The sequence below is a fragment of the Labrus mixtus genome, chromosome 11, assembly GCF_963584025.1.
Source record: "Labrus mixtus chromosome 11, fLabMix1.1, whole genome shotgun sequence".
NCBI lineage: Eukaryota > Metazoa > Chordata > Actinopteri > Labriformes > Labridae > Labrus > Labrus mixtus.
In genome coordinates, this window is record NC_083622.1 from 17445365 (window position 1) to 17729299 (window position 283935).

The 283935-nt window shown below is 41.0% G+C and overlaps 17 protein-coding genes and 1 long non-coding RNA gene across 36 annotated transcripts in view; 3 read left to right on the forward strand and 15 right to left on the reverse strand.

The window, feature by feature from the left end:
* Positions 1-1241: 1241 nt before the first annotated feature.
* LOC132983188 (serine/threonine-protein kinase pim-1-like) lies at positions 1242-5070 on the forward strand. The gene is made up of 7 exons (XM_061049421.1): positions 1242-1605; positions 2370-2464; positions 3218-3265; positions 3401-3598; positions 3824-4001; positions 4099-4269; positions 4961-5070. Exons 1-7 carry the CDS (start codon positions 1242-1244, stop codon positions 5068-5070), a joined length of 1164 nt encoding a protein of 387 aa, XP_060905404.1.
* Positions 5071-12196: 7126 nt separating this feature from the next.
* uts2r3 (urotensin-2 receptor 3) lies at positions 12197-16930 on the forward strand. Of its 2 annotated transcripts, XM_061050394.1 has the most exons (3): positions 12197-12517; positions 14494-16417; positions 16459-16930. In XM_061050394.1, the coding sequence occupies exons 1-2, from the start codon at positions 12237-12239 to the stop codon at positions 15227-15229; spliced, it is 1017 nt and encodes a 338-aa protein (XP_060906377.1). In that variant the 5' UTR covers positions 12197-12236; the 3' UTR covers positions 15230-16417; positions 16459-16930. The 2 variants fall into 2 exon arrangements, with proteins under 2 accessions (XP_060906377.1, XP_060906376.1); XM_061050393.1 differs by lacking the exon at positions 12197-12517 and having other exon boundaries at positions 12586-16417.
* Positions 16931-24078: 7148 nt separating this feature from the next.
* On the forward strand, positions 24079-32585 carry khdc4 (KH domain containing 4, pre-mRNA splicing factor). 3 transcript variants are annotated; one of them, XR_009674885.1, is made up of 14 exons: positions 24079-24169; positions 24517-24700; positions 25433-25561; positions 25648-25727; positions 25834-25886; positions 25985-26163; positions 26915-27126; positions 27274-27334; positions 28122-28182; positions 28304-28584; positions 29539-29682; positions 30172-30253; positions 30728-30813; positions 31823-31885. XR_009674885.1 is itself a non-coding variant. In XM_061050399.1 (14 exons), the coding sequence occupies exons 1-14, from the start codon at positions 24141-24143 to the stop codon at positions 32053-32055; spliced, it is 1842 nt and encodes a 613-aa protein (XP_060906382.1). In that variant the 5' UTR covers positions 24079-24140; the 3' UTR covers positions 32056-32585. The 3 variants fall into 3 exon arrangements, 2 of the variants coding, with proteins under 2 accessions (XP_060906382.1, XP_060906383.1); XM_061050399.1 differs by having other exon boundaries at positions 30144-30253; positions 31823-32585; XM_061050400.1 differs by lacking the exon at positions 31823-31885 and having other exon boundaries at positions 30728-30870.
* Positions 32586-32699: 114 nt separating this feature from the next.
* LOC132983872 (NADH dehydrogenase [ubiquinone] flavoprotein 1, mitochondrial-like) lies at positions 32700-36567 on the reverse strand. The gene is made up of 10 exons (XM_061050401.1): positions 36336-36567; positions 35123-35205; positions 34863-35033; positions 34554-34737; positions 34277-34466; positions 33947-34159; positions 33671-33837; positions 33504-33585; positions 33050-33195; positions 32700-32931 (listed from the first exon to the last, which is right to left on the reverse strand). The coding sequence occupies exons 1-10, from the start codon at positions 36417-36419 to the stop codon at positions 32836-32838; spliced, it is 1416 nt and encodes a 471-aa protein (XP_060906384.1). The 5' UTR covers positions 36420-36567; the 3' UTR covers positions 32700-32835.
* Positions 36568-37264: 697 nt separating this feature from the next.
* Positions 37265-59360, reverse strand: zbtb7b (zinc finger and BTB domain containing 7B). 3 transcript variants are annotated; one of them, XM_061050396.1, is made up of 4 exons: positions 58971-59360; positions 56981-57078; positions 40707-41770; positions 37265-40287 (listed from the first exon to the last, which is right to left on the reverse strand). In XM_061050396.1, exons 3-4 carry the CDS (start codon positions 41762-41764, stop codon positions 39660-39662), a joined length of 1686 nt encoding a protein of 561 aa, XP_060906379.1. In that variant the 5' UTR covers positions 41765-41770; positions 56981-57078; positions 58971-59360; the 3' UTR covers positions 37265-39659. The 3 variants fall into 3 exon arrangements, with proteins under 3 accessions (XP_060906379.1, XP_060906380.1, XP_060906378.1); XM_061050397.1 differs by lacking the exon at positions 58971-59360 and adding an exon at positions 57873-58160; XM_061050395.1 differs by lacking the exons at positions 56981-57078; positions 58971-59360 and adding an exon at positions 43697-44240.
* A 6073-nt stretch (positions 59361-65433) lies between these two features.
* Positions 65434-81230, reverse strand: LOC132983888 (potassium/sodium hyperpolarization-activated cyclic nucleotide-gated channel 1-like). Its single transcript, XM_061050424.1, has 9 exons — positions 78534-81230; positions 72735-72941; positions 72216-72429; positions 71784-71945; positions 70145-70363; positions 69300-69446; positions 68955-69195; positions 68603-68767; positions 65434-68443 (listed from the first exon to the last, which is right to left on the reverse strand). Exons 1-9 carry the CDS (start codon positions 79217-79219, stop codon positions 66054-66056), a joined length of 4431 nt encoding a protein of 1476 aa, XP_060906407.1. The 5' UTR covers positions 79220-81230; the 3' UTR covers positions 65434-66053.
* A 325-nt stretch (positions 81231-81555) lies between these two features.
* pklr (pyruvate kinase L/R) lies at positions 81556-96270 on the reverse strand. Of its 4 annotated transcripts, none has more exons than XM_061050434.1 (12): positions 96247-96270; positions 90931-91095; positions 90170-90261; positions 89926-90057; positions 88319-88505; positions 87218-87491; positions 86233-86383; positions 85180-85332; positions 84928-85094; positions 83240-83306; positions 82356-82470; positions 81556-82234 (listed from the first exon to the last, which is right to left on the reverse strand). In XM_061050434.1, exons 2-12 carry the CDS (start codon positions 91067-91069, stop codon positions 82128-82130), a joined length of 1584 nt encoding a protein of 527 aa, XP_060906417.1. In that variant the 5' UTR covers positions 91070-91095; positions 96247-96270; the 3' UTR covers positions 81556-82127. The 4 variants fall into 4 exon arrangements, with proteins under 4 accessions (XP_060906417.1, XP_060906415.1, XP_060906419.1 ...); XM_061050432.1 differs by lacking the exon at positions 96247-96270 and adding an exon at positions 93417-93596; XM_061050436.1 differs by lacking the exon at positions 96247-96270 and adding an exon at positions 92232-92255.
* Positions 96271-96538: 268 nt separating this feature from the next.
* On the reverse strand, positions 96539-107273 carry LOC132983189 (cytochrome P450 11B, mitochondrial). Its single transcript, XM_061049422.1, has 13 exons — positions 106766-107273; positions 106143-106522; positions 105285-105372; positions 103708-103928; positions 102274-102654; positions 102010-102165; positions 101384-101598; positions 99439-99642; positions 99158-99339; positions 98906-99072; positions 98094-98172; positions 97757-97969; positions 96539-96732 (listed from the first exon to the last, which is right to left on the reverse strand). Exons 2-13 carry the CDS (start codon positions 106373-106375, stop codon positions 96622-96624), a joined length of 2250 nt encoding a protein of 749 aa, XP_060905405.1. The 5' UTR covers positions 106376-106522; positions 106766-107273; the 3' UTR covers positions 96539-96621.
* A 2107-nt stretch (positions 107274-109380) lies between these two features.
* Positions 109381-117259, reverse strand: clk2b (CDC-like kinase 2b). 2 transcript variants are annotated; one of them, XM_061050405.1, is made up of 11 exons: positions 116636-117259; positions 115195-115285; positions 115038-115104; positions 114823-114939; positions 114572-114738; positions 113222-113316; positions 112406-112532; positions 112224-112306; positions 112057-112136; positions 111896-111986; positions 109381-111813 (listed from the first exon to the last, which is right to left on the reverse strand). In XM_061050405.1, the coding sequence occupies exons 1-11, from the start codon at positions 116699-116701 to the stop codon at positions 111640-111642; spliced, it is 1158 nt and encodes a 385-aa protein (XP_060906388.1). In that variant the 5' UTR covers positions 116702-117259; the 3' UTR covers positions 109381-111639. The 2 variants fall into 2 exon arrangements, with proteins under 2 accessions (XP_060906388.1, XP_060906387.1); XM_061050404.1 differs by having other exon boundaries at positions 109388-111813; positions 112406-112535; positions 116636-117242.
* Positions 117260-117353: 94 nt separating this feature from the next.
* LOC132983191 (meiotic recombination protein REC8 homolog) lies at positions 117354-126773 on the reverse strand. Its single transcript, XM_061049423.1, has 17 exons — positions 126707-126773; positions 125309-125377; positions 125087-125229; positions 124934-125009; positions 124739-124859; positions 124565-124646; positions 122028-122095; positions 121849-121927; positions 121632-121752; positions 121377-121548; positions 120970-121165; positions 119213-119391; positions 119087-119129; positions 118678-118762; positions 118498-118587; positions 118266-118375; positions 117354-117826 (listed from the first exon to the last, which is right to left on the reverse strand). The coding sequence occupies exons 1-17, from the start codon at positions 126760-126762 to the stop codon at positions 117720-117722; spliced, it is 1797 nt and encodes a 598-aa protein (XP_060905406.1). The 5' UTR covers positions 126763-126773; the 3' UTR covers positions 117354-117719.
* A 517-nt stretch (positions 126774-127290) lies between these two features.
* On the reverse strand, positions 127291-140460 carry setdb1b (SET domain bifurcated histone lysine methyltransferase 1b). Of its 2 annotated transcripts, none has more exons than XM_061050403.1 (25): positions 140344-140460; positions 138841-139044; positions 137691-137857; positions 137549-137592; positions 136421-136541; positions 136156-136326; positions 135853-136054; positions 135326-135399; positions 134960-135150; positions 134681-134810; positions 134266-134569; positions 133452-133565; positions 133034-133337; positions 132673-132934; positions 131739-131829; positions 131533-131649; positions 131250-131419; positions 130901-131125; positions 130579-130749; positions 129299-129429; positions 129158-129177; positions 128936-129054; positions 128579-128835; positions 128390-128478; positions 127291-127615 (listed from the first exon to the last, which is right to left on the reverse strand). In XM_061050403.1, the coding sequence occupies exons 1-25, from the start codon at positions 140358-140360 to the stop codon at positions 127498-127500; spliced, it is 3813 nt and encodes a 1270-aa protein (XP_060906386.1). In that variant the 5' UTR covers positions 140361-140460; the 3' UTR covers positions 127291-127497. The 2 variants fall into 2 exon arrangements, with proteins under 2 accessions (XP_060906386.1, XP_060906385.1); XM_061050402.1 differs by having other exon boundaries at positions 137540-137592.
* A 4657-nt stretch (positions 140461-145117) lies between these two features.
* arnt (aryl hydrocarbon receptor nuclear translocator) lies at positions 145118-157148 on the reverse strand. Of its 3 annotated transcripts, XM_061050406.1 has the most exons (20): positions 156898-157148; positions 156297-156390; positions 156104-156142; positions 155946-155996; positions 154890-155103; positions 154076-154289; positions 153823-153925; positions 153659-153724; positions 153388-153473; positions 153178-153254; positions 152415-152549; positions 152237-152311; positions 150011-150162; positions 149637-149759; positions 149089-149173; positions 148674-148861; positions 146167-146356; positions 145836-146013; positions 145613-145749; positions 145118-145512 (listed from the first exon to the last, which is right to left on the reverse strand). In XM_061050406.1, the coding sequence occupies exons 1-20, from the start codon at positions 156932-156934 to the stop codon at positions 145429-145431; spliced, it is 2328 nt and encodes a 775-aa protein (XP_060906389.1). In that variant the 5' UTR covers positions 156935-157148; the 3' UTR covers positions 145118-145428. The 3 variants fall into 3 exon arrangements, with proteins under 3 accessions (XP_060906389.1, XP_060906390.1, XP_060906391.1); XM_061050407.1 differs by lacking the exon at positions 155946-155996; XM_061050408.1 differs by lacking the exon at positions 149637-149759.
* Positions 157149-158213: 1065 nt separating this feature from the next.
* On the reverse strand, positions 158214-174268 carry cers2b (ceramide synthase 2b). Its single transcript, XM_061050409.1, has 11 exons — positions 173974-174268; positions 166530-166703; positions 165540-165657; positions 165332-165450; positions 163617-163674; positions 163390-163440; positions 162662-162754; positions 161990-162118; positions 161032-161138; positions 160789-160942; positions 158214-160145 (listed from the first exon to the last, which is right to left on the reverse strand). Exons 2-11 carry the CDS (start codon positions 166700-166702, stop codon positions 159993-159995), a joined length of 1155 nt encoding a protein of 384 aa, XP_060906392.1. The 5' UTR covers position 166703; positions 173974-174268; the 3' UTR covers positions 158214-159992.
* Positions 174269-177356: 3088 nt separating this feature from the next.
* LOC132983878 (CUGBP Elav-like family member 3) lies at positions 177357-202624 on the reverse strand. 2 transcript variants are annotated; one of them, XM_061050410.1, is made up of 15 exons: positions 202042-202624; positions 201780-201809; positions 201010-201224; positions 199512-199594; positions 183969-184017; positions 183412-183540; positions 183221-183300; positions 182758-182913; positions 182162-182306; positions 181754-181903; positions 181574-181660; positions 180652-180756; positions 180340-180483; positions 179968-180132; positions 177357-177520 (listed from the first exon to the last, which is right to left on the reverse strand). In XM_061050410.1, the coding sequence occupies exons 3-14, from the start codon at positions 201152-201154 to the stop codon at positions 180005-180007; spliced, it is 1401 nt and encodes a 466-aa protein (XP_060906393.1). In that variant the 5' UTR covers positions 201155-201224; positions 201780-201809; positions 202042-202624; the 3' UTR covers positions 177357-177520; positions 179968-180004. The 2 variants fall into 2 exon arrangements, with proteins under 2 accessions (XP_060906393.1, XP_060906394.1); XM_061050411.1 differs by having other exon boundaries at positions 181574-181636; positions 202042-202623.
* Positions 185801-199498, reverse strand: LOC132983879 (uncharacterized). The gene is made up of 2 exons (XR_009674887.1): positions 196372-199498; positions 185801-196338 (listed from the first exon to the last, which is right to left on the reverse strand). It is a non-coding gene; the product is annotated as an uncharacterized LOC132983879 (long non-coding RNA).
* Positions 202625-204303: 1679 nt separating the features above from the next.
* adamtsl4 (ADAMTS-like 4) lies at positions 204304-240494 on the reverse strand. Of its 2 annotated transcripts, none has more exons than XM_061050414.1 (17): positions 240128-240494; positions 238459-238522; positions 234019-234629; positions 232162-232882; positions 221109-221211; positions 214320-214459; positions 213667-213871; positions 213025-213209; positions 211194-211362; positions 210442-210654; positions 210137-210266; positions 209122-209326; positions 207959-208132; positions 207676-207855; positions 207318-207497; positions 207077-207224; positions 204304-206982 (listed from the first exon to the last, which is right to left on the reverse strand). In XM_061050414.1, exons 1-17 carry the CDS (start codon positions 240148-240150, stop codon positions 206852-206854), a joined length of 3582 nt encoding a protein of 1193 aa, XP_060906397.1. In that variant the 5' UTR covers positions 240151-240494; the 3' UTR covers positions 204304-206851. The 2 variants fall into 2 exon arrangements, with proteins under 2 accessions (XP_060906397.1, XP_060906395.1); XM_061050412.1 differs by having other exon boundaries at positions 210442-210675; positions 240128-240493.
* A 12962-nt stretch (positions 240495-253456) lies between these two features.
* LOC132983889 (threonine--tRNA ligase 1, cytoplasmic-like) lies at positions 253457-281741 on the reverse strand. Of its 5 annotated transcripts, XM_061050429.1 has the most exons (18): positions 264035-264235; positions 263178-263353; positions 262676-262790; positions 262168-262289; positions 260675-260783; positions 260344-260408; positions 260137-260215; positions 259365-259511; positions 259177-259275; positions 258593-258762; positions 258205-258367; positions 257482-257619; positions 256972-257049; positions 255425-255525; positions 254272-254373; positions 254114-254186; positions 253867-253981; positions 253457-253725 (listed from the first exon to the last, which is right to left on the reverse strand). In XM_061050429.1, exons 1-18 carry the CDS (start codon positions 264116-264118, stop codon positions 253583-253585), a joined length of 2079 nt encoding a protein of 692 aa, XP_060906412.1. In that variant the 5' UTR covers positions 264119-264235; the 3' UTR covers positions 253457-253582. The 5 variants fall into 5 exon arrangements, 4 of the variants coding, with proteins under 4 accessions (XP_060906412.1, XP_060906411.1, XP_060906410.1 ...); XR_009674888.1 differs by lacking the exons at positions 253457-253725; positions 253867-253981; positions 254114-254186; ... (12 more) ...; positions 262676-262790; positions 264035-264235 and adding exons at positions 268448-270496; positions 270600-270752; positions 271381-271623; ... (5 more) ...; positions 275178-275307; positions 281511-281741 and having other exon boundaries at positions 263215-263353; XM_061050428.1 differs by lacking the exons at positions 253457-253725; positions 253867-253981; positions 254114-254186; ... (13 more) ...; positions 263178-263353; positions 264035-264235 and adding exons at positions 267308-270496; positions 270600-270749; positions 271381-271620; ... (5 more) ...; positions 275178-275307; positions 281511-281741.
* A 565-nt stretch (positions 281742-282306) lies between these two features.
* Positions 282307-283935, reverse strand: part of prpf3 (PRP3 pre-mRNA processing factor 3 homolog (yeast)) — a 5657-nt gene continuing 4028 nt past the window's right edge. The window contains exons 12-16 of the mRNA XM_061050415.1: positions 283816-283929; positions 283580-283698; positions 283361-283438; positions 283208-283263; positions 282307-283079 (exon numbers count right to left, since the gene is read on the reverse strand). Coding sequence (XP_060906398.1) covers positions 282930-283079; positions 283208-283263; positions 283361-283438; positions 283580-283698; positions 283816-283929 — 517 coding nt within the window. The 3' untranslated portion in view covers positions 282307-282929. The remainder of the gene's footprint in view (positions 283080-283207; positions 283264-283360; positions 283439-283579; positions 283699-283815; positions 283930-283935) is intronic.

A 283935-nucleotide genomic window follows, 5' to 3' on the forward strand; every position in this document is an offset into this window, starting at 1 on the left:
ACATGATGGCTTCTACGTCTCAGCACACTCACAGCCCAGTGCACAAAGAGCAAGGTGAGGATTGAATCTTAGTCCCCATACGATGATAACGCCTCTTAAATTATCACTCATCTTTCTGTTTTTCTGCTGATATCTAAACACTTTTCTCATGTGTTATCTCTGGGCTTTGATTCGTTTAAACTAATTGTATAGAATAAGTTACATGTGGAAATGAAAATTCAAACTGCATTACATTGCGTCCGAAGGAGTTTCATAATAAAACCATCATTAAGTCTTTCCTCTTAGTTTCCCTTCAAGTCATTTTTGACTTTTCAAATTTAAAAGCTCATATAAAAAGATTTTACTGGGTAACTAAACTGACTCAAACTAATATCGATGCATCCATATGACCTGTGAACGCAAACAAGACAATCAGAGAGAAGATTGATTTTGTTTTTTGATATGCATTTCACCTCTGCTGCATGTCAGACCAAGCCTGAGGCCAAACAGCCTTTTATTTCTTTTCATGCCAAAGATTCATCAAAAATCAAGAATGATAGGGATTTTTTTAAACATCAGAAAACCACAGGTGGACAGGACTTGATCAGCAAGGAGATATATCGACCTGCTTTCTCCACTGGGCTCGTCAAAATCAACACAACCCAAAATTTTCTCGCTGGAGCTTTAAACATTCCCAAACAGTTCCCTAAACTTTACAAATTACTGAAGAAGTGTAAACTGAACCATAAAACTGTTTATCATACACTAGGTGCTGTGTGTGGTTTTCTCCATTCCCGTGATGAAGAGACTGACATCTTCTTAAAAATGTGTTCTTAATTAGTTACAACTCACTTAGCAGACGCTTTTATCCAAAGCGACGAACATCAGAGAGTAAGTACAACACTAATCCATTCATACACCGCCATTGAAGAAGCGGGAGCAATGCAGGGTTAGGTGTCTTGCCCAAGGACACATCAGACATCTTGCTCAGCTGGGGAGTGAACTGTAAACCTTCCGGTTGAGAGGTGACAACTCTACCAACTGAGCTACAGCCGCCCTTGTGACTTGGCTTGGCTTGTGATTTCTTAATGTTTGTAGTTAAGATGGAATACTAAACTGATATTTGTGTATATCTCTACTTATTAACTCTTGACTATATTGACTATGTCGTAGAAAACAAAATCAGAAAAAGTAAGGCCAATAATGAAAGACGAAAAGTCCACATCAAGGCACATGGCAGTCTGTCCATGGAGGAATTCAGGATGGAAAAGAGGAAGGCCAGCCCTGAGAAGGAAACACCGAGGAAGAAACACAAGCAAGGCTGCAAAGCCAAAGTGTTGGTGGACCAGGAAAACACCACTGGGGTAAAGAGAAGGGCTGGTGCTGATCAAGATGCACCCCACAAGAGACGCAGGGTCGGCAGTGAAGCAAAAGATGCCACAAGCACACTTAAGAAAGTGTCAGTGAAGGACACCAATGATGGGACGACAAAGAGGAAGATCTGCCTCTGTATAAAGTTGCCCAAAAAGATGAAGATGAAGAAGGAGCCTGAGATGAATCAAAGCTCCAGCAGCTCCTCCTCTTCAGATGGGCATCCTGAAAATCCCAAAGTGAACACTAGCAGAGGTGAGATTCAGAAATAAAAGTATTACTCAACACATTTCTAATACCGAGCATACACTTTACTGGCTTAAGCAATCATTGGTCTTCTGCTGTGAAAAGATTAATTTGACAGAATTTTAAAGGTGAGTTCAGACCAAAAGCCCGTAATTTTTTTGCATAATAGAATAAAATACAAAGTCAATGCAAAGAGGCACATTTCTACTGGCTGATGAGATGCAAATCAGTAATAGAAAATCAACTCCAGTGAGAAAAATGTGTGATGCTGTGTTGCTAAAGCATATCAGTACTGATATCGTCTTTGCATTCTTATGTTCTAACAGTTTTGGTCAATCAAAACTACATAAAAAAACAAGCATTTCAACAAAGTCTGACCCAACAAATATTGACACTTTACTTTTTCAAAGCAGTCTCATGATGTGGGTATTTTAGCATCCTTCCCATCCGTTAATTGCAATTAAGTCAAATCTGTTAGAGTTGGTGTCCATCATCCCGAGGTGATGTTCTGAACCATGATATGACAGAATTTCAATGTTCTTGGGTCAGGTTTTAACCAATGCAAAGTATCAAAAGATCTTTTAGTCAAACTCATGCGACTAACACAAGGTGAAAATCATGTTTGTTTCAGGTCAACTAACTCACTGACCATGTCTTAGGGTTACTTCACATTCCATCAGGACAGAGAGTTAGAGATAGTTATAACATCAAAACAACTTTCTCACATCTGAAGAATAATCTTTATGCCTGTGTTTGTTTGTGTTTTCATGTAGCTGATTTTAAGGCAAAATATCTTCAGCTGTGTAAGATCGGGGAAGGAGGTTTTGGATCTGTGTATTCTGGCCTCCGCAGATCAGACTGTTTTCCAGTAAGTATCTTATTTTAGTATCTTTTCCACCACTTACACTAGGGCTGAGTGAAAAGTGATCTTCATGTGGAGTCGTGATTTAATTCACATCGGGGGGGGGGGGGTTAGGGGGACGGGCCGCCCCCCCCAATATAATGGTAGGGGAAACACTGACTCACTAACTTTGTCTTAGATAACAGTTTTGGTCGTTGAATTTAAAATACGGATGCCAGTAGTACTATTATTTTTATACTTAAGATACTCTGCTCAGCAGCTCGGGTCGCAGCCCCCCAAGGCTCCTTAAATGTTTTCACTGGTTTCAACCACTGGGTTGCTTAACATTGGGGATGGCTCCCAGTAAAACCTTGTGAACGATAAAAACAGTAGCAATAGTAACCAAACCTGAGCAGTAAGTTGTTAACTGCAGCTCGGCTCGTAGCCCCCAAAAGGGTCCCGGAGAAGTAATTTAGTGAAACTGTAAATAAGTGTTTTAATTGACTCAAATTTAAAAAGTAAAAAGACATTCAAATCGGAGAGACATCTAAAGCACCTGTTAACAAACTATATTATAAACTTTATTGTCTTCAGGCCTTTGTCATAACAGGAAAACTTTCCAAACTGGAAGCATTAACAAACTATGAATTAGGAAAAACACCAATATTGATGACTACAGAACATTTATTTTGATGATATATTTGTATTATTATTGCCAAGCCCTTACGTAAGGACAATGGAGTCAATGAGTATGACATTTCTTGTGTTTGTGTCTTGTAGGTGGCAATCAAACACATTCAAGGACCTGAAGTGGATCTTGAAATGACAGTGAGTAAACTGATCAACAGTTTCATCGTCTGCACTGTTACCTGATTATTGAACTTCTCTTCTACATCCATGTTTCCCTTTTATGGATCACAACGACAGCTAATCTGAGTTTTTTCTTTGCCTTGGGTGTCTCAGCTGCATGGAATCCCTCGAGAAGTAGCTCTAATGCAGAGAGCCACAAGTGGAACAACAGATTGCGCTGTTGTCAGCCTCTTGGACTGGTATCACCTGGACATGGAGCTGATCATTGTGATGGAAAGACCGGTTCCCTCCATTGACCTCAGAAGCTACGTATATGGACGAGGAGGCACTTTGGAGGAAGACGAAGCTAAGGTACTGGAGGCGGATGTCACATTTAAAATAACATGCTTCATGTGCCTAATTTATTTGGAGAATTTTATTCAATTGCACAATTTTTTTCGTTTTTTAAAAAAAAATGAATGCATCAACTTTTCCACCTCAGACATGCAAGACAACATTTTTTTCTTTATTTTGGCATTTATTACTTATTAAACACATGCATAAGAGGATATGTTTCTCTCTCCTTCTCTACGTCAGAACTTCATGGCTCAGATGGTTGAAGCAGCCATCGATATGCACCAACGAGGTGTGTTTCACCGGGACATAAAGGCCGAAAATGTCCTGGTGGAATTGTGCTCCAGAGGCCAACGCCTCCGAATAATTGATTTTGGCTGTGGCAGTTTTAAGCTGAAGAAATCCCACCATACTTACAGTGGTATGATATTAATTTCTAGCATTAAATAGTCTGTGTGATCTTTACCAATGTTTGAACTTGAACTCTTACTTTATTCTATTTTACCTATGTTTTTCAGGGACCTTCTCATTAGCCCCTCCTGAGTGGGACATTAACAAGTCTTACAAGGCCGCTCCTACAACAGTTTGGCAGCTTGGAGCCATGCTGTATCGTATGCTGCACACTCAAACCTTTAGGACCATGAGATACATCACTGGAAAAATTCAGCTCAATAATGAGCTATCAAAAGGTGTGGCATCAAGTTTCTAAACGAGAAAGCAGCAATTTAATTTTTTTTAGACCAAAACTAAAATCATTTTCACACAATCCTGCAAAGCTAATGCAAAGACGCCAAAGAATGTGAATTTGCACAAGGCAATGCATATCACTCAATTTAGAGCCATTAATGAATTTGCCTGAGTTTATTTTTTCAAACTGATTTAGAAATTTGCGTGACTAAGAGTTGCAAAGCCTACCAGCGCTGATTCTATTGATGTCCTGCAATTGCATCAGGAATGGTCAATCCAAACTCCATTCAAAAAACACACTTTTTAAAGTTATTTGGTTGTTGTCTTGCAGACAGAACTAACAAAGCATGACTTCAGACCTTTTACAAATGTGCAATATGGTGAAGTCATTGTCACAAATATTGAAAGCAGAACGTGAGACTGATGCAAAGGGGCTTCACAGCTGAAACAGAACGCTGATATTTGGTGTTTATCAGAGAAATTGTAGAACTGCAGCCAGCTAAATGGTTATTAAACTGGGCAATCAGGCAGCTGGAAGCAGCAGTAGAGTGAAAGACAAAGTTTGGGGGTTCTAAAAGTTCCTTATCAATACTAAGTTTTCAGATAACAGTCAGTACAGTCTTTTTTGGAGAAGGCACCAGTCTATTGTTTCTTCTTCTAAGATCTAAAATGATGTTGTCTTCTTTTTTCCAGACTGCTTGGATTTCTTCCGACTGTGTCTGGCCATCTTCCCTGAAGACCGTGCCAGCCTCCAGCAGCTACAGCTCCACCCCTGGCTGAAAACATCTCACCCTTCATCCTAAAAATACTTCCATCCTATCACCTATTTCCTTTTACCTCAGTCACATTTTAAACAAAGTCCTAAATACATTTAAAAAAAATCTATTGAAGTAAAAATGACAGGTTTTCGCTCTGAAAGGGACTGAAATGAAATAGGAGCACATAGTCCATAGTTGAGTGGACATGGTGGATATGAGATGGATATTCTTTATTGGTTGGTTTGATGTGTGTTGATACGAGAGTAAACTCAGTCAAAGTTGCATTGATTATAAATGCAACTGGGCACACAGTGTCATTTTAAATTGCACAAGTGTTTGTGAAAAAACACTTGCCTAATTGTAATTGACCTGTGGAAATCTGTCCGGGAGGTGGGGGCGGTGAGCAAGTGAGAGGGGAAGGGCATGATGATGCAGCACTTTGTTAATGATGATGAGGTGTACAAGAACACCAGCAGGATGTCAATTATGAAAATTATATTCAGGAAAACTAGGAACAGTAATGGTAATTATTTTGTTTGCCAGTTTGAATCCTATTTTTCCTGTAATATGCAGATTTCTGTTGCACTGCTGGCCGAGCGGCTAAAAGCTGCTACAACACGCTGTGTTGGCATGACTGCAAAAGCTGCTTTTCAAAGCAAAGTTTACTTCATAACCATCTCTCTCTGACTCACTTCTCGTTGTCTCTCTTCACTTATTGTCAGCTCCCTACAATAAACTGAATAAATATAAATAAATAAACTGCTTAGCTTACTGTTATTATGTGGTGAACTGTGCTCACTGGGACTGGACTAACTTGTATAATGTAAATACCTTTTGAGATGGTGGTACATCTGCTGAATCAAGACCTCAAACAAACAAGAAGTAAAACACACATTGTGGGGAAAAAAAGTCATTTTTTACTTTTTTGAGTCATAATCAGAATCAGAATCAGAATCAGAATCAGAATAGGGGTTTATTGCCAAGTACATTTACACATACAAGGAATTTGACTTGGTGTATTGGTGCTAAACAATTAACAAGGAATGAAGCTTAAAAGCAGAGACAACTGCTAAACAGTGAGTCATCATTTCCACTTAGTTAGCTGCAGTTCTTGGCTTCTTTCAGAGAGGGCAGAGAAGCATTTACTTTAAAAAGGAATTTGGAAACTCAATATGATTCCTACTGACTTTATTTTGATAATTCAGAGGGAATTTCTGCAGCAGTGTGAAGGGGTATCATCCTGCCCTAAAAAATATGCCGGATGCAGTACTGACTCTGAGCCACCAGTGGGCAGATTGAAACAGTGTTTTTTGCATCCATCAATGAGACTGCAGTTAAAGAAGACGATCAGTGCTTCATTTCAGGACCTTTAAAGTTTTCAGTGTAAACTGCTGTTTAGCTGGTCAGACCGGGGGGCTGCACAGCGACCAGGGGCTACACACCTGGTCTGAGGGTCTAATTACAAGCCAAGATTATAATAAGCAGCTGTGACAGACACTAAAGTGATACAACTTCACACCTCGAGGTGTTTTACGAGCTGAAAGATACTAAACAGAAAGGACAGGAGAGAAACAATAGCGGCTCTGGGTTTTTATAATTCACTAAAGAAACTGTTATTTGTAAAGCTGGAGCAGGTAACATGGGATTGGTATTAATGACATTTTTCTCTCATGGTTCTGTAGGATTTAGCTCTATTTAATTAAACTTTACATCTATTTAGAGTTTATAATTGCAAAGGCAAATCCTCCTTGCAGTGGGGTAAAATAACTAAGTACCTTTATGCACATACTGAGGTACAATTTAGTGGAACTTGTAATTTATACCTTGTCTTCACAAGCTTTAAAATCAAGATTTAACTTCTGAAACATATGATCTGTGTCCCTATAGGAGTCAGACTACAGCTTACATATTATACCTCAACAATAGTGACTCACTAATATAAGAGTGTTACACTAACAGAGGACAGTCTTTTTACGTTTGTTAAAGTACATTTCTATATGCAGCACTTTTCCTTCCATAGGGGAATATTTTCACACTTTGTTGTTACTGTGAAAGTCAATGGTTTGAAGGCTTCTTCCACCACTACCTGCTGAGTAGGCAAGAGTCCCATTCCCTGCTGGCTGCTTGGATATTTGCTGCTTTGATAACATTAGATACAATATGTGCGTGTTAAAAAGTTGATCTGATTCTGCACATGGCAAAGCTAGTTCAGGCTCGGTGTCCTCTAACAGTTTCCATATTTTATCACGGTCACACATGGTCCAAATCTAATCCTCCGTGATTTCAGGCGTAGGCGTAGATTGGTTCAGTGTGTGTCTGCCCCGCTGCAGTTTTACTTCAGGGGCCAAAGCAGAAGAAAGATCACCTACACTATACAGACAAAGATGCTCACTTAAAACAAGACCTAAAGCTTAAAAACTAAACAGGTAAACAGATCCGCTCATGACCAGACTGCTGCTGAACCCGTAGGAAAGCTCAACTTTTATTTTATTTTATTGAGCGGTAACTCATTGAGACAAGGGGTCATATTCTGAGCTCAAACCTGGCAGATCGGTTTCTATTGTAAAGTAAGTAACAAGTATCAATATTATTGATTCATCCAAAGATTATTTTCTTACATCATCAAAAAGAAGATTCTCTTCACCAATTTGTAGAGCCTGTGGTTAAAAATTATATCCTTTTGTCCAACCAAACCCAAATATATTTTGTTCACTATCAAAAAAATAAAGAAATCTAAGAAATCAAGCTGCTAAAAAGAGAGACCAGCAGAAGGGGGGGGGGGGGGGGGGGGGGCAGTGTGTGTGGCGGCTCAATAACTCATCACAAGTTGTGAATCAGCCTGCTCCAACAGCCATTTGTCACACACAAGAAAACGTCCGCCCCTTTAATCAAGATGACGATACTGAGGACGGTCAACCAGCAGGCATCAGTCTGCGCGCTCCGATATGTTTCGAGCTAATTAGTTAAATGAATGCAGAAAGCAAGGACAGCCAGGAGCCGGGTTAGAGAGCTGATGATGTTTACGTGCAGGCCGTTTGTCAAACTGTGACTGCCCACTGATTGGACACGTTACAGCCCCCTTCATTTGGCTGAGCTGCATAAATACATGAAGATATACAGAATAATAAAGAGTGTTTTTTGAAGGAAGTGTGGGGTGTGATCTCAAGCTCCGTTTTGTTTTCACATGCTGGACCTCTTGTGATCTCACAGTAGCACAAAGAGCCCTCTGGGCCCCATTATACTCCAGCACATGAGGTGTGGAACCCCCAGAAATATAAGAGTGATGGAGAACTGACATGCACACAATTAGTATAATGTAATATGTGAGAACAGACCGTAGTGTAACACACCCGCTGTCCTAGTCAGGCTCTGCTTCCATTAACAGTTACCGGATCATGTTCAACATGAAGAGAATGTGAAACATATCAAGGACTGATTTTGTCAAAGCGTAAATGAAAATCATGAAGCTTGTCAATAAATGATTCAGTTGTTCATGTTTCATCAAAGTAGACTCAATATATTTTGTCCATGCAGGTTTTCAGTCATGCACGCCATTGTTGTTCAAAGACTTTATCCCACAGGTCTCTGGACTTGGATGAATTTTTTGTTTTTCAGATTTCAAAATGCCTCTTAAAAGTACACTATTTAGTTTTGGTAGAGAAATGTGTACAGATTATGTGATATATGTTCATCACTCTATACACAAAGTGTCCTCAGAGAAAAAAATCCCTGGTCCCTGCACTGTTTGAAGATGCTAGGCGAGACATTATGGTGGGGCGTCTGCAACAGTGAAAGCATAACTCTCCTGGTAGCTTTCAAGCCCCAAACAGTGTTCCAGGGACCCATTTTCTTCTTTGAATACATTTTGTGTATTAAGTTTAGAAAATAAAGCATAGAATTGTTTCATTTCTCCAACTTTCAAATTTCACAAATCTACATAGTGCTCCTTTAAACTTTTGATGGTTTGGTATGACATAACAAGCCATTTAAGTGTCACCTAAAGGTTATGAATTCATTTGTTTTGCTATTTCCTTAATTTTCTAAATATATTAAATTTATTGCGCAGGTGGTGCAGTGGTTAGTGTGCGCGCCCAATGTACAGAGGATGTGGTCCTCCAAGCAGGGGGCCCAGGCTCGAATCCGACCTGTGGCTTCTTTCCCACTCTATCCACTGTCCTATCTCTCTAATAAAGGCCCCAGAAGACCCCAAAATAAACCTTTAAAATAATTTTAATTTAGGGAAAGAGAAAAAAAAATCAAAAGGATAATCAATAATGAAAATAATGGGTACAACAACGCTATATTCAGGGAGGCCAAACCATGAAATACTGGACAAATGAAAGTTATAGTCCTGATGATGTCTTAGCAAACTTATTTTTCCTAATCATATTTCTTTATTGACTAAAAAATGCAAACTGATAAGAAAGTAATTCAGTTATCTTCACCTATGTGCAAAAAGAGATCAAATAATCTGTACAGGAATCAAAGACATTCTTATTTTGTACCCATACAACATCCTAGTGACTACGACTAATTATTTCCCAACCTAAAATAAACTACAACTGTATTTCATTCAAATTTGATACAATTAAATATACTTAAAAACTAAAAAAGGCAACATGTTTACCGTGTTTACAAGCCAACCCTTTGTCTTCAGAAAAACTGAACTAATACATCTTCATTATATGAGCACAGGAGAGTGTTCTTCTTCTGTGCTTTCGTCTGAATCTGCATATGAAGATGGATGCAGACTAATTAACAGGGGAAACATGATCAGCTCAGGTCAAAGCAGTAGAACAAAAGCCCATAGCTCAGGTAAATGTAATGAGATATTATATAATGTGTCTGAGCGGGCTGAGATTGATGTGTTCTGACAGAGACAAATAAACAGCACAGTACTCAGACCCTCTCAGCGCCCCGGACCACACTTTGTTTTTGGTCCATGTATGCGTGCTTAAGTTGAGCAATAACTATTTCCAAAGCCTGGTTTCTCACTATATAACCTATCCTGCTCCCCCTTTCCTCCCCACAGACTCTCTGATATCACCTCATTAACGTTTTTTTGCAACTTAAGAACTCAAGCCTTCTTCTCATTTACCACACATTGCGTGATTCTACCTGTTTGTCCCCTCGTACAAGGTCACCTGGGCTTCTCAGGCCTCCATGCTCGTCTCCCCCCTCTTCTATTTTGGCATGCCTGTGCCAGGTATTTGTTCAAATTCCTCATACCCCGCAGGGATAGGCATGTCCCCCCCTCTTCCAGCCGTCCCTCTCTGGTCTTTACTGCCTGTCTCTGTCTATCTTATGTATGCCAGCACATGTATGAAGCGGCCAACATGAGGCGTACAGCCTACACATTTTACTGGCTAGTCACAACTAAATCATTTCCAACTTGTTCAGCCTCTTGGAGCTGGCAAACCACAGCTGTGGGTATGACGCCAGCCGGGCCAAAAACAACTCGGTGGATAACAGGCGACTGTGAGCTGCTTTTGATAACTGCGGAAAGAAAGAGACGTTTATTCTGTGATGCTGTCAGAGGCCACTTATTAGATCCACCAGTTCAACTTTTCCCTGACATGGAAAAATGTTGATACAGGCGATGATCCCGGATAATTAATTTCCTCTATAACTCAAACACCGATTCATCACATGAATCACTTGTGTATATGTGTGTGTGTGTGTGTGTGTGTGTGTGTGTGTGTGTGTGTGTGTGTGTGTGTGTGTGTGTGTGAATGTGTGTGTGTGTGTGTGTGTGTGTGTGTGTGTGTGTGTGTGTGTGTGTGTGTGTGTGTGTGTGTGTGAATGTGTGTGTGTGTGTGGGGCGCCGTGTGCTTGAACATGAGTCGACGTGGTATTGACATTGGGTCAGAGAGTTGAAGTGCATTAGTTACTGTTGAGCGTCATGAAATGAAAGCAACAATGCGCCGCAGTTTGTTTGTCTCTCTGTTCTTCACGCAGAATCCAATCTACAAACTAAATCATAGAGAACCAACTGTGAGAATTTAATTTAACATTCAAACTCTTCAGTTATCCACTAAATAAGGAAACTGTTCAAATAGAGGGGTCAAAGACAAACCTAACATGACTTTTAATTGACTTATTTTGTGTTATAGAGGATTAGACTGGTGAATTTGTTGCTACTATAAGAAACAAAAAAAAGCGCTTTCTGTAATGTCTGTGTGAATTCAACTATTTATATTGTAGGCCTACATAAAAAAAACTCTTTACAGTCAAAAAAGTGAACCTCAAATCTACTGTCATTGAAGGCACCATACAGGTCATTACATTTAAATTCCTCCTTAGCCCTTTATTTATAATTATGTTTAGGTGCTACGATTGCACAGCTCTCTATTTGAATATTTTTTATTTTCTTAATCTGACGGTTTGGACCATACATTCAAGACTTCGTTTTAGTATCTCTGATTATAACACATTGTCTTTAGAGCTGACGGAAATAAAAAGGGAAATCATAAAGCCTGCAGACAAACATTTTATAGTTTTAGTGTCTCACTTCTTTATTTCCAAAGTTTTATATGAAAAGATGAAGTATGCTTCAAGTGCTTTTACTGAATAAACTCAGGTTTTAAGAATTCATACAAATAAAAATGTTGCCTTCAGAAGCTAATGTCAGAGCTTTATCGATGACTTATACAGCGCCTGAGACTGTGCCAAAGAATGATATTAAGATACCATTTATGGACACATTTTTCATGGACTTTGAGGCTTTTTCTGTGAGTTCACAGTGAGATTTATGAAAGGTTTAGAAACCATTAGAGAGCCATCAAACCATACCTAGAATTACTGTAAACCCCCTCACACATGGCTATAAAACACTATTAAAAACACATGCATTACTTTTATCTTTATTTTCAATTCTTATAACAGCACTCAGCAAAAACCGACTGGATTACTCAGTATCCCTTATCATTAAAAGGGCAAACTGTAGACATCGTGAAGTGAATGTTTTCATGACTGACATTTTGCCTTCACATGTTTCTGAGACATTTTCATTACACAGATTACAAGTATTTCAACCACAACCCCCAACGGATACTCAAATATCTTTCCTGTTATTGCTGTCTAAAGCCTATTATTAATAATGAGAAGATGCTGAATATTATCAAAGTCATTGCTTCATATTTTATATTCTGGTGTTGCTCTGGACCCCAGTTCGGGCCAACAAATACTAAATATTCAGTTCTCTCTGCAGGATGAGCCCCCTCACTCAGCATCCCATCCCACCCCCTTCCCACTCACACACACTCCTCACTGCTGGACTCACACTCCTCAAACACAGAGAGAGCTGCACTGAGAAGGACAGACCACGGCACGGAAAAGTTACTCTGGCCTTTAACTCCTGCGGGAGAGGAGAAATAATTATTATCATCTTGAGACTGAAGAATCAGGCAATTCAAAATGGGAACAGAGTATTTTCACCAAACAAAGCCAAGGAATATTATTTATACAGTGGCTGGGATGAAACTGTATTAAGGTAAGTTTATGGAAACTACATCTGCAGGATAACTGGTTAATCAATCTGTCATTTAAATCGTCTACTGTATTCAAGTTACAGCCAATCTGTACTGATTTAGGCCCCACCGTTCTGGAGGCCGTCATTTAATAATTTAATTTTTTTTTTTATCTCAATAGTTTTCAATTTTTTTTTGGGTGAATATGGCCAAAGGTTTTTATTTTAATTTTTAAGTTACCTAAAGTTCTTACTTTTTGTTAGCAGTCTTGAAGTGAGTCAACATAAAGTCCTGATAATTTACATTCTTACGGAATTACTAAGGATTCATTAGAAATTATGCATACACACACACACACACACACACACACACACACACACACACACACTGGGATATATGATTACAGTTTAGATAAAATAGAAATATATTCAAACAAATGTCCTAACTGTAAAGCTCCAGTCGCGGATTTCTCCCAGCTGTTATCTAACGCGGTGAGCAGTGGAGGTTTGGAGGCGCGCGGCTCGGCGGGGGTTTGGCTGCTCATCCGCAGTTCAACAGTAGCTCTTAACCCCGGAGCAGCCCGGGTCACCATGTGTCACACAGGCCGGTTCTGTCAGCCTCCCCGCGGCTGCTTTGATGTCGGTACAGATTACATGTCTACAGAACCCCATCCGTCTCTGGCGAGAAGAAGTATTAAAAGTCTTGTCTCACGACCGACAAAATAACACGACTGAAGGACACGCAGAGTAAACGACGATCTGTAGCTGGCTAAATCTTCAGTTTACATTTTAAACTTGGAAAACATATTAAATTAAGTCGTCAGTCATGTCCGCCTCATTGCGCTGTCCACTGAGTCGGCACATTTCCATGCACCACTCCACATCCAAACCACCGGTGCGTAAATACGCACAAAATCAACCCAGAAATCTAAACAAAAACTTCCCGCATTTGATGTTTTTTCCACTAAAATATACAAATCATTCCAACTTATTACACATACTCGTGTCCACTTAACCTGATTGCTGCCCAACTGCTGACCTTAAGGAGGAGCAAGCTTTGGTGGTTTAAATCGAGATTTACAGTCTTCAGTCGGAGCCCTCCTGCCCTGAAAATCCAATTATTTTACTAAAACCATGACAGGCTCGCCTGGCTCCCTGTGAAGCTGTTAAACTGGAATGCCTGTGCCAAACAGAGCAGGTTTCATGCTCAAACATAAACCATTCTGGTTTTGCTGACATTTTCCTTTCTACATGTTTATATGACTTTTATTACTGTATCTGCTGTCAGAATTCACGTGCATATGAATCACTGTGTTAGAGGGATCCCAATCTGCTTACTTTTTTTTTTGTCTGTTACTTATGTGTCTTACAAATGAAATCTCCAGAAACAGAGAATATAAAAAGCAGGACGGATGCACAGGATGGATGCTAATACAAAATCCTTTTGTTCTCTTTTTCACATTCTGTTTCCTTTTTGATCCAATCCATCTCCACCTCCCTCCACTTTCTCCCACTCCCTTTCTCTGCATCTGAAAACAGACATTTAACTTTCCTGTTCTTCAAACTTCATCATTTTATTCAACAATTAACAGCATGGACCTCTCAGGCTCTCTACCTCCACCTTCCCCGTACACCTTTCCTGTTAGCCCCAATGTCTCCGTCCCCCCCTCCTCTCCCTCCATTTCTCTGTCACCCAGCCTGGCCTCCACTGCTCTCTTCTGCTCCCTCCTCTCACTCCTCTCCCTGCTGGGCATCACAGGGAACCTGTACACTTTGGGCCTCCTTCTGAGGCGCAGAAGGAGCAGGAGGAGACGTGGAGCTGGACCGACCTGCTGCCTAATGAGAGTGCCTGTACCATCCTGCCTTGCCAACACCTCCTCGCCTTCCTCCTCCCCCATCTCCTCTACCTCCTCCTCCTCCTCCCTTCATCTCCAGGTGTTGAGCCTCGCTCTCGCTGACCTGCTCTACCTTTTTACTGCTCCCTTCATCGTATACGACAGCTTGGCGTCTGGTTGGGCCTTTGGTGAGCTGGGCTGTCGCCTCCTCCTGAGCCTGGACCTCCTCACCATGCACGCCTCCATCTTCACACTCACAGCAATGAGTCTAGACCGCTACCGGGCTGTGGCTCATCCCCTGCACACCTCCTCCTCTAACTCCTCGGGACTGCTGCGGGTAGGTCTGGCCTGGGGGCTGGCGGTGGCCCTCAGTCTTCCTATGATGATCACGCTGCACCTGGAGGATGGGGAGAACCAGGAGGGCCAGCTGTGTGTGCCAGCATGGGATGAGCAGAGTTCAAAAGCCTACATGAGCGTGCTCTTCTGCACCAGTATCCTGGGGCCTGGGCTGGCCATCGGAGCACTCTATGCCACTCTAGGCCGACTGTACTGGGTGTCTCAGACCAGGCCGGCCTGGGCCACCGGGAGCAGCGCCGCTTGTCCTCCCCGTGCCCCCAAACCTAAAGTTCTGCTCCTCATCCTTGGGATTGTCCTGGCCTTTTGGGCCTGCTTCCTGCCTTTCTGGATTTGGCAGCTGCTGCCTCTCTACAAGCCCGACATGCTGCGGACGGTTCCTGTCGGGACGCAGGTGACAGTGAATCGTATCCTCACAGGGCTCACCTACGGAAACTCCTGCGTGAATCCATTTTTCTACACACTGCTGACTGGAAAACGAAGACGCAACAGACAGACGATGACATCAGCAAATCAGCTCTGTCGTAAGAGCAGCCCGCTGCAATAGTGTGTGTCTCTCTTTTAGCAGAGACAATGACAAGAGTGTGAAAAGGTTCCTTTTATGAAAGCCTAGTGAGTTTCACAATAGGCACCAAAGACTAATTGTTTTCCTAGTGTGTAAATTAAGGAAAAAAGAACAATGATAGCACTTTGTACTGATGCTTTGTGTCATAAGTCTGACTAGGGTTGTCATAATGCCAGGATTTTAAACTTCTGTAAGATACTAGTAAAAATCTAACAAATCTCAATACTTTTTTTGATACCACAACAACATAAATATAAGACCTAGGCAACCAACATTGGGTAATTTCCTGGATTGATTGCAAGCAATCTCCTGCACATTGTCTAAACTGCACAAATACATGGTCAATGTTTCGGCATTAAAACGTTACCAATGAATTTGTGCAATTTACAGTGTAAATTCCTCTGATCTATATTTATTGTAAGATACATCAGCGTAACTTGAGAAATGTCAGTATGTGAGTATTTGCTGACCTGTGAATTTGAGTGGACCTCACTTGCTCTCTCTCTTTCTCGCTGCAATCGTCTGACAATCATGAAGACAATCTCTGTAAGATGTGCCGCCTTAAAGAATGCATTATCTGCAAACCTATTGTAAATGTTTGTCGCCATATCCAAAGTGTGTCTTTGATTGCTGTAGTAACCAAGTTTACATATTGAGCATTTGTATCCGTCTGTGTAGTGTATTAGGCGAGTTATTCAGCATGTTGCTCGTGCACAATCATTTCCAGTAAAACCCTGATGCACTTCTGCTTGTTTTCAAATGTTTTGTTTTTGAACAACTGGTTGTGTCTGCTCAGGACCTCTACGGGATACTTCTCTGACACTTTGTTTGTTGACTCAATAAATTATGTCTGAGCGGGTCAACAGTCTTTTGTTTGCTTCTCCTGAACCCTGATAAATCTAAAACAACAGATTTATTTTATAATCACGGCCTGCATGTTGGGTTTGAAAATGTACTTTTTATTGTTTTGACTCATGCAAAGCTCTGCATGGCCTCGCCTTGAGTTGATTGTACCTGTTTTTTTTTTATAATGATGCATAATATATAACCTTGAATAAAGAGTGTGCTTTATGTCATTCATTCTGGGATTTGATCTTAAACCAGCCAAAAAGAAGACAAGGTCGCCTCCTTTAGGTCTTGCAAAAAGAACACAACCCAACTAAAGATCACGTGTATCTATTAGCCACAAACACAATAAGAAAACAAAGTAGAAACCTCAGAAATAATACTCAAAACGTGATACTAGAGGCTAAAAAGGAGTGGTACATTCTGTTGTAGGCTAAATAAGACAATCATCTGAAGGTTCTTAGTGCAGACTAATCCTTGACTTTGTCTTAGTCTTGTGTTTGTGTGTCTGTGTCAGCATGTCAGTGTCTCTCGAGGGTCTTCCCCGCTCTTGTGTACACACTCTCCGGCTGGTGTCTCTGTGTCTCCCTGCAGCAGCGTCCTGTCTCTGACTGACTCAAAGGCTGTACTGTACTCTATCGCAGACCCCGCTGCTCTTTGACGCAGATGAGCAAATATTTTTGTATGAAGGATAGGGAGAGGGTTGATGGGACAAAAGTGGATGGACTGGTATCATATGAGAATGGTGCTATGTTCAGAAACAGAGTGTTCTTCTCTGGGGAGAAGCGGTTGGGGTCTAAGGTGTTGAGCGTAAATTTAATGTCTCTGGTTTAAGACTGGTGGACTGCTTAACTGCTGACTGCTAATAAAGAAAAGGTATTTTGTTAACTTCCCTATCATGTCTTCCTAACGTCTAACATTGTAACAGCTGGCTTAATAACTTGATATTTATTTATATTTTCATTTAATTATGTGTAGATCTAATTCAGTTCACATCGTCTGTTATTCAAATCTTACAGCACATTAATGTGAGACATTATGAGACATTTTCCTTAAAGGGTATGCACTGCTTTCAAAAAAATGCAAATAAATGAGGACTTGAAATGTCGACTCAAATTCAGATAGAGCAGATACAGAAGTAGCTCTTATCCATCCAGTTATAGTATTCATCACTGCTTGGTCAGACTGTTTCAGGGGACATATCCCGGTCAAGGTATTTTTCTTTGTCCAGCCAAATCCCACAGCAGGACCATTGAGCTGTGTTAATTGAGTGTAACTGTGTTTTGATTTGACATTCAGTAATGTCTGTGAGAACATAATCCTCAGGTAATTATGTCTTTGAGTGACTTGATGTAAAATGAGACTTGAATAACAGAAGGAAAGCAACCTTCAAATGTGGGTTTATTTATTTGCACATAAAGTGCACACATGTCGGTACATTAACTGAGTAAAAAGAAAACCTGAGGGTTGCTGGAGAAGGCACGCAGCACTGCAAGGCTTTTACCAACTGGCTCAAGAGAGACTCATACCAAAAGCATTTGCCAGGGGAGCTGCAGCATTTCTCTTCACTGTGATGCCATTATTTCTTCGTCTGTAGTCTTTGCTGCCTGCCATGTGTTTCGAGTTACCTGGCCCTGCTGCCTCTGAGCAATACGTTCCCACTGCAGTTATTATCTGGAGCCCAGCGCGCTCGCACCACAGGGGGTGCTTCTGTTGTGGAGTTAATGCAATAGCCATCCAGCGTTCACAGACAGCCGAGGCCCTCTCAGAACATTTGTCCATTTGAAAGGAATTTCTCTCAGACAAAGAGTCAGCACCGTATATGATCAAAATCATGAGCCTTCATATGAGACACAGTGATTTTTGGACCCCTGGGTCATACCAAAATGACACATGATGGAGGGTGTAGCTTGTGTAAAGATGAATCCTTTCCAAAAAGGACACTCTTAGCAGCAGCATGGATATTTAAGCACAGAGGGCTTGTTTTTCAATTTTCGGAGTCCGCAAGCTGGTCAGGTTTTGGGTGTCTGAGTTCTAAAACTCAATATATCAGATGATTAAGTCCTGCCTCAGGTCGGCGGGGATGACTCAGTGTTTGATAAACTACAAATGCACGATGTTTGGTCAGCTTCACCAAATGGATGGAAAATATTGTCTCACGTGGCAGGCTGGAGGATCTATAAACTTTGCGTTGTTTGTGTTGGTAAATGCCAGCACCGGCAGACTTGCTCCAATCATAACTTTAGTCCTCCTGTGCAAGAGAAGCTTCTGATTTCATCCTGAGATTGAAAAATCAAAGTCTGCAGGGAAAACACAAAGACAAATGTTTTCTTTTGGGTGCGTCACTCTGTTCTACCTGAGGATTTCATAAATCCAGCACATGTCCGTTTCCTGGAACCACCAAGCATCTTTCCATCCTTGTAACCCCCCCACCCCCACCCCCCCCCTCTTCAACCTCGCTCCGCCTGTCAGCCCTCCTCTTGACCAGTGTGTGAGGCCGCTACAGGTGCCCCTCCCCTGAGCAGACCGCTCAGGAAAACACCCCACTGTGCAGACGAGACGAGGCCGCAGCCTGCGCCAAATTCATGCTGTGAGGTGTATTAGAGGCTCCCATTCTCCCCAGACATACACAAAAAGATTCCCCACACACTCCTCCGCCGGCCCTCCTCCAAACTTCAATCTCTCCATCTGTTTTCCCTCTCTCAATCACTTTTTGTCCCCTACACTTTCACTCTGACCACTGTATCATTTCTCTGCATGAGCACCTTATATAATGTTAATGTGAAAACGTAACCACAACTTTTCTGCATTTTTAAGGCAAAACATTTTGAGTCTTACTGTTATATCCAAGAAATCAAATTGTCTTCTTTAAGTTCTCTTAAACTTCCAGCTTTAAACTCCTGTAACATCCCACCATCATTTATCAAAGACTATCTTTCAAGTTTTATTATACGGGCTCATGTTGCCAATACAGTATTAAAGAAAACAGTTTGTAATCACTGGTTTGACGACAAATACAGAAACCTCAGAGCTCACAGTGTTTCTTTGTTCAACCCCTGGCAGCCCCACCATGAGGCGCCCTCCTCCCCATCCCGTCCCCTGACTTTGCACCTCGGTGTCAGCCGCCAGTATCAGGTGAGACTCAGGCCTGCCTGCCCCGAAGGCCGGAGGTTACATCAACCGACATACACATTACGGTTAACACTGAGGCTCCTACCAGGAATGACAGTAAATATGGAGCACCTGCCCCTCTCACTGCTTTGCGTCTCCTCCCTGGGTTTCACTGTTTTTATGTTCTCCTACTCCTCCCTCTCCTCCTCCTGGCATGCTGCCCGTAAGCAGTCATCTCTGTCAACTCAGGCGTCTAAGCCCCCTGACCTCTGACCTATTGACGCTTCACTCATCTGTACCCGCATGGTTTGTTATGTCTGAGGAAGGACATTATGAATTTCAATGACACATATTAGAGTAAAGGTCTAGCCTATGTAGCATATGTATCAGAGCCGATTGCTGCTCAACACAATTCGCCATAAAAAAATATTTTTTGCATTAATTTTAGGCAAAAATACCAGCTCAGCTCTTCAAATTGAAAGATTTGCATTTGTTTTTGGTCTTTTGCAACCCAAAGGTGACATTTTTTGCGCTATGGATTACACGTCCCACAAGGCAAGACATTTGAATACATCACCTTGGACATTAGGAAACATACATAATAGGAATTATTTGTAAGAATTATATCACATAAATGATTACATAAATCATTTTCTGTGCAATTTTGATGTATATGAATACTATATGAAATGTGTTGATTCTTCCAAAACGTCTACCTGCATGCGCTGCCAAAGGTGCACTTCAAACTAAGAATGACAGCCATTAATATATATATATATATATATATATATATACATATATATTTCAATGTTTAGAACCTGAAGGTGGTTTGGTCTGGCAGGGAAATAATAGAGCATCACTTCTCTATCTGAGAGTGAAGAGTGAGGAGTTAACAGGATGGTGTTAATGTCACAGTAAGAGTTAGAGTGCCCCCTACAGGTGAAACAGAAGACTGAACCTGTCTTTCCTTTTTATTTGATTACTTCATTCAAATCAATGAATGAGTAGCACTATAGCAAACAACACACAACCCTTCCTAACATGTGTTGTCATAGTGTCATATTGCCTCACATAGTGAAGCGGCCGCCCATAAAACTGATGCCTATCTTCATTTATTACGATAGTTGAATATCTACATATTGTTCAGGCCCGGTTGGCAGAAGGCAGACGTTGGTCCATAACCTTAGGATTATGCTCGATACTTTGATACTGAAAAGACCCAGGGCAAGCACTGACAGATCCCCTTGGCTAAATGACACCCTTACAGAAGAGCGGAGCACAAATGGAAGCAAGACAAACTTAGTTATTTTATAACGTTTTCAGAGAGAGCTCAGTCAATGCACTGTGAAGTCTGCTAAGATACAGTTCTATGTAAACTTCTTTAACAACCACGACCACAGTTCAATAAAACTCCATATATGCCATTACAGATCCTGCTCCATCTAATGAAATTTGTGAGGAATTTTAAACTTCTTCATCAATAAAACAGAGAAAATAAGATCCCTCATCCCACTATCAGACTCATTTTTTTCAGTAAAAACACCGTCCCATCAGTCACTTCCAGCAGTTTCAACCTGTGTCGTCCTCTGAACTGTCCGAGGTGGTTTCAGTCATGAACCCTGTTGCCCCTCTGACGTTTTCCTTACTATCCAACATCATTTTAACAATTATCAATTACTCTTTAACAAATGGCATTGTCTCTTCTTCTTTCAAGCACACAATTGTCAATCCATTACTCAAGAAAACCCAGCTCCACCTCAGTGACCACAACATCTATAGGCCATCTCTTAATTACCTTTTGTTGATAATATATTGGATAAGTTGTTTTCCCCTTTGAGATCTTGGTCTACCTTTACACTACAATATCCAGGATATACAGGATTTAGATCTATATCCTGGATTTAGAACTCTTAACAGTACAGAATCCACCCTGCTCAAAGTTTACAATAACATCTACAGTATGTCCGTCGACTCCGGTTCTTGAGCTATTCTTGTCCTGCTCGATCTAAGAGCAGCTTTTAAAATCAATTTTATCTATAACTTCAAGACTTTTTCGCCGTGCTTTTACTTGAGGCTGAGGTTGTCTTATGGGTTTAATGAATGCTCCACTATTCATTTGCTTGTATTTTATTGTTTCTGTCTTTGATTTATTTTAATCAGCTTTGTTTTAACCAGCTTCTCCTAATCTCAAACTTGTATCCCTCATTTGAAATCTCATCCGTATACATTGTTCTTTAATTATAGTATCTTATACAATGTCTACTGTGAAGCACTTAGGTTCAACTCCTGTTGTTTTTAAATGTGCTTTATAAGTGACTTGACTACTTTTCAATACCACCTGTTTTTAAAACATTACAATCTCTGTTATTTTAATGATCGATGGTATCGAAAAGTACCAAGGCTTTAAAAAACGACTGATCTTCAAACATATTTTAACCCAAAGTTGTCAAGTAATGGCTGAATTGTTTAAATATGTTGGGAACGAATGTGCATCTTGGGCAGTCACAGTGAAGGAGTGTGCCTGCAATTTTTGGTAATTAAAAACAAAAGAAATTACCCAATATTAGGTACCTATTGTATTTTTGTTGCTGTGGAATTGAAATAGGTATATTGATATTATTGGATTTTTATCGTTTTGAAGTTAAAAAATTAGGCAACACCACAAAACAATGAGCTCCATGAAATAAACTGTGTTGATCAGCAACGTAACAGCTTTAAAGTGTTCTTCTTCTAGCCTGTCCTTGCCCCGACTGAACTTCCGGCTCGGGTGACTCAGTAACTGACCCACAGTAGCAGATTCCCCCGAGGGAAGGACACCACCCACCATGACTCAAGGGCTCAACACTGCACAACAACTTCTGCTCAGCCAATAAAGAACAAATAACTTGAATGTCATGATAAATACCAGGCTATTTACTCAGAAAATTTACTGTACTTTAAAATATACTTTTCATTTAAAAAATTATATAACCCGTAATAAAAATGTCTCACGCGTAAAATGTTTCATACATTTTAAGATGAAGATTGGATATGATCTTCTTCCAGTTCTTGTGCACCATGAACTCTTAGTGACAGGTGTATAATCATGAACTTTAAACGTAAACTTTATTCAAAAAGAAAAGAATAGTTTCATTCAAATTGGAAATACGAAGGGTTCTTTTTATTGTCAAGTCACTGTTGACTGTTCAAGTCAAAAGGTGAAATATGTCAAATTACAAAAATATGTTTGAGAAATTAGACTCGATAACTTCTTTAATTTTCTGACTCTATACTGTGAAACGTAGTTCGAATTCAAATTTATTAAGTCAACTACTTTAAAAGAACAAAAAACATCACTGTGATCCAAACAGTAACAGTCAGGTTGCTTTTAAATGACAAAAAATAATAATGTTGGCTTTAACTCGGTTGTATAAAACCTGTTAGTCCTTTGGATAAGCATGAGCATGAGCAGTGTTGTGATTGAAATCGAATACCGAGCCTTTCTTGGTGAGGCACTTTCTCTTACATGCACATGACAGACGACGTGGATCATGCTCAAGCTCAACAAAGCCACTTTGGTAGAACTTTTCAACACCCCACAACACAGACCAAAAGCAATTCAACTAGGGCTGCTTGTTGTTCAATCTATTGATCCGTGTCGCCCCCACACAGCGTTCTCACCTTCCACAGTAACCATCACCTCCTGGACATGTCTCAGAGCTCCTGGGTGGTCAGTAACTGAACACCTGTACCAGACAGAGAGACTCTGAATAAACCAGGACATCAGAACAGCCTGTATCGGCATGATGCTGTGGCCTGTGTGTGTACATGATGCTGCATGTTGGTCTCATCCTCCACAAAAAACAAAGCCTTTAGGGCCAAACAGGAGTGGCTGTGATCACAAAGAAACATGTCAGCCTGCAGCTCTAACAACTTCCTTTCATGTTTGATAGATTCATTGTAACTTTAAAAAAGGAAAGTCGTCGAAAGGTTGAGGGTTCAATCCCCACCTGAGCAACATGTCCGATGTGTCCTTGGGCAAGACACCTAATCCTGCATTGCTCCCGCAGCTACTGTAGTGGTGTATGAATGGATTAGCGTTGTACCTACTCTATGATGTAAGTCGCTTTGGATAAAAGCGTCTGCTAAGTAAATTGTAACATTGTAACAAAAAAGACAAGCAGATCTTTCCAAGAGACATTTCAAACCAACAACATCAAATGTTTTGAGTTTTGCAGAAAAAAACACTTAGGCTATCTTGAGGAAAGGAATTTGTTATTGTATGTCCATACAAAGGACCTTTTTCAGATTGAATGACTTCATTGTGTTGATACAAACTAGCTGATTTGCTTATTATGTCAGTAATACATCCATCATCCTAATGTTCAGACAGACATCATAAGCAAACCATGGTGTAAAAAATTTGTTTAGTTGCAAAAGCAAGTATTGAGTCAAATTTCAATCAAATAAACAATTTAAAATGTCAATGTAGCTCAGTGCTGTCTTGCGTTTGTATAAAAGCAAATAGTGATTAAAAGATGTGGACCACGTGTTAAAATCTTCAGGTATCACATCAAACGTAATAAGAGCTACATGAAAAGCTTTCTATAGACATTAAAGTGAGGGGATGAAATGCTTCCACCTACCTTGACTGAATGTCCTGGTTTGGTAATGAAGCAGCAGCTAACTCTGAAGAAATTCACCAAGGGCTGGTGAGTTCCTAGACTAGGACAGGTGTGGTACCAGCATCAAACCTTTAATGTTCAGATGAAGTGTGAGCTGGTATCTTGGCGCCCTCTTGTGGTATTCACAGCGAAACGACGCCAGTCACCGGAGACGGAAACACTCGAAACACACAGAGGCTAGCAACATAACACAGAATAGACTGTGCGAAGCTAAGGGAGATTTTCGCATCTATTTTTGCATTGAAGGGTCAAATTCGTTTGACAGGATATTGATGTCATTTTGTGGAACTCAAAACGGCGGGTAAGCGCCTGAAAATGGGGTTATTTATTGTATTTCTGTTGTATTTGACCCGCCATTAATGTGCCTTCAACTAGCCGGCTTGCTAACTAACTACAGCCAGTTTATGTAATCATGGAGGTTGTTGTCGTGCTCCTGACTTGTGTTGATTACTCTGCGATTATATGTGGTTTTTTTAATATACCATCTAAATGTGAGCTACAATATGGAAACGACTACAAATATATTACCTCTAAAGAGTGTCAATTACACTGGGGTTTGGATAACTCAGACAGTTTTAGACTGGTTTACTCTTTATAAATAAGATCAAATGACTGTTCATTGTGTTCATGTTTTTCTTGTCCTCCCAGCCGCCGCAGCAAATGGGATCAGCCGGGGCCCGGCTCAGGCTCCGGTGGGATGGGGGAGGCTGAAGCTGCACCCACCGGGGCTCTGGATGCTGCAGCTGCTGTGGCCGCCAAGATAAATGCAATGTTGGTTGCAAAGGGCAAACTAAAACCCTCCCAGATAGGCACCCCTGGACCACCGGATAAAGTAAGCATCATATATCCGGTTAGTCTGCAATGAAGGGATCCTTAACGACGCAGTCCGCTGGTGTAAATGTGCCAACCAGAAGAGACTGTACTTTTAATTCCATGATAGTCCTCCTTTTACGTCTCTGGTTTTACTAGGCCAGCATGCACTCATGCTTTCATGGGCTTCTTTATGAAAGCCCTTGATTGATGATAAAAAAAGATTGTGTCTAAGTTACGTACCCCCTACCTTATGATATTATGAGTGCATTAGAATTAGTCTTTGATCAAAGCTCTATTACAGCATTATGATGAAAACTAAAGCAGGACTATGTTTCTCACAAGATGCCTGCAGTTATAGAAAGCAGTGCGCTCATTTGTCCCGATTAAAATGTATCAAATTGCATGATCATTTCTGCTTGCATTACAATTTAGTAAATTAGTAGCTGACATTTTTTTTATGCAGTCATATTGATGCATTTTCCAAAATGTGGTGTTCCCTGAGAATTGTGCTCATTATAAAGGTGTTACACACTCAATTTTTGCCATATCGCTTAAGATTAACACCCCTGTCACTTATCTTAAGGAACCTTTTTCTTAAACAGCACAACTTTAGCTTTGAGTTAAAAACTAAACGCTAATTTTGGCTCTTGTCCCAGTTAAGCATCGATGGCCCACATTCATTCTGTGTCTCTCTCTCTCTCTCTCTCTCTCTCTCTCTCTCTCTCTCTCTCTCTCTCTCTCTCTCTCTCAGTTTGTAGGTGTTGCTAAGCCTCCAATGCCAACAAAGGCCAAAGATGACCTGGTTGTAGCCGAAGTTGAGATCAATGACGTCCCGATCACCTGTAGGAACCTCCTGACACGTGGACAAACACAGGATGAGGTCAGTAGCAATGTTGACTTGACGCTTCACAGAGTTAAGGTTATTACTTTATAAAGTTTTTTTTAAATGCACACTTACGTCCGCAGATCAGCAAAGTGAGCGGTGCTGCAGTTTCAACCAGAGGCCGTTACATGGCAGCAGAGGAGAAGAACAAAGCTCTACCAGGGTGACTTTTCATAGCTCTCATTTTCTATAACTCATCATGGAAACACTATTGAAATTGATGATTAGCTATTTTATGTCAACACAAACTTTATGCTTTTTCCATGCAGGGATCGACCGCTGTATCTGCACGTCCAAGGACAGACTAGAGACCTCGTAGACAGTCAGTTCTTTGACAGACTTATCTTCATTCAGTTATAAAGGATTGCTTTATACATTATATCATTAAACTGACTTTTTTTTATTTCTGTCCTTCTTAAGGGGCAGTTAATAGAATCAAGGAGATCATCACCAATGGTGTAGTGAAGGCTGCAACTGCTTCATCATCTTCATCAACCTTTTCCCAGAGCTCTGCTCCAGTCACAGTTTACCAGCAGCACAACCAAACTCCTCCCTCGCTGCCCCCCATCACCCACCACAAACCACACTTTCAGTCCGGGGTAAGGCTTCCCTTTTGTTTACTATGTCTCATAATTTTAGATGATACTTCTTTTAAAATGTCAAAAAACCCAAAACAATTTGACAGAGAAAAGCTTCAAACTCCTTCGTGTTTCCAAACCCTTTCCAATTTTTACCATTGTTTTGCATTTTGATGTTTTTCAACAGATGTCTGTCACCAGCAGAGTGTGCTTTATGGATTACAACAAGCATTATCACTCTCATTAGTGTGAGGCTGTGATGCACATACATGCGCTATTACTTTCCAGTTGTATAGATCTATCTATCTCTACAGATTGAAGATAGATCTAAGAAAATGATCAGCCGAAATATGGTTATTAAACATTTTCTCCCCAATATTAATACCGGTATTAGCCCCAAAAAATCCCATATTGGTGCGGCCCTAGAATCTATCCTATAGCACCGTTTGAAGGAGGTTGTCTGGTGTATGTTGAGGTGTTTATTCAAGCTCAGACAGAGACTAGACATCTTTAAGTTTTGCTGCAGTGAAAGACAGAAGTCAGATTTGAATGATATAAACTAAGCTGTCTTGGATTCACTGAACTCATCAGGATTAAGAAAATGTGATCTCTGATAGCAATATTTATGGTAAATGAACACAGTTTGCTAAAAGGCCCATCCAGTAATTTCCCTCTGATAGTAAAAACGATTCTGTGATAGACTTGTGGGTTACTGTCTTCAGAAGTATATTTAGTTAGTATTCATGCTTTTATGCTGTTGTCCCTTTCTCAGATGCACTATGTGCAAGATAAAGTATTTGTTGGTCTGGAGCACGTAATCCCGGGGTTTGTGGTCAAAGAGCGGGTGGAGGGTCCCGGCTGTTCGTACCTGCAGCACATCCAGGCTGAGACGGGGGCGAAAGTCTTCCTCAGAGGGAAAGGATCGGGCTGTTTAGAGCCCGCCTCAGGGCGAGAGGCATTTGAACCCATGTACATCTACATCAGGTGAGTGTGGGTGTGCTGTGAATGAAGGAAGATTAAGAACCTTTACTGATCATTGATGAGTGTGAAGCAATACGATCTTAGCCGTTGAGGTTTATATTGCTACATTGTTGGAGGACTAGAACTAAATGGAGTCTATTCTCTCTCCAGCCATCCTAAACCAGAAGGACTCGCAGCAGCAAAAACTTTGTGTGAGAACCTTCTACAGACAGTGAGTAATATCCTGTATTATGAAACGGTTAACCAGAAGACTTTGTCAAGGTTTTTGCTTTTCCATTCCAACTTTAATAGGACTCTAATTCAAGCTTTACTTTCACAAATGATTTACATTATGGTAGCTGGAATGTTTTATCTTTTACTGCCAATGTAATGGGTTGGAAGAAAAGCTTGAACACTTCCACTGTTTCTTGGGAAAACACCCACACTTGTGAAAGAAAATGTTCCTGTTATAAATAATGTATCACTGACTGACTAATCAAGAATGCCCCTAATGGCCAAATTATGTTTTTAAAATGTGCAACTCTTGATGAAATATAACTCTTGTGATCTGCAATCACAGGCAGTCTGTAAAAAAATCAGAAAGGATGTACTTCCTCAAGTATGAAGGGTGTTTTTGATCCAGGCTTTTATAGATTTTCTATTGAGATCAAACTTTGTTTTGCACAGGGAGGGATATTGATTATTGTGTTGTTTACAATCAATTACATTCTTTTTGGATTGAACCACAAGTTTGAGTGGTAATTTTTACCTTTTGCCAAAAAATACTTCCAAAATGTAGAAGCTCAAAAAGAGTATGTTTTCAGTTAGTAGGTATTGATGAATTGTATTTAGCTATTTGACTAGAACTAAACAGCTTTTATTTTTATACTGTAGGTTCAAACAATATTTTCTTCCATAATCCAGTCAAATGTTAAATTTGTGTTTGTTTTGCTTGTAAATTGTCATGTTTGAGTTCCTTTAACCACCGACTTTGTGCTTCTATGTTTCTCCGTCACCAGGTCCATGCGGAGTATTCTCGATTTCTAAATCAGATGAGCTCGATGATGCCATCACAACAAGGTACCACATATCAGGGTCTCTCCTGTGGTTCACACTAAACAACCTCAGATATAATATCTTCAGTCTGAGATGCTTGTAATATTGGGAGAGTCAGACTTTTCCTGTCCTCTTCCTCCTGCAGGCTTTGCACTGCCTCCAGTGGTGAATGGGATGCCCCCACAGCCTCCTTACTACCCCCCTGCTGGATTCCAGCCCGGCTATCCCATGCCTGTTCCTCCACCTCAGCCACAACCCGTTCCTCCTCCTTACATTGTCCCACCACCATTACCTCCCACAGCACCTGCATGTGTTCCTCCTCAGTACCCCCTCCCTCCTGTCCCGTCTACTGCTCCGGCTCCCAGCCCAGTTCCAGCTCCAGCTCTGGCCCCTGTACCGGCTGCTGCTTCAGGACCTTTGCCACAGGTAGGATTGAGACCCCAAATCACTTTGGATTAGAGCTAATGGGGTAAATGATATCGGTGTCTGCCTTACACTTCAAAGTTAAGAATTTAGCATTTCTGTATTTAAATGTATTAAAGTGTTTGTTTACTGTTAGATTTATCTGTAGTGTTACTTGTGGCTATTTCATTAGCATTCAAAAACATGACTTGAATGAATGTGACTAAGAATGATGTAACTAAGGCTGTCATGGTAACAGCTGAAATGAATTACCCCGTTCTAAACAAGCCGCAGAGAACGGAATCAACCGCCATAGCCGAAAAGCTAAACCAAATGTGACTTATCCCTATGAAACAAGGAAACACATCTGATTTGAGCTCTCAGCTCGCAAGGAGTATCTGGCCCCCAAGTTTATTTTGATGGTGACTTTGATTATTTCTGTGTTGTTGTCGTTGTTGTTGTTGTTGTTGTTGTTCAGAAAATAATCAAACAAGTAAAAGTCACTATCAAAATAATCTTCGGGCCAGATATTATCGCTGGCAGGCCAGTAGCCGACCCCTGATTCACAAACAAATTAGCTAAATAAATTACAAAGCGGTGGTCTGACAATACAGCCTACCTGTTCTATTTAGCCACCCTGGATCACCACAATGGATATTCCTTCACTGCGACAGCCCTAGATGTGACTGGAGCTTTCTCACTTTAACTCATCAGTACAAATTATTTCTCTCTGAGTTAGTTCAAATTAATTTCTATCTGGTTGTTGTCTAGCGAAAAAGGCAACTCCCATAATCCCACACTAGTCCACAACCTCATTAAAACACTTCTTTGTAATTGTTCTGATAGAGAGACCCCATGGGTTCAAATCTACTTACATACAGTCTAAATCATAACTCTAAATATAAAAACAAATTACGTAGACAATGTTTGAACTACTTGTCAAAGGCAATAATATCATCTTTTTCTCCTTCTCTGCAGACTCTTCCTCCCGTACCTTTTCCTCCATCAGCTGCAGCGCTGCCCAAGGCTCCACCTCCAGTCGCCCCAGGAAACCCACCACAGAAAAGACGCTTCACAGAGGAGGTCCCAGATGAGAGGAACAGCGGCCTGCTCGGATACCAGGTGTGGAAAAGTTCCTCCACCTTTACTGCCTCCACTCAGTCTTGGTCAACTTGTAGCCCTGTTAACACTTTTTGAAAGTTCTTGTTGTATGCATTCTCAGTCTCAATCTGCTCTGTCACAACACTCTTTGTGATAATTTGGTACCAATATAGCTCTCCTTGAGGTAAACATACACGGGTCGAGAGGGGATCGTCTGCTGTTGCCTTTTGTTCACTTACAGTTTACCTCTGTTCTTTTATGAGTAAAATGATAAGTACTGATAAGCTTTAAAGGGTAACTAAACCCCACATTTTCAGTTGTACTGCTCTACCTATATATTGCTCTATTCTATATAGTTGCTGGGGGGACAGTTTAATCAGACCTGTGGTAAGCTTTCACTATATATTTTAAAAACTTAGTGTCAGGACAGGGTTTAGTAGAGGATGTCTGCTAATCGCGCCTGTGTGTCTTTCTGCTCATAGCATGGACCCATTCATATGACTAATTTAGGTGCAGGCTTCCCAGTGGGCAGCCCGGAGACTGCAGGACCCCCACCACAGAGTTCCTCCGGCTCACCGTGTGAGAGGGACAGGTACACAAAGGTTTTTTTTTTAAAATGTGTTTAATTTGTAATAAGGTTGCTACTTACAATATTTTTAATTTGAATAAGAATCATTTTTTTTAGTCGTTTAAGATGTTATCTTTTTCTCTCTGGGTCTAACAAGTGTCCAAATATTGAGAAGAAATGGCCATCACTGTTTCCAAAAGCTCAAGTTAAACCTAAAGATACTAAATAAACTCTCATCTAATCCAAAATCCTTGAAATATTATATTTAAGAAGCAAGAATCAGAGAATTTAGATTTTCATTTCTTTTGTCTTTTCCATTTTCTTCTTTGTCCTCAAATCAATCAACTAATTGATTATAAAAATAGTTTGTGATTAATTTAATAAATGTCAATGAAATGATTTATTGCTGCAGCTCTACTTTTGGTTTATTAAGAGTTGATAGTTTCAAAAAGGCAGTAGACATAGTTAACTAAAATGAGCTCTCTGTGTGTTCCACAGTAGGCAGCTAATGCCTCCACCTACATTGCCTGTGAATGGAGTGAGACCCAAGATGGAGGAGAGAAGGGCACCGCCTGGCCCCGTGGGTAAGGCATTATCCCGTGGGTTGACAATACCTGCTCAAATCCAAATCCACTTGTTCGTGCCTGTGGATCGTGCACCTTTTTAAATCTGGATATGCTCACCACCTTAATGTGGAGCTGAAAAGAGCAAAATGTCAATCCTCTCCCGGGCCACTAGGCTGTGTCTAATTACAGTGTTCTTACTTGAGATTACTGAAAAGGTTTCATGTAAATCCCCAGCATACATATCATGACACATTAGACAAAGAAGCTTTTATTTCTAAGGATTTAAATAAAGAAGCCCGGCGGATTATACCATTAAACACATTTATGGCGCACTCACACTAGGCAATCCGTTCTGTGCCCAAACACTTTTGACCCCCAAAGTCCAGTTCAGTCCTGGGCCTAGTGTGAGTGCGCCTTTACACTTAGCCTGAAAATGGCTCGTATGCTTCTCATCTGCTGTTTTAACTAGAAATCCTCAGACATAGAGTCTGAGCTATGACTGAAACATTTTTCATCAGTTGTTTTGTAAAGTAGTCTTAATAACAGAGTCCACCTTACCGTGCCGTACTGATGACATCATCAGTCTGGCTTGTCTATGGTTTGTTTTCTTTCCTCACTAATGAGAATCTCTCCTGTTTTTGTGTTTTTTTTTCTCTGTGTTTTTCTTTTCTTCCATGTATCTCTGGGGGTGATGCTGGATTCTGATTGGGGGTGGGGCACGACTTCTCCTATGATGCTGTCCTGCCGCTTGTTTGGACGGCCTCGAAACTGTCGCTCCCCACCAACCAATGGCTGCTTTCCAATGGCCGCCCCCCTCCTCTACACTGCTGACAAACTATAATTTAAATATATTAACTATTTGTTTCTCCCTGAATGTGTTTTGAATCATTATCTTTTACCTGTCTCATATGGAACATGCTGCTGCTGTTTTTTGTCCGCATGTTGTTTCTCTCCCATATTTCTCTCCCTCCCCAAAATGTGCCTCCTGTTCCTCTCCTCCGCGTGTTTCCCCCTCTTCTTCTTTCAGAGCCTACAGCGAAGAGATTGAAAACTGGTTTGGTGGCATACACAGGCGACTCTTCAGACGAAGAGGAAGAACACTCGACCTCCAAAGCCTCAGGGCCAGGTAACCCTGGGACAGCTCCCCCTACCTCCACCTCCTCAGGCTGGACACAGGGCTATCGCTGCCCTCCTCAACCTCCCCCTCGTGCTAAAACACAAACACAGCCGCAGTCTATGCCTTTCTGGATGGCACCCTAAAACAGGAAACGTCTCCCTGAGTGCTTTGTTGCGAGTCTCACAGGATGTTCACCCAAACTGAGCCGGTCTTTCCATCACATGTTCATCTCATGAAGGACTCTTTATTTAGGAGCTTGGGTCCATATGCACATATGAATGATTTGGTAGACTCCTGTTTCTTTTGCATTTTGATGCTCACATTATAGTTTAAAGCTGAACATTTGAAGGACTGATGCCACAAACTATTGTGTGGTTGTTTAAAGGGCGATTTCTGCCACCAGTTTTATTTTGAAAATATTTAAAAACTCAAGGCCTGCAAAGGGCTTAACGTCTTAGTAGAAAATATTAACATAAGGCCATGGTGTCAAACATCACTATCACTTTTCATTTGATCCAAAGTCCTAATTCATCACTCCCTCCCTGCACCGGTCTGTGGCACCATCCTTTTCTATTCCAATCTTTTTGTACAGATGAAATTGACTTGCGTGTAGTAAACAAATGAAACTTATTTCATTCTTTTATGAAATAAATAAACTTAATTTATTGCCTTGTTTGATCGTTTGTTTCTGTGTTACATGCATTCTCTTACAGACTTTTCTGCCACATTTAGCAAAGGAATAATTATAACACATCCAGTCTGTCGGCTCTGCCAGGTAGCTGTCAACAGGCTGCTTCCAGGCAGCACCACATGTAGTGTAAACTGTTTGGAACAAAAACTTGTTAGGAACAAATCATCTCACAGCAGCATAAAATGATGATGATAATATTTTTGGTAGTGTCAAAAAGGACGTCTGTAGAGTTTCATATCATCTCGATGTCTGGCTCTCTCTGAGGGTTTTTCTGGTTATACTGTGCAATGCGTCTCTCCATGACTGGCCGAAAATGACGGATCAGTCCCTGTACATGAAAAAAGAAAAGTAAAGAAACTACTGTAATTGAAAAAAAAGACAACTTTACAAAGACCATCCTCTGTCGGACTGTTAACCACAACAAAAAAATCAAGAGATTTTGTCACCTGCACAGGCCAGGCAGCTCCGTCCCCCAGTGCACAGATGGTGTGTCCTTCTATCTGCTTGCTGAGCTCCCAGATCATATTGATCTCTGAAACTGCTGCTTCTCCCCGAACAAACCTCCACATCATGTTATCCATCCAGTCAACTCCTGAGGCAGAGGACCCAGGGAGAGAAAGGTGAATAAAACACACACTCAACTGACTCTCTTAAACTAGGAGCCCAACCTAAATAAAGGTTTTCTTCTCTAAAATACCCTTGAAAGTAGTCAAAATGTTGACCCTTAAGACCCATTTAAATGTTACAATACAGAAGTTTCTTAAACTGAGCTTTACATTGGTGTACAGGAACTTTAATTTCAACTTTGCTATCCCACTGAAGATAGAAAGGGACACTGACAAAGTGGGGGAATAAATAACTTCCTAGTTCAGGTGTCAAATCCATTATGCAGTTCCTTACCCTCTCTGCAGGGGGTGCACTGACCACAGCTCTCATGTTTGTAGAACTCCACCAAACGTGCAATGGCTCTGATCACATCAGTCTGTAGATAACATGAATACAATCTTTCTGGACCGATTGTCACTTAAGTTGCAATGTGTTTTATATGCACAGGTTTTTTTCTTTACCGATTTATCCATTACTATGATAGCAGCAGTTCCTAATGCAGTCTCAGCACGGACCAGGTCATCGAAATCCATCAACACATCATCGCACACATGGCGGGGGATGATGGGAGTGGAGGACCCTCCTGGGATCACTCCTAATAGATTGTCCCAGCCACCCCTCACTCCTCCTGCACCAATCACATGAGACGGGAGAGAGGAAGTCATTGACATCTCGTAACAGTGAAGAAACATCAACACAGAGTCAGACTGTAAAGTCACACACTCACACACACACACCTGCATGTCTCTCTATTAGCTCCCTCAGAGGAATGGACATCTCTTCCTCCACTGTGCACGGTGTGTTCACGTGACCGGAGATGTTGTACAGCTTTGTCCCAGAGTTCCTCTCCCTCCCAAAGCTTGCAAACCAAGCCCCGCCTCGACGACAGATTGTAGGTGCCACGGCAACCGTCTCTACATTGGAAACGGTCGTTGGACATCCGAAAACGCCTAAAGGAAGGTAGAGAAAAGTAGTGATAACCCCTTATATTCACTTAAACACTATTTTGCAGTTTGTTAAACCAAAATGAACCACGAGTGAAGTGCATGTAGGGGCTTTCACCTCACCTATATCTGCAGGGAAAGGTGGCTTGAGCCGAGGTTTCCCTTGTTTTCCCTCCAGAGACTCGATGAGGGCCGTCTCCTCCCCACAGATGTAGGCTCCCGCTCCTCGCATCACAAACACATCAAAGTCGTACCCGGACCCACATGCGTTCTTCCCTATCAGCTTGGCCTTGTAGGCCTCATTAATAGCCACCTGTTTAAAGAGTAGAAACAGAAACACGTAGTATACAATAGGCAGCACATATGGATTGTCAAACCATTTGTGTAAGCCTTTGTGTACCTGTAAATTGGATGACTCGTTGTAAAACTCTCCTCTGATGTAGATATACGCAGCACGAGCACCCATAGCTGCCCCAGCGAGCAGACAGCCTTCTATCAGCTTATGGGGGTCGTGACGCATTATCTCACGGTCTTTACATGTTCCGGGTTCGCCCTCATCTGCATTCACCACCAGGTACTTGGGTCTGGGACGCAGAAATGCACTCATACGTCAACCAGTATGTCAATAGTGTGGACAGTTGCCCTGCCTTCTGTGCCACTCATAGGTCAGATCTTGGTAGTTTTTTTTGGGTTTTTTTTTTGCTCCTACCTGCCACCGCTTGGTTTGTTCATGAAGCTCCACTTCATGCCAGTCGGAAAGCCCGCCCCTCCTCTACCTCGTAGCCCTGAGATCTTCACCTCATTTAGGATCCAGTCTTGTCCCTTCAGTATGATCTCCTTTGTCTTATACCAGTCCCCTCGTTTGAGTGATCCCTTGAGTCTGGTAGAAAGAAAGAGTAAGAAAGAGATTTCCTTATAACGACTTTAAAGTCTTTCAAAAGAGGTTAACATTTCTGCTTTTCACTTTACCTCCAGTCATGCCGGCCATATAAGTTAGAGAATATCCGGTCTTGGTCACTTAAGGGGCCAAACTTGGTCTTTTTTGGCTTTACCTTCCAACAGAGAGAAAGATAAACAGATTACCAACTTTTAATACAGGGGTTCTCAACCATTTTTCCTTGGAGCCCCTCCCCACTTGTATCCAAGAAAAGCTGAGCCCCCCTAGAGGGCCTGGACCCCAGGTTGGGAACCAATGATTTAACATGTGACTGTTTTTTTACTTGTCATATGCTGGATTTCCTTAAAATGTTTTAATTTAATGTTTTATCTTTAACATGTCCAAAAAGTAAAAGCTCCTGTTTAACTCTCTCAGTCAATAATGGCTTCTTCAAATATTTCATTCTGTATGATCAACAAAAAGCCAAATCCACCATTTTACTTTTATTAATGTTGAAGAAGAGGATCAAATCCTCACATCCGAAAACATTTAGTGTTTTAATGAAGGATTAATCTCTTATCGAAATAGTTTAAAAACCTTTTTGCAACAAACACATCCATTCATAAACTCCTTGTATTCATATCAGTTGTTGTTGATAAATATAGCTGACATAATATTACAAATTAAAATGCATTTAGGACAATAAAAAATTCATTCATCTTTATTCATTGATCAAAACTTTGCCTTTCTTTTCAATTGATGGAATTTAACATTTAAAGTGTTCTAAACACAAGTCAATTAGTTAATTTAAATTGTTAGACCATTTGTTCTGAGTGCAAGAAATTTGATTTGCTGAGTTAAAATTCATGCTGGGCTCAATTTCTACAATACCAGTAAAAGCAGTTATAAAAGTACTTTTTGCCTATGTGATATTGTGGAACTCATACTGGTACTGCAGCCACTGACAGAGCTGCAGAACTGCCTTTCGTTGTTTTCATAGCGATGACAATAAATATCTATTCTATTCTAATTCAAACAATTGGTGTTATACATTTTATAGCACATTAAATGAAATGTTTTATTTATATTTTAACAATATTTAATAGTCTACCTAAGCCCAAAAATGAATTGTTTTTAAAATATATATTTTTTACAATAGCTTATTAAAAACTTATATTCATGTTTCGTTTGGTGAATGTGGTTCCTTAAAAAAAAAAGGAAAAAGGAAAGGTTCTGTAAGTAATCTGTCATGAACCGATCATGTAGACCAGAGTTTTGCAGTTTACTGAAACTAGAAAGGCCTACCTGCGGCTGTGCTGCGGTGCTGTAGGTCAGACGCGGAGTGACCTGCCGCACCACAGCTCCCCACATCATCCGCCGCGGCAGCATCCTGCTGGAGCCCGTAGAGAAAACAAACACCTCCAACTCAATTCAAACTATTTTAAACTCCGAAGTTGCTTCTTCCGAGTCTCCGGTGGACTTCTGCTTTAACCAAAGATCGGTTTCTGAAACCTCTGAGATGCAGTGTGTGCCTGCAGGTTCAGATTAATTAAACTAAGAGGATTAACAAACCCACGTCACATCCTGCCCTAGCTTCACGACGTTGGACAGGTAGGTATATCTTTTACATATCATATATTTGTATCTACACAGTGAATTAGTAGAATCCTGGGCACAATTAACAGGGAATTTATGTATCATTTAAAGTGGGTTTTATCATTATTATTGAGAAAATTTACATAAAATAAAAAAAGGCAATACAAGCTTTAGGGTTAGCCTGTATTGCATTTGCTTAGTTTGACGAAAAGCCTTTATGGAGACATACTGAAGTTATAGAAAAGCACAGCAACTAGCCTATAGGCTACTGCTTAAATCTGAAAAGTTATTGGTCAGCGACTAAAAATACAATGAACAGTGTAAATCCAAAGGTTATTGACCATAGTTATATTAGTTATATGTTACTGCCCGATCTTAGCTTAGCCAGTGAAAAGTAAGAAATGTAAGTAGGCTATAGTTATGTTCCCATTTCACAGTTAGTCCACCAGAGAGCACAATTCCCAATTCCCCTCTCCCATTTACTAAAACTGCACGTTTAGGCTAGGCTATGTAAAAAAGAATAAAGAAACTGGACTCTATATAGATGTCAGAATCATGAATCCAGTGCTGATCAGTCACCAGGTATTAAAGCATTATTTTTCTTTTGCATTATATAAATAAATGAAAGAAACAAAGAATAGCAAGCATAGAGGTCTTTATTTATTTTCTTTGCATTAACTGAAACAAATGATGGGGAAATGATTCATATCACTGAGAAGGTTTTACTAAAAACTGAAAGAAAAAAAATGTATCCCTGATAGCGGGGTCCCTGGTCAGACCGGACCCCATGTCCCTTCACCAAAGCCAAAAGAATAAGAGCTCACATAGAAACACACACTTCACAGCTGGCATCAGATGAACCTCATTCCTTCACAAAGCTACGACTGGGGAAAACAACACCCTTCAGGAACAAGACCAACCGTCATTCTGTCATTCCAGTAGGACTGGTTGTTGGAAGGCCAATAGCTCTTTAACAATTATCTACCTTTTTTTGTCTCACAAATGGTTTAAATCATTTGATTTTCAAACGTCAAACAATACAAAAATCCCTATTTTGAGGCTACTGGCCTTACGCTAACATGAAGGGTGTTGATTGTCCTACAGCACCAGACGTTTTCTTCCCATTTATATATTTTCTAAAATCACTTAGTGCATTGCTCAAGGTTTCCTGAGAATAGTTGAAGCACAAAAAAAAAAACTAAGGCAACTTCATCCCAATATACATTATAGTGACTAGAACTCTGTATTATTATGCAGGTGGAAGAATATTCAAAATGTGAGGGTTTTAAAGAAGATTTACTATTTCAATCACAATCTTAATCAGGTGAGTTAATGGATTAGATAATGAAGGTCAAACAAAAAAGGCTCAAAGCTCTCAAATCTCATAGTGCAAATAAACTGAAATAAAAATACACAACAAGGAGTGGATAGTGCACACAAAGCCAGATTAGCACGACTGCTACACAAGGTTCTGACTACATGTGTTTCAAGGATATATGGTATGTAAAAAGACAGCTGCTATCATTTAAAGCCATTCATGATTGCATTAGACCCTGCAATAAACCCTAATGTACTGGTCCAGAGAATTCAAGATTCAACTATGAAGTTTTTGGTCAAAGAAAACTAAACTCAAAAGATAATGGCCCCTTTGGACACATGGAGGAACTGCCATGCAATAGCATGTGATACAGTACTGTACATGTTGAATTAACAACAGGAAACCATGCTGAAATGTCTAACAGCAGTATCCCTTGTGTTCTGTTTACATGGAAGTTTTTTTAGTTTTTTTTTTACATTTGTCGACTTCTTTGCTCTGTTCCCTGGAGGATGGAATGTGCCTGAATTATTGCAGTACCTGACGAGGTTAAATGTGCAAAGAATGCATTTGAGGAAGACTCGCCGAAATAAGAGACATGTATTCCCTTAAAAAGGCATTAAGGTGTATGGAGCCAAAAATCTGTAAGCGCAACGCAGCTTCTTGTAAAACTTAGTTGAGAAGTGGACTGTGTCCCACCCTGGAATTGGTCTCAGTAAGGAATTTAAGCAGAACAGTTGCAATAAATAACAATAAATAAATAAGTTCAGAAAACAAAGGGCAAACTATTTCATTCATCCCCTAGCCTTGCACCTTTTCTATTTTTCTTTTTTAAACAACAAACCCAAAAGAGTGCATTGGAAGACTAACATCTAGTCTTAAGGGAAAATAGGAAATAGTCTTGAACATAACCAGCATCAACTCATTGACCCAGACTTTGTCTCTTTTGGTCAGGCATTTAACACAGAGCTCCACCAGCTCTGAAACAAAGATCCTTTCTCATGGCTTTCAAAACAGTTGGGGAGAAACTTCTTTTCAACCCCAACATTGGCTACAATTCTCCTCTCTCCTCATATTAACCTAAGATGTAAGACAACAGATTCATTATATTCTTTGGTTAAAGCACCAAATTAAAGCAAAGTTTCCACCACTGACAGGAAAAAAACAACAACATTGCCTACAATGTACAGAATAAGTTTGATTAATTAGATTGCACTTCCACTGATAACCACCAGAGGTCAGTGCATGCACACTCATTCTTGTGATCTAGGTGATATTACTTCTGAATTGCACCTGAATCTATACATATTTATTGTAACTAAAATATACATTTTCAAATATCCCTTTATATTGCAGCTCTGGATTTAGATTTGCATAGTGTAAAGCATCCCAGGCACCACACACACACTCAACACACACATCTCAAGCTAGAAAATCAAATCACACAGCGCAAACATGTAATACATGAAAAAATATACAGCAAAGGAGAAATAAAATGAAGAAGACAAAAGAACTAAAGCCAGGAGTCAAAAGTTTAAGATATCTCAGAAAACCCGTTTCCATTTTTTTTCTTTTAAATTCATTTACTTGTTTCTTTTGTAAGCGCTCTCTATATGGGAGCAGCAGGATTAGTCCAGCCACCTGAGTTAGAATTTTTTTTTATTGTGGATACTTTACCACACAGTCACACACATGTCTACGCACACACACTCTTCTCACTATTCCTCTTCCTCCACTTCATCTTCTCCAATTTCCTCCTCCACTTCCTCTGCCCATCGTTCACGCTGCGAAGCGGGTGAGTGGGTTTCTCCTGGATCTTCTTCCTCCGCCTCTCTGCCCTCCCGCAGCTCAAGACCTCGCAGGAAGAGCTGTGGGTAGCTAGCCAGTCTGCGAGGTCCGAGTTGAGCCAAAGCCTGAAGGGCGAGAGTCCGCCTCTCAATGTCACTTGGAAACATCAGCGGAGGGCCAGTGCCAGACCCACTCCCACCATCCAGCAACGCACGAGGAAGGAATGCTGAGGAGTGGGCCTGTAAGGACAGAGCCTCAAGTTGGCTGGACTGCTCCCTCCCATCTCCGTTCATACTACCATCCTCACAGGCATCAGGCTCGCGTTTGGGCCGGCGTATGCGCAGCTCTAGGCAGCTGTGTCCCTTGCGGTGACGCTGAAGATGGTCCTCTCGGGCAAAAGCCTTGTGGCAGAGCGGGCACTCAAAGGGCCTTGCCCCGCTGTGCAGGGACAGGTGGTTTTTGAGGTCGTATGAGTGGAGGAACCGGGCAGGGCAGTTTGGGCAGGGGTAGGGGCGCTCACCTGTGTGTTTCCTCATGTGGATTTTCAACTTATCATTCCTACGGAAGAGACAGGTGAGACAATGAAGAGGCATACAGAAAACAGTAGGCAACAAAACATCGATGCAATAATTCTGCATATTACTCAACTCAACTTCATTTATATAACACTCAACACAATTGATCCATCACAGATATTAGATGTGGAAGAGTTGTTTTAATGCTGTCTTACTGTCTCCCTGTCTGTAAAGTACTCTTCTTTTCTCTAGTACAATTTCTTCTCTCAGCTGGTTGTGGCAGGTATCTGTTCACCAGAGCCAAAATATTTTTTTTTTTACTTGTCAGTGTTGCCAATAGCTTTCTCATAGTGAATCAGTGTTGGGTCTCTGTGAATATTATTAACGTGAGTTTGGCCTGCTCTATATCTAAACAGTAGGTATTATGAGATAGGTGGATAAAATGTGATTAATCTACTGTACCGGGTAAAGCGGACTCCACAGGCAGAGCACTGGAAGGGCTTCTCTCCAGTGTGGGTCCTCATGTGTCGGGGCAGTTTTCCCGCCCCATGGATGATCTTCTGACAAACGGGACACTGCTGGGGCGTCTGAGACTTCCTCTTCCTCCCTCCTCCTGCCGCGGTTGCAGCTGCTCCCCGATCAGATGCAGAGGTAGGTATGGAGGTACTTCCGATCAGCATTGCATCATCGCCACAGCCCTCAACGTCGTCATCCTCTGACAGCTTGTCAATCAAAGCTGAAACAGGAGATGGGTGGGCTATAAGGGGACGCTCATGCAGCCAGTGAAAGAGTCCTCCGTTAAGTTTAGGCTCTCTGATCATCCTGGGACCTCCATTCTGGACTATTTTCTGGTGAAGCTCCTCCTGTTCTGGGCTTGGAGGCTGGGTGGACGGCTGGGAACGGATGCTGTCTGATGCGGGGGATGGGTGGGAAATGGGCGAAGCAGGTGATGGGTTCGAAAACGACGAGTTGATGTAGGTTGGCCACATGTTTCTCACCTTCTTTCTGTCTGTTTTTCTTCGCGATCCTTTATCTACCCTGCTCTGTTCTTGCACCATATTCTCTGTAGCTATGTGTTGTGACCTTTGCTCCTCTGCTGTCTCGCCTTCGGCCTCGGCCTTCTCCCCCAAGATGTCTCTGCATGCGTCAGCCACACACTGAATGCCCAGAACCTGAGCCCCTCGCAGCACATCTCTCATCCCTGAGCTAGGGATGGTCAGCGTGGCAGTGTAGGCGAACTCAAGCAGGGCGTCCAGGGCGTCCGGTGCCACACAGTCCAGCTGGCACACGCTGAAACCTCCTCCACCCTCGCCGCCGCCCTCCTCTGCCCCAAACAACCGGCGGAAGTAGAGACTGACAGCCGCCATGACGGAGCGATGAGTTTGGTAGCGGGCCCCACGAGATGTCAGGGTGAGGTCACACAAGAGCCCTGCCCTCCTTTGGTCATTCAGGTGGGCCAAGATCTCACTGCTGTGCTCCGGGAAGGGGATCCCAATCAGACCGTCCTCTCCTGGAGACATCGCCACCTAGGATAGAGAAAGAAAAAATGAGGTTAGAGGAGGGGAGGAAGTCCAAATGACCCTTTGTAAAGAGTTGCTTAGGTACTGATCAAAGTATCAGAATCAGCCTCAGATATTGCCTACAATAATGAATCAGGTATCAGAGAGTAAACCAGTCAATGCACTAATACACTAGTCAAATATCCTCCAAAGAATCAAGATTAATTATGGTGTGACAATTACAAACAACAGCAGTGTGGTGCATCGTCTGTACCCATCATAATGCTTTGAATAGGCATGAAATCTGTTTCCTGTCAGACATAACTTTGCAGTTTCTAAATAAATAAATGAGATAAACTAATCAACAGCCTTTCTTTATGTCAGAGAGCTGTTTATACATTTTAAAGTGTTTAAAAGTAAATCCACTGTAGCGTGACTGAGACAAGGAGGTTCGTTCACGTAAAGGGCAATTTAAACCAGGCTTAGCAGCAACTCTCCCCCCTTTATCCTTCCCTCCCCACTCTCAGTACTTTCTCTACAGATTACTAAATAAGGAGGCGGTGATTTTGGCCAGTGAGATTGGGGGGTTGGGGCCCTGGAGGACAATTTCGATCGAAATGACAGCCAGCATGGGAGGGAAATTTAACAACAAGGAGAAGATCAAATATTCCTAAGACCAAGGATATATACTCTATATATAATCAAATGATCAATAGCAGGGAATCGAAAAGGATGCAGGATTATGTAATGCGCTGAAGGTGCTGTAACCAACTGCAGTAGGTTAATTCCTGTGTGAAACCTTTATAGCATTAGCAAGTTAATTAAAATACCTGAAGAAGAAAGGGGACTGACGAAGGGAAGACAGAGAGAAGAAGAGCGACTTAGGGAAAGGGAGGAAGTGACAGGCTAGACTGGGTCAAAGGGGGGAGAACCACCAAAAGAATGAGGAAGGAAAAAACAGCACTAAAAAAAAAAAAGAATTAGAATTAACTAGAATTGAAGTTAAACTTTAAACATATCCAGTCTAGCAAGATGCTAGATTTCTTTTTGTTTTCTTTCGTGCCATTGTTTCCAAGTGCTTGCCTTTGGTGTGCTCGTGTTTGGTCTCTGGAAATCATTTCAGAAAGAATACATTATAGACCTGCTATTTCTGTGTCCTGAAATATCGTTTGCTGTGACTTGGGGCTCTATATAAATTAAAATAGTTTCTTAGTCCTTATTTTAACCCCATGCCAGTGTTTCGCTAAAGATAAAATGTTGCAAAGTCAGGCCAATAACTTTATTTCTCTTTCAGTGTCATTACAAGGGCCGACATTAATAAGTCCCAACAACTCCCTTCTCTGGCTCCCTAAGCTCGCACCTCACCCAGTCCACAATATACCTGCTCAACAATATCTCTTAACACACCTGAGCGGACCAGATTTTCCACAAACAACTCACCCTCCAGATCCCCCCTCCCTGCCCTTTATCTCCCTCCCATAGCAACTGGCAGCCCCCTGGCCATCCAATAACAGTGTTCACACATAGCCCAGAGGGCTTTGCACAATGACGGTACAGCCACCTGACTAACCTGCTCCAAAACACACCCTATTAAACACACACGCACTGGAGTACATACACCACCAGTATAAAACACAAATGCACACATGCACACATTGCGTGCCAATCTGTGGCTCCCCCCACCCACTGTTGTTCGAATTAACCTGTTATGTGACAATCTTAATCCCGGCCTATTTTAAACACACACACGTATTAATATACTCCACCCCTTTAATGAACAAAAATGTCTAAGGTACAGCCAATAAAATTCTTCTACGAATCTATACTTCTCAACTTGCCAGCACTTTTTCAAAATCCTTCCCATGGCTCTAATCGATATCAAGCGTCGCAAATGTTCCCATTGTCATTCCAGGAAGTGTCAAAATAACCAGAAGACTCAAACGTTAACCCTACCTTCTCTATCTTCATGGGCATTGGCACAGTCAGCTGGAGGCGAGGCAGCGTGAATCTCATGGCATCCATCTCTCTGTTCTCTACAACTCCTCTCGCTCGACTTCTCCTCGCTGTTTTAGAAAACCACTTTATTTTCCTATTTCCCTCTTCCTTTAGATGTGTAACGTAAAGGTCGATCTCAGTGTCAGAAGTTGGTGTAAAGCGTTGATCCTTGGGGATGTCTACCTCTTTTGCACATTCTGTCACTAACTCTCCTTCCTGTTGTATCAAAAGAGGGTGCTTAGTGACGAAAGCAGGTTCAGAGATACCCCTCCCCCCAAAGTCGCCTACGCGCCCCCTCTTGCCAAAAACCAACGGCCCATTTTCCGAACAATTTCCGATAAACACGATCTCCACGTCGACCTCTCCCATTACAAAAAGAGGCCGACAGGTTGAAGGGGTTATGTGTGTCTGAGGACATTAAGAATAAAAAAAAAAACTTTGGGGGCTGTAGACCACAAAGAAAAAATTAAGTAGTTTGGTAAGGACACTATTGAATTCTACCAAACCATTTCAGAAACCTTTTATTTTTAGTCAACTTCATGTCAAAGTTGAACAATCACGTAAGAATCAAAATCATATTGTCATTATGAGTCATACAGCACCAAGGAACAAACACTAAGGCAGGTGCAATATGAGGGTTAAACCATATTACACGAACAACGGAGATAAATGAGTACACAAAACTCTTCCTTTGAAACCAAGTATGCTTAACATCTCTGAGTGTGTTACATAAAATATCACTGCCAATAACACAGATATTTACTGCTTGTTTTTTCGGACAACGCATTTCTTTTTTTATCAATCCTCGATGAAGTTTGCGTTGTTCAGCATGTGTTATGCAGCTAAAGACACATAAGAGGGAGGAAGTGAAGGGGCCACACACACACACACACACACACACACACACACACACACACACACACACACACACACACACACACACACACACACACACACACACACACACACACACACACACACACACACACACACACACACACACACACACACACACACACACACACACACACACACACACACACACACACACACACACACACACACACACACACACACACACACACACACACACACACACACACACACACACACACACACACACACACACACACACACACACACACACACACACACACACACACACACACACACACACACACACACACACACACACACACACACACTACAGGTTTGTCTACCTTTAAGTTCAGAATCAGACATGCTGGCGGAAATTTGGTTGAGTTAAATGTTAAACTATTATCTTTGTGTCCACAGCAGGTGGGATAAATAAAAGGTTTTTAGATGACAGCCTGTTTTGGATAATGGGATTTTTGACCATTTTGTGATATTTGTGGATGAATAGATATTGAAACATATATATATATGAATATATCGTTAGTTGCAGCCCCTCATCATACAAAAAAAAACATGAGTGGAAAAAAACCCAATAGAAACTCACCATCTATACAGTAATTGTCATTTATTACATCAGATCATTCACAGTTAACCAGATTTGTTTTTTTAATTATCATGATTATAGAATCACAATTGATGGTTTTTTTTACCTGATTTTGAGGTGCTGTAATACGAGTAGAGTAGATAAAAATACACAAAACAGAAACTTCAGAAAAACAGTGCAGTAAAAATAGGACACATAAGGGCTTTAGGAGGAGCACACAACAATGCACATTAAATTTCCGGCGCAGGGGCGAGAAAAAAAAAAAGAAAAAGCACTATGGGTGGTAGGTGGTTTGAGTTGGTTATTTTAGGCATATTCCTAAGAACACATACGTATTCGGAAAAAAAAAAAATTGCAAAAAAAGTTGCCGTGATTCCCATCAAACATCTATCTGTGAGTCACTTTATACTGACACATCGTGGCATGCACTCACGATCACAGACACACATCCCCTCTTTGCCGTCCTTGACACCTTGTCTGTTTTTTGTTGCTTACTACGGACATATCTACATAAGTTGCTGATTCTTGCAACACATTGTAACATTTGTTTACCGAGAAGTTCAAAAGGACATGCCAAAGTATTCTATGACACATTATTACTGTAGGTTGATTCATGTTAGTTAGGGCTACGCTCCTTACAGTTAAATAACTGATATCACTTTTGTCTGTTAGGTGTGTCGTTTTAAGTCTACTGGTTTTGCATGACACATGAACCACAAAAAAAACTCAAAAATATTTCAATCGCTCACAAATTGCTCATCTTTTTCCTTGTTATGCATTAAACACTACAGATGTTAACGTTTTCATCCTTCCAGCAATTGTCCCTTATCGCTTTCTTTGTTTTTCAGCCTCACCTCCTACTCTTTTGTCGACAGCAGAGGAATTAAACTCCTCTGCAACGCTACCATTTCCTCACTCTTGCTTTCATTATGTACACACTCTTCCTCTCTCATGACGACAAGGACTTTATTCGTAGCATTAAAAAAACAAAACAAATAATGTGTAGACAATTTAAATCATTTGGCTTTTCCATACCGGTCAGAAACCCAAAGCTTTACCTTAGTCATACAATACAAACTAAATAATGAAGCAAACATCTAATCAAACATGTTTAAGAGGGGATCCAACACAGAGTTCTTTAGTACGGATGGGGAAATGGAAACTTAACTTTAACCGTTACTGTCCACTAACATGACTCTGTGTAGCTTCTTAAAAATAGAGAATCTTGTCACAAATGTGTTCAGAGGCCAGGAAAATGAGAGCAGCAGCAGCATTTCCCTAACCTGCACACAAAGATTCATTCTTCAGCATAAAAGCAGGTTAAAGTTTTGTACGTATGTATTGAAATCTTTCTGCATGTGCTGTGTGTGTGTGTGTGTGTGTGTGTGTGTGTGTGTGTGTGTGTGTGTGTGTGATGAATGGAACCAGAACTGTCAGTATTATTTTTATGGGTCTTATTTTCCATTTAAGGCAGTAAGTTTTCCCAGTCCACCTCAATTATATCGACTCCAGCATTAAGGGGGAAAATATGACTTTATACCATTCACAGAAAACTGCATGTGGCTGAGAGGGAGAAGGAGAAATGCTTTTATATATTCTGATGTCAGATGTTTTCCAAAGCGACTGAATGTGTGTTTGTGACTGTGTGTGTGTGTGTGTGTGTGTGTGCGTGTGTGTGTGCAGAATCTTGGTAAAAGTGAGCATGCACGGTTGAATATGTTGTAACAGCTTTCTTAGCACTGAAATAACTAAAGATGAAAAATAGAGATTATTCTTGAACTTTGTGAAGGTCAGGATATTAAACTTAAATGCAAAAATCATTCAAATTGAAAAGCAGAAATATATTCTAGATTTTTTTCTATGTCTGAAATTCTCTGCTATACAAAGTCTGTGTATGGGGAAACATTTCTGTTATAGTAATAATAATAATAATAAAAAAAAGAATATACATTGAAATCCTAATAAATAATCAGCAGCTGTCCATTCTCTGCAACAAATTAAAACTCCTTTAAACACACTGACACATTCACAAACACAGCTAAAAGTGTTTTCCCTTGGCTAAAACCCAGTAATTAAAAGGTTATTCATAACCACAACATAACCCATTATAGGGCTAAACTACCACTGTGCCAGAAAAAACAACAAAGCAGCCAAACGCAAGTAAAATCAAGCTCATACCGTTTCTCCTCCACACATTTGTCTTCCTCTCACCACTTTTCTTCTGTATGACAGAGGGAATGTAAATGGTTAAAGAAAGAACAGTTTTTTTGCCCTCTTTACATTTCTCTTATTTGGGGTAGTGATAGGAGTGTGGCACTGGGACACCTTCTCTGAGGAAGAGTATGGGAGGAGGAAGCGAGGGGGGGGATGAAGAGACGAGTACAGTCACATCTGCCAAACCAAAGCTGCACTCAGCCAGGCAGAACACTCTCTCAGGACTGTCAAGAGTGCATAGAACTTTACATTTAAAGAACTAAATGTTCCCAAATACACACACAAGCGCACGCACTCAGGTCTTGTATCATCTCTGCCAGGAGATAAAAGCTCCACCTGCTCTGCGTCCAAACAGTCCCCTCTGGACTGCACATTTGCATCCCACCAGGAGATATAAAAGACAGACGCAACCAGGGAGAATTTGAATCTGCATTTGAATTTGTCGAAGACAAGAGCGGAGACACTATCATGATGGGTGTAATGATTGCACCCTGTCATGACTCAAAAGGGAGTAAAATAAGGAGAAGTCCAGTGAGCTGATGTTGCTCAGCAGAGGTTTGTTCTGTCTTTTATTCAAGACGACGACCCAGCAGCAGCCAATCCTTCCTCTGTCCTTACTGTAACTGGGGCATTATGGTGTGTGTGTGTGTGTGTGTCTGAGTGTGTGTGTGGACGCATGCGCACATTGTGGTCTTAGTTCCAAGAACACATTACATTATTCATTTAGCTGGCAGAGCAGAGGCCCTTATCCCCTCGCCCTACCACACCACAAACACTCCACTGTGAGCTCCAGCAGCAGCACGTTTGCATGCCAGACCTGAACACCAGCGTGAATCTGCTGCAGGATTATCAGCTTATCAACATATGGGACAAGACATTTGGGTGGCTCAGTCCTACCTGAAGCTCACTTAAATAAAGTATTTTCTTTTTATACAGAAATGGACTTCTCTTTGTTTTGAACATTCATCACAGTCTCAGTAAAATGGGTAATAAGGAGGATTTCTACGAGAAGCATGGCGGCTTTGTGGAGGATATTGCCCTTACAAAATTAAAGAAATGATCAGCAGTTAAAGGCACAGCATTTTATTCCTGCTGCTTGGACTTTATTAAAAAGAAAACAGGTTTACATAGTGTGGGATTATGGGAGTTGCTGTCTTCTTGTTATACACAACTCCAAGTGCTGATGAAAATCCATCTGGCATGACTTATGAAGAAATCATAGATGGTCAAAGAAGAAGTTAGATTTGAAGTGTCATTGATGTCTCGCCATTTCATCGAATGAAACAGCTGCAAGTTACAGTAACAGTTTGCCTCTCTCTGAGATATCGTTTTCTAATGTTTCTCAAAAGAGTTTCCCAAAATTAAAGAAGCTGTTACGGGTCACATGAAGCCTAGTGGTTAGTGAGCGCCTCATGTACAGAGGCTAAGTCCTCAAGAGCGGTCAGCCCGGGTTCGAATCGACCTGTGGCTCCTTTCCCGCATGTTGTTCCCCACTCTCTCTCTCTCTCTCTCTCTCTCAACTCTCCTATCTCCAAAATAAAGTCATAAAAAGCCCCCCAAAAGAATCTTTAAATACAATGTTACCTTAAATAAATGTACAGATTTCACTGAGTCTGAACATCAACAAAACAAGTTAAATAAGTGTTGTTACTTTTAAATGACAACAAAGAACCAAACTACTTTAGAATAATTAGCCTTAGCTCCCATTTCCTGAATGACATTTTGCCTCATTTAACAATATCTATATATACATTCAACACTATATACTCACTATCTTTCTCTCCTTTTCTTAAATCCCAGATATGAATGAACACAGGTATGTTTCTTGTTAACTTTGGTGATAGGGCTCCAAGTTTGAAGAATAAACAGCAGGATGGACCCAATTGGTGGGGGGGTTCTTTTAAGACGTGTCTTTTTGAAGAAACGTGTAAACGTTCTGAAACTGATGACAAACAAGAATAGAAAAGAAAAAGTCTGGAGTATCTTTTTGTGTAGAATCAGCTCAATATGGAGCCTTAGTTTGTGCCATGTTTGTCAGTGTAAAGGGAGGAACGAGCTGAAGCAGGAAAATAAATCAATCTGAGGTTGGAAAGAGGAAAACAGTACGAGATTTGAAAAGAGACAACAAAAGGAACATGAGGGAGGCATGTTTTCTAAAAACACACATGTTCTTAGAAATCTGACAAAAAAAGCAGGTTGTGAGGGTGGAGAAAAACATGAGAGTGAGTGAACGGGGTAGTGGGTGTAGAGATACTCTGAAAGATAAAACAGAACAGAGGAGGTTAAGACAGGAAAATCTAGTCCCGGCCTCGAACAATCTGTGTTAGCGAGGCGACATGAAACAAGAGTCGACAGAGTAAAGTTACAAGGGGAGAGGAAGGGGGAGACCGAAAGAGAGGAGGGAGAGGAGCGGTGACATGACAACTGGGAGATTAAAAAAAAAAAGAGCAAGAGGTGAACAAATGCACGCAGCTACAGGAAGTAGCAAAAGTCCTTGCAGGTGTGTGTTTGTGTGTGTGTGTGCGAGATGTGGTAGCAGGCAGCTCTATCATTAGCATCATCAAAAGGGAGTTTCAACCTAAGAAGGAGAACACGTACAGATGTGAGAGAAGGCATGCTGACAAAGTGGTTTCACACTTAACTCTCCAACTCTCATAGCTCTTTTTCTGGTCAGCAGTTTCTTCCCCCAATACAACAGTCGGTGTGTGTGTGTAACAATTATTTGCTCTCCGTGTTGATGTATTTGAGAGTATGATGAGAGTGGATTGCACTGTAAGTGAAAAACTGTAAATGCAAACATTGAAGGAGTGATAAAATGTTGTTACAGGCAAACATAAAGTTGTTTATCAGCACACTCCCCGTCGCTCAGCGGGGGTGTTTCAACGTCGGTCGACAGTGCAAACAAATGAACTGTGTGGGTGTTCATCTTGAGTAAATTGAGGCTAAGTCTGTATCCAAATTGGTTCAGTTATTTGACGTCGTGCGTTTATAAAGAGAACTAACTAAATGTTTCTTGATTTTCAAAAAAGTACGATGATAACCATAAAATATACATAGACATTTTATATTAGGTACAATATTGAAGATGTTAATGTTCAACATGAAGGTAACATATTAAGATAAAATATTATCTGTTATATTTTTGATGCAGATATAAAACTTTTTGGATTTATTTTTATATATGTATTTATAAAATGTGCATGGTTATGTAAGTATTTGAAAAATGCACCAGCAGTCTAAATCTTGCATTAAATACTAAAAAGATCTTATTAAACTTATGTCCTTTCTACATATGATTTGTAAAATTATTGTTTGGGTTTTGAATAAAATGTTTAATGAAATTAATTTCATTTGGAAATTTAGTATGTGGGAATTACCTTTAAGATTTGGAAATTTAGTAAATTAAGTAAAAAAAAGTAAGTTGTTTCAAGCATGTACTGTCTATGTGCATCTATCTACTATAAGACAACATCAAAATCTACTTAAATCATTATTACTACAGAAACAACAATGTAACACAAAAACACCACATACTGCATCTAAAATAATAACTACTTAAATCATCTGAAGCTAAATATTTAAAATAAAAAGTTGTTTAGGGTTTGTCATTCAAATGCTATTTCTATCTACCTGTATGACTAGAAATTGCACGTGAATTAATTCATGAATGATTCATTGAATTGATTGGTTATGGGAGTACTTTTATTTAATGTGGGTTCATTTCTGTGTGAAAAATCTTCTAAAGATTGAAGTCTCTCTATATGAAATGTATCCTGATATCGAGGCTGTAATCCGGATGGTTTTGATGATGGGAATGGGTAGATCGGGGGGTTGGTTGGATGATTTGGAGATCAGGTGAAAGAAATGTGTTTGTAAAGTGTGATTTGTACAATTTCTTAGAGTGTGTTTAGATGGTGTATTCAAGTCTAGACATTACATTATTCATGGGAAGAAAGAATAAACATACTAATTTAATATGGGTGAAAATGTCAAACAAAAAATATAATGGAGGCGGCAGAAAACAACAAAATCAGTTTGACAACTGAGCTGTGCAGTATAGTTCGAAAATTAATTAAGAAATACTTCTCGCTTAATATTGTAGGTGTTCGAGTGTATGTGTGCAGTTGTTTTCCAAATCAATGGGAGGATCTCAAAAACTTCTGCCCTCCTCCCCAGATGACGGCCCATTTCAGAGGAAGACATTGCAAAAGCACTGGACAAACACACACACACAGGAACACAGAGAGAAATGTCGCAAAACGAACAGATCCTGATCAGTTTCCTCTTCCTGTGCTCAGTAAAGATGGCCGACCACTAGAGCAGATAGAGAGATAAAATGACACACAGAAAGCAAGTAAAAACAGCTTAAGAGAGGAATTAAGCAAAGAGAACAATATGACGTTTTTGTAGGGGCGCGTCGAGGAACAACACAATCAGAGGACACAAGTTTTAGATGTGTCACCATCCTGACAAATCTGCCAGACAACAAGTTAGAAATAAAGGAGGGGGAGGAGACTCTGTTTTACTGTGACTATAATCCATCAATTATTTCAGAACTTCAGAATAACTTCATGAACCATCTTGACATGTGGTGCAGCTGACTAACAACACAAAAAATAAAAGCCGACGTACAACTAACTGACAACAAGAGCCAGTTATGATTGTCTCTTAAAAGATGATATTTTGGTCCAAAAGAAGGTTTAAAAAGAAAAAGATTTCAACCATGAAAATACTTATGTTTCACATGTCCTTATACAATAACGATTGCTTGTGCAATGATGCAACAAAAGTATTTTGTAGCACAATGTTAGATATCACTTGGATCATCTGGGGGAGGGGGAGGGGCTGTTTATCTCTGCCCTGAACCCACAGAATGTGTATGTTTTTTTTTCCCAAACGGGAAGGTGAGCTGCTAGGGTTCCCCTTTCAAAGATCACACATGTAAAGGGTCAGTTTCAGCTCCCATCTCCAGCTCATGTTTGAGTAATTATTCGCATTTTCCCTGAAATGTTGTCTCACTGTACTTATTTATAATAACCGCCCCCTCAGGGCGTACAGAAACAAAAGTTACCATAAGAGCTGAATCATGATCACTTTTTCTTAAACACTTTTTTTTTTCTTTCATCTTCTCCGACTGTTTACAAGAAGAAGAGTCACAGCCACCTGTTGATTGGTTAAGGCAGGGGTGGCGTGGGCTGCGCAGCCGGTGGTCGAGAGCGAGGGAGGGTTGTCAAATGCTACAGAAACTCATGACTGAAAAGAGGAAATGGCAGATACAGAACTTCCTCTATTGACACAGATCGAGTGGGGGCAAGACTCAACTGTAGTAGCAGCAGTCTGGATTACGGACACTGTATAGTCACCCCTGAGGCATTATTGCCTCTATCAGTGGGGAAACAACTGCCATATATGGTGAAAATGCGCAGTTGTACAGAGGTCAAAGGTGACTACCAGTCATAAACAAAGTTACGGCATTGTAACAATCGCAATGACAAAACCTTTTCTTGAAATATTCTCTTTTTGTCAAAGCCACATTTCTTACCCATTTTCTTGCATTTGGGGTTAAAAGTTTTTTTTTTGGGGGGGGGGGGGGGGGGGGGTGAACATAAGAACAAATCTGAAATTGAGAGATTTTCGCAGGTTGTTTCACAGGTGGGGTGATGGGGAACCTGAGAAAAAGGTGAGACGCCTTCACACATAAAGGTCAGAGACAAAACCTAAAGTTATTTTGACTCCCATTCTCATTCCCCTGTTCTGACTTTCTCTCCCCACCTTCCTCCCACTCACAGGGTTCGTATGAAACTGAAAGACCCGTGTCTGAAAAAGGGGGAATTTACATGGGCTCACATGCCCTGATTAAAGCATTTCCTGGAACTGTGTTCATTCATGTATATATTTATATACAGTATGTCTTCATGCCTACGTTGGAGTGTGGGTTTGTGTGTGTGTGTGTGTGTGTGTGTGGGGTAGGTGTGTGTGTGTGTGTGTGGGGTAAGTATGTATGTGTGTGTGTATCTGTGTGTGTGTGTGTGTGTTCCTTGTTCGATAGACCACTAGCTGTAACTTCCCCCTACCCATCAGTTCACAGACACATGGTTGTCACCAGACAAAGCCAAGGTCACATGATGTGACTCGAACTTGCCCACCACACACACACACACACACACTGCAGTTAGAAACCAGTCTTTTAGCGTACTGACATTTACACTGTCCTTACAGAAACAAAGAATCATTGAATTGATCAAATCCTTCAATAATATTCTCCATTAAATTTGGAGATTGGTGATACAAAGAAATACATCCGCTATTTCTTATTTTTTAAGGTTGTAACATTCCTTCTTACGGTGGCCAACATGCATCCTGAGGGTGAAACATTAAATTCACATCATTGTCTCCCTCACTCTTTCCTGTTAATAATAAACTGTTCCACTGCGCGCCCCTACAGGCCTGGAGCACCCTCTTCTATAGGCCATTACATACTGAGTCTGTTTTCTGTCCGTATTTCTTTTTTTGATGTGCATCAATTTCTATTTCATGTAATGTCAATATTGATCGCAGACTGACTCCGAAACTTTTATCCATTATTAATATTTTCAGAACAGGTTCAATATTCTGTGTTTTGTCACATTGAGCCCTGTAGTGTCTCTAGCATACTGCCTGTCTAGGATCAGTTGCTTCACGGAAATTGTTGTTCTTTTTTTTAACGTGTGGTTCCAGTACAGAGAGCAGCATATCAAACTGGACCACTGACATGCTGAAATACACCTGGGAGCAATTATTTTTTTCTTGGAGTGAAAGAACCACAAAATCAACTGCACAGCTTGATCACTGGAAATGAGTGCTAGACAGTTTTTCTCATACGGCGTAATCCACAATCAACACCGGACCGGACTCGGTCTGCAAGGTGTCTGTGCGTAAGTTTTTTTTTTAGATTACGTATCCAAAAAACTCATCAGAAAAAAACATACTCAGTGTGCAAAGGCCTTAAGACTGGATTTGTGTGTTTTTATATTGTATGGTTCACGTATTTGCGGCACATTTAATGCTCATGAAGTAGTTTCTACTTCCTGCACAACATTTGTATCATTTGCATCACATTTTATTCGTTGCACTTGTTTTGGACTTTTGTATGTGCTTTTCAATTTGCATCGGTTCTGCATACGCTGCCTGTTTTTCTTAATTCGAGACGTTTCAGCATTTGCACTTCTCAGCCACCATACTCTTTTAGAACAATGTTAGTTACAGTTTTTAGAAATTTAGCTTGTTTTAAAAAACAAACACTCTAGAAAACTGTAATAAAATCCACGCTACATGGGGCGACGGTAGCCTAGTGGTTAGTGCTCGCGCCCCATGTACGGAGGCTGTGGTCAACCGTGCGGGCGGCCCGGGTTCAAGTCTGACCTGTGGCACCTTTCCTGCATGTCGTTCCCAACTCTCTCTCTCCCTGGTTTCTGGCTCTGGCACTGTCCTATCTCTTCATAAATGTAGAGCCCCAAAATAAACAAAACAAAAATCCACGCTACATTAACAAAATAAATATTCTTTCCAGTTGCAGCATAGAAGGTTTAAACACGACCTAGCATTGTTTGAATCTGCAGCTTAATAAGCCGTTTTGTTGTTGGTGTTGTAGAAATGAATCCTCTGCCTGCCTTCAATATGAATGTCACAAAGATGTGTCCCTGTGATGCCATTGGAGGTAGTAACAGAGGTGTTAGGGTGAGACAGAATGTGTGCATGTGTACTGTGTATGTATGTGGATCCCCCACTGTGCTTCCACAACGCCCTGATGCATTGTGAACTCACAGGATGGGACAGTAACATTAAAGCGTGGTGGAATCAATATGAATGTAAACAGATATAATGACGACAGAGCTTCATTAAGGCACTGTTGCTTAATCAAATTCTTAAAACGGCTTATTACTGTTATACTAAATATGAATTAATCTTTAAAGTTTTCTAGAGTCATCGTTCTTTGTGGGGATTATATCACATACCAGCACCAAAAAATCCCATCAGCCCATTGGAATTATTTATTTTTGGCATCACTCCTGAGCCATCCTCATAAGAAAATAAAGCATCTTCTGAGGTGTTAACATACAGGTTACTTATAAAACATTAAACTGTTTCTTTGGCTTAAATATTCTCCAAGGACAACAATATTTTCATGAGAACCTCTCATCCCATTAATACTATGTTTAATGTGGTCTCATCTTCACAACAGTGGGTTTATGCTTTAAACTGGCAAAAAAAAAAGCACAAAAAAAAGTTGTCAGGCTATAAAACAGTTACAGAGTGGACGTTTTGATCAAACATGACAGGGAAATAAAACTTCTATAAGCACAGAAGTTTGCTTTTTCTGTCATTCATGAATTGTTTCAACATATATTCTAAGCTGTTTTTTTGTATTCATATAGATGGTGAAAAAAAGCCATTTCAAGTTCCTCATTAGTTTTTGGGGATGATAATGCATAACATGAGTTTGAGGTGGTAATGACATTTTTTTGCTTTTGCTTATTATTTCAAAACAAATTTTGACCAGAAAGTGTGACGATTTGGTCCCTATAAACCTTCATTACATTTTGCCATTCTAACTGAAAATGAAGACAGATTTACAGAGAAAAGAAATGGGGAAGAGCAAAGCAAAACCTTGTTACATTTGAATTCTTCCAGGTATTTTACTCCACATCTAACTTAGAGAAAGATCTCTAGTTCAAACTTACATTCTATTTATTGAAAACTGAAATGATGCAGTTGCCTTTGTGTCTGCAGCATCGACGATTAAAAGATCAATTTAAAAACCAGGGGGGAAAGATCAAAAGTTGTCCGACTCCTCTATAAGATGACGTATTTACTTGATAACAAGTGAGTTATGTTGGAAGATGTAAGAAAGTCCAGGAGAATAAACCGACATTCATTGTGACCAAACATCTAAATACTCGTCTGCTGCATTTGTTTAACCTTCACTCTTTTTGGCTTCTCACCAAAAGTACCGTGAAGATGTCAAGATGCCTCTCGGTCCCCACACAACTTTCAGATGTCATTTGTAAGTGATCAGCAGCACAAGAAAGTAGCTTTTCAAAGAGGACAGTCAGGCTTCATGCAGCGAGAGGTCGGCTGCAGTGTGACGGAAAAGGCATGTTTGGAGGTCTTTAAGTCAAACTCTTTCAATCTTTGCACAATTACATTTTTGATTTCTCTTGTGTTGAGCTGACTTTAACACCATTAAATTAAGACTTGGAAAATCAACACATGTATGTAAGTGTGCACCATTATTTGACATGTACAAAAAGATCATATATAAGATATAAGATCATAAGATGTTATCTTCTATTGCTTCACCTTAAAGAGTGGCCATTAGAAACAGGTAATAACAACTTTACCTTTAGACGACAAACTTCTTCATTCTAAGATTTGAAGAATACTGAAATCCAAGGTTATATTCTTTACATCTCTGGACTCACCAAGACAGGTAGAAGCATCACTAAAAGTGTGTTTGAAAGGAAAGCTAGATCAGCTTATGAGATAATCTACACTGTAATTATTCCTACCTCCAGTCCATAAACTCTGGAGAAGATGTTTGCCTGCGTTCCTCTGCCTCTGGCACCCCCCTTCCTCTTGTGTTCAGATGTCAGCAGAGGTTATACACCTGTGTGAAAAAGGAGAGTTAGTATGAAAAACCTGATTGGTAGTTCAAATTATTCATTTACAAAAAGGCAAGATGCGAGTCATGTACGGCAACGCACTATTCTATTAAATAGAATATAAGTATGAAAGCGCTGACTAATTGGGGCTCGTGTTATTTTCATTTTTATGATTCTAGCCACAGTGCATGTGGATAATCACAAACACAGACAAGCAATCACATGATACATCAGATGTGAGATGGTGTGTGTGTGTGTGTGTGTGTGTGTGGGGGGGGGGGATTCTTGTGAAAAGGGACGGAGATACAAAGGACAGATAGAAACCAAACACTTCCTACTTTGACTTCTTCAGAAAGATGTTCCCAACAGACAGTATTTTGTTGGAAAGCCCACGCATACATGACCCCCCCCCCCCCCACACACACACACACACACACACACACACACACACACACACACACACACACACACACACAAGCTTACACAAACCTCCCTTAGATGAATGGAATGACAACATACTGTACAGAAGTGATAACTAGCTCTCCAAGAAAAAAGGCAAAACATACAATGACGAAGGAAACAGGCATCAGCTGCGAGAACACGGCCTGTAGAGAGGCAAGCAGGATGCAGGTCGTGTCAGGACGGCAGGAACGAGGAATGAGGCACAGTTGTCCAATTATATCGCAGACAGAATAGGGCAAACAGAGCTGGCATTAAGAATTCATTTCAAAACCCTGATGGCTCTTCCATGTGTGATGAACCAGCCCAGAACGAGAGAGCACTAAACACGTCCACTCACATGAAGAACTCTGGCACGCAGGAAGGAAAACTATTAGATCCGACAAAGAGGGACTGCTCTTCTTTAAAACTTTTTTTCCCCCTCCTCAGCCCACAAAAAAAAACAAAAAAGGTCCCTGTAGACGATGTCCGGGCCCCTCAGAGACAAGGCAAGGAGAACTGAAGGAGCTGCGACGACACCTGAGCCTGGAGGGCAGAAGACATTAACTACCTTCATGGACAGCTAAAGATTTAACCAAACAGGCTGTGCCCAAGACAGGGAAACCAAACCCAAGCCAGTTGAGCTTGTTAGGCCGGTCCGCCAGAGGGGCGAGTCAGCAACACAGACTGTAATGACACACACAAAAGCCCACTGGCATGGCAGCCCTCCCCACCCATGAGGTAGGCAGAAAGATGCCTTAACCTAACATTACACAGCCTGAGCACATCCTATTGTAACACAGGATGGTGGGCAGGATTAAAATAAAACACTGGGTGCAGCCATGGGGAGGATAGTGATGATGATAATGATGATCAACAGACCACTGATGAGTGAGTGTAGGGGGGACATCATGATTTGGTCATGATTTGGGTGCAGGAAGCTAAATCCCATAGGTGCACTGCTCTGCGTGCTCATGGAAGCAGAGAGGCAGGTGATGTGCGTGAGAGCAGGTTAGGTTTTGGATGTCAGCCGGTGTTCTCTGCTATAATTAGCAGCCCAGTCTCCAGAAATGTACCCGCCGACCCCACACACACACACACACTCACTCTCTCTCTCTCTTTCTCTCTCTCTCCCTCCTCACCTGGGCGCATACATCAAACAGAAGCCGAAGCACCTGCTCCTAAAAAAATAAAAGTCCGAGTTTCATTTATTAAAAGCGAAGCCGGAGCGCCCACTGGCTGCATTATACAGAGGGAATAAATGTCGACAGGAGTTACCGAACACCCGTGACGTGGGATTGTCCTCCCGTGACCCCGTTCAAACCGGGAAGGAGAGAGGCTATAGGTTAACGAGAGTCGGTGCTGTCATGGCAAACAGACATGTCCTTAAGTCCCATTTAACTCACATATGCGTTTTAATTTTTGTTTCAAAAGGAGAACAGGCAGGTGAAGTGGTTACCTGAGCGCCGGTGTGTCACCTGTTCAGACCGGTCGCCTCCCACCTGACTGGGCTCAACACTTCCTGGATTATTCCGTCCCACCCTGACAACTTCTTTCACTTCTTCTTCTTTTATTCCCCCAGCTCGAGTGTTTCTTCCTCACAGGGGGTCGCCACTCTTGTCGTCCTCAGCTCCGCACAGGGGACGTTTTTAATTTTCTCCTCCAGTCGTGCGTCGGCGTTTTTCCGCTCCACCTTTTTCTGCAGACCGGCTCTCTTGACTGCACTGACCCCCCCCTTGTCTGCTGCCTCCGCTGGCCCACTCTGACTCCCTGCTCCTTCTTTCTGAGAACCAGGAAGCGGCTTGCCCTACTTACGCCCAGCCGCGGATTGGCTCTGGCAGGGCTGGAGAGGAGACCGCCAGGGTGGGCAGGGCACAGGGGGAGGGAGGGAGGGGGCCCGCTCTGGTGCGATAGGCCAGCAGCGATGTCAGTCGAGGTGCCGGTGGCGGTAGGAGGAGGAGGAGAAGAGGGGAGGACAGGTTTCGAGACCCCGCTCCTCCTCCTGCTACTCTCTCCATCGGGCATCTTTTTCACATAGGTGCAAGGGCAGAGTAGGATACAGCCATAAGTGTACGGTATCTGCCCTTTTGTTAGCCTACCTGTCACATGAAAAAAAGCATTTTTGGTCGAAAATGACTTTGTGCCCCCCCCCCCTTCTTCCCTATCGTGACTCAGCATTATTCCCTGTACAGACATCCGGCGCTGATGGACAGGTGGGAGTCAGTGCGTACAGCCTCAGAACGCTGCAGGACTGAGGCTGACACATAATTCAAGCTTCTGTGCTAAATGAAACTGTGATAGAGGATGTGTCACATCCAGTGTGAGGGCAGAAGCAAAGGGCAACACGAGGGACTTTTAAAAACGACTTTAACTGTAGTCTAAAAGTGAATCAGTGAAGAAGAAAGTGTAGACTCAAACACGGTAGTTCTGAGGTGCGCACATACTAATATGATGGGTTTTTTTCCCCAGTGAAAACAGTGACACAACAAGCAGAGACGCGGAGAAGCAAAAAAGTCTAATATCACTGCAAAAAGCTCAACTCTGAACACTTGCATACATGCGTCCTATTTGAAGTGGTTTTGGTATGGGAATCACCTCGTTTCAAAGTTTGAATCTCATCCTAGACTGCTGCTGCAGGAGGAGGCTGTCTGTGTGTGTGTGTGTGTGTGTGTGTGTGTTGGTGGGTTCTGAAGTGAGGGTACAGGAAGTCTATATATAATTTTGCGGTGAGCTCTGACAGCCCACCTTTTACCGCCTCCCCTAACCTGAAATCTGTGCTTATTCTGCGGTTTAGCTACCAAAGACGTAAAACTTTATAGGCTCACATGTTGCGTTACTAAATGTTACATTTTGTTCAACCACAGGGGAGTCGAGACTTCTTTCGTAGTTATGTTTGATGTAATCTTTTCTATTTATTTTTATTTTTTTTACTTTGATTGTTAAATTCAGGATTCTACACTTGATGAAACTATTGAAGGGAATATAATGTGGAACCGGTAGCACAAAGTGTGACCAATGGTGGAAAGTCTCTAAAAATGTATGCAAAAATACTGTAATAAGTAGCCTTGTCTATACTTCTAAATACTCATATTCTTGGGCAGTCCCATTTTAAGCTTGTTTTAATCCAATTCCAACTACATAGTTGTATATGTCATATTTAGTTACTATGTATATGGAGTAGCTCAGTCTGTAGGGACTTGGGTTGGGAATCGGAGGGCCGCCGATTCAAGTCCAGGCACAGACCAAGTCCGGAAGTTGATCTGGTAGCTGGAGAGGTGCCAGTCCACTTCCTGAGCCCTGCCGAGGTGCCCTTGAGCAAGGCAACTAACTCACTGTGATCAGCTCCCTCACTCTGAGACCTCTCCATTAACGCATGTCCATAGGATCCTGTTTGTGCATGTGTGTGTATCTCGGCCTATGTGTGTGTTCATGTTCATTAGACAGAGTGTACAACTGAATTTCCCCTCGTGGGATTAATAAAGGATTAATTATATTATTATGATAACGCTTTTTTTCTAATCTTTATTTATTTATTTATTTTGGGCTTTTTGTCTTTTTTTCTAGGACAGTCGATAAAGTAGGAGATTGGGAGAGAGTGGGAAATGACATGCAGGAAAGGAGCCGCAGACCAGACTTGGAGGGCAACAGCACCCGTACATGGGGCGCGACCTAACCACTAGGCCATCACGGCCCCCAAATAACGCTTATTAATCCAAAATGAATCCATAATGTTTGTTTTTTTAAAGGTGCAGCCTCTAGCCTGTAGGCTGTAATTTGACTGTGATGTTTAAGGGAACATCAATTCTTATCCATTGTGATACTATGGTATATCCATGACCTATAGGCTATATGATTGGGCCTTTCTGTAGAAGATCTCTTACTTTTGGGACTGAAAAAAATCAAACATTGTAATGCTAATAGCCTACTTTTCTACAATTTTTGAGAAACATTCTGAATCAAGGAAAAGAGGGTACTTTTGTATTTTTGCTTAAGTGGAAGCTCTTGAGTAACCACTAACATGTTACAAAGAGTCATGCAAATAAATGGCCCTTAAAGTTTGGAAACCACTATATAGTTAAAAAGGCCCATCATTTTGTGCCTGGATTCATCTTCAATCAATCCAGTGATTGGACATGCAGGAGCAAAAACCTTCTGTTTGTGCATGTATTCAATTTAAAGTAATAAAGGCTTCTTTTAGGCTACCTTCTACCTGCCTGCAAACCAGTTAGTATAAAGTACAGTACAGCCTAAGACTTCTCTCTAACTCTATTTTAAGAGGCAGAATGATAGGCAGCAATTACAGACCTATTTATCCTCCCACCTCTATTCATGGATTGTAATCCAGGCTCGTCTGTCATCATTAACCTCTTCCCATGTGGTCCTATGTCTTCCTGCTTTACAATGGCCTCACCTCTTCACGTTCAAATTTCCCACCGTTTTAGTTGATTTTCTTTCCTCTCATGTTACTGCAGAAACACATAGGCTTACTTGAGAAATATAAAAGCAACTATTGTGAAGCTGCCTCTTTTCTTCACGCTGTGGTGATTGGATTTTTAAAGTGTCATCGCCATCTAGTGGTCACTGCAAAGAAAGCAGGCTTGAATCTCGAGTGTCTAATAAGCTGAGGCCTCTTCAACAAAAACTACGCTATTTCTTCACTGTTTAAATTTAGAAACATAAAGTATACGATGAAAACCCTCATGTGCTCTTATGTCAAAGATGACATGCTCTTATCAGTTCCCAATTAAAAAGGTCAGGGTGATTCCCAAAGTGCATCAGAACATCAAATATTTACAGCAGCAAAGCTTACTGACGCTTACTGACAAATCCTCCTCCAGGGGGGGCAGGATAGCCTATAATCTTTTCTCATGAAAACAGATTTAATTTCAGTTTAAGCCAAGTCCTAGAGAGATTTTAACTTTAAATTCACAAGCTTAACCTTGGATGTGAGGTGATAGGTAAGGCTACAGGATTAGAGAAGGGATCCAGAAGAAAAACTAAGACTGTGGTATGGAAGCGATTAGTGATCAGAATTCAGCGAGCTGCCCTAGTGTTAAAGATTCACCCCGCCACCCATCGTACATCAGTACTGCGTGACTGTCGTCCACTTTGCCAATTCGTTTTCGAGTTGGTTTGAATTCTGATCACTTTTTAGCACGGAAAGTTTGAAAACGAAAAGCCAAAGACCTTTTAGTTTTCATTTGAATGATGTCATACAAAATGCATACATAGAGAGTAAAAGTATAATGCAAACTGGATGACTGAATATTCATTTTAAATATAGGTCAAATAATGCACCTATAATCTGAAAATTAAAACGTGTTTCTGTTCCTGTATTTTCATTTTAAAATTAGCTTTTTCATTTGAATTATGATACTGATTTAGCGGGGCATTTTTTGAAAATGATAAAGCAAATGTCATTTTCTTCCTCATTTTAATTTAGTCAAAGAATGTGCATTTTGAAAGTTGCAAGTTGAAAACTAAAATTCAAATTAATAGATAGATAGAATAGATAAATTAATCATCATTTTATTTTTGAGTCAAATAATACACCCATATTCTGAAAGTTAAAAATAATTTCTGTTAATGCATTTGAATTTTCAAATTAGCTTTATCATTTGAATTCTGATCACTAATCGCTTCCATATAAGAAAGGTAAGTGAGTATAATTGATTCAATTAAATGTGAACACGTTTTATTTGTCCGGGGATCCGGCCGAAGATTTCTGTCTTTTAATAAGGCAGTTTTTTCTTACCACTGTAACTTTTGCTGCTTTGCTAAAGTGCTCATGATGGATAGGCCGGATCTTTGTAACATAGCAATGAGTAAGGTCTTTTACCTGCTTTTTGTAACATAGCAATGAGTAAGGTCTTTTTACCTGCTCTTTTGTAAAGTGTCTCGAGGTAACACTTGTTATGAGTTGACGCTATACAAATAAAAATTGATTGATTGATTGATTGATTGATTGATTATTTGTAGTTTTTTTTGGGTCAGAAATATCTAAAGGGGGTCTGTAAAATCCTGTAGTTCTGTTTCATCTATAATTCTTTATTTTGACAGAAGCTTTTGAGTCAGAACAAGGAAATGATGTGTGTGAAACATCAGTTAATTGACAGCTCTACATTTAAAGAGAAGCAAAGTAAAGTAAAAATAATAGCAGAAGTCAATAAATAATAGTATGTAAAAAAACATTGGGAATAAAAAAAATTGCCTCATGTTAGTCCTTGTCCATGTCATTATAGCTCATTTTATTTCAGATGTTTTTTTTTCCTGGACGTCCTATGACTCTTTTATTAACAGCGTTGTGGTTTAATGGTCTCTTTGCAACTTCACACATTTAGAAGTGATTTCACTGATCCGCTCAGAAAACAACCAAAATGTCCAACTCATCAACATTTAAATTTAAGCTAACATTATCTATGTTGTCTGTTTTCACATAAGGTTACTGTTAATGTGTTTAAATATGTTGTGCATGTAATGAGATCATGCCTCAACAAACTCCACAAGATGATATCTAAACCGTCTTTATTCTTACTTCCAGATATACACCACTGTCATCATCATCATCATCATCATCATCATCATCATCATCATGGTTGGCATCATCATAATCATAGTCAGCACCTTCAACAACACCACACTCAACATCATCACTGTGTTACCATTATTAGCTGTTTTTTTTTCTATTCAAAAGCTATAGCTGTGATAAATACAAAATAAAACATTTGGTCCTTAAATGTATCATCTAGGCAACATGGTATCAAGGGTTAAGACAAAAGTGCCTTGTTGCTACCCACACAAAACATCAAACATCACTGGAAATGGCATTGAAATAGTGTTGGAGAGCAACAGAAGGAGCAGCAAAATGAACATGAGGCTGATGGTAGCACAGAGCAAAGCGTCGCGGAAACCGAGAGAAAGGGAGAGAGTGTGTGAACGTCAAAGAAACAGTTAGCCACCAGGGCTGTGAAATCAGATGAAAGGCTGTGAGACAGACAAGAGATGAAAGACTGAGAGGCTGAGGGTGAGAAAGCATACAACGGACCCACAAAGAGACACATATTTACAGTATAGGTAGATGGAAGGGACAAAATCAAGAAAGCCACAGTGGACTGAAGAGCAATATTGTGTGTTGCACAAAAAAAAAAAAAAATTTACAGAGTGAGAGTGAACACATAGGTTTAAAAGTTTAAAAGTTTTGTCTTTGTTCAAAAACTAAACACCACACACCTTAGACAACAAAACTACCAGTGGACTGGTCCTAATTTTTCAAATTCATATGAATATTGAGTTCGTAATGATTTTGAAACTCTATATATTTATATTATCATTATTCGGATGAGAAAATATTACACTTTGGTGCAGAATGGGAGGCAAGAGGGAGTTGGAGCTGGAAACCATTCTCTCTTGTATTCATCATATTCAAATGGAAGCCATTTTTCTCTGATGGCGTCCTAAGGATGAGAAACTCAATTGTTGTTAAAAATGTTATTATATTCTGCTGTGAACCTGGTTGAAGTCAGTTTAACATTGGGGATCCGGCAAATCATCATTAAACTAATTATGATTTGTAAGCCAGCAATTAAAAAGATTATTTACAACAAACAAAAAAGTATAATCAGGCCTTATTTCATGTTAAAAACACATTTGATAAGTCATTGGTTATGGTAAGTAAACAGCTAATGTTAGCATTTAACCACTTGCCAGAGAAGAGGACTGTAACTTTGTTTGGCGTTTATTTAATTACCCCTAGTGAAGGACAAAATCTCATCCTTATTCTAACCAGATACGCAGCAGTGGTTGTCAGTCAGCTTCGGGGACAAATTCAAATCAGAAGTCACACTTCAATACACATGAGTCATAGCTAACACATTTTTAATGTTGTTTTCGGCTGTGGCCTGTTATCTTTTCAGATTTTGATATTTCTTTTCAGCTTACAAATTGGAACACAGTAGTACAGTATTTTAACATCATTTGAGGTTATCACCCTGAGCATGATCTTTGAGAAATATGGAATAAATGCTGTTGTCTCACATTTTTTATTATCGTCAGGATCATTTGTTTTGTCACATTTGAAAAGCCTCACTTGTTTTCACATATTGCTTTTTGTCCAGAAAATGGAGGCTTTGAACTTGAATATTTTCTGACTCAACTGTTGCTTCTATCCCATTTTCTGCGTATATTGTTTCCACCTCAGCTCCCCTGCTTGCTCCAACAATCGCTCACACAGATACTGTATGTATGTATACATTTAGATGTATTTTGGACTCTTCTGTCGCCAGACGCTTTAGTCTTTTTCTTAATCGATGGCTTGGTGGAGAGTCACATGAACACCTGATGTTCTAAGACAATCACATCCTAGAGTGAATGCGAACAAGATGTACCTGTCCACATGAGATCATTTGATGTCTGATGCCAACTCTGGTAAAACTGTATATGCATGGCTCATCAACATCCTTTAAGACTGCTTCTGTCTTACATGTTGGCGAGAAGTGGAGAAGTGTCTTAGTTCCTCTGGTATCTGAGGGTCTTTTTTACCACCTTAAGAGGAGGTGTTGTTGGCAGGGGCGGCTGCATGTGCTGACTTGTTAGGTGTAGGGGTGGATGCCTGAGAAGTATTGGCAGGTGTAGAAGGTGATTTCAGTTTTGATGAGTGAGTAGGGGCAGCTGTGGTAGGTAATTGTTTTGGGGATTGGGAGGAGGCGGATTGGATACCAGGAGAGGTAGGGATGGCAGAAAGGGTGTTACTAAGAGAGGAGGGGTTAAATGAGCTTGGGTTTGGGCTTAAAGTTAATGAGGATGACGTTGTCTTTGTGGATGGTTTGTTTGAATGACTTGAGCCCGAAGAAGGGCTTACAGTAACGAAAGCAGGGGTTTGCTTTACAGGATGAACTGAAAAAGTAATTTTAGTTGAAGGACTGGTGCTAACTGGTGTTGGGGAAGGAGACGCACTTTGGTTTGGGGTCAGAGGTGAGGCCTGTTTTGGGATCTGGCTCAAAGTCGGGCCTCTGGAGACAGAGGGTTGGAGAGAAGTTGGGCTCTGGGACTTACTTAGGGGGAGGACAGGTGTAGCAGGGGTCGGAGAGGAGAAAAGTGTAGGGGTGGGTGTCTTTGTGGGAGTTACAGGGGTAGCTGTTAGGGTCGGAGTTTGGGAAGGGGTAGAAGAGCGGCTGCGGAGATTGGGAGTTGATATTGGAGAAGGTATTGGGGTGTGGTTAGGACTCGAGCCAGACAATGGAGAAGCAGATGGAGGTGTGTTTGATGCTTTGGCCCGCGGGCTCTGGGGATGTGGTGGAGAAGAGCTGGTCAAGGGTGAAGGTGGAGAAGAAGAGGTAAGAGACGACTTGGACCCATAAGTTTGAGGCAAAGGAACAGGGCTAGAAACAGAAAATGGAGGTGGTGTGGAGGAGGGAGAGGGGGAGGATGAGCGGGGGGAGGGTGCTGGGATGGGTTTGGGACGCGGAGTTGATGACAGCAACAGTGTGTTTGTTCCTGCTGAAGAAGGTGTGGAGCAGATAGGAGGAGAGGAGGAGCCAGAGGGAGTCATTGAGATTGGTTTAGGGCGAGGGGTTTGGGAAAGAATAGGAGACAAGGGGGTGGGTGTAGGAGAAACAGTGGCAGAAGAGAGCTGAACCTGCTTTGGAATGGAGGAGGACGGCAACAAGGCAGCGGGAGGCAGATGTGCAGCTATAGGTATGGGTAAAGGTTCAGTATGAGAGGCAGATTGTGTGCTGGTGTTTGCAGCGATAACCTTTGCTAAAGTGGGCGGGACTGGCACTGTGGCATGTGCTTGTGCATTAAATGTTATATTTGCAACTAGCTGAACCGGGTTGTTCGATGTCAGCATTCCCGCACTGCTTCCCCTGGCTAACTGCCCTGCCAGAAAGGGAGCTGCAAGCAAATTCCCACCAGAGGCCTTCCTGTGAAGGGGCGGGTGAGGCTGCAGTCCAGCCCAGGAGCGGTGAGGCAGAGTGGGCTGTGAAGCAGACAGCAGCCTGGCTTCCTGGGTGAGTCTGCCCAGTGCAGGCAGACCCTGAGAGCTGTTTCCTCCATGACGTAGCAGAGCTTCTTTTGCTCCCTGCTGGCCTGTCGCAGAGGTGCTACCTTCTGTAGGGACACCAGATGCAGCAGGGGGGTTTGTGGTATGTACCTTGTGGATGGATGGAGTTGGTGGCCCTCCGCCTGAAGGGGCTCCCGGTGATCCAGTGATCCCTGTTGGATTATCAGCCTGGGGGCGGAGGCTGTAATGAAGAGTCCTACCCTGTTGGACAGAAGTTGGGACCGAGGGGGCTGGCATGGGTGGAGTCTTAGCGATAGGGGGTGATGTGACCCCACCAGAAGGCCCCATGGTCGAGGGAGAGAGAGGAAATCCTCTCGGGGACAAACCACCCATCCCACCAATTGCCATCATCCCGATTAAAGAGCTCACAGAGGGGCGGAGCGGCTGTAACACAGGGGCACGAGGAGATGCGAGGGGGAAAGTGGAGGAGGGAGAGGGAGAGATAAGAGGAGAGGGCAGGAAGAAAGCACCTCCAAGTGCATGCTGATGCTGCAACTGCTGGAGCTGCTGTTGTTGCTGCTGGTGCATGAGTGTGATGGCTACATTACTTGTGGCAGCAGCTGTCTGCAGAGGGGCATGAACCAGTGGTGCCCAGATGACAGGGCGGGGTCGAGGAGACACAGTGCCACTTCCTCCCATGACTCCACCTCTTCCTGCAGCAGTGGCAGCTGCAATGGCATCCTGCATGGCGGGCATGCTGTCGTGTTTGACTATCTGTTGCACCAGCATGCTGTCACATGAGCCAAGGCTGCCTGCTGCAAGGCCTCCTCCGGCTCCTGGACCCCCTCCACCCCGGCCTCCACCACGACCTATGCTGCCCCCCAAAGAACCAGCCTGGGAGGACTTTCGCAGGAGCATAGAATTCTTTCTCCCTGAAGAATGAATAAGAGAAGATAACAAAAAATGACCTGAGGACTGGAAGTAAAGACAGACAACATATGCTGGAGGAGTCCTTTAAAAGAAGCTCCTTGGGGCTTAAAGTATCAGATACTTTTTGCAAAGTACAACCTTTGCGTTCATGACACACTTACCGATACGGTCCAAGCGGTCAACAGCGACAGTTTCAAAAGCACGCCGCATCATAGGGTGTTCCTCTAACACCTCATTAAAGCTGTCCACACTGAGAGAGTACAGACGACAATATGTATCTGCACGAACACTGGCTGTTCTCCGCCCACGAGTCAGCAAACAGATCTCTGAATATGAGAGGAAAGACAATAGAAGAAGAAGAAAAGAGGAACAACAGAATAGGCAGTATAAGAAAGGCTGTGATATACTGTAATTGACCCCACGCTGTACATATGCACAAACATCTCCCCTTGTCTTCTTATGATGCTCTTTCTTAAATAACTTATACATCAATACAATGCTGCATGTTTTCACCTCCAAAGTAAGAGCCATCACTCAATTTGGTTTCCTTGTTGCCACGGGTAAGCACACCGACTCGTCCATGTTGGATGAAGTACATTTTCCTTCCAACTGTGCCCTCACGGATGATAAAATCTGAAGGCTGGAACACTTCAAAGCGTAGTTTGGTCAGCACGGCAGTCACAAAGTTGGGGTCAGCGTTTGCAAACAGTGGCATGTTAGCCACCAAGCTGCGGCAGTTAAAGCTGACTATCTCCTAGACAATGAGAAAGAACAGTTAAAAAGAGAATAGAAGATTTAAAAGAGAGATTCACTGGACAGATAATTGCAGTTTGTGTGTGTTATTAGTGAATGTATTACCTCTTTGAGAGGCTCACTGAGTTCTCCCAGGATGTTCTCCTCATCAAACATTTTCCCCTGGAAGCGGTGCTCATAGTACTCGTGGATCTTCTGACGAACATCAGCAGGAAGTTTATGGAATGACATGTACTGCTCCACCTGCTTGTACTGCGATAACACAACACACACATGCACAGTTCAGCAATCTGCAAACAGTCTGCGAAATCAGATGGCGAAAAAAATCAAGTCCACTGGTTCCCAATCCTTCCAGCAGTCTTCTGCTTTAAACAATGCAACTTCTCCATATGACCCTTGTATAAAAAAAATGGACTATGTTTATACAACTGCATCTTCAATTAATCCTTAACTCACATATTCAGGGCTCCATATTATCAAGTCTTAATAGTGAAAATGAAATCACACAAGAGGCTTTTTTTTAATCAGTATTTTACATTATTGTGTACATGACATGGAAAACTCTTGTTTCTTTAAATAATGTGCATTTTGTGTTTGCTTGCAGAGGACTAACCAGAATACATTCTGTGTAGAAAAGAAAAAAGCATGTCAAAGTAAAAGAGTTTTCTCTATTCCATTACTCATCTTGAGACCCCTAGAGTTTATTGTATCCTCTTCTTCTATCCTGTGTTGATAGCTCTGTTGATTTGTCTATTAGAGAAAATGTTCAGCAACAGTTTTGATGAGAAATGATCGCTATATTGAGTAAGAGTAGAAAATTCAACCATTCCAGAATAGCAAGCACAAAAGATTTCATGCTTGCTGGATTAAATCAATAGGAGCCGGTTTGATTCCTAGAAATATACAAGGAGAGACAGACTCAGTACAGATGGATGAATGTCATGTTTTACCTTCTCCTGATACTGTCGCCGGGAGGAGTCTAGTGACTGAATGAGAGCGGTGGCGTGGCCGATGAACATGGCATAGCAGGTGGCACCTACGATCATACTGAGCATGGTCAGCCACACGTCAGTCATGCCTTCTGGAGCCTGGGCACCATATCCGATACACAACATGTGGCTCATGGCTTTGAACAAAGCATAGGAGTACTGCACACCCCATGTGTCATTCTGTGCGTGGGAGGCAGACAGAGATGGTGACACGAGGATTAAAACAAGTTTCAAGTGTTAATTAAAAGGTGCGGCAATATTGAACTGTTCTTATTTCAGTCAGGTTAAATGGACTGTTTCCCCCCAGAGGTTCTCAGCCTCACCACTTCAGAAAACAGATGAGATCATAACATGTAACAATAGAGCAATTTATCCGTCAAAACCCGGCAGCAAATCAGAACAGGAAGTTTAACATAACACAGGCAGTAAAAGGAAGTTCAAGTGGATAATTGAATAAGTAAAAGACCAGCCTGTGTGCGCACGTGTTCCTGTTTAAGGTGTCGTGTGAGTGAGTCCAATTACACTAAGATGTTAATGGTCCAACAGATGAGGGAACTTACTCTAGGGAAGATCCCAGCATCAACCTGCTTAGCAACAGTCACCCGGGCAACTGCTGAGAGACATGACTCAGCTATTCATACAACTGTGTATCTGTGTGCATTCATCTGTGTCCATGTCTTTGTGCCTGCACACACGTGAAGAAAATCTCCAGCAGGTCCCCAAGCCTTCATCTGTTTGAGTGTGTTCACACCTCGACATGATCTCTGTTGAGGTTTTGTTTACTTGGAAAATCTTTTTAATTTTTTGTGAAGATGATAATGATGATGATTGTCAATCGAATTCCAACTGGACATGCCAATTAACACAGAGAAGCAGCAAACAATGTGGAATCTAATAAACGTCCTCAGTCTGAACACACACAGATAACCGAACACAGAGCCTGTCTGAATCGCTGCTTCACACTGATGAGAAATAAATGTTTTGCACCTTATTCAAAGAAACTGAGATAGCACTTTCTGCATCACGTTCAGCTAAAACCGAATGTCACCTATTTTCTTCCCTGCACACAAGAAAATGCCATCTGCAGTTAAGATTAAGCCCTGTGTTTCCAACAGAACAGGGGTACATTTTAGTGTATTAAAATAATAAAGAAGACATAGGCCTAGAAACATACAAAATAATTTACTATAACTTCATAACAGGAGACATGCTCCACAAGCATGAAGCAGTGGGATGTAACACCTTGGAATGCAACTGTTAGCAGACACATCTTATAACTGCAGACTGATCAGGTTCTTGATTGGAGCAAGGAGATTTCCACAGTTGGTATAATTTTTTGTGAGAGATTTTTCAATCAAATCCTCTTTTCAGTAACGGTGAATTGGCTGAGAAGCTAGTGATATTCACATTCAACCTTAAAAAATTCCCTAAGCATTCCCTCAAGGCAATCTAACATATCCTGCTCACATCAACATGATGGAAACAAGGGCTACATTTTTTTTTGTGTTTTTAACTATTGATGTTCAACATTTTTGGCTAAAAAAAAAAACTTGCATGACTTTATCCTTTTATCATGCAGATTACTGGTTTGAGAGCTCACCACCATCAGGTTCTTGGAGACCCAGCAGTCAGGGGGGAAGTCCTGCAGCATGGGGACCAGGAATTGTAAACAGCCATCCCAGTGGCACAGCAGCAGCATCATACCAATGAGGTTAACAATCCTCACCATGGCACTGGCAAGGTCATAGGTCATGTGAAAGATCTGAGGAAGAGCAAAAGGAATGAGCCGGAAAAAAAAAAACAGGATACAAGAAAGGGGCAAATAATGGATAGAGTGACTAAGTTCAACCTTAAAACTGGGTTTTAATATTTTAAATCAAGGCGCATTATTCAATGCACAATTCACTTGTTAAATTGTGAAAGAAAAGACTTGTTTTGAGTGATAAATCCAATATTAAATCAGCTTGCTTGTGTTCACATAAAAATCTCTATTTCCTTTTTGAGCTCTTATTTTCTATTTCCTGTTTCTCACCTCCTCCCATTGGTGGATGTATCGAATGAGTCTGGACAAGCGAAGCAGTCGAAGCAAGCTAAGGATTTTGGTAAAGCGGACGATGCGCAGCGCCCTGGCTGTCCTGTAGACCTCAGAGTCCAGACTGTCCACCATGAGAAAGATGTAGTCCACTGGGATGGATGACACAAAGTCCACAAGAAACCAGCTCTTCAGGTACCTCTGACGAATCGCCCTGAGTGAGAGAAAACATGTGAGAGTGCTGTGATCTACATTTGGCTCCCATGAAGGAATTTAAATCAGTATTGAACAGGAACAAAACTGGAACATGGACTGCAACTCTGCCGGCAGCTGGATGTCACCTTTTAACATGACACTCATAGATTGTCTGAAAAAATCCAGCAGAAGGCCAGAGGCGCAAATTGAAATGCTTGTCTTCACAGTAGCTGTATTGATATTGTACAGTATACACACGACGCATAACCAATGCCCTCACCCTTGACATGTAAGACATATACATGTCGAAATGTCTCTGCTCACCTTGGGTCCAGTAATATCTCAGTGTTGTCCTCCTTTATGATGCCGGTCCTGAAGTTTAAAACCAGGTCTACCATGAAGAGAGTGTCAGAGACCACGTTGAATATTATCCACGAGGGTGTGTTCTCGTCTCTAAAGAAAGTGATGCCCACTGGAAGGATGATCAAGTTCCCCATCATCAACATTAACATCACCAGGTCCCAGTAGAATCTAGACAGACAGAAACAGTGATGTTCAACTCAGATTAAATCCTTGATTTGAACACTTTTCCTCTTTTTTTTAAGGAGCCAGAAGGGATCAGAGCATGGAGGCCAACACATTCTGTTCCCCTGTCCTGACTGAGAGGCCACTGTCATCGGACTTCAAATACTTCCATCATAAGGAAGGTAACTTAAAGCATACCCTGCTTAATCAAATGAAGGTCCATAGAACACAGAAATAAAATTGGTTTGTTCTTGAAAGTATAGAAACTGAAATCAAAAAGTTACAAGAAAATATATGTGATGTGGTAAATCAAATGAGAGGCAGGCCTTTTCTAATGACTTTCTAATCTTTACAATTGGATTTCTTTATAAAACCAGTGGAGTCTATTAGAACAAATGCAGGTTTGAAGACATTTTGGAAATGGCCTAACTTGTCAAGCCTGCAGGATACAGCAACGTCTCTGTTGGAAAATATTTAATAAATCATGGGTGGACTTGAAGCAACTTTAAAAATGTATACGAAAACAAAACGATTAGTATTGTATTATTTAATCAATTATTAAATATCTATCTATAAAGTTTACATTGAAAGGTGATTTAGTTCATACAGTCAGCATCCTGCTCCATAAAGTTGTGACTAAAAAAAAAGGAGAGGCAGAGATATCTAGTCATAGGGTCTAGTGTCATTCAAGATCTAAATAAGTTGGGTCCCCATTTGAAATATCACGTCCATTCTGAGATAACCTTGATGACTTAATCAGGGTTTATTTTTTGGAAGATTTAAGAAAGATGTGGAGACCATTGGAGGATAAAATGTTGCATATCATATCAGCTGGGTTGATATTTTTCTTGAAGACTAAATTGCTTTTTTGGAAATGAATGAAGTGACCTTTAAAGGAGAATTTTAAATGTAAATGTGCGAACATTTTTAAGACCTCCTCTTTCACTTCTCCTGTGACCAGCCCCATCATTCTTTCAGCTTATCCTTTAAACATTTCCTTTTCTTGAAAAAAAAGTCATATGTTAATGTTTTTGCTATATATGGTACCTTTTCTCTTTTTGGGCTAGACTTTGAGTATAATAACTTTGGAATCATCCATGATGCTTAATGGTGCCAAATCTTCTTTGTAGCCTTGTCCAAGTGCAGGACTGGTACATATGAATGGTTCAGTTTGATCCTTTGCAAATGCTCGGGCAATTTAGAGAGCATCCTTTATCTTTAAAATCTAAAAATTAGAGCAGAATTGAATTAAGAAAGAGAGACAGACAATGGGGAAGCAAATAATCGTTAACCTTGGGAATATTTCATGCTGGTGGCCATTACTGGATGACATAGCCACAGTCATTGAGATATTGTGAGTGATTAAAGTCTGACAGAAGAGGCGATCCAATCATCTGGAGACGATTCCTGTCATCTTTCTGTCCACTTCCTCTTAATCCTCCCAATCTTTATCCATCACCTCAACCCGGATCAATGACTCGCTCCTCCCTGCATCGTCTCTCTTTCTCTCTTCACTCTGGCTCTGTGAGACAGTACACTCCAGCTCGGTGGTCGATTGCTATTGAGCGCTAATTTAGTAACACAACCTCATGGTGTGACGCTACCGCTAGACTGATGAAGATTAAGTATGAGTCATCATTCTGCTACACACACATACACTCTTCAGCCTGACTTTGTCACTTATACTAGCAAATGTATCACTTCATAATCACTTGCAATAAATACAGGGATTATTTGTCAGCAACACAGACTCAGAGAATCTGTAGCTCAGTCTAGAGAGAGGCAGGCAATTTATTCCTGACCTTGAAGCTACACTTGGTGAATTCTGTCAATCATACCACACTACAAATTGTTTGTATTTTTGTGAGTAAATTATATATATATATAGCATGTTGAATATTTATATATAAGGATATTAAAGAGGCAGAGTAGCTAGTAGAAACCATTGCCACCTGTTGCTATGACTCAGCTAGCCGACAGTCAGGAGATTTTTTTTTTTAAATATTAATTTTTTGACTTTTTGTGCCCCTATCTGAGAGATAGGACAGTGGACAGAGTCAGAAATTAGGGATAGAGAGAGAGAGCGGGGACTGACACACAGGCTGGATTTGAACCTGGGTCGCCCGCCTTGAAGACTACAGCCTCCACACATGGGGTGCGTGAACCAACCACTGCGCCGCCAGCACCCCAACAGTGAGGAGATATTCACTGAAGTTGACAAAAAGTGTAATGGATTAGAATTGCACAACATACTTTTACCCATTTACATTTTAAGTGAGGTTAATGACCCTGTTAGTGTTTTTCTTTCAGAGTAATGCATTTAATTGATTGTTAAACATGTCGATGCACTTTAATCCACCTCTGTGAACTAGATTCTTCTGTGGTTGCTGAGATTTGAATGCTAATTCAAGGTCAGTTTATTGCCAAACAAGCTAAACAACTAAGCAGACAAGAGACAGACATCTTATCCAAACAAAAATGTTTTTCATGTTGGGCTAAATACCAGACGAAGCCCACTTTCTCATCTCTTAACTGGGGATTTACACAGCCCTTGGATGTGTCTTGTGTGGGGTTCATACACACTCATACACACATAGGAATTGCAAATGCAATCAGCGTGGTTTTCCACAGACTCATCAGAATTCCATTTTGAACATTAAGAGGTGTTGCCGGAGAACTGACCTGCATCTACCTGCTCAGCTGTTGACAAACCGAACACTAATTCTACTTTAATTGAGGCCGAGTGTCTCCTGAGAAGCCTCTGATTGGTTACAGTACTTGCTGTTTGCCAGATGTCAGTTCCCAGCATGCTTCCACCCATCATCCTGCCAAACTACAGACAAACAAGCACAACAGCATCCGGCCATTACATAATAAATCTCTGTTCCTATATGTGTTATGTCACCAGCCCTGTAGCTGTACGACTCCTCAGTGGTGACAGCTGAACCGCTTTTTTTTTTTTTCTGTTTTCACCTCTCTCTTCCACTCTGCATGCCTCTTGTTGCTCCAGTGTAGAACTTTTTCTCTTTGAATGTATACTTTAGTAAAGATTTTTCTAATAAACTGGTGACATAAATGGCTAGTTTAATGTCCTCCTGAATACAGCATTGCATTCATTAAGAGTTAAATTGAAGATAAAGCAGGATGTGTTTTAGAGCAGTCTAGCAGTTCCTGTTAGGAGTTTTACCCAGTAATGAAACAGAGACTTATATTGACACTGATAAAGGCCTACTGATGCCTCTACACAACATAAAAAGCAAAGCAGACCGTCAACACAAATTATTATGTCTACATGGCTTATTAATGTAGCTGTCACTCTGTCAGTGAGGTAGGTGTCATACAAGGCAATTAACAACAAGCTGACAAAACAGACTTAAAAAAACACACACATTTTAAAGCACATTAGACCTTTAAAATAAAACTAATTATAAGATTTATTTTGTTTTGTCAGAAAACATACATATGTAAGAGATCCACAGGAGTTGTCAAAGGTGACATAGGCCAAATGTATCTCATTAGCTTTTAAGTCCACTTTAAGTCTCTGTTGAATTTGGATTTTAAATTAATAGGAGGCATGAATTAAGGATGCAATTAATGATCCAAGCGCACAATAGGGATAGCTAATAACTTAGCATTTGATTAACCTTTGCCATTCTTAAGCCCCACCCTCTTTTCCAAATATGATTGCTTCTGGCTCTAAAGAAACAAGATAATGAAAAGCAAAAATGTCCAACTCAAGGATTCAAAACAGCATTCCACAATGGGCAACGTCAGGGGGGCCAAGGCCATGTGTTGAATATGCTTCACTTTTTAATACAGACAGATAATTAGTTTCTTTGAATATATACAGGTGGTGTCTGTGTGCACACATGAAGTTTCACTCAAGGTCAATAAATGGACAAAAACATATAAAGGGGCTTTAGAAGTCATTTGTCTATCCTTCTCTCACAGTCAGGCCTCACTACGTTTCACCTCAGATGCTGCTCCAAAGTACAGGTGCTTAATTGAAAAGTTAGATGACTAAATGATGCATTATGCATACTTAACCTGCATAATTTAAGTATGCCATACATCATTTATTCACAATTCAATTGTTATTCTGCGACGAGCTAATTAGGACTTATAACATTTTTATCTATCTTGGCTATCAGTAAGTGGCTGAAAGGCTGAGATTCTATGAGGAATTTTATTTGTGCACACACCCCTTCACCCATTTCTTAATGACCTCATTCACAGTATACCTCCTGTGAGCAGACTCATACGCAGCACTTGTGAGTGATCATCAAATTGACAGACAATAAGAAACGGCTGTGTTTCACTCTGGTGTGTGTGCGTGTGTGTTAATGTGTGTGTGTGTGTGTGTGTGTGTGTGTGTGTGTGTGTGTGTGTGTGTGTGTGTGTGTGTGTGTGTGTGTGTGTGTGTGTGTGTGTGTGTGTGTGTGTGTTTGTGGGGTGTGTGATCATGTACATAAGTGGGCCAGGAGCTTTGGGGATAAAGTCATCCATTGTTGCTGCAGTCTGTCTGGAGTTTATGGATGCTGTCCCTCCCTCTCTGCTGTCCACCTGCACATTTTTGGAGTTTATTTGTCTCTAAATAAACCAATGAAAAGCATGACAACAAACACTTTACAAGTCAACCAGTGCATTTTAAAGTCTGATAGGATATGTGCAATTTGTTTGTTTGAAATGCCTAACAAGTTGATGTTTTTATCATCATTGGACGACATTCACTTAAGAAACACCAAAAATGAAAAAAAGGTCAATAGTCTTTGTCCCTACAGGTGTGATTGATTGTTGTGCTAATCATTTGAAAGGACATGTCCTTGCATGAAGTGACCAGCAGGGGTGTGTGTGCTGAGTTCATCCTCTGATCAAATTAAAACAAACTTAACATTTTCCCTAATTGACATGGAAAGCATCGCTCGCTGCTTTCTCATCAGCCAAACGCCTTGTGGCTAAATTTGTCCTCTCTATTTGCATACCCTCACCCCTGACTCTGAGACTATTTCTACTGGAAACTAATACTACAGTAAGTATTCATCATCACTTAATTAATTTTACAAAATGGAGCTGTGACACAGCTGCATGGTGTCCATCACAGAGGCACAACTACATCTCTCTCTCTCTCACTGCCTTTGTCATGCCCCCCCCATGGACTTTTCATCCACTCCCTTTTTTCATTCAGCTTTTCAGCTCATCAAACACCCTCTGCTTATATTTCCTACAGAGACTCATTCTCCCATTGCATCTTTGACGTGTTCTCCAATCCTCACACAACTTAATATACTCCTTTGTTTGGTCTCCAGCAATATATACTGTATTTTACTCTGCTGCATGTTTCTGTTTCCTTTCAGATGTTCGCCTCCCTCTTACCCTGTTAAGGCTGATGTGTCTCCCACTACTTTAATTTGTATCAATATGCATCAAGTGAACTCGCTAAAGAGCTCAATTCCACCTTGCTTTCATCCATATTGCAGCTAAAAGAACATTATATGTCTTCTATGCACTACAAGTGGCTCTAGTAATTGAAACCAACATCAGTGTGACAGGCTTAATGCAGAGAAAGCTGTGTGTGTGTATTTGTGTGGGACTCCATACCTGAAGTCACTGTAGGGGTGTATGATCCACGCCCCTGCTGATTTCAGTCTCTCCTGCTCCAGAGCCACAGCCTTGTGGGATCCGAACATGCGCAGGCTGAACTTGTTGACCCCTGGCTGCAGCATGGCTCCAAACTGTCTCTGGATGAAGGTGCTCTGGTTGGAGGCGCTATAGTCTTCCCCATCCAGCCCCATCCCAAACCCCCCCAGTGCAGACTGACCCATCATTTCAGGGGTCCCTGCTGTGGTGTTGCATGCCGTGCTGGTAGTGGTCTCTGGACCAGTAGCCACCACCATCACCCCTGTCCCAGTGGAGGAGGTGGAGGTCAGGGCGGCGCGGGAGGCAGCAAAGCCCACTGAGCGAGGAGGGTGGGCTGCGGTCGAGCAGGAGCTGGGTGGAGGTGGCAGGGGCACTGGGGTTGTCGGGGTGCCTGCTGTCCGGAAGGGAAGGCCATCCCGGGTGGAGGAGCTCATGATGGAGAGGCGGCGGCCACGTCCACTTAAGGAAGAGCTGTCTGCCCCGAACGAGCCCTTCTCCCCCTCTAGAGAGGCCTGGGACAACCTGTAGCCTGGGGAGGGCAGGCTGCCTTTACTGCGCCGCTTTGAGTCCCCTCGTCTGGGGAGGCTGTCACCCCCAGACCCCCCTGCACTACTGGGGGTACCTGCACCTCCAGCAACTCCATCCATCCCAGCTCCAGGGGTAGGAGGAGGGTGAGAATAGGGTGAATATAACCTGTGACTCCCCTCTTAGGAAAACTACTGTTTACTGTATCAACCAGTCTAAATTACACATGTGAGAGGGTTAATGCCAGTCTGAATGTTAAATTGAGAAAGCTTAAAGAAAGTGGTCTCTGTCTGGAGTCATTCTCCTGGAGCTGACAGCTCGCACCTCCGCCCTCTCTCCGCTGATGTGGCCATGCTTACCTCAGTGCCCTTGGAAAAAGCTCCATCCAGACATGAAATCATTCACCCAGCAGCTTTTCTTAACCGGTCCCCTTTTCCTTACAGATGTTTCTCTTCTACAGATGTTGTCCTCCTTCCTCGTCCTTGAAACGTTTCTCTCCCCCTGAGGCCCTCCCTCTCCTTTTTACAGCCGCCGTCAGCGCTCCGACGCCGGTCATACTGGCACCAGATCCCCGGTCTTTTGAAGATAACGAAGCTCGCCGCTCATTTGCCGTCAGTGTCCTGCCTTTGTCGCCTCTGTGGCCAGGCTGCTCATCCAGTTCTGATATTTTCTACACACATCATTTTGCAAGAGATTATTTGAGCGGTAAAGTGGCAGAGTGCATTCATCCGCGGATGAATGACAAGGACACTTGATCCTTTGTCAGAAGGGAAGGGGAGTTAATGGACATAAGGGACGCACATAATGGCACACGCGGGCGCTCACACTCCGAGGCGCACTGATTCATTCTGACACGCGCTGGAAACACGCACACAGAAAAACAGATCGACAGGGACATACAACACGCCTGAAACAAGTCACATTACGCGAAATCTATCCCATGTTTTTCACAGACTCCACGGCACGCTTTCATTTTGAGTCTCCGAATGGAAAAAACAGTCATGATTTAAGAAGCGCCTGCCCGTGACTGAAGCGCTCAGACAGCCAAAGCAGACAGCTCTACAATAGGCGCTGTTTTGTAAAAAATGAAGCCGGAATTAACTTGATCAGATGTTTAAAGTGACGCCCAAAATCAGCTCCAGAAGCTGCCATGTAATCCCACTTCTGCCGACTTTAAATGACATTGTTTCCGGATACAGCTGTGTCCTTTCTTCCCTTTCGCACCGAGGAGAAGAATAGGCTCTATTTTTGGATCATTTTTTCTACAGAGGAATAAGCTGCTCCAAGTAGAACCTTGTAATCTGATGATTCCTCATGCCTCCTTAAAAAAAAAAAAAACTTGTTGAGCGTTTAAGGTTGCTGCTCATGAGACTGGTCAGACTCCAGTATGAAGCAGAAATTCACTCCTCGCTCTGACACATCACACAGAGGTCGAACCAGTACGGCCACAGAGGCGCGCGGCGCATGCAAATGGAATATTAAATAAATAAATGGGCACACAAAGGTTTGAATCTAATCGGCCTGTTGCCATGGCATCCTCATCATACGTCCCCCAAAGGCTGCACGCCCGGCCGGCAAGACGCACGCATCCCTCACAGGTACAGCTCGCGCGTCATCCTCTCTCACCAATAAAACAAGGGAGCGCGTGATGGAGAGTTTGATGATGAAACTTTATTTACACATCGAAGAGAGAACAAGCTTTATAATGTCAAAAGCTTACCTGTAGAAATTATTTCTGTTAATACACAGTTATTAGTTACCCCGAGAAATATGGTCTATAAAAGAGTAAAGGCTACTCGTTTGACCTGTTCTAACTGCTAATCATTTCTCCAACAACAACTAATAGAGACACTGTAAGTACATTAACAAAAGTATTTAAATACAAATTTAAGGTGAATATTTTTCTTTCATATCCATTTTTGCTAAATAGCCTAAGATTATTCATTGTCTAAAGGTTGAAATTATATCGATTTCTTAAGTAAAATAAGCAATTTAAGTTTTTGTGTTCATGAAAAGATAACTTTTTAGAGATACATTTTTGGCACAGGAAAATTATGCTACGATATCTTGATCTTTGTGTTTATGATACATTACTTTAGACAATAAAGCAACACATGAATGCAATATTAATGTCAATCATTAAAGTTAAAAATGGAAGTAAAACACTGAAAGGAGTAATTTTGTCAAAAACTTTCATCACAAGAAAATCGTTGCGACAATACTTACATATACTTCAATTTTCATTTAAGGACTTTTATTAAGTCTCAATGTGCTTGTTATGAGTAGTCTTTACAGTTTGTACGAGAAACTGTTACTAACACTTACCACAACAACACCCACATACTCAATAGGCTCTTTTTTACTGGATGTGAATTTGGATGGTACGGACATAAATAGACTTGATAACCCAAGGGTAAAATATAACAGTAAAGATTATCAAGAAGGAGAAAGCCCAATTCAAAGCAGATATAATTAGTTTATGAGAGAAAAGTAGTCAGATGTTGGCATCTGGATCATCTCTGTGGACAAATGGGTGTAGTTCATTACCCACCATCATCTCAGCATCTACTGGCAAAGCTTCTACAGTAATGGCCAATTGAATCAAAGCCTGACAGATAAGCTTAGGACAGGACAGAAAACCATATCTTAAGACTTCCAATAATGTTATTTTTTAACAGTGGCATGCAACGAGGCAGTTATAATATCACTCCAAAAAATATATAAAAGATGAAAATAAGAGGATTGGTGGTTCCATTAATGAAGCTTAAAGTTAATAGTTCAAGTTTTATTTCTAGGGAGTCATTACTTTCAAGACACGTTCTCAGTTCTTGTGGGATGAGTTTCCTCACCATACCTTGAATTTCAATAACACGTGTAATGCTACCAAAATTATTCTGTTAAAATATTTGACAGTAGTAAATATTTTATATATGCAGACGCCTCAGGTTTTGTGTCCAATTTATAAGAATATGCATTGAAAAGAGGCTTTAAAACTGGTCAGCATATCAGTCAGATTTAGAGCCAAGGTTTCTATGGGACATTGACAGCTCTCATTATGTTAGTGTGACCAGACCCTGGAATCCAGCCTGTCACCACAATCACCATGTCGCCTGACTTGAAGAATCCTCTTGCTTTTCCTGATGAGGAGGAGGAAGAATAAAAGGAGAGGAGACAGGTTGAGTAGGATACTTTATAGCTTACAAATGAGCAGCATAATGGAGGCATACAAACAGACAAACAGCTCACACACACACTGACCTATGTCCATGCCAAAGTTGACCCTGTTGTCTACATCATCGGCCCAGACAGGAGCAGGCAGGGGGTGGAAGAGGACAGGGAACACTCCTCTCAACAGTTGAGACTGACGGGCCACCTGGTGAAGACAACAAAGACTGTGAAGGCTGAGAAATGATCTAATTTGTGTTGTAACATAACATTGGCCTGCCATTTCTGGACAAATACACAAATGAGCTTGAGTCTTGTTCCATGGCAAACTTTGTTTACTCATGACAGCAAGAACTACTGCAGTGGTTCCCAACCATTTCAGTTTGCAAGGCAAGTTAATTTAAATAGCACATTCAGTAACAAGGCAATTCAAAGTGATTTACACAAGACATCAAAAGAATCAAGAAAAAAAGAGACATTAGACCTAAGCACAGCTTCTGACACTATGTTGACAACTTACTTCATCCTCTTGCTTTAGCAATTAAGTACTTTTTTGTAGTCATTGTGTCTCCTCATTTCGTCATCTTCGCTGACTTGTGGCATACCACAGGGTTCAATCCTTAGGCCTTTGATTTTCTATATGAAAACACTTCCTCTCGGTTCCTTAAATAATTGATTGAAGAGAATGTGAATTGGGTCACAGTATAAAGCCCTGATGCAAGCAGCCATTAACTGTGCTGAAAGTGTCCACAAGGTCCAGATGCGCTGCTCTAAAACTGACCCTGACGTCTTCATGTCCATATGGACCATAAAGCATGTGGACGTCGACATTACAAAAATAAAATATTACACATAAATTAATTCAGTCAGAGAGACCAATGTTTTGTTATTTCTCAAAAAGTGTGAGTCATAGACAATCTTTCTGTTTGAAGCAAGACAAACTGCACTGATGCTGTTTCCCCAGAAGCTGACTGTACCTGAGGGCTTCTGGTGATAGCAACAATGGGACAGCGTGGGCGGTACCTGGACAAGAGGTGTGCCGACCTGGAGAGAGGGGAGGACAGATGGATGGAAAATATATTATCAGTGTTGGCACATAAAAACACTAATTCCTTATACATCAAGATATGGGAAATAAATCCTTACGGAAACATATCCCCTTGTATCTTGTTTAAAGGTGTTCGAGTTAAAAAGTACATTTATAACTGATGTCTTTCCTAAAAATCTAAATGCAGAGGTAACATTAGTATTTTATCCTAATAACAAACTTCCTTTGATAGATTGTCGTTAGATTTGGATTGAGGTGTTCAGGCTAAACTGTACTTTTTAAGCTGGTTAGCAAATGTAAGCTTCCCACACAGATAGCTCATAAGTTCAACAATGTAAACATTAAACATGGCATTAGCAAGCTATCATTGTAACTGGCTGCAAGCATGGTTGTAGACTGTCTTGTTTTCTTGCAAAAATAAAGCTCAACTGGATTTGCATGTGTTTCAATGCATGCACAAAGTAGCATGGAAGAATTGGTTGTTGTTATGTTTTGCTTCTGAAATATTCAACATATGTCTTTAATTTTGTAGTCCCTTTGAGTGTTACCTGTGTTTGCACAAATGTTGGTGTATGTGTTTTGAACTGTAGGGGACTTAGTTAAAACAGCAGGCTGTCAGAATCCACATAAATACACAAAAAACATGAGGTGAACACAGTAAACACTGCAGTCAATATAAAACTGTGACCTGAGGATTCTAAGGCAGGAAAAAGTACCACCATATTCAATCTGTAGCAATGCTCTGGGATATAAAAGATAACAGATGTAACTCCATCCTTTAAAAAGCTAGTATGTCTGTCCAGGGGGAAGAAGAGAAACTCACAGGGATACGTTTACAAAGGTCCATCTATTCCAAGAATAAGTCTTGGTATCGTAGAAATTACATTTATATTGGATGACTTAATTTCTTTGTCTCTTATTGTTAAGCGAAAATGTAGAAAGTGTTTCTTTGATGTAATGCAGATAAAGGTAAGGGCTCTCATTATGTTGGACTATGTTAGACCACTAGGAGACTCAGGTGGTGGATTTGCATAAAAAGCAATTAACTTTTATGCAGGAGACGTGAGTCTACATACTGTTTCAGACCCCAAATTTACATGCATCTTAATAACGCCTTACAATACGTGATGAATAGATATTTTTGAAATTCTTTTTTCTCTTAACGATAGATGGATGATAGCTCCAGTTAGCATCATGTTAGCTAGTTTTGCACTCAGACTGTAAAATTATCTGTCTCTTTTTGAATTCATCATGAGATTAAGATAAAATGACTTTGTGACTTTTAGACAGAGCCAGGAACGCCTTTTCCAGACTTTGTGCCAAGCTAAGCTTACTGCTGCTGGCTATGGTTTTGTCATTTTATTTTGTTTAATATTTTCAGATTGCATCCATAATCTCATCAAACAATAGATGAGAAAGAAAATGACACAATTACCCAAAATCTAAGAAAACTGTTTCTGTCTGTAGATTAATATTTAATTAACTATTTAAAATAGAGGTATCCATCTCATTGTCGAAACTCCCAGCAGGATCGCAGATAAGCCTATTTCCCAACATTTCAACTATTGCTTTGGTAACCATATCCATGTTTGCTTGTGTTTGGTTTGGTATACCCACTTGCCCTTGGTGGTGAGGACTATGATGGCCCCAGCGTAGCATTTGAAGGAGGACTCCACAGCTCCGATGGCTGTGACCTCCGTTGGGTCAAAGGAGAGAGGAGTGAGGCGACGCAGCTCCTCAAACAGCTGCTGGTGGAAAATGGCTGCTTCTGCCTCCCTGCAAATCTGACATACACAGAGAGGGGGATTATCATAGGGCACTAAGTCAGATGTAACAGAGTGGACATAATGCACACGCAGAAACACACACCGAGTGCATCATTGCGACTGCCTTGACTGGAAACAGTCCCTTGGCGGTCTCCCCAGATAACATTACACAGTCTGCTCCATCCAGCACAGCGTTGGCGACGTCACTGCCCTCCGCTCTGGTTGGCCGTGGGTGGGCTACCATGCTCTCCAGCATCTACACAACACACACAATACATTAGCTTCACAATTAACTCCAACCAACATCTCTATAAGGCACTGTGAGGAGGTTTTATTATAAAAGTATGCATTTTTGTATGTCAATCTTAAATGTAACAGGTCTAGGGGGAGAATAACAAGAGGAAGGATGGTTCTTATGGATGGTTGGACAGTAGTGGAGGAGAGATGAGAGATCATTTAGACTGAGGCAGGCGATGACTGTGTGATTTCTATTGGCATGCCAGAGACCCAGTGTTATGAGTCAATAAGCTTGGCAGACAGTTGGAAAATGGGATAGCTGGCAGCATTGCCAGAGAGATTGAATCTTTGTAGTAGTTAAGAAGCTGTTGCTAATGCTGATTTGCATATGTGTGTGTGTGTGTGTGTGTGTGTGTGTGTGTGTGTGTGTGTGTGTGTGTGTGTGTGTGTGTGTGTGTGTGTGTGTGTGTGTGTGTTTTGTTGGCTCAGGTCTGGAGAAGCAAACCTGTTGTAACACTGTCACTCTGAGTCAGGAGGACGTAGCATAAACATGATATAGCACAGTGACTCAACATGGCTGCAGGAGTGTGTGTGCTATGTGGTGTGTGTATGTGTGTGTGTGTGTGTGTGTGTGCATATGTGGCGTGTGTGTTCAACTGAGGAGCAGTGTAAAAGAGAGGAACTGTTTGTGTCTTTGATCATGAGTTTATTGGACAAGTGAGTGTGTGTTTGTGTGGGTACATTATGTGGGAGTACGAGGTTAATGTGTGCTTGTAAGGTTTTTAATATTTCTTGGACTCGTTTGACATTTGCATAAATTAAACTGTTGCTTGAGTCTTCATTTGCATATGTCATCATATCTGCATCTTTTTCTGTGTGTAGCTGTGTGTGAATGCCTGTGTATTTGTGCGTCCCTGACCTGTGTTGCACAGATGACGGGCTTGCCAGCGGAGTTGCAGCGACCAATCATCATCTTCTGGGCAATGAAAACTTTCTCTGCTGGGATCTCAATCCCCAGGTCACCCCTGGCAACCATCACGCCGTCACTCTCTGCCAGGATCTCCTCAAAACTGAGGGAGGGATTAGGGAGAGGGGATATGAGGAGGCGAAGGATGGAGAGTTTGGTGACAGAAAATAGGAGGGAGTTGGAGTAGAAAACGAGGAAGCAGAACCAGGAAGGACAAAACCAATGACAGTGCTGTTTTTTTTTTTGTGTGTGTGTGTGTGTGTGTGTGTGTGTGTGTGTGTGTGTGCGTGCGTGTGTGTGCCATTATCCTGGAAACATTCAAATGCAGCTTTGATCTGCCGAAATAGAATTTAGTCACTGCTCTTAGTGGATGAAAACATATTGAGGATAAGTTGCAATGTGACCAAAATTCAACATCATCTAGAACAAAATCCAAATGTGAGAAATGTAACAAGGATTTGAAGGATGCATATTTAAGAAGAACAGAACAGCAGTGGATGTAAAACAAAACGTTTGATCGATTAAATTGACACACAGCATCATAAAATCATACGTGTAATCTAATATGATCCAATCCACAAATATTCATTTAAACCAGATGCATAGTTTAACACTCATTAGTCAGCGAGCCGCAGGAGAAAGTGAGAGGTATAATGAGGATGACAGAGCTGAAACATTAATTGTGTCAGATATATTAAGTGGCAGCTCTTACTCACACATTCAGCTGCACACATTGCTTATCATAGATATGTAACATATAGAGCTGACATATGTGCATCCATCACTGGCAGCAGGCTCTCCACAGGGGGGGAACAACGGCCATCAGCACTAGATTTATAAGTCTTGTCACAGCCTCATTATGAAACTGTCACTGCCTCCAGCTATAACACATTTCTGCTTTAATGGTCTTGATTTAAAACCATTTTCCTGGACTCACTTAAGAACCCCCTGCCGGCTCTCCACCTTGCTGATCACTTTGATATCTCGCCCATGTGCCCCCAGAACCCGCCGCACATCCTTGACATCCTCAGCAGAGCGAATGAAGCTGGCAAACACGATGTCCACCCCTTGAGCAACCCCAAACCTCAGGTCGGCCTCGTCTCGCTCACTGACCGCCTGCAGGCCGATCAGGTCACTGCCGGGGAGGTTAACTCCTTTACGACTACACAGCAACCCGGCGGCTTCCACCTCCGTATCCACCCAGTCAGAGCCTGCCGGGAAGGGGGAAATGAACATGTCAATTCAATTATCTCCAGAGACTTAAAAACCCTGAATGGAGGATAAACAAAACAACATTTAATTCTAATCTAAACCTTTCTAGTGAGTCTCTCCTTTTACAGGCATGGAATGAAAAAAAATAATAATTTGAAGAAAGATTTTCATTAAGTTCACAGTTTGGATTTTAACTAGGCCTACATAATATCAAAGATCTGTAGGAAATGAATGCATACGCTTCATTGAATTCTTATATGCGGAAGGTCCTTAGAGGGATTTTATTTCAGTCCTGGACTATCAATATGGTGATCCGCTAATTATAGCAGTCTGGGAGCCTCAGATATGATCCAGACTGCATTATTACTTTAATGGAGGGTAGCATATTTTGTTCAACTGAAAGGCGCCAAGGGAACCATCTTTTATGAAAAGGGTGTTTGAGCTAACCAAGGTTATATTGTTTAAAGTCTTTTCAGAATGAAAGACAGGGTCGAGCATTATGTGAATGAATAGCATATAATAATGGAAGAAAGAAATCTGTAGAAATAAGGACTGTTAATATTGTGTGTGCAGGTAAGAAGGCATTATGTAGAAGTTTTTAGTTAGTTCATATTGTTATATAACTGTTTAGATATTCTCATGTATGTATTAGGAAATACAATATTTGTTGTTTTTGTTTTATGTTGTTGTATAGGATTTTCATGTTAATCTTCACTGCAAAATTAATTGTATGTATATTTATTAAAAACAAGGAAATTGATGAGTAAAGTTAGAAAGAGCTTTGCAAATGCATTCAATGAAAATGTGCCAGGAATTTGTATATTACCTATTTCTACAACTTTGAGTCCAATGAGGCCATCATCAATGTAGATCGTACCCCCCTTCTTGACGACTTTGGACAGACTGGGATAGTCCACCCAGATAATCTTGCCGTCTGTATTGTCTCTGTCACTTTCTGCTGTCACCACACGGACACGGCTGCCCTTTTCAAGCTCCACCTCCTCCTCTACTTTCTACACGACACAGTGGAGAGAAAAGAAGACTGTTATCACCATCATTACCTTTTATTTACACATTTGTCAAGCTTGGTGGATGTGAAGGAATGACTAAGGAGTTATTGAGCTCATACCTTAAGTCAAATAGCATTTTAAGTCAACACATTTTTGTGGTTTTTACAAAGTCCTTGAATGTGTAATCACTGGTTGTTACATAGAAAATGGATCTGTTGGTGAATGTTGTGGTGTAAGGGAGGCATTTCACTTCAGAATTATTTCTACTATTTTTAAAATAATATTTCTACATACAGAAATTAACATACCGTCAAACATCTTATTATATAAACTGAGCATGAGAAACATTAGGATGAAAAAAGATCATGCTATTATTCTAAATAAACATATTCTCAATTGTCATGTTTAAGTTAAAACATGGCACTCCTCCTGATCCTCTTATTGTCATTCATAGTGCACTGAAACACCTCTATCTGTAAGCATGGGGCTTGTGCAAAAAAAAAAAAACAAGACATATCAAATATTTGTCTTTCTAGTACAGGGAGAACCTCCCTCCATTTGTTGTATTAAATCAACAACCTGCAGTGGAGCTGGAGAGTTTGATTCACTCCACAGGCTGTCAAGACTAGTGACTGTAACTATGACATAACAATGACAATGATGTTGTGGGGTTATAATCGTTAGACTAAAATGTCAAGTGCTTCCTTACAAGAGTTCATTGGTTTTTTTTTTAAAGATTTATTTTTGGGCTTTTTGTGCCTTTAATGGAGAGATAGGACAGTGGACAGAGTCGGAAAATCAGGGAGAGAGAGAGAGTGTGGGGAATGACATGCGAGAAAGGAGCCACAGGCGGGATTTGAGCCTGAGCCGCCCGCTTGGAGGACCACAGCCTCCATACATGGGGAGCGCGCACTAACCACTGCGCCACCAGCGCCCCCCAAGAGTTCATTGTTGATGGTTAAAACACTCAAGAAATAAACTTGGTGATCAAAGAAATTAGCATCAACATATAAGATTATTGTACAAAGATAATATAAAATATCAAAAGATAATAACTTCACCGTGTCTTTTTTTTCTTTGAGTAGAGCTGCTAAAAGACTTTACAAGAAACAAAACAAGCAAGCATCAGCGTTCATCTCGCACATCATGCAGAGCATCCTGTAAGCTAATCAAAGCATGAAGAGGTTTCCAACAGCTTGGTGATATTTGTTCAGCTTAACAGCCGGCGTGAATCAGTATTAACACAACAAATATCACAATAAGATGAAGAGGAAGTAAAAGGAGACACACGACCAGATCTTAATCTGATTAAATAATGATGACATCAAGCAATCTGCAGATTTTCAGCCCCTCTTACACCTGACTGAATGTGACTGTTTCATTCGGTTTCCTTTGTCTGATAGATGCAAGATATTTTGTTTACCCCTTTTACTAGTCCAGTGCGGATCTCTGGACCCTTCGTATCCAAGGCGATGGCAACCGGCCGATAATACAAGGGGTCAGAGGTTATGGTCTCCACCGCCTCTCTGATGTTTTTGATGGTTTCCCCGTGATACTGACAGACAAGGGAGGGAGATGGACAGTGAATCAATACTTTACTGATAGACAGAGCAAAAGGAACACAAACTGTTTTGTGAGTACAAAGGAATCTCACGTGCTGTACGTACTTCATGTGAGCCATGAGAGAAATTTAGACGAGCAATATTCATTCCTGCTTTGACCATCTCCTGGAGTTTTGGGACCGATCGGGATGCTGGACCTTAAAGGAACAGACGTGAGAGAAATGACATTTTAGAACGAAAGTGAACTAAAAGAATGAGGTGATTGACAGAAATTATGTTTTATTTATAGAGATGAATCATACGTTGGTTCTGCAAATATTGCATGTCGAAGAACTTGTTGGCATTGCAACAATATAATGCATTGAATAGATCAATCTGGATCTTCCTCATCGTCGCAACACCCCTTTAAAGTATTTGAGGAAGTATCTGGTCAGTTTTTCTATTGGATCAATATAAAGGTACCCTGGCAGATATTGGGAAATAAAGTACTGATGAAAGTAAATGTCTGTTTTAGTAGACACATATCATCATTGTTGGTCCATCTACCAGCTACCATTAAAAAAAAAAGTCCTTCAGTTAGCAGGTACAATAACTGTGTTTGTAAGCAACACAGGCCATATCTGGAGACTCTGAGTATTGGCACAGCTCAAAAAGAATATTGTACATTGTTTGTTCCTCTAATTGTTTTCTATTTCTTTCTGGGCAGAGAAGAGCAAACTGAACTCAAATGTACCACAGTCAAGAATCAAACCCTGCCAGCACACCCAGCACCCAGTCTAATACGCTGCCAGTGATGACTTCCAACACACTGCAGAACACAAACTTGATACTGAGACTCACTGATTGCACCTGCTGCTCACACTCACCTATGGTGCAGATTATGCTGGTGTTCCGCGCTGTGATTGGCTCCTGGTCAATGTCCAGCAGACAGAGATGCTCCAGGAAGGTGTCAGCCATGCTGGCGTCCAGCTGCTGGCGCTGGATGAAAGAGTCTGGCAGTGTCATCGCCTCTGAGTAGCGCCTGATGCGAGCTAGAGCGACAGAGAAATGTTGTCAGCAGGGTTGAAGCCGGTCATGAAAACTGTACCGCAAACTCCACATGTGTAAACAGTTCTAAATAAAACAGAAAATAGTGTAATTTCTGTGTTAATTACCAGGGCAAATAGCACAGATTTACACACACATATCAGAGCAGAGATAGGCATAGACTTATGTACAAATGACTTGACAAACTAAGGCATGGAGGACTCATGTAAGACTTATAGCAGCGATAAGCTGTCACACGAGTTGGTCATTTAAAAAACAAACCACTGCATTATAGGGAATATTTTTTGATAGCAACTAAAAGACATTTCAAAACAGGCAGACTTATATTGAACCATACAGAGGAAATATAAAGTGTCACGTGGCCTATAGAGACTCAAGGATTTTATATGGCTCAAGTGTTTTGCTCCTTTTGCTCTCCACACAGGCTAGTCAATGGGCTACAGAGTCCAAACTAAGACCGACATCAAAAAAAGGTTTGTATTATACCCATGTTTAGGTCACTTCTTAAATATGTTCTTTAAGCTCAACAACCTGTACAGTGGCTTTTTTCTATGTTTATGGTGAATTAGCAAACAGGCTTTATCTGCTCTGAGGTTGTCAAAATTAGGTTTGCACATATTAACTAAATTCATGATAAAACCATACCAACTCTGTTGGGATTTTATCAGTGTAAACTATTGAGATTAATGTTCATTTTTGTAAACCACGTATTATTTTTCCCCCGATAGAGTCCCAGCGGGTCCCAGCTTTTCTTAGATGTTTTTTTCTTAGAAGGGCTCCAAGGAAAAAAGATGAGGAACCACTGATTTAGACCATTGTTACTTTAAAAAAAATAATCACAGAAAATGTAATGTCCTGTTATCTTATATTTTTTACCTATCAAATTATCCACAATCAATCCAACTAAAATCAAACTCAACAACAACAGAAATTGGAAACAATTTCTTCACAAACATGCACATTTCAACTAACTTCAAAAATCTATTTAACCTTCCACCTGTGGATTATAAAACTTGAAATTGGGAGGAATAGCAGCATATTGCCTTTACTAACACCTTGATCAAGCTACAACACATGTCTCGACTGCTGCGTTAAACGTGAGAGTAAAAACCTTGCATACAGTAGAATCATGATTCATGGCTGAGGGCTGAGCCAGGACAATAGAGGATATCACAGTCAATCAAGCCTGCAACTTCTTCCACGACAGGGGAGGAGAGAAGACCGGAGACAAGGAGCAAGAGGGGAGAGGGAAGAAGTGAGGATGGAGGAGGGAGGAGGGAGAGAGAAGGGGAGGAAGAATTCAGAAAAGATTCCTAAAGATGGAAAAGATTCGGAATCTAAATTTTCTTTTTCGTTTTGTAGGATGATTTGTTAATTTTCACCACCTGTCACACCTTTTCTTTTATGTCTTTAACTAGGTATCATGTTTGAATCATTTCCTATAAATCAAAGCCCATTGTGGACATTCAGAAATAGTAAATTTAACAGAGCTTGAAGTCTGCAGGGGAAACTGGTGACAGGATAGTGTCAACATGCACAGCCCCTGTATCCTGTTGATTAGGTAGCTTTCTGTGTTTTCTCTCTTTTTCTCTCTCTCTCTCCACCTCCCTGTGACCTAGTTCTGCCACACTGCTGCACACATCATTATGTGTCCCACTGAGATCCTCCTCTGACACATCTCAAAGGTGTACACACACACACACACACACACACACACACACACACCACACACACACACACACACACACACACACACACACACACACACACACACACACACACACACACACGCACGCACACGTATAGGCACATGTGCAGGTACCTGTTACTAGAAGGCAGGCTATAAATAAAGCAGTCAGGTCAAAGACAGTTGCACAATATCAGCGCATGCACACTTTTATTACTGATAAGAGAGGTGTACCAGGTCATTAGTGGGACCTGTTTGCAGAGGGTCCCATTCCTGCATGAACGTTTGCAGGTCAGTGTGCATGTATGTAATCGATAGGGGAACAGATTTTTGTCCAAATGTGACTTTGCACCAAGTTAAAAGGCAGCCGACAAATGAAACAGTGGTTGATTACCTGACCATTTAGTTAAACGCTGAGATATTGATATTGATGATCATATTATCAGCATTGGACCACTGACATTGGAATTTTTTTTATAAGAATTATAAGCCACCAGAAAAAGATGCACACAAAGCTCCTTTGTATCATAGATCAATTTAAAAATCCACAAGAGGAAATCAATTGCTACAGTCACTTTTGGCATTTGAATCCTGCTTTAGTTTTAATACACAACTTACCAGATTTGAGATTTTTTTCCATTTTCAAAAGATAAAAATCCACAGCTGGGTTCCTCTTCCTCTATTGGCCTTTTACGAGTATTGTAGACTTAATTGTATAATTTTAACTGAAATGCAGGGTTACCTCCTCTGCCGTTATCCTTGTTCGTGCCCAGGTTGTGCACTTGTCATTCTCTAAGAGTTATGTCACCTGAGCATGCCTGGCTGAGCCTCTTTCTTTCATTTTGACTCTTTGACCCTCTGTTGCCCTCTCATCTCTCAGCTCTCCTCCCACTTGCACTATTTGGAGTGAGACCACCTATTGCAGCACAAACCTGATTTAAGATTAAATAAAGGTCACTGACGGGCCTTAAAAATGTAAAACACTTTGAGTGAAGACACTAAAAGTTTTGATGTTATTATTCTATCAAGGTAAACCACAGGACTTTGTGATATATGTCTTTTTTTAATGCATTACTGCACATTATGTCATCCTAACCTGGAGTTTGACACATTGACCCTGTTAAAAATAGTTACTAGACAGTCTAGTAAATAGTTACTTTACTAGACTTTCCACATCATTATAAATTCTGCTAAAACAAGCAAACAATTGGTTACTTATCTTTTGAAGAAAAAAAAACACTATGGAGTGTTAGAACTTAGTTATAATGATTTTCTTCTCATAGCAACAGGAAGTAAATCCCCTTTAATTAATAAGCTTAATTATGTTCTATTGCAACGTACTAACAATAATTCAGGTCAGCAGTTAAAGATGTTAATAAATTATTCATAAATGTGTCTTTGTTCAGAAGTCCTGCTGCGCTTTCTGAACATCAGAGGTCAAACAGTTCATTGAAGGAACTGAACTAAAGAGCTCCAAAGACACCAGCAGCAACCCAAAAAGATATTAATATTTAGTGCTTATAATGGTTCTTATAAAGCAGTTATTAATTATGTATTTACTTTTAATTGTAAGCCATTAGTTACAGCTAGGGATATGGGATATGTTGACAGACAACAGTTCATCAATAAGTAATGTGGCATACACCGATGTCAGTAGTTTATGTCTATCTGTTGTGTTGCATCAATTTGATGCTGGCGAGCTTGTGTACCTGCCTGCTGATTCAGATTAGTTTTAAGTAGAAATAATAAGTCAAGTCTCTGGCAATGACCTTCAACATGCAGTTTGTAGGATATATTTCAGTAACAAGAAGTGGGACTTCTAACAACAATTTAAGTACATCCAATCTCATATCTCATTAGAAAAACAACCATGAAGAAACACTACTTACTCAATGAAAAGGTCATTGGTATCTGAAACAAAAATCTGCTGAATTGTTATTTTTTTATAAGTTTCAGCCCTGATTATCATAACCGGTGCATCTCAATTGCAGCTTAAAATCTAGTTTTAAAAGGGTGACATATTTAGAAAGTGAGCCCCTTTTAGGATATGTAATCAAAAAGAATGTTTTGCAGTTTGAGTCTGAGGTTCTTAATGTATCTGAACCTATGAAAAGTCTGTAATATTTGTAATCAGATGTTTATACATATTTTGATTCATCCACTTTCAGACACCTGTGGAGTGCTGATGTGATGTAATTGAAATCTGAGACTTGACAAAGAAGTTCAAACATAGAAATGATCTGTCTTAAACTCAGTGACACAGTTTACGTGTCTTGTCTGGAAAAGGTGCATGGAGCTGCATTCTGCAGAGTTGTATCTGTGCAGTAAACTGGATATCAGTAGTGGGTATGATGTAATTTACTGATTCATGAACTGCCCTCTCAAAGCCTTGGGTTTGGCATTCTTTGCCAACGCTATCTTGAGTCCAAAATGCCCATATATGGAAAAGTCAAGAGTGTCGGTATGAATGCCACACCTCAATCCTTATTGACAGGTTGCAACGTAGCAAACTGGTTATCGTAGTTAACCACATCCTAAAGGCTTCGACTGCTTTATCTCCTATTTGATTCTAAATGGGATGATAATTTAAAAGGTGAATTTCATGCTTTATTGTAGAAAATCAATTTAGGCCATTAGCTCATTAGGAAAATGATTACTGAGGGACTAAACCAAGTAAGAAGTAGTTTACTGGTAGACTTAAAGAAAATTGGACTTCATGCAACCATTGTAGTCACCCCCTGCTGGCCATTAGATATATTGCTGGTATTAAGGGACTTCCTCACTGGCTTTACATTGGGAAGCAAGAAGCTCCATCCACTTCCCATGTGCGGTCAATGAATGCCATACATGAACCCGGGGGGGTTGACAGAGAGTGTAAATCGTTAGCCGAAGGACAAACAGACCTTTGCTCCTGAGTTGACACATGATAATCTACCCTGCAGCCCTCTGCTCTGTGTAGCACACACCTGGTATGATATAATAGCACAGCAATAATTATTATCCTGGAGTAAAGGTCGCTTTTACGCATGAAGACCGGAGTGCAATAATTTATTTGGAAACTTAAATCTGTATCACTTGAAATGAAGCAACAGAAGAGTACACAAGGCAAGTTGCAGCTTTAAAACAAAAACTTTCAGTCTTTGTAACTTCAAGCAATTCATTTTAAACACTATGCCAGTTGCCTATTTCGAGACAAAATTAAGCGTTTTTATGGAGTTTGTTTGCAAACAACTGAAAAAAAAATAAACATGTAGATTGATTAATACCTGGAAAGTGAACAAACAGCAGGACAGATTTTTTAAAAAGCTAGAAAATAAACACTTACAAAGAATGTTACAAAAACAGCAGGGAGCACACAGGGTGGTCTAGATTGCTCCAAACACAAAGCACACAGTCAGAGTATGAAATGAGCTGTTTAAAATGAGATCTTACAAAGTAACTGACAAACCTGTTGGGTGCGTGAAGCAGACCGGGACTAACAGAGTGGTGGTGGGGAGGGTCAAGAGTGACAAGAGTGACAAATATTGGTGAACTGGTTGTTGTGAGATTTAGCGCCATCTGGTGGACAGAAGTTTTACTGTTGCTTTTGCAAATTCAGTCACGCTGAAGACAACATGAAGAATGAATGTTGCTTTATTAATCAGCTTACTGATAGCTTCAGTCAGTATCATCAGGAATCCAATGGTTATGTATGATGGGAGTTAACAGAGGCTGTATTGTGTTCCATGAATCTCTTCTCCGTGTGTGTGTGTGTGTGTGTGTGTGTGTGTGTGTGTGTGTGTGTGTGTGTGTGTGTGTGTGTGTGTGTGTGTGTGTGTGTGCATCAGAGCTTTCTGAACGTGATCATTGGCGGAGTCTCAGGCTGGAGGATGAGGGTGCATGTGGTTTTGATGTCCTCGGAGGACGACACGCTGAGATGGAAGCTCAGCAGGATCTAGACAGAGGACAGAGTGGGAGGAGAGGGGTTGATAAGGGGGACAAGGGGGGAGGAGGAGAAGGAAGATAGGAAGGAAGAGAAGGAACAGATCAGATGTTAAGAAGGATCATAGCTATACTTTACTTAAAAACAGTGTTTGAAGGCGACTAAGTAAATGTGCATTTTACTGATCTTGAATTTTTTATCAAATAGATTCTGTTATAACTTTCATTTTTTCTTTTGTTGTAATGTGTTGTTTTTTTTTTGTCTTTGGAATGTTACATTTTCTGTCTACACAACAAATGTACCTTGTTAGGAACTAATAAAGAAACCTTGAACCTTGAACAAGGTAATCTGCAGATGTACTTTAAAAAGCATAGAGAATACAATATTGTAAAAGTTTGAACCAAGAGATTTCCACTATTTCTTTGATTTTGTATTCCTTAAAGCAGGATAACATTTCAGATGACAAAATATCTGATCACACGGTTGCGTTTAAGAATTTGCTTGAGGCCCAAAGAGGTATAGGAAAAAAGAGAATAAAAAGTTCCATTCAAGAAAGGATTTACTACAAAAAAAGTCTCTAAATTTGGGGCACCAGTTTAGCTCCGTGGCTACATCGTGTGTCCAATGGACAGAGGCAATAGCCATTGAAGCCATGTCCCCGGGTTCGACTCCCACCCGAGTCATCCCCCACTCTCATCTCCCATCACAACTTCCGACTCTATCCACTCTCATGTCCTATTAAAACATGCATGAAAAAAGCCCACGAAATAAATGTTAAAAAGTGAAAATAATAAAAAGTTTGTGAAAGAACTTTGTTGTTTATTCAAAATTTTCTCACAGCTCCCTGGATTACCTTGACTCATCTTTGAAGGGGCCATGACCTCCTACATTTGCATTATAATAATATATCGGCCACCATTTTTGATTTTTTTAAAGTGTATTAACTGCAAATCTGAAATGAAGTCTTTTTTATTGAAGAAAATAACTGTCTTTTATGTGACCAATTCCTTCATCCTTAATGTCTGCAGTAACTCACATGCATTAGCAAGAGCTGCATCTCATTCTCAGCAATCCTCCGTCCAACACATTGCCTCGCCCCAAACCCAAACGCTAGAGAGCGAAACCCTGCCCCCTCCACGCTCTGGCCCTCCCCTCTGCTGCTGCCCCATCGGCCGGGGTTGAAGCGCAGTGGATCCTCAAAGACCTCTGAACTCCTTCCCATGGGGTAAAGACAGGCCTGGACCATCGTCTGAGGGAGAGTTAGTGGTCATTACACTGAAGTCATCTGTAGCATTGAATGCTCAAATATGTGTGCAGATATGAGAATATGTTTGAATTTGAGAGAAAATAATGGTCACAGTTTGGTCACTCACCCCGGCAGGTATGTGGTAGTTTTGAAGTACGATATCTTTGATAGGATAACGCTGCACTGTGGTTCCCACCGGATACAACCTGATACAACAAAAAGAGTCAACATAAACTTACAGGCACACACACAAATAGGATTCTTTAGATGTCACCTTTTACTCTTTGCCTGTTCTTTACATGACCTCAGGATGCCTGAAAATCAATTCTCATTTTAAGAATTTGAACGCTTGTGAAGGGAACAGACTCTTAGTACCAATGCTTTTTATCCCCCCATCTATCACCACTGCACAGAGCTTAAAGTCAAGTTTCATGAAGGAAAGCTAAACTTTTCTCATAGTCCTCCTGCAAAGCAATGGAAGTGTTGTATTAATATGTAATCTGTTGGCTTGTTGATGAAGTATCAACTATGGCTATGTTGAGCTTAATAGTTTATAATTTCATCTATAGTACTTGTAAAAATACAAGCTAAATATAGGTTCAGTAACCTAACAACTACTGAGGTTTCATGTCATGATAAAATACAAACCTGGGGACATTGTTGAAAGCCCTTCAAAGTTAGTCAGAAGACCTTGTGGTAGAATTGTCAAAAGTACAACACCCAGGGTCAACAAGGAAGTTCATGCCTAACGTAAAAGTAATGTAAAGAAAAGTCATAAAGTAATGACAATTTAGGTAAAGATTTTTCCTTGGTTACTTGGTATATAATGAAGGTGCCAAAGAAAAACAGGGTATGTAACGATACAGATATGGTGTTAAAAGCTGAGGGGTGCACAAGTATATTCATGCCAGAAGATGATTTTTCTTGAGTCTTTTGTACCTGAGAATCTCTTTGATTGTGCCCTTCAGTAAAGGTGCCCCCTGCAGAGCTTTCTGAGGATCACCCCCGGCCTGGGACCATGACGCCCTCACCTCCTGCCTCACCATCTCCTGCACCTCTGGGTTACGACCGAGCTCAAACAGAGCAAACTGCAGGGGCACAGCTGTCTGCAGAGAAGATGGATGAGAGGGGACAAACAATCAGTTACAGTGTGGCACATAGTCAAGCCAAGAACACACGATGCAGACAGACCGTGTCAACCCCTCCGGCCATCAATTCAGTGATGTTGGCTTTGATGAGGTCTGAAGACAGCTGCCCTTTCTCCAGGAGTTGTCCCAGGACCCCCGTGTACTGTCCTTCAACTGCCCCAGCCTCAGACCCTTTCCTCTGGGTGGATGACAGCTTCTGGAACCCCCTCTTGATCCTTGCCTCCGCTGGAGGAAAACCAGAACAGGGACATTGTTCAGACTACAAAAAAATAAAGAAAAATGTCCCTGCCTTATGAGTCCAGAAATGCCCTCATCTCTTTTTACCATGGCTGAAGATGTGGTCCCATGCATTGGCATGCTGTGTCCACAGGGGAGCGCCGATGCGGTGCAACAGGCGAGGGGGCAGGTAGAGGAGAGGAGGGGTGGTTGCCAGCATTCGCTCCACAGCCCATATAAACTTCTGAGACTCCATTGAGGGAGACGAGGAGAAGAGGCCAATACGCTCCCCATAGATCACATGACAACTGGCTGCAGGGGGGGGGGGGGGGGGGGGGGGGGGGGGGTAGGGTGTGGGTAAGTCAAGTGTGTAAAGGTCATCAAACAAACACTTGAAAATGCCAAGGCTCAACACTCATTTTGAATCTGTTCATACTGAGGCTGAAAAATAACTCAGGGTTGACAGTTTTCTAAGTAGATTAAAATACTCTATATTTTCAAGCTTAAAATCCTAGCTTTGAAGGATTACATGGTACTATGATTTGACATATTCTAAAAAAAAGCCTCCACAAGACTCTCTCTGTCACAGCCAGAAAATATTCAGCTCCAATCAGAAAGTCAATTTAGTTTTCTGAGTACACTTTGTCTCAGGGGAGCTGCCTCGCCTCCACCAAACATCTACCTTGACTGATATCTGACAGAATTGTCAACTCATTGCAGTCAGTTTCCATCTTCAGTCTGACATTGCACCCACTACATGAGTGTGGGGAGAATTAGATACAGTAGCTTAGGCGGGAAGGGACACAGAGCCAAAAGTGCTACAGCAAAGTTTCTACACTGGGCAGAACCTAAAGCTGTTCTATCCTTTAACAAAAAATAAAAATTCCTGATTTATAGAGGTATTTCTAATCAATGTAATAAGATGGGAAATAGTCTATTTGGGCCAGTGTTCATCATTAAATTGACCCTAAGCTGGTTACAACAAAGTTTGGCCACTTGGTCAAATAAACTTGAAAGCCTTGCGCAGCTTGCTTGGGAGCGAGATTCCTTATTCCCCTACAAAACCACGAGAGACAAACTTATCCTCCAGGGGGAGGGGAAAGCTTAAAAATACTAGAAACCAAGTTGACATTGGTTTCAGCCCCCTTGGCCCTGGTTGGCTAATCATTAGCGCCCCCCAGCTGCACTCATTTGATGGATTGCCCTTTCAACAGAATAAAAAACCCTGTTTCATGCCATGATGGCAGATGAATCAGTCAAGTCAGGGGAATGGAAGCATACACAGATCTGGACCCAGGAAAACATCCAGAAACTATCAGACCTGTTTGTGTCATATTGACTGCACTGAGTGGAATAGAGTTTCTTGGCAATCTATTCCTATCCTGGCTTAGCACCTGGCCTGGTGTGCTGTGGTCCATTAAGAGCAAAGCAGCATGACTCAAAGTCAAAACCTCCCCCCTCTTCACACAAACAGACATAGGCACACAGATGCATACAAGTGTGCAGCATTCTGAGTCACACAAGCATTCATACTTGTGAATGTGGCTGGCTGCAGAAAGGAGCAGACCTAGTGAAAAACTGCTGAAGCTTTGATCATGTTTGTTGGTGTTTCTATTTTTATAGGTGCATGTTTATGTTCATGATAGCTATGCCTAAGGTTGAAATTGGATTTAATAGAGGGGTAGGGGGGGTGTATAATTTCTCTGACGCAAGATGCCGTCACAGCCTACGTTAGTATTTGTTTGTCAACTTGATAATAAGGGTGAATGAGAGGCTGTCGAAAGGGGAGAGGAGACATTAATCCATATCCTTCCCACACAGATTGGGGAGGATATGTAGGGTGTAGACTTGAAGGTCTACCAGGGCTGGATGAAAACAAGAAATGACATTAAAAGGTGAGACATTCCATCAGATCTTCATCCTTTCACACTCTACAATTTACTTTCATTTCCTGGATAGAAAACATGTCTGAATAATAGAACAGGAATTCAACTAAACTTCAACAATCACACAGAGATACGGCCGGTCCTTGCCAAAGAGGATCACCTCTGACCTTCCAATGCAAAGCGGAAAAGGTCAGGACTGGGATCCATGGTGAGGCTGCGTGTCCCCTTCTCGCCCCTCCCGTCCCTCTCCACTCTCGCCTGCAGCATTCGACAGAAATCACTCGCCACCTCATCAAGCAGGGGGAGAAAGCGCTTCACGGATGCAGTCATCATCACCTCTTTGTTGAGCAGTAGACGGTCAGATCGCCATTCCTCGCCGTTCCTGTGAAGAAGATGAAAAAAAAAATGTGAAGTAAAAAAAGGGTTGGATGAAAAGTGAGAAAACCCATCAGACGGATGTGTTCCTCCTTTAGTCGACTAGTCCTAATTTTGAGGTCCTGTTTTAAAGTCTCTATATTCAGCCCCTGTCAACTTACCTTAGCGTGAGCATAACCACATAACCAAAAAGAAGATGTGCTCTTCCTTTTCTCATCTATTCCTAGAGTAGAGGAAATGTCATCTTTATCATAATTACTACAACCTAACAAAAAAAAACACAAACCTGACTCTTACATACATTCATATCTATACACAAAGTGGGGTCCCTTCAGTGTGCGTGCTGTAAGAGATTTGCAGAACAGATATTACAACAACATGAGCTGTACACATGCATATACATAGAAATGCCACTGACTTGAGAAAGACTCCCTTGCTGTGATTTCGTGTTTCTCGGTGTGTCGCCCAGGGCTGCAGGGTCATGCGCCGGGGGTGCAGGCCCTCGAAGCGAAATAGTTCACTGATGTCAGACGGCAACATGATGTTCACACTGCTGTGGGTGCCCAGGTGCTCCCTCCACACGAACACACACAAGAAATATACATATACTATAAGCATAATGGAACACCTTAATTCAACACTTTCTTGGTCTAGCAGTTTAAAGCATAATTTCTCCATCTACCTGTAAATGGGGCCGAGTGCAATGAAGGTCTTCTCCATGTGCTTGTGGAGCTGCTGGAAACGATTCTCCCTCCAGAACTTCACCAGGTTGATCCAGCCGCTCCGCCCCGTGTGAGGGATCTCCTCAAAGCTCCTCACCAGTCCATCCACGCTTCTCTGAATCACTCCGGCACTGGGTGATGCTTTTCTGCCCTCTGACTTTCCACCCAACACCGTACCTGCTGCGGTCATACAAAAGGATCTTTGTAGACCGACACCACAAAGATTCCTGGACCCACATGCGCCCTGCGCTTTGAAACACACAGTCACTCTGATGAACATGCTCCTCATGATCCAAACTGAGTTTTGACACCCCTGGTGATGTTGTTGTCCTCGCTGTTGGCTCCGCAGGACTGACTATTTCTCTTCTTCATCCACAACCTCCTATCCTTGAATGTGTTCTACTACCCTGATGAACCGATAGCAGATGATGATTTATGGATAGCGAGGTGTAAGTTCAAGAGAATCACAACAGAGCACAAATGTCAAGCCTATGGAAACATGCACACACACCGTGTAAAAACGTGATTTCAGCTGGTCAAACAAGTCTTTATTACACGTTTTTGTGACAGCTAATTAACACAAATAGAAACACTGTAAAACTTTTGTCACTTTACTTAGTATCTCTAATTTCACAAATGTTGAGTTCCTGCTTCATGTTGTACAATACTTATTTAATTACAACAAGAGGGTAATCAAAAACCTAATATCTAAAACTTGGCTCGTGTAAAAAAGATTTTGCTCACATAACAACAAAAATAGACCAGAATATTCAACAGCAAATGTTTACTTACTATAGATGGGTAAATCAAATGATGTCTTGTTACTTTTGAAACAGTGAGATGAAATGTGAACGTGTTGCCCTGAGTTTGCTTACTTGTGTAAAAGGAACTAGCTACAGTACATTTCAAATGATATTCCACATGATATTATAAAATAAACATTATTAAAATTAGCATATGACAATATTAGGTTAGGTTAGGTTAACAACATGACAAACCCTTCAGGAAATGAGAATACCTCATTATGAATGCCATTTACAATCGTGTATCACATGTTATCTGATCAATTAAATGAAAATATACAAACAGTTGTGAGGTCACTTTCACTGACTTGTTTATTAACAAAGTTATCTTCAGAGAATGAATCACATTTAAAGGTTAGATCAACCATCTTAAAATAGTATACAGGTAATACAATTACAAGGATTCAAATATTATTATTGCTACATAAAAAACAATGAATAAAAACAAACAGAATGTCATAATGACACGGTCTCATTGTGCGCAACTGGACTGAATGTGGATGTGGATGTGAGCACAGTTCGTGATGGAGCAGCAGTCACGATCTTCAGAAGGCGACACACTGTTCATCCTTGTGATCGAGTATTGATCACATGACTTTACAAGCATCCCCAACCGCAGGAGTAGGAGTGGAGGTCTTGCTGTGTTTCCTCCCTGTGAGCGATGCTTTGCTCAAGCTGAGGCCTTGAAAAGACTTCAGCAGGTTGAAGCTGTTGTCCTTGGTTTTGGTTTCAGGGTGAATTATCTTCGACAGCTTGTGGGAGAGGGAAACTTTCCCTCCAACAGACCGCAGGTGGTTTTTGTCCTTGGAGTCCTAATTATGAGGGAAAACAGAAAGAAGAACAGGGCTCAAAGGATAAATAGGTTATGGGTCAAATTAATTTTTTCAACCAATAATTCCCATGAAACACCAACATTTAGTGTAGATATAAAAACTCAGTTTACAGTAGAGTCCTGATATTTCATTGTTTGTTTTTTTGTAAAGTTTGACATTTAAAGAATTTTGTTTAAAGGAACAGAGCACATTTCCATAAAAGCTGCACTGTGGTGTCCTGTCTTTTACTCTGTAAAGCACTTTCGTCAACCATGGTTGTTTTAAATGTGCTAAATAAATAAAGTTGACTTGACTCGTGTCGTTATGTAGTGTTTTCAGTTGATATCTTGGAGCTGTGGCTCTAACCTGTGGCTTGCGTTTCAGCACACCTGGGCCCAATGTGCTGAAGTTACCCAGCATTCACGTGGTGTCGGACACATCGGAAAAACGATGTTTCCGAGTTAGAAAAAGCACATGAATGCCTGCTTAAACAACAACAACTTGGAAAATCAGGAAAGAATTTGATGCCACATATTTGTCATCAACATGGCAGGCAAAATATGTTTTGTTAATGTGAAGAAACTTTTTATTAATTAATTTAATGAACAGCAACTTTTTTCTCAAATAAAACTTATAACAGTGTCATTCCAAACATCTTTCTTGTAGCATCCACATTATTTGTTGTTGTTGTTGTTGTTGTTGTTGTTGTATCAAAATTCATAATTCCCAAATCTACAGCACGTGAACACACTGAAGTCAGAAGACCAACTTTCCAACTCCTAACTTCCTAACTGCATTACACTTGAATGCAGCATTACTTCAGTATAGCACACACTCTCTGCACTGACCCTGTCCACAGGTACACCACACTTTGGTCTGGTTATGTTTTCGCCTAAGCTTAGCTTTTAATATGTTTGCATTTTACTATATCTACACACACATTTCATTCACTCACTTTAAATAATCCAATGTCATACAGATTTTTGTTATACAACAGACCAATAAAACCAACCTATGTTTGGAAATATTAAGGCATTGTACTGGCTCCATAGTATGACAGGCTCACTGAGTTATTGCAATTTGCAAACTAGTGAGAATGAACTAAGTCTCTTTAGAATTATACTTTGTATTGTTTAAATGGCTTTACCTTTAAGAAGACAATTGCAAGTATAAAAAGTTGCAATATAAAAAGTTCTTCCAAATTTGTTCAAAATAAATTACAATTTGCTTCAAGAAGACAACAAAAAACAATCGTCTGCTTAACAGTTTGCACAAAATTTAGACTGAAACAGAAAAAGATTTCAGAGCATTTAAAAAAACAGTTTGAAACTTGGATTCTGTGCAGAAAATACTGACCTCAGACAGTTTGTATTTACTCCTGAAGTGAGCTCTCATAGCTGCTCTCTCTGCATTCTTCTGAGCATTCATTTCTTCCCTCAGCCTTCTGTAAACACAACAGACAAAAAAGCAAAACAAAAGAAGAATAAGTTTAAATAAAGTAATCTCTCTGTTGCAGCTAAAATAGTTGAACTGACTGTAGTAGTGCTCCTCAGATGCACAAGAGTTACTTCAGCTCCTGCAGTATCACACTCTGCACTATATAGTGCAGCTGTTAGAATATCTTATTCACACATTTTGAACTCAAACCCAATGTGTACATTTCCCTTTCTAAAATGTTGCATGAACATCCAGGAGTGGAAAACATCTTATCATGTTGTTTGTTTACGATTATCACTACTACAAAGTGAAACTTGGTTTAAATGCATAGAAGTCAGTTTGTAATGTTTTTCTGGGCTTGATATAAACAGCTTCAACACATTTGTCCTGATTCCACTTATTTTCTTATTTTCTTTGACAGAGTAACAACAAACGTCTTCACTCTTTAGAACTATTTTGATATCATTTACTTGAATGATTCAATTTCTTGCAACTTCTTCTCCACAAAAGAGAGGTATTGTTTAATTGTTTACATTCAATCAGCAATAGTTCCCTGTTATTTTACCGATGAAGATTTTAAATGCATAGCTAGAACTATTGTCTACTACTAGACACATTGTCAGAGACGACACTACGTTACATTAATTAAGTACATTTAACGAGCTTCATCAACTACGGTAAAATACTTCTTACAAATGTATTCTACATATTTTAGGGTGCTTTCAATGCTACTATTTTAACCTTACTTTGTCCACTTAGTGTTTCTAAATGACTTGCCTCTCCTTCTCCAGGTCTGTCTGGTACGATCGGATGACTGTCGAGTCTTTGTAGTGAGCTTTTTGCAGAGGAGGGGACCTCCTCCTCAACCTGTTGCATCTTCCTCCCCCACCTCTGCCCCTCTTGTTCCTGTGGCTAGCACACAACCTCCTCTCCTTCACCCCTGACACACAGCTGGTCAGCTTCCTCATAGGCGTCCTCATTGACTTCTTTACCCTCACCATGGACTCCATGATGCTCAGGAGCTCTCAGGACAGGACAGGAGATAATGACAGTGCTGCTACTTCTCTGACAGATGATAGGTGAATATATGCTTTTTTCCTTTGGGCATGTTGTGTTGTTCTGACGAGGCAAACTCAGGATACGCACGGCCTCAGGTCCTGAGGGGGAAATAAGTCAGTTTGAAAAATACAAAGGACAAGGACAGCACACAAGTAAAGCTCAAACACTGACTTGGTGATCACATAAAATCTAAAATTTAAATTAGAAGAAAATAAGACAAAAAGCTACAAATATCAGACAAAAACATGTTAGACAGGTTATTTAATGGGACATTTGTCCCTATTATACATACACTACATTGACTTGTTCCAGCATGATCGACAAATCTGCAGTTTTCTTACCTCTGCAGGTGGCCACAGTTGGCCACAGTTGGCCAAAGGCTCACAGCATAAAATCCTGGTAAAGCTCCAGCCAGATGGCCTCCACAGCAACCAGACAATCCCCCAAAGCTTTCAACCAAATCAAAGTAAACAAAAAGAAAATGCAGAGGACTCTCTACATGATTTTACAATGGTGCTCATGTCTCTCAGAGAGGTAAATAATCTGTCCAAGTTTCAGCCTCTTCTTCTTCTTCTGCCTTCTTACTCCAGACTCGCTCTCCGCTCTGACCCCCCAACTCTCCAGATTACCACTTAAGACTTAATGAGCTGGAATCCTGTTAGCCATGGCAGGGAATCTACCCAATGACTCACGTGTTTGTGATCAAGATTTACAGATGCTGGTTCATGTCATGTTGAGTGACACATGCTGCATTCATCCTCCTGACATCACTGTTGTTCCTATATTTAGACTCACCTTGGTAGTCCAAATACAGCAGAAAATGGTTTGCAACACAGTTTGTAAAAAAAAGTCACTTCCTTAGAAGACACTTATAAGTATTTGTGTGTTTTGTATTCATAAAGAAAACAGATGGAGATGATTTCAAAGAGAGGAAATGAAACAAAAGAGAAACCTGGGAGGAAAGAGTCATTAAAATCCTTAAAAAAAGAACAAAGCTGCTGTATTTGACTAAACTTACAGTGTATCACTTGTTTATTCACCAGCCTCTTCTGGTGAGTATAGTAGTTAACATATACTTAAATAAATCTTTTTGTTTTTTGTTTATAGCTTAAGTAAAGTTTTTTTGAAACTTTGTTTTAATATTTCAAAACTGCTGAGGATTGCTGCATTAAGGTTTTGGATGTGCTCACAAGTAATAACTTAAAAGACTACAGACAGGTTTCAGAAAAAGAAAACACAGGTCTGTCAGTGTTACAATAAAGTTCTTAAATTACTTTGTTAAAGCCATCCACTAAGAAGAACACTGAGTTGCACTTTTTCTAAAATTTTCTGCAGTCTTTGACAAAGACATTGTATTTTATGGAGGCTGATAAACACACAGAGTTGTCCCACAAGGTTTCATACTTGGTCCTCTTTTATTCTTAAATCAATGATTCGTGTAGAAAGGGTACTGACATAAAATGTCATTTCTATGCAGATGATATCATTATATATACTTCCAAACAACCTCCTAAAGGTCCAGAGAGAAATCTTTGTAAAGTAATGCTTGTGCTCAATACCAACAAAACAAAAAAACATGTGCTTCTCAAGGTTCAAGAGGACCATTGATCAGAATCAGAATCAGAATCGAAAATACTTTATTAATCCCAGGGGGAAATTTGGTGTTACCTTTGCTCTTGATGATAGTTTTCAAATTTGCAGGCTATCTTAACTTTATTAAAAGTGGACTCAGTGTAGCGCTAGTTTTTGCACACATCACTGCACTTTAATTGAGAAAGCTGCTATGTCTTACTTATACAAGTGTATGATAAAACTTTGGCACATCTTTCTGTATAAGGCTTTAACTACATAAACTACAATTATATATTTGCTCTCTACTGACTCAAACAGCTCTCATGGACACATTATGGTTTTTTTTGTTTGTCAGTCTCAAAAAAACAAAATATTGTATTAGCAAAAATATAAATACAACAGAAAACAGAAATAAGGATTTCTGCTTCATATATTAAAAACTAAGTAGATGCCATGCATACAATTTTTTAGTTGTGGCTAGTTTGCAACCCCTGTTCCTGGCTTACAGAAGTTTGTTCTCAAACTGTGCTACAGCCTTTCTCCTGAATATCCTTTGGTATATTTTTTAATATTTGAAGAATCTTACTGTAAATACAATGTATGACCTACTATAATGCCCTATTTGGCTTTAACATCAGAAACAAACACTGGCCTCCAACAAACCCACTAAAAATCAACTCACCCTTTTCTCGCTCCCCCCCTGCTGCCCACCACTTTGATTTGTGACATGTGAAAACTCTTAATCCTTTAATAAGATTACCAAAGAAAGCCAAGTCACCTCTAGTGTGTGTTCAGTCACAGATCCTGGATCAGTTTGCTCATCCAATGCTCTTACAACAAAGGGGAGGGAGGCTAAGTAAGACCTGTGTCAACAGATCAGATCGAATAAAGGAGAAGAGGGAGAGCACAATATTGACTTTACATCTGAAACATGTTCATATTCTCCCATTTTTTACATCAGGCAAACGTGGATCATTTTGAAATGAAGTGAACCACATTGTACTGAAGCTTATTTTTGACCATCCACTCTGAATGTGCTGTATTGTGGCTTGTTGTGTGACAGTGAACGAGTACTAAGGTAGAAATTGTTGCTATAAATAAAGTTAAAAAAATTAATGAATATTGGTGAATCTGAAAACTTATTAGAAGTATTATTTTGTCTTTTAGGTTTCAAGTCTATTGCCAGGGGGGAAAAATATTTTATTACGTTTTTGCACTCACATGGACTCTTCGGCCCCCTTGGGATCAGGACTGGTGCAGTGATTCACATCCCCAAAATAAGGGTGCCAGAGACTGGGGACCCCCACTTCCCTGGTGTGCAAAGCCACGTCCAGGCATTAATAGGCCTATCCAAACACTAAGACAAAATAAAGAAACTAAATAATACAACAGCCTAAAAACCATACAATCAAAACAATTATCATAATTTATTGTAAGAAAGGCAGAAGCAGAGTACAAGTAATTTCCAAGTAGACTTTATCACTGAGGGGACAAACAAAACTTAACAGCCACACAGATGTGAACAAGTGCAACAGACACCTACATTGTTGCTGACATGTGCAAACTGACATTTGAAGTATTTTTTACACAATTTCATTTTCATTTCACTTAATGATTTAAGTGATCTGTTTTTACAATGATGGGTAAAATATAAAATTTAAATTTATTTGAGATTTGTATTTGTTATTTTGGAAGGCATCCCCCTCTTGGGGGCTTGCGACTCCCACTTTGGGAACCAGTGGTTTACACAACCTCCCCCAAAACAGTCTCTAAGCTGAGCCAAGGCTGAAGAGGAAAACTGTCCAGCACACACACTCACTCAGCCTTGTGACTGTGCTCTCTGCTCCGCTTCACTAAATCAAAATCCCCAAGGACGAGGATGTTCGAGAAAGAACATAAGAATTAAACTACAACTAAAGTAATTAAATACAAATTGTATACAAAAAACACAAATCATTTTCACATTGACTCATTTCATAAAACTAAAGGATATTATTTTAATTGTAAAGCTAAAGCTTTTATATCTCTCCTCTAAATTTTAGAGATAAGTATTTTAGTATTCGTTGTACAGATGAAAATGAGTGGTGTATGTTTTAACCCATTAACCAAAACTCAAGTATTTTTACAATATCAGTTATACAATTATTTAAACCATGCAGCCAGGAATTATTCATTAACATTTCCACTGAGCCAAGCCTCTATTGGTTTATTTATGTTCAATCAATGTGTTGCCCCTTTTTCAATCTCCACTTAACATATTTATGGTTGTGGACTAATTTGTATTGCAAATATAGCGTATTTAGTCTAGGTGGAGACCAAATCAGAGCTCATAGAGACTAAAAGATTGGATAGAAACATGACTCTATATTAATGATAATGTTGTTCTGTTGATTGTGTTAATAGGCATATGTTTGTTTTCAAGTACATTCGATCAGTTAAAGACTATACAAAGGGCTTCCAGTAAACAAAGTGGCAATTCAATATGTAACTGGAAGTTTGTGACAGTACTGTGAATAAAACAGCATGGACTCGTTTTACTTTAATCATAAAGAATACTTTTTTTCCAGATCAGTTGGAAATGTTGGCAGCATATATAGAAATGAAATAAAAAATCCTGCTTTACTTTCAACTCATCTGTATTTCAGATGAAATTGTTGACACTCTTGGGGAGGGAACTTTTGGGAAGGTGGTACGATGTTTGGACCACAGCAGGTACATTGTTTTCATTTCCAAGAATACTTTTTTTCCACTTACAGTTCAATCAATGTAATACGCTTCTCTGCACGTTGCCTCTGCAACCCAACCATCTCTGATAGATCATATAAATCTGTCTTTCTGCTGCACTGTCTTTTGGTTTCAGTGTTGGATTTAAATTACCTACTTCAACCCAGTACCCTCAAGTTTCATCACAGCAACATCTCCAAAGGGTCCTTCCACTGAGCTCATCAGAAATCCTCTTCATAATCACATCCATTCTAAATCAAATGGCTCAAGGCATGCTCACCCCAAAGACAAAGGCGTTTCATTGCATAAGCAAGCTTTTCCTGTTGTGCACTCTGTATAAAATATATATACATTTTAAGTGTCCTCTTGTTGAAATTGGATGTGAAGCTGTTTTCACACATGCACTCCACTTGAGGACAGCCTGCCCTTGAAATCTTCCTGAGTTGCTTATTCACACACATCAGACTCAGGAAGCAAGACATGCCATAAAAAAGACGATGTGGAACTCCAACAAGGCGGATGAAGCTTTAGAGTCCGATACTATATTCTCACTTTTTTGCCTTTATATCAAAGCTACTTGTAATTGGACTTATTCACAGTATCAATTAAGTGGAAAAGAACATTTTACAAGCAGAAAATAGTAATTTCAGTGCACAAAGATCACATTGGCCATGAACAACATCAACCCTGCACATTCCCTTGCAACGAATTGACCTTAATATTACCTGCTGCGTTCATCTATCATCTCGCCCCGACTTTTTACAGGAAAACCTTTGTGTAAAGTTGGGATGAAAAACATTGCCTGTTTGCGTTCATACATGCAGCTCACTTGACATTCGGGGAAACTTTTCAGGAGTTTTGTGCTAGTGTGACAACATCAAAACTAAAACTTGTAAACACACGTGTGATCCTCATAGGGTCATCTGCTCATGTCACAGCTGTTTCTCCAGACCTGAGTCCTCCCTGGATTAAGGAAGAAGGGATGACACAGCACAGAGGGAAGAGAGATGCGTATTGACGGTTCATACTCCATCATCCTCTCTAAGAGATTAAACAACTGGTGGTGCTCAGTCCCATGTGATAATAAGTACTTCTGAAAACACAAAGAGAAACATGTTTGAGGATCTTAAAGGTCTCGGGTCAAGTCTAAAATCTTTTCCCCTTCCTTAGCTCACCGTTAATGGTTTGCACTTTGCTTTCACATAACGACCGGCGTTGGAGCACTCATTCCAGTCAAGACGCCCCCGGTGGAAATACTTCTGCTTTCTGTAAAGTTAAATAACAATACAAAGTTCACTTGTGATATTGTGTGTTAAAATTTGCAGGAGTGTGTTACCTGCTCCTTTGTATCATTCTCCGAGGTATTGGTCCCAGTATACTCTCCATCATAGCAAGATGCTCCTTATTGTCATGAGTCTATGAAATAAACACACAAATGAATAATGATGCTCATGTCAACATCTACACTTCAGATCATTTTGCCATTATTAACTCCCATGTGACCTGATATAGTGTGAAGCCTTTGTAGTATTCAAAAAGGATGCAGCCGATACTCCACACATCACAAGGATGACTCCAACCCAACTCTGTGGCACAGGAAGGAAGCAGATGAAAACACTACACAAACAACAAAAACCCTTCTGAAAGGTCCCACTGAGTCCCCGGTCTTAAGCAACATCTCTCACCCAGTACGACCTCTGGAGCTCGGTAGTGTCGTGTTGAGATGACGGTAGAGTGGTGCTCATGGTCAAAGGTGGCGCTGCCAAAGTCAACAAGCCGCACGGAGGTGTCGTTAACTCTCCTCTCATTACACTTCTGAGAGCAGATAGGGGTTTAACAACTGAACAGGTTCTGAGCTTTAACTCATCATTTAAAGGATTACTGGGGTAGGAAAAAGTCGGAGGCTGGTTTCGTAGCTTTGCCTTTCAGTTCTATCCATTATGGTGACATATACCCAGCAAAGTACAAGCTCACGGCTTTCAACACAACTACTGTATGATGAAGACTCATGGCACTGAAAACATGAGGTGTCTGAAGATTAAAGAGGTCGTGAACATGCCAGCATGCCAGCAGCCGTTATCACTTGATTTATTTAAAAAATGTGATTTGCTCACCTGTGTTTATTTCAAACCGGTTTCATAGTTTCTCTCCTTGTTCTTCATTTTTCATTCAATTTGTTTTTCAGATTTTTCCAAATTTTAGCAATAACATTTTTCTATCATAGAGAGAATTAGAAACACATCATTGTTCCTTCTAAGGTACCGCACATTGTCCCAAAAAAAATCCACACAAAACACACAGTCCTCTTGGATGTTCGTCATAAACTGAACACACACACACACACACACACGGTTTCTGCGGAGAAAAAATTTGCATCTAAATGGGCAACCACAAAGCAATCTCCAGGGTTGTTCTGCCTGAGTTAATCCCTGCTTATTTAACATCCTGCTTTTCTTTCACCCCTAAAGGTCCCAGCCTTCCTGCCTGCAGCTTTGTCATACCTTCTCAGAGTTGTATATGATGGAGAAATCTGAGTTGACAAAGAGGATGTTCTCAGGTTTCAGGTCCGTGTGAGTCAGCTTGTTGTCATGGAGAACTGCAGTGGAGAAGGAGGGGGGGGGGGGGGGGGTACATTGAGTTATATCAGGCCCGAGACGCCCTCCTCTGGTTAAGATGTCTGTTAGTGAAACAGTTATAAAAAAGTTAAACGTAATGGTCCTTGAGGAAGCCACTTTTTCTGCTGAAATATGACTTTTATTAACCAGCAAAGAATACCTAAGTATGAGCTGTTTTATTACTGAGTCAAAATGACTGTCTTGTTAAAAAGTAAGATGTTAACTTATAAAAACTAATCTTACGAGGTAGAGAAGAGTAACTACTAGGCATTGAAAAAATACAGACATTTGATGTTACTAGTTATGTGATAAAAGTTAAAAGACTATTCCATGGGCTACTTAGACACAGGGATGATTTGATCTTATGCTAACAAGTAGAAGTGAACACAACGGGGGAATAAGCACAGAGGTGAAAGGGCTGAAGGCACCAGAGTCCATCTTTACAGCAGAAAAAAATACACATTTACAGCCATGGTTTTGGTCTCTCCCGTTAATTCCACTAATCTTCAAATCTGTACTGGTGAAATTTTTAGACACCTGCAGCTAGCTGTTACAGCTAAGCTAAGAGTAGCCTAACTAAATTCAGCCTTTCTGCTGTGTTTGTGATGTTGTTTCCTTGTGAAGAACTTTTCATTTGAATATCCTATGAGTAATATGATGACTGCAGTAAATTGTTGGCTACTAACAGACCTTCCAATAAGTCTGGTTTCTGCACTTGTCATGTCTTGCTTGTTAGCTTGTTAGCTTGTTAGCTCATTTGCAGGTTCATGTAGGCCACTAGCCACGGACACAACTGCATAACTTTAAAAACTGAGTGTTTTCTAACCCTGTTTTACACTCCAGCCCCACCCTATGGTCCAAATATATATCCATTATGATTGAGAAATAACACACTTGCAGTGACCACCATGGAAAACTTGAGTTCTTTAGAATCAGGTGTTCAACATTTCTGAGAAACAATTCACAATTAACAAAACATAATCAAGAATATTAAGACTAGATCATTAAAAAAATACAATAATCATTCATTACACAGCCTTGGTTGTGTTTGATTTTACTTTGTTTTGGGAACATAAATCAGGCACACGTTTGTCATCCTCAGGTAGCAGTCACCCTTTCATTTAGCCAGCTTATTTGCTGCTGTATCACTGTCATAGCTGTAGATAAGAAGCTTAGGCCTACTGCCAACACTGAAGTTAATCCTGAGAAACAAGAGAAAAAGTAGGGTGGACTCACAGCTGACAGCGTGGCAGATCTGACGGGCCATGTGTCGGATGTGGTTAATGGGATAAGGCAGGAAGTTGTTGGCTTTCTGGAAGTCAAAGGTGCTGAGAGACAGCAGCTCAAAAGAGATGCATACATGGCCGTAGTAGTTAAACCAGTCAAGCATCTGCACACAGTGACTGATGAGAGAGGATAAACACAGAAATGACAAGAATCAGACAGAAAAAGAGCAGCAACATCCCAACACTGATGAAACAACTCACTGTTTGTTTTCTGGATCTCTCTCAGTGATCTTCTCCAGCACGTTGATTTCAAGTTTGGCTGCTTCTTTGTATTTCTCTAAGTTCTTTATGATCTTCAGAGCAACATTGCTTCGTCCTCTGTGAATCAAAACATTGTATTAAAGGAGTGATAGTGCTCTACGTTAGCCTATTTGACAAATGTGTCAACTTTTCATTACAACATGAATACAATGTACCTGCCGTGGTCCAAACATTTTACCACCTTCCCAAAAGTTCCCTCCCCAAGAGTGTCGACTATTTCATCTGAAATACAGATTACGTTGAAAGTAAAGCAGGTTTTTTATTTTTATTTCTGTATATTCTGCCAACATTTCCAACTGAACTGATACCTACATCTGTCCTCCAGGACGTCCCCACTTCTGTAGATCAGGTGGCCGCTCTCAGTGTCCCTCTCATTATCACCTTCTGCCTCATCGCTGCTTTGCTGTAAACAAAGTTCAACACATGAATGACATGCGGACAAAATAACTCTCAACTACTTTAAGTATTTTTTAGTTGTTTCCAGTACAATTTAACAATTCACGTTTTTTTTACATTTAAGAGGCACACTTTGGACTGCAATGCATTCATTTGAATACTTAAAATCATATAATGTATAGCCATAGCTTCAGATGCTACACTAATGATCAAGTGTAAAAAGGCACAAAGCTATCCAGCAGATGAAGCAAAAACAGTGATTCAAAGAAATGTTACCTTTATAAGCTTCAACATGTGAAACACATCAATAAACATGATTATCTTTATTGCTCAAGTTTCTGTACACAAAGAAAATAAATGTAATCTAATGTACTCACAAAGTTTTAAATAACAAATTACATGACATTTCTACATGAAGTTATCACACAGGAGTTTAATACGATTATTGTTAAAGTGAGATTAGACATGATGAGTGTTTTTTACTTTAAGTATCCTAAATGTATTAATCCTAACACTAGTGTTGAATACAACACTTAAACTTGATTGTGATTCCTGATTGTCGCTCAGGTGAACATTAGGTCACCCTACAACAATAAAGAGTGATGAAATAAATACATTTATACGGTTTACAGTCCCTCATGAGGACTTTAACGATTATCGATATAATGAAAGATAAACATGGTCAACTCATCCTCATTGAAATAAAGTTGCCATAATAACATTCTAAGTCTAGAAAAAACCTCGTCTTAACTGTCAAACTAAAGTACTGACTTAGTGACCTCTGACCCTTGCCCTCTGAAAGGGCAAAAAGGTGGTCAGCTGGCTCAGCCTGATGTTTTTAAACCTACATGCGGGTCAATACATAAAGTAAAATAAGTATGTACTAACATAAACTTTATTTGACACATGGCTTTCAAGCTGCAGACTCATTATTTCACCTGTCGTAAAATAACATCCAGCTGAGTGCAAAGCTCACACATCAAGATTCAGTGTGATGACCTGGGCTTCTTCTAAAAGAGGTTATAAGAAATGTCAAGCGACTTCTGGCCTCTTTGGAGGAGCTGAGGCTCTATTTCCATCCACATACTGAGACTGTTATTAATATCAGAAGCCCAGCATGTGCTGAGGAGACATTTACTGCAGGACATGACACAGACGAGCAAGTGACACATATAAACATCCAGTCTGCAGGTGATGTGTCCTTACACGATTTAGGAGCGTATAAAGAATTAGAATCACAACATTGTGCAGATTATTTCAGGTGAGAAACCAACCTTGATGCAGATGTGTCAGAACTTTTTGTTGGAATTGATGTAAGAACACAGCAAATGCAAACACATGAGGTGTAGATACTCACAGGGAGGCAGAGGCAAACACAGTCCAGAAAGGCTTTATAGAGAGAGTACAGCTCCGTCTTTCCCATAACACAGAGAGCTACTCAGAGATGAGGAGCGTTTTGGCAGAAGAGAGGAGGATGTGAGAAGGTTGTAAAAATGTGAAGCAGCAGGAGAAAAACTAGGCACTGGTGAGTTTTACAGAGAAAAACACAGGGGATGGTACAAAACAGCACTGAAGCAAAGACAAAGCAGAGGACATGTTAGGAAGTAACATGTGTTGTCCTGGAAAACCAGAAGACAAGACACAACTACAAAGTCAGGCAAAAAAAAAAAAAAAGAAGAGCAAGAAGCAAAAGAAAACCTCTAAGGTGGAAAGTAAGAAAAAGTCAAAGACAGGAAAAAATGAACAAGAACGCTGAAGACAAAAAAAAACAAGAGATATGAGATGAAATGAAATGACGGAGGAGGAGGGAGGTCAGACAGACAGAGTGTGAAAGAGAGAGCTGAGACAGACGCTAATAATACACTTTGGTCACAACCCCCTGAGAAAGTCTTCATGAGGAGAATCAAGATGTGGTCCGAGGGAGCGCCGGAGGGGAGAAAGAGGAGGAGGGATCCAGTTTCACTCAACTTACAAACCGTCCTCCTTGCACCTCCTTAACCCCTGCAATATGTTTTCACACACCTGTCCCGCTCGGCGTGCTGCAGATACTTTTCAACACTCAGGGCATGCTCTCTTCACAGAAATAACCGACAGAATACTTATTAAACTTTTATTTTGAAGTTCACGTTTAAAGGGACAGACACATAGCTGGAACAGAGAGTCAAGTGCATAACATGAGTCCTTAAATATAAAAACATAACAATTAAGTTATTTTTAATTCTTCCTGTAAAATCTCATAACGTTGGTGCCAACATTTTGGTCAAAGTTTTAAAAAAGAAGAATTATGTTTAACAGTTCTAGGTATTAAAATGTATTAAACATCAGATTAAATTATTTAAAAAAAGGATTTAATTCTTTCAAACATGTTAACTAGACACACCAAGAACAAATGTTGTGATGTGATCAAGAACAAAACATTTGACTTTAACAATGATCTTCTATCAGACCAAAGTCTGGATCGCCTCTTCATAGTTCGGTCCAGGTAAAATCTGAATGGCGCCATAAGGCTTGCCCTGCTTGACACAAACCTTCCTGGTCGATAAAGTCTCTACAGAGAAGAGACACATATTGAGATGAGACATGAAGAAAAACAGACGATCACATAAACAACAAAACTGGAAAATAGTAATTCAATGTTTCATCTAAAAGGTAACAGAACTTAAACATTAAACATTAATCCAACCTCCACAGACACAAACATAGCACTTCATACTTCAGTTTAAATGTTTGAGTTATTCTTACTCTAAATACAATTATTTGTCCTTGAATTATTGAACATAAATCTTTTAACTGGTCTTACTCGTTCCTCATTTCTCAACCATCTCATTTCTGCAGCTCCCACTAATGACAGATTAGATTTTCAGAGATCTGACTCTCTACTCTTTAAATTAAAGAGCTTTCTACTAGTGTTGATGCTGTAACATTAACACAGTTTCAACATGACTGATGGGAGGAGGATTCATTGATAACTGAAACTGATGCCTCACCCAGCAGCTTCTGAAAAATGTTGCTGACAGTTCGGCGGTCGGCCTCTTGTGGGAGAAGAGAGTGAAAAAGCACAGGTGACGATTCTTGCTCTGTCAAATCCGGCAGCAACCTGCACACAAACACACACAAACAAACACACACACACAAGCATGTAGGTTTTAGCTCCAATCCCAGACCAACTGAAAAGACTTAAAGTAACAAACTTCTCTGTTAAAGTGTTGCGTTCGTTACCAAGGAGACTCTGCTGCAGCTCTTTGCAGCGTTTCATCAGGCACCTCTGGGATGTCCTTCAATATAGATACCGACCTAGAGACAGGGGTCCTGACAACACACAGATGTGTATATGAGCATGATGGTGAACACACACTTCACACAACTTTCTGTGTGTGTGTGTGTGTGTGTGTTACATACTCTTCTCTCTCTGATGTGAGCATGGGGGAGATCTCCCGAGACATTTCCCTTAGATCAGAGCCCTCCAGTGGCAGGGAACCATGGGCTGAAAACACACACACACACACACACACACACACACACACACACACACACACACACACACACACACACACACACACACACACACACACACACACACACACACACACACACACACACACACACACACACTTGAGGTCTTTGGCTCATATTCATTCTCTGAAGGCTTGCCCTAACCCTTAACCATAAGTGATACATGCCTAACCCCGACCTTTGACCCGGCTGAATGCAACTGCAGTGGAAACACATTGACACCGACTTACCTCCACCAGCTGGTTTAAATTGAATACAGTGAATACAGTGTCATGTTTACTTTTACAAAGTTTACCTGAAATGTCAAACATCTCTGCCTCTGCCACATCTCTGGGGACCTGCATTCACACACAAAGTCATTTTTTTTTCTTAAAGGCTTTTCAGATCTGACGCACAAATAAACACACACACACTCCCACACCTCCTTGGGGCTGAGCTCAAGTATCTCCTCTATTTGGTCCGCCTCCTCCATCTCTCGCTGTCGTTCCCTCTCAGAGTCGGTGGACTCGGGCCCTTGCTCTCCGACCTGCAGGCCCGGGCCTGAGACAGGTCTGATATTCGCTGCTTGTCTCCATAGAAACAGCACCTGTTCAGGCAAGACTGCAGGGAAAAATCTTTGTGGTTTATTTTGAACAAGGTAACTTGAGTAATGTCATATAAAACTAGCAGCACTGTTGGGGAAGAAAAACATGTTCACCTTAAAACACAAATAACCCCACTGAGAGAGAATGAGCAGCTCTTTTCACATTTTACAGGAAATATGCCGGACTGTTTGACAACACAATATGTTTTAAGTGCAACACAGAAAAAGGGAAACTCCTCATGGTTTATGAAAAACATTGCTGTCATTTTTAAGGTTATATTATACAATGACCTGTGTTTTTGTGAAGATTATTTGGTGGATTACTGATGTTTATTGTAACGATGCTGATGCTGTATGTCATTGTCTAACCAAAGAGTGAAAAGAGTGAAGTGATGTAATACGGCTGCCTCAGTCCAAGCCAAACATTTACCCGCAGCTTGAAATCTGTTGTAATGCACTAATTATTAAGTGTTTATTAGACGCTAGCATTGAGCTTGCACACGGCATACTCCTGACATAGAGTAACGGCCGGTATCTCAGCCATTTGTTCACGGTAATTAAATGAATTAATCACCATAAATCTGACAACACTTCAGTGTTTATATTTAGACACTCTGATGGCTTGGCTACACAGATGGCAACGTCAGTCTGTTGGTTGAATTTCTGCGCCCGTCCTGACTGAAATGCATCAACAAACTACTGCATGAAAAAATGAGTATAGGTACCCCCCCCCCCCGTCATCCAGTGACCTCATCAGGTCTTAAACATAAACATAAAGACTAAAGACATTTCAGAAGGGCCGCTGTACTACGTGATGAATGCTTGTAGTAAAATGTTTAACAAGCTTAACTAACAGGGTAAACATTATGTGTGCTAAACAGAAGGGAGACTTGTCACAGTTAGCATTTAGCTCTGAAGAACAGAGTGACTCATAGCAATGTCAGTATGAAAGATGATGCTGACATGCTGAGGTCAAATATCTCACAGTGAGATGCTAAACTGTGTCATAAAGTATTTTGACTGGTCACTAGCTTGACTCTATCTGTACTGAGGTAACTCATGCAGAGCTTTGCCTTTTGTCATGTCCTACTGGTGTGTTTTTACATCACGTTACATTGATTCACATGACTCTTTGTCTTTGTTTTTCATTTGTTCCTAAGGACTCTTAATGTTATTGTTTTGTTTTGTGCTCTGTTCTGTGCTTTTGGAAATATACTGTTGCATCAGACCCAACGGGACCCTGATCCAAAGAACTTAACTTTGCATTCATTCACTCTAATTACATAAACTATTTATGCAGTTTATATTAGCAATGTGTCCTAGTTCAAGGTTACACACACTTTAAGGGAGTTAGTGCCGTTTTTTATTCACACCTTTGTTTCATACCAAAGCTCTACCATGTCTAAACAATAATATTCTTTTTTCACGGATAACATTTATCACAAAACTAATACTAAACTCATATGAGAGGCAATAACTCTTTGCTAAGTTGTTTGTTCCTTCAGTGATCAACTGTGTGCGTGTGTGTGTGTGTGTGTGTGTGTGTGTGTGTGTGTGTGTGTGTGTGTGTGTGTGTGTGTGTGTGTGTTACTGACAGGTGCAGGGATTGTTGAAGAGCTCAGCAGCAGGGCGAATCCTTTGAGGAGAGGGAGGTGGGAGGTTTAGTTGTCTGGTCTCAGCTTGAGGGTTGTCGATCTGCTGCTGCAGCACCGCCTGCGAGATCTGCGTCTCCGGGTCAAAGAAGATCAGCTGCCTCTTCCTCCTCTTCTTCACCTCGGCAGGAGGAATATCCTGTGTGTGTGTGTGTGTGTGTGTGTGTGAGGAAATATACCAGAACTTTTCTCCAACTGTACTCTCAGTACCAATTCATAACAAGGAACCAACCTGGCAATCCATTTTCTTAACTCATTCTCATGAAGAACTCATACTTATTACAACCCATAAACCGGGAAAAGAGGTACCATATTTCTGTCTCTTCAACAAAAACAACACAAGCCTGCACCTCTAACTCCAGAGTTGGTCTCTCATGTCCCCTTGCTGCAGGCTGAGGGGAAGGGAGAGGGGGCGCAGACACGGGGGTGAGCTGGTCTGTGGGGGGTCCAGGCATCTCTGCAGACTCTTCATCAGGCAGCAACATGGCTTCTTCACCAGAGAGAGTAGTAGTGGGCTGTAATCTGATAATGATAGAGACATAGTCAGTGTGTGCTCGTGTTCATCTGTTTCTGCTTTTATTTCCACATGAATCTGAATCATTTACTCAAGAGTGGATGCTGTGGGCTCCTTTGCTCCCTCTCTCTCCAGGTCTGCGTCTCTTCTACCTTCTTCCATTCCGCTCTCTCGGTCTCCTGGTGTTACTTCCTCTCTTGGTATCTCTAAATCTACAGAGGAGATCATCTAATTCCTTCCCATCCCAAAACCCCCAAACTGACACCTTTGTTTTAGAGGAAAAATAGCTCCTATTTTTTGACTCAAACCTTCTGGAAAATGGTCTGTTTGGGCCAAGAGGAAGTCAATAGTATATGGATGCTGATCGAGGAGCTCCACGCCCTCAAACTTCATGCAAAAAGAAGAAAGAGAGGAGGAAATGATTGAAATTCAGGAACTACAGGGCATATGATCTAAAATGTGTGTAGATGTCTTCTGACGGCTGTACCTCTGCGATGGGAATAGCGACCGGCTCCATCTCTCTCAGAGTGATGGTTTCTGGAGATGCAGTTATGCCTAATGAGAAAAGTCATGACTTTTAAAAAAAGAAAAACACATTTACTTTAGAGAATTGACAAACCAGCAGGAGTATACAGATAATCAAGCTGCAATTAGAGTGCGCTCTTCTGTAGAGTGCATTCAGCTTCACAACACTTCCTGACACTGCAGCATCAGCCTCTCCTAATTAAGAGGATGTTGTTGAAGGCATTCGGCTCTGACCTGACCTTCAGTATCTCTCTGTAGCTCTGCATAACTGCCTGGATCTGCTCTATAAGAACTATGTCTCCCTAAGACCTGTATCAACAAACTGTACATACAGAATCCAACATACTGTTCATAATTGGACACATTTTACATATTTCTATAAAGATGAGTAAATAATAAATAATTGGGACACACCTCGTGTATTGGCTTATTCTAGTTGTGCATTACTCATCAAGTATCAAATATTTACAATATTTTTACACTATTGTTCATTGGTTGGATGAAATGAAATTTTAATGTTGACAGCACTATGCTGAAATTATTTTACAAGACTTTTATTGAAAGTGTGCTGACCTTTTGTATTCAGTGTTGGGGAGGAGCACTGTCCTTACAAAATAAGAACAAACTGGACAAAGTTGTTAAACTAGGCAGCAAGATAACTGGGAAGCAAATGTACAGCACTTCTTTCCTGACAGACCGGTACACAGTGAATTTAGCCATCAAGATCACAGCTGACCCTCTGCACCCCCTTTGGTCAGAGTATGAACTCTTAAATTCAGGTGCGCAGGTACAGAATGCCCAGGATGAGGACTAAAAGAGGCATTACATCCTTTGTACCGCGCAGTATTCAGCTGCTTAATAAGAACTGATTATACAGGACGAACTCGGCACTCTGCACTTTATTTAACTTGCTGAAATCCCTCATTGAATCATGTGATGCTTTAATGTGTTTTTATGTGTTCTTATGTGCTGTCCTGTACATTTTAGTTTGTATTGTGTTTTTTAGCTCTCTGTGCAAGGCAAATTCCCCTAGGGGCAATAAAGGTTTCATTCATTCATGGATGGATGGCAGACATCTTTGTAATAAATCACTAATTTACCAACAAACACAACTGCTTTTTACATTTTAAAATCAGATTTATAACATTTTGGGAGTGCTTAAGAATAACAGTCAAGAGCTCACATTTAGCACATTGTCTTGTTGTACTTCACAAAGGTCGTCTGAACCATTAAACAACATTTCTTAATGCATTATAACGGACTGGGAACACAGACTGCATAAAACACTGGCATGGCCTCAGTGTTGTTACCCTTGGTTACTGAAGCCCATCATTTTTCCACATTAGATTAATTTTTCCACACAGGATGTTGCAGCTTAACTGGTACACATTGAATTCTAAATCTATCGAACAAAATCCCTTCTTTTTTATCTTTAAACACAGTGAAGTCCAGCAGTGAATTGAACACAACTGAGGCAGACAATGTAATCCATTGATGGGACTAACCATTTTGTGTTTTGTTTGTATGCTTTGTATGTACAAAATGTGATTTCCTGAATGAGATCCTGGTGGCCCATCCCGTCCCACTGCCAGACTTACATTCCAAAAATGACGACGTGTTCAGCACTCAAGCGCCTTCTAATCAGGGAGATGCAAATCAGGGGATAAGGTATCACTCTGCCTGCTTGTCAGTCAAGGCAGCTGGAGTTTACAGTAAATCAGTATTTCAGGAAATTTGATTGGGTTTTTTTTTTCTTTGTATAAGTGTGTATGACTGTTTGTGTGTTGGACCCCAGGAAGAATAGCCAATATGCTGGTGCTAATGGGGATCCTATTAAAGAAAGAAATATAGATGTAGCCTAAAGATATATATATATATATATATATATATGATCAGTGAAGCAAATGCCATACATGTACTTGCACAAGTTTTAGAATTAAAGACTGCAGAGAGACAGTAGAAGCAATTGTTCTGTTTTGGTTGAGTTTTAGGAAAATATGGAGGTAAGTTGGGAATTCCATAGATATACATTTTTACAAGGTTTAAGAGACCTCTTGGATTATAAGTATTTATTTATTTGATTCAAGCAACAAGTGCAGGACATTCTCCTTTGTAACTTGCCTTTAAATATAATGTGTGATTAAAGAGAAACCATGAAACAACCAAAGAGATGAGAACATCCCTAAAAGAATAGTTTCTCATGCTGTTCAATTTCTCTTTGTCTTTTGTTATTAAACCATCATATTTGAATGGCATCATAATATTGTGTTATCAGTTCATTTGATCCTTTATTCAATTATAACTCAATTGACAATAATTTCATTTTGTGTTTGTACCTTTAAGCAGTTGTGAGAGACATTGATTGCATTCATTAATTTACCTGGCAGTCAATCAATCATCATTTTTTTCGCTTCTGTATTACATTCTGTTTCCTTCTGCAATAATCCAACACCCTGAAGAGATGAGCATTATATGTTTCTAAAGAACATTCAGTCATACCGTTGTCTAGAGCTGCAGCAACAGAAGGACTGGTCCGTTCAGGATGCTCCGGAGAAGTTTCTCTCAGAAACTCCTTTCCCATCTTAGAGACACAGAATTATTGAGATGATTTAAAGAAGTCCCCCAATGACTGCTATGCATTACATTTCACCCAAAATGTGTGTGTTTTGGTACCTGTATCAGAGTAGTAGGACTGGGCATTGATTCATGCATAGACATCACTCCAAACAAAGGGTCTGGAGCTCCTTCTGCCTCTTCCAGGAGAGTCAGGGCGTCTGGGAAGTCCAGAGCTAGTCTGAGAGGAAACAGGAGTTTTAATGGGTTTGTAAGTGGAGGACGATTTTGGTCACGTTGAGCACCTAGTCTCACCTGCTGTGTTCATCCATATCAATTTTCTGGGAAGTCCTCTGTTTCGCCAGCTGGCCCACGACTGACTGAAGTTCCTCTGGAAAGAAGATGGGGCCAACATCAATAACCAGAGCCCATTCCTCCATCATTTATTATGATTATTATAATTTTTACCAAGGAAAATGACACACTGTCGGTGGAATACGAGGACGACGCCATACTGCAGCTGGGAGGAGAGGTAGAGGGAGAAGCGAGGTTGAGGCAGATCTGGCAGAGGTGGTGGTACCCGCTCCAGCAGGTAGTTCACGATGTCATCGCTGTTTGGGATATTTTATCATAATTGAACAAATCCCAACTCAGTCCAGTAACATGACAGTGACAAAGTACACTTCTTACCAGGTCACTTTGATGTTGACTTTCAGGAAGTCACGACGAGTAACTCTGATGCCTTTTGTAGCAACCAGCCTGAAAAGTAATTAAAGGATACAATGTGACTTTTTTCTCATCAGGGCAAAAAGCGATATTGGGGGCATTGTTCAACACTGATGTAGTTGCTAACATGTTCTGTCATTACTGTAGCTTTTTTTTCAAGTTCCCTGATTTATATGAATACATTTAGAATCTGACTCCACATCAAAGTTCTTTATTAATAGCCTACGTTTAGTGTTTTATGGCTAAACTGAAGAAATAATCAGAAAAAAACCTTTTGATGGCTAAAATCTGTGTTTTTTTAAACACATTTCTTGGGTAAACTTGAATCAGCTGATGGGTTTACATTTGAAATGTGCAAACAGTTGTATTTTTTTCAGTCCTATATAATTACAATGTTATTAACGACCAACAGGGTACCACATACTCAGCCAAATATGTACTCAGATGCTAGTCAGTTGCAGGTGTCAGTAATACATGAAAATAAATAAATAATGGCAGATTTTTATTTTTTTATTTTAAACTTTTGTCAATCTGCTCTTACAACATTCTCTTACTTAATGCCAAGGATATATATATATATTTTTAAAGTAAGAAAGATACTCTATTCCTTCAAGTGTCCTTTAACAGTCAAATAATCTTAAAAGAAAAATACGATTTTTTCCCCCTCTCATTGAGACTTATTTGACCTTTGAACTTCAAAGCATGTTTCTTTTGAAAAACAGGCTTCAAAGGTGTTTTTGTTAACGTTTAAATGTTGTAAGATATTTATTTTACTTTCTTCAGCTGCACCTGCACTCAGCTTTTTTTTCTGAAGCACTGTGAAGGTTACTCACCCAAAGTGTGTGGGTGAAAATCTAATATTAGGCTTCAACACATTTACAGGATTAGTTATTAATTAAACCATTAAAGCACATAACTGACATGGTGGATATCTGAAATTGTGTTTTAAATGAATAAAATGGTTACAACAGCGAAAAATACATTTCCTAAAAACACACACACAAAAAAAAACCTCCCTTACAGATCAATGGAAATATGATTTACTTCAGTCAGCAAACATATTAAGTATCAATGTTTCAGACAAACTTCTTACGTTGTTACCAACTTATAAAGGCGGTGGAAAAACCCCCACAGCTTACTTTATAGTCACTTCATCTATCATTATGTTACTCAATGTACATTTAGCAGGTAAAACTTATGACTAACACTTACCTAAAATGTGGATTTCATTTTTAATTTCAAGCGTCGTAGCCTCAAACTATGGTAACATTGTTTCATGCAACATAACGGATAAGGCTACATCTTCAACATTTTCCTCTATTTTAAAATCGATTAAAAACAGTGAACGGACTTTTAACTCACCAGATTGTAGAAAAGCATCCCGAGTGACGCTTTAAAACCGTGGGGTAGTAAAACATTATTGCGAAGATGTGAGAAAAGTCTCGAAATTAGCCCTTAAGGATAGAACAATTACAGCAGCAACAGAGCGGATTTTTTGTCTTTGTGAGATCCTTGGATGCTTGTCGGTTTATTAATCTTTCTTTGGGACAAGCTGATTGGCTAATCCCCCAGAGGGCAACTTCAAATACAGAGATGTTTTTGATCAAATGCTGTAAAGAAATGAAACATACTGTAGTCAATTAGAAAACATTGATTTGCAGTGTCTTATTAATAAGAGTAACAACTAGGTTTGAGTCACACAGAAACATCTGGTTGGAAGAGTAAATGCATGTGAAGCACTAAATAATTGAGAAATACTGTTTATATTGTACAGCTACATTAGTGAGAGTAACCTCTGTCCCAACATGTGCCATTTGACTTTTCAGTGTTCTTTTATATATTAACCTTTATAATCAACCCATTATAATAACAACAGCTCAAAACTCGATCTTATAACAGATTTCTTATGTTCTGTGTTTGTGCAACAAAAGTGCAGATGCAGGAGCTTTGGTTCCATCAAGAAAAAAAAACTTTTATTCAGAAACTGGTCATGGATAAAATGAGACAATCAGGAAAAATATGTTCATATAAAATAAAGGCAAAAAAAACAGCTGAAATATAATAAAAATGACAACGGTCGTTGAACTTTAAAAAAACAGTGTTGAAGGGCTTAAAGATGCAGAAGAGGGAGTGAAGTCCATGACGGATGAAGATCACAGCAGTCTTCCTCTGCACTCGGTTGATCCACAGCAGCAGAGCAGCACCTTCCCCTCCACACTGCCCACCTCGTAGTTGTAGTCCCAGGTCAGCTCTGTGCCGGCTCGGATCCGCCTTAACAAGGACAGATTTTTTTAAAGTTATTTTATTGGAACTTTTTGCCTTTATTAGATAAGACAGCTGAAGAGAGACAGGACATGTTGGGAGGAGAGAGTAGGGGATGACATGCAGCAAAGGGCAGAGGTCGGATTTGAACCCACGATGGAGGTGACGAGGACTGTAGCATCAGTACATGGGGTGGGCAGCTAGACTATCTGGCGTCCCTTAAAAGCTTTTAAAAATATATATATTTAAAATTGCATCTGGAGTCTTATTTTTCTGGCCACCTGATAATTGCATTTCCATTCCCCACCCAGTCCTTCTAATGTTTGGCTCTAATCAGTTTCAACCAACACTTAAGAAGATATCTGTCCTTTTAGCTTTTAAATCTTCCACTCCACTAGTACTGTACTGTGTTTTATTTTAGGTCAAGAGTAGTTTTTTTATTTAGAATATACTATATAAGATCATTACAAAGTGAAGGTAACACCAAAGTTTGAATTGAATAGTGAGTTTAAACTCCCTCTCAAGCTCTGTAGAAATAAGAGGTGAGCTCTAGATTCTAATTTTCAGAAAGTCATTTAACACATTCAAAATATCAATTACATAATTTAAGTTTCTAAAATATGTAATTTCAAACAAATTTCTGCTTGAAAAACATACTCCCACATTTAGTTTGGGGTCTATTCAAGCTATAAAGTCTTGCATAAGTCTTCTGATGCTCCAAAAGTTTGATGAAACGTGAAGGAAATTGAAGGAAATTTTACACAAACTTGTTTCAAAACTCACTTGCTGGCAAAGAACGCCACCCAGGGAAAGCGCAGGTCATGTGTGTCCACGAACACATTCTGGACAAAAAGGTTAGGACTACAACTGTGCTGTAATACAGAGAGCAGACAGAGAAGACAATATTAAATATAACCACAAAGGAGCAGACTGTTGGTGGTTACACTCTTTGATGCTTTAAATGACACTCACATTGAGGTAACGGCCGAGATTTCCTTCCAGCTTGGCATCGATGATGTAGCAGGACTCTTCACCGTCAAAGAACAGACGGGTGTTCCTGTGAGCATTTTCAGTTCCTCCTCCTGTCTGTCCCTGCTGTCCTTTTTTCCCTCCCTGACCGCCCTGCCCTCCACCACCTCCAGGTGGACCCGTTTTCACCATCATCCCGTGGCTGCCCTTTAGGGCGATGCCTCGGGTAGATTTCACTGCTACCTGCTTCTTAGTCACGCCTAAGAAAGAGCAGCGGGGAGAGAAGAAAGGGTCAAAATCACGTGATCATAATCAATGCGGTGTAGAATTAATTGATTTGACTCTTTTCCTTTTCCTCACCAGGGGTGACTTTCTCCTTCTCTTTGTTGTCGTCAGATCCAGAGCTGATGGTCTGAACATCGTCACTGTCAGAGAGTGTCATCACATCCTGCTTCTTTCCTGTTTCTGACTTCACTTGACTGCAAGGAACACAAATTCATCTTAACAACACTCTATCTTTGTCTTTAAAGAGTTAAAATGTCGTTTATTAAAATGTTGAAACAGCCCATAAATGTAGCACACCTTTTGCTGTCTCCAGATTCCTAAAAGAAACAACAAAAAAAGCAGCGTTATCGATCACAATGCAAGAAAATTACAAAATTAAGAGGTGCAAGTTTAAAGTTCTTGGAAATGTTATTTAAACTCTATGTCCTCTGTACTCACCTTCTTCATCCCCTGACTGGTAAGCCATGAAGCCACTTTACTTTTCCCCATCTCCTCTGGCATGGGCGGAGGTTTATCATCATCAGGCCCTTTGACTGAAGCACTCAATCCATCTTTACTGTCTTGACTCCCTGAGGCAGGAAGGGGAGAGGTGTGTGAAGAGAGGTAAGATAAATCTAACAAACCTCCCTCTGGACTCACAAAATCAATGCAGGAGAAACAGTGAAGATATTCCCAGTTATAAGAGAAATCTCTTTAGAAATAAACTCTAGTTCACCTTCAAGTCTGACACTTCACCTGCAGCCTGGTGTACACTGTACGATTGTTTAAAATTAGAGGTGGAGCTCACGTTTTATGGAATCACAATATACGACCCCATTGTAGGGCATGACCTGAGAGCAGACACTGTGCACCTTACACCAGTAAAAAAGCTCTCTCTCTCTCTCTCTCTCTCTCTCTCTCTCTCTCTCTCTGTGTCACACACTTAGCATCACCCATAAACACAAGCTAACTGGCAGCTAAATTAAATATTCTCTGTCCGCTTGAGGTCTGCAGATGTTTCTGCTTTCCTTTTTTTTCCATGAAAGGAGGGGGAATATGAATAAGATTAAACAGGCATGCCTGATGTTTCCATGGTGATTTCAGAAGCTGCGTGTCAGTCTGTGCAGGTCAAATCACGAAAAAGAGTCCCAGAGTTGGCTTGTGGCTCTGCCCACACTGTGCGAGTGTCTGCAGCTGTACGACTAACGCCAGGAGATCGGCCTGAAGTTCGACTCAACTTAAATGTGTTTCGTTGGACTGAGAAATCGGGTCTAAATCAGCCTGAATTCACACAGTGTACGCCTGGCTTTGACACTGGTTTTTTTAGGGCAGCAGGGTGTTGTTTAAATGAATACTGATGATCCTTTTAATCTGAAACGTTAAATTAACAGGCAAATGCCAATTAATTTCCAAGACATACAGATGTATGTATGTTAAGATAATCAACATTTAACAAAGATATAAACTTCAGAGTAATCTGAATCATGCAGTAGATGGACTATAAATTAGCTGGCATTAGAGGCAGTTTAGCATAAACAAAAGGGAAAGGGTCAAATAGCTAGCCAAGCTTTATCCAAAGGTTTCTGTTAACATTCAACTCTCCAGCTCACTATTTAGCACATAATATCACACCACTTATAATGTGTTTAAAAAGGGTTGGTTAAGAATCAAACCTAACTTTCAAATACACTTATTTATCTGTTAGATTAAAACTGTGTCATCATCTTCCTCCAGCTCACCTTCCTTGTTGCCTTTGACCTGCCCCCGTGTGGTGTAGCTCCTCCACACAGAGCTGGAGCTGAAGTAGCTTTCCTTCACAAACGTGTCATCTGAACTGTCACTTTCATCCTCGCTCTTTGAATCCTTGTCGTCGTCATCGTTACTGTCCCCCGATGAGCTTGGGCTTTGAGCTACGGCAGGAAGAAAAAGAAGAGAAAAAAAAAAGAGTAAAAGAAAAAGTGGACATTGATGAGCTATGCTCAGTGGAACAAACACTTCCAAGACTTCAAACCACATGTGTAAAAGACCAACAAGATCCTTCATGGTTGGGCTGGGACTCACTTTTTTTGGACGGTCGGCCCACAGGGTTATTAGATACTAAAGCAGATGGTTGTATTTTGATTCTGGATACATCCACACCGCTCCCCTCGCTGTCTGAGCAGTGAGCCTCGCTCTCGTAGCCCTCCTTGAAATTCTCCACACTCTCAATGTGGTCTAGATTAGCAAAATACTCGTCACCCATCTCTAGGCCTTCTTTGTCGGCAAAGTCGTCCGTTAAAATTTTACCTGGAGAAACGGAAGATAAAGGGTGAGAGGGCAAAATGATATTCTGCATGACTGCTGATTCTCCATCCCCTCTGCCCTTAAAGAAACTGAAGAAATCTGTTATAGGTCTGCCCCTCTTCCTCACCAGCATAAATACAGACGAAAGAGCCCTTGGCCACGTCGTCCAGACATCGGATGCCCCAGCCCTTGTTCTGGGTCTTAAAGAGCTGGAGACGCACCTGCAGGCCGTGCTGCACCAGTCGATTAGTACACATCTCAGCACAGCATTTACACCTCTTATTACACTCATAGATCCTGAGAGAGGGAACAAAATCAGAGAGAAGGATGGATTACTGTGAGACGAGACAATAATTATAATGAACTTCTTATGAGGTTGGAGGTGCTTTGGTGCGTGTTTCATGTCTGACCCTGTGGGGAGACACTCCTCTAATCGTTTGTGTAAAAATCCAGCGCTTGTGTTGATCTGGGCCCCTGGTGTACAGCCTGTGGCCTGCAGGGTCAGCTGGTGGCACGAGCATTTGGATCTTTAATAAAGACATAAAGACGTGTTCAGATCATCAACAGTGGAAGAATTTTAAAGAGCGGTGGTTCAGAGTTGAGTAGCATCACTGACTTGTCTCGACAGCCGTCAGTACATTCACAGCCGACCAGGAAGTCCGCACTGGTGTTGATATAAACTCCGTCTTCAGGAATGCGCTCTTTACCTTAAGGAGAGAGAAAAGAAAAATCTATAAGTCTCTCTATAATGACTTATTCCACTGGGATTTCTGAACACAGTCAGGGCAGCAACAGACCGCTGCATGGAGAGGTGATCTTTTCCTTTTTTTTGGTATATGTTTCACAACACCTGCATGTAGAACAGGGGACTAAATACTTTCCAAAATAGCTTTCAGTAAAGTAAAAAATATATATAAAAAAACATGTAAAATACTGCAAAACACTACCAGTCACTGGTTGCTGACCATGGTATTATTGTGCTTGATTGGCAAGCCAACTCACCTGACCTGAACCCCATAGAGAATCGATGGGGCTGTCAAGAGGATGATGAGAGACACCAGACCTAACAATGCAGACGAGCTGAAGGCTGCTATCAAAGCAACATAACACCTCAGCAGTGCCACAGGCTGACTGCCTCCATGCCACACCACATTGATTCAGTAATTCATGCAAAGGGAGCCCCCGACCGAGTACCGAGTATATGAACATACTTTTCAGAAGGGTTACCTGTATTCTAAATCTCATGTAATAGTCTAATATTTTGAGATCCTGGATTTTTTTTTTTTTAAATGTAATGAGCTGTAAGCCAAAGTCATCAAAATAAAAACAAAATCAGTCTTAAAATATTTCCCTTTATGTCATAAATCTAGGATATATAAAAGTGTCAATAAACAGATTTGGATGAATCTGTGAAGCTCCCCTCTATGACTCTGTGAATGCCTTTTCTGACACATTGATCTTCTTAGAAGACATATGATATTTATTCCCCTGTTCCTGGACACAAGGTCAAGTTAATCTCTCCTTTGTTCTGATCCTAAAACAAGCCTTACTGTAAGCTACATTAGGAGGCGGGGTGGTATCGATCTCATTGACGCAGGAGAGGGGGATATCTTCCTTTCCGCCTGTGATGTCGGGGATGTAGTAGAATGGCCTCTGAGGCTGGAAGGGCCGGTCCACCAGCACGTAGGGGTCGAGACAGAACATCTCCAGGAATATAAAGTCACAGCGGGTCTGGAAGAGGTACTGCTGGATCTCTAACATGTTCCGAAGACAAAGACCACAAGGGGCCTTGTAGATCACATGGAAGGACATCTGAGGGATGGACACAAAGAGACGTTCAGTTCAGTTTCATGTTGAAATAATAAAAGCAAAACATGTCAAAAAATGAATGGTCAGAGAGGCACTCTGTACCTTGCGGTTGACTTTGCGTCGCCCTGTCATGCGTCTGAAATCGTACAGTAAAGGTGTGAGGAGCGGGTTCTTTCCGCGGTGCAGGTCCGGTTTCACAGGGCGGACTCTGTTCAGACACGCAGGCTGGCAAGTGTGCGTCAGGTAGAAGATGCGGTCTGTGGGGGCGCGGTACGCAGGTTGATGTGGGATGGTCGCCACAGCGTGGGTGACAGGAGGAGGGGCTCCAGCCAGAGTGGGCAACTGTCTCTGATACGGTTGTGCAAAAGTTAGTGTAGTAGTATTTTGAGTATTCAGTATTCTCACTCTGTGGAAGGACAAAACAAGAGACAAAGAGAAAAAATAACTAAGATGATATCCCTTTCAACAGACCTTTTATCCTGTGTCAACTTATTAGACAGAAAGAATCAGGTGGACTCACCCAGTGAAGTTGCTGGGACTGGAGGAAAGAGACTGCATGACTTTGGAGGCATGAGTGCCTCCAACTCCTGGGACAAACGGAGAAGTGCTCTTCTTTGCCATCTGATGCTTGTTGCTTGAGGACAGCGAGGAGAAAAGATCAGTCATTACCACTCATATTTTACATTTCTAGCCGTATAGATAATGTTGTGTCTGTGACATTACTACATGTGTAATGTTTAGTTGAAGTTGAAACATGACTATGCTTTTCCCCTCAACATTGTTGTGTCAGCTTGTTTTCTGTAAATGTATTCATCAGGCCAATTCCAAATGAACACCAATGTGGCTTAGTGTTAATTCAATATGTGCTGAAATGAAGTGTCTGCGTAGAAGTTTGCTTTAGATACTCCACAGAGTGGCAATATGTCCCCTTAACAGACAAGTAACAGCTCATTGTACTGCTCTCAGGTGTCTGAAAGCATCGATTAGTGAAGCTTCAAACAGTCACTCTGTAGCAGCGTTTTTCTGCCATCTCTGGATCAAAATGTGAAGCAGCTTAACTTGGTCAAAAATGTGAGTCCCGGCTCCTACTGTAACACAAAACAGTGACGTCACAATGTCCCTAAGATACATTTCATTATCCCAGAAACAAGGTGAGGAGTTGCACCATGGTTGGTTTGGTTTGACTCTGCTTTGATAATTTGTTTGCATTCTAAGGAGGGCTCCAACAAAAGAAAAAAATCGACCAAGCTTCAGTTTTTCTGTGTGTAGTTAAACGTCACAGATAAATGCCTTTAGAAAATGTTGGAGCTAGATGATCAGAAGGTATCACTTACTCAACACGGGGAGGTTGTGTGGGCTGTGGGGGCTGTGTGGGCTGTGGGGGCTGTAGGGGCTGTAGGAGCTGTGGGGGCTGTGGGGGCTGCAGGGGCTGCAGGGGCTGCAGGGGCTGTGGAGGTTGAGGGGTGTGTTGGATCTGTGGCTGCTGGGGCTGCTGGGGCTGCTGGGGCTGAGGCCGGGGTGGAGGTTGTGGTGTCGGTGAAGGCTGGCTGGGTGAGGGCTGTGGTGATTTCACAGGAGAGGCTCCGACATGTCCGTCGCTGGTGTACTGAACCACTGGACCCTTACTCCTTAACGCCCCTAAAAATCAGAACAGACAGAAAGACATTAAGATGTCGCATTACAAATTGCACGTGGTGATTCATTGTGTGAGTGTTTGTGTATACACAGTAATAAGTGTGTGTGTGTTACCCATGTTAGGTCGTGACCTCTGCTGTCCTGCCAGCTTCTTCTCCTGCGTGTTGGCAGAGGTCATCTTCAGGTTGAACATTGGCTCCAACCTGGTGGAGCCTCTGTAGATCCACTCGCTCCTCTTATCATCCTGAACAACACAAAACATTCACTCAACATCAAGTGTTTCACTGATAAGTACACTACCATCCAAACTGATGTTGTCACTGGCTATAAACACAACCCCTCCCTGCCTTTTACAGCAAAGTGTTTGATTCTTAGTTGTCTCCATCCACATACCAAAAAGAGGATCTTGACCAAGCTTCCATCCACCTCCTCCACTTTGCTCTTCCACCACGTTCCCTCCCACTCTGTCTTGATGATCTGTCCAACCTTTAGGAGCACCATAGGCCTGCTGGGATATGCAGTGATGTACTCCTCAATGAAGTCTCGACATGATGCATCCTCAATGTCCTCCCAGGTACGCTTCACTGTAAAAACAAGACAAAAAAATCTCCCTTATAGCGACACATTTTTTTTACTAAAGAAGTCACCAAAAACCTTCTCCCAGCTTTAACAAACCTCAACATATTTAAAAGCTAGACAAATTACAGATTTCTCCAGGCTTCAAAGAAAAAGAGACTAAATAGAGAAACGGGCGCTTACATGGTCGGCAAACAGGGAAAAGGTCAGGAAGATTAACATATGAAGCGTAGCCATCATCAAAGAAGATCAGAAATCTGAAACACAAAGCGGAAGTTATTATCTAGAACAGTGTTTCTCAACCGGTGGTCGCGGATCCATTTTCAGTGGGCCGCTAATCTGTGTCTGGAAAAAATATTGTGTCAAAAAAAAGTCTATGAAGCGCTTTCCAACATGTTTGTTTTTATTTTGTTTCTTTGTTCTGTCACGTGTTGTACTGTCTGAAGTCCAAACTGCACTATTTCACATTGAACAAATCTGATTGGTTGAAAAATATCTGAAATTCGGGTCACAATTTTCCATGAAGGAGCTGGTGGTGGGTCCTGAGGCTAGACCCGTGGAGAACCACTGATCCAGAGGTTACATCCTGTGATTTATGTGAAGGGTCTCTAATGGAACATTTTGTAAGCCAGCGACAACTAACATTTTATTTTTAGGTGTAAAAATGATTCATGTTTCGGATGTAAGTCTGATAAAGTATTTGTGCCCACCTCATCTTGTTCTTGGTGTTGGGCATCTCTGCCACTATGCCAGCATAGAGCCACACCAGGTTGCCGTCCTTGTACTTGGCGACGACACGAGCCCCGACGAACAGGCTCTCCAGGATGGGGTTGTAGTCGAATGCCACGTGATTTCCTGACAGCAGACTCTTTCCTTTATCAAACTTCACTTTATACTTGAAAACACCGTTTCCTGAATTTGGGCAGATTAGAAAATAGAAATTAGATTTTAGATTAGAAAAATATCATTTTTCAAGTTCTCCTGAAGTATGATGAAATGTTCTGGTTACACACCGACAGGGTTGATGGCAACAAGGGTGCCTCTGTGCCAGGTCTTGGTGCGCTTCTTTCCCAGAATGATCATCCCGACTCTGAGCTCGTCCTCTTTGATGTTTGGGTTCGGCTGGGTCATGGAATGAGACGAAAGCTGGGACACAAACACTGCTGGAGCTGAACTATGTATACCTGGAGGGAATGAGAGTCACATACACAGTTAGTACTTCACATTAAATACTTTGCCACAGGTGTAACACATGCATGACCGAGTATGTGGTCTCACTTGTCAGGGGTGTAGACTGCATTGGAGATCGAAGCAATGGAACACCAGGCTTGTTGACTATTTGGGTCAACTTCTTCACCTGCTGCACTGTTTTCTGTAGAGCTGCAGAGGTGTCTTTTACCTGGAGAAATCCATATAAAGGCATATACTGAGAAAAGTTTCCCCTCATAGATGTTTGCTATCAAACCAACAATAATGTTTCCTTGTGAGCATTTCTGTAAACCTTTGTCAAACACCTGCTGCATGGCCATTATCAAAAGTGAGCAAAACCTTTAACATTTTATTTTTCTTACTCAGTTTTGGGGAAAACTCATCAATAGTGCTTCATAAGGCAGGACAGCAGAATACAGAACAAAGGCATTTTCTAAGAACAGACCATGATTAAATCAGACAGGAGAGAGAGGACATGTGTGAGCGCTGTCCTAATGCACACTATCTTACATGGTACTAACCGTATTTCAGGACATAAGAGGTCATTGTCTTTTGCTGCCCGTAATGATATATAGGCACCTTCTTTGATTTTTCTACACTTAGTTTCAACTCAGTTTATATGTACATAGCTCTTATAAAAACACTTTCAGTATGTACATACAAAATACACATTTATTGAAATTTAAAATGAGAGGGCACTAAAAATGTTTCCTTAGGTATAATTCAATTCATTTTATCCTTATTGAAAAATGTCCTCTTGGGTTAAAAGCTGCTCGGATGGCACAAACTGTACTTTTATTTTCATGTATTGTAAGTTATCTGAAGGAATCACAGTTTTAGATGATGTCCAGTATGTGTAAGACAGTGCGTGTAGACAAACTCTTAGATTGAGACTTCTTCCATCCTTTGTACAAAATTAAAATGTCACAGCAGCTGCCACAACGGTCAAGATACAACATAATACACTGGACAAAGAATATTTAGGTACCAAAAACATGACATAAAAAACACTAAAATCATTTTTTTGCTGTCTTTGTTGGTGCATAAATGTTCTTTGTCGGTGGACTATCTTTTTTTTTATTAATTCAAACTCAAAAAGCCATCTCTTTATACTCCCCTCAGACCTGCTCACATCAATCATTCAACAAATAAAGTTTAAATCCATAATAATGTAATAAAGCCGTTTACTGTTCTCACCGATGGATCTTTGCTCGGAGTGAGCGTCTTCTTAGGAGGAACCACTGAACGTGACAAAGAGAGGTGAAGCAGGTATTAAAAAAAATGTTTAAATGTCATAGAAGGAGTAAATGGTTATGGATCTCACAAGAGAGCGACTTACAGCAGCCGACTGCGATGACATCATCATCGTCGTCATCGTCTATCTCGATGACCTCGGAGGACAACAGGCCTCCTCCACCTCCCTCGTCCTCTGAGCTGCTCTCACGGTACACCAGGCCGTTCTTCTGGTATGTTTCCTTCACCAGTTTCTCACACTCCAACACCGACCTGAGAAGAGACGGGAGAGAAATGTCAGACACAATCACTTGTATCACTGCAAAGACTAAGCAGGATGTGCATCCCTCATTATATGACTTATTCCAATAAATTAAAATCCCTTCATCAATGTATACATTCTGTGTTTCTACTACCTCACTGTCACAACTGTCACAGTTGGCATCAAATTTCTGGTTTCCTTGCTCAAAGTTCCCATGGAAATAAAAAAAGAGATTTTCAGGCTCTAAAATGGGAAAAGACAGCTCTTCTTTTGGCGGTTCCTCTGAGTTAATGTAATCTGTATCTGAAGAGAAAACCCTCAGGAGATTTACTATTAATGTTTTGTAAAGAGTGTTACCATAACTGCCATCCTAAAACTGACAGCATCCAATTAAGAAGTTAATTCCCCACAACACAGCTCAGTCACACATTGGGCCTAAACCATGGAACTTTGTAAATCGAATCACTTCTGCAGAAAGTGTGAAAATAATCAGACTTCCTCTTGTCAAACATTAAGACAATGTTTGGTGGAGAAATAAAAATGATCAATGAAAACTGAAAATCAGCTAAATACTTAAATCAATTTCTATTGTAAGACGTAAAGATGGCATACGGTGTTATCATTGGTACTCGTCTCGTGTTTGTTAGTAAAAATATGAGATGGTTTGAGTTTTAGGCAGAAATTAATTAAAATTGGTTAGAGAAGTATTTATCCAGAAATTGACATCCAATTAAAATACAACTTCATCACTAAGAAAGATCTAGAATTCTGGAGGATGGGTTCAGATTTTGCACGACAGCGTTTGGCAACACCTCAATGTTTTCACTTAGGTTTAAGCATCATGGTCTCTAACATCATCCAAATGGTGTAGAAAACAATCGTACCAACAACAAAAAAGTTGCATACCTGCATAGAAATACTGTTTATTGACTTCTTAAAAAAGACAATAGAATACCACAAATGAAATAAAACAGCATTTGGGGAAAGATCTTACTGGTTGGCATCTTTGAGAAGCATCTCTGTCTTGGCCTCCTCTTCCTCTTTCTGCTCCACCCATTCTTTGAGTTCCGTCAGCTGAGCCTTTTTCTTCTGCACGATCTCGCTCTTCTCCACAGTTTCTTCAATCCACTTCTTCAGCTCGTCCAGAGAAATGCCCAGCTCCTCCTCCAGATTGGAGTCCCAGCCGTCCACCTCCATTCTGAGGAGCAAACAGCAGAGAAGGATTGTAAACATAATCACGATATATCTACACGTTTCTTCTCTGTCTCACTCTGATTTACTTTTTTCTAACAGTTTACAGCTACTTGTAGAGAGACTTGATTTTCTGATTTTGTTGTAGCTACCAGGAAGTCAGTTTGCAGTTTATAATTAAGCCTAACAGAATAGAACACAGCTATTGATGTGATAACCTTATAGTTACCATATCCAATTACAGACATTAGTATAATAGAATCAATATTGTTTTTTATTGACGCGTACATTTACACATACAAGAAATATGACTGTGTTTTGGTGCAAAAATAAAATAGCAAGAAAAACAGCAAAAAGCTATTTTAAAATAAAGCAATGCTTCTGCTGACATGAAGCTTATATAGAATAAAATACAAACATATGATTGAACACTAGATGTGCAAAAGTTGCAATGGATTAGCTGTATAGTTGTGCAGCTATGTGCATCATTAAATGTGCAAATAACTTCAAGTATACATTTCCACACACACAGAGTTTGTTTTAGTTTGGTAAGGAGACTTTTTTTAAACAGTACAATGCACGAATAATGGATCGCATCCTTCCTGTTTTTAAGGAAGCATTAGTTCTGCAAATAAAAACCCTTCTCATGTGTTGATTCTGTCTTTTTAATGTGCTGATGTCTGCAGTGAAGGTCATCAATGCGTCTCATAGGAAAGTACTGAAGCTGGTCCGCAAGTTAAAAAGTAAACAAACAAACTCGTCTAATATGTTGATGTTTACTTTGTTTTACAAGCACACTGACAACCAAAACTGATGTTAACTACTTTGAACAAAACCAGATCAACTGCAGAAAATATTTAGTTTGTACTAATGGGACACATTGCTACCATGCTCTAAAATAACAACTAAAGATGATCAGTCTGAATGTTGTTTTAAAAGCTGAAGCATAAAAGGTGTAAGAGTCAGTAAGCATGCTACTGGTTAGCAAAACAAAGGATCATTTAAACCTCCAAATCATGTTTAATTACCTGCAAAACTTCAGTCTAGGTGAAAAGAGTAACTATGGCCATAACCCATTAATACCTGCATTAATACTGTAGTTGCACACATGCTGGGTAAGCATGAGGATATAGAACAACAACACTCAACAACAGAGCCTCTTGGCCTAGCATTAGCATCGACGATTTATCATCTTCTGAGAGAGCGATGTGCGTATCTGCCGAACAATCAGCATGGTGTCCTCTGGAGCTGCTGCCAAACATACTTCAAGCCAAGCATTCATTTAATAGCAGCATTAAACACTCACCCATCGCTGCTTTCCATCCTGCCTGCTCGCAAATTAAAAAAAAAAATAGCTAGCTAGCTGTTGCTACCGGCTGGCTAGCAACAAAAAGTAGCTTATGTTTTGTATGTCAGAGCATCCGACAAGGGCGGTGTTGTTGAACGCCTTTGGGTTGTGTGAGAGATGAAAGGGCCGCTCATTCGGGCTACCCAGGTATATAAAACGTGCGCAGAAGAAAAATGATGCTGACAAGACCGCCCAATTTTTTTTCATCACGTTTTATTTTGAAATAAGTGAAAAACAACCTTCATCATCCCCGCCTACATATTTATCACGATGTCATTTTTGTAAACTAGTGGTGTATAACCTTTTTACGTTTATCAAGCTTTGACTTGATGTATACTTGTTTAATGTTTCGTTAAAGAACAACAGTACCCTGACGTGAGATTTATTAATTTAAACGATATCATGAAAATAAGACAACTATGAAATGTAAAAAGTGGTATGATAAATTGGTATTTATAGATTATTGTATTCAATTTTCAGGACACATTTCTGATAAAGAAATCATTGACCACCTTGTGCTTATCCCTATGTAGAATTATTTATTGTTAATGATGAGTAAATCTAATAGTACATTTTAAAATATTTTACTGACAACAGTCATGAGCAGATTCAAAGTGCATAGAAATTATTATTCTTGTTTTTTTTCTTAGCGGGGTTTACTCTCCTGAAGATTCCAGATGTTGCTGCCTTTGTTGAAATAAACACAACCGCTGATTTGACATCAAATGCTAGAAGCTTTGGTTTTATTTCACTGTTTTTCCATAGAATGCAACTTTGTGCATGAGCACCAAAACATTGTGTTTGAATTTGGTGAAGGCAGCAGGACATCTGTTTTGCATTCCACTTCACCCATTGAGAACATTGAAACATCTGTATCCTATCTGTGTGGAAAAGCATATGCCCCTGTCTTTATGAAGAAGCTTTCACAGTGTTTGTTCTGCTTTGATGAACAGATTACAGTCAATCTGGGCGAGTCACATCATCAGCCTTTATGGTCACTGTGGTTCAAATTAGAAAGTAATCCGTCCCGACTCTGCTGAATTCGGATAAGGCTTTTTTGTTGTTGTTTTTTTTTTAACAGTTGAACCAAACCAACAAACTTTCAACAAAGAAACTTCTCCAGACTTTCAACACGTCATTTAACAAAATTGACCTGAAGGCATTAATGTTGAACACACAAGAAAAAACAACCTTGTTAGCCACATTTGCACTTTTAGTTGATGTAAATTGCATTAATTGACAATTTCAAATGTTTTCTGCTACAAAAGTTTAAGATTTATTTTGAAGGGATAAATCAAAAATCTAAACCTTCTCCACACAGTCAGGTATATATAACAATATATTTACACTCAGCATAAATGGAGCAGTAATAGCTAAGTTGGGAATTGGAGGGTCGTCGGTTCAAGATTTAAATTGATTTGGTTGCTGGAGAGGAGCCAGCTCTCTTCCCGAGTGTCGACGTGCCCTTGAGCAAGGCACCATACTCCCAACCGCTTTGGCGCTCTTCCTGCGTAGCAGCCGCACTCTGACATCTCTCCATTAATGCATGTCCATAGTTCCTGTTGTGCATGTGTGTATTTGAGAATCATGTCTCTAAATAACAGAGTGTACACCAAAGTTATCAGGGATTATAAAAGTATGTCAAAGAAATGTACCAGTTTAAATTTAATTTTCAGGAAATTTTCCAACTGTGCCTATTCACAGTTAACCATGATTAATTATAAGCACTGAACATTTAACATAAGAGTAAAGCCAAAGTTTTACAAGGGGTTAGGGTTTGCAAACTTACCTCATTTTAGGATGCTATAGTAGACTTCTGTCTTTCTTCAAATATAAATTATTTGGTAGAAACAGTTTCAGAATCAACTCCACCAACTCACTAGATTTCTTGGATTGTGGCAGCTAACTTTTGTCCCATTAGAGGTGTTAACATCGCTCCTTCAGGAGGTTGAGACGCATTTATGATTTGATATGCAGGTTTATGGGTCCTCTGATTGCTCCTCTTGGTATGTAGTAACGGAGATAGAACTATAAGGGTCCAGCACCATCTGGGCACAGCGGACTATAGTCACCAACAAGAAGAAGCAGAGCAGGAAGAAGAAGAAGAGGGCAAAACCAAGATCCACATCCACCTCAAACCTGGCAGTGGGGGCGGTCGTACGGTCCATCTTAAAATCTCTTACTTAGTTGCTTTCTATTCCATAAACTTCTCTACAAAATCGATGAAGTTCCACAAGTGCTTTAATTATTCCAAGATCAAATAAATGTTTCCCGCAGGGTTAGGACTCAATGAATGATGAGCAATATTTTCTTCCTTGTCCTCGTCTCTTCTTCTTCCAATATTGACACCTTCTGCCATCCTCCTCAACAAAAGTTGGTTTGGTGGACAAACAGAGCCACATTTGGCACCTGTGTGCTTCATGAATAGTTAAGAAGGAGTTTGGTGACGATCAGGCTGTTTCTGAGATTAGAACACCCAGGAATCTCTCTGGTCACCTCTCCCGAAGAGACCTTTACGTGAGATGACACCAAAATACGGAGGGGATCCCTGGTCAGTATAATTATACGTCCGCGTGACAACAACCAGAACACAAGTTTCTAAAGCTTTTTAAAGCTAATTTAGTATGCAGATTAAGATGCTCTGTCTATAGTGAAGCAATCTTTTCACTTTAAACACACACATAGTGTAAAAGTAGTGAAAAAATATTTAAAATTGAAAGAATGTTGAGAATGAAGAAAGAAAAGGTTAGGGAGAGAAAGAGGATATGACGCCTAAGTGGCAATCCACTTGAGAGGGTTCGGAAACTGATCCTGACCAAAAAAATGCAGATTGTGTGTACTCTGATGCCACTACAGAGATACCCGTGAGTTAAGAGTAAAGTGACTCCATGCAAATAACAGTGGGTCTGAGTAAAATATCGGCAACAATGAAGCACGGGGGAAATGAAACAAGTCCATTAAGAAGTGCATGAGGACACTGAAGTGCAAACCAAATGGGTTGCAGCTGACACAACAGAGCTCTCTTAGACCAGTTATAGTATAAATACTGTTTTCACCCCCAGGCTAGGAACAGAGATGACAGAAACTGATCCCAGGACAAACCCACAGATCTACTACTTCACAGAAACACAGAGCGGGGAAGGAAAACAGATACAGGCCAACCAAAGCAGAGCTGGTTTTTGTTACTACACCAGTTAAGAACAAACTGTTTCAGGGGAGTGAAACATGCAGCGCTGTAATTAAAGACAACCATGACTCTTGCATGAGCGTCATCAGTAGAGTGCTCACTACGACAGAGCAGTTAACTAATGACAGATAATGGAAGTATAGGTTAGTTATAATTTGTAATAAATGATACTGCGTGTGAAATCAAAATGTGTCATTCAAAACACAGTCCGCCTTCATTTTCAACAATATAACAATTTAATACAAAAAACAAACATTTCTTTCTCTGGTTAACATTTCATAGACATGTACAGTATATTTATATTTTTGTGTTTATAATTGATAAAAGTTCACATCATTGAAAAAAAAAAACCTGGATACAGAGAAACCATAAAGATTTTCTTTTAAAGAATAACAAAGACAAAACAGTCACCGACATACAAGACTCTTAAAGATGACGAGTGGACAATTACCAGCATGGGTTTACATACAATTACATAATTATTCACCATGAGTGTGCAGGTATTAAACTGCAGCTAAAGAGGGTCCAATTTAACTAATTCACTTATTTTAATAAAATCATTTAGTATTCTCCTGAAACATTCTTCTATGATAGATCTTATATGATTATAGAACACAGGAGATTCAGTCCACTTTCACTTGGAGATCTTATTGTTTTTTTCTATTCCATTTGATCCTCAACACCCTGATCAAACTGTTCATAGAATAATAATCACAAAGGGGAATGGAGAGGTCATCAGAAGTTTCAAATAAAATTAAATACTGGCAAACATTGAATTAAATTAAACATGACTACCACATCTCTCCATTTGTGAAATAACATGAATCAAGGACAACAATTCTAACGATAATAAAGAATGGCTTTCAAAGTACACAATTCCTGCTTGTTAATTATTGCTGTGTGACAAATTTCTTTTACAAAAGGAGTACAAAAAAACTCATACTTGGTACGGGGTAAATAAGGGCGAGAGAAGTCAGAATATCAAAGCCCACGACTGTGTTCAAGCTGATAATGATTCTGTATGTATCCATTCTACATACATCATTCTGAATGTAGGAAAATAAACCTCAAAATTCCTCAAAAGTAAACAAAATCCTTAAAAGCATAGGTGAAGCCACCAACGTACATAGAAAACTGTACTTTGTATAAATCTACCCCTTGTAGAAGCGCTTCATGAAAGCAGTGCAGACATGCAGAGACATGCTGTGGGTGTCAATCTGTGAGTGAGGTGAGCACAGACACAGGTCTGTCACAGCGTTGCGTGCAACAGCGGAGAATTTAGAAATCACCAAAGCTGAATATCCCTGCAATTTCCTGAGAGTTTAAATCATCGACTGGAGTGATTCGTCTACTTGCTAAAGGGAAACAACAGCAAATTACACTCTTCATCAATGCGAGAAAAAACTAGGAACATATTAGACTAAAAGGCCTTTGTGAGTTTGATGTGTTTATGTCTGCTGTTTGTCTACAAGAGTATAAGAGTGTTTTTGTGCAGTCTATTCAAGTTTGGTTATGTGATTGTGCAGTTTTATATATTTATATATATTACACGTATCTACAACAAAGGCTGTTGAGCTTTGGGCAGTGCTAGCTAAAGAATTCTCTTACCATGGCTACAAAATTGTTAAAATAATCTTTTAGTCAGTAGCAAATCCTAGATTCCCCCCCGCCAAATATCTGCAGTCAGGTATCTTGCTCAATCTTAACTGGCTTGTGGCAGTGCAATGTAAACCATGCAAAGCAAGGGAAGAGTGCCACTCTCAGGAGCAGGAAGAAAAGAGGAGCTGAAGAGCTAAATATAAGAGAGACTGAGGGTAAAAAAAGTCAAACAGACTAGCGGGGCAGTATCGATCACATCACTCATTAAACGGAGGGTAGATTGGAATCTCAAAGTCATCGCTGTTGAAGTTGGCAGGCTGGTCCAGCATAGACAACACATCCTGAATCAGATCAGAGAGACAAAGAGGTTTATTTGAAGGGACAGTGAGAGGGAGGAACAAGGTGTTTCAGGGAGAGTGAGATAAGGCTTGTATCACTCACAGGAAACATGTCTTGCTGGTTGCCCTGAGCGTGCGGATGCTGCTCTGCATTATTCTGCGAGTGCTGCTGGCCCTGCCACTGCGGCCACACTGCCTCAGCTGCCCGAGAAGGGAACTGAGCCGCCGACTGAGAGCCATCTGGGATGAAGTGCACAGGGGTAAGATGTTGCACATGTAACATCTCAAGAGACAAATAGTTATAAAATATGTGCAAAAAAACCTACCATAACCATTGCTGTTGAGGTTGGCACGGCTATTCATTGGCTGGTAGTTTGCCCCACTGGTTGGGGTGGGTGCTGCACCTGTAGGCATTTGACTAAAAGTGTTGGACGAGCCACCTGCAAATCCTCCCATGGGAGTAAACTGTGGGGACATGGTCTTTGCTGCCTGGGGAGCAACTTGCTGTAGAGAGTAAGAAGGATAACTGAATTTAGTCACTCGTGGATAAGTGGAGTTGATGGAAAATAACTGACATGAGATCTATAAGATCAGATTAGATGGACATAAAAGGGATCAGAATATAAAGTATTACATCATCTTGTTGCACTGTCTCACCTGGTTGTTAAACTGTTGTCTGGCTCCAGCTGCAGCTCCAGGCCATCCTCCTGCTGGTCCTGCATGGAGGGGGCTGCCAGTGCCGGAGGTAGTAACAGAGTGCGGGGCTCCATTCTGTCGAGACATCTGAGCCAGCATCTGCCCTGCCGAGTGGGCCGGCTGTGCCATCTGTGGAGTCATGTTGACTTGCCTGGAGACAAAAGTGACAAGGGTGAGAGCTCTGCTACCTGGCTTTCAACAAAACTAACTAGTGAAAACAAACATGGAAACCTCTTCTTTTTAGTTCAGAAGCCAAAACAAACTTGCTTTCAAAGGGAAAATAAGATTACCGATAAGTGTAGCTGCTTGAATCGGACATTAAGTGTGTCAAATATTTTCTGACAAACCAAAATCTTGCTTGAGACAATCTGGATCCACTTAAAGCCCAAGTGGGAGCCTTTGTTCTTCTTTACCCTCAGTGTTAATCTTCACACCATTTTCTAATTTAGTCATAGTCTCCTGATGAAAATGTCCTTTATATTTAGTCAGATATTAGTCATTTGTTATAGATTTAATTTAGTCAATTAAACTGACTAAAATTGCACATCATTTTAGTTGACGAAAATAGAAGATATTTTAGTCAACAAAATCAGACGCAAGCTTTTATTTTGATTATCAGAAGCTCACTTATGCTGCATTCAGGTGCTACTCGGGTGGTCCAAGTTTCCGAGTTGGGAAGTCGTTCTTCCAACTTTAGTGTGTTCACATGATTTAAGTTCGGAAAGTTGGAATGTTGTAACATTGCTGTAACAGCACAAATAAGGTTTGATGCTACAAAGAAGATCAGTGAAATGTAACTGTTAAAAGTAAAATTTGATACAAAAGTTAATGTGCAATACGTGAATTAATAAAAAGTAAGTAAACATTAACACAAAATATTTTGCCCCCCATGTGATGACCATTCTGACATCAAGTCGGGAAGTCGGTCACCTTATTCTTTTCCAAGTTTCTGAATTGTTGGTCCGACAAGAGCAGGTGTTCATGTGCATTTTACAACTCGGAAACTCTTTTTCCCGATGTTTCCGACACCACCTGAATGCAGCAGAAGCTCCAGGGGGCGGGGCTTCACGGACCTGCAGGCTCCAGGCTGCACATTGTTGCACTCACCACACACACACACACCTTTGATAAAGTATGCTATGGTTTACAGTGATTTTAGAACAGCTCAGGGGCGCTTCTTTATCAAGGACGTGATAATCCTCACTTGTAATTTAGTTTTCGTTTTGGCACATTTTCGTCAATTAGATGATGAAGTAATATTATTTATCAAATCGTCAAATAGCGGAGTTTCGTCTCGTCATAGTTGACTAATTTAAAAAGACCTGCGTCAACGAATATTTTCGTCATTTATTTCGTTGACAAGATTAACACTGTTTACCCTTTAAGTAGACTACAGATTAAAAATTTAGGGGACAGGAGTTTTCCATGAAGGAAGTGCTCCCGCTTACTTTGCTCTGATAAATCCCAACACATAGAAAATTTGGGGTTAAACTGTTTCTATCGATCCGCAGATTACATCTGTCCTGAACCGTGGGGGGACGATCTGAATGGATCTCCAATCAACTGTGATCTGTTGCACCACGAGGACCATTATATAGCATGCAGCCCCCTGCAGACACCTTTTTTCCCCCTAATCCTGCTTGCTTCAACCAACTTTACCTTACTGTTGAACTAAATCTTGATTCAAATACAAACTGGCTTTCATGAAGACCAATCATCAGGCTTTTGAACGGCTCCATCAGTGAAAGAGTTTGGTATGGTGAAAGAGGAACACTTCTTTTGAGCATTGGTAACTAGAGCTGACGCCACACTAACCCTTTGACCCTTTCCTCAAGAGGCTGTGAGGAAATTCATGAATTTCACTTTTTGTTTCCAAAGAACTTTCAACTCTGTTACGGCTGTATGTGCGTAAACAAACTCAAACTAAATTAAAATTTACATTAATAAATGTAATGTCATAATTTAAAGCACTTAACTCAGGAAAGGCTTTATTAATATGCCATGTTGCCATGCCAAGTTCCATTTTGAATTGTTTTTTCAAAAGGGGCCTAAAGATGAGGCCAGTCTTCTTTCAATCAGCAGAGTGATCCACAGCTTGGGGTACAATCGACTTTGGCCATCCAAAATCAGGGAGCCTGTTGGCTTTAACTTTTAGTGTCCTGTGGTAGTTTATAATGCAGCTGTTTAAAAGTCTTGTTATCCACACAGCTTAAACTAAATACATTGTTGTTGGCAGTATCAATGTTATCCAAAGTTAATGATATAATCCAATTAAGTCACATCTCAAGCTAACAGGATCAGAGCTGCGGGGCCTTTGTTACCGTCTCTGGTAAATGAAAATCAGTTGTCTGACTGATTGGCTCCAATAGATTGATAAGATGAAGTGTCACCTTCAGGTTTAGGTTTTAGAAGTTGGTAAACATGATAACACATGCACTGACATGTATGCACACAGAAAGACTTCCTACCTGTACGGCTCATTGGTACGGGCTACAGGGAAGTTGTTTGCTGGAGGGTAGATCTGGGTGGGGGGGTTAGGGGTGGAAGGCAGGCCCTTGGTCTGATCTGGGCCTTGGTAGAGGGCGGGGAACAGCTCTGATTTGTCAAGGCTCTTGCTGTGGTCTGGCCCTGCTGCTGTTACCGGCTGCACAGGCATCTGAGGACCACCATAGAATCATTAACACCCAAGATCCCACACATTACCATGTTATTGAAATTGCTTGAAATACTTGACATTGTGCTATATTGAATACTTCTTCCACCCAAAGAATGGTTCAAAGCTAATTAAACAACAAAAAAAACTAAACCAAACATTCATTTAGCGTTTTGTTTTATGTATTTATTACTGTACATTCATGTGCCGTTGTGTGTGCGTAGCCTAACCTGTGACATTGTGATTGGTCCAGCCTCATACAGACCGTCTCTGGCTCCACCTCCCTCCAGCTCTGCCTGCTGCTGCTGTAACTGCCTGAAAAGAGAAACAGAGAGTTGGTAAAAAAAAATAGCCTCTAATTTCCATGCGCTCAACTACTGAGTGAGAAATCTCAAACACCTGCCGACAAAGTAGTCCTCAACCCACCACCAGTAGCCATGGAAACATAAAAGAGAAACCAGGAGAGAAGAGGAAGACTGTTGCACGCTTCAGCAGAGAAAGGTCCGTTATACAAATACATACTGCGCCAACATGCTGCACCACCTGTGTTAAAAAAAAATCGTTCACTTCTAACTTTAGTAACTAATAAACATGCTTCTAATTAGACAACAATATGTCCAACACTACAGAGGAACAACAACAAATCACTGAAAGGAAGAATCACCAAAAGTGGGAAATGAAAATAAAAGGACTGCTTGAATCAGCAGTAGTCTCCCATGAAGAAACAGCCCCTGTTCTCCCATGCAGGGGTTGATAGTCAGGCCAAGCCTGGTCTCACCTGGTGACCATCTGCCCGGGGCTGAGTACTACAGGAGGGCAGTTTGGACTGCTCTGACCCAGGGAGGGGGGCAGCAAACCCCCTGGGGAGGTGATGGGAGTGAGGGAGTCCTGGGTTGAGTTTCTACTACCCCACAATCAAAGACGGGGGAGAGGGAAGTGTAGGGAGAGAGCGGTCGGTGAGTGTTTTAATAATGGGCTAGTGGTGAGGGTGTAAGAAGAAGTGGTATGTTGGGTGATAGGTAAGCATTCAAACTAAGAGATCTTTCACAACAGTCACATGTTCACAAGTCAATAGTTTCATTGTGTGCCGTTTTTGATTGTGTAATCATGTTACATAATCAGCAGTATTGGTGAAATCAGAGTGTTACTCACTTGACATTGACGTTGGTGCAGATGATATACTCAATCTCCTCTGAAAATGGGTTCTGGAACGTGAAGGAGCTTGTTCTCATCCAGATCCATTCTCTTGATTTGAAGCGAAATCGAAACATCACTGACAGGACCTGGCCCTTCAGTTTTACCACCTGTGAACAGACACTCAGCGTGACCAACAGACATCATCTGTTTTTTTTTTTTTTTTTACGATCTATGAGCTTTAAGTGTACAAGTCAATACAAGTCATACCAGTGTATGAGACGCAGTTTTTGGGGATCTCCCAGAGGGAAAAAAGGTTTAAAGCAACAATATGTCGGAATCCGTTTTGGTGTGCTTTTGCACCCACAGAAAGTATCTGCGTAAAACTGCACTGTTGTAAAACACACACAGATAAGGAAAGAGACAACTTTTTGGCTAAAGATAGATTGATTTATTTGTTTGTATGCAAACCTGAGACAAAACTAGGGTAAGATTACTTTCTGCACCTGTTTAGCTGCAGGGATGATGATGATGACGACATCGATACAGCCTAACATTACGTCCAAATCAGTTGGAATAATTTCTATCTGTACACTCTACAGCTGGATTCTTGCTTTTTGTCCCATCTTTAGCGCTCACTCTCTCTCTCTCTCTCTGTTCTTTGCTTCATCCATCAGCGTTCTCTTCCGTCTCTTAGCCTCAGCCATTATATCAAACAGTACTGAGTAGGGCTAACTGGCTTCTTTTCAGCTGAAGGCAGGTGTGTGAACTAGTGCCGTAAATTTGTACACACTTCCTGACGACCACGGCCCACCTGCCAAAGTTACACAGTGCAGTAAATGGGCAAATAGGGCGCCCTGTGGAAATGGGAGAGATGCCATAGAATCTCCCTGTTGAAAGTTATTGTACCATTAGACCAACCTATGAAACTGCTATTTCAAGGTGGAAAAGTTGCATATTGTTGCTTTAAGCTGTCTTCCTGCGTGACGATTTCCATTGTGTTTATCAAAGCCCAAAACGTGCACTTTCTGTGCTGCTGTGTTGCTCTTTCTAGTACCATTTGTTTTAACCATGTAGAGTTAGCAATCCTGCTAGCTACCGGCACAGTAGTTTAGTTCTCAGCCCACGGTAACGTTGATGTTTGTGAAGTACAGACCCACAGCCTGCAACCAAGGAAAAGAAAGAGAGGGAAGGAGAGACGGAGAGCATATGTACTTGGACAGAAGTGTGACCACAAAAAAACCCCAGCCGATTAAATCAGAATCCTTATTTTACACTGTTTGACTCTCAGGTCTGTAGTTTCTAACGGTCACAGCTCTTTCAAATGAATGAGACCTCTGCATGTTGAACGCATATTCCGAGAACCGCGTGGGTGTTTCAAATTTTTACGAAATGCGAGTATATTTCAGTACTGTCGGTCTGTACAGCAGAATAGCGAAAAAACAAAACAAAAAAAAAACACCACCCCTCTCCCGGTAAACATCTTTCTCTTCTCTTTCTCTATTGTTGTTTGGCAGCACGTTTTTTTGGTGCTTTGGATTGATTACAATACAGTGTGGCCACCATATCGGCGTACTGCCGTATTTGAAGTTAGAAATTAGCAATTCAAGTGCTGTACTTAGAAATCTGTGTTCTCCATGAAAACATCTGTCAGACTTTGACCAGGGCCGGTGGCTGTACGAAATAAGGCAGTGGTGGCGTCGGCAGGAAAAACCCTGGGTTGTGTGTATTGGGGGCAGCTGCACTTGCGGTCATGATGGTGCATGTCCATAACCAAGATTTAGATGGATCATAACACCTTACAAGCTTTTTTAGGTTTCAACCGTGGCTTAGCTTGTTGCTGGCATCAGATACAAAATGAGAACATTCTGTTTTTGTTTACATTTTACACAATGTCCCAACTTTTTAGGACAAGATCTGTACATTTGAGTAAATAAAAAAGGTGTGTATTGTGGGACGGATGCACACTAGTTCTTGACAAGGAAGAAGAATGTGTGTGATAAAAGACAATATCTCAGGTTCTGCTGGATTGTTTTTTTTTGTCAAACTAGAATGCTAGAACGCCCGCTTGAGACGACAGCCTCAATACATGGGGCGCACGCCCTAACCATAGCGCCACCAGCGCGCCCCGATGGTGTAATCTTTTAAGTGCATTATTAAATATTTCATGTTGTATTGAAAACACTGAAGTTTAACTGACATCAAAGGAGTCAGAAACCTTGTCACATATTCAGCCAGTCCTACCTGTTGGAAGCTGTCTCTCAGTAAGCCCTGGTCCTCAGGGTGGGCAAGCTCCAGAATATTCTTCCCCAGTAATTCCTGCAACACACAACATATAACACATCCATCATTAACCCAGAATACATTAACAACCTCTCAAACTGTCTGTGTCACTGACATCCCCACCAGCTCAAAGTCCTACCTGTGGCTGGTAGCCGACAGCGGCCATGCAGCGATGGTCTACGAAGGTGAACATGCCCTGGCAGTTGTGACGCGAGATGAACTCCACTGGAACACTGATACTGTTGATGTCTGTGTCACCTGGGCAACAAGTAACCTTCAGAGGGAAAAAAATAGCCCTTAGTTTAACAGCTTACAGAAAGCAGGATAACACTTCAATGCTCCAATTAAAACCAGGTTTATGCTTTAAACGACCTATTTTGCATGAACTGTATGTGTCTGTAGTTCTTTATTCTCATTCCAACCATTTATTTCTACACACAAAAATCAGTGTCGGATAAAAAAAAATCAAAAAACGAATTGCTTACTCAAAAGTCTGAATTTTATCAGTCAAGTTTTAGAATCCGCAGCTTACGAACAAATCAATGATTTAGGAACACTCTGTAACAGTGCAAACATTTGACATTATCCACTTCAGATAAGATGGTAGATTGTGACCATAAAATACTGCCTTGTGTTACATATACATTTTCTAAAGAGCATGTCTCTTACGACACCAGTTGAGCAATTTAACTGGTGTTGATTTATGGGAGCTGTTTGTTAAAGATGTATGCAAATTGGCAGGTCGAATGTAAATATCCATACAAAAGGACTGTATTTCCTTTAATCAAAAGAAGGCACTTTTACTGACTTAAAAATTATTTTTAAAATACTCTCGCCGTTGTGACTTGCTTCAGTACAAAAGAAAATATTGCATTTCTATACAGAGGAGGGAAGGATCTTACCTGTAATCTACCGATGGCAACTAGACAGTAGCGGCTCCCCTGGGTGTTGTCTGCTTCATCATCTGTTAATGACACTCCTAACACACAAACGTGCAAAACTATTACATACTGTTTTGACTCAGCATGATGTAAAGGTCCAAACCAAATTATGAAGCAATTACAACACATTTGTAATGAATATAACAACCCTTTCAGGATGACCATTTTTACCTGCAGGGGGCCAGGACTTGATGTATCCTGTACAGTGCACCACTACGTACTGGGGCTCCCCTTCTTTGGCTGTACCCAAACCATTCCTGAGGTAAATGAAGAGAGTGTAGAATATACTTCAAATCAATTAGTTCTATTACAATGCCAGAAGGAACATTTTGCTTATGTGCATTTTTTTGGTTCAAAATGCTTATCCTCTGCATAATACCCCCAACACTTTAATTAAAATAATAATAAATTAAAGATACAGTGTTTGTTTGGTTCAGGTTACCTGTTTCTGTTCCTGAGAAAATTCAGTCTGTTCATTGACAACGGTTCCACTGGACATGTGCCACATCTGCAAATACACACCAGCCACCACATGGATAAATTATGCATCCAGACAACAACAGTTAAATTGTTGAACTGAACAGATAAATATTGTAAGAGTCACACCTCATTCTGCAGATGAAAGATCGACGGGCTCCCATACTCATTCTGGCTGACGACTGCTGGCCTTCCTTCTTCACTGTTCCTGTCTTTAAGTCCAACATCCTCCCTATAGAGACAGAGAAAGAATCAACTCAGAATATGGAAGTAATGAGGTGATCATGAGTCAATATTTTATAAATTGACAAACAAAAAATACTTTGAGATAAAAATGAAAAATATTATCTTTGAATATTAAGTGTCTGTGCATGTTAAGTACCTGTGTTGTTATTCTCTGCAGTGGAGAGCTGCTCCCTGAGCTTCTCTGTGTCGTCTGGATGAAGCTGATCATACAGAGAGGAACCGAGCCATTCAGACTGGGACTGGTTGAGGACCGGTGTCAGGGAGTCCGAGACGTAAACAATGCGGCCAGTCTCACATGACACAACGAACAGGAATCCGTCGGCTGCCTCCAGTATTAGGTGCTTCAGTTCCTATGGCACAAAATGCAGGCTGAGCAACAGACAAATACAGCTCTATGCCCCTTATCTCTCATAAATCCTCTTTCATCAAAATCTAGAATTTTCCCATGCATCTTGTTGGCTTCACAGTTGTCCTGGGGAGGATGTATACAGACATGCTCCAACATCATTATCAGGATGCCAGTAACTTATTTGCGGAGGCTAAATTAGAATAACTTACATCTACTGCACATTCAAAAAGATTGGCTTTAAGAGAAATAAATTCATCAAGGGCCTGGAGGAAAGACTCTGGGTCTGTTTAGACACATCAAATTTACATTAGACCAGCATCGTAAATAGCAACTGCCCTTCAGCTACCATATGAGAAAACAAACTTGCAAGGTTAAAAGGTGCTACTTTCATTCCTCCTGCACTTTATTTGAAAGAGCTCAGAGAGGTTCAGTGTGAACTGCGTGTTATGACAGTGAGTATAGACTGACTTGTTGTCTTATTTCCTCACTAAGGCCTAGTTATAAGTTTGTAGAAGATGTATTGAATTAGTGTAAAATCAATTTTAACTTAATATCTCACACCCCCTCAATTTCTACATTTCTCTCTCTCAGTTCCTCATACCTGGTCAGTAAGAAAGGAAGGTTTGTACGACCCATCTGCATTGGCATTTCCACTTCCTCTTAGAGACTTCATATGAGACACGGCCATTCGTAGGATGGTGAGTTTGTCAGGTTTTCGTGCTAGTGCACTGCACGTCGGCACCATGTCTGACAATTCTGTGATGTACGCAGTCATCTTGTTCCGCCTCCGCCTCTCAATCTCACTGTGGTTCTCCCTGGAGTGAGGAAGCGAGGGAGGGAGGCAGAAGTGGAGAGGATAGGAGGGATCGAGATGGGGGAAACAGACGGGTAGGTGGAAAACATGGAGTACAGTTTAGAGTTAATGCTGCAATGTAAGTATGCCAATCGGGAAGAGTGGAAATGAGAGAGGGTGAGAAAAATAATAGATTTTAAAAAACAATAAAGTGTAGCCAATGATCTATAAAAATGATCACGAGAAAGCAAGAGAATCTGGTTTTTAAAGGCCAGTTGGTGTGACGAGAGAGAGCAGGTGCAGAAAGAGAAAGACCCTTCAGGTGTCCTGAGAGGGAGGAGACAAAAGAGACAGAGAAGGAGTCACACACAGCACTGGGGTTAGTGACACATACAACAGTGGTGGGCTGAGAGAGACAACCAGCTTTCTTGGGCAAAGAGGCATAATATTCTGACAAGCACCAAAATAGACGCGTAGAGTAGCTAAATATACCAGTATTTTTTTGTGCTGTCAAAACAACATTGTGCTGGGTTCCCAGCAGGGCATGGTAGTATTTGAGTGCATTCAATATTTATATGAATACAAGCAGGAAAGGAAGCCTTCCACAGTGGTACAGGCCATACCTGGCTAGTTTTTCCTTATCTGCAAAACTGTGATCGTCTTCCAAAAACCTGAAAATGAGACCAATTCACTAAAGTACTGGCCCAGAAATCACAACTAAATAAAAAAGTGTAAGTATATAAAAAAAGCAGAGAGGAGAGAGAGAGCAGCATTGGGGTATCCTTGCAATCAATAACATTGCTCTCATACAACCCCCCCCCCCCCCCCACCTGAACACTTATTTCTTCTGATTCATCCCCCTACCTCGCAAAGCGCTCTTTGTCATTGTTAGAGCCTCCTCCGTCATCATCACACCTGAGGACAACAGAGGAAGCATTGCTTATTATATCAGCATCCTTGGCAATTTCAACATTTAAAGTAACACCTCAGCTAACTTTATGATGCAAAATACTGAAACTAACCTGAACAACTTGCTTCCGTCATCATCATCAAAGTCTGACCTGTAAGAAGGAGAAGAGACCCGTGTGAATAACTTCACACTTGAGCATTCTCACAAAAATGTTGACCGCATATAGCAAAACAAAAGTAAACCAGTCAGCAAATACACACATGATACTAACATATCAGCAGAAACTGTACCACTAACAGACTTACGCAGCTCTTCTTTTGCTGGTCCCTTTGGGTACAACAGCCCCTCCACTTCCTTGGGTCCCACTTGCCCCCATACCCAGATTTGGGTCTGGTAACTCTATAAATAACACACAGGCAGAGAGAGAGAGAGAGAGGTAATGTGGACGGGGATAACAGGTGATTTCGTATTGTGCCTCAAGAAACTAAACCACCCAACTGCAGCCAAACTGAAAAGGCGAAGTTAGCACAACTTTATAATAAGGTTAAAAACTTTTCTCGAGCAATGTTGTGGATTGAAAAGGGATAACTTGAATGTGTAAAGCATGTACTAAACACAAATACATCAACTGAACAGCTAAGAAGTGAATTGAAATGTGTTCACCTTGTCTCACTTGGCATTATAAAACATATACGGTCGAGCTGGCTAGCATGCCAGGCAACTATCACTTATGCAATTGCCAGCTAGCCGTGCTTGCTGTGGCATTAGCTCTGCTACTTAGCTAACTTAGCTGGTGCTGTCACGCTATCTTTAGCAAAGTGTCCGCTTTAACTGTGCATTACAAACATTCACAGCTACATAGTATCGTTCAATTACACTATATAAATGCATTTTATAGCACTTTACCTGGGTTTGAAGAGGACATATCCGTGTGGAATAACATAAACAAACAAATTCGGCAGCGAAAAAAAAACCCCTCGTAACCCCCACCCCTCCCCCTTGCTAAGCGGGCTGGAGGCTAACAAGTGCCTTGCTGATTTCCTCGCGTACGCGCCTTTATTTTGCGCTGTTAACGCCCAACACCATGACTAACACAGTTCAAGAGCGACCCGACGAACACATACAAGACAAAATAAGAATAATCTCTTCCTACACCCCCCCTTTCCTGTCACCTCCCGGTTTAAACCCCCTTTCTGTTTAAGATGGCGTTTCAGGCAAGCGAAGCGCGAGCTGTCTGCTGTGTTTTCTTTTCTCCGCTCTCTATTGGCTGTCACTTCAGCCAGCTACTAATGACGTCAGATGTTGGGAAATCCATGTTTTGCTCCGCCCAGCTGGCGGTGGAGGGACGTGAAGGTATGTAAATCTTTAACACCTCAGTTCTGGGGGAAAAAAGTGAATGTTATCCACATTTAACATGCTGTGATAGACCCTGACTATATGTTGGTTTAAGGCTTAACATACATTTTAACTAAAACCCTGAAACCCAGAGATGAAGTTCATTTGCTTCAGTAACCTTCTGTACAAATAAAATACAAACTTGAGGTATTTCTACTTTAAAATTTCGTCTCAAACTACCTTTAACCTTTACTCCTTTAATTGTATCTTTTTTTCCACAGTGCTGTTTCACAACATTTTTATCCTACCAAATTGTTATAAAATGTAAACAATTTTATTTAGTCTACACAACAGGATACTTCATATAATAATTTATCTTTTGAATCCGTAAAAGTGCGAGGTTACCTTATCCTTGAATGTAAAATGCAAAGTACTGAAATCTATGAAAGTTTGATAATGTGACGTATATGAATAACAATGCAGGTTCCACAATGAATTACTTCCCTCATGAATACATTTATAGAATATAAAAGGAAAACTGCTTTGAAAACCATGTATCACAAGTTTTGAGATTTTGGATTTAAACTTCCACGATAAACTGAATTTTAAGTTTTGCTTTAAAGGAGTGACAGTGCTGTTTACCGAGCTCATGAAAAGTCGACATTTCTCAAGACATGTATGATGATCTAATAGAATATGATACACTGCTGTAGATTTAACAACCCAACATTATATAAACTAGCTAAATAAAAGCAACTACAGCAGTAAAATGCAACATACACACTAAAGCAGCAATGTCAAATTCATGTTTAATTTATAAACTTAATATAGTGCGTATTATGTTTGCAGCCATGATGCATGAATAAATAAAAAGTACCTTGAAATGCTTTCATTGTGATTCATGATCTTTGCATTTATTAATAATAACAATACTTAGTTATTAAACAAAAAATACAAAAAAGTAATATAACACTGTAATTAGGACACAGCTGGTTCTTCTGTATCGCTGGGGAGGATGAGGATGCTGGTTGGTCTGGGTTAGTAAAAAACAATATGGTGGTGGAATGAGGAGTTTGAGAGGAAGGTGATTGGTAAAGGAGAGAGGTGAGTGATGGATTGTACAAAGGAGGGAGGTGATACTAGTCTCTGATGTGAGGTGGAGACAGGACAGAAAAAGAGAGGACATAAAGACAGGAGCGAGAGGGAGCTTCCCATACATTACAGATAAGGCACTTGACATACAAAAAAACATAAAGCATGAAGACAAAAAAGCAACACTCATTTAATGAACTCCTCCGGAATCTCAGAGCTCAAACACTGACTGCTAAAAAGGCATTTCATTATCTTATTCCTCTTCAAATAGAATACCTGTAAACCCGTTTCATACACAGAATCATTCTTAAAATCATTCACTTAGATCAAAAGTTATATTCTAGGTTAAAAAAAAAACATTACCCAGGATACAAGGCAGTGAATTGGATATATCTGGTTCATGTTTGTAAAATCTGGAAATGGTTCATCCGTCACATTCCATTCACCTTAGTGAAACTACTGTGTTCCCCCAAAGAAGCCCACCTTCGCTATGATTTTTATTGAGAGTCATCAGTTTCCACGGGGGGAGGCATCAACAGTGTGACTCAGCTGGATCAAAAAGCTTCAAACAAACCAGAGGAAGAAAACATTCAGCTCCGTCGAAAACTAGAGGGAAGCTGAGATTTATATTGCAGGGTAACATTTCAGATTCCTGAAAGCAAGATGATTGAACACTTAAGAGAGATGTCTCTTTTGGAAGCAGGAAGAGTAGGTACTAAGCGATATTGGATGAAGAAAAGAACAGAAATCAAAAGTAAGATTTTGCTTTCAGTATATCTACAAAAGTGACACCAAAGTTGCTCATTTGACCTCACAAGGCAGAAAAATAAATGGCACAAGCGCCATTGGAGAGCAAAAGCACGCAGTCCTACTGCACACTCTTGTAAGAGAAACTGTTTGTGCAAAGACGGTGCAATAGCTTAACATTTACGTAATTGCATAGACAAAAAAATAAGGGAAATGAATGCCCACTTTCACAATGCAAAACCAACTTTCATCTTATTTTGTTCTTTCAGTATAAAACAAAACAGGGAACATAAAGCAACACAAGATCAAAGCAGACTGCTTCGAAATGGCATTTTATCAGCCAATAGCTGGCTCTAAGGCACACTGAACAAGGAAAGCTGTAGAAGAAGAAGCAGCATCACCCCCCCCCCCCCCCCCCCCCCACTCCCTTTCCCCCCTCCCGCCCTGCCTCTCTCCCTCCTTCCCATCATAGTTCTCCCTCCATTTCCTCCTGTCTCTTTGAAAATTTGGAACTGACTTCCCACACTGACAGTGACACATGATTAAGCAGAACAGTCGTGCCACTGAATGTAGTGTCTATCATTTTCTGCTGGATCTGTGTGCCCTCTAAAAGTACGTTTGTGAGAGTGTTTTTGTGTTGTGCAGAAGTAACAGTGTCACATTTTATCAACATACCTGCTGGTCTGTGTTTTAGGGAATGACATGCCCCCCCCCCCAACCCACACACTGTCTTCTTCTTTCTCCATCTCTTTTTCCCTCCCTCCTGCTCCCCTACAGAGGGAAATGAGTCCTTTATCACAATCCTGCGTCCTGACGTTGTTTTGCTTTCACTCTGTCTTGCTGTGATTGTTGTTGTGGACTGTGTGACCATTCTGCACTGGTCCATTTTTCTTTGTGTCCTTTTTAACCCCCTCCTCGTCTTCCTCCTCTCCCGATTCATCCGTTTCATCTTTGTCACTCCTTTCATCGTCCACTTTTTCCTGGAGAAAAACCCCCCCCCAAAAAACACGTCATTAATCAAGGAGACCCCCCCGACTCAAAATGTTCTCGAGCTCTGGATCCTGTCAGAACAAACTCAAACTGTCTTATAAATATGCAGACTTATTCCCCACCTCATTCAAACAGATTTACATCGACATTATTCAGAGGCCAATCACAACTGTTGATCTAATGGATAACAGGTTTCAGCGCTGCTGAGGCATTTTAGTAAACAACAAAGATGGCTGCCACTGAACTGAAACATTCTGCATTTGCCTTTGCATCAGTATTACAAAAGAAAAAGTTTGGATTGCGATAAAAAAATAAATCTTGGCAGCTCAGTCATGCCAAATGTTTGCAGATTATATCGAACTAGAAGCTGTAAAAGTTAAATGTGGGAACTAGCTACCTAGCCTAGCAGCCTACTGCTATGCCACATGTTTCAATGACAACACTTGAGACTTCCCCTTGAAAGCCCAAAATGAACTGAGAAGTTCCAGATTCTTTAAATTGTGGGTTTCTATATTTGTGTCATAATCAAAGATGGATGATAAGGATTTAATCACCTCAGTCACTATGCATTTTTATTGCTTTTGTTTTTTTACAGAATCTTTAAGTTAGAGTTTGATGTCTTGGTTTGCTTACATTGTTGGTGAGGAAGCGGACTGCCATGCGTATGATGAGGATGGCCCAGAAGATATGCAGACACTGCAGAACCATTAAAAGGCCGTTGAAAAAGTAGTAGCCAAAGAAGGGTTCATAGATGGTCACAGGGTACACCCACGTACAGTAAATAATCCTGAAATCGAGAGAGAGTGAGGACAAGGTCACTTGGATAACCTGCAGTTAAATATTACAGCAAGAGATGAAATCATTGTGTGTTAGTACCTGAAGGGAAAGATGACCAGACGAGTGATAATGAAGATTGCAGCAAATACGATGAAGATGTAATTACAGGCATTTCGCCATCCAGCATAGTTGAACATCTTTGCAGACTGTCAAAGGGAAAGGGAAAGAAAACGGTTAAATAGGTTAGTTGTGGATTAATAATACATTTCTTTGAATAATAGAAAGAGTATTGGTTTACCTCGTAGACCGTCTATAAGAAGTGTATCAGTTGAGCAAGAAGTGACTACATGTTGACCACGGGGAGGATGCACATTGCTAGATATTTATCCTGGTTGAAAGGTTGCTGTGGTAGTGGTTTGTTAACCACAGGTAGCTACACTGTAAAGCATACTCTGCTTTGAAATCGGTTCTCCTCCTAAAGAGGCCATCATTTACAACTCTGACCTCATGCCGTAGTGAAGAAGACTGAAATCTAGAACTTGAGACGATAGACTCATTAGGAAGTTGTTTACTGAGGTAATAAATCAATCAAGTTGTGGGCTAATTTTCACATCTGCTTCCAGGACATCCGACTTCTTTCAGCAACGATCAAAATTGGCATCGGCTGCACTTTTGTAACTTACTACACTTCTTTTTATATACAGTCTTTGGTTAAGCTCTGTCCCACTAAAGATACTGGTAACCTCACTGTAGTTTTGTCCACAAGGTGGCAGCATATGATCAGAATGAACCACAGCACTCACTTCATCATGACTGAACATAACTTTAAACTGCCTGATGAATAAATTACAAATTGATTGCTGTTAAAGGGGATACATGACAATCAAACAAATTAAGATGAAGTGATTATTGGCCCCGTTCATTTTTATACCTTTATTATGTGTTACTTTTCCATTAACAAAGCTCACCAGTTGGGATTGAGGGCACATGTCTGATGTAGGTACAGTTTGTTGTCAGTGAATGTAATTTACTGGAATGACCCCGTGGAGACTTTTACCTCAAGAAAGTAATCAGCGGAGTCGTGCAACAGCATGATGAGAGTCCCAGCACGGATGTAATTAACGCACCAGGAAAAGCTGATAAGGAGGATGGTCGCAACATGATGAACGATCTGCTCCTTAAAGTCCTAAAAAGAACGAAAGGAGACGTGTTAGTGATGTGTTCGCTGAAAAAAGGAAAATGTCGGGAATTTGTGTAATGCATGTTTGAGTGGGTCTGCTTTCTAAGTGTTAAATCCTTCTTAGAGGCAACTTCATTATATTGTTGTGTTGGAGAAACACACTGTGCCTTTTTGGCAGGATTTTCCCCACTGTGCTCAGCTGACCCAGGTTGAGCGAAGTCCAAACATTCACACACACGCACACACACGCACACACACACACACACACACACACACACACACACACACACACACACACACACACACACACACACACACACACACACACACACACACACACACACACACACACACACACACACACGTGTAACAACACTCTAATGTCCACCCACAGTGCAAACCAGATGTAAAACTGCACAGAAAGAACATTGCATGTTGCTAAAAGTACATCGAAATGTTCGACTCATAACCATACAGAACATACGCAAAAACAATCACAGTCTGTTCCCATAGACATATTTTTGTGATCCCCAGAAAATATTCACATACTTTTCGTTTGACATCAGAAGCCACACTGAAGAGCAGAGAGCTGTAGAAACCCAGCTCAATCATGTAGTACCAATACTGAGATGGCAGGAGAGTCTGAAAGAGAAGAAACTGATCTTTAATTTTGAAAATATTAACACCAGTTATTCTTTACATCAGTTGGTCTGTAAATGTCTACAACATGTTCGAGCATCAGAATCCCTGTAGCCTATTATTTAACATGAGTAGCCTCCAAAAGCAAAAATCTTTCATTCTGAACTTATAGATGTGAAATGTCTCTCAGTGCCCAAGAACATCCAACCACATTGAAGAAACATTATTCAAGATCTCTGTAAAGGAATTTGAAGTTCCCCCCTAAGGCATTTTCATGTAGGTGCCAAATTTAAAATAAATTGTAAAGACTTCAGTGTTTCCCCTAGGTTTACAGCGTTGGGAGGGGGGGGGGGACAAGCCGACATGCCGACACGACGACACAAACACTGGACGGAATCTTGGTGTTCATGCGTTACTTTTAATGACAGCTGTCCTTTTCTATCTGAAAGGTATCCTTAAATGACTTCTTTCCCTGATTTCTGACTCTATCCACTATCTTATCTCTACAATAAAGGCACAAAAAGCCCAAAAATAAATCTTTAAAAAATATATAATATAATGGTAGGGGAAACACTGGACTTTTAAACACCTGCAGCTAACAGGTGCATTCAGTGTACATAACCATCCCAGAGACGTACCAGCACAGGAAAGCCCTGCCACATCTCCTGCAGGTCATACAGCCAAGGTTTCTGGAAGGAAAGATGTGATGTGATTTAGACAGCAGAGCCCCACAGGTGAGATCACATCGCCCAACTAAGCATGGCAATGAGATTACTACGGTATGATGGTTGTTTGGTCACTAATGAGAATGTTTACATTAAGAGACAAAATGAGGAGGGGTGGAGGTTAACAAGGAAGTACTCACATCAATGAGGGCGGCCAGGCCAGCAATGAAAGCAAGAAGGTAAAAGGTAAATCTCCAACTGTAAGAGAACACACATACACACACACACACTTTCTACTCAGTCAATGGGGATAAGACAATAGACTATTTTTCAACCTGCAGACACTTAAATGCATCTCATAAACACACACACACACAACATATTCTCACATACAGACGTGAACAAACAGGGAGCAGCTAGGAAAGAAACAGCAGGCTGCATGAATGGCCTGGAGATCTGGGGAACTACTCTGAGTCAAATCAGGACAAACACACACATGCATTACACACACAAACACACTGACAGACAATGAGTGCTGTCAGACAGTATCCTCCCTGTTAGTATCCTGTAACTCAGACAGTGAGGGGTCATTCCCACCACAGCCTCTGGTACAGAGTTGGGGGTTTCACACATGAAACACGGAGAAAGAAATAAAAGAGGGGAAAGGGGAACAAAGTGGAAGAAGAGACCAGCGAGGAAAATAAGGGAGAGACACAGGAAGCCTGTTCACACAGACAATAGCTTGATTCAGAGGAGAAATGTTATAACATGCAGCGCTGTAGACAGACCACAAACAGCAAGTCACAAACATGCAGTCACATGCACATCCGCACAAACCGAGACAAGCTTCAAATGCACAACATCAATCCACCATGGACTAACTTCAATGAAATGTCGCACACACATCTACAGCAAACTCATCCGTCTAGATTAATCTTCTTGTAGAGTAAAGGGTTAAAGGGTCACTTCATCAAAATTCCAAAAGCTTTTGAATTCAGGTTTAATTGGACCAGGTGTTTGTAGATATACTGTAAGAATATACAGAACATGCTGAAAGGAATTTAATCAAAAAAAACAATCTCCCCAGATTTAATTCTTAATGTTGAGAAACTCTGAGTACTTAAAGCTCCTGTAGATATTAATGTATCCCGTGGACTAAGTGGTACCTATTATGTCTTTGGTGCAAAAAAACTCTTCCTGCTTAATGAACTGCTAACTTGTTATTCCAAACAAAGCAGTAAAAAAGTAATACCTATTAAAAAGTGTGTGTCTTGTTTTCATTTGAGTGAACTGACCCTTTAAGTCACATAAAATGCTTGAAATGATCTGTTGGCAAACATGAAATGCTCATGACAATGAAGCTAACGGTGATGATAGGCACGTCCCTACACGGTTGTTATACATGAAACACCACATGTACAGTAGGTTGGACTAATAATAATATTATATAATGCGTTTGTCTTTGAAATATTTGCCACATTAGTTTTGTGTCACCAGTACACATTGCGGATCCAGCCAGCTGCCACTGGCTAGTTCCAGCAGCTTTGTATCTTCACACTTACATACTGTTGGTTTAGCTCCTGCCAAACATAAAAATAACCAACAGTGGTGACGGAGGCCCTGTTTCTGAGGCCGTTGTGCTAATGAATATGTGAATGGTTGGATTTGTGTGTGTACACGTGTGTATGCATGTGTGTGTGTTTGAGGCAAGAGTGCGGGTTACAGGCACGGTAGCAGCCGAGTGGCATTGTAATGAGTGCATGTTAAAAATAGAGGGCTGCTTTTGCCTTCAGAAATGTGCACATATAGCCAGAGGAACGCAAGGGTGTTCAGCTGTCTCAACCTGCTCCATACAGTAGCTGCATATAAGTGTGTCGATACAGTATGCTAAAGAGTGTTTGAATGTGTTTCTTACCTGGCTTCTCGAAACTTTTTGAGCAAACTCGGTCTGTCCTGGTTCCTTCGTCTTCTGAACCATCGCTGCACTTGTCTTTCTGACAAGCCCGTCTTTTTGCAAAGACTTGCAACAGAAGTCTTAAAGCAGCACATAGAAGTCAAACATAAGTATGTAATATTCAGACTCTATCTTTTGAATTATGAACGGCTGTGGGGCAAACATGTACCTGTGTGGGGTTTTTGGTAATGTTACAGAAGTAGGACTCCAGTGTGGGGTTGTGAGGGGCTTTGAGCCGCACTGTGTCTTTGATCCCGAGCAGGGAAGCTAGAGGTGTAGCCACTGTCCTGCAAAAAGAGATGAAATGTAGAGACAATAAGGAAATTAAAGAAGCATTGATAAAGCACAAGATGCAATCTTATAAACTGATTTGATATGTGAGATATGATCTGCCAAAAGTTAAGGTCATTTCCTGCTTTCGGGTGCATTTAAAATCCACCATTTTTGCCTTTTTAACAAACAATCTGCTTTAGCAGAGGCTTTGTTTCCTCTAGTAGGCGTGTTCTAGCATTTCTTCAAATAAAACTCCTCCGTTTCCTTTTATGTTTTTACTGAAGGGAGACAAATACACCTAAACAAAATATATAGAGGGATCTTTCTCCTGTGACAATATCTGCGAACAAAAAGATCATCAAGTGTGTAAATGTCTTACTACATTACTGAAGTCTAGTTAGCCAGCTTTGTAATTTTTGACACTCTCTAGTTGGACGGGATGTAGGAATGAAAAACACTAATGAGTAAGGGAGATTCTTGGTATTGGCAATAAAGCACAGGTGGAATCTGTAACGGTTGTCTGATTTCCAAAAGATTAACTCCTAGAAACAAGAACATTGTACTTGTTTGGGCAACAACATGAGACACTTGAAAGGTTGGAGCTTTAGTTGTTTTAATTTAGGGCCCAGCACAGGGAATATTGAATAATCACATTGCAAAAAAACTGAGATAAAAGAACTGCATTCAGAGGAAACTAAGGTAATTGCAGGTGAGATGATGACATCACTAAATGATGGACTAAAGTGGAGAGAAAACAAAAGAATGGCAGTGAGTAAGACTCAGTAGAAGGATTTTAGACAAAATACATTTTTAAATTAACAAAACAAACACACACATAGGTGACGAGTACAAGCATTAAGTAGGACATGGGGAAAAATGAACTGACCTTTCAAAGATCTGTCGGATGATAAGGAATGCAAGTGCGATGGGCAGCGCCACCCACAAGTCACCGGCTTTAGCGTATACTCGTCCATCCCGATCCTCCAGGTCAGCCCAGCCCAGGCCTTTTGGAAACCACAGCCGCTCCTGCCAGAACCAATCGCTCAGCCCCAATATCATCCTGCAACACAGGACACACGATAAGTCAACAACAAGTCTACGAGATTATTTCACTCAGGATACACGTCCTAGCGGTAGAATCCACACATTTATGTAAAGAAAAACGGTGACTTGGTTTCATATTAAATCTGAGAAACACTGTGCACCAAGAGGCACTTTGAAGGCTAAAGCTTTAAAGGGTGGGCTGTGTGTAGAGGAAGACATCTTTTTTTTTTTTTAAAGATTTATTTTTGGGCTTTTAGTACCTTTAACGGAGAGACAGGACAGTGGTTAGAGTCAGAAATCAGGGAGAGAGAGAGAGAGAGTGGGGAATGACATGCGGGAAAGAGGCCACAGGTGGGATGTGAACCCAGGCCGCCCGCTTGAGATGACAGCCTCCATACATGGGCCGCGTGCACTAACCACTGCGCCACCAGCACCCCAGAGGAAGACATCTTTGATTAGGAATGTTTGCTACCATGTAATTAAGATAAGAAGAGATGGTTCCCTCTCACTGGAGGCCTGGCTGTTGTTTTCCCTAATGCATAAAACAGAGCACAAGCTGCATGCTGGGAGCTCAGGAGGCCCGAGTGAGGGAGGAGAAATCAGACCAACAACTAGGCTTCAAGGTTTCAACACCACCAGTGCTGCCCTGAACAGACAGCAGCTGCAAGAGTTTAATTCAGAGAGTACAGAGATGAATGTTTCTGCTGCTGAGACGAGGGAGTGGCTGAAAGAAAGTGAGAAAGGGAGGCGGCGAGGGAGAAGTATCATCAGAGGGATATGAGTCATGATAGGTCCATATGTGCAGAGCAGCGGGGGCGCCCCCACACACTCCATCTCTGGAGTCCCCTCGCAGATCTACAGTTACTCCCCTCCCGCCCAGCGCAGCTGTAAATGCCTAAACCCTGTAACTGCTTCACTTCCACTCCCATCCCCGCCCTGCTTCTCCCTGCCAGGAATCAAGAAGGATTCCCCCTTCGGCCCACAGCATCAAAGCTGTGGGAAATACTCTCTCACTGCTATCTTCAAAATGTGCTGCTCAAACTGGATGTGAATCGGTTTCATAAAATCATGCTGATGTAAAATAATCTAAGAATACTTTGCTTGACTAATCATTTGTTCTTCAAAATAGTCCAACAAAAGTTAAACTTCCTAAACCCATTGATCTTAACTTAACAACACCTGAACCTCCAAGTTATTGACTATAACTATATAACAAAAAGGTTTAGTACTCTTTAGCTCAATAAGTAACATACCTTCTACATTCTTAACCTAATGAAGCTCAAAATACGTTCAAGCAGGAAGTTTCATACTCATTGATTCATCAAGTGATCATTCCATCATGTCGCTCCCCTTTTAATCCGTTCTCCTCTCTGCTGCTCTCAGTTTATTGTCTCAGCTCAATCGTTGCAACCCTTCTCCATCCCAGACACCTCCAACACATCTCATCAGTGTCCAGGTCCAGCGCCTCAGCTAATCCTGCTTCCTTCCTTCACCACCACCAATGAAGACATCACAATGGGGTCTCTATTTGCCAAATACATTACACATTTCTCATCATTTTCCGAACTTGAATATGAAGTAAGGAAGTCTCTCCTGAATGAAATACCTTTAACCCATAACGTGCTGTTGCTCTCCTTTCATCACAACAGCTGCAAAATGTAGAAACAAGAACTTTTCTAAAGGTTTACATGAGACACCTCACCGGTCGTATTTGGTGCAGCGTACTTCAGCTGGAAGCCAGAAAGAAACTTTATTGGGGAAATTGACTGGTATTAACAGTAACCTGTACAACAGCATAGGAGGACATTCAAACACAAAGTCAGTGTTGAGACATGATGCTAACTAGCTCTTAAGGCATGTGCGTCTCGTGCCATGTTTCTCTGGATCATAATCAATGTGTGTGTTTTTTATCAAGGAAATAATACAAACTAAACTCTATCGTTTATAATACCTGAGCAATGGATACTGGCAAATAGATGAAAATCAGTGAAAGAAAATTGAAAAAACAGCATTTAATTAGTTTTCATGTAAACTTTATGAAAAAGGTGTAAAAATGAGCTCAAATTGAATTGAGTCAGGTACAATTTATCAAAATGACAAGGAAGAGTAGATTTAGTAATGGGCCAGCTTCTTTTGCTTAACCGTTTTACAGACAAACAAAAAAACAGTTGTTGTTTTTCCATAAATGTCCTTTTATCCTGATTAGGTCTTTGAATCAAACTAAGTCTGATGAGTTCTTGATGGGGGGTTTTCCCACACAGATCTTCCCTTATTTAGTCTATCCTAAAGGCGAAACACATGGCTGCTACTTTGTACCCTCTGACACTGTCTATGAGACATATCATGGTTCAGTGAGTCGCTTGTTTTCCACATCATGTCATGTTAGTCATGGCCCCCTTTTTCCTGTTGCAACAGTGTTTCTTGCCGAGCGCTGGGCTCTTCTCTCTCTCTCTCTCTCTCTCTCTCTCTCTCACAGGTAGTGGTGGATGGGAAGGGGTGACATTTTCCCTGTAACTTTGCCAAGTCTTCCACTTCAGTAGCGCTCCATCTCACTTCTCCTCTAGAGTGTCCTGACAAATCTGGCTGAACAACAAGTCTGTCTCCATAAAAAACAGCGTAATTACACCAAAAACTGATGACATATAAATGAGATTCTGAGGAAAAATAAAAAATGGTTCCAAGGTCAGAAATGCTGAGAGAGGTAGACAAATAATCTAACTAAATGTGTTATGAATGATATCTGATTTAAAAAAAAACTACTTTAAATAAGTGTACCAGCTAGGATCAACTAACACATGGAAAACCTGAAAGCTGAAAACAAAAAGATCTGAATACTTGTTTACATGTCTCATCCCTGCTGTGTGGGAGAGTTTAGAGGATACATTTAGGGTTACTAGTTGAGATCTCAGTGAATTCAGCAAGTTAAATGTCTTTTCCCAACACAGCTTTTTTAAACATCACAACCCATTGGTCCACAAGATCATATGACCAGACTCTGACCATTTCAAAGGTCCAATAACAAGAAAGGATTCCTCTGGCAGGGGAGGGAGAAAGGAAGTTTCCTAACAGCCTCCTCTCTCTCTCTTTTTTAGTATGAATATACATTATAGGGATGTGGTGATTGTAAACAGAGATCAGGCTCCACATGCTTCTGACACGCTTCTATGTTTAGTTTATAAATCCATGATGTAGTTTGTTGAGAATGGATGAAATGAAGGGAACCAGCCTCAGGAAATACCCAAACCGACCAGAATGGAACCTGGTACTGAATCTAGGAATATTTAGAGAAATGTAAACACACTGCCAGCATACAGAGGGAAAGCATCACTTTTCCCATTTACACTCCAGTGTTTCCCCTAGGTTTATAGCGTTGGGGGGGGGGGGGGGGGGGGGGACACGCCGACACAAACACTTGAAGGAATCTTGGTGTTCATGGGTTACTTTTAATGACAGCTGTCCTTTTCTATCGGAAAGGTATCCTTAAATGACTTCTTTCCCTGATTACGGACTCTATCCACCATCCTATCCCTACAATAAAGGCACAAAAAGCCCAAAAACAAATCTTTAAAAAAAAAATATATATATATATATATTATTATTATTTTTTTTTTTTTTTTTTACTTGACCTTCAAGGGGGGCGGGGGTGCCGTTGGGGGGGGCACTCCATGCATGAATAACATCTAATTGAGTTTTACAGCCAACCAGTACTTTGTTTATCTGACTTGATAGGAAATGAGTCGACAAGGGGAACATAAGTCACGAGACAGTAGCAAAATGCTGACTGTGTGAGTCACTCAAAACGTACCATCTATGTTTGTATAACTACCCATTCTTATCCATCCTTATTTCGGCTGTTCTCTGATCGGAATCATTCAAATCACTACATTAAAAAAAAAGAGTTGATAACTCGCAGACAGAGTGGCACACTACTACTACTACTGTTGACATCACACAAGGTCAAAAGACATGAGTCCAAATGTGTCAGGCTGACTCAGATAAGTCAGCAGCTCTTGATTATTACGTGGAGTTGAATTTAACATGAGCGCATATAGGTTTCAAATTACAGCATTATGTGTACTTGCTGTTGTGGCCTTACAGCTACAATACAAACTAATACACACATGCAGGTAAGCTCAATCTGCCGATGAAGGGATAACTGTTACTCAATCAGGTGCAGGGTATCAAGTTCAAACTTGTTAAGTCATAGAAATACAACTATAGAGTTTGTCTCAAGCCTCCCATAAAGCTTTTACTGTTAGTGAATTATGACCTTTAAAGAAGGGGTCTTTTTTATAACCATTTTTACATTTCAGATCATTTTTGTGTGAATGACTGTGTGTGTTTGTGTGTGGTATGTGGGTGTGCTTTATGCCTTTTTAAATAGAGAAGGACCGTGGACAGAGTAGAAAACTGGGATAATATAGTGGGGAATGATATGCAGCAAAGTGCCGAGGGTCGCACTCTAACCCCACGTCGCCTGCTTCGAGGACTCTGGCCTCTGTACATGTGATGTCACTGACAGGCTATCCAGTCCCGCAAGTTTTAGATAACTTTAAACCATTCTTTACCTCAATTTTCCATCATTTTCATTTTGTCTTGTAACTTTATGTAGAATGTGGTAAATTTACAAAGTTTATAATTTCATTCTTTGATTAGATACTTTTAGATTAATGTTAAAAGATAAGCTAAATCAAGAGAAAAGTTAAGTTTACAATAATGTAGAAAAGGAGGTTTTATGGGGGGGGGGTGTCTGTTCCTCATTCTGAGTTAATAAAAAAACTACTATTTAGTACCAGTGCCAAAGCCAAGTAACATTATTACCACCAGTATCATTAGCTTTGTGAACCTGATATATTGGTTTACTTCATACCAAAGTGTAGTAATTCATTCTCAATGAGTAATGTAGTCCATTGCTGATACGATGCAGGGATTTCCCTACAATAAAAGAGGCTATATAACTGTAATAACATAATGATCATTTTACTGATAAATCTGTTGGTTTTGTTAATTAACTCAACGATTGTAAAATTCCCCTATGCCATTTAAATGACGTTATTATGACTGACCTCGTCTAACAGAGCTGATAACCACTGAAAAGGGTAAATAGTATTAGTGTACTGTAAACATAAGATAAAGATAAGATAAGATATACTTTATTCATCCCAGCAGGGAAATGTAGGTGTTCCAGCAGCCAGCATACATACAAACACACAACACAACACATATATACATACATATCCCACCCATACAAAAAAACAAAACAAAATGAGAGCTTAGACCGTTAGGCAATTAATAAATTAGAAAAAATATAAATTACAAATTATTTGATGGAACCATTGAGTTAATGTTATGTTACTGGTGCAAAGATGTAGCTCTGCCAAACATCAGTCTAACTGTTGATAACAGACTATGTTTGCACTCACATCCTCATTTGTGGTCCCACATTAAGCCAGTTTGTAGACCAGAGATACAAATCCTGGGGCATATGGAGGATAAGTTGAAGTTGCACTCATCTCTACAAATGGTCCATGAGTTGTAAATCATGTCATGCATTGGACATTTTGAGCTCGAGGGTTCTGAGGGGTGACTCATGGTCATCATTCACATCTTAGAAATTCCTCTGGATCTTAGTTTGCCTGAAAAACCGTTGAGCGTAATTTCATTAAAGTACAAGATTAAGGGGTTGGGCAAACACAGAGATGGCAGGAAATGATATGCTGTGAGTAGGAGACAACTTGAAATCATCCTAAGGGCAGACAGCCGGTCTGTGGTGATCTGTTTCATCAATGTTATCCTTGTTTGAAATAGAGATCACAAGAAAGTCAACTTCAATATCTTTGACACTGATCTGTGGCCCTGATGAATTATTGATGAGGAGATTCAATCTATCTGCAAAATGATTTGAATAGGCCCGTTCAGGAGGTGTGAGGGTAATATTGTTATGCTGATTCTTTTCAGGCTGGATGCTGGATGCCACACGAAGCCCTTTTGAGTTAGCAGTGTTACCGCAGCCTGAGCAATTAGACCGGCACCTGGACACATGTGGGGCCATTCTCTCTTTGGAGAGGTACCTCTAAAGGGTAATGATCTTCAGACATTAGCAACACTGACGTACTGCTGTGACATACTGCTGTGGAAAGATAGCCAGGGCCAGAGCTCGAGATATTTGAATCAGACAATAGTTTTCATTCACAGAAGATAAATGAGGTATTTTCCTATATACTGGTAAAGGACGGACGGACTAAAATGTAATCTATATTTGTCTCTCGAGAGGTTTTCTGTGACTTCACCCACGGGCTCACTTAAAGTTTAACCTGTATGACAAACTAATTGTTGTGATGTTCCCTTTGCTTGCTTTGTTGCATTGAACCATAATCCAACTATAATTGACAGTGACTACAGAGACAAGCAACACATCCTCACATTTGAAAAGCTGGAAGCATAACATTCTTTGCATTTTTTTGTTAAATAAATGACTGATTGATTGAGCACTGCCGTCAGGGCTCTCATGGGACTTTGCCCAATAGTTAACCTGCTGCAGGCCTGGATACAAAGAGTGTCAATATCTACATCTTTAAATTTCCCTGTTATCATGTCATGGATTTACATACAGCTGAGTAGTAATGTGTTTTCAAGGCCATAAACAAACCCCATTTGAAAAAGAGGGAAAACTCTCTGACTGCTGTTGTAGTAGTTGAGTCTCATTATTACAGCTACTAAAAATCAATTTGAGATATTCTCATCCCTTACTTTTTTTTTTTCATGCTCGGTTGTCATTGTGATGCCCATGCTAGCTTTAGTGTTGCTATCCTCCAAAACGGAATAGCGGAAAAGCTAAGTGAAGACCACAATGGAGCTAGGAGCGGATGTCCCAAACGAAAACAAATCACTGAGACACTAAAAAAAAAAAACACACGTTGTCATGTGATTGCGCAAGGGACATTTCTTTGTGTGCTCAGTGTTGTGGTGACAGTGATAATGTGGCTTAATCCGCAGCTAGTTAGCAAAGTTTAGAAACAAGACCCACTATTGGGCCACGCGCCAGGCAGCCCTCGTGTGGTAACAGCAGATAACAACGTGTAACGATGTTGAAGTTACACCTACAATACGTTATTTTCGCCCTTTTTCAGGCGTTGAACCCCCCCAAGGGTACCCCATCTTTTTACTTAATTGATTCCTACATGAATGCGTAATGACGTCCGAGGAAAGGATGCGAAGCGTGCGCCCCCTCCTCACGCACACATAAGGGAATAATGTGCCGAGATGAAAGTGAAAACAGTACTTACTTTGGTGTTTTTCCTCCGTTGTGTTGCGTAGAGTATGGCCTGCAAACACAAACAAATGTTCTCTACAAAGGCGTCCTGGTCCCTCTTAGCCAGCTAGCATAGGAGGGGGGAACAATACTAACGGTCCTGTTGAGTGTGCCCAGCCCGCTGTGATCAGGAGGGCGCAGTAAGTGTCCAACTTTAGTGTCCGGGTGGATTTTTACATGTTTCCATGGAGCACAAAGTTGGTTTTTCTTCCCAAGTTCAACATTTGTGGAGTGTAAAAAAAAAAAAAAAAAAAAAAAAGTGGCTACAGAATGAGATGCTGCAATGCGACCGGCAAGCTTTGCTGAACAACAAAATGCTCTGCTGTGTTCCTTTTCTCTCCCCGTCGTTCGTGTCCCAGAGAATTTTCTGCCCCCGTTGTGAGTCCGGGGAGTCGCAGGGGTCTGAGTGGACGTCTGGCCGGGCAGAGGCGGAGGTCAGGCCGGCACGGGAGCGGACTGAGCGTAGCAGACAGAGGGAGGAGTGAGGGGATAACAGAGAGGGTGGGACGCAGATGACGTCCAAGCACATGAGAGAGCATTTGGCTGACACACACTTACACACATCCGCTTTTTGTTTCCGCTCGGGGAAAGTTTTACTATATTATTTTTGTTTTATCGCTGATCTGAATTTTATATACTATTATAGACCAATTCCTTTTTAATCAAGGCTCTGTGTCGTCTCATTGTTGTTGACCCATTGTCACTGGGGATGACCCCTGGCCCCTCTACTATATGCAAATGTAACATGATCTACTATATTTGTTAGTTTTTGAGTAATTGAGGGCGAAATCAATTATTTTGATTTTTATAAAATGTAATTTATTTACCAATCCTATTTTTCATAGGGTCTCAGTTTGTTTTCTTCCCTTTCCTTGCTGTTCTACATTTGTTTTTCTTTCTTTGATACTTTGACATGCCCCTCAGAGCCACAGACAATACCTCAAGTTTTTTAGGTGAATAAATAAGCAACCATGTGTCAAGTTAAAGTAGCCTACACTTGTCTCTAAATCTGGTGAAATGTGAATCAAAGGTGAATGACATGGTAGATAATCTTTCTTTCATTTTGTCTGTTATCATATAATAAGCATGTGAGGGGATAACAAGCTGACATGTGTCACAGAATAAAGGTCTCACTTACCTCAGGTATGTAAAACAGTATACTTCAGATAGTAACAGTGAACATGTGAGACGGGTTCAATGGACAAGGTCAGTGAGGCTTCCACTGTTCCTCTTGTGAATGGTAACCACAACCACTCTGCATCATGCTTGATTTTTCATGTATCTTGAAACACAGTAGACCTAACAGGTAAGATGGGAATTATCAGCCCAATATAGACTTGTTAATCTTTTTAGCCGACCAGTGGGTCGGGATTGAAGAAAGAAGCCAAGCAAGCAGTAACAAACCAACAAATCCAAAGCAGAGATTTGTTTGTTGACCTCCATCAATTTTTTATTCAACACTTCTAATTTATCACTTCTTCATTAAACTATGTGAAAATCTGTATTTTTATACTGACAACTACACACAACTGTCTCTTTAAGTTTTGGGTGAGTAGAGCAGAAGTTCCCAAAGTTGGTTTGCAAGCTCCCAAAGTGTTATATGTTCACTCATGGAAATTACCTGTATACTGCTCAGCCTTTCTTTCAATAACTGACTATATTAAATAATTGTATGTCTTTTAGGCTGTTGATTTCTTTTGTGTTGTTCTTTTGTGCTACCCGTATTTGGACAGGCCTATTAGTGCGTGGGTGTGGGTGTAGCCACTGAGGGTCCCCAGTCTTTGGCACCCATGCTGATCCCCATATTTTGGAGGTTACAAGCTGATAAGTTTGGGAACCCCTGGCCTAGATTATAATAATTAAAAAGGTTTGAGAACCACAGATGTATTAATGGTCCAGTGCATTAGTTTTTTTTTTACATCTCTTGTGCATTTGTGAATCATATTTTTTAAATACTGAATTATGTGATCATTAGGCTCAGTAATATCTTATCTCATAATTTGTTCTATCCCTTTTGGAAAATATAACTAAGATCTTCTTACCAAGGGAAATGATTGCCCCCCGAGGGAGGAGAGTTTAATCCCAAAGTTCAAACAAAAAACGTTTTAATTCTGCTGATAAATAAGCAGCATACTCCCAAAAATGAATATATGAGATAACAAGCTTGGCATATCAGCTTGATGTCAAACATTCTCTTTCCAACTCTGCTTAAACTCTCTCTACGTATGCCCCCTGCTGGTCAGAAGATGTATGTGTCCTCTCTTCATCATTCATGAGTTGAATCATACAAATCTACAAAATAACTTTAAATGAAAAGTTATCATTTAAAAACCCCACCACAACAACAACAACAACAACAACAACAACAACAACAACTTTTGAGAGTAAAATACAATCATTTAAACACACATACCCTTAATAAACCACATTGGGACATTTAGTATGATACTTTTTATTTTAACTTAAAAAGAGAGTGGATCAAAAACAGGATTCAATAAATTAGAAATAAATATAATTGCTGTAATAATTAATACATACATTATAATTACTCCATTGCAAGAGTCTGACAGAAACAGGCCCTCAAAAGGTTTTTTTTTCTCTAGAAAATTCTAAAATTAAAATATTGCAACCCACTCAAACCCCTTCTCCCAATAAACAAAATAATTGATAAATTAGTAAATAAATAAAAAATAGCTCAAATATTAAAACCTCCCGAATAAAAGTGCAATCCCCCCTCCCCCAAGTTTCACCTAAAATCTAAGTAGAAATTTAAAATAGGTTAGTGATTTCCCATTTTACAATTTGGAATGTAATATCCCTTAATGAGGATGATGATGGTACTAGTGGTAATAATAATAATAATCATAATAATAATAATAACAATAATGTTGCTGTGTCCTTTCCAGTGTTTATCTAAAGTAGTATTCTTTTTGCATTTTTCCTGTTTTTTTTAAATGCAGCTCTTTGTAAACTAAATTATTTACACATCATTATGATTTTCTCCAAAGTCTCTCTAACCTACTCATTTAGTCGTCTTTTTTGTACTTTCTTTCTTTTTTTTAATTATGAAACATCAGCCCCTTTATATTTGTCATGTAACAGACATGGTATATTCTCATCAGTACCTTCCTTATACGCTTAGTCGTCTTAACTGTACTAAACACCCTGTTGGCAAACTGCAAACAGACCATCGTCATTCCAACCTCATGGCTGTTATATGTAAATTTACTGACTTGTGTCAACTGTGTGTATTTGTGTGTCAGCAGGTGTGAATGTTTGTGCATTTTATGTACATTTGTATATCAGCATTGTACCATTCAAGATTCAGTGTTCAGAGTGCATGTGTATTTTTGTGTATGTGTGTGTGTGTGTGTGTGTGTGTGTGTGTGTGTGTGTGTGTGTGTGTGTGTGTGTGTGTGTGTGTGTTTGTGGCTGCACTCCCCGGACGCTCAAAGGTAGCAGACAGTCTGAAAGCACTATGAACCCTGGGATTCCACCTCAGCTGGACTCTGAATGGTCACCTGTGAAGGGAGGGATAGTTGGGAGGTAGAGAGAGGGAGGGACAGAGGAGGAGGATAAGTTAGAGAGTTAAGTTATAAATACAATAGAGCTCCATGTTTCTGTCTCATCTTTACATCTGACAAAATGTGCCCCTCTCCCTTCAAAAAAAAACTTTTGTAGGCATGACTCATACTGCTATTAATGTCTTGCAGCAAACTAAAGCTTGGGATGCTCCTAGCTCGTCTTTTTATTTCAGTTTCATCTCGGTGAGTAAATCACGAAGGCATCATTCACAGTTGTAAAGCTCTTGTCTCTCATCAGCAATAAATCATGGTGCTTGAACACATACAAACACAGTGTCTGAATCATGCAGATCAACACAGTGAAAATCGATTATTCATGTTCTCTCGTGGGTGATTGGAAGTGTGTTTCTGGAGGTTTGCATGTGTGCTTTTTGAAGGCTCAGTTTCTGCGTTTATGTGTGTGGGATTTTATCGACATGTGCTGCGCTTGTGTGCCTTTGATCATGGCAAGCAAACACTACTACCGACATGCATCACTCTCTGGCATTTGCAGTATAGAAATTCTGGGTGATAGTTTTAATCAGGCTGATTTAGAGGCTGCAGTTCAATGCATTGTAGATAGGTCCAATACACATTACAGTATTCTCTACTATGCGCAAGGATTTGTTTGGAAAAGTTTGACTCGAAATAGAAATAGAATCCTTTATTTATAAAGTGTGCTGCCATGTGACGAAGCGTCCACACATCGGCCTGACAGCAGCTACACACTTTCTCCTCTTTAGTAAAGGTTAGGGTTTGTAGAGGATTAAATTTACCTCATACTTAAGAGATACTCTATTCTCTCTATGTTATATTTCTCCCAGAATTCCTATAGTTGAAGGCTGTTCTCCAATAAGCAAGAGGCACTTGTTTTTCCACCATAACAACCACATACCCTTTACCTCAAAACACGAGCTAGAGGGATAGAAAGAGGAGGTCTGGATGAAGAGAAGCGAAGAAAGACTCTGACGGCAAAGGGGGGGGGGGGGGGGGGGGGGGCAGTAAGAGGAGATAAAGAGACTGGAGGAGCAGGAGAAAGGGAGTAGTGAGGGGAAGAGGGAGGAAACACCACAAAAGCAGTGAAGGACGATGTAAAAGAATGCCAAGGAAGAGAAACAAAGGAGCAAAAAACTGAGGTGCCACATCAAACAGGGTAACAAATCAGAATCCAGGAATTTAAAACTCAGCCTATCAGAGTACAGCTCAACAAAATGCATGCTCGCCCATAATTGTATGCTTTTGTCATTAACTCAGAAAGCCTTTCTGTTCCTTTCTGTCCTAACCTGTATGTCCATTTTAAGCCATATTTAAAGTTATCAATGCATAATCATTACATTGCTTCTTGTCCAACATGGCTTGTTATTTGTATAAAGCATGAAATCATTTAAACGTTTTTTATCAATCAAAATGAATGTCAAGTGTTTCAGTAAACTGTAGTTTATATTTATTCACCATTCCACTATGGAAGCCTCTGAGAAACCTCTGTATATAAACACCAGTACGACAAGGATTGTTATGCACTCCTGTATTACACACTAATAGTGTAACACAGGCACATATGTACACATAGATGCTCACGCTCACTACTTTACCCAAACAGTAAGTTCAAATAATAATGACACCAAACAGAACACTACAGAAACTGATCAAAAACAAAGCTGCGAAAAAGTAACAAGCGTTGCTACAAAATTGATCAGATTACTATACAATCATTAAGTGTCTCAAATATCCAATTAAATCAATTGATTCTGAGTACAGTCCTGGCTATTGACAGTTATTGATCAGTATGTGCACAGGTCAATACAAAATAAAGTCACAATGCACCAAACACAGTCTGTGGTCACTACAGCAACAGGACATGCAGGTCAACGCATGGCTGGTTGCTCGAGGTGACAGAACAAAAATTGCCAAGGGCAACCAACACAGGCAATCAATCGCCACAGCAACCCAAACACAGGCCAACCAATCAACTTACAACAATGTGAGAGGAAGGGGGGGTCGGGGCTTTATCAGTCACTAGGCAACCATTGCCATAGCGATGGGGTCCTCGTGTATTATGATTGGACGGAAGGATCTTGGGTGAGGTAAGTTGCCGTTTCAGGAAAAGATCAAAACAGCAGGAAAGAAAATTAAAAAATAGGTTGTGAAAGAAAATAAAAAGGAAAACAATATTTTAGTACTTTCACTTTTCCTGAGTTTATGAAGTTGTGTTTATATGAGTAACCCAACTTTAATTTACTGATATTTCATGTTTAGCTTTTCTTTTTAACTTTTTTTTATTTTTTTTTTACCATCAATTAGCTTTGCAGTGTAACAGCTAATGCAGGGCTAATTTCATATTCCTGATCCTCAAACATACAACACCTCGCTTCTTCTTGTAAGTTGTGTCACTCATCACCTCTCACCTCTTTTTCATGTCTTCTTCTTCCTCTCATATATCACTCAGTATGGACGGTTGGCGTCTTTGGGCCTTTTGAGCTGCACTTTCAGTCTCTTCATGCCGATCTGGAAGCCATTCATGGCCTGGATGGCAGCCTGAGCGCTGGCTGGGTTATCAAAACTCACAAATCCTGGAAGAAAGAGAAAGAAAGTTGTTACAGTTTTTCAACAGAGCCTTTCTTCCACACAGTTCTTTTGTTGTAATGTTCCAAAGACACAATAATTAAACTGACGCAATATCTTATCCTTCACAAAGTCACCCCCTGTGTTTTTGTCCTTTACTTTCTCCAGTCTCTCCCCTTTTCCCTCAACCCCCTCTCCCTGTCTGTGTGTCTCACCGAAGCATTTGCTCTGGTTGGTGGCTCGGTCAACAAACACCTTCGCAGAGATGACATTGCCAAAGGGCAGGAACATCTGCAGCATCTCGGAGTCACTGAACTCCTGAGGCAGGTGGTAGATGAAGATGTTACAGCCCTCTGGACCTGAGACACACATGCACACACACACACACACACACACACACACACACAGACACATTATGCAGAGTGTGATAAATGATCTCAAGCAGTGAAACCCTTGTGATAAACAACTTTGAACACCATCACTGGAGAGAGGGGTGTGGCCCCCAGACAGACAGGAAGTCACATCACCTTCTCTCTGCTGCTGTTGCTGGGGCTGCTGGTGTTGCTGGGCAACCAGTGTTGGCTGCTGGGGGAACGGCTGCCCAACCAATCCGTAAGCAGCAGGATACGCCGCTATTGGGAGAGACAGTAACAAAGTGTGATTGGGTAAAAACAACAGGTGGCAACACAGCAGCGGCCAATAGAGTATTTTCAATTGAACGGAGATGTGTCCTGCTGAAGGTTAAAACTGTTAACTGTAACAGTTACATGGAGCAAGTGTTAATTTCAGTGTTGATCTGAGGCTGTAATCTACACATTACAGTGCCCCCCTGACTCCATAGCGACAATCCATATATACAAAAGATGTGAAGGTATGATTATATTTGGTTACTACCAGCAAATGCTGTGTCGCCTTTGTCAAGGGGAAATCAAATAAATCACGGTTAAACTAATTCCATTAACTGCCCTTGAAACAACACTATCCTTGAAACAAGGGCGGTCAAATGGAAAACAGACAGTTTGACTTCCTTGTCCCCCATTTTATAAAGTCTTTATTTAACTGACTACATGAGCTGTCTGCTTATCTGCACATTAATATTACTGAGCCATAACGTTTAATGCTGATTAGCAAAATAATGACACAGAAATTAGTAATAAGCAAATTAGATGTGTCTCTTTACTTGATCTGAAGAGATTTTCAGGTGCTTTACATTGTGATTTCTTTTTAGCATTTGGGTTTTTCTCCTTATCTAACTATCTATCTATCTATTTGGCCATATCTTTCTGTACACTTGTTTTTTTATTTTAAGCCTTTGTGTTGACCAAGTATAGTGCTCCAATGTTGCAATATACCCAAAATTTTAAGTGTTGTGAGCTAAAGGACAATTAATTTGAAGAATATGGAGCAAATTTACATCCGGTAAGAACTTTAATCTGTGCATATACTAACCTGTGTAGTGTTGCATGCCGGCATATGCCTGCTGTAGAGGGTCCAGAGCTGCTGGACTCTGAGCTGAAGAGCGAGAAAAAAAGCAAGCTGTGAAAAAATAAATTTAGGAGTTTTCTTTGTTTAATATTTAGAATCAGGTTGAAGATACATCTGTATGATTTTCACATATGATAACAATACCTTGATATGGGTGAACGCCATTGGTGTAGAGGGCTTCTGTTGCTTGTTGTCCATTGGTGGGGGCGGGCAAACTGCTGTAGCCGTTCACTCCCATTGGAGGAGGGAGAGCTGGCACAGGCGTTGCTGCCATAGTTGGTGGAGTGTTTGTACCTATAGACAGAGACAAAATAATAATACTGTGTTACTGCAACTCTTTCACTCTGTTTCATCATCCATGCTGCTGCCTTGTTGCAGCTATTGAACAACACGTATCTAAAGGAAGATTGCAGATTAATAAAAAACCACAACACTCTTTAATTTATTGTTCTTATTCACACCTAAAAACTTAATGTATTACTATGAAAATAGTCAAATTGTTATTTTTATTTATGATGGTGTGAGATTGGCTGTGTGACTGTTTGAGCCTACCCGAAGATGGCGTGATGGATGTAATGGGTGTGGCAATGATTCCGTTGGCATTGAGTGCCGCCATCTGCTGCATCTGTACGGCGGCAACTGTTGCCACAGGAGACAAGTACGCTGACTGGGCAACCAGGGCCTGCTGTTGAACAAGCTGCAAACGGAGAAGGAAACAGTTAGCGAGAGTGAGCAAGGGGATTGAGGAATAAGAGAGGCAGGAGGGAGGACGGAGGACAGACACACAGAGGAAAAGAGGGTAAGACAAAGGAACAGCTAAATAGACATGGGAAAACGGAGAGAGAGACAAAGAAGGGAAGAAATGAGAGGAAAGGACATGGAGGGGGAGTGATAGAGGAACAGATGAATAGAGATCTAATTACAAGGCCATTATGTCCTGAGTCAGTGGGTTAATGGTTGTGTGTTGCGGGAAAGCTAATGCCAGATGACGTATGTTCTGTTGTCTGTGTAATAACATTAGCTCCAATTAGACCACTGATAGCCTCTTCAAACTTATTACATCCTTTCATAAGCACAGCACTCTCTTTACAAACTTAGTGTGTATATCTGTGTGTACAGAGCAGAGTGTTTGTTGGTGCACTGCTTGCCTGTGCATTGACTGCCTGTGTGTAGGCGTTGTAGGCGGGGAAGTTGAGGGTCATGGGGCTGAAGATGCTGAGCTGGGAGGCCACCTGCTGCATCCTCCTCAATCCCCGCTCCTTCTCTGTGTCGGCAAACTTCACCACCAGACTGGATGACGCTCCCTGTGTGGTTAGAGAATGAAACAGACGCTAAGTTTCAGCTGCAGAATTACATTATGTCATGAATGAAATGATGAACATGTCGTGTTTTAATGGGACTGGGCTGCATGTTCACTGATTCATTGATTTTCTCTGTCGGGCACAGGCCAATCCTCCAAGACTTAAGAGGTTGCCAAGAACAGGACCAAAGCAAACTCTCCACTGTGACTTATGTAAATGGCCCTGGAGGACCATACAGCCATTATGTAATATGTGCTTACCCTTTGTGTACCTGTTTTAAATCAATTGTAATCTCATACAGGCAACTTACAGGCATTGTGCGGCTCCCATGCAAGCTGTTGATGGCAGCCTGTGCTTCAGAGTGTCCTTGGTATTTTACAAAAGCGCATCCTGAAACAAAACAGTCAGTTTGAGTACACATATAATTAAATCACAGCATAGTACTTTAAGATATAAGGTAGAACGTGTATATGTATGAGCAGATGTACTGTAGTGTTTTACCTTTGCTAGTGCCGTCAGGTCCTCTCAACACAGTACACTCGTCTATGCTTCCAAAGGGCTCAAACAGTCTTCTGACATCCTCGTCACTCTGTTGCTTTCCCAGCATGCCCACAAACAATTTCCTGTCCTCTGAGAGTAGAAGGACATGTTAATAAAAGGAAGAAGATGATATGCCATTACCTTTATTTCCCTCTACCTGGTCAAATCTCTTTTAATAAGACTACAGAAGCTGTGTGAGGGGAAATCGATCAGTCTCTGGACACTACCATGTGTGTCCACCAGGGAGCAGTCTTGACTATGTGAAAGCTTATAAGAGAGGGGAATGGAAAGATTGTGATACAAATGTGTGTGTGTGTGTGTGTGTGTGTGTGTGTGTGTGTGTGTGTGTGTGTGTGTGTGTGTGTGTGTGTGTGTGTGTGTGTGTGTGTGTGTGTGTGTGTTTGTGTACTTAAAGCAGAAGTCCAAGTAAGCCAACAAGCACAGCTTTGACCACTGACACACTCAAATGTGTGTGTGTGCGTGTGTGAGTGTGTTACTATTTTAAGTGCATGTCTCACCTCCTCTGCCCTCACTGTCAGCTGGTTTCACCTGGATTGGCCGATTCATCTGAGGAACAACGAAGAAAGAACATAGACAGAAAGTCAACAAAAACAAGTCTTTCTCCATTTCTTTTAATTCAACTCCTACTATAAGGGCAAAATGACAAAGTACATTGCTGATCATCACTTGATAAATAATAACGGCCAGAAAAAGAAAAATGTATTTTTATAATCAGGACCATATGGACCTTACATTATATCCACCATTATTTAAAAAAAATTTTTTTGTCCAGGAACAGCTTAAAAAAGATTGATTTGTTTTCTTGCATCTAGGTGAAAATCAGGAATATAGTTTCATAAATGGAAACAAGGTTTATATTTTAAAAACTGAATGACAAAGGATATAAAAGATCTCAGGAAGCAGGTCAAATTATTTAAAAAGAGCTACAGGAGTTCCTTCTTTATTAAATCGACAGTTTGGTGAATAATCTTTTTTGAAAGAAATTGAGAAATTGGTTTTATCATAATAAACAAAAGGGGTGTTTTCTTTAAACAATCCCTAGGGAAACCTTTTTCAAAACTTTAACAGACTACAATAAAAGCCACAAAATACAAACAATGTATCAAAGATGAACTCATCTTGCAGACTTAATTGGAGAACGTGATTTTATCTGTGTTGTATAATCTGGAGGCTTTCGAACAACTTGTTTAAATGTTTAATTACAGAAAATGTTAAAGATGTACAATAATGATATGTGTGTGTGTGTCCGTGTGGTTTACAGGTCACTGATGAATTAAGGTCAGCAGGTGACAGATGCATCTAAACTTTGTCCCCAAGCTGCTCTCTTTCTTTGTCAAAACACAATCTTACTGTCTCTGTCACTCTGGAGCGCACACACACACACACACACACACACACACAAACAGAATGGACGGGGGATTGAGAAGTGACGAGATTAAGAATGCAGGGCCAGTTGATCTGGATTACACAAGAACTTTGGATTAGATGAGGGACAAGAGTAGATTGAGATGGAGAGAAGAGCAAGGGGGGTATTGTAGTGGGATGATATGACAAGTGTGTGTAGGGAACGGGCGCACTCAGCTAAAAATAAGAGGTTGGAGAAAGAGGAACAGAGAAAGAGAAAGGCCTGGGGGATCTCCACTGACTTCGGCCGATTGAAAGGGCAGGTGGAAGGCCAAGAGAAACCAAGAGAGTGAATGGAAAGGATGGGGAAAAGAAGCTAACACGAGGAATGAGACAGAGAGTGGGAGGATGAAAGAAAAGTTGCCCCTGAGAGGATGATTCAAAAAGAATCGAGAGGGGGAGAAAGGGGGGGTAGAAGGAAAGGGGAGGGGTGGGGGGTGATTCAGTCGTGACTCTGACTTTCGAAAAAATGTCACGACTTCAGAAATCCATGATAATGTGTGCATGCACACGCATGTTCTGAAAAGACCCTCAGTGCATATACTATCTGCAGATGCACAGGTTTGTCACACACACAAAGGCACAAAAACATCCTACACACACACACACACACACACACACACACACACACACACACACACACACACACACACACACACACACACACACACACACACACATTGCTTAGTCATAGCACTAAGGCAATGAGACAGTGTTAATGCCGGAGGGATAGGGTGGGGGAGGAGAAAGGGCTGCAGAGTGATGGTGATGAAAAGAGGGAAGAAATGTAAGAAAAGAGTGTAGAAAAATGTATGGGGCAGGCAGGAACGTTCAGGAGATAAGAGGGGCAGATTGAAGCAGAAAAAGGAAATAAACATCATGACTGTGAAGTAGACACACCAATTTTCCATTACAATCTTTGAACAACTATCTTTTTTTTTCTGAACAAACATTGTTCAAGTTATAATCTGTACTGCAGTGAAAAAGAAAATGTATCAATTATTTCTTTGTTCCACTGCCAGCCAGAAAGTGATTGTAACAATGTAGGGGAATAAGAGGTATTCTGAGTTATTCAAAGATAGAGAGGAGAAAAACTCAGATGAAAGAACACAGGATGATGGAAGGGGAAAGGGAAGAGGGAGGGGATGAGAAGGAAGAATGGAGAAAGGTCCCAGCGGGGTGTTAAGGCAATGTAATGAAGCTGGTAATTGAGGAGAGGGCAGAGCAGAGAGGGACTGGTCCATACATTTGATTAATCAGCTCTTAGCTGTCACCACAGAGCTATTGATCTAAGGCAAGGCCAGCACATACACACACACACAGTACGAGGTGCAAACCCACACCGATAAAATCAGGTCTGACACAAACACACACGAACGCACAGGTTCTGCAGAGGAAGGAGTGATGCACATTTTTAACAACACATCTTTAATGACTTGAGCTGTTGCATAAACATAAACTTACAAATAATAAACACACTGCCCTTTTTATAATGTCCTCCCATCCACCCATCCACCCACCCATCCATCCATCCACCCAACCATCCATCCATCCATCCATCCATCCATCCATCCACTTATCCATCCACTCATCCATCCACTCGTCCATCCACCCATCATATCCCAGACCTGGGGCTAATGCTGTCCATCCATATGGCCATCCATCTTGTGCTATCAACTCATCGATCAGTCCCATCTTGTTCATTGATTTGGGGCTGTGTTGTAGCGCAGGCTGATTGTAGCGAGATTTGTGTCCACTAACCCTTTCTCTATCCTTCCATCCATCCATCACCTCTTCCATTTCTCCTCTCATTAGGCCTATTCAAGCTCACCCCTGTGATCGTAAAACAGGCTGAGCAGAGCCATCTAATGATTGCCAACTACGGCTTATCAATCCAAGCTTATCAGTTTGTTTCTAAGAATGTGTGTGTGTGTATGTGTATGTGCCAAGTTTTATAAAATTCCTGTAATGAGATGGAGGAAGATGGTATAAAAACAGCAGAGAATCTGAACACAAGACAGCAGGTGAGAGGTGCACACTGCCACAGCAAAGACAACACAATGGCATCGGAAAAATGGCATGGCAACCAGCTCGTTGTCATGGCGATCATATGACGGCACACTGGGTAGGTAAACAAGGATGCTTGTTGCCGAGGGCAACTGCTATGCTCTTCGGGTAAACAAAGAATTTATGTTGAAGGAGTGCTTTGCTGGCTGCATGATTTCCTCTTCATTATTTTTTCCTATAACCAACTTTATCTTGAGGGACAAATGAGTAAAAATGTAAGAGAACCAAAAAAAGAGGACAGAAAACGTATGAGAATAAGATGTGGGAAGGGAGAAATAAATGTGATTTGGCTCAGAGCGAAGAGATAGAGGGGGAGAAGGTGAGGGAACTGAATCTATATTACAGTAGAGTAATTAAAATTCCCTTGAGCCTGAGAGAAAAATGCAAATAAAGTACAGTCACTGCTAGTCAGTCACACTGTACTCCACTCTGTCTTTCTCTCTCCGTCTTAACTCCAGCACACATGAACAGCCACACGCTCCTTTCAAGTCAAATTATCCTCTAATTACTCACGTTCCAATTAAGACTTAATCAACAGTAACCATCTGCAAACGTGCGCTCGTACAAGGAGCAGGATTCATACTGTAGTGAGGTTTGATCTGTCCTGCTGCATACTAAGAAGCCCTTACTGAGAGTTTGTGTCTCTCTGAGGACCAAGGATTCGTATGTGAGCAGCAGCAGTGTGGCAATGCATGAGGGCCAGATATGTGATATATGATCATGTGCGTGTCTGCATAACTATTGCCACTCTGCTGAGGCACATCCACTCATACTCACGCCTGACCAAACCCTGCATGCAAACAAAGCTCCATTTGCATGCTGTGGTTCCAACACAGATACAGTACATGTCACTCGCATACAAACACACACAGAATTCCCCACACTTTTCTTCACTCCCGGAGCACCTTGCCCGCCCTTTTCACGCACACAGAAACAAACACATACTACACACACAGTTAATCTTGCTCCCTGCAGTAAAGCAGAGAGGATTGTGCCAGGATTAGGGGATATTAAATCCTTGGATTATCCAATCAAATCGTATTCTCCCCCCTCCCCCACCTACACAAAATCAGTGGAACAAACCATTGCGCCACATTATGAGGGTAGGGGGAAGTGTGCGTATGTCAATGCGTGTGTACGTGCACAATCCGGAACAAGGATTAAAGTACAGTGCTAAATCAATGTTATCTTTTTGGTCTTTTGATCCCTTTTTGATGACATCAAAACACTGGAGGGAAAAACTCACAAATGTTCACGCAAACCGAAATATAAAAGTGATTACAGCGTGACAACAGACAATGGTGTGTTATTGTGTGTGTATGTACAGTCACACAAACACTCTCTCTTCTTATCTCTTTTCCAAACACACACACACACACACACCCTTCCCCCTTCAATCTCCCTCTGGAGTACTCCATCCACACAATTTCAGATGTCCATTTTCCAGCATGCATAAGAGGAGAAAACTATTTATATCCCTTCTCCAGCATCAAACACTATTTTTTCCCTCTTTCTCTCCCCCATCCTCAATTCAACCTCTTTTAACTCTCAACTTCATAATCTCCCCCCCCCCCCTTCCTGATGATGACATGAGCCTCTCTTCTTTATCTTTTTCCATCCGTTCCCTCCTCTCTTTTATTCACTTATTTTTTTCGAGTCTCTTCTACTCTACTTCTCATATTTTCCTCGGTCATTGCTGCAGTTACAAATTCATATTTGTTAGTGTAGTGAACAAAAAATATCTTAATAGCAGTTCTGATGCTATTAGTACTACTATTGACCATTTACTTTGAAAGAGGCATAATACTGCTTCAGAACTGACTTATGATGCAGATTAATACAAATTCATTGTTAAAATTATAAATAGAAAGAGGTCTATTGTTTCCATTCCATTACTAAAACCCTCTCGTGTAAATGTCAAACGGCTGTATGACATTTAGACCAGAGCAATACTTTGAATAACAATATTAAAATACATTTGATTGAATAGCTGTGATGTTGATGTCATGATGTGTTTATATTCATGCTATGACTGCTGTTGTTTTCAGAAGACAGTTTTGGCAAACAATCAAATGTGGTATGGATATGATGATCTTGTAGTTATGATCACATTTATTGTTAAATACGTTTTCACATATATTGAATTTCCCTCTATTTAGCTAAACAATTAACAAAAAAAAGTGGAAAATACAAGCCTAGTAGTCTAAAAGTATAAAACAGAAGAAATTAACTAAAAAAAACAGTTTGTCAAATACTTTAATTCTCATTACTTTTATTCAAAACAGATGTGATCCCTGTCAGTCAGCTGTAACACTATCAGCTAATCAATAAGTTAAGTGAAAAAGCAAACAGTACCTGCTGTGGTAATAAATTGTTTCTTAAACTAAATGAAAATCCCAAATCTTGGATTCAAATTTTTTTAGGTTTAAATGAAGGATACATTAATCTTGTTGCGGTTTGGACTGTATGTTAGACAAACCAAGAGCTTTTCAATTTGTCATTTGGAAGCAACATTGACTGTGTACTATTCAATTTATCAATTGATCAAATTGATTACCATTGGTTATAAAGCAAACAATAAATAAACTGATCCAGAATAAAATTGGCACAAATGAAAATAATCATCAGTAGCAGTACGTCTTCATACCCACAACAGTATCCAGTTGTAATAACCAGATAACCAGAGTAATATTATAAACGTTTCATCTTTATATCAACTTATTGCTTGAATCATTCGTGTAACAATAATCCACAAAGGTCTTGCTGTGCTTTTGTGTGTTTTTCATTCAGTAAACCTGGCTTGAAATTGAAGCATGCAACCCCTGGCTCACTGATGAAACTGCATTAGGTTTCTGATCCACAGCTGGATGAAGACCCTGACGTGTGACAAACAGAGAGAGAGTGAGCGGGAAGGTGGAGCAGCCCAGCAGCACATCTCCACCCCACCTCTTCTCTATCTCGTGTCTCTCTTTATCACTCTAGCTGGGCTTTGCATCCCCCGGGTTACCTAGCAACCTGGCATCTCACTCTGCTTGGTTGCCTGGTAACGGGGGCCTGCAACCATAATACAGGCTCCTGAGCAGCCCATCCCCCTGCTCTGATCCCTCCCTCCGCTGTCTCTCTCATTCGATTCTTCACACCTGAGAAGTCTGCCCTCCTTCTCCTCCACTCAATACATTATCTGACAGTTAACCCTTCATCAGCCTCTCTACTGGAGCATGGATTACCAACACATTCCCTCCTCTCTCTCACTTACTGTCTGTCTTTATCACTCTGCATAGTAATGGCATCAAATCGTGCATAAAGCAGAACTAACTACCTTGTTGATCCCTATAATATTATGCTGTTTTTGTCAAACCCCAATGAGAGCATTCTGCATGCAGCGGTGGAGCACTCCCTGAAATTTGATCCTCTGGATTTAGTCCAACATAATCCAGCAGCACTATAGCGGATAACTGTTAGACCTATGCACTTGGACCTTCTTTCTATTTTAGGGAGTGTAAGTCCTTTGGGAAATGAGCTGGTGAATTAAAAAGGCTGCTCAAATCCATACAAATTCATGATTGCAAAAATCACATATTCAGTGAGATTACATTCAATACACTGCCAGTGGCACATTTTTGGATGCTCAGATAGTTACAGTGTTAGGAAGGATTTCCTAAAAAAATATGCAAATCACCCGCAATTTCATATAAAGGCTTGCTGGAAACTAAGTTAAAAGAACCTAATATTGACTTTAATTATTTTGTGCACACATAACTTAATAACTATTTTAGAGGTGTATCTTCAATAGAACTAAGTGATACTAACAGTTTTTAGTATGTTGACTGTTAGGCTGTGGTCACTTACTAAGGTGTTAATATTTAGCTGATCGGATCCAAGACAGTATTTTAAGATTGCTCTAACACCTTAAGCCATCCAAGAAATGCTAAGCTTGTCTCGTAAAAGTTGTTTAATCTACCTGCTGTTGGCCTCACCAAACTCTTGTTTTGTTGGTTTTTAATCTTTATTCGCATTATTTGTATTTTCTATGGAGTGGAAAATGTGATCAAGCACTGATCAACTCTTTAAATCTAATAAACCATACACACAAGACAGAAATAAATACAATCTGCAAAAGCTCATAAAATCAACATGAACTAAGAAAAGTAACGTAATAAGAACCTAAATCATTTCATTTTACTCTGCATAAACCTACATTCATGTTAAATTGTTAAATTAAAAAAACTTGAATCAGTCCTTAATAAACCGAACAGAAAGGAGCTACACAGGGCCTGTGGTCCTTTTCTTCTATCTTCTCCCACTCTTGGATGGAGCATTGTTAAGTGTGGGGATCTACAACGGTGTAATTTGGCGTTATAAAGCTCCAGCTATGCCCTGTGGTCAGTGTGAAAAGGCTGATATTTAAAGACAGCAGGTTGAAGTGTGGTTAGAGAGGAGAACTCAGTGCAGAGGTCACACCCCAGGTGCAGCTAAAGACCTAACATCCCCTTGCCTGCCTAATCACACACACACACACACACACACACACACACACACACACACACACACACACACACACACATATGCAGACACACACCAGAGGCCCCCTCTGACAGATGTCTCTGTTTAAACTGACAGAAGTGCGCCCTGACTCCCTCCCACTTCTCCACCACCCAGAAAAAGCCCTTTCTTCCACACACCACCCGCCTGCCCCTTCCTCCACGCTCATTATGGCAAACTTTTGTCTTGTTTCCTCCTTCTCTCTAACCCGACCTCCTCTGCTCCTCCCCTGTCTCACCCTGCCCCCTCCCTGTCTGTACAGCCCTATTCATGCCAAACCTCTTCATGGCCCTCCTCCATCAGTACTCTTAACCCCCTTTCATTCACACACTCTTTGAGTTTGGGCCCTGCTCTGTATGTACAACTTAGTGCAGGCAGACGTATACATTTGCATGCTGAGACTAGGTGTCTGGATGGCAGGCTGAAGATTTTAGTTCAATTGTATGAAACATGACAACACATGGTGCACAATTGTTCAACTTAAAATCAAGGTCCTGTACGTTGAGTCACAGCCAGTTTACACAGCATTATGTGTTATCTGCAAACAGTAACATTTATTCCAGAAACTAAATGATAAAGCTTTGAAAATAAATTAAATACTTTAGGTCTATTAGTCATTGGAATCAAGGCATCAACTTCTGACTGTAATCTGCGTTCTATTCTCCTCACTGGTTCATCGGCAATGCTATTCAACCTACTGTAGATTTTGATCTTAATCTGCATATATGTATTCAAAGCCCCACCTTGCTGAGATCTGGGCAGCTGTTAAGGTAAGTTAATGATGTTTTTATTTTAAATCCGTAAAGACACAACCCTTGTGTGTTTACAATTATAAATGAAATACAACTATTTGTACAGGATTTAATTCAAATGTGAATGTTATTTTCACTGGGCATGCCTTGATTTCCAGTTTCATCACCTTAAGTGTGCAGCTTGCAGTAAGCCATGTGTGAATCCAGGATTTACTGTAAATGGGCACACTAAAGCTGCCCATGCTGTGCCTCACTCCAGGTTTGAAGCCAGCTTTAAGTTGCACATGTCGACCCAGCATCAGATGCCATCATGATGACTGATAATTAAAACTAAACAGCTATTCCATTGTATGAATGTGGAAACTGTGCCCTGCAGATTTCTGTAGCTGGCTGGATTTACAAAACAGATGGTATGAGAGATGGACTCCACTCAACTTTGTGAGACTTCAGAGCTCTGCATCACAGAGATGCAGATTTGGCATCGAACAATCACATAACCTGGTAATCATGCGTCCACACAAACATAATTTTCAAACTGGCAAAGACACAAAATGTCCCACTGTGTGTGTGCATGTGTCTGTGTGTTCGTGTCAGGGCTTAAAGAGGCAGGCGCTCTCCAGGGTCAGGCTTTTATGAGGCTATGATTAGATTCTGCCTCAATTTTGTGGTGAAATATGAGGCAGGCCCTCTTTCTCTGTGCATGTTGCATGCACAAAATGCACTCATATGTGCATCCACATACAAGAACACACTTAGATGGCAAGCACAAATACGCACACTCCCATAAAGCAAAGACTTTTGTTTAAAAACAAACATGCTAAATCCCCATTAGCCTAAGCTGTACACAACCCAACACTAACAGCCCTCTACTCTGCATATCCCCTCTGTCTCTCTCTTTTTGGCACCCTGTCTTTCTATCTTCTGCTGGCACACACACATACAGGCACACACACTTGATTCTACACCTGTCCCTCTCCCATCCCACACACAGCGAGGATAAAAATAGAGAAACAGCATGAGGGAGGGGTGGTGGCGATACACATCACAAACCCCATCAGGCGAGGAGAGATAGAGGCAGAGGGATGGCAGAGGAGGAAGAGATGGAGAGGAAATGAAAGAGAGAGAGAGAGAGAGAGAGAATGAGAGAGGGAGCTGGGGTCTGTTCTAAATTGAAAGTGCAGCAGTAAGCAGTGAAGGGGAATAGTAAACAGCGCTGCTGACCACATAAATATGCTAAATTAGCCTACTAAGTCGCCCTAGTGGATAATTGCTCATCATAGCTTTGCCCCACAGGGAGACTGCCTGCCAGGCATCTTAGATTCCACATGGAAACCCACTCTGAACATACACAACACACACACACATTAACAAGTCTGAAGTGGCTCTGATAAACATCAACAACATATACTGGATGACAGACACATGAATAGATGGTGTGGACTTACCCAGTTTGAACACCACAGACATGCCAACAAAAACAAGCCAAATTGTTTTACAGATGTTAGGGATGCTTATTTGAACAATGAAGATTTTTTATATTCATTTTTTTGTCAGTTTTTAAATTGATTCTGTAACTCAATATTGTTGTAAATGAGTGTTGCCCCCCTTAATGATCTCCTTTGAGTATAAGTAAATGTTGATTGATTGATTTGGCCTAGTGACAAAGATTCTCTATCACAAAGATGACCCACTACAAGCTACACCAATGATATAGAATGACAGTATATTCCAAACCTCAGACAAAAGGCTATCATGTTGCCAAATACTGTGAGAGTATTTTACTGAGACAGAGGGGTTGTTTAACAAAATTAATTTCTCCTAGAAATCTAAAAAAAATATATATTTCTGTTCAGAATATTAGAAAAACACATATAGCTTTTGAAAGTAGCTCCATTATTCACTTTGTAGGGTGACTGTAGGGCTAAAGGATCTGCCATAGCCTGTACTTACATTACCCTACCCATGATTTGACACAGTATGAATTGACTAAAGCTACTTGCCCCATGCAAGTAGCCAGCTGAGTCCATGTGAGTACATACTGTGCATGTAAATAAACAGAGCCCTTTCAGCCTGTGACATGAATAACAAATCCACCGTTTCTCTCTAAAGTCCGGGGTCAATAAAATACATAACGATAGTTGTCTTGTTTGCATAACCTTGCAATAGCCAATTAATCACCTTAAGAACACTGTCGTACCTTATGCATTTAATAAATATCACTTCAACAAACCTTTATCATGTTTTTCATAAGTGTATCGATCTTCTGCTACTACATTTATTCTTAACTGATTGTTCTGTGGCGCTTCTCTATACCTTTTTAATAATTTATTAGGCATCACGTGCATCATGGGGAGTACAATGTGTGTATTTAAGTGTGTGTGTACGTGTGTGTGTGTATCTGTTGGCTTCAGTTTGGCTCTAATCAAAGAACAGGGAGCAGAGTGCTGCCTTGAGAGCACCGGAGCATGACAACACACACCTGGTAAGCTGCTTATCACACTTTAATTTCACCTACACTGAGATCTGTGGATGCCAGCGTGACCAAACAGATGTGCTCGAGTGTGTTTGTATCGTATACACGTGTGTGTGTGTGTGTGTGTGTGTGTGTGTGTGTGTGTGTGTGTGTGTGTGTGTGTTGGCGAACGTTGTGTTTGAAGTAGAACGAAGATGAAGGGAGATATAAACGCAGAGAGGAGAGAGTGCAGATTAAATGGAGAGAGAGATATCAACGGCAAAGAACAAAAGGAAAAGATAAGAGGGGAGATAAGGGAGGAAATACAGCAGCAGTAGCCTAGGGAGAGACAGAGCGATAAAAAGAGAGGAGAGAGGGATACGAGGTTAAAATCTAAACAGGCCTTAGAGAGAGAGAGAGTGAGGAAATATGGATTGTAGGGATTAGGATAAAGCAAGGACAGTTTTGTATGAATGATTATTGCAAATTGTGTGTGTGTGTTTGTATATTTTTGGCCAGTTTGTAAGCATGAAACTTTCTGTTCCATCAGTTTGTAAGAGTCCCTTCTGGATAGAAAAGGCTTCACTGTACATAGTTTAAGACGATATGTTACTTAATAGAATTATATATATTTTTCTTCCTCCCTCCTTGAATCTGAACATTAATAGTTGTACTATCTTACTTGCACCATAAGAATTTGCATAGGCCTATGTCAATGTGTACACGGCAAGCTTTCTTTATTTTTCATCACAAACAATTCAAACCCATTCTTTAAACATATTGAGCTACATAATGGTGGTCCATAACTAATGTCGGTTGATATGGCCATCTGAGGGTGCTCCTGAAACTTTTACAGCTCTGAAAACAGCTAACCTGAATGTGATGAGTAGAGCTCGAGCAATGAGCCCTGACCTCTGACCTCGGAGATGTGCTATAAGCCTCCAGGAACCAACCCTCAGTATTGACACAACTCACAGCCAGTGGTTCAACATATCTTCTGCTGTCACTAAATCAACTGAATATATAAACACATCTGCTTATTGCTGCCGTATTGTTTATGTCCTTTTCCCTCATGAAGCAAAATTGTACATACGTCTTGATAAGCCTCATCAAGGTAAAACTGAAAAGTTACATTAATGGCAGCAATCATTTAAAATCTCAGAGGATATTTGCCTCATTATTCTCATTTCGAGCAAACCCTGCATGCAAAACAGAATGAGAAATTCAATTTCCAACTCCAAATTAACACTGATGTGCAGTAGCAAAACTTGAGCTCTTTCATGTGGATGCCTCCCAGAGGGAATCTCTGTGCCACATCTAATACACCAAAACATCTGCGCGCGACAGTGGGACGGGCCTGTGCTTCTGCTGCTGAATTTCTGCCTCTGTGACTAATATAATGTAAGTCTCTTCCGCTCCCTCACTTCATCTCATGCTCCCTCTGCTCTTCTCTTTCCCTCTCTGTGTCCAAATTAAACACAAGGCGCAGGACACTCTGATAATGCCATCTGTTCATCTCTAGCTCTATCTATCAACCCCTCTGTCCTTTTTCCTTATTTTCCAATCTAAGAGTCTACTGCCCCTGCTGAAGCTAGCGGGGTATACATGTGTGAGGTATAGTTTCTCTGTAGTTCTCTGTTTCTTCTTCTTCTTCCTTTCTTTTCTCTACTGGCTGGTTGCAACTGTTAAATCAGCGTTAAATCCCATCAGTGAGCGGCAGACAGAAGCTGCAAAAGAGCTCTGTAGAATCAGACTTGTCACTTCTCTCTTGTAAGAGAAACACATCTGTATGAGTGTCTGATGCTACAGCCCCATTAAAATTGTATGAGGTGCCTGACGTTCCACCAGCAGCTGCAATTAAGAGCAATCCCAACATACACACATATATATGCATACACACACACCTCAGCCCACCCCTCGCCTAACCGTGGGCCTGGGATCTGACTATGAAAATGAGTTTGTGAGAAACTAATCATGCAGCTTAACAAGTGGAGCCAGGAAAAGAAGGGGGTGAGAAGGGAGGAGAGGGAGGAGAGGGAGGAGACAGGGGTGTGAAACGGTCAAAAGGGTCAACTAATCAAGAGGAGGGGGAAATGAGACGAGGGGTAGAGGAACTGTGAGGGGGGAGGAGGGTGATGGTAAGAGTGTGAGAGAGGGACTGACGTTGAGAGGAGGACTTAGAAGAAGGGTTACCATAAATGACTGTGAAATGAGAATCGGGAGGAGGAAGTGTGAGTGTGCAGTGAGGGAAAAAAACGAGTATAAGACAGCAGGAAAAAAAGAGGGGATGAAAGAAGGATACCATGAAGAGATTTTAGAGAGGAAGAAAAGCTAGCGATGACAGGGTTGGGTGTAAAAAAAGAGAACATTCTGTAATATTCTTACTGGTGCAGGGAAACTGGGGGAGGAGTTAAACAGAGGACAGAGGGGATTTGAAGGGAAAGAAGAGATAAAATGTAAAAGAGGGACAGCATGGAAGGTTGGGGGACAAAAATAAAAGGAGGAATAAGGGGAAGATGAAAAAGCAATTCTTTTGGAAAGAAAAGAGCAGGACAATGGAAGGATGTGTGAGGAGGGAGAGAGAAATTCTCTGAAGTCATTTCTAAATCCTGTCAAAGACGGTTAGAGGCAGGGAGAGAGACGAGAGAGACCTGAGAGAAGAAGACACACAGAGGAGAGGAAGGGACAGGTAGAGGAAAGTGATAGTAGAGCTAAACGTTTTAGGAGAGACATGGAGGGGGAGATGTTGCACCATGCAGTGGCATTCAAGATTAAATGAAGCCATTAAAATAATACTCTGGAATTATTGAAAAGCAAGTTTCTGATTCAACTTGAAGAGAAGCGATGATCAGTAGATTAGTGAAGTGATCACAAAGGAAAATGATTTGCCAACTATTTTCCTCATACTATTGTTTCAGTCATTTTCCAAGCAAAAATGTCACAAACGTTGGTTCTATGTTCTTTAATGAAAGGGTTTGCTCCTCTTCTTTGTCATGTATGTCAGTATATGAAGAGTTTGAGTGTTTCAGAGGTATATATAAGAAAATAAAGGAATTTTAAGACACTTTTGCTTCAGGGAATTTTCTTGGGAAAACAATCTGGAAAATTCAGTTAATCATCTTTTCACAATAAGAGACTAGACTGAAAAATGAATTGTCAAAAAAATCATACCTAACCATGTTGTTCAGCAAAGAGTAAGAAACCTGTGAAGGTGTTCTTTAAAAAAAAAAAAAAAAAAAAATCAGTATTCACATTGTTCATATTCATGAATGTACTTTACTGGGAAGGTGTCTAGACCAAATAAGGGACACTATCGCTTTAAAAAATTAAAAAACTCAAAGGGCAAAGCAAGATACTCCAAATCGAGGAATGCCAATGATGTTGCTCATTAACAGTCCGGGCTTATTGAAAACCAACAATGATCGCCACACCCTCATTTCAGCACTATTCTTCCTCTGGGGAGTGGTGCCTTTGATTGTGTGTGTATGTGCCCGCTCTTTAGCAAATCTGTACTGCTAACGAGTATCCTCCCTACAAATGTTTCCTCTGAGTGTCCGGAATATAAATCACAATTAATCTGGATATTGCAGCAAACTATCTCCTCTTACGCAAGGATACAGTTATTGATGTCACAAACAGGAAAGGATGAAGTAAAAGCCAGTGGAGGGTTGAAGGGATGAGTCAAAGGACAAAGGGCAGAACAGGAAAGGGGAATAAGACGCAGTGGACAGTGGAAAGGTCAGACTCCTTAGCAGACCCTAATTGGATTAATGTCATTATTAACATGCTGCATTGTACGAGGCATTCCTGAGCTGCATGGAAAAGTATGCGTGATTGCAATATGTATGTCCGCATGGATTTGTGTTCTAGTGCTTCAGAACATTTCCCCTCCCCCAAAGCCTTCTTTTCAGCCTTTTAACCAACCATTTTCTCTCAGAGATCTTATCAACTCCAGCTTGCAGAGAAGGTGCAGGAACGTAAACTCTGGTCATGGCAGGGTAACAGAAATAAAAGGAGACATAGAAATTCTCATGGGAGATGATGAAGGTTCAGTCTATTAAATGCTGCAAAGCAAATCATCCATTACAAAAAATGTTACACAATCAAAGCACTCTCTTTTGTTTAGGTAGAAGTTTTTTGTTTTTTTTAAATTGGGTTCAAATGAATTTTTTTCCAAAACAGTAACTAGAAATATAATTTTGAGTGCAGTCGAAACCAGGTCAGAGAGAGAAAAAAAAGAGCAGGAGAGACAGAGAGGTACAGCCCAAGAGACAGACGCAAATCTCACATGGTGCCCCATCCATAATGAACAGAGCCCAGCCGCAGCAAACGATCCCTCACAGGAGAGACTGAGGGAGACCGGGATGAGACAAAGGGGAACAGCTACATTAATTACACACTCTCTCCAGGCGGGAGCTATCACCAGAGGGTAACAGGAGAGGGGACTGACGGAGAGATGGAGAGACAGAGAAAGACAGAGAAATGGAGATGATAATGCTGGCAGAGTACCCTATGTGTCTCCTGTGAGAGGTAGTGTTTGTCCTCAGCAGCAAGATGCCTGCTGGCTGCTGAGTTATGTCACAGTGTTACTAATGGGAGCTGAACGTCCAATAGTACCCACACACACACACACACTGATCTGAGCGTCTGTGTGTATCATCGCTGTGTATACAGCGTGGTTGGAAACGTCTGTATATGAAAGTGGGGGGATGGTGCTCCTGTGATATGAGCGTATGTGCAAGCTTGTGTACATTGTTGCATAAGTATGCACTGTCTGGGGATGTCTGTGCGCGAGTGTGTGTTGTCTGTTTGTGTGCACTTACCCCTGGTAGCGTTTTCTGCTCATGAAGAGCGCTCTGGGCTTTCAGGGCTGAATCTCTCGCACAGTACGTCAGAAACGCACATCCTGTCAGATAGAGAGAGACAGGGAGAGAGAGAAAAAGAAAAGTAGAGGTAGAAAAGGTCAGCATGCAGCTCCAATATTTGTCATTCTCTATCTCTGTCTCTGTATCATCCTATACAAAAACACACAGTCACACACCATTTAAATCATTTTAAAGTCCTCTTTTCTAATACCTGCCTGTTTCCTCCTTAACTATTCTGAATTATCACTGGGGGAAAACTGTGCGAGAGCTTCAAAAATATAAATATAATCATGCACTGTAACTACACTTGACAAGATCATGATGATGCACTCTAGAGCAGAGAAGGACACTCCACGGCACGGCACATTTCAGAACGTCACGGCACGAGTCAGCACACATGACAGCACCACAGAAGTGTGCGCGGGGCTAACAAGGCCTTACAGGCTGGGCACAGTCAGGTTCCTGCGCTATTCCAACCACTATGCATGCCTCACGATCACTCCAAATACACTCCCTCTGTTTCTCCTATGTGCTGTACCTGTGTCTGTGTGTGTGAGGGAGGGGTAGGTAGCAGAGCTGGCTGGCCAGAGCTGTTTACTACACCTGTCACCAGCACTAAGACAACAAGATTAGCAGCAGGTTAGCATCCAGACACACTAATATAGATCCAGAGTAAAGAAGAGAAGATTTGACGATTAGGAGGGAAACGTTCACACAGAGTGTACAACAGGAGAACTGAGAATGACTCGACATACAGTAAAGTCTGCAACACACACACACACACACACACACACACACACACACACACACACACACACACACACACACACACACACACACGAACACACACACATCTTATGGTCCATCTCATTGCTTTTAAGAGGGGCTTATACTGTGGCCGTGGGGATTCTCAAAACAACAGACTCTTTCCCCTGTGTCACCCAGGCTTACAGGCCCATTACACTGATTGGAGCATACAGCCTAATCGTGTTCATAACACACAGGACCTCAGGTCAGTGTGGGAGTGTGTGTGAGTGAGAGAGTGTGTGCGAGTGTGTGTTTTCTACAGTTTTATTACCGATCTATTGTTAGAGGGGGCCATTATTTAAAGCCACGTAATCATTAACACCATTAGGAGGCTCTCAACTCTGTCGTCTTTACCATATATTACAAAGGGATTCATCACAGCTTTATATAGTATCCCTCTCGATAAATTTGTCTCTTGATGTTTGGTTCACAGTGTGCATTTGTGTGCCTGTCTTCATGATCTTATGTTGCAGCGTTAACAGGAGAAGGAGACGAGAATAGGTGTGACAGTTTCCATGGTGACATGTTACACACAGTGCAGGAATATCCACCCATCTATCTGTCTTACTGTCATCTGTCTACCTATCTATTATCTAGCTATCTGTCTTTTCTGTCCAAGTAAATCCTGTGTTATAATGGCGAGACCTACCTTTGTGCATGCCAGTGTATTTGTCTTTAATCACAGTTAGCTCATAGATTTTGCCAAACTGCTCAAAGATAGGCTTCAGGTCCTTCTCTTCCAGATTCCGGGGAATCTGCCCCACAAATAGCTTGATGGCGTCAGCCTCCTTCATCAGGACAGTGTGGAGCGGAACGACTGGGTACTCGGGGGCCGAGGGGCAGACAGATCAGGAGCAGGTAGTCCTGGAGAGGAGCAACGATGCTGGATGAGTGGTGACAGCCAGAAAAGTGGGCGTTATAATGATGATGAAAACAATAGCCCTAGAAATATCACTTATTAGCAGTTTGGTTTCAAATACAGCAACTAGTTTTTAAATACTAATGTGACACTAAGCAATACTTGCTCCTACGATATTACAATATTATCCTTAGTTTCCCCCTGGGGCCATTATTTTTGATTTGATATGAATTGTATTTATTGTAGTATAATTGTAGAGGCAATGTTACATGAAAAATGTAAAAATGAAAATATAATATTAGCTATTATTTTTTTTTGCAAAATGTATAATTTTCATATAATTCTAAGTTTCAAAGTGAGCCCCCCAAATGTTTAAAAATATAAAGATCATGATTATGGGATTTTATTTCCAAGCCTGATGACAAAGGGCTCAAGCAGGTTCTGCTAAAACAATTATGCAAATGTTAATTAGCCAATCATAAAACAATGATGGGACTTTTATTTCCCTCTTATCAATTATGTATATATATTCATCGAAAATATATGTAAGCATGTATTACCTTTTGGTGGTTAAACAGCGCTCAGGATCCCTATACACAGAAAAGAGAAGAAACAGTGTGATTGGGGGTAAATCATTGCAAAAGAGCGGTTTCTTTGTTTAGCCAGCTGTAGGTTACAGCATACACACGGATGTCATGGGGCTCCCTTGCTCTTTGTCCGATCCCCCCTCAATGTACACATACACATATACATGCACACGCGCACACACCAGAACAAAACAACACAATCAAATGTACAGGCTTCTTATATCAAAGTTCTTACCGTTTGCAGAGGACGCTTATAGGCACAGTGTTGCCTTGTGTGGATTAGAAATTAAAGAAGGGGTGCTCGCTTTTGGGTCCCCGTTGTTGTCCCGTCCTCCTTCCCCCCCCCTCTCTGGATGCTCTCCGCTCTTTGTGCCTGCCGTGCTCTCCCTCTCCGCCTCCTCCGCCTCCTTTTCGGAGCACAGACTCTACAGGCTCGGATGGGTTGTCAAATATATCCCCCCGTGTTACTGCTCTGGAGGTCCAGAGGTTGCGGTCCTGTAAGCAGGTGTCACAGCTTGTCACCGGGTCCCGCCGAAATTCAACCAACCTCTGGACTCTCAGAAAGCGAGTGGACAGAGATAGCCTGGTAGTTTTCACTTACTCTTAATTCCTCTTTAATTACAAAGTGATAACTGGCTAACCCGCTGCTTTAAACTGTTTTAAACTCGTTTCTCTTTTCTCAGCCTATTTCAGCCTTGCGTATTGTTGCAACAGATACCGGTGGGTGCTCTTTCTGACTATTTCTCGCTACTTCCCAAATTTCTTCTGACGTCTCACTCGTCCGACGGCTAGATGGCTTTTCACGTCGTATACCGGTATCTCTTCTACTCTTTCTCTCCCTCCCCCTCATCTCACCAGAGTGGTTGCTATCTTGTGACGTAACTCCCAGGGACCGTCAATATCTGTGTTCGTTTTAAGCATACAAAAAAGTAAAGTAAACAATTATTTACACGCTCACTCGACTTTACAGCTCTGTCATTCAAGCTCAGTGATAAATATCCCATATTTGTTAGATTTTAATATTAATGGTGTCTTTATCCTTCCCCGGAGTGACATTTTGCAGGTGAAACTTTGTAGACGTTCCCTAGGCGACACTGCGCGGAGCCGCCTATTGTTCTAGCCGCGAGCCCTGGCCTTGGTGCTGAAACGAGGCCTCCTGACGTGAAGCCGAAGTGCGCGCGGCCGATGACGTGCACGCAGTCACGACTACTACAGCTGTTCACGCCCGAGCCCGAAATCACGCTCACACCCACACAGAGTAAAATGTGTGACAGAGTCAGAAGGAGAGATAGCTTGGGGTTGGAGTTGGCCTACTTTACAGCCTGTACTTTGGAAAGCCAGCCGACATTGGGCTATTTCACTGGAATACATAAAGACAGGCAGCCTCCAGTATTTATACTAAACAAACCAACACCATTTTTGTATCTAGATATGTTGTGTGCATGTGCGTGCCAAGAGAGAGGTTGAGTGGAAAGAGAGAGTCAAAGGGTTCATGGTAATTTACCCCGTAAGGTCACCATCTGCCTGCTTTGCCTTGTGCCCCCTGTGAACCTGCATCACTCGCTACGTTCATTTACCATATATATATTTATACACTCCACCCACACAACACACACACACACGCGCACGTGCGTGTATATCACTACAATGAGAAGGCACGCTAACTCAAAGTGTGTGAACTGTGTGCAAGAAGGCAGAGGGCATCACGCCACCGGAACTGTTAAGCCTCCCTGCACGATAAGGAAGACACGGCAACGATGCATGCGAGACCAAAAAGCAAGGATGCCGAGGAGGGAAAAACTTTCACTATATGCTACTCGGCTTTCTTTGTAACCATGGCAGACTAATCCCTTATTCCCTTCACCTTTAGGCTAATGTAAACTTTTGCAAACGAATAAAATATATAGCAGTTTATAAAACGTATTTTTATGTCGTTTCAATATCAATTTTCTAGTCGTGTGCATGAAAAGTATTCCCTAATGTTGCAACTAATCCCAGATTGCAATAGCCGAATTATCGACTAACACCAAGAAACACTTAAACTATAGGTTGACACTTGTGTTGTTTGGGTCTGCTGTTATTTGAGTGTTGTAAGAATCTGGAGGGAGTAAACTTCACCGCCTATAGATTCTGAAGCAGCATTTTATTGTTTGAAATTATTTGCATAATAAACTTGATTTAGGAACACACCTTAAACTCAAACCTAATGTGAAAAAAACTATCTTAAATGTCTTGCTTTGTCTTGCATTTTAAATCTTGAGTGCATTTACATATGATATCTGATCTTTTGGCCGGATCACAATGAAATGAATTAAAAATGTTGGCTCTCTCAAGAAACTTCTTGAGCAAATAGAAATATCAATATCAATGGTTTTAAAACACAAGTATAATGAATGAAAAAAATGAAACGCAAAATAAAAATAAAGTACAAACATTTTGTCTATATATTGTCATAAACCAATACATTACCCAATCAAAACATCTTTGCTAGTACAAGTCATGCTTGCAATCCAAACCTCATTTAATATTTAGAAAAAAACAAAACAAGCAAACAACTAGTCACAATGCAGACTTGGCCCCACAGAGAGACATTTACCCCACAGACAACTCATTTCCTGAGGACAACTGCTCAGTCACTGTGAGACTCAACATCGCCATCATTTGGAGGAAACTGGAAATATCATCCCTAACCCCCAGACAAAATAAAAACATCACACTTCATTCCTGTTTCAGTTTTATTTAAAACGAAGCTTTGAGATAATAATTTTTCCACACTTTTTTTTGTTGCATGATAAAAAAAATCATCTGTGTATCCGTAATAACAATCTCATAAACTCTGGTGGTAACAAAGATAATTTGCTACAGCTCCTTAAAACAGAAAATAAATTACATGTTCTTCAGATAATATATAAATTACTATCCTTTTTGTTTTTGTATAAAACACTTTTTTTTACTACAAGGGATAAGAGACAAGAATGAAACACGTGCTGCAGCTACAACACAGAACCACACGCACACACACACACACACGCGCGCACGCACACGCACGCACACACACGCGCACACACACACACACACACACACACACACACACACACACACACACAAACTAACGATAACAGACAACTCATACATGCACACATTCAAAACTCAGAACAGTATAGTCACTGATTCTTGTCAAATGCACAGAAACAATAGTAATATAACAGTTTGATGTGAATAAATGCAGTCTACAACAACACTTCTAATTACTCAGTTATAAAACATAAGCGCCTTCTATGTTCAAAGAAATATAGACATTAAAACATATCTGACAAATATACAGACCCCTCCCCTTTGTGAAGGCAGGGTTTATTGTGTGTTTATTCCTTTTTAGGAGATGGATAAGGAGAAGAAAAGAATAGTAAAAACAAGTTGTAAGAGAAAAAAGAGAGAAAGATAAGGCATAAAGACACACATATACAGAGGTTTCTGTCTCACTATGTGACATATTTACTTTCAGATCAAAGCAACATGATTGCATTTGATCCGTTTAATCAGCTGCTCTATTAAAACACTCTTTTAAGAAGCAGCTTCTTTTGTGGTTTCCATGAGTTTTTCAAATTCTGGCTTCACCTACTCTCATAGGACAGATTCATCACCCTCTCTCCAAAAGGAGATGATGGAATCACATTAAATATGTATTGAGATGAGGTGAGAAAAAAGGGAGGACATGAAGTTGTTCCTCAGATATGAAAACGCAGTTGTAATGGGGATGGGATCACTCAAATGCAAAAAAAATTAGGTCAGCCAGGAGTGAATCACTTTTCAAAACCTGTGCGTTGCCAAGTTCATAATTGAAGGAGATATGTTCAACTTTTTTTTATAATTGTTTAGAAATCAAATAAAAATACACAAACCAGTGAGAGGCTCATATAAAGCTTATAAAAACACTGTTGCAATGGGTGTTGTTCTCATTCATTGTGATTTAAATGGGGAATAGTTAAGTTGTTCTCGATCCCACAGTCCTGGTGTCTTTAATGTTCACAATTGTGAGAAAATCCACAGCTTAAAATAGTTCCTAACACAAGTAGAATGTTTCTCTTATTTGACTACAGGTCCCAGCCACTTTTGAAAATACTGAACATTTTAACATATTTCAAACTATTTACTTGTGCGTCATTGTAAGAGATTTACAATGCAGGGACCAAATAAGGCTTGGGAACGCATGCCTGGGAAGTCAAAAATCATTTTTACAAGTAGAAAAGTAAAAAATATCATGTGTTATCTCTTTGTGTTTTATGTTCTGTGTGGGAAGAATCTCACCTCTTCCTGTTCTGAAATATTTTTGGTCACTTACTGCCATGTACGGCTCACACCTTTGGTTCATCTGTTCCACTACTGAAGTGAACAATAAGAGGACACTACACGACTTTTTTGTTTTTGTTGCCAACAAAAAAACAAAAACGATTTGTAAATGAAATCCTTCTAGATTTGTGGGGTAGACAACTGTAGATTGACAGTGTCCATGATACAGTAGATCTATTCCGGTAGATCTTTAGCACACGTTAATACACAGCTTATCTAGTGCACATGCTAATTATTTGATCAGCACATTTTTTTATATTAATAAGTGGTATGCACGTCCGATTTTAGCAGTTTTAAGTCCTTGAAGATAAGAGAGGATATAATTTTTTTTTTTTGCTGCTGAAACACAGCTGTGTCTTCAGGGAGCTTCTCCTATGACAATCTCTCAACCAAGAAAGTTGTGTGAAATGACAGCGAATGCATCACTCAGCCCTGGGTGACGCATGTAAAGCTACCGCATGGAGTAAAAAGAGGCAAGTTCAGAGGAATATGCGGTTCTAAGAGACACTATAAACAGCGTTATGGAAAAAAGAAACCGGCTGCTTTCACATTGTTTTCCCTGAAGAATCGGGAGAAAATAGCTAAATGTTAACTGTCGCAGGGATTAGGTCTATTCTGGGCTGTCCATTTCTTTACGATCTGATGAGCCCTTTTGTAATAATCCTTGCCTCTCTCACACCTGGGCGGTGATTGGTGGGTCAGTGCCTCTTTGCACGCTGAGCACTCTGGGTACAGGAAGCACAGCAGGCAGACTTGTAGTAGGAGTAGACACACAGCCTGGCCTGAACCACCATCACACAGTTATGACGTATGTCTTTGCAGTTTTCATCTGTGAACAGAGAAAGAGGAGACCAAGTTTGGTAGGGAGAAAAAAATAATACACACATGGATGATTACACACTCTCATGGTCTCACACACTCACCTGATACTTGTGGACTGCAGGGTATCGTGTTACAGATCTGCTCCTGGTCAGGTTTGGTGCTGGCATCACATTCATGATTGTGCTTTTTGTCCTGCGTCAGACACCGTACCTCCCTCATTTGTAAGCCTTTTCCACAAGAACGTGAGCACTGAGAACAAAGGCAGAGTTTGTTATGATACATTTTTCAATAAAAGTTCTCCTGACCCACTATTTTTTTTTTTTCTGTCACATTGTTTCTTACAGCGCTCCACTCCGTTGTGAACCACTGCGGCTGACACTCTCCCATCTCACACTGTTGAACAGCTGCAGGTTTGTCCAGATTAGCGCACTCACTGGCCGGTACGATGGCCAAATCATTCCCCGTTTTCTGGACACATATGATGTCTCGTCTCTGAGTTCCATTCCCACAGGGGACATTACACTGAAAGAAGAACAAAAGTTGGAGACAGCAGCTTTGTTTTTTTTTTTATAAACTACTTATTCTAACACTGCATTATGAATGTCTTTTTAGTCCAAAGAAACATACAAACTTTTGTATATAAAATACTAAATCTCTTTTTTCTCCATTGTCTCTGGGTTTCCTCATATGTTTCTCATACCTGTGTCCAGGGGCTGCTGTACCACATGGTCGTAGGCACACAGGGTCCCCCATTACAGGCCTTCATCTCAGCTGGTTTCTCCCCAACACAGTCCCCTCCTCCTTCACCCTCTCTCACCCCTCCTCTGGTCAGACACACCACCTCCCTCTTCTGCACCCCGGGGCCACACTGCGCTGAACACTGAGGGACAAAGTGGAAGATCATGTTGAGGTTTGCTCTTAAGTGCTGGTGTTCATGTTTTTCTTTTTTCTTACTTCAGCTCTTGTGTACTTGTGTTACTCACCGTGTTGGACCAGCCAGTGAAGTACCAGTTTGTCACACACGGCCCCATGTTGCACTCCTCGCTCCCCTGTGGGCGAGCTCTGGAGTTGCAGTCCTTGTCATTCACCACAGCACCTTGATCGCTGACGCAACGCACGCCTCTCGTCCTGCTCCCAACTCCACAGTCCACAGAGCACTGAGACACACGGAGAGGAGGACGACAGAAAGGGCCTTAAATGAGACGTCTCACTTAACAAACACTAACTTCAGTGTAGAGTCATTCAAATACTACATGACAAAACAAATCTATGCACAAACAATTTAAAAAATGGATAGATGAAAAGATGTAAGTGACAGATATCACTGGTGAAAACATTTTTGCAAATTGAGTAATGAACGAATAAAATGTGGGATTATTTGTCATTCAAAACTAAAACCAGGTGCTTGTTGGTTGAAATTGTGTGATTTCTAATTATATATTACTATTTATTTTTAAATTATACTTCTCCAAAATATGAGATCAGTTCAGGTTACAGAAGGACAAATTATTTCATAAGAATCTTGGTTAAATATCTAACTTTGATCATTGCATGTCATTAGAGATATTAAAATGTTTCTTTGAATAAATGTGTTAGATCTGTGTCTTTGAGGCCCAATCCCTTAGTATATATTTTTTGGATCATCCAGGGGGCGGCAGTAGCTCAGTCTGTAGGGACTTCGGTTGGGAGCTGGAAGGTCGCCGGTTCAAGTGCGGATCAAATCTGGAAATCTGGTAGTTGGAGAGGTGCCAGTTCACTTCCTGAGCACTGGCGAAGTGCCCTTAAGCAAGGCATCGTCTTTCTCTTAATCACTCTCTCACTGTCTTTTCTAGCCTCGGTAGCGCACAGAGTGCACTGGCTGTACGGTACACACCTGTTACTACTTCTTAAACTTTTCTTTTTAGATGTCTATTGATCAGCTGTCAGTGTTTTGGGTTTCTGAATCAAACATAACCAGATGAGAGGAAGAGGCAGTTTGCAGTGACAATGGAACTCCATTCCCCATGCCCTTCTATTTACTAAAATCAACTCGAACCCACTGTCTCTCTCTCTATTTTGCTTGCAAATGTTGTGCTCCATCATTTGGCCTCTTTTCACCCTTCAGGTGATACATACCACCAGTCACACACTGTTGCATTCAACCTACCGTGCTCCAGTCAGAGCTGACCTCCCAGTGGGAGCAGAGGGCGAGCTGACAGGCCTGTGTGGACTCTGGTGGGGTGAGGTTGGCACAGCGCTGCGGATGGACCATGGTGGAGCGATTTCCAAAGCTCTGCCTGCACTGGAGCTGCCGCTGCTGCACCCCGGGGCCACAGGACACGCTGCACTCGGACCACGCACTAGCCTCCCAGCTGAAAGATACAGAGAGGGAGACATGGAGGGACATGTTGCTGCATTTCACAGGAAAATAACAAAATTCACATGCTTTCATATTAGATTAGTTAGATTCATGTTGGCTAACCACAAATCATGTTTGAGGCTCCCATAGTTACTTTCAAAATTACCCATAAATTATGGTTTTTCGATTTCAATAGCACATTTGGGACCTGCATATGTGCTGAATCTTTTAATCAAGTCATTACAGTATACACCTCTATAGTCTGTATCAGTTAGCTCTAACTTGAGAAAGAGTACACAGCAAGAAGTCTTCATCTCATCACATATGTGTCTGTCGTTAACTTGAAATCATGGGCAGAGATATGTCAACACCAGTGAACGGGTGATAACAGTTACAGTAAAAAGCTACCAAGTTAAAGAAGTTCCCATGAAAAAGGTCTGTAAAGACTAAGGCTGGATGTCTGCACTCAAAAAATAAATGAATAGAAAACTTGCATTTCCTGAAGAAGATTCACGAGAATGCTGACAACTGAAATGCATTGAAACGCTGCTTATATTTTTTCAGAACATTTCTGAAAAGAGGGTGATTTGCCTTTTAACAAATAAAAGTAGTAATATTTATTTACACACTCAGTTTTTTTATCTAATAAAATAGAAACAGATGACCTGATAATGGCAGTGCAGGGTGGTTTTTCTAGCAGTGATAAATGAGCTATAAAAAATACACTTTCTTCCAACCTTCCACTTCCTGCAGGTCTTAAATAGTTGAGCTTAATATAAATCTTGAATATGTTCATATGATGTATAACTGTGTGTTTCCTCACAATGGTGGGCAGGGGTGTGTGTTACACGGCTCTTCCTCAGGGACAGGTTTAGCTGCAGAATCACATTTTCGCTCTGGGACTTCCTTGTCTGTGTGGCGATCTATACACAGAATGACTCTGTGCTGGTGGCCTACAGAGATGGAGAGAGAGGAACGGATACACAGAGAGACGTTAGCTCCATGTTCTTGTAGTTGCACAAACCTACCAGAGGAGGGAGGCTTCAACACATCCAATGTGACCAAGGGGAAATCTATCTGAAAATGACACACATATATGAAGCTCTACAAGGCTTATTTGATTCGGACCTTTGCCGCAGGAAGCTGAACACTCTGTGAGCCCGCCTCTCCTCCACACAAAAGGTGGCTGAGTGTCCAGTGGCAGGTCAGTGCGAGGGGGGATCCGAGCATTCCTGTTGGGCGCAGAGCCTCGAGGACGTGACCTCTCGGGTCCCCAACGGTCAGAGGAGTGAGAGGGGAACGAAGGGAGCGAAACAGGAGGAGGAGCAGGAGGAGGTCCTTCTACTGACACAGTGAGGGGACCTGTGTTAGAAGTACACAAAAATTGACATTAAGACAAATTAGAAAGGGAAGTTTGGGAAACAGGCACTAGGAGGAGGAGAAAAGGGTGATAAAGAGGGAGGAAAGGGGCTAATGTTGAAAAATGGAAGATTGGAGGAAGACAGTGAGTCAGAGGCTAATGATGTCATGATGAAGTCAGGGTCTCATGACAGCGAACATGTGGACCAGATAGCCTCCCATCTAGGTCATACACAAACACACAAACACATTAATCCCTCCCACTTGGCCCACAACCGCACCCATCCCGACCCATAAACACGCAGTGGTGTTTCCTTGACTAATTTGGAAAGAATGAATTTCAAGATCTTCGGCTTGATTTACGGTTCAATTCTGACACTGACAAGAATCAACTACTAGTTTGTGTTCAACATGACTGTTGAGGACTATAAGTGTCTCTATGCTACCATAAAGAACATACAAAGAACACAACGGTGAAACAGAAGAAAGATAATCAGAAAGATTAAGTGTGTTTGACGCACTGCGAAGAGGTGCCCTCCCTGGATCTCGCTCCCTCAGCCTCTCTCTGGGTGCTGCCTCTCTGGGCGTCTCCCTCTCTCTCACCGTCAGCCTCTCCCTCTCTCCCTCTTTCTTCTCCACGGGGATGTAAAACTGATAGTCGATGCCCGGGTTCTCCTTGTGGAATATAATCTGAAGAGGGCGAGAGAACAGACAGATCTAGAGATGGAAGGAGCCAATGACAGGAACACTCTTAAAAACAGCTTCAGCAACATCTACTGTCCATAACAGGGACATAAGAGGACATGGTGAGCTACAGGGATTGCTCAAGGAAACCTGAGCAGGTTGTTTGTCTGCCACTATGAGTCCTCCTTCTTAATATAAAAGCCTACAACCCTTCTTACAGGACTTTACAAAGTCAGGGTCCTCTAAACTCAATTAGCCGGAGTCATGTGGCAACAACTTTATGATCTATTTTTGACAAAAGATGGATAACTGTAATTCAGTCAGTCGCACAATCTGGTGACTCTTTGAACACTTCAATCCAAATTAAGAGACCATATTAATTGTAGGCTAGGATGACCTGATATGCTCCCAATAATATGCATCCATACATTTTATTTACATTATTTTCCCATGATAACAAGTCATTTACAGTTGTTTTCTAGAGTTTTCACAACTTGTGTTGCCTTGGTTCTTATGTTCTTGTGTTTTTTTGGGTTCTTTTATGTAAGGGGTTCTTGTGTTTTCGAGTTCTAGAGCTGTATGACACAGCACTTTGTACAACCTTGCATTTAAAGGTGCTATAAAAGTAAAGTTATTATCTGTCTTGTTATCTCGGGATAACAAAGCTGTTCTTTTTTTTCATAACGTGATCATTTTCTTGCCTTCTAGAAAACCAAACATTAGGCTTGTCACTGCGAGAGGCCATGCTTCCATTCCCCACACTAATGAGGTAAGTTAAGCCTATTTCTACATTTCTTTTGTGCTTTTACATCTCTAGGGATACAAGATAAATAAGTTCAGATCTCAAGAAATTAACCAGATTGTATTTGTTATCACAAGAAAAAGCAGTAAATCAAATATATAGATGCATGTCCACTGAGGGCTTCTGTACTTCCTCCCTGTTTACAGTCTTTAAGTACTTTACAACCTTATGTAAGTTATTAACTACTGTGTAATGCTCCTTTACTTTACTCCTAGATGTGTTTTTGGTGGTGCCATCCAAAGGCCAGGCTTTATAAATGTTTATCAAAGAGTGGCAAATATCTACAGAAAGCAGATCTTTCTTTCTGTTTTTCATTCATCAACAGTTTATTCAAAGCGTGTAATGAGCATTACACCGTAACAGAACTACTTGGGAGGTTATAGACTTTTAGTCTTTTTATTTCTTATTTCAAAATCCCATGAAGCCTAAAAAATGCAGGCGATTTTGGAGGACATATTTCAAACTTTTGGTCGAGGATTGCTATTTTTACCCCCTCCTGCTCTGTCGCTGATAGATGCAAAGCTGCAGATGACTCCCGTTCTTTAATAAGATCTTAGCCTGAGGTCAGAGTTGTTATTATTGAGCCCTGTATACTCTGATGTGGCTCAGACTAAGCTTTGGTATATCTGTCTCTATCCTGCCGTAATGCCAAAATAATGCGGCCTATCTGGAGGATCTTGACACAGAGCAGGCAAGCGTAGCCTCAGGCTTAGAATAATGTTATAGAGATGTGAAACATTCTGTGTATACACATGTGTGTCCATGATCATGTGTGTGATTCTTATCATTCATTTAATTTTGCCATTCCTCAGTGCATGTTTGCTTACAGGGTTAAATTAAAAGCCTGCCTGTGGTCTGGTTCTTACATAGAGCTGGAGCTGGGTGGTGGTCGGTCCTCGCGCCCTGAGGGTCTCCCCGTTCTCCTCCTCCCCCTCCGTGTGTAGTCTAGGTCGGGTGTAGGTGAAGGTTGTCCCTCCCGCCTTGTACTCCCCTGGTGGGTCCACCGCCCAACGCCCGTTTACAACCGACACCCCGGTGCCACTCCTCATTGCTGGAAAAATGTAGAGGGGGGGGGGGGGGGGGGGGGGGGGGGGGGGGGTAGAGTGGAGAAAGGTTTGGTTCAAGTTTTCTTCTCTTGTTTTGGCCTTGTTTAGTCTACAAAGTGGCAAATTCTTAGGAAAACCCCATGAGCTCCAATACACTTTTAGAAAGACAAACACAGACTTTGGAGTGCTGTCTCCTTACCAAACAGTGGGGTAGCTAGACAAACACTCACAAGTACATGCACATACTTCACTGGTTCCTTATGGGCTGTTACAATACTGGATTTATCTGCTTAAAGCCAAGGAGGCCACAACTTTTATAGTCCTGGTCCTAGCCAGTACACACAAGCTCTGGGGCCAAATCTCATTCCAAGAGCTTTAATTCCTTTTGGAAACATTTTTTCAACAAATCTGTAATTGCTCATCTTTGTGCAAATGATTGTGTTTGTGTCTACAAGATCTTACCAAGGTAATTTGGGCTTGCTCGTCTCTCCATGATGTTAATGAATGTAGCTCCAGGCGGGATGTCCAGGATCTTGTGGTAACCAAGGGGAACAGTGACATTTTGGAAGCTTCCCGTCACCTTTCGGCAGGAGGTTTCCCTCCCGTCACACACCCCGCACTTGTCAATCACAGAGCCAGAGCCAAGAACCCCGTCGCAGCCCTCAGTCTGGCAGGAGGAAAAGGTGAAAAGACGTGAGTGATGGGTGAGACAATCAGGGGGGAAAGAATTGGGGTTTGGAAGAGAGATGTGGCAGGAAGAGAGAAAAGCTGTTTAAAACTCGTTGACATTTCTAGCCATTGGCCGTGTTTATTTCACCATTATTATTGTAAATTGGTAACCGTTTCTGGCCACATTCCTAGCAGAAAACAGAAAGGTTTCAAAAGTGAATCAAAAAGAGCAAATGAGAGAGAAAAAAGGGGGAGACGTAAAAGAAGGGACAAAAAGCAATGCAATAAAAAGGACTGGATACAATTGGAATCTGAATGCCACGCTTAAATAAGCCAGCAGAAAGGAGACTCAGAGTGCCAGGTTCTGTTCTTTCTCAACCTTGGCTAGACAGGAGGGTCTCAAATCTCACACACACACACAACAATTCACATTTAAATACACTCACCAGACACCGTCCTTCTACACACACATCGTTTGTGCTGACGTTGAAGCAAGGAGTCCCATCCCTGACGCGCTCAGCCTGGCGAACGTAGAAACGGTAGCCAGCAGGTCTGCAGGTCAGCTCGCACTGCTTGTCGGCACCAGCTGCAACACACACACACACACACACACACACACACACAGACACACAAAGTTTAGGTGGATTAGAGCACATCTTATATGTTACTTAAATGTGTGGGGCTGTGTAAGATTTCTTGTAGTTTATTTTTGTATCGGCCAGCTGTGGAGGAGACTCATTTGGGAGATGAGGGGCCATACCATCTAACCCCCCCCCCCCCCCCGACTGTCAGGCAGCGTAAATGTAATTCACTATTTCCTCTGCTCAAATGTGAAAGTGCACTCTCCACTGCATGTTCCCAGGAGAAACATACCCAGAAGAGCGGTGAAAAAACAAGTCTGAGGAAGGTTTGATTTATGTAAGAGAACAAACAGACGGCCACAGTAGGGAAGAAGTCTCAGAGAAAGAAAAGATAGCTTCAAGGTAAAAGAAGAAACTGAAGTCCTTCAGTACCTGGAGAATACGGAGGCAAACAGTCGCTCTGAGAATACAAGAATGTCTGAGGGGATGAGGGGTGAAATGACGATAAAAAAGCAGTCCTGAAATACAATTAAAGGAAGAGTTGCTTACCCACTTCATTTCTCCAAGAGGGTATCAACCTATTTTATGTAATGGTTCATCGTTTATCATCTAATCATTTAAACCAACTATGATTCATTTAACATCTTGAAAATCCAAGGTTTTAACAATAAAAATACTGTGTTGATTTGTGTGTCTCATATGTTGGTGGGTACATTTTTGAACTTTGTATGGAGCCTGGCGAGCTGTTTCCCTGTTTCCAGAATGTATACTAAGCCAGGGTAACCATTTCTACTTATTTTAAGCAAACTGTGGGTCTGTTAAGTGATTGACTTTTGCATAATAAGTTTAGACAGTGGAGAATGCATTGTCAGTATTCCTTGATATTACAAGGACCTGCACAGTGCACTGGTTAGCACAGGGCCTCTCTGAGGGGACTTTATTCTGCCTGTCCATGTATTCTCTCCGGGTACCTCGGCTTCTTCCCACAGTCCAAAGACATGCTCGTTAGGTCAATTGGTGTGAATGTGAGTGTGGCTGGATGTCTCTATATGTCAGCCCTGTGATTGACTGGCGAACAGTCCAGGGTGTACAGCTGGGATCACCACCAGCCCCCCGCGACACCAGCCCCCCGTGGGAAAGCAGTAGAGATAATTGATGGATAGATATTACAATTTGAGTGTTGGCACCAAGGGTAGAGTGGTCAATTTCAGGAAAATCACAAGCAGCGATCGTAATCAAACATTTATTAGTCAGAAAAAAAGATAGAGGTGGAAAAGTGAACTGTTTTCTCAGGTGTCTGCTGAGCTATTCGGTTACTATGTATACTATACTAACTGCTTTCAGAGATCTGGCTGGAGTCAGCAATTAGTTAGGGTTGAGCCTAGTCGCATTTTGGTATCGTCTAAAAGGTAACTAGAACCATGTATTCCTGATTTGCTTTTAATGACCATTGTTATTAATGTTACACAAGCACATTGCTTGATTTTTGGTAGTGAGATCATATTCTGCCTCAGAAGAAGGCCCATAACACGTTTGACTAATCCTTTAAAGAAGAGAGAAAAGGCAGGGAGAGAAGAAAGGACAGCGGGCAGCTCAACTGTTTGACATCCTCTTTAAGGTTAGAGACTGATGTTGTGCTTTGGGGTTAAAGGGCTCGGGAGAAGATGTTGTGTGTGTGTGTGTGTGTGTGTGTGTGTGTGTGTGTGTGTGTGTGTGTGTGTGTGTGCTTATGTGAAATAGAGTTTAAACCTGAGGTCTTAGTATGGTATGGCAAACGGGAGGGAGGAATTTCTGTAAGTGGAGTTAAGGGGTTAAAAGGACAAATTCTGTGCTTCAGGATTTATGACTTCTCACTGTGGTTTCATATTTCTTTGCCTTAAATATGAGAAATGTACCCAATACTTTATTCCATTTAAACAGGCCCACTATAAATCTCTGCCCAAAAAGTGGTCACAAACTATTGTACACCTTATTATTCAGGTCCTTGGGGCAGTTTGAGTAGCAGAGTGGAGAAGTAGATGTTTGGCTCCAAGAGTTCTTCGTTTGGGAAATGTCAATGTAATCAAAGTGTAATTCCAATGACACTTGACTTTCTTTTGATAATTTGAAAGATTTCAAGAGGTCAAGAGGTGCACAGGACATAAAACAGAACGTAAACTGAAGGTCACAGGATTCTTGGTTTGACCTTAAAGGAACAACAGAAAAGGCAAAAATTCGACCTCAGCCCTTTGCTGCATGTCATCCTGTACTCTTTCCTCCCAACATGTCCTGTCTCTCTTCAGCTGGCCTTTCCGATAAAGGCAAAAACGGCCCCAAAATAACCATAAAAAAATCCACACATTCCCTTGAACTTTATCTTTTAGTTCTACATAACTACTATGTACAAATCTACTATCCTTTAAGACCATCCAAACATGCCAGACATCTATCAACGCTTATTTTTCATCATTCTTTTGTTACTGTCTGATAATTGCATGGAAGCAGATGTACAATACATATTTAGAAAGTAACAGCAAGGGAGGCAGAGTTCCCATCCGCTCCCTCTCCACTCTTGTTCTCTCTTTCCGTCCATCATAGTTATCTTTTGGAGATTAGACCGGAGACAGTGACAGAAAAGCGAGGGGGAGCTAAAAGTGGGAGATGTGTAATGTACTCCCTGCCTCTCTCTCTCTCTCTGTCTCTTTATTCACCTCCTCATCTCCTTTGCTCTCTGCCTCTGCTTTTTCATGCAATGAAGTCATGCTTGAGCACTCTCCAACTCCTAATCACCTTGAAATTTCCCCCCTTATTTTTGGCTTTATCTCTCATTTGTCTCTACCTACTTCCCTGCTTCTCTGTTTCCCTCTGTTTGCCTCCATCTCTTCCACTGTCTCCCTCTCTTTATCTCTCTCTCTGAGCTTAGTGTTCAGACAGTGGAATATATGTCGTCTAAATATACTTCCCCACTATCTCTCCGTCTAAACAAACTCCAACAGGGAGAGAGAAAGAGAGAGGCAGTGGGACAGGAAGAGGGGAGGATGGGTGCGCTGAGAGGGGATGAGGCCTGAAATAAGCGAATATTGAAGTAAAACAACACCTGCACGTGCAGCGCTTACAAATCTAAAAGGGGCTGCTTGTGGGAGGAAACGTTACCACTGAAATGAATCGGGATTATAACTTTTTGTAGTTTACAGCTGTAATGGCAGCTTTACAGTTTAAGCTTCCAATTTCAAACCATAGGCCATAACACTTTGCAGTACATACATAACAGGGCCGTCACCTTAGACACAAAAACCCAAGCTAAGTAGCAAAAGCTGACTACAGGGTCAAACATAAATACAAACTGGAAATGCATGCAGTGCCATAAAAAGTCCTTAACAGATGAGTGCAGCTGGAGATAAATGACTAATACACCATTGGATGTTTAAGTACACACACATACTCCTTGCAGCCTGCAGTGTGTTGATGGGAAACTAGATATGGAGGATTGGGCTGCAGCCAATGGGAGCGGGCTGGAGTAAACACTGCGATACAGTTTACTTAGCAGAGTGGAAAGGATCATCTCCAGTGCTGATCGAGTGTGTGTGCGACCCAGCTGACGTCATCTGAAAAGACTTCAGACAAATACAGTTTTATATCCACCCCCATTAATGTCAACCAATAAATCTGACATCGGCCATTTGGTGGCTTCTTTTCTCCAAGATAGTCTCACAATAACGTGACTAGAATGTGACCCCCATATCAGAGATCGTCTGCTATTAAATATGTTTTTTTCCCCCCTTTTGACTCTCTGTCCTCTCCTCTTCTCAGCAGATATTAGACACGGTGGTCTGAAATAAGCCAGATTAGAGCAAAGGGCAAGAAGACACAGCAGATGTAACAGAAAATGTAAGGGCGAATAAATTCAGGATAAATACAGTAATCTCCCTCTTTCCCCTCACAAACACAGAAACAGGGGGTGGTCAGTGAAAGGAAAGCCCTCTGAGTGTTTGCGCAGACAGTTGGACTCCAGCTGATAACCGGGCGATGACTCCTGGTACAGATGTACGGCATGTGTTGTCTAGATCTGCATGCATCCACGTCTACTCTGCTGCTCTGACAAGACTGAAAAACATCAGTCAAATATTTAAGGTGTTCTACCAGCAGAGCATTGACCTTTGAACTTTTATATCAGACATGGAAATAAGTTTGGCAATCAGACCCAATGTGTTTAAGTGCTAATCCTTTTGCAGAGTCACTGGGGATGATGAGCTCGGACTGGGTGACAAAATATACGTTATAGGCCTGCAACCATTATCATTCATATCCAAATACACATGCAATAAGGTTTTTCAAACGTATGGCAAAATGTGCTGTTTGTGAAAACAGCCTAGGGTCAAGGATTTTTCTTTTTTAATAGAGCGGCGCATTATGTCATTTTGGGAGATAGTGCATAACAATTATGTGAGACATTGTAGGTTCATGTTTGCTTTTGGTTTATTTCCTAATCAGTTTTCTTAAAACCTGAAAAAAACATTCTTGATTGGCTGTGCAGAAGAATATATAATATCACAAAATATTTGGTTATAAAACAAAATGGCAAAATAATGTTGTCCATATGGTCTACTCCTACCTGCATGTGTCTGGATTTGCAGAAGGAAATCCACCCAGGAATTGTGAAAACATGCAAGACTTTCAAGTCAGATAAATCGAATCTAGGACTGCAGCACCAACGTACTGTCCTGGAGCACTTTATGGTAATTACATACTGAGGCATGACACAGAATAAAAAAATCTAAGGGTTACTATCACTTATCCCAGAGTACAAAGCTGTGTTATGTGATGCCATTGAACTATGGAAATATGATACTTTAAACCAGCATTAACTGTTTAATTTAGGTGATTTGGGGGCATTAGCTCATGTTCTGCTTTTTCTCACCAGCTACTAAATGACTCCTTCTGCTGTTTGGTGCTGAGCAGGTTATGCACAGTGGGTTGATCAAAGCTTCCTTTTTAAAATTGTGAACAAATGCATCTGTATCTGATTTGCATCTGGAAACACGGCTGATGATATCAGTGACAGAACAACCAAAACATTTAGCTTAAAGGTGAGGTCAGTGGGTTTGTCAAGATTTTTCACAATACTGCTTATTCTTTCATCGATAATGTAAAACATTTGATGGCATAGTTTTCTGGCCTGACAAAGTAGCATGGCATCATGGGAGTTTTGGGCTTTTATTTTGAATCATAGACAATTTTGCGAAGAAAACCTATACTACCTGACTTGACTAAGAAGAAATGATGGTCATAGACAAGGTAGTGTATGCACGTCTTTTAAACTAATGATGCTTGATTTATTCACATGTTTAAGTTCAAGAAGAATTAGCTGCAACAAACACGAAGACTTAAAATCTAGTGTTTCCCTGAAGACAGGTGAAGCAATGTTATCCTTAATGTAATTAAGTTTTTCTCTGGGTTGAAAAGTAATTGGAAGTATTTGAGAAAGTGTTAATACAATACCCAACACAGCACATAACAGAGATCTAGTTATGTATGATTTCACTGCAGAAATGTGGGAAATGATATCTCTACCTCTGAAAATGTTTATCTTAATTCCATTTTCACAAATCCTATTGTACTGTTGTGTATGGAGTAAAACTAAATGAATACATGTGGTTTGTGTTGATGATCTAGTGATTCTGGCTCTACGCTAAGGAACATCAGCCAGCTGATACAGTAATCACAAGTGCACAGGCAGACACATACACAAGCCTACATGCACAAACATTTTTCCACATGTTATCTCAGATCCACTAAGCAGTTCATCTACCGCAGAAGCACACATGCCAAGAAGCCCACACTGTTAATACACAGAGACTTCTTCATTGTATGTCTTACTGTAATGACAAACACTGTCGATATCATCTCACAGCTGTGTTTCTTTCTCTTTCCCTCCCAAAGCCCCTATGTTTCCAATATTTTCTTTATCTGCTTTCCCTTTTCTCCTGAATTCCTCAAATATCTGTTTACAGTTGTCTCTCGTTCTCTCTCTCTCCCTCCAGCATCGGAAAACAAAGATAAATAGACACAATCTCCACCGCGCTGCTGAACTATTGTACTCTTAACAAGAAAGTAAATAAACACACTCAACCACACAAGGACGCACTCAGAAATACACACACACACACACACACACACATCACGTTTTCTCCCTTCACTCCCAGCCGTCATGTGACAAAAACACTTGCATCTCATCACCTATCACCTCCCGATTCTCTGAATTTCTCTCTCTCTATCTCACTCAGTTGGAATCTGTGTGCTTAGTCAGAACGGGGAGGAGAAAGCTAAGCAGAAGAGGCCAGGAGATGTTGGACAAATGAGAGGAAAAAAGAGAGGAGGGAGAGGATTTAGAACAATGAATAAAAGCAGATCGAGTTCCAGTCATTCCAGTCTTTTCCCCTTGACTCTCAACACCCTAAACGCTACATGACTGCTTCAATAAGAGGAGGGCTGGGCATGCTGTGGAGATCTGCCAATGCACTAAAGCCAGAGCAACATTTGACTCACTTAAACACACATATTACTGATGCTTTCCCCTGACTCCCTCCTTATTCCAGCATTTCATTTACACAATAAGCCTATTATCACGTTAAAGGTCTGTGCAGCATAATATGTGTGTTTACTTTACGTCCTCACCCTCAGTAAAAGCTTCCCAATTGTAGAGGCGACCCATGAACTCCTGGGTGTTAAATGCTGCACACTGCTCTGCTCTGGAGTCCAAGGTGCCTCCTCCACACACCTGGAGGACAGAAACACAGAAAATTACAGTTAGAAATGTGCAAAATACAGTGCAACATATTGATCTAATATAAAATCATGCAGCTCTGAAACCGTGATGGTAGTTTCTCTCTAAGTCCCTGGAGAAATAAGGGTGGAGCAGAAGGAAAAAATGAGAAAAAAACAGCTTATAAAGAAGGGGGAAATTAACTTGAGATGCCGAAGTAAGCGCAAACACGCAATTATACCCTGATACACACACACAAACACACACATATTCATTTAGTCTCCATGCTGCTCTTGGCAGTCCGAGAGTGTATTAGAACCATATGGAAATAATAGATTTTTTGGAAGCGGCTGCTCTCATAAATCCCCCCGTTGCTCTCAGTGCATGACCACAAATGTTTGCGACTGTGTGTGCACGTGCATGTGTGTATGAGCACATGTCCAGCTTGTGCTTCGTCAAGCGGAGTCCTTACGGAGCCGTAGGCTACAGTGGAAAGAGTTTTAACATACCTGCACTTAAACAACAGCTGAAACATCAGGCAGACACTTAATACTACTGTACTGACTATAACTCACTGAGCCCTATAGGACGCACACACACACAAGCGCATGCAAACAAGCACACACATTGTTGGAAAGTAACATTTTCATTGCTCTCATAAGCCATGTGAACAATGTGGTTCAATGGATGTTAAAACTCTTTTGTTGAATTGGTTAGTCCACAACTTTGGTTGTAAAATATTTGACCTCAAATCTCCAAATACTGTCTAAACAATTATCCTCAGCTACTCTTTGTTTTTGTGTTAATCAGCACATGCTAGCCACTACCATAGCTAGCTTAGATAGTAAAAATGGTAAACAATATACCTGCTAAACACCAGATATTTTTGCACTTCTATTTTGTTGTATTTTCTTCTATTGCTTGCAAGCGTAGACTTGTTGCTATATAGCAAATATATGTAAATAGTTTTAGTTTACTGTTTTCCTCATCCAGCTATAAAGCTATTAAAATATAAAGCTATAGCTAGAAGCCAGTCAGCTTCGCTAATCACAAAGACTGGAAGTAGGCAAGCTTGGCCGTGTCCAAAAGTCACAAAATCCACATTCCAAGCCTTTAAAGCTCCCTAATCAACTGCTTTGAGATTTCAGTAGGCAGATTTCCCAACCTTTGGACCGAGCCAAAGGTGCTATGCCAAGCAAACGATTCTGCTAGCGTATCATTAGCGTATCTGTCTATTTATATTCAATGGACAGATATGAGAGTTGGGAAAACGAATATTTCCCAACTCTCATGTGAAAATATTTATTTCAGACATCTTTATTTTTTGCTTAAGTATCTTATTAAATGAAATATATTTGCTGTACCATATAGTGGGAGTATTTATACATCATTACTTGTAAAGTAATTTCACATTTCTTTTCCAAAACACAATGAGCTTCATTAGGTATCACACCACAAGGACTCTCTCTGGTTAGAAACCAACCAAGTATACCGCCCTTTGATATATATCTGGTACACACATACACACACACACACACACACACACACACACACACACACACACACACACACACACACACACACACACACACACACACACACACACACACACACACACACACACACACACACACACACACACACACACACACACACACACACACACACACACACTGACAGAGCTCTCAGGTTTCCTCGTCACTCTGATCCCTGTCAGCTCAGTAATCTTCTTGTCTTTCACTCCTCTCTTTCTTTGATTCTTTCCTCTTTTTTTCTTTTCTTTCTGAACATCTCTCGCAGCTGCCACAAACAGCTGGAAAGTTCCTCCACACTTGTTTGCAGAGACCAAAGTACTGGAGTATAGTCCGTTTTAGCCACACACAGACACACACTCAAGCACACAGACATCCTTATTTCCCATGTGAACCAGTATCTGCCACAAAGTGGAACTAAAGACTTTCCCTGCATTTTGTTTCTGTCTGTGAGTAAAGGAATGCATGTGTGGCTGTCTTGTCACAAGGCTGTCATAAGGACCATTCTGTTCTGTAGAAGTGTGAAACCAGCATATGAAACTTTATGTGTGCACTCCTCCACAGTTTCACGCTGCTTGAACAGGCTTATTTTGTCATATTTATGAGCGTATATGTTATAATCTGACTAAAGCCTCTTATACGCGAGTGTGTTTGGACTCTATCCACTGAATACGTGAGCATGCGGCCTGTATGTGACCTGATGGTTTTAAGAAACACAGTAAATCTGCCCCGGATGTGTGTCTGAAATGTGGTTGTTAATGGTTGTAAATATTTCTGCTGGACATAAATATGTTGAGCCCCGGTTTAATCTGGATGGTTTCTGTGTATCTGTATATGTGTGTGTGCCTGTGGGACCGTAAACATGAGGTTTACAACAACCCCAAACACACACATAAACATTGTGTGTGCAGCTATGGGACGTTTTAGTACAGTAACAAGAAGAAAAGAAAGAGGAAAGAGCCACCATAAAAGTAAAAAAAAAAAAGGGAATGTGAATTGAAAAGAAAGAATGCAGAAAAAGTCAAGTGTGCATTCATGTGTTGGTGATTGTACAAGCACTAAAGAGCGAGGGGATTCTCCTCCTAAAAAGTGTTTGGGGTGTGTAAAAACAGAGGGAGGCTAATGGACTGAATGAAGGAGGGAGGGCGGGGACGGGGGGGTCTCTATGTTTCATGGTTCTGGAAGGGAACTGTGTGTTATTTTTGTAAGGCTGGTATACTTCTCTTTCCCTCATTAACTGTGAGTAGATGGTAAAGGGGTCTCCTAATAACAGGCAGAGGGGAGCGGGAACAGAGGGAGAGGTGGTGACAGAGGGGAGGGGAGAAAGGGAGAGTGACAGTTACTGAATGGGCCAAGGAGGGGAGAGAAGAACGACAGATTGCTTTTACAGGAGCAAAGTACTTAAAGAAGGTTCAGGGTGAAGGAGGGAGAGGGAGTTACTGTAGTGTGTGTGGAGAGGAGAGGTGAGGGCACAAAGGATGGGCCTGGACCTGAGGATAAATCACAACACCAAAAATACAGTACACTCCAAACAGAGAGGAAATCATTCACATCTTTCGAAGCATTGCAAGAATTTGTAAGAACTTTAAAAAAGGTAGTTAATTTGCCAGTTTAATTTATTAAACTGAATATCAGCTCTCATCATCGCTCCGACAACTGAATCACAGAAGTGCCGATATTTTGAACAACATCTAGACCTGGAGTGTGATATTACCATTATACATGATTGATTGATTGATTTTATTGTAATAATGTGTCATGCATAAACAATGTGCCCAGACCAAAACAGGACACCATTATTAATACCAAGAGACTGGAAACCAAAAGTAGGCACTGAACAATAATAATACAAACAAAACAAAACAATCCTGATGTTTCTTCCAGGCTTTAGAGACCAACATGGCCATCTTATAAACAATGAAACTATAAACAACGCTTCCATCCTGTCGTCATCAGAGCTCCAAAACAGTTCAGGATTTACATTGTACAACAGTACTATGACTAAGTGGCAACCTCCAGTCTTGAAAAACGAAGCCGATGCGGAAGTGCTCGCTTGAGGCTGGCTCTAGGAACACCGAAAGTCACATACATTTGTCATGTTAATAGTGTTACAAGTAGCGATAGTATGAGTGATGTTTTGTACTTTATATCATGAAATCCCTCATGTAAGAAGAAGAAAACAAGGTCAAAACTTACTGTTGTATAAGAAGTTTTTTACATTTTGTTTTGGCCTTTTCTTTTTTCTTGCTACTAGAAACAGGAAATGAGAGAGGAGAGGGGTTTGCTGACTGGAATCAAACCAGGACCTACTGTTAAATCCAATGTATTTAAAATAACCAGGACAGCTGTTTCAGTTTCAACCATATTTTAACTCTAAATACTTCTTCTTAGCAGAAAACACTGATCAAGGTGAGGGATGGAAACAAGTACTTTTGAATCTGGGTTCTTGTAATTGATTGGCACTTGTATTGAAGCATGTGAAACAATACCAACCCCTTAAAATAAAGTAACAAACTAAATATTTATTAGAAAGTTTGTTGCTCAAGATTAAATGAAAAAGACTTTCTCTTCCTGTGTCATGTTTTTTAAGTGTTGTTTATCATTTACACTCCCTTAACAATAAATCAGATACTGTAACATACAGCTCAACGAAGTCATGACTGATATCTGGTTATCTTCATTATGATTACAACAACATGAGTCACAAGAAACATGTGTGGTCAGAACAGATGTAAACAAGTCAGCAGATTACCTGACCAAAGTGAGCCTAAACAAAATGCACTGCACAGGAGAAAAGAAAGATTAAAAACAAGAAGACTATATGCAAACTTTGATGATTTATTACAATAAGCAGTTGGGGAAATTATTTATCACTATGGCCTGTTTTGTCTTTCAAAGATAGGCTACACTGGGTTTTATGAACTCTCTAAATGTGTGTTTGTTTCTCCATTTGAATTTTTTGAGTGATGTCTCAGAAGCTTGTCAGGCTGCAACAATGAATGGGATTAATCTGGGGATATTATTGTCAATAACAGAGATGACCCAAACTTGTTCACCTCCCCAACTTGTATTAAACCAAGATTTAACTGCATTCACATCTTCTTTTCTCAAATACAATCAAAGAAAAGTAACTTTAATCCGCTTAAAGGTGCCCTGATGCATAAGCAAACACAAAAAACGAGGCCTGACGTGAAAGATATCAAAACTGGCAGCTTTGGAGCGGCTGACTGACTGACGGGGTGAAAGAGTGATTTCAGCGGAGAGCAGGTGAAAGAAAAGTGAATCCAGCTGCTGAAAGAGAGACAGTCGGTGTTTTTATACGGGAGCAGAGAACATTTTTCGATGTTTTACTAGCAGGGAGGGGGGCCGGAGAGAAATGGTTTCTGTGCACTATATAAGAGGATGACTGGGGGAGGTTACAGCCTGAAGGCTTAAAGATTTGTTCTACACACACACACACACACACACACACACACATACACACACACTCACACACAAGCCAAGGTCCAGATCACACATAACACTGTGACGTGAAACACAAACACCCAGAGTGGCCCAGACAAGACTAATGAGTTTCGAGGAGGGACAGATTACGAGTTAAGCGGGAACCTTTCACCACATGTGTTTCCGCAGGGAAAGCCCAGGTGACACGTCGTCGTCGTCATCCTATCAGAATTTCTTTTCCCTGTGCAGGTCCGTGCCTCCACAGCTGGCCACATCGTCTCAGTCGCACATACAGGTTAAGGCTCGCCGGTCATTCCTCAGGCATTACTGCAACACTGCACAGACAAAGCAAGTGACCGCCGGCCCCTGTGGCCATAAATCAACACACTCCACACGCCGACACTAATCACATGCAACGCACACACAAATCCGTAACATATGATAAAACGTGTGTCTACGCTCACGTATGTGTTTGTCCTCAGCGATTAACATTCTCTGCTTAATCTTGTGACCTATGCTGTGTGTAAGTGCTTCGCAGAGCAACACCCAGGTCCCGGCCTTGACCCCGGGGGGGGGGGGGGGGGGGGGAGTCAGGAGTCCCCCAGAGGAAACACAGCTCATCTATCAACAGCAGGGGAACGTCAAAAAGAGGAAGGCCCCGTGTTGTGCGAAACAAAATGCAAGGAAACGTTTTCAGTTGAGCCTGAAAACAGTGAGATAGAAAGACAGAAAACACCAGATAAGCACAGTAACCTCAGGGTCAATAAATGAAACCATAACTTTTCTCAAAGCCACTCAACGTGACATTCTTTTCATGCTCCACTTTCCGTGTAGCAGCTCTCCAAACTCACAACATCATTTTACACACAGGTTCTTCATATGCCCTGTTAATCTTGATTTAACCACATATTTTCACAATAATACATATGGCTGTGACAGAAAGAAAGGGGAAAGGTGGGGGTGTGAACAGAAATGCTCCATTTCCCAAGGACTTGTTTTTTCAAAACAGCTCCAAACGTCTGCACTGAACTATGTGGAGGATTTTTTTTTCTCTTTTTGCTGTTTACAGTAATGCTAGTTCCTCTGCCCGGAAATCTTCTGCAAGTGGATCTAGAATTTCTAATAATTGGAAACTGTGTGCTCCGAGCTCTGACTGCAGATGTTTTTGAGTACTTCAGCTCAGTCTTATTTACCTTTATGGATTCCCAAAGCTCTTTTCGTTTTTGTAAGGGGTCAGTTATGTTGTTTTCTAGGTCAAAATCGTACTCGTATTGGAAATTTCATTCATGATGTCATATCACATTTCAGTTTTTTTTTGGTTTTTTTAGCCATGTCTTGTGTCCTCTTGTGTCATAATTACTGTTTCTCAGTGTTAGTTCTCAGTGTCCTGGAATCTGTCTCTCTTGGCAGTCACACTAATTAAGATATTTTTTTAATCAAATGAAGACTTTCCTGGTTCAAAGAGTAGTTTGACATTTTGGTATAAAACACTTTTTCACTTTCTTACTGAGAGTCAGAGATCAGCAGCAGGTTATCACCCTGACATCTGTCCATTATGTATAATACTAGTTAGCTTAGCTTTGCATTTAATCAGTTAATTGAAGTGTATACACATGCTCTTGTAGTTTTACAGATCCTCATGTGTCAAACTTTTTCCTAGTCTTGTCATAGTTTTTTTAACACCTAGATGTCAAACTAGTCAGAAATTGACTGTTTCCTCCCTGTTTCAGAAGCTAAGCTGCTATTTAGCTTCATGTGTTGACTGTACAGCTTAATATTTACAAACTTGAGAGTGCTAGCAAACATGAAATCTAACTCAAGAAAGCACATAAGCGTGTCACCGGAATAACAAAGATTGAATTTTTCAAAATTCAAATTGAAAGAACACAGAGTGAGAAATGAGCGAGGGGATGGAAAGTGAGTGGGGAAAGGTGCAGAAAGACGCTGGAAATAAAAAGAACATGAAAGCAGGATTTGAGGGGAACTCAGAGTGCACAGGAGCTGATATAAACAGACTTTAACAAGCACAGATGCCTGCTTTTTGTAGAGAAACAGGTACTGTTGCTTGTTAAAAACACCAAAAGCAAACATAGAACAGATCAGCCTGAATGAGTCAGTGTGGTTTATTGTGTGCATGACTTAATAAACCTACACATCTGGGCCTGTTTGTCACTTCATGAGAACAACAGAGAGCCGGCCTGCAAACACTCATTAAAGCTGAGGAGTGTGGCTTAGTGATGATAGTTGGAATAATATATTTCCTGCATTATAATGCCTGAGGAATGACACACTGTGATTAGAGCATATGACTCTCATTGCAGCAGCCTGCAGCATGTTAGCATGCACGGTATACAACAACTCCTCAGGCGTCAGCTACAACTGCAAGGTCAATGACTTGTCTGTGTGTATTTGAACACAAGTAGTACACGTTGTTTGGTATTTTCTATTCTCTGGAGTGTATGTTTCTCTGTGTTATAGGTTGTGTTATATCTTTGCTGTCATCTTTATTGCAGAGGATGTGGAGGTACTTTTTTTCAGACCTCCAAGCACAGCTTATCTCTCGCTGTAGTAAGTGAAGTTGCTGCTGTCCTCGTGAATACGCAGAACTCTTTCACTCTGCAGAAAGAGGCGACGCGAAACGCAAAGAAATACAGCAAATCCCTTGACGACCTGCACGGAGAATTCTGGCGTCGGTTTTCTGATTTTGAAAACATTGAAAAGTCACTTCAGCTGGTGTCCTGTCCCCCTGTCAGAAGACCCTGAAACAGCACCACAGGAGCTGCAATTGGAACTGATCGATCTTCAGTCTGACTCCGTCTTAAAGGAGAAGTTCAGCTCTCTTAAACTGAATGACTTTTATGCTTCACTTAACGAAGCCACGTTTCCAAGCCTCCGGAGGACGGCACAGAAGATGCTGACTTTGTTTGGCTCGACCTACGTATGTGAGCAGGCATTCAGCGTCATGAACATCAACAAAGCCCCTCACAGATCCAAGTTAACTGACCAACAACTCGGATCTATCCTGACAATTACCACTACAAAACTAACTCCAGACTTTAATGCACTGGCAAAAAAGGGGGATCAACAACACTGTTCCCACTGAAACTGAACGTGAGTTTCTCTACTGTGTTTATTAAAATTTAAATTAATTAAATGAATGCATTTGGAAATCCTGGCCCGGCCCCTCTGTCAAATTTTAGAACCCATTGTGGCCCGCGAGTCAAAAAGTTTGCCCACCCCCATGTTAGACTCTAACATGACAGTGAGGTGACAAGAACGGCATCCAAAAAGCTTTCTCCTGATTTCTCAGACAGTTTTTGCAACAAATCGTGTTCTTTGTCACAAGCTCAATGCGGCTGGATAGCGACAGCCTGTGGTGGAGGACAGTCACAGAAAGAGAAAGGACAATATTCAGAGAGATTTAACTGATTTCTTCAAACTAAGGTTTTTTCTTCAAAATAAGGATTGGGAAGAGATTGAGTGAGAGAGAATACTCAAAGGGTTATCGAGACTTTTAAGAAAACCGCAGGAAAAGAAGTGTGTCGTTCTGAGCCTCTGATGTTTTTGTTTTTGAGGCAGCTTCTTTTCCATTTTCACCTTCTCCTCCCCTCTCTCTCTCTCTCTCTGACTGAATAATGTCTGCTCTTGTCACACTCTGCACAAAGAGACACACACACAGACACACACACGCAGGCTTTTCCATCAATCTTTCTCTTCCTCTGACAAAAACTTCCTGCAGAATCTTTTTCTCTCCATCACAAGCCATCTGTTGTTGCTGCTCACTCTTTCACTCTACTCTTCCCTACTCTGTCTCCCTCCCTCCTTACTCACCCAAACCCTCACCCGCTTTCATCTCCACTTCTTCTCTACCTCCCCATACTTTCCCTCCCCTCACCCTTTAGCTCACCCTCCCACTAGCAGATTTTTCTAAAAACAGAACCCTCTTTCACTACTACTTAGCTGCGTCACTTCCTTTACCCCCTACACATACACACATTACACACACACACACACACACACACACACACACACATGCTTCCCCTTTTCGCCCTCCTCATTTCCTCTGTCCCTCTCCTGGTTCCCCTCTTGCTTCTGTGAAACAGTAAAAAAAATATGTACACACAGCCAATCATACTTGTGGTGGGCCTCAGGCGCAGTTTGTTATGACAAACACACCTAACAGATAATAGGATGTGTCACACTCAGTCTGGCTCACTCCCTCAATCGCACACACACACACACACACACACACACACACACACACACACACACACACACACACACACACACACACACACAGACATGTATGGGCAAAGTCCTGCATTCATCAGAACATAAACCTATATTTTTAAGCAAATGTGGGCCGACAATCTTCTGCAGGAGCAAACAAGGCTGCAAGGGAGGCTAATGTCGGGTAAATATGTAACCTTATGAGTCAGGCTCAGCCATCACAGGACCACTATTAGCTTCTGGCACACACACACACACACACACACACACATACACACACACACAGCAAGTATTCTTCCAGCTACTGAATCTGTTTTAACATGGGTATTATCACACACACAGGCACAGAAAGAAGGAGAGACAGACAGACATAGAGAGAGAGAGGGATGAAAGAGGACGAGGCCGGCGGCCAAATTATCTTAACAGAGGGAAGTCAAGAGCCCAAGAGTGCCAACCTGGACCTGGCTTTAAGAGTCTACTTCCACTCGACGGAAGAGCTAGTTGTGGAAATAACTTTGGAGAGGGAAAATGTGTGTGGATGTGTGTTACTTCAATCTTATCATCTCCTCCTCCACTCTCACTTGAAACAGCTTGAAGGGGTCTGCTGGCATTAATAACCCTCCCAAATGTCACTCTGGGTATTTTTGTCCCCATGATCACATCTTAAAAAAGGGACACTGGTGTCCCTTTATAAGTTTGGGTTATGTTATTTATATCTCCTGCCTGTCGCCCCATGCCTCACGTGTGATATCTCAGAAATGGTTGATGCATTTGAATCCCACACCAAGAATCCCTGAACATAAATGATACTTTCTCAGCACTGCTGTTTTATTAAGACTCTATGGAAGTATCTATTTTTTGAGCTTGTGGTTGAAAGAGAAAATTCATTGATGTTGGAAAATATTAAAGATGGCACTGAATGGTTTGTGCATCTGATATATAAAAAGTTATTATCCTAGATTTAAAAAAAAAGACAGAATATAAACAATAAATTACTTAAAAGATAAGGATGTAACCTGATGTGTCTAAACTCTTTTTCCACAACATTCCCTCTCAATTTCACATTAAATTCAGTGAAATCAAGCGAAACATTCCTGTCTGAGTGAGGGTGACCTTACTTTCTCACTTGTGTGTTTGTGGGCGAGTTCGCCAATCACAGGCCTGTTTGGGTCTCTGGTTGCTCTCCTTGGCAGCACGTACGAAAACTTTACTACGGATCGCGCTCGCACTGAGAGGCAGTAAGAGGTATGAAGCAGGTTGCGACCCCAATCATCTCTGCAAAGCCCCCGAGCCAGACGTTACATCAGTGCACACACAAACACACACAGGTACGCAGACATATTCACACCCATGCATATGTGCAAACAGAAGCAAAAGGTTCTGAACAAACACGTGAAAAAGGGCAGGTGTATGGCTTCACAAGCTATAGGTGTGCATTTTGGTTGTGTACGAGGAAACACAATCGCCTTGGAGACACTTGCAGTCAGTTTCCATCCGAGTGCTCGTAGACAAGCAGCCAGTGTCAGGGCAGGGGAATGATCTACCTATCAAATACACTCTGCTGACCTTCAACTCTTCCGTTTATGGCCGCTTAACTGCTCCCTTCAACACATGCTGTGCGTCTAAATCAAGCTTGACTGCGGGCTGAATAAAGCAAAGACGATCAAGGGGATAAACACACTGAGACGCTGCTTATTAAAAGGGTGTTTGATCAGAAAAAAAGAGTTTAATATTTCTCTTGCTTCTGGGGTTTTCTTACCTGCGAGAAGCACCTGCGGTATTCCTTCTCTGGACCAGAGCATCTGTAAACCTGTGGAGTTCCTCTTCCTCCATCCCTGCCTGATTCGTCCCCCAGGTGCGGGGTGTGCTGGTGCTGCAGCGGGTAGATGTTCCCTGCGGCTGGTACCTGGTGGTTGAAGCCTGGGTGGAGCTCCCTGTCTCTGTGCGCGGCAGCAGAGCGATGGAGTGGCGTGGAAAAAGGCGAGGCGGCGGGAGAGTTAGGGCGCGAGAGGGGAGAGATGGGAGGAGGCGGGGCGGTGACTGAGTGCCAGTCGAAGCGGTGACGGCTGGATGGGAGAGACAGCGATGGGGACGAGGAGCGGGAGATGGAGTGAAAGTGCGGGGTTCGCTCCCTTGCCCTGCTGTGCTCTGTGTGAGCCTGTGCGGGTCTAACAAAGTGGCGATGGGGGATGCTGGCTGTGGTCGTGGTCATTGTGGGGGGTTCCTCAGCAGCAGGTCCCTCAGTGATCTCCTCCTCCTCCTCACTCCTCCTGGCCTCCCTGTCCTCTCTACTTCTCTTATTCTTCTCCTCCTCCTCTCTCCTGTTCTCTGTGGTGTCTTCACGTGTGGCCAGTTCAGGTCCTGATGTTGCACCTTCAGTTCCATTAGCAGTGTGGCGAGCCTGCCGGTTTGTACGATGAAGAGGCAGAGAGAACGGGACTCTGCCGTACCCAAACTGACCCGGACGGATGTTGGAAGATCTGTGTGAAGAAACATTGAGACAGAAATATTTACAGATGGGCGACAAAAGAAACACAGGCAGAGACATGGATAAGGAGAGAAACCATGGGGGAAAAAACAGCTTATGTTGGCTGTTGAACACGATTATAACCGATATGAAACCAGCACTCTGTGGTGAGAGTAATGCAGTGTCTGTTTGTGTGACAAAAACCAGGAGTAATGATGTAATGACGCAGCAGATACCAGAGGCCCACAAGGGCATAACTCAAGATACTGAAACATCATAATTAACCCTCTCTAAGGTCTCAGCAAAGTCAGCACTTTACTGTAAATAACATCAACCGAATGCTTTCTCAACAGGCCTTTTTGTTGTGTGATCTCTTCGTTGCTAAGTCTGGGCTGTCTCTGGTACATTTTAGCTTCTATTCTGCACTGAGGTTTCTCTGTTCAGATGTGGTGACTTTTCGCAGTTCATGCTGACTCTTTTGTTCTTCTGTTTATTCTAAACAAGCTGCTGTTGCTACTGACAGTGAGGTAAGACACTTCCTGTTAGATGGGGTCATTTTCCAGGGAAACATCAAATCTGAGTGCTAAGCAAAGCACATGTGGAAGTCCCCGTTGACTTTGAGTTGCTTAAATCAATGTCTCAGAATTAAAATAACATCTTTAGTAATTCATATTTTATGAGGCCAGTCATCACATTGATAATGTAATATTGACTGATTCTATTGGTATTACGCACAAATAATGACTGATTGGGAAATTATTATACTGGTAAAATTTTGGGCAACCTATAGAGTAAGGGAGAAAAAGTTTGAGATAGAAATTGACACAAAACTCTATACCGCTTTTAATCGGGACGTCATCTTTCTTTGCCAGTGCAGCTGTCCAAAGGTCTGGAAATTTCCACTTTTCAAGAACATTATTCATCCCAGTTGGCTTAAAATATATTGGAATTTTGGACATCCACATTTTTTCATGACATTTGTTTGACTCGCTCTGCTTAGGATGATTCTGGGATCGATTCATAGCTCATCTGCCACAAATGAATGACATCTGTGCTGTCACATCTGCACAGACACTCTCTGCATATACAGTTATATATATATATATTATGTGTGAGCTATAAATGCTTCATTTGCTTTGTCACGCTCACCTCCTGGCTGGTAAACCCTCCCGATTGGGGGAGATCGACCTCCTGCTCCCGCCCCCTCCGTTCCTGCCTGCTCCTGGATTGGTCGGTCTCCTGATGATCCGTGCCGGCTGGTTGTAGCCGTGTGACGGAGGCTGATACGGCGATCGGTAAACTGACATGTGGTCTTGATTGGTTGGGGAGAACTCTGACTGGTAAAAAGGAGGTGATGGATTGTCCTGTCCCAGCACAGGAGCTCCTCCTCCTCCTCCTCCTACTCCTCCTCCTCCTCCTCCATCGTTGGAATCGCGGAACAGCGACAAGCCTGGGTTGAGATTGGTGGGGTTCGGTTGGGAGTGATAAGATGGGCGTTGCCCAGGGTAACGAGGAGGGTAGTAGGGCCGCACAGGTGAGATGACTGGGCCTCCAATGCCCCCAGGCACGTAGCCCGCCCAATTAGGTGTAGAGCGAGAGAGGGGAGGAGCTTGGGGAGGGGGAGGAGGTAAACACTTCCTGATCCTCTGTGACACGCCCACACCGCAGGTCTGAGAGCATTCAGACCACTCTCCCCAGATAGACCACACCCCCTCTATAGGCTCCGCCTCAAACACCTGTCTGGACCGTCTGCCCGTCACCTGTCAACCGCACACATAAACACAAATACATAGACACAGACACATGAGAATTAGAGTATAATCAGGCAATGCTATCAAGTTGTGGTTTACACCCACATCTGTTCAGCACAGTCTCATATAAAACATGTAGAGAAAACTTTGAAGGAAATCCTGCTATCAATTAGTTTGGGATAAATCAATAGTTTCACCATTTCACCTTTACAATTCAATGAAATATGTAGTTAAAACATTTATTCAGAGGAGTTCAGAACTTTGATTGTGATTGGTCTTAAGGAAAATAAGAAGAATTGACACACATGTATAACCCAATACTTGTGTGAAACATTGTTGTTGTTGGAACAGAGGCAATAATAAACCAACAATTTTGTGTTTTGTATGACCAAATTGTGTTTTGCATTATTTTTTTAAATAAAAAAACATACATCAACAACCAAATAACCTGCAAAAATACTAATTGTGACACATCAATACAATCTGACCAGATTTTTTTTAATTAACTGTTGGCCAAGAAGAAACTCAAAATAAGTTCCCAGAGGCTTCAGTGAAATCTTTTTTTTTATTATTTCTAGGTCAATTCAACAGTTCAAAACCCAACATTTGTCATTCACTTAACATGTTTAATGAAGAAGGTAAGAACATGTTAACATCAGAGAGACTATGAACCTCTGGATTTTGGCTTAAGAATTCAATCAATCAATCAACTTATCAACATTTCAGCTCTGCTTATCTTGCTCCCTATTAAAGGCTATTTTTGTAGTAATTACCAAGAATCCGATGTGCTACATTTTCCCCATCACTACCTGTCAGACCCCCTGACAACTAAAGAGAGATTTTTAACAAAAGGTCATCTGTTCATTAGGTAAGCGCTCCATCATCACCACCTTTCAGCGCTTAGCGGTACAAGAAATCTGTGTGAAGCCACAACTTGTACCTATTCAACTTTGTCTTACTTTTTTTTGTTAACCTAGAACCACAGTAAAGTACTGATTAAATCAAATGAAATATCTAAAAAAGGGTTTTTCTCTACTAAACTGTTTAGAGTCTTTAATTTAATCCAGCAGTTGGAGCCAGAAAAGTATGACAAAGAGTTTCACTTTGATGAACTTTGATTCAAACCATCATCCTCTGTTTATTTTATACCAGTCTAAAACTCAGGGTGAATAAAAGTGGGTTAAATCAAGTTAAGCTTCTTAAAAAGTGCTTCTGAATTTCATGCCCCAGTGCTCTACGGCTGACAGAAACTCTGCTGTAAAAGAGGTGAAAACTGCCAGCCTTGGCAATATTTTAAAGAACTACTTAACTTTGCCATTGCAAAATCAGAAATCTCTGTGCCAACTTATTTCTTCACAGTCCACTGATGAGCTGCCGTCTTGTGAGTTTCCTTCCTTTTGAGTCCAACATAAAAAACCTGAACTCCTTGTAGTTCACGGGGGTTTAGAAGAGACCCAGTCACCTGCCAGCAGCTCATGAGCAGATGGATAAAATCAGCGGAGTGTAGTTAGTGTGAAAGCGCAGCAGAGAGGACGAGATTGTGGCTAATCTGGCCGTGCTTGTGTGTTTGTATGTTGGGAGAGCTTGTATGCTAGTGCCAGGCTGGGCTTTGATGTGTTCCTCTGCGGCTGAAGATAAATGTTTCTCTTCTCATGTCATAAGTGAAGCGTTGGCCTGGTTGGCACAGCAGAGGACATTAGAGCTGAACAAAAGTTTCCATTCAGAAAGAAGCAAAACATAATTCTGAGCTCCACTTCACTCCCTCTCTCGCTCTGAGTGTGTAAATGTGTTTGTACATGGGAAGAAATATGCACGCAAACATACTGTACAAACTGTTTGGGACAGGTGTAAACGGCAAACGTGTGTGTGCCTGATTAAAAAAAGTTCCTTTCTCTTGCTAAGCTGACCAGATTTTATGGGGAGACAAAGAAACAGAAAGGGGTGAAATGAGGGAGGGAGGGAGGGAGGTGTTGAGTCAGGCAGGCCTTAATGACTCTGAGTGTGTGTGTGTGTGTGTGTGTGCAATGTGTGTACTGTGTGTGTGTGTGTGTGTGTGTGTGTGTGTGTGTGTGTGTGTGTGTGTGTGTGTGTGTGTGTGTGTGTGTGTGTGTGTGTGTGTGTGAGGTGTGGTCTGTCATAATGGGGGATATCAAACCCACAGCTGCCTCATAATAACTGGGACCATTAATGAGCTGGGTGCAGTGACCTCTAGAGCTACTGGTTTAAACTCTGCCACACTGTCCCAGCAGACCTGTTCCCGCCTCGGACTGAAGCTGTGAATTCTGCCTCTGCTGTTATTTCATCCATTTAAACAAATGATCATACTGGTGTGATGTCCCTTTGAAGGTTAGGTTCCCATGTTGTTACACTCTGATTTAAAACAATTCCAACACATAGTTACGGACATTGAACTTTTTCCAGAGTTTTATACTTTCATTGTTTTTCTTTGTGCTGGGAGTTCTTGAATATGGAAACTGATTCTACCTGAGATTTTGTCTTGAGAACAAGTTTATTGTGAGAAACACATTTTAGAACCTAAAATTCCTTTGGAAATAAGTATTTAAGTTACAGTAAGAGAAAGGTTGTTCTACTAGATGTGAAGAGGTGTTTACTTCTATTACACTGGATTACAACCAAGAAAAGAGCTGAAATGCCTTGGCTCTATTGCAATCCCCCCCCCCCCCCCCAACAAACATCTTACAATAATTTATTTCATGATTATATACAGATTTATCTTCATGTAAGTGCAGTTAATGATCAACTCTTAGATGTTGGTTACAGCTCTATTCTTGCTTCTCAACTTGCTATTCAAACTGTTAACAAAGACCACAGAAAGAAAAGGACGTCTTGGCTGTACGTCTTTCATTGACAACCATTGACTACACAGGAAGCAGAAATAACTGGTATTTTGCCATCTTGGATGCAGTGGAAGAAAGTCTAGAAGGCAAATTTGACATATCATTCACTTTAACGTTTTTCATTGAACACAAATCCTACAGTTAGGGAGACATTATCAGTCAATTGGAGTCATGTTTCTGGTCACCTGACAAACTTGAATCCAAAATGTGCCCCTCCTTTTAGCTCTGATTTTGGTCTGTACCACTACAAAGAAATGGTAGGTATGGTTTTTTCGCTATTTCTGTCTTTCTGCGATTTGGTCGCTATCAGGTAATGTAGAGTGTCATTATAGAGCTGTATCACTGAAGAACAGCTGATGTGACGTTTGACAAATAGGGGGTGAGAGGCCTGAAAGGGAACAAAAACACCTGAGGGTCTGACAGCTAAACAATGTGCCGAAACAAACTTTAAAAGCAAGGGGAGCTGCACGCTCAGGCGATAATTCTCTGTGGATACATCTCTATCAGCAACCCCCTTTGACAATGCCATTTGAAACATGTCTATGTCACATGTGTTGCTTTAAAAAACATCTGTTACACCCAATTAAAGCCAAATACATCTTTTAGATTGTATTAGATTATTAGAAAAATACAAGGACACAATCATGAAAAGAGAGCTGTTTTCATTAAAAGCCCCTCACAAAAGGATGTGGAAATCTATGATTAAAAATTCTTTCTTAAGTTCAGCAGAAACTGATAGGAGGATTTGGCAGACTGGGTTGGTAAATTCAAGAGGCTGTTTTACAATTTTGAGGTGTTTTTTTTAGCCAAACCCCGTGATTTCTGAGACATCATGAACAGCAGGAACATTTAATGTGTCCAATAACTCTTTCAATCTTAATATGAGCCTTTAAAGATTGTCAGACTTAAAAACATGAATTTCCCCACCTTTCAGCCCTCTGTTGTCTGTGAATCTGGGTTTTAATGAGCAGATGACTCACCTTCTTCTTGGCAGCCTTGGTCACGGAGGTCGTGACCACCACAACGCCCCACAGCACATAGAGTCTGAGGAGAGAGGGACAGAGGCTGAAAGAAGTGGCAGATATACAGGATTTGAAACATCAGCAGGTTAAAAGAGGCATTTCATAGATGACATAGTAGTTCCATGACCTAAACCTTTAGTTTCTATATGCTGTGCGGACTCACACAGTCTTTCATTATGCCCTGTCTTGTGTGCATCAGCTTTCTTCAACCCTTTCTCCCTAAATTGTTTAAAAGCAGAGTCAAAAGTGTTGAGTGAACACCCAAATGTTCCAGTGACCTAACTGTACATGAGCGACCACTTATCCCACTTGCTTTCCCATTACAGGTGGTGTGTGGGCTCTGGGGAGGACGAACAAAAGTTTCTTTTTTTCCCTTCAGGGTTCACAGGCAAGCATCTCAATCAATCTGAGAATGCCTGGGAGGCCTTAACAAACTAATGGATTTTAACAGCAAGTACGTTTTCCCTCCGCATGCCTCTCTCTGGGACCAAACACACCCTGAGGATGTGGTTTTAACACTCACACAAAAACCGCATTCACAGGCACATTCAAATACAAAGTCATCTCGTATAGTTAGGGACTTTTTTTTTTATTTCATCTCTGATGTGGTTTACGGCGTGGGATGGTGTTGAGTGTTGCCTTTCATTTTGGGATTGACTCCTTAAATTTAACATGAAACCACTTTAGAAAACATAAAACACAACCACGGAGTGTGCAGTGCAAACGCTGTCCATGTGGGAAAAAAAGTGTTATCATCCTAACTCAGTGCTTAAAAGTGTTGTTTTTCCTTTCCAAGGTGAAAGATTTCAGATAAAAGAACTTGTATTGAAGGAAATTTTAATTTTCTTGTGCAGTCTTTACTTGTTAATCTCGGAAATCTCTATAAAACCACCAAGACAAGTGCATATAGGAAACAAGTGGAATATCATCTCTTCATCTGCCAAGAAAAATAGCATCAACAGGACTCTAAACACTCCGCTAAGATGGACATTTCAGCGCCCACCACGAGAACCAAACCATCACCACAACCATCAGTCCGCAGCCCACATGTAGTCAGAATAATTGCTGCCTTCTTCCCACTGTGGTGCACCGCCGTGGTCTCTGGAAGCTTCACCACACCAGTCTAAATAACTAGCCCGAAAAACACAGACAAAGGTCCCGCACAGTCCGACACAACAGAGCCGCTCAGGCCGAAGTAACGACCCCCTACCCGGGTCCACGTTTCCCCTGGCCGCTACAGTGGCACATTGTAGAATAAACTCAGAGCTGCGAGGACAGAGAGAGGAGAGGATAGAGAGAGCTAAGAGAAAACTCACAAAAACTGCCCTGGGAGAGAGAGAGAAGGAACACTTCAAACCCAGATGCCGTCGGTTAAATTCCGATCATATATCTCGCATGGCGCTTTTGCGCAAGGAGAAAGCGTCGTGCGTAAAAGCCAAAAAGTTCGGGGGAAAAAAAAACTTTTTGGAAACTTCAGCAACCATACCAGCTGAAATGAAATAAGGATGCGAACATCCACATGTGTGTGTGTGTGTGTGTGTGTGTGTGTGTGTGTGTGTGTGTGTGTGTTGTGATCAACCTAGGCTGAGAGAAGCAGCAGGTTGCAGCTGTAGAAGTCAGATTTTACCTGAATAGTAAACTGAGCCGCATGCTCCTCCAAGAAAAGTCTCCAACAACAAGTCTCCAACTCAGCTGCTATTCACCGCGATTGATTATCAGTCCAGTGTAGTGTTTGGTTTGTGGTCCGTTCCGGTCTGCGCAGTCCTGAAAGAAACGTGATGAAGTCTTGCTGAAGGATTCTTCAGCCTTACTCTCTCTCTCTCTCTCTCTCTTTCTCTCTCTCTGTCCCCTTCCTCCTGTCACAGTCACTCCCCGTGATTTTTGGAGAGTGGGAAGGGTTCCTTTTTTTTTTTCTCTCCTTCTTTCAGTCCGTTCACTCGACAACTTTTTTTTTGTTGGATCCTTATTATAAACTGGTGTGACGCCTGGCAGCCAGGGGGCCAAGGGGAGAGAGAGCGAAAGGGGGGAGACAGGAGACACAAAATGGACAGATTACACAACTCTCTCTTTTTCACATGCATTCACTCCCACTGCAGCTCTCTCTCTCTCTCACTCACACACACACACACACTCACACACACACATGCAACACTATGGGCCCTGACTAAGCTATAATAACTCTCAGAGCCGCTTTCCTTAGTTGCACAATCCAACATAAGAATGCTCCATTGTACTGGGTCACACTGATCAGTAGTAATGATCTGCTCATTGTCGGAAACAGTCCTGAGCTGGCAGCATCTGCAGCAGGGACACTTTGTTGGGGAAGTGCACGGCTTTATGGGCTCACCATTGTGCCAATACAAACTGTAATTGTTCTGCAGCAAAGTGGAAAAGAGTTATTTTTAAATCTGTACCCCGCGAAATATGGCTGTGGTCTTAGTGGCAGCATGTTGTGTTGCAAAAGTTACATTTGAATGTTATAGGGATAGGTCTGTTTTCTCAACAGTTAACCACTTTAAAAGAGCTCAGATAACTACACCCAAGAGAAATGACACTTCTGAGCAGGAATTAGGAGTCTATGTGTGTACTATATATGTGTGTTAATGTGTTTGTGGCATCTTCTTCTTTGTGGTTTAAAGCAGATGTGAAAACTGTCGGGTGTAGTTGGTTTTTATCCACCATATAGTCCCAGTCATTCAGTGCAGTTTTAGTCAGACCAAACACGGCCCACAGGGGACAGGTGGGGGTAAAAAGTGACACAGAGGTGGAGAAGGAAAACAGAAAAGTGTTTTCTTCCAGGATAAAGAGCTTTGTAGAGGCAGATGTGTTGTGGTTTAGTGGGAAGACTCATGGTGGAATGTAAACTAAGCATTTACAAACCGTCCTAAATCTGTTACGTTTTCTTCTGTAATCAGAGTTTTTTTTAATTTTAAATGCAATATAGGCAAACAAGGAATCGTTCTCTGACTATTTGTCAGAAATGTTGTGTATTGATGTGTTAAAGTTCAACAACTTGTCTGATTGAATGATTGATTGATTGTTTTGCAGTGCTGATTCCTCAACTCAGTTAGAATTGTAATAAAGAAATCGTAAATTTCAAGCTCTGAATATTTTGAGTAGAATAAACATTCGACTTTTTGGTTTTCGACTCTTTGTTGTGTTGCTTCAAATGTATGTTCTAAATTCTGGATCTGGTTTGTGTTAAGCAGTGGTGTCTTTGAACCCGGGAGGCTTGGGCACAGTTGTGTGCATGACAACTAATAAAAAACATCATCTTCATTGAGAGGGGATGATTTGTGAAGACATGAGCAGAATACAATTAAAAAAAAAAGATGATTTTTAAATATATGATAGGGGGAAGGAGGGGCCGTTATACTAATGTGAAACTTAGGACTTTGTTTACTATGATCCTCTGTGAGATCCGATCTCAGCTCATCAACATAACAACACCGCCACAGTCGGTCGCTCTTATTGAGGGACTTTTCTGATCCTTCTTGAACCTTATTAACATTTCCCACCCTGAGCAGAGTCTGTGAGAAGAGAGGAGAGGGAAGGCCCGATGGTGGAAACGTGAGAGAGTGACTTGAGTGGAACAGAGAGTGGGCATGCAGTGAGTTATGGTCACACACAAATTAACACACACCCGGGGGTTTTGAGATGTCCCAGGGCCAGGCTGCTGCTTTTCTTGGACAGGCATCCTACAACATGGACGCATCGAGGATGACGGAGATTAGCGACTTCAAACGGCAACAACTGAGGACTTAAACCACATAACAGAGCGGGTTTAAGATCTGATCTGTCAAAATAAAAAAACTTAATGTAAAAGGCGTACTGAGGATGACGAGGGTGGATTCCAGAGTTCGGAGCACATGCATAGACACAAATGCTTTCGCTCAGTGTGTGTGTATTTAGTGTGTGATTAGTGTAATGGATATCTCTGTACTTTTAAGCAGCATGTCTATCAGTAACTACAATTAGCCAGAGGTCATTGCCATGGCCACCAGTGGTCCGTGACCACTTATAGCCCTCTGCTCCCCTCCTCCCCCTTACTCTCTCTGTTTCTTTGGATCCCTGAGAAGCAATAACATAAGTGTTGGTCTGTCGGCATGCACCACCAACCACACAACCCTGATAAGCAAAATGTCAGTATCAACTAGTCACCACAACACACAGAAGCCGTGGAGGTCCAAATGTAGCTGTTATTTGTCACGGTTGGCTGATCTGAGTAATGGTGTTGTATATCAGAGGAGCACGGCCTGTGGGAGTGATATATTACCCAAAATACTTCTTGCATGTACACACACCCTGCCTCCAGAAAACACAAACACACCCCAGCCTTGGGGCTCAGACACAGTAGGTGAAAAATCTCCTGAACAGTTAAATGAGGCCTCCAGGCTTCCGGCAGGGATCTGCAGAAGCCGACGCAGAAGTGTCCCAGTGCTAAGACCTGTTTGATGTTTATCATTAACTATTTGAGACCACAGGCCAGCGTATCTCTTGTTTGTGTTACTCTGCTGCAGTAATCACATGATGAAAGCATAGTTAAAACTCACTCACAGACAGAAAGAAGAGTCAGGGGTGAACCGTGTAGGAGGTGTTGTCATCTCGGAATGTCGATAAGGTTGTCATCTGGTTGTTCAGATACTTTGGTCCAGACTGAAATAACTCAACAATCCTGGGATTAAACCCGCAGCATTCTGTGGTCGCTCTTGAGCTCCAGAAGATGAAGGGAACATGCCTCTGAGATCCCCTCAATTTCCCTCTAGAACCACCAGCATGTTTGCAGTTTAGTTTTTTAATGAGTTTATTTATAGTATTGTCGTACAATTTGTAAATGTCTTAATTCATTGTGTCCAGAGAACATACCCTATAATGATGTATGATTCCTTGAATTTGAATCTTGCACCAACAGCTGGTCAAAGTTTTCACATATGCAGTAAAATGTCTCCGCATCCACTGGATGGACTGGCGCAGTATTTGGTACACACAATCATTGTTCCCAGAGGATAAAGCCAGAATTCTGGCTTGTCATCAAGCACCATCATCTTGTAAAAGTTTGATTTGGATGGTTTGGTTGGTATCTTTAGGCTCATAGCCCTCTGGGCTGGACATTGTGGACCCTAAGGGTCATGTGGTAGGTTTTGTATCTCATCAGTAGGGCAAGTACTGGGGTGAGGGCAAAATAGGGTATGATGGGGGTTTCTTTTCCTTTTAATTAGGGCAAAAGTATCTTGTGTTTATTTTAAAAGACATTTGCTTCACTGTTATTTTTGACTTTTTTTGATTGTACTAATCCCTATTTACAAATTCAACATTAAAAATGAAACATACGTAGGCATGAGACCAGGTTTTGGTGTTGGAAGTGTTCTGGTTCTTGAACAGTGTGTGGAGAGCCAAATGCGTGGAACGCAATCCGCCATCATTTGATAACACCAACTCCATTCTTGCTTCTTAAGTTTTAAATCGGACTGCAAACAAAGACAACGTACAAGTTGGAAGGTGCTTGCCACTGGCTACGCTGGAAGCCCCAAAGAGTCGGTCAACCCTCTCAGAGGATATAACATCGTCTGACAGTAGTCGATGGGATCTGAGATTGTGTTTGAACAAACTTGTGAAACTTTATATTTTTTTCCCCGTCTCTGCTTGGAACCTGCCTGCCAGCAGGAATGGGATTAACAAATGAGCTTCCTTACCCATTACTGTCTTTCCTAAGTGGGTTCACAGAAACATTGCCAACTTTCTTTGAAGACGCTTTACTACAGCTCTGGTCTTGTGGGAAAACTGCAGCTCACAACATAACTGGTGGGAACACCTGTAAAACCTAACTACAAATTACACAGATATCTGTAGTCCTGTAAATATGCATTGGCTAACTAGTTCTCAAGGATAGTTCTAAATTTAGGTTAAGAAGGGTTTTACATTTACAGATACATTTCTGTTTCTGTGTATTCAGTCAGCTGGCTCTAGCACATGTGAGCACAACATAAAAGTGTGTGAGCACATGCCTTTATGAATGTCTTCACACTTTGCCTGTGCATGTTTGAAGACTTACTGATGCAGAAGTATGTTCCAGACTTTAGGCAGAAGCATGTAGTTCTATATATTTAGCACATGAAGGTGTCACATATTGATTTGGACAGCATGAAATCCAAGCTAGCCATACATTGAGATGTAAAAAGCCATGGAATTATCTCAGAAGAGGCACCTTACTGACCCAACACACAGACAGAGCAGTAGAGAGGGGAGTGCAGGGAGCCTGACAGACGGGACACAAAGGGAGCGAGAAGAAAGGCCGCAGCAGAAAGGGGATGAAAGGGAATGTGGGAGAAAGAGGTAATGGCAGATTAGACGGGAACTGAGAGAGTGTAAAGGAGAGTGAAAGAGAAGGAACGCAAAAAAGGGGGAGCGATTTGTCTGGCTCAGATGGAGTCAATATTTGCTCCATTCCACCGATCCTGTGCCAGGGTCCGGATCAAAGCAAGGGCGTGTGTGCTCTGAAAACGGCTGACATCTTTACAGTCTGGTCTGGACGTGGCTGAGAAATACCTTCTCAATAAAAGCACTTTAGTCTGAAGTTCTGTGAAACTGTAAGCACGTTGATGTACTTCAGGTAGGATGATCATTACTGAGAAGTAAGAAAAACGAAGGTTCAGAAAGGGTAAACTTGGGTGATAAGAGGATCGATGGGTGGAGCTTTCTAATGAGGAGTTACAGTCGTCACAGGCGAGACGAGGACATGTGAGGGAGCGAGAGAGGTCGGCTCAGTTGGACCCTAATTGGCTGACAAAACTGCTGAAATAACCTTGTTCCAATTATTCACACAAAGAGCAATTGTTGCCCATTCAGACGAGCCACTGGGCCAAAAATATACACAAAATAACAACAACAAACAACAGGGTTTATGTATGTATGAATGGGGTTGAATGGTATAGTTTGGCACATGGAAGACACATTTGGCACAGAAGACACTAAAATAATAGACAGAATTGAGCAATGCAGCTGGGTAATAAGTACTTTGGTATGTTTATGGTCAATTGGTTATACACTGCTGTGTGTTGAATCACAGCCTGCCTCTCAATTAACCGCCGCTGGTATGAATTCCTGTCCTGTTCAGTCATCGAGATCTCAGTCGGTGATGACAGATCTGTCAGCCACCTGTACTGTTTGTGTTGCTTTTAGACTGTAAATGTGTCTAAACTGTAGCTCTGTGGGATTTGTGAGGCTGTGAATCTTGGTGTAAAAAGAACCAGACAGTTCAATTGGTTTGCAAAAGCATTGGACAAATTTATATTTTGGCAAGACGGTTCTTGTCAAAATATTTCAGGGCATAAATAAAGTTTACAAAGACCATGAATGCAACAAATGGTATGACGCTCAACTTAGGAAGAGGATGTTCCTGCACAGTTGCTCAAATGCCACAAAAAGTTTCTATTCCATCACAACGTTTCGACCAGAAATCTTCTTCAGGTGATACATTTTGAACAAAAAATCAAAAGGTATCACCTGTAGAAGGCATCTGGTTGACACATTGTGATTGTGATGGAATTTTTGCCAAATTTTTGTGGCATTTAAGCAACTGGCATATCTTCTTCCTCAGTCTGCTGTTTTTGCCTTGCCCTGCACCTATGGGCGTATATCTACCCTTTTCTATGATGCTCAACTTACCAAACCAACAACTTCAAAAACATTTCACTTTGCGCTTCAAATGTCAGGCTGCTGGTAGATCTACATGGAAAGTCATTAGGCCTATTTTTTCTTGGAATCATCAGTGCTGCAATATCCATCCATTAGTCATCAAAACTTCCCCTTTAAAACACTCATATCACCTGTATGTGTGTCCAAGATGAAATATCAGGGGATAACCAAATTCTGCAGGATCCCCCTTCAGTTACCATGACTGTTGAAACAACATGTTTGTGATGGTCTTGCCAGTTTGTGAGACATTTCAAGAAAATATCAGTCCTTTGATAATCACTATCATACAAGCATTTTAAGACTCAGAAGATACAGACCCAAAAAAGAATGGATAAAATCAAAGCAGTGAATGCCATTATATCTCAATGTCTAGTCTTTAGTTTGGGTTGATCTCCAAAAGATATTGTGTGATACACTTCCAGTAATGCGACTACCCTCAGTGCACACTGCTTTCTAACTCCACAAAAACCTGACATAGTTTGTTGCTGTTCGTTTACGCTTTAGAAAACGACAGAGCCAGAGAAGTATTTATCTATTTTCTGTTTCTGTTTGATCTTTTTTCATGATGACTGAGCTGAACTTTATGTACAATCGGTGGATTGCCCCTTTAACACCTGAAAGTAGCTCTCTTGAACCTTAATATTACAAAGAAACAGTCATTCAAAAGGTACATTCTGTTGATTCAGCTATGAAAATCCTTCCCATAATGTGTAACAATGTAGCAGACCCAGGTCAGAATACACCTTAAGCCCAAAACCACTGTCATGTGAAGGGGACCCATATCCCTTCATCACAACAGAGACGCAATACTGGACAATAATGCAGAACTCTAAGGGAGGCCCCCAACTAATTAGCATTTAATCAAATTAGTGAATAACAAATTAAACATGGTGAACTTGGGGATGTAGGGCCTCTCTGCATTTTCGGCTTTGGGCCAGCAGACTGCCATGCTTGAGTTGTAATCCAACCTTTATGAAAAACAATTGTCCCTAAATATTATCTGAGGTCTGAGCGCTATGAGAAGTATGCTCTACATTTCACATTCTGGAAGAACAAGGAATGATTACAGTATCCCAGAAAATAATCATTAAGCGGGCATTAAGGAAAAAATATTTCGTAAAATATGCGTATTTGCTTTTGTTAGGACTGTTCGAGGAGAAGATCAATACCATTCCTTTGTTTGAATTACCAACAAAATGTAACATGAAAGGACAACTTGTTAACAGTTACCGGATTTTTGGGACATTTTTCATTCTATGCCAAGCAACATAAAAAAACAACCCATGTATGCAAAACTCCCAGAATGTTCTGCTGGTTGTGTTGAAAAGTTTTGCAACTTTGTTCCCTTTCATACATATTCAAGGGTAAAGATACTTAAAATAAATTATTGTTTTGACGATAAACTCCTAAAAGATTTCAAACATGGCCTGAGCCATCTCTAAGTCACTTATTTAGCTGTGCACCTCCCGCTCTTTAGCCTTGCATGAACTGACCAGTCCGTCTCCCCTTCCTTCGTCAGGTTTAAGTTACACTACGCACCAGAAGCAGGAATCCAAAAAAACAACCTGAGGTCAAAGTCTTGGGTCAGCTTCTCCTCCTCTTACTCCCCAAGGCTTCACTAGTTTCCACACAGCGTACTGAGAAGAGGAAAGGGAGTCAAATTGTGTTGAACATTCACTGAACATAAATATGCGCAGTAGATCATGCAGGGAGGAATTCTGAATTAACACCTCCTGGTGAAAAAAAGAGGTTTGGACTGAAATACAGCTAAAGCATCGCATACCATGAATACAATCGTTGAAAACATCTAGTCTGAACAAAAACAACTGTTTGTGTGGTGCAACTTAAATATCCTCAAAATATCACAATATTCAGAATTCACTAACATCTGACTTGTATGAATCACCTCTTGCATGTATGATTTACCTCCTTTAAATGGTAACCTTGCAAAAAAACCTGGAACTTTTTGAGTCTAGACACCTACACCATCCTCACATTTTCTGTCAGGTTCCCACCATTTCTTTGGTTTGCCTATGTTCTTTTGCCTCCTGCATGATTTTAACAGCACATGCAGCAATATGGGATATCAGAGCATGGGCGTCGTCCACATGGGTTGGCACAAAGTCATGCAAGTAAATTTAAAACTGATGCTCGCCTCCTCAAGCCTTCCTTTTCTTCACTCCACTCAACATTAACAAAAAAATTGAAGAAGAATTTACACCGAGCAGCAAATGCAAATGTTTGTAAATTTACAGAGAGCTTTGGTGTATTCACCTCAATCACTAAAGTGGTCTGAGGGTCAACATGACCTCTGACCTTCCTCTGAACCCATAAACTCCTCCCTCCTGAGAGCGATTCAACAGGTTGGCTAGAACAATAAACCGAATGCCTCTGTCACACTGAGGCTGTTGATTGGAAGAAGCTTCTCTCTCTGTGGCCTCAGTCTGCTCCCTCTTCTCTCTCTCGAGGTAACCCGGCTCTCATGAGAGCACGATAGGAAATCAGGTCAGCAGTGTGTGGAGCATAGCAGACATACTTGGGAGCATACTGGGGCCAGGCAGAGACTGTACACCACTGTGAAGAGTTATAACTTATCTGTGTGTCTTTGTGAGTGGGACTTCACACAGCACAGCCACCAGCTCAGCATGCTGGAACATCTATCGCTTTTAAGTTCATCTAAAGCTGAGTGCAAGCACACATCAGAATCAAAGGTGAAGCACTGCTTACATGTGGATTTAAAGTGGAGACTTTTAGGCGGTCCAAAAGAGCAGCCAGATCAAATAAGAAACAACATGCCCAAAAACTCTTTGTATAAACGGAGAGTTTGGGCTGAGCTGAGAGGAGTTACTGGACCCAGTAGAGTGAGGGGAAACAGGAAAGTAGAGAAGACGAGGGAGTTGGCGGGTGGTAATAAGAGCTGAGCAGGGACAGGCAGTGCAGGTGGGCTGAGGTTTTGGGGTCGAAGAAGAAAGCTTTCTGACAGCTTCATTCCGCATCAAAGAAGGACGTTTTTTTGTGTGATTGTTGCCTGGCGCTGTAAACAAGCAAATGAGCCCCCGCCCACCTGCAGAGAGCTGTGTTGTGTGCTCTTAGTGTAGGTGCGTTTAAGTGACGCCCTGCTGTTGTATATTTGCATGAAAAACATTTACCCCTGGCACACCTGTGGAACAGAGCAAACAGCCCAAATGATTCCCTCAGGTGGTCATTTACAAGCTCCTGTCCAAACATTATTGACTTAAACACATAAAGGCCTGGACGCATGCACTCAGGAGTCGGACTTTTGAAGCCTTAAAATTGGAGGGAAGAAGAGTGTACTATTACTCTTAACATTTTAAGTCCAAATCAGTGTGTGTGTGTGTGTGGGTTTAGGTGAGGTCAGTGCAGGGTCTTGACCGTGGTTTCTCTTGTCACTGTTTGGCTCTGAGCCCCACAGACCTCCTGTTATTGTTTTCGGTGGCTTCATTTTCTCGGACTGCCTTGGCACTGATCACATTTCTCTCTCTCTGCATGCCCATACTCTAAAACACACATTAAAGGCACCAACACACACACACACACACACACACACACACACACACACACACACACACACACAAACACACAAACACACATGGGGGTTATTTATAATAGGGTGGAAGGGAGAAGCAGCCCAGCCTCACAGGGCCTATTTTGGGAAGGTTGAGCCTTCAATCAGTCAGGCTGACAGTTTCTCTGTGATACCAGGAGAACAATACAGAGCAGCCTGTTTATCTTCCTGCGGCCAGCCTGCTCGGCTCTGCCTTCCCCGTGGGTCACCGTCCCCCTGCCTCCCTCTGGGAAAAAACTGGACTTCCAGGACAGCAGTGATCACAACATCGGTCACTTAACAATAACTATCAGGCTCCAAAAATATGTTGGGAAAAGGAAATATTTTCTCTGCCAATTTAATGCTACATTTGTCATTGTAGTTTAAACGTAAAGCCCCTGAAAACCCTAAAACATCAGACCTCCCCCCCCCAAAAAAATTCTGCCCTTGTTAACTAAACAAGCAAAGATCAACTATATTGAATATTTATTAATTGAAATATTTCTTTATGGAAAAACTATTAACATTAGCTAGTAAGATCTTTTTCAAATCTGCCAATGTCAAAAAATGATAAAGTCCAAACTAGTGTTGTAGTCAAGACCACACTAACAGAGACCAGGACATACCGAACCCGAAACCAGAGTGTGTCAAGACCAAGATAAAACAAAGACAATTAGGGATCGAGACCTAGTCAAGACCAAGACCAAGACCAAGGTAGGGCGAGACAGAGACAAGACCAACACCATATATATCACTGAAAAATGATCATCTTGTGTGTAGGGGGCGTATCACTCACTGAGGCCGTAACACCAGCAAGGTGTTAGGGTCTTGTGAGTGATACGCGATTTCAAATCTGGAGTCCGCCCAGTCTAAGACTGAGACCTTTGTGAAGGTTTCGAGTACTGCAATACTAGTCCACACATCCTAATACTGCTTTTCTCTTTCAGGGTCGTAGTGGTCTGGAGCTGATTCCAGCTGGCAAAAGGCAGGGTAGATTCTGGACATGTTTAATGTTAAAGTATAGAATAAAATGAGTATGTTTTTAGGTTTTGGTTGATTGATTGAACAAATTAAAGGCATTTGAGGACAAAGACTTGAGCATTCACCTCTATTTTATTGACATTTGAAAGAAAAGACTATGAATGAGGACAATCTGATTTAAATGTTGCTACATCCTGATGGTACATCAAATATGCTGCATCGCCTTCTCCAACCATTACTCAAGAGTAAGAAGAGCTCAATAAAGAACATAAATAAATACAGAAACTATCTCTCTTAAAGAAATAAAACTGTCACAGAAACTAGTTCATGTTAAACTATCACTAAAGTAAAAGGGCAGTAAGGGCCTTTCAACGTTTATGAGACGGACTGTTCTTCATACTGTTCCCATGAAGACCTACTTCTCTCTCATGATGTAGATATTCATCTATCCCTCCCTCAGTAAACTCTCTTTATTGTCTTACTATGTACCTTCATGAAAAAAATCTTTTTAGCCGCCCCAACAGCAGCTTTCTTTTTTTGGTAACCCCCTTTAGCTAAAAATAATTTCCTATGAACTCTGTGCGACTCCAGCACAGCAGTTGAATGAAGGATTGCTTTGTGTGTGTGTGTGGGTGTGTGTGTGTGTTTGTTCCCATGTGTGTGTTTGTAGTCAAAGAAAAGATAGTAGGCGTAGAGAGTGGGAAGCAAAGAGGGCACAGGGTGCCTGACTTTGTTATCTATAAAGTAAAGATGGTAGTGTTTACTGGAGCTAATGGTCTATGTCATCACTACGCAACAACTGTGCAATGCTGGCTGGTCGCTGTGCGGTCTGGGCCACATTTTATCTTCTTATTTAAAACAAGTCCAATGGCAGAATTAGAGCTCAGGCTGGCATCAAGTTGTGCTATAAATACTTTACATGGTATGATATCAAGAATACATTTAGAGGACTGTATTTTTACAACATCATATTCTTATTAGAAATTCAGAGAAAACATACTTTCTTACATCTCTGGAGAACAATTTCAATGTGACTATTATTATCCCACCGACAGTCGTTCAGGAATTCTAAAGTAATGTGAACTGTTTATGCACATAGATGCTGCTGTTTAATGTTTTTCTACGCTAGCGTTATGCCTCCTGGGAATATCTGTCCAGCAATTTTAGGCATTCCATTACTTCGATCAGGGCTGACATATCTTAAGAATAGCTACGGGATGTGTTGCACTGATATTTTGTAAAAACATTGATGCTACAAAATGATCAATGTTTCTTACTTTGGTGACCACACAGCCTTTTTTTTTTAAACACCAACAGCAGGTTGACATTTTTACTTCAAAGCTAACTGTTATTTAAGCATCTTTTAGAATAACTCTTAACTTTTCCCTTTCCTTCTTATCATAAGATAGGATAACAAAAGGTCCTACTTGGTTCAGGATGAGATACTTTAAATACAACACTTGCCAACTAAGCCGTAGGTGTACAGCTATGGTTAGCGCTACCTCCGGTATTCAGATTCTAAAAGAACAAATGAGTTCTATCTTTAAAATGCAGTTTGGATTACATTATTATATCAAGCTAGAAATGTAAGGGTGTGAGTTTGAATCTAAACACCAGTAGGCTACAAGCTGAGGCTACAGTCCTTGAAGCGGGAAGCCTGGGTTCAAATCCAACCTGTGGCTACTTTCGTTCACTCTCTTTCAGTGCATGTCCTTGCCAAACTGTACGAGCATGAAGGCTCATACAGCCTGATGAAGATCTTAAAACTCACGCTTGTTCAATTTTTAAACACTTTCCCCCTCTGCCTCCCTTTCATAAGGGTGTTGGTTGAAATCCTATTTATCTTGAAACAGATGTCAAACACAAACCGGTATGCCTCAATGAGAAGAGAAAATACCAATTTTTTTATTTGGGTGAACTGACCCTTTATCACCAAACTGTGGAGCCTCTGGTTTCTCCCTTTTTTAGCCCGTCAAGAAGCAGCATTTCCAGTTGCATTTCTTCTACACTAAAGCTCCTTAGAGAACTAACGTGTGGTTTAAAAGATAGACATTCAGTTTTTGTCTGTCAATTCTGAACTTGACTAAGAACTAGTCATTGAACTCCGATTCACCCTTTTTCTGGTGTATAGCAGGCTCTCCCATGAACCTGCCTCACCTTTCCTCTTTAGCATACTTGATGATCTGTTAGAACTAAACACACACTCAATTCCACCTGTTTCACAACGTGCTTTGTTGAATTGCTTGCTTTAGTCCAGTCTTACAGTGCAGACGCCTCCCTCTCTCCCTCGCCCTGTGTCTGTGTTTTGACTGATGTCTTTTCCATCCCGCTGCCCTCTCTCAATTAAAAAGAAAAAATGTCAAATCCTTTTGACCCGTACCTTGACTCGGCTGTTTCCACAAAACACACATGAAAACACACATCCCTGTCACGCCTGTTCCCTCTCCTATTTTAGTCAAATCCCCCTCCGTATCCTCCCTTTCTTCCAGGCTTTTAAAGGTATGCCTGGTTTCCTAATCTGACATCATGACACACACTTACATAAGCTGGAGCTTCACATATTTAAAGGGTTTAAGCGAACAAATTGCAACTGTAGCTGAGTAATGCTGATAATAGATGGATAATGATCTTAAAATAGCATCATATCCCCACCCTGTACTTTTAAGGACACAGAATTATCCGTTAATGCCGTTAATGCACAAATCAACAAGTAAGGAACATTTTCTTTAGACTTTTATTACAAATATCAGCCACTTCCTCTTGAGACACGAGTATAACAGCTTGTATATGCAAAACAAACATTTAGAACATCAGTGACTCAGGTTGTTCAGGATGTTTTCATCAAAACTCGTCTGAGTTGCTCCTGGAGTCTCGAAGCTCTGTGATGGATGTCATCACCTCCTCTGTCGGCCTCCTCCCCAACTGTTTACCCGATCTGCTCCTCACGCTCACTGTCCCACTCTCAACCTCCTTATCCCCCACCACTGAACAAACACACGCAAATAAAGAAGTCAATGGAAATCATTCTGGAGTGTGCATTTTTGTGGTTGACTTAAAAAAATAGACAAGTGACCGGCTTTACTATAATAAGCAGCCACAGTTTTCATCCTATTATTCATTCTTACCAAATATGTAGTTGTACTGGGCCAGCTGAGCAGAGCGAATCTTCTTATTTAAGGTGGCGCCCTGGTCGTCATTCAAATCTGCCATGAAGCCAGCTTCACGGAACTGCCGGACCACCTTAAGAAAAGAGAGGGACTATTTTTAAGATTATATCTATGCTGAGCTTCTCACATCAATGAGTATGTTAACACTGATGGACAGAAAGTACACTTGGTATGCTTATGTGGGGAAATCTTCATCACTACTGACCTGCTGGCTGTATGACTCACTGTTGCCCCCTACAGGAACCACCATGATCTGTGCTGGGGACAACCACAGTGGCCTGGGTAAGGGAAAAGAACGCAGTGATGGTTTAATAGCTTGATAAAATGCATCATTTCCATGTTAGTGACATGATGTCTTCTCACCATCTGCCTCCAAAGTTTTCAGCCAGTATGGCGATCATTCTCTCCAGTGATCCCAGCACGGCTCTGTGGATCATCACAGGCCTGTGCAGTTGTCCATCTCGACTGAGAGAAAGGAAAAGAAAAAAAGACTGTCATTACATGTAGCGCTCTCACTCACTCATCACGACCCCGATAGACTGGATGCCAATGGCTCACCTTTCACACAGCCATGCACGTCACAGACACACCGCCACACATAAACGTAGTTCCTTCATTTCACTTTCCTTGGAGATGCAGTGAAAACAGCTGCTGAGTGTTGAATCTTAAAATCAATACTGAATCCAAATTATACACTTAATTCAGTATTTTTAGTCCTTAATCTAACTAGCGACCCGGCAACATGGCAACCAGTTACAATATGATGTAATATATTGTGTTGGATGATCAGATTACTCAACATAGCATCTCTCTTTTAACATCTCTGAGATGATTAGATCATGATGACACTTTACAAAATCAAGCTTTGATGTTTTGTATTTAATATCTATTGTTTTTAAGGTTTATTTTTGGGCTTTAACGCCTACTTTAGAGTCAGTAATCGGGGGAAAGAGAGTGGGGAATGTCATGCAGGAAGAGGTCACAGGTCGGATTCAAACCTGAGACCGGCGATGAGGACGACTGCTTCGAGGCCTCAGTACATAAAGCGTGCAAAATAACCATTAGGCCACCAGCGCCCCATTTTGTGGTGTTTTGAAAATATTTTCTAAAAATATTCTTACCACATCACTAGATTTCTTTTTACCACATTTTTTAAATGAGTTTTGTTGATATAAAAACATTTGTTATACCATGATGCAGGATTTGAATTTGAATGGCCAAAACAAGTGAAAACAGGAGACCACGAGGGAAGTAGATTACATTTCTAACATCCAAAACAAGCTTTGATGCATCCTTGCCTGAACTCATTAATTCAATCCAAGGAATAATCTTTGATGATAAACTTAGTTCCTAATGAAGTTAGACCTCATTTCAACTTGAGTGGTTAAAAGACATCATACACAGGGAGTATATGTGGGTAACTCTAACTAGCTTCAAATGTGCCAGTATGCAGATTTAATGCAGATGTAGGAATGCTAAAGTGATTGAAAGCCAAAAGCAGAAGTTTATGACTCACCCAACATACTGAAGGTCGAATCTGATTGGCAGCTGGAAGTCCAACTGGATCGTGGCACACTGATGTTGTCTTCCAATTGCATCTTTTATCTGGATGTCAATCTGTTAGGAAACATGCAAGAGTGGGTTACATTAGGGCTTCGCTTCTCTACTCTACTGCCAAAATCTACAAATATGATTTAGACTTTTGATGCCAAAACGCTGCTGGGGGACAAACAGCATTTTTGTGGACAGAAAGGGTTGCAGTTGAGTTTAGGGGGGAGGAGCTGATCTAGTTAATTGTGGCTAACACACCCTAGCTAGATGGCAGTAAGGAATGTTTTTTTCGTTTCATGGTGCTGTTAAAGTGTGTCTAACCCCACCCTGATTTGACCTACCTCCACTCTCTGTGCCTCCACATGAGCTTGATCATGACTGCTGACTTCCTCTTCACGCTAAATGACTTGTTGCATGAGTAAACAAGAAACCAAAGATCGCCTCAAAGAAAACCGAGGTCATTCTCAAGTTCAGCCACTTTTTAACCGTCATAAAGCGCAAGTACAACAGCTAGCACATTTCTGTTTTTATAGCTGTTCCTGTGGTCTGGGACAGTGTGAACTGTGTCATTTAGAGCTCAAAATGCATTTGTTTATCACCAGAAAGAAACAAAGACCTCTGTGTTGATCTTATCTTTGCTGTTACACTAATAAACTGGTGTAAGAGGTTTCTACAGTGAAGAACTAAATAAGATTGTTTAGGGTTAAACTTATGCATAACTTAATGGCTGGACTACTTGAAAAAGTGCTGAGGTGTTTTCTATCTAAGAGTTAAGATGAGAGAATAGATACCAACCTCGCATCTGCAAATTAACTGTCATGCTACAAATAGCAACTGATTAGCTTGATTAGCATACAGAGTGACTGTACATCTTCAATTAATAGTGCAAGCTATTACATGCCCCAGTCTATGACCTTAACCTGCCCTTATTTGGGACCTACTGTATCTACAAACAAGGTTTTAATCAGATCTGAACATAACTACAAAGAGAAGAAAAACAAAGACATAGTTGATTCAGACCAGTAAGAATATTATTTTGTTCACAAAATCAGGCTATGGAATAACACATCAATTAAAAATCACTAATGTGATCATGCGCCGTGAGACAGCACATCTAGACCAAACTGCTGTGATGACAAAGAGAGATATAAAACAAGAGACCCCCGTTTCATTTTCATTTAAGTTGTGCACAGGAGTTTATGTCTATGGAGCTGTCAACATATCAGCATGTGTATGGCTGTTGTTCACGGTATATGGTTAACTGTCATTTAATGCCATCACTAAATGAGTTGTTTATTATAGTTAACAGTTCTTGCATGGAAATAAAAACAGGTACTTCAGTGCTCAGAACGCCATATCCTAGCTCACATATGGATGTTTTAAGTGGCTTTTAGCATCAAAGGACTTTTCAAAATAAAAGTTTGATTAGGTCCCAATGTGTTTTGTTAAATGATGTTTACACTTGTATGTGGAAATCAGTTTCATTCATTGCATGTTGCCCTTTGTGCTGACCTTTGGTCCGTAGAAAGCTCCGTCTCCTGGATTCAACTCCCAACGTTCACCAAACTGCTGCAGACTCCTCTCCAACTGCTGCTCTCACACACACACACACACACACACACACACACAGCACTGACTAGGTAGGTATGCATAGGAGATAATACAGGTACGTTAATGCACATTATGACTGTCATGTTGGTCTTTATGTGTGTATATTAAGGAGCTGTGGGAGCTTGGAGCCATTATGTTTAATTACACTCAATTGACTTTGCTGAAAACGCTGCTCTGTCGGCAATTTGAAAGGCGTCCAATGGGAATTAGAGACGTGAATCTGCCCAGCAGCCTGGTAAAGAGCAGATTGCTGCTGGAAAAGTACCCCTCATAGAGCTGACTGATTAAATGGACATCATCACACAATGTCATTTGTTTAAAGATTTTCCTAGGCAGTGATGAACCACACCCTGTTACATGCATTTATAGGCCATTTGACTGTGGCATACAAGAATGTGAGTGATGGGTTACCTGCTCAGCGTTATCCCACTGCTCAGGCTCCCCTAGGCACGGTGTAGGACGAGTAGACAAGAGGCAGTGGAAGGAAAAACCAAACACTTGATACACGCTCCTCACAAAGTCCAAACATGCCACAATCTCTTCCTGCAGCTGCAAAGAAAGAAAGAAAGAAAGAAGAAACTGCTGAAGACAAGGGAAACAAGGCGACGCAATAATGTAAATAATTAAGTAACACATGGGGGTTTCAATTCCACCTGGAGTGGGAAACTTGTTTTGAAATGTGTTTTATTAATACATTTGGTTTGGATTCTTAGAAGAATGAATTTACAAATGTATTTACTGTAACCTCCAAAAGATTAAATAAGCATCTTCAGAAGCAAACATAGTAAGGATTATCCTGTGACTATGATCAGGTTTTTAACAGGTCAACAGAAGGAGGAGGGTGTTGTGATCAGGATTACACAGACTGTGGAGCCACCGAGATGCACATACGGAGGTGTAATGTTTGAACAGACAAAGACCTTCATTCATTCAGGCTGAGGCCTCCTGGAATGTCTCAGGAGTTATTTGAACAACCCATCTAATCACTGTAATATGGCTCCACATGTGTCCAATTCGCGGTTCATACTCCTCTCACAACACGGTCAGAAGTATGCAGAGGTGTAGAGAAGGGTCCTTTCAAAACAAAACAATGTATGCACGCTCTTAAGCGGGGGGGGGGGGGGGTGTATTTACCTGCTCAGGTGTGCAGAAGATGTGAGCATCATCCTGGCAGAACCTTCGGACACGAGTGAGGCCACCCAGTGCGCCAGAGAGCTCGTTACGATGCAGCGCCCCAAAGTCGGCCCATCGCAGGGGGAGCTCCCTCCACGAGCGAACACGCTGCTCAAACATAAGACTGATCACAAGAGAGGAGAGGGAGACACTGTTTAGTTACTATGAGGTAAACAGCAGGGATGTAATTCTTCTGGATTTATCAGGAATTCCAGATTTTATAACCTAACATACAAAACTAAATTGCGGGGGGGGGGGGGGGGGGGGGGGAGTCCTTTGCTTGTCAGATACCTGACACAAGTAGAGGAATGGTAGTAGTGTGTGTGTGTTTATGTGCGTGTGTGTTCACCAGTGTGCAGGACAGTTCATGGGTTTGAGAGCGTAGGTCTGAGCGCCCTCTGATGTCACAGTGAACATGTTCTCACTGTAGTGCTCCCAGTGGCCAGAGCGCTCCCATAATGCAGTGCTGTACAGAGTCGGGGTCACGACCTCTGTGAAGCCTCGCCTTCGGTATTCGCTCTACAAGATGTCAGGAAGGAAGGAAATGTGCGACAATGAGTGCAGGACTGGGGCAGACTGTCACAACAGTGCGATAATTGAACAACGAGAGCAATATCCTGACAGCTGATTTGAACATTTAGACCCCCAGGATGCATCAACACACAACATGTAATGTGGGGACAAAGCATTTAACAAATTGTGTTTGTGTGTGATGGATGTTTATATGGACGGCATTACATTTTCTACATTCCCAATAAATATAGCTCAGGTCATATGTTGAGCTTTTATAATCAACTTCAGTTTAGTTCATTAAGATGCATATGCAGCGTGTCTCTATAAAATACTCTCACATAAAACTAATAATTGCATCTGATTATTGTTTGCGATTTATAAAGAGTCGGTGACAGAGATGATGTAACACGTTATGTTCACCTTGATGAAGTCAGTGAGGGTATTATATATGTGGGCTCCTTTAGGCAGGAAGAAGCAGCTGCCTGGACTCACGTCATTAAAAAAGAACAGCTCCTGGTCCTAGAAAACCATGGAAAAGATACATTTAAGACCCGCACACACATCTCTATCCTTATATTAAAGTTAAGTTATGCATCTCTTTGTCTCACCGCCCCAATTCGTCTGTGGTCCCTCCTTCTCGCCTCCTCCTGCTCCCTCTCCCATACCTCCTTGTCCTTCTCGCCAGGAAAGGCCACACCTAAAAGACGTGTCAAACCTGAGGACTCCGTCTGATTGGTCAGGGTCACGGCAGACAGCTAGGATGAAACGGAGGATAAGTGGGGGAGGCGAGGGAAAGAGAGAATGATAAAGAGCAAACAAAGAGGTGGAGAAAAAGAAAGGGAGAGTGAGGCCAGAAGAGGAAGGGGTGACAGCAGCACGACTGATGGATGGCAGTGTGTTTGTAAAGGCTGAGAACAGGAATCTGGCCTCTGACAAACACAACATCCTGCTGCTGATATTTCCAGCCTGCCTGCCACGGAATCCATGTCTGCCCAGTGACAGCCCAGTATGGAAACTCTCTCTTTCTGGATCAATAACGATGAGGAAATTCCATGTACCCCAGCATGTGTCTAACTGGATGGATGGTGCCCAGTGGGTCCAAAATAAAATATTTGTAGTGATGAGGTTAACCCTACATCTTTGATTGACACATTTGAAGAAAAACATTTTGAATCTCTTTTTTAAAATCCTGGTGAATAAGCATCATCAAAATCAAAATATATTATCTTAATCAGGATTTGTCTTTCAAGAGAAATGCCATTAATCCTTAAACTGAGCAGTAGGGCAGACAAAATGAAAGGGAATGACAGGAGAGAATAAAAGGAGAATACACATCACAAACACAAACACAAACACACACACACACACACACACACACACCTGGATCATCTTGAAGACCTTGAGGAGGCCAGTGTGTGGGAGAAGGGGGCCGCTGCAGACTGATATGCTGTCCCCAAGCCTGAGTCAAATCAGAGAGATCAAACGGATTTAATAATTTTTCCAAAAGTAAGAGGAATATAACAGATCAATTCACTTTAGGAATGAGTGTAATAAGTTATTACACACGCATATTATTCAAATACATACCTGTATACTGTGACCATGGGGCCATGACTCTGCTCCTCCAAGAGCTGCAGTCTGAGCTTACTGTCCTACAATCAAAATAACAACAATAATCAGAACAATGATCATATAAAAGTTTACCATGGACAGCAGGAAGTTAGGGACAGGCTTTGTCTCCATGAATACAAGATGAAAAAATGTATCCACAGCAAAAATGTATTTTGCTGTTGAACTCACTACGAAGTCCTCTGCACAGAACGTCCCACAGTAAGTGAGATGGGAGCCGTGATAGAGTGAATGATTTCAGACACGATCATGAGTGTATTGTTACAACAGAGACACTGGTGTTGCTGACCTGGAACAGCTCCCGGATGTCGTCTGTATTCAGCTCCAGTCTGGACAGAGGGAGTTTGAGGGCTGCAGTCTGTTTACATCTGTCCTCCACATCACTCAGAGACAGGACACTGTGTGGGGAGGACAGATTAGAGTAAATCAAAAGCGAATGAATTTGTGGCAGAAAGACAGACAGTTATGCAGAAAGAAAACAAGACTGATGATGATTAGGGGGTAGGAAGACAGGTCAAGTTCTCCGTATAGATTGTTTTTTCTTGTCAGAAAAAGAGGTTCATTATAGCAGTACAGACTAATTAAAAGTAGGGACATAACGGCATTTGTATCGGACATTACGGTTCGGTGCATGCAGTTGTACAAAGAATACATCTGAGTGGAGAACAGAGAGAATTACATGGCAGTATCCACTCACAAATCCTGATGGCGGTAATGCTAATAACTCTTTGCCAACTGCTTTTAGACAGAAATTGAGAAGAAGAAGAATGCGCAACAAACCACAAGAAGAAGAGTAACATTGCAAGATGCAAGATGACTCGACGGAGCTAGAACACTTTCCTGCTTCTTTAAATCAGTTATGTGAGGAAACTTATCGAACATGGTCAAGATTATTAGACGGCATCACCTGGATGTGCCAATCAACGAAGATGTTGTTCATTTCTGTGCTGCTTTTACTTCATCACACATCATTTTATTGTCGTCCTCTCTTTGTTTAATGTTTTATACACTATAAGGCCGTACCAACTATGGCAGGTAGTTCTAAATAACACTAACGCGCACTTCTGTGGGTTCAAAATACATGAATACACTGAACCAGGACCCCAAACAAAAGGTACTAATAAGTGGGGACCTCTAATGTTGAAAAATGAAGCCAATGTTTAAGTGGAAATAAAAACTGCAGTTCCCCCGAGTGTCCACTTGAGGCTGGCTCCGAAATACCATGAAGACCCACAACCCATATTAAAATGTAGATTTTCCAGCAGAAATAATCATGTTTACAGCCTTGTACAAGAAATGTTATGGAACATTTCAGTGAAGTGAGAATATGAACAACAGAATTATTTAAACACATAAACAAAATACATTTTTCCCATTACATTAATGATTTTGGTCTGAATAGCTCATGTCTTCATCAGTACTTCACTGTAAAGAATGAAAGGCTTCATGCATAATTAGGGGCGTGTCTGATGTGACTTCAAGCAGGCACGCTCTAGCTGTTTGACAGGCAGCTAAAGGCCCGCCTCAGTTGCACCTGTGTGCCTGTTACTAGGTTGACCGAAAGTTTGGTTGAGACAACATTTATAGTATGGTGACTGCCATTGTAGGACGCACACAGTGCACTTCCGTAACCGAGACTAGCTCCATGTTTTTACAGTCTGTGTGATCGCTGCATACGATTACACTCACAATGAATGGATACAAATGTTTTCGAGAAGATACTACAATGTCATGTCAAAAATGTTGACACATCTGAACATGTTTACCAGTTTCATATCTCACCTGTTGTCCAACAGATGATCACAGTAAAGCCCAAGCTCTGACGCTCCTTCTCTGCACACCTCTGCACCAAATTCCCTCTCCAACACTGCGCCCAGGACACAGGCTCCTGTCCTCCATGCTGCCTAACAAAGGGGACATGGTAGAGGGTTGGTTGAGTAAACATCTACTCATACTTTCAACAGTGGTTTGGATAAGGAAGGTCCCTATTCAGACTAGATTAACTGTAAACTCCTATATTACAGAAAAGGAAATTCTCTGATACATCATTAGCTATCTCCTTTGGTCAAGGAATCAAAGAGCCATCTATTAAATGACTTGTTACAGCAGTTATTATCCATCTAGTTATTTTAGTATGACATCTTGTTTTGTTATATGGCAAGCAAAATTTTCCATCCTTTACCCTAGAGGGTTTACTACTGAAACCAGTTAAATCAATAAAGAATGGCTGGTAGAAAACCACCTTAACTATGAAACTACAGAAAAACATTTTATTTACAAGTGTGATTACCTGCTTTCCTTCCACTGTGTCAAACCCCAGAAGTTGTAGTTCACAGTCCGTCTCGAGTGGCCGCCCAAGGTCCCACAACTCCCCGTTCACTGTGCTGACCAGAGCTCCTTTCACACTGCAAGAAAAGGGCTAATTTTATCAAAAAAATGCATCCAAGTTAAATAAGACTGCATTTCTGTATACATCATATATTTATAATAATGGCAGTAGCTCAGTCCGTAGGGAGGGCCGCCAGTTCAAGTTCCGTTGCGGACCAAACTATGGAAGTTGGTCTGGTAGATAAAGAGGTGGGAGGGCACTACCCAAGCACTGCCAAGTTGCCCTTGTTCATGACACCAAACCTGACAATCTCCATTAATGAATGTCCACAGGTCCTGTTTGTGCATGTGTGTAATTTGGACCAATGTGTGTGAGAAGCATGTCTCTCAATAACAGAGTGTAAAAAAAACAGACTTTCCCCCAGGGCTTAATAAAGTCAGTAAAATTTAATTTAAAAAATTACCGGACACTTTGTGCAACATAAAGAGGTGTGGTGACACCAGCTGTTCCCTTCACTTTCCGGCCGTCAGCTAGTCGAATACTGAGTGGTGTGTCTGTGGCTTCAACTCTCTTCTTATTGGACCGTTTTTCCCAAAGGGACTCAAACACTTGCAGTCGCTGGGAGAGAGCTGGACAAACCTGCAGCCGGACAGAAGAGATGTAATTAAGGGATAAAAACAACACAACAGCACCACACACACACAGTGACCTCGGCAAAGGTAGGAATGATTGCTGGGCTGCATTCGTTATAACTAAGAGTACCTAACAGACTGGTACCTGAGTTTATATTGATAGACCATAAAGAAAATATGATGGAACTTTGTTAAGTTTGTGTTTTATCTTTCTCTGCATTATTATAAAGATATACTATATTCTTAATATAAATTGGGGTCATACCTAATGTATTAAAACATAATTTAATGAATGCACAAATTACATCTAGTCCAGCTTGATAATTCAAATCTATTAAGGAAATATACATAACTACAAAGAGAGAGGGAGAGAAAGAGAAAGGTGTAAAGTTGTGTGCCTCATTCACTCAACAGTTTTATTCACTACATCACATATTAACTGTCTTTTCAAAACCAAAGTGAAAAATGTCTTATATATATATATATATATATCTCATATGGCAGACAATAGAGATAGAGAAACAGAGATAACCATGATTTAAGTATACGAGTAGCCTGCTTTTAAAAGCACAGTAGTAGTTTCCTTTACATAAGCAACAGTGACCACAGCTGCAGACAGAAGACATCATGCTCTGTTTGCTAATGTTAGCTGAAGCTACTGTACTGCAGTAATAACAAGCGTGCGCACCTTGCTGTACCTCCTGTGCGCGCGAAGTGTTGCACGAGCCGCCGATCGGCTGACAACCAGCCGAAACAGCTGTGCTACCGCCATGCCCAAAACACACGCCTGCCTAAACCCACGAATTCATTCTCAGATATCTCACATCACTGTCAACCTTTCCCTGCGAGCGGCCATAACACCGGAAGCACGGATTAAGACAGAGGCTGTGACGTAGTGACGCTGCCACGAGACAACGTGCTCGCTCAAAAACCAAATGTCCACACCAGAGCGAGCGTCAAAACACGAGCTCTACCACGTTATATCCCAATTGTTAGAGGTAGCTCTAAGTAAAAACCTACAAAGCATGCACATTCAGATCATTTTCTCCAGACAGGCTTGATAACGATGCTCAAATAGTGATGAAACTGTTCATAATGTGACGTCACGTAAAGCAAAAACACAAGTCCCCTCAATTATTATTTTGAATCAGCTTCAGGTGCGCCTGTAGCACTCTGCAGCTCCAAACAATTTTACACGAATTCACAGACCTGCAGCATTACTACAGTCAACAAGGTAGACCAGCAGAGTCATGTTCAACGTTATGGAGCCACGCACTCAGCTGTAAGAGACATCTACTGAGGTTACAGCATATAGTCTATTCATTTAGAGCCCGAAGCATCCATCTTTTAGACCTCTAAGTCAATAATGGAAATTAAACTTTATACGGTAAAGTAAATAATAAATTTACTAAAAAAAAATTCAATTAAAGCTAATGGTGGAATCACTGACACATATCGTCTAATCTTAAACTACAATAGGGACGTACTGAAAACATTTTATTAATGTATCTAAATGCATGAACACTGAAAAGTAATTTGAACAAATGTTGACTGTTAAATATACACTTATCCATGTTTTAAATTATGTATTTAATGTTACGAGGGGGAATTTAGATATTTAGGTTGTAATCTGTCTCATACGAATACGCCAACAGCAGGTCGGTATGTAGAAACATTAGTGATGGGAGACTTTTGTGTCTCAGACCTAAAGAGGTGAAGTTCAGTCAAACGGCCACTTGGGGGAGATACAGCAACTTTGGAAAGATTATCGACCATCTACATACAGAAAACAAATTAATCTTGAAAGGGAATTAAAGCATCTCATCATAAAAGTGAGTTGCCAAGTCCATTTTTTTTATATACGTTTTCATTTCACTTATCGACAAGTGACGTCACTAGAGAGGCGAAACTGGCATTTTCAGTTTTGTGACTCAATGAATTAGAAACCCTGCATGTAATGAAGAATATGGGACCAGCTAAGGTAATTGCCTTCTCACTTAACAATGTTCACAGTGCATGTCTGCAAAAAAAATAAAAAAAATCGTCCTTCTGTAGATTAATATAGCTTAACTTTACTTTGAACAACCTTTAACAATTTTGCACTTCTTCCAAATGTTACCATACTAAAAGATTAAAAAAATAGAATAATGGCAAAGGCCACAGTTAAACATTCCCCTTTAAATGTTCAGTGGAGCAGTAAAGATGGTGGCACAACATTAAAGCATTAAGGTCATTTTTACAATGTACTAACGGAAATACACAGCTTTGTAAGCAAATGGCAATTAACTGTACAGCCATTGGTTAGCGTGTGTGAGTTCATAGCTGGTCCACTGGAACTGGGTCAGTCTGTGTCACAATGTGTTAAGTGGGTGTTTCAAATGTGGTCTGTACATTATTTAAAATGGAAATGGTTTTCCAAAAACATTGTGCATTGCCGTGTGCAAAATGTTAAGAAGCATTAACATAAAAGAAGAGGTCGAGAGAGGGATAAGTTGAGGGTCTCTACTAGAAGTGGAAAGTGATAGAAACGAGCAAATCCCCTTGTTAAATAACAACAGCACACCAGCTGCTTAGAGTCATTGGTGCAATAATAAAATGATAAACATACCTAATATGTCAGGTAAAGAGACTCATGTCCATAAATTACATCCTTTTGATTTGTCCGGTTTAGTTTTTGCATTAAACAACAAAAAGAAAAGACTGGATGTATCTTGCCTCTTTGTGTATGCATATTGAATGTGATTTTAAGAGTGTGTGCATGTTCGTCAACCCAGAAAGGATCGGACACTCAAACACCAGTGATAAAGCATCACTGAAGAGAACAGCAGTAGGGCAATGCAACCTATCAAATGTACACAGACGATTAGAAATGTCAAGAAAAACTAAAAAAAGTTATGTACATGAACAATTAAAATGGTGAACTTGATAATTACTTGGTGAGCAGGAGGAACCTGTGCATAGAAAATGAATATAGCTTTCACTCTGTAGAGATTAGGGAATGGCGCTTAGCTGTTTTGCACATAATAAATGTACAGTTTACAGAGGCTGGTGGCAGACTTGTATGATATTCAGTATAACATCAGGACTCTGATGATGTGCTAAGACCGTAGTAACAAACATGCTCCTCGTTATATTTTTACAATGCATGTGTGCACAAACGTCATGGAGATACATTTGCAGGTGTTCAGTGAATCTTGATGAGCTGTACTTTTAGGTCAGAGACAAACCACTCTCCATGTGAGCAGAAGGTGAGCACAGGGGCTTGAGGGCAAAAAAGGATGAAAATAGCAAAGAAACAAAAGAAAGGAAGGGGCCAAAATAGCAATATTATCTAAATGAACCACTATCAAAACAGTTCTTATTAGCTCCAATGTTTTTGCCCCCTTGATACCATATATGAGAGCTGCAAAGTGAAAATGGCCAATTAAATCTGGCACAAAAGTACAGCTATACATATAAAAGTATTTTAATGTTAATGCAATATGAATGGCAGCAGCTGTGTTACTATACGAAAACTATATCTATGAAAAAAAAGGCAGAAATAAAAAAAACTGAACAGCGCAAATAAATTACAACAGCGCAATCCAAGTCATAAATAATGACCAAATAAAATACCTCCCCCCCAGTTGAATTGAAACTCTGGATTTTATTCAAGTCAGTACACTTTGAAGCCTAGTGTGAGCGTAGGTCAAGCTTGAATATTTCCCCCCCCTCCCGCCACCCACTACTGAGTATCTTCATGACTCAGTCTAACTTGAAGTGCGCACAGGAAAACATTTATGTTGAAAATAAAAATATACAATTATCTTCTCCCGCTTCTTCTGCAGGCGCGACAGAAACTGCAGAGAAATGCTCCTGGGGCTAAAGCTTATCCAAGGCCTCGATCACAGTAAATATGGGGTGCGTGAGTGCGGATCAAAGTCCTCATTAACAGACACAAGAGCTTGAAGAGAAAACGCTGCATCATCTCAGTTTTTTATATTTACAAGCTAAAGAGATATACTGTGGAAGAGATAGAAGGTGGAAAGGTTGAGCAAGAGAAGAACACTATTTACAGCAGGTATTCTGGAAATAAAAACAAGTGTTAACCTAAGCTGCAACACAAATCTCGTCACTTGAAATGTGAAATACAATTGTAGGACACACGGCACACACCCGGACACTCATGGAAGAAGAGCTTATTTTGGAACCTACTTTACGATAACATTTTTTTTTTTTTTTTTTTACAGGTATAGTTTGATGTTTTGGGAAATACCATTATTGGCTTTATAGGTCTTTAAAATTTGATTTTGGGGATATGATAATGTTAGCTTAGCATAAACACTGGAAATAGGGCAGACATCTAGCCTGGATCTCTAAACATGTAACAAAAGAAACCTGAAGCTGCAAGTGGTGATCCAGGATCACGTTGCTGCTGTGATGATATCCAGCCAACAGCTTAGACTCAATAAGTCATTGCAGCCTTCTAAAACTTCTTGTGTTATTTCAATACTTTCACTTTTGTATGAAATAAAGCTGTGAAAATTATATTATTAATTAATAGAAGAGAAGTGTAAGGTTTGTATTTTAACCTTTTGCAGACTTGTTTTTCCATTTACAGTCTTTATGTTAAGTGAAGCTATTCAGCTCTGGTTTGTGTTGGATATTTACGGTAAAGATATCGGGGTTCTATTGATCTTCTGTTACTCTCATTAAGAAACTAAACAAAATGATTTCCTAAAATATCAAACTGCTGCTTTTATTTTCTATGCCTCTCTTTAAAGTTAGGAATCCCAACAATCACTCATTAAAAGTCGGCAAACTCTTAATAAAATATTGTTTCATTTCTGCTGTTATTGTCTTTTGATGATGTAACTTTATTGAGACCTGATGACACTAATCTACTGTGTATGGAGAGAAGGAAAAAAAGAGATAGACTGGAGGTTTGTTACATAACACTGTACTCTGTAACTGATAACCTCACAGCTGTACTGTACAGTGTAGGATGACTGGCTGGCTGGCTAGCTAGCTCTAGCATGACGTTTTAATAAGCTATTTACACACAGCCTAAGGTAGTTTTAATTCAAGCTATTTGACAGAGTAAAGATATCTGGGTTCATACCAGCAGGGCTAACACACATTCTGCACTTCAGCGCTGTTGTTTGAACTTCTCGTTCAGCCTGTCATAGACGACCGCTTCAGTAGCGTGGGGGTAGAAAAGGTCTCTTCTGTGCATGGAAGGGACCACCTGTAAAGGGAGGACCGGCCCGCTTGCCCCTGCGAAACCCCCCTATGGGGTGATCTTGGTAACGATGCTGAGGGGGGTTTCGGCCTCGCAGCAGAGGTCTCTGTGGGATGGGGACTGAAAGCATTGGGGGTCGGGTAGTGGGAAGGTTGAGGAGGGGAACGGGGTTAGGGGTCTGATTGCGGGACATAGCTGGAGGACTAGCAGGGGGCTTGTGGAGAGAAGGGGCTGTATCGACGGCAGGGGAGTTTGGCGTGGAGGGAGAGGTTGTGGAGGATGTGGGGGAGGGAGAAGGTGGAGGAAGAGGTAGATTTAAAGGCTCCTTCACTCTGCCCAGTAATGGGAGAGGAACACCAGGGTTACCTAGTCGGAGGGGAGGGGGGGCATGTCGGTTGGCATAAGGCTCTTTAACTGTGCCAGGGCGGAGCAGCTTAGGCGGCTCACCCAGCAGTGATGACATGAGGGGCTGAGGGCCTAATTTGCCTCCTCTGGGCCCCAGCCCACCTCGCTCTGCACCTTCAGGTCTGACAGGGAGAGGAAGAGTTAGGGAGCGATCGACAGGGACCAACACTCCCCCAACCATGACAACAGAGGGAACAGCGGGATGGATAGGTGGAGGGGAAATGCGCTGCAGCATGGGAGGCGGAGGGGGTCGGGGAATAGGTGGAGGAGCGTTGAAGAAAGGGGATGTGGGAGGAGGATGCTGGTGGAGGAGGGATGGAGGAGGATTCTGCATGTTATCTGCATGGAAGGGCATTTGGAACTGAGCAGGTGGAGGAGGATGAGAATGAGGATGGGACGGAGGAGGGTGGAGATGTGCAAGAAGGAGATGTGGTGGAGGAGGCGGCATGTTGGGGTTCATGTCCTCGGCGCCACCCTGGACAATATTGAGAGGCGGGGGGGCAGCGTGGGGTGAGGGAGGCTGAGCTTCCATGTATTCCTCCTCCTCGTACCACATTGCTCCCCCTGGCCGACTGACAGCTCCTCCCCCTCTTCGAGACCCTCTGCCAAACATGCGGATGCTCTCAACTGTCTTGATGCGCTCTCCAGCGAGTGGGCGGTTGGAGTAGCCTAGAGTTTGGATGGGTGCCCCTTCAGTGCAGGGTGAGACTAGAGTCTCGATACGATGATACTGGCCTTCCTTCTCACCAGGGCCAGGAGAGCCTAGACCTTTTCCTTTGTCCTCTCGCTTTCCACTCAGACCACTGTCGTCTGAGCCGGTGCTCGTCTTACGAGAGCCTGCAGAGAGCCTCCTTTCTCCAATCCCTCTGTTGTTTCCCATGATCCTGTGCTGTCCATCTTTTTTACCCTTCATGTCATAACTAGGAGAAGAGGAGACCGGCTTTTTCACTTCATCTAATTTTGATCCGCTCTTCTTCCCGGCTCCGTACCGAGATGAGGAGGAGGAGCTAACAAAGTCCCCGTTGCTGTTGCTTCCTGAAGGGGTGATCACAGCGTCCCAGGGTTCGCCACGGTACGCTGTCGGTGAGAGGGTATGACCTCCAGATGACCCTAGAGATTCTGACACACTCCCAGGCGTGTCCATGATCTCATCCTGGGTGGGGGTACAGGCAGCCTCGTCTCTCACCGGGGTTCCATCAACCCCATCAGGACTGACATCACCCAGAGCAAGACTAAAGCCTGGATTACCCTGCAAGAAACTATTGATTTTTGATTCTAGACTGGGGGGAGAGACAGAGGGGACAGAGGGGCGAGGAGGGGGTGGAGGAGGAGGGGACAGCTGTCTCTCTTTCCCCCAGTCTCTGGTTCTGCCTGGTGTGTCTCGTTTGAAGCTGTTCCCTGGGCTGGGTTTAAGTTTGGGGGTGGTTGGGCTGAGCAGAGCTTTTACTGCTGATGATTCTGGGGAGGTTCGGGTGGGAGGAGCTGAGGCAGTGTTTGTCACACTTTGCAGAAGGGAGGATAAACCTGCACCATGACAGAAACAGGAGGAAAAACAGATTACAACTTAACAAAAAGGTCAGTAATGCTGAATAAATGGTGTTTAAAATGTAAAACATGTGCATTTTACCAGGTGTGTTTGTTTTGGACAGAGCATTGAGAATGCCTTCAGGTGTGATGTCCACTCGTGACAGAATGCTGGCCAGTGCAGGGCTGGAGGGCGTCACTGACTGGCCAGAGGGAGTGGTGGGTGTTGCAGGAGACGGCCGAGCAGGGCTGGCTGCTAAGAAAAAATTAAAGATAGAGAGGGTTTGGTTAAAGAGAGGTTCTGAAAACTCAGATGGTGGTGGTTAAATCCACCTAAAACTTGACCCCTAAGTTTTATTGTGCTTTACACACCCATTAAGGTCTCTCAGATCAATATTTCTATGGTCATATAAACCAAAATATTATTTGAAATATACAAACCCAAATCATTTTTTTGTCAAAAGAAATTTGAGTTTCAGCTATTGACATACACATAATACATTATTTGTACCAAGATGTAATACATTCATATTCTTTTTTTCAGTTTCATTTTTAACATTTTTCAGTGACAATATCAAGGTTAGTTCAAATCGTATAGAGCATACAGATGCTTTTTACCTAGATAGAAAAAGAAAACAAAACTGGGAAACAGATATGTCAAATATGGAAACAGATATGACTTAAGCGTTCAATGCTCCAATCTTATGTATAATGGTCAATATTAAAATATACCTCATGGTGCTGGGGGGGGGGGGGGGGGGGGGATTCCAGGGTTAGGGTAAATGTTAAATGTGTTTCTCACAATGACTTCTTTATCAAAGACTTCTGTCTGGCATGTTGAGCATTGGGTTCTAGATCTATTGGGCCCCGCCCCCTGAACATACCTGTATTTTTCATTGCAGAAGTGAGCGAGCTAAGAATGGAGCTGATCTTTCCAAGATCCACCTTCTCCAGATTGACTCCCAGAGGGGTTGCTGGAGCAGAGGTAGGAGTCACTGGAGTTGCCGTGGCAGCAGCAATATTGTTGGCCTTCGAAGCTTTAGTTGGTGTGGTCGGAGATTTTAATGCTGCGTCTGACTTTGTAGCCTTGGCAACAGCAGCATTCCCCTTGTCGTTCTTCTCACCTGCTAGTAAGATAATTCAAAGAGCTGATACATTTTCAAATCGACATGACAACACAGCTGGACAGCCTAATATGGATCTATAACAAACATTGAGACCCTCTGTAGCCACTAACCCCCTGCTGTGACAGCATCAGCCTCTTCATCAGACATGTCCATGTCCTCCATGTCTCTGTTGTCACTTGGTAGTTCTCCATCATCCATGGCCTTGCCATCCAGCTCTGGATCCACCTGTGCTCTGCTAGGCCCCAGTCCCAGGAATGGGGAATCAGAGCCAGTGGGGGAAGGGGCGTCTTCAGAAGGGGAGGGGATGGGAGAGTCCTCAGGTCCAGGTAGAGTCGACTTGAGGGAATCCAATTTCCTCTTAAGACTGGCCACACGGTTGGCGAATGCATTGTACGCCTGAGCAGATTGGCAGAAAGAATCAGAATTATATGACAGATAATGTGAAAATAATATGTAGTTAACCTGATCCAGAGTTATGAAAAGAAGAATAACTTTAAAGTAAATTAACAGTATTTTGAAGTAAAACAGAGGAGCAGTGCCACATAACATAAGTAACAAATAAACACAAAGTTAACCTGCATATCTTTAGATTTTTCCAGATGATTTTGTAGTCATGAAAAATAAGGATAATATTCAACTGAACACTCACATTGGCCACAATCTTAACCTCCTTATACTGCATCTCGTAGAAAATGTCTGCATTTCCCAAAGCTTCCAGCAGGGGAGGCCCTGTTTTCATCTCTTTGTCAAGGAAGCTGACAAACTCCTGCAACTTCAGACTTCCATCCTCAAAGTCCTTTGCAAACTTGTTCCCTCCTGCTTTGTCTGGGAGAGGAGGAGACGGTTGACAAACAGAAAAAAATTAAAAACAAAATTAAAATGTTTAAGTTTCATGTTGTTCAATATAACAAATCAATAACAATGTGAATTTCAGTTCACATTTCTCAATGAATGTATTTGTTAAATTTACATGTCATAGGTCTGGCTAATGAATTGGCATTAAGGACAACTACAACATAATTCAATTCAAAAAACGTATTTGGGCTGTACAATGTTTGATTTCTGAGGTTTTGTATTTAGAATATGACATCTGTAAACTGTCTATTGTTTTAAACTTGAGCATGCAATAAAAAACTGGGCTATGTATAAAATAAAGAGCCAGTATCCTGAGCCTGCCTTACTCAAAATATGAATAGTTATAATGATGACAACAAATGTTCATCTATAAATAACTAATTCCAAACTAATTTACAAATAGTGATGGTGTTAAAAAGGCGTTTATATTTATCGTGAACAAACTTTAAAAAAAAAAAAAAAAAAAGGGCTGAAAATAATTCTGTAAAAGGAGAACATGAAATAATTTGTATTTAACAAATAAAGGACAAAGAACAATACACGAGAATACAAGAATTATAGTGTTTGATGCTCAAAATCTCCAGGGGGAGGACCCCAAGGCTTTATTTGTTATTTTTGCTTTATCCGTGGGAATGAACACATTAGCTTTTGTTTTGTATGGATTTGACTTTTGAACAAGGTACATTAATTTGATTTAATGTGAGATTTGTACCTCATTCAATTACAGAATTGTTAGAGTTTCTTTCTAGGAGAGGTACCACCATCCCCTCAAGTAGTGGGACTACTACAAATAAACTAAATTCAAATTAAAAATATTTCATGCAACATAAACATTAAATTAATCTCATTATTGTGGTGAAATCTCAGTTATTTTGTGTTTGGCTTTTATGTTAGTTTAGTGACTCTGAAAGTCTTTATTTAACTCAAGTGTTAAAGCAGTGAACATAATTATCTCATGAGTTTTGTGTTTGATATTAAACTACTCTGTTTTGAAATAATCATGTAAGAAAATAACAGATTCAATAATTAACAGCGTGAGCTTAATTCAGGAAGTAGCATTGATTTTTGTTCTTTATTATTTCATAATGTAGAGTTTTCCTGTTACATATTTGAATTTCAACCACAAAGTGTTGCATAAATATTTACAAGCATGTAGGGAATTACGGTAAGGAATCTCAAAATGTCCTGAGGGAGCGACCCCTGACCCCCCTCCTATTACCTTTGCCTCACTAATTTTAAATGAACCCTGTACTGTTGTGGAGCCACTGGGCTACCTACAGCCAACGTTGCCCACTTAACAAAGTGACCAGCCCACAGAGAGCCCTAATGCTCCTTTGCAATAATTCCCTAACTGATAAGAATTTGGTAAGCAAACTCAAAAAAATATGAGATATTATAAATATTAGTGTGTATGATAGAATAGTGAAATAGAAATTTCCTGGATGGCTACTTCATGTCTGTGGAGAGCCCTGCATGCTAACCAGTTTAACATTTTCAACAGTTTAAAACAAGAATAGATACAACTACACTAATCTATACACCTCAGAAAAAAACATGAAGCAGACAGCAGGGACTCAGATTTTTACATTTGAAACATATTTTATCTTAAATAATTTAAAGTCTGGGCCACTACGGTTACATATTCTCTTGTTTGACACAGTTGTAACACTCCCTTAATATCATCCAGTCTGCAGGTGCTACTGTGTCATGTGACTTTGGTGTGTTTACAGCATGTAGCCTATTCTTAATATTACTGTCCATAAACTACCACTATTATTTGATATGATCCTGAACATAATTTAAACATTTCAGGGGACAATGCCATCTGTTTTGGGAACTCTGATATGAAATAAGGAGAATGCTTGAATAATTTTCCAGCACATTTAGCTTTATCTCTCGTTTTTCCATAACTGGAAAATTGGTCGACTATTTTCCAGGTTTTGGAAAATCCACGTGGGACAATAAGTTTATGAGAAGGAGGAAATTTAGTGAGTGACTTCTGACCTTTAAGTCTCTTCAGAGCCTCTGTGCTGCAGACGTCCACCCTAAGAGCAGACAGCTGCTTCTCCCTGAACTCCTCTTCTGCAACCACCCGCTTATATGTGGACAACTGCTCAATGAGGGCGTTGGGCTGTTGAAAACAGAGAGCATATCAATTAAGACGATGAAAAAATAACAGCTCTTATAATAAAAATAATGTTTAATGTATAATCACACAGACTTACTGTGAACTCTTCTACAATCTTGGACTTGAGGGCAGCTTTGTTGACCAGGGCTGGACAATAAAAGGACAATAACACACAATTAAAATTAGAAGTATAACTAATCATTTATAAACATATACTCCTTAAAAGTTACCAGACTCACCCGTTGCAGGAGGAGTCTCCTTTTCTTTTTCCTTCTCCTTTATTTTCTCTTTTTCTTTGTCTCTCTCTCTCTCCCTTTCCTTTTCCTTCTGCCTCTCTCGCTCTTTATCCTTTTTGTTCAAGCACGTTCTGAACTGAGCAATGACCTCTTCAGGGTACACGCTCCTCTCCTCCCAAATCACAAAGATCCTTTCCACTGACTTACGGACCTTCACATCCCTGCAGCGTAAAAAATGGCACGTTACAATGTCAGCAGAAAGGCAGAACAACTATTGAGATTAAAAAAAACATGTTAAATGTTTGCTCAGCACTCCTAGAACTCTGCGTACTCACTTAATGAGCTGAGCGGCGTTGGGAAGGGCTTCTGCGAAGGCGGAACGAAACACAACGGCATTCTTTCTTTTGCAGTTCTGGATTACATCATTTGCAAGGTAAAAGAGATTCAAACGGTGATTGTTGTCAGCTGGAAAAAAAGGCAGACAGGACGAGAAGGTTAGATTTTTTTATACAGAATATAAGAAACTGATCCAGCATGCAAACATCTTACTTAGAAAACAACTGATCCTGTGTTTTTTAAACTTGGTCTGGATGATGCTGACCAATGAGAATAAAACTCTCCAACGTCAACATCACTTTTTAACTTTACTTTCAAGAAATTAATATATATGAAGACGTTTTTTTTAGATTAGTTACAACCTTAACATGAGCATTTTAATCCTCTGATTGTAGCTGATATTAATTATTATAGTAAAGTTCTATAAATCAGCATAAAACAGTGATGCAATCATATTTACTGAACTACTTCACACTTTTCACATTGATTTAAACACAAAACTAACAAACTGAGGGTTATTGTTGCATGTTTTGGATATTGGATAAATGGTTTCAACAAGAAAGGAATATTTCTGCCAATCTGACAGATTGAGTTTTGTTTAATGTATAATGAATGGAATCCATAGACGACCAATCCTATTCTGATACAGTAGGTGGCAGTATGCACTTTAAAATGTGTCATAAGAGTATAGTGTGCTTTCACTTTCGTTTCATTCTCATGGTATGTGTTTACATATGACTGAAGTTGAAGAGGTTATTTTCTTTAGTGTAGATGAAGAGTGGGACAGAAGGTAAAATTATAAAATGTTCTCCATTCCACTACAGTACAGTACTACTACTTCATGATCTTTGTAACAATATGTAAAAAACAGTCTGTGCATACATGGGTATTAATATCAACGTCAGCCAAAAGTTTGGAAATGTCAGGATATTGAATATTGGTAGTCCAATAGCACACAGACCTATATCCACACATGCCTTTTAAACATTTGTAATTTATTTATTCATCTATTTATATAAAAACATAAAAAAAAAAAAAAGATGTATGGTTGTCGGAATTTTAAATGTCTAAATATTTCATATTGGGTGTAGGCATTAGTACGAAATTGTCTTAGTGCAATGCTTATGAGAAAACCATGTAATGAAGCTAACTTGTTGTGTATGCTTCATTAAAATATCCTGATCAGATTACATCTACCACATCATTAAATATCATCCATTAACATCAGTTCTTCAGTTTAAGCTTTCCTTCATCCTAAATCCTTTACTCTTCTGAACTAATGAACTCCTGGACATTGAACAGATCAATGCACATTCAGAGTTCTGTTTCAATTGTCACCTGACAAAATGCTTCCTAAAATAGATGTTTAAATTTCTGGATTTAACAACTGTATTTCATTAATACACACAGTATTTTCCACAATAAAACATTGTGTTTTGGCTGCAGTTAGCATCTGAAGTACTCTGAGGGCGCACTCACACTAGGCAAAGTTGTCCCGTACCGTGCTGAAGCACGATTGTCCCCCCCTCCCCATTCCCCCGCTGGCCTGCACTCACAGCTCCAGGCCGAAGCACACCTCTTTAAAGCGTGCCAGGGCCAGTCAATCAAACTGGATTTCAGGGTTGAAGCGTGCTTAGGCACGGCACAGATTGCCAAGTTTGAGTGAACCGTAAAAAACATGAGAGAAAAATCTCCCTGCCGTCGTGGAATCATTGCTGTGCTTAAATAAACTGTATTCATGATACCTCAATCAAAAAAAAGATAAAGGAACACAAAAGGGAAAAAATGAAAGATGTGTGCAGTGAAACAACTTGAGAATACATACGTATAACTAAGCAGTTCAGATTTACGTTCATCAAACACATCCTTTCAGCATCGACTACAAACATGTTTCTGTTCATACATTGATTTACTTTCGTTCATTTCACATTTAGCTGTCAAATGTCATTGAAAACTGTCAAATCAGATACAGATAAAATGAAATCTTAAAATCCACAAAAAAAAAAGAAACCTCAGGAGAACCTTGGTGGATATGATTATTTTTTTAAATTACCAGGAAACGTATCTACTGTAAAACTAGACCAATGAAAAGTCAATGAAATGACGTCGCCTTTATTTGGGACAGGCGCCATTACAAGACGGGCCTTTGATCATTTTCAAACAAAAATGGTGCTCAGCAAAGATGGAGAATATTTAAATTGTAACATACACCAGAATGAATATTTAAATGTGTAAAGTAGTCAAAGTAAATTGGGATGGTATGTTATTTGAAGTTTTCTAATGTAAGTATCTGAAGACGACATGAGCTACAATCCTTTCAATATTTTAAAAGCTGAAATGACAACAGAGCACTAATCTCAAATAAGAGTCAACACTCTCTCATGCAGAAACAAACACACTCAGTTAACCAGCTTTAAAACAAAACATTGCTCCATGTGTTTGTAACTTGGATGAGGTTATTCATTAAATATATTCATAGACGATGCAGAACTAACTTCATTTAGGTATTTGCATTTACATATCCATTAAAACAATTCAGACAGTTTTGAGAATTTACTGACTGACTCGTGCCAAAAAGAGCGGCATAGCTGGCAGAAGTATCCACTTGTTTCCTTTCACCAGTTTTGACAGTATAACAATTGACTTATTAGTATGATCTGAAAAACTTTCATATCTTCCTGCATGAAAAATCTGTCCCTTTAAAGGTCAAATAGTAATCCAAAATGAAAATGTTACTTTTTACAACAACAAAACCTGAGGAGGATGTACAACAACAGGACTGTGAGATGGTATCAGATTTACATTGTGATCAGCATAAAAATGGGAAATTATTATTCAATTCAAAATTTTCCCACTTCAGGGCAAAAATCATAGTGTATTATCTGTTTGGTGTATTTAAAAAATATATATTTCTTATATAAATCCAATCGATCAATCAATCCCGTCAAATTGAGTCAAAAAGTTAATTAAATGTGGTTAAGATTAGCTAAGCTTCAAACATTCACAACTTAACATTGAAGCAAAATATAACGATAAAAACACTTCTCAACTTTTCACTTTCAAACAGTCACACAGCACGTCAGATAAAATTACTATTACTAATTGGAGGTTATTTCTACATTTTATACTTTATTGTCTTTTTTCTGCTTAATGTCATATTTCTGTATTTCTTTTGGATCTTTCAATTTTATTTAGTATTTTGATATTTAATCTTCTCTTTGATTGTTAATTGTTTTATTTATTTTTAATGTTATATTTCAATATTTCTTTCCCCCTTTGTCTTGATGCCTTTGATGTCTTGTGTGAAGCACTTTTTCCAACGAACACTGTAGCATGTTTTAATCCCATGTCATGAACACTGCATCGCCCTGATCAATTAAACTAATTCATTCACAGAACACTGACTGACGCCAAAGTTTATCCTGGTGCAACTCTTGTATATAAAACAGAACTTATTCAATAAATGTCTGAAAAGCCTTTTTATCACGGATGATCTTATCAACCCAACATGTCATCAGTATTATTAAACATGAAATTATTATCCCTATCTTAAAAATCTAATAAGAACTGACACAGCAGAGCATACCATATTTAAATGAATGCAAACTGGATGTCTGCAGGGTATTAAAGAAATAGAACAAAGTTGTTATCCACTTTGGAGAATGATTGGTCCAGTGGTTTGTACTTTTCTTGTTCTTTAAAATGCCCATCTAGGATAGTGCATTGCAAATTAGCTGAAGCTTTGAACTCTGTGGTGTTTGCCATGTTTTACATCTGACTAACTTTTCCCTATGCAAAGCCACTTCCACGTTGTAATGTCATAGCTCACAGCCAACATTAAATGATGATTGGTAGACGGACGGTTGGTCAAATGTCACTGTTCTCCATAAGAAAACAATAGCCGAACCTGCACACAACAGTTGCCCATCTCAGCAAAAGCTTTTATAATGAATTGCTCCATGTGTCGTAATGCAAGGGGATTAAAAAGCGCCGACATCATGTTTTGCCAGAGACACTCAGCATTGAACGTGTAACTCACTAATGATGAGTCATCTCATTTGACCGAGAAGCAGACGAGATCAGCAAGATGTTCTCAGGGTACAATAACATTTGACCACAATGTTTTTTAAGTTATTTGAGCAGCATAATGAGCAAGAGAGTGGCTCATTTACATTTATAAACTATATGTTTAACTTGGATTAAGTTTGCATAATAATTGAATTGTTGCTGTAATTTACTTTTAATGTAGATGTTCATATGAACATGTTTTTTTTTTATGTGCACAGATTGGCTTCCACATATAAGAATCCAAATTAGCGTAATGTTACAAAATGCAACCACATGCAATCCGAAACATCTACTAAATCTTACTTCAAAAAGACTTTTTCAACAAATAGTATCTCACACCAATTAAAGTATCTAACAAACAATTTCCATTTCCTTCTCAGGAAACTTTACTCCCAGTACAATGATGAGTCAATCAAAATGAAAAATATCTCCTTTAATCACTGTGAATCAAGTCCTTGCTAAAGTAAAAAAGTAAATCCCCCCCTGAAAAGAAAATAAGATCTACTCTGGGAGGGATTACTGCAAAAAATAATTAGCGGGAAAAGACTCAAATGTACAACAGTTAGTTTATGACTAATGTCAATTTCTCACCCAATAACGACTAATATAAACCTCCAAGTCATATATTATGCATCAAGATATTGGAAACATCCAAAACTGTTATACCCACACTATTTCACTTCATCAGCCAAAAAAATATTATATATTTATATATAGAGAGATAACTTAAAAATATGTGGTCTTTGGGTCCTTTTGTTCTTCTCACACTAAGATGAAATTGACAAAATGTGTAAATTTACTGAACCATTCACCACTCCAGATTTCAGGGACCATTTCTCTAAAAATTGATGTATGACAGTTGAAGGCATACTATATTTCTGAGGAAGAATGATAACAACGTAAGTTCAGAATGGCATCAACTTTACTACTGTAATGAAGTAAGCAGACTCATGAAGGGGAAGTGGACACAAAAAAGAAAAATGATCCACACAAAAAAGTGAAGACAAAAATCAATGTTGACAGAAAGAATCTTGCCTTAACATAAACTAGAATACAAGTTAAATGAAGTTACCGCCGTGTTCACTAAATAAACAAACTCTTTCAAATGATCTATAATGGATAATTGTATAGTCATGAAATAGACACTGCAGAGGGTGATGTGTTATTGTAAGTAGTAATCTTGAGATTACTGGATTGATTTTAAATGGACATGCAGGTCTGCCAACACCTCCTAAATCATAAAGAGTACATGTGTTGACATTTGATTATGTCAGATTAATATGGTGCAATATCTGTGTAACATTTATGTATTATGTTGCCAATGTGACTGTCTATCAATAGTAGTCAGACCAGCTGTGAAGTCTCAAATAAAACAAAGTAATGTGGGCGAACTTGGAAAGTTTAGGGAGAAAAAGTTATAACCACGCTAAACTAGAGATGAGGCTTAACACATACTAGATAAACCAACAACTTCTGTTTTGTTTACAATTTCACAAAACAAAACCAAGGCCACCAACCAATGAATTGCAAACTTGCATGTACAAAATAATGTTTCAAGTGTATAGAGCTACATTTTCAAGGTGTCTAAGCATGCTGATTGATATCTTTAGTACTTGTGCAAAGATTGCTCAGAGAAAATAAACCCATTGCAAAGACAGTTTAGCACTTAATTAATCTATAATGTGGTCTGACACTAAGTTTTTCTTTATACTCGTTAGAACAAGCATCTCTAAAAGAAATTATTTAGTGATTTGAATTAACTATGCTCAAGCTTTTTATCCACACATCTTACCTCTGCATCATCATTAATTACTCATGTATGACGGTAACAAAAAAAACACTGAAAACCTAACTAATAACGTGTAAATACTATTATCAGACCGTGCATTAGATAAGCATTTGAGTGCACGGTTGTAGAGCTAAATAGTTAAATCTGTCGTCCACAGCATGATCCTCGGGAGGCCCAGCTGTAAACACTATGAGCGTCATGAGCAGCGCAGAGTTAGCATTAGCCTAGCTGCTATACGCGGCTAAATTCAAGTAGTGGCAACAACGCCAGCTTTTTCAAAGTCGCACACTATTAGAACATCACTTTAGGATTTAACCAGCATTGCTTTTTGCACAGGATTGTCTTGCACTCAGGCTACATTAGTTTTAACAGGGCAAGCCCCTGGTTCAGGTTTGCAAGTTTATCCCGTCAACACAGACATGCATCTTGAATTAGCTAACGCAGGCTAGCTAGCGGGTTAGGTAACGTTACTCACATTTCTTGAGCCACTTCATCCAGTAGCGAACAATAAGGCCGTGGTGCTTTTTGTTTTCAATGCACCAGGTTGATAGTCCCTGTATTGACTCCATAGTGTTGGATACTCCTTGAAACCTCCGGTCCAAAGACGCTTCAAGAGCCGCATTGGAGCTGCGGGCTCCGTGGCCACTTGCAGCCCCAGAACCAGCCGCCATCTTTCCAGCTCCGGTGATCGTCTGCTGCTTGTGCGGGTGAGGGGACCGAGCAAACGTGATGTAGACGACTAGAAACACGCCCCCCTTGTTTTTCTACATTTCCAATAATAGAAGTTTTTTCCACACATCTATAGGTCACAACTTCAAAATACAGAAAAAAAAACATAAATAACGATGTGTGATATCTCGTGCTGCCCATCTATGTTATGCATGTTGAGTGACATGCTTCTCACACATATAGGCCCGAAACACACACATGCACAAACAGGACCTGTGGACATGCATTAATAGAGAGATGTCAGAGGGGGGCTGCTTCACTGGGAGCGTCCCATGGCTCTTGGGGGGTCGATACCGTGCTCAAGGGCACCTCTCCAGCTACCAGACCAACTTCCATGTTTTGGTCCCTACAGACTAATCTGCTGCCTGCAAACCTTGACATTGGATCTGTATTAAATAGAATAGAATTACTTTATTGATTTATTATTGATCCCAAACTGGGAAATTGTGGTAAAACATAGACTGTAAATATTGAAGTTTGAATTTTCTCGTCAAATAACTCTATTTTATCAGTGCAGTACATTCAAATTAGCGGACAAATGGTAAGAAGTTTGTTGTTTATTTAAGGCTGCGTCTGTGGAGTAAGGAACAAAACATACGGTAGCTACATGTGTCAAGTAAGAGCTTTGTTTCTCCAATGCAAAAAAAAAAAAGATTTGAGGGTACGTTTTATTTTTAATTTGTAACATAACCTGGGAATGCTTCCAGGTTTAACTATAAATGTGTTAGCTCAATCCCAGTGCAGTCATTCGCTGATGTGACTCAAACATGGATTATCAGTGTGTACATGGGGGTTTTCATCAGAAAAATGATAGCATATTATGACACTAATTCTCGCAACCACACAAAGCCTTAAGTACGTGATTTAAATCGCACAGTGCAATCTGTCAGGAGTATTCAATGGCATACAACATCTGTTAGAATAGCCTATCACCAAAGGGATGAGCACTGATGCAGGCATACATACACATATACACCCTCATGTGTTACATATTCTTCCACAAAACGTCCACATAGGTTTATTGTTTGTCCTTTTTCATCACGTCCCTTGATGAAGTCTGTCTGCCACCAGTTGAAAGCAGCCGGTCAGTGAGGGCTGACTGGCTGGTGAGGCTGTGGGTCTTGGGGTTTTGTAAAAGGTGTGCCGACTTCTTTTCTAGCACGTTTCAGTCATCTGTGCAGTCCAACACACTTTGGCTGAGCGCTAGATCCCAGTAGTGTTCTGTGCCGTGTTTTTTGAAGTGTTCTCTGGCCATGCTCTCCGTTGGGCACTGCTTGAACTTCATATCACCAAAACTACGCTCTTTAGCCGTGCCCTGGAGAACCGAGCAGAATCATTAGACGTCGCATGAGATCACAGATAAAACGGTGCAGATTCATTTTTATTATAATAGAGTTACAAAACAACAGCCTGCGCTAGAAAGTACGATGTGTGAACTCTTACCTCCCAAATCAACCAGCACTTGTTGTTCCTTTTTGTATCATCATCACCATCTGGATCTTATAGAAAAAATAAAATAAAAGAAGTTTAGTGTCTCTGAAACAAGCACAAAGCCATGACGACTATTGTAATGCTTATAGGGAAAGTAACTCTTACCATCTCTTTTACTGTTGTGTTCCACCCATTTGATTCTGTGCATCATCAGCTTCTTGAATTTTTTCTGAGATTTAGGGCCTAAAGTAGGAAAACATTTACATTCACGTCTGACATTGGTAATCCGTCTTTTTTTATTTCTCAAGGGTATCAAGAAAGAAAACCTTGCAGAGCCTCAGCCCTTATGAAGTGACACAATCAACTTTTAGCTTTATCTCTTACCTCCCTCCACCACAACAAGGTTAACATCTCTGTGCAGAACGACTGTGCCGGTCAGGTACAGCTGGTTGGCATTGGCCTCCACTTTAAACTTCTTAGCAGGATTTTGCAGGTTACGGATCCTGTACAAGGGGGGGGATAAGGTGCTTAGAGTTGACACACTTCCATGACACCAACACACACATAATATTTGAACTACAGCATGTGGTCCCTCCTCTCCTCACAGATCAGATCCACACCTGTAAACTGCAATATGAACACCATCTGTGAGGTCTTCTTTTAACTTTTTAACTTTCTTCTCTTTCCTCTGCTCCGCTGTGAGCTTGCGAGCTGCATTTGCCTCCTCATGAGCCCTGCAA

Bases quoted from the DNA above. Each gene is read 5' to 3' on its own strand.
- LOC132983188 (XM_061049421.1), top strand. From the start codon at position 1,242: ATGGAAAAGAGGAAGGCCAGCCCTGAGAAGGAAACACCGAGGAAGAAA. The intron at 4,002-4,098 runs GTATGATATTAA...TATGTTTTTCAG, and splicing joins ATCCCACCATACTTACAGTG to GGACCTTCTCATTAGCCCCT. The intron at 4,270-4,960 runs GTGTGGCATCAA...TCTTTTTTCCAG, and splicing joins CAATAATGAGCTATCAAAAG to ACTGCTTGGATTTCTTCCGA.
- LOC132983888 (XM_061050424.1), bottom strand. From the start codon at position 79,219: ATGGATGGAGTTGCTGGAGGTGCAGGTACCCCCAGTAGTGCAGGGGGG. The intron at 72,942-78,533 runs GTATGGAGTCCC...CTGTCTGTCTAG, and splicing joins CACCCCTACAGTGACTTCAG to ATTCTACTGGGACCTGGTGA. The intron at 69,447-70,144 runs GTAAAACATGAC...GTGTTATCGCAG, and splicing joins GGCGACAGTATCAGGAGAAG to TACAAGCAGGTGGAGCAGTA.
- clk2b (XM_061050404.1), bottom strand. From the start codon at position 116,701: ATGGGAAAGACGGAGCTGTACTCTCTCTATAAAGCCTTTCTGGACTGT. The intron at 115,105-115,194 runs GTAGGTATCAGT...TCTGTATTTCAG, and splicing joins GGACGTCCTGGAGGACAGAT to ATGAAATAGTCGACACTCTT. The intron at 114,940-115,037 runs GTACATTGTATT...TTTGATTCACAG, and splicing joins AAATGTTTGGACCACGGCAG to AGGACGAAGCAATGTTGCTC.
- pklr (XM_061050432.1), bottom strand. From the start codon at position 93,438: ATGGAAAAAAATCTCAAATCTG. The intron at 91,096-93,416 runs GTAAGTTGTGTA...CTGTCGCTCTAG, and splicing joins GGAAAAAAATCTCAAATCTG to CTCGCATCAGGCGCTACTCA. The intron at 85,333-86,232 runs GTCAGGGACGCA...TGTGTTGTGTAG, and splicing joins CCGTCATCTGTGCAACACAG to ATGCTGGAGAGCATGGTAGC.
- LOC132983189 (XM_061049422.1), bottom strand. From the start codon at position 106,375: ATGGAGTCCATGGTGAGGGTAAAGAAGTCAATGAGGACGCCTATGAGG. The intron at 101,599-102,009 runs GTCAGTGGCATT...TCTTCTTCACAG, and splicing joins AGCAAGGGAGTCTTTCTCAA to GAACGGCGAGGAATGGCGAT. The intron at 99,643-101,383 runs GTCAGAGGTGAT...CCCCCCCTGCAG, and splicing joins TTTCCGCTTTGCATTGGAAG to CCAGTTGTCATGTGATCTAT.
- LOC132983878 (XM_061050410.1), bottom strand. From the start codon at position 201,154: ATGAAGGAGGCTGACGCCATCAAGCTATTTGTGGGGCAGATTCCCCGG. The intron at 180,757-181,573 runs GTTAGTATATGC...CTCTCCCAATAG, and splicing joins CGGCATGCAACACTACACAG to CGGCGTATCCTGCTGCTTAC. The intron at 180,133-180,339 runs GTGAGACACACA...TCTTTCTTCCAG, and splicing joins CAACCAGAGCAAATGCTTCG to GATTTGTGAGTTTTGATAAC.
- LOC132983872 (XM_061050401.1), bottom strand. From the start codon at position 36,419: ATGCTGCCGCGGCGGATGATGTGGGGAGCTGTGGTGCGGCAGGTCACT. The intron at 35,034-35,122 runs GTAAAGTGAAAA...TCTTTCTACCAG, and splicing joins TATGGCCGGCATGACTGGAG to ACTCAAGGGATCACTCAAAC. The intron at 34,467-34,553 runs GTACACAAAGGC...CTCTTTAAACAG, and splicing joins ACGAGTCATCCAATTTACAG to GTGGCTATTAATGAGGCCTA.
- LOC132983889 (XM_061050427.1), bottom strand. From the start codon at position 281,706: ATGGCGGCTGGTTCTGGGGCTGCAAGTGGCCACGGAGCCCGCAGCTCC. The intron at 272,449-274,482 runs GTCAGAAGTCAC...CTCCTCTCCCAG, and splicing joins GGCTCTGAAGAGACTTAAAG to ACAAAGCAGGAGGGAACAAG. The intron at 270,753-271,380 runs GTATGTTCAGGG...ATTTTTTCTTAG, and splicing joins TTCTGCAATGAAAAATACAG to CAGCCAGCCCTGCTCGGCCG.
- khdc4 (XM_061050399.1), top strand. From the start codon at position 24,141: ATGTCATTTTGTGGAACTCAAAACGGCGG. The intron at 24,701-25,432 runs GTAAGCATCATA...TCTCTCTCTCAG, and splicing joins CCCCTGGACCACCGGATAAA to TTTGTAGGTGTTGCTAAGCC. The intron at 27,335-28,121 runs GTGAGTAATATC...CTCCGTCACCAG, and splicing joins GTGAGAACCTTCTACAGACA to GTCCATGCGGAGTATTCTCG.
- zbtb7b (XM_061050395.1), bottom strand. From the start codon at position 44,107: ATGGGAGAGGTCGACGTGGAGATCGTGTTTATCGGAAATTGTTCGGAA. The intron at 41,771-43,696 runs GTAGGGTTAACG...TCTCTATCCTAG, and splicing joins TGCCCATGAAGATAGAGAAG to GTGGCGATGTCTCCAGGAGA. The intron at 40,288-40,706 runs GTACAGTAGATT...TCTCTTCCGTAG, and splicing joins TGTGGAGTCCGCTTTACCCG to GAATGATAAGTTGAAAATCC.
- setdb1b (XM_061050402.1), bottom strand. The intron at 132,935-133,033 runs GTACAGAGTGCC...TCCATCCCTCAG, and splicing joins GACGCAAAGTCAACCGCAAG to ATGTCCTTCCATGTGATCTA. The intron at 131,126-131,249 runs GTGAGGAAGAGG...CCGTTTCTCCAG, and splicing joins TTTCGTCTGTATTTATGCTG to GTAAAATTTTAACGGACGAC.
- arnt (XM_061050406.1), bottom strand. From the start codon at position 156,934: ATGTTATTCCACACGGATATGTCCTCTTCAAACCCAG. The intron at 156,391-156,897 runs GTAAAGTGCTAT...TGTTATTTATAG, and splicing joins TATGTCCTCTTCAAACCCAG to AGTTACCAGACCCAAATCTG. The intron at 153,255-153,387 runs GTAAAAATGGTC...TTTGTGTGTTAG, and splicing joins CAAGTCCTGGCCCCCTGCAG to GAGTGTCATTAACAGATGAT.
- cers2b (XM_061050409.1), bottom strand. From the start codon at position 166,702: ATGATATTGGGGCTGAGCGATTGGTTCTGGCAGGAGCGGCTGTGGTTT. The intron at 165,658-166,529 runs GTCAGTTCATTT...CTCTTTTTGCAG, and splicing joins ATCCGACAGATCTTTGAAAG to GACAGTGGCTACACCTCTAG. The intron at 160,146-160,788 runs GTAAGCAAACCA...GTTTTTCTCCAG, and splicing joins TCCGCTTCCTCACCAACAAT to GAAAAAGTGGACGATGAAAG.
- LOC132983191 (XM_061049423.1), bottom strand. From the start codon at position 126,762: ATGTTTTACTACCCCACGGTTTTAAAGCGTCACTCGGGATGCTTTTCT. The intron at 125,010-125,086 runs GTAAAAATTATA...TCTTCTTTCCAG, and splicing joins ACAGTGTGTCATTTTCCTTG to AGGAACTTCAGTCAGTCGTG. The intron at 124,860-124,933 runs GTGAGACTAGGT...GTTTCCTCTCAG, and splicing joins GATATGGATGAACACAGCAG to ACTAGCTCTGGACTTCCCAG.
- uts2r3 (XM_061050393.1), top strand. From the start codon at position 14,087: ATGGACCTCTCAGGCTCTCTACCTCCACCTTCCCCGTACACCTTTCCT.
- adamtsl4 (XM_061050412.1), bottom strand. From the start codon at position 240,150: ATGCGGCTCAGTTTACTATTCAG. The intron at 207,856-207,958 runs GTGAGTAACACA...TTTGTCCCTCAG, and splicing joins TCACTGGCTGGTCCAACACG to TGTTCAGCGCAGTGTGGCCC. The intron at 207,225-207,317 runs GTAAGAAACAAT...CTTTGTTCTCAG, and splicing joins TCACAACGGAGTGGAGCGCT to TGCTCACGTTCTTGTGGAAA.